The sequence below is a fragment of the Ranitomeya imitator genome, chromosome 9, assembly GCF_032444005.1.
Source record: "Ranitomeya imitator isolate aRanImi1 chromosome 9, aRanImi1.pri, whole genome shotgun sequence".
In the NCBI taxonomy this organism is placed as follows: domain Eukaryota; kingdom Metazoa; phylum Chordata; class Amphibia; order Anura; family Dendrobatidae; genus Ranitomeya; species Ranitomeya imitator.
This window is the reverse complement of record NC_091290.1, coordinates 52854707-53126810: the sequence shown is the minus strand read 5'-3', so window position 1 is coordinate 53126810 and position 272104 is coordinate 52854707. Positions and strand designations below refer to the sequence as shown.

General features: G+C 43.4%; 4 protein-coding genes across 13 annotated transcripts; 3 read left to right on the top strand and 1 right to left on the bottom strand.

Annotated features, from left to right (window-relative positions):
- Positions 1-29402: 29402 nt before the first annotated feature.
- Positions 29403-36171, top strand: TNNI2 (troponin I2, fast skeletal type). The gene is made up of 6 exons (XM_069740582.1): positions 29403-29539; positions 31270-31328; positions 32611-32739; positions 34559-34648; positions 35295-35471; positions 35718-36171. Exons 2-6 carry the CDS (start codon positions 31290-31292, stop codon positions 35811-35813), a joined length of 531 nt encoding a protein of 176 aa, XP_069596683.1. The 5' UTR covers positions 29403-29539; positions 31270-31289; the 3' UTR covers positions 35814-36171.
- A 14308-nt stretch (positions 36172-50479) lies between these two features.
- On the top strand, positions 50480-149125 carry LSP1 (lymphocyte specific protein 1). 2 transcript variants are annotated; one of them, XM_069740579.1, is made up of 13 exons: positions 50480-51069; positions 119209-119355; positions 123206-123446; positions 123770-123867; positions 126273-126393; positions 130186-130281; positions 130642-130685; positions 132378-132459; positions 132661-132795; positions 135047-135145; positions 135239-135313; positions 137788-137866; positions 147991-149125. In XM_069740579.1, the coding sequence occupies exons 1-12, from the start codon at positions 51005-51007 to the stop codon at positions 137860-137862; spliced, it is 1278 nt and encodes a 425-aa protein (XP_069596680.1). In that variant the 5' UTR covers positions 50480-51004; the 3' UTR covers positions 137863-137866; positions 147991-149125. The 2 variants fall into 2 exon arrangements, with proteins under 2 accessions (XP_069596680.1, XP_069596682.1); XM_069740581.1 differs by lacking the exon at positions 50480-51069 and adding an exon at positions 113900-114241.
- Positions 141536-205370, bottom strand: PRR33 (proline rich 33). 3 transcript variants are annotated; one of them, XM_069740577.1, is made up of 3 exons: positions 158341-158379; positions 157157-157233; positions 141536-143230 (listed from the first exon to the last, which is right to left on the bottom strand). In XM_069740577.1, the coding sequence occupies exon 3, from the start codon at positions 143220-143222 to the stop codon at positions 141612-141614; it is 1611 nt and encodes a 536-aa protein (XP_069596678.1). In that variant the 5' UTR covers positions 143223-143230; positions 157157-157233; positions 158341-158379; the 3' UTR covers positions 141536-141611. The 3 variants fall into 3 exon arrangements, with proteins under 3 accessions (XP_069596678.1, XP_069596677.1, XP_069596679.1); XM_069740576.1 differs by lacking the exons at positions 157157-157233; positions 158341-158379 and adding an exon at positions 205298-205370; XM_069740578.1 differs by lacking the exon at positions 157157-157233 and having other exon boundaries at positions 158341-158374.
- Positions 205371-206187: 817 nt separating this feature from the next.
- On the top strand, positions 206188-250423 carry TNNT3 (troponin T3, fast skeletal type). Of its 7 annotated transcripts, none has more exons than XM_069740121.1 (12): positions 206188-206272; positions 208618-208653; positions 208984-208997; positions 240476-240494; positions 241776-241821; positions 242310-242426; positions 243458-243535; positions 243678-243791; positions 244009-244118; positions 245220-245310; positions 249315-249355; positions 250165-250423. In XM_069740121.1, the coding sequence occupies exons 2-12, from the start codon at positions 208634-208636 to the stop codon at positions 250214-250216; spliced, it is 702 nt and encodes a 233-aa protein (XP_069596222.1). In that variant the 5' UTR covers positions 206188-206272; positions 208618-208633; the 3' UTR covers positions 250217-250423. The 7 variants fall into 7 exon arrangements, with proteins under 7 accessions (XP_069596222.1, XP_069596223.1, XP_069596217.1 ...); XM_069740122.1 differs by lacking the exon at positions 206188-206272 and adding an exon at positions 208200-208349; XM_069740116.1 differs by lacking the exons at positions 206188-206272; positions 208618-208653; positions 208984-208997 and adding exons at positions 215977-216067; positions 217864-217932; positions 218372-218392.
- Positions 250424-272104: the final 21681 nt, after the last annotated feature.

Sequence of the window (272104 nt, the reverse complement as noted above, 5' to 3'; positions counted from 1 at the left end):
TCAGGGTGTCAAATCAATGGGTTGACAGTGTTTTGTAAGATAGGTCAGATCTTCCAGAGCAAGAGCTGGGATGCATTTTGCAGCCGTTCTCCAGACAATGCGTGATGAGGATCTAATTGATAGCTGATTATGTCCATATTATCAACTGATTTTGTTTGTTATTCTCTGAGTGCCGATATCAAAATCTAGAAATTTCTCAATATGTCTTCCTATTGTTTTTCCCACAGCTTCTATGCTGACAATGCATTTCCTCAGTAACAAATCACAAACAAGCTACGTATCCTGTAGTCAAACTTTTTTCCATTTAGCTCCTACACATGTTTGGTCAGTTAGCAGGAATTAGGCCGGGGACACACACAACGTATAAAAAAACGGTCCGTTTTTGACGGACGAGAATCGCACAAATGTTACCAAAACAATGATCCGTGTGCAGTGCGAGGATGCGATTTTCTCGCATTAAATGATCCGTGTGACATCCGTGTGACATCCGTATGGTGAGATTTTCTCACACACTTGCAAAATGAGCAAATAATGGCTGAGCCATTCCTGTCACCTGCCCAATGCCTGAGAATTTCTCGCAAGTCACACTGATGGTCCGTGTGCTGTGCTATTTTTTCTCACCCCCATAGACTTTCATTGGCGATTCTCGGCCGAGAAACGCTGACAATCGCAGCATGCTGCGATTTCACTCGGATCCTGAATACGGCCGAGAAAATATCGGATGATGGGAGCTGCCCCATTGATTAACATTGGGACGAGTGCTATGCGATTTTTTATCGCCTTGCACTCGTCCGTATTACGGTCTAGTGTGACCCCGGCCTTAAAAGGAGAGTAGATGAGAGAATATCTGCAGGTTCTGACTACACAGGGTTTGTTTGTAGTCTGTTACCATGGAGACACATACAGTAGATCTATATTGGAGCTGTAGAAGTAAAAGAGTAGAATTTTTTTTTTTAAATTAAGACATTACAAAGTTACCGTATGTTATTTCTCCTTATAATTATATTGGACAATACAATTAGAGTTAAAGGTTAACATGGGCTTTAGTGCTTAACAATAAACCCCCATTTAAGGCTCTGCTTACACTACCATCATGACTACTGCACTTCACAGAGTCATAACAACTTATGCATTTGCCATACCAATTCCCCACCAGGTTGGAACTTCCATGTTATTATATTAAAAATGTTATACTTATTGATGATTGTAAGAAGATCCGGACGCTGGAATCCTTTTCTTTGATTTATAATCCCTCGGCACTGCCGGTCTCCGAGACTTCTATGTAGGTGAGCTGACTCTTCCTTGTTCTCTACTTAGCCCCAACAACACATGACAGATCACATTGACTTAAAAAGGGTCCTCTCAAGTTTCCATTGGGATCTTGGTGCTTTTGAAAGCAAGAATAGAATAGGTTGTGGTGCAATTCTTGCCATAAAAAATACTGGAACCTCAAGAAAAACATCAATGTTATTAGATCCCAGTAACTGTTTTACATTGTTCATTCTTGTATGTAGGAAGCAAACAGGAGGCCACCTGGAGATACTAATGACATTTATGGTGGACCCTACAAATGCTGTATTGTACTTGCTTATATCTAGAACATAAATTATATCTAGAAGATAAATTGTCATTTAGTTCTTTATTTCTTTTCTCCTTGGATGCCATTTTACTGGACACCTATCTTACATAAATAAAAAATAGCACTATCTGAATGTCATAAAATAAAATAGATATCATAGCTGTGATATTACATGAATCCTTGAATTAGATCTACACGTCATGCACATCTATATATATCTATAAAAGGGTTCTTACATAAAAGCAAAATAAAATATTTCCTGCTTCTGTGACTACTGTAAATAGGTAGCTGTATTTGGCATACTAAGGGTAAATTCACACTAGGCGTTTTTTCAGCTGTTTTTTTTGCAGGAAAACCTTATTTCTTGGTAGGAAAAAAGCTGCAGGAAAAAGCAGGCTATCCTTGGCTTTTCCTTAGTCTCTTGCGCATTCTGATAAAGTTTAGTGTGCAAAAAAAAAAGTCCTATTCTACAGAATCAGGCTTTGGCACAAAAAAACACAGCAAAACCTGATACCTATGCTTCTGATGTGGTTTTTCAGCGTTTTTTCACCACCCATTCATGTTAATGGGTGAAAAAACTGCTGAAAAAAACGCTGAAAGAAGTGACATGCTCTATTATGCAAAAAAATAAGCAAAGCACAAAATACTGATGACAAAAAACAAACAAACAAAGTGTGCGCTTGAGATTTCTGAAATCTCATAGACTTTGCTGGTATTGTAAAACGCAGCTGAATTTGTATTAAAAAACGCTGAAAAAACGCCTAGGGCGAACTTGGCCTAACTGAAGGGAATGGACTCAACAGCACATGTGCACCCACCTTCCCATTAACAGCAGCCTAAGCTTTAAACAAGACAGGGTATTGCTGGACCCTCATTCTGGAGAGGGTCACATATGGGACCTGCATCTTCAGACATTTATGGTCCATCATGTGAATATGGCATAAAGGTCTAGAATGACAATACCGCTAAATCTCCCTGCAGCTTATAATCAGTGGTAGAACTACTGCGATGTAGGCACACTTTTCAACTATCTCTGCTCCAGCGGGATATTGCTGGATTTGGAAAGCTGTCATACTGTCCCAGGAAGTTAGCGGCATGTCCCAATTTCAACTGTATCGACGTCCTCACGATGGGTGTCAGCTCTGTGCTCGCTGCATTGCCTGAGGCTTGGCGTAGCAAAGACAATGACGACACTAGATTGCAGTTCTTCAACTTTATCTGTTCTTCAGCTGGAGGAGGGTGATGTACTTGTCTGATCACATGTTCATCCATCTATGTAGTATGGAAGTAGAGCTGTACTGACAAGCGCAAGGGGAGAAACAGTAATACTTTCATATTAGTAAATGCCACAAAATCATGCCCCCAAATGATTTCTTAAAATAAAGATAACATGGACAATTCCTTTAAGTTCACATTTACATCTAGTGCCCCCTTTTGTTAGCTACCCTGCAAGTCAATGTCCAACTCATTTCTGTTTTCAAGTTGTTTTTCTAAATCCTTGTCATCTATGAGATCTCCTCCCAATTTTGTTCAGGACTCTGAGGGTGTTTTTTCTGAGACTGAGTGGGAACTTCTTCTCCTGCAGAGGTTTATGATCATGCTCAGATGGATCCCGTTAAGGTACAGCCGTTACAGCCATCCTTGATTGGGCACAACCAACAAATCTTAAAGATTTACAGAGATTCTTAGGGTTTGCTCATTTTTATCGTAAGTTCGTTAAGAACTTTTCAGTCATAGTCAAACCTCTTACTGATATGACCAAGAAGAGACTGACTTTTCCTCTTGGTCTACTGTGGCTGTTGAAGCTTTTGATGTCCTCAAGACATCCTTTTCTAAAGCGCCTGTCCTCAGTCAACTTGATGTTGATTTCTCTGTGACATATCTCCCTGAAACTAAGAATGATGAGGTTGATGCTTTATCATGTAGTTTAGTTCTGACTGAAGAGGTGAACAGCCGTATATGACCCTTAGGGCTCATACTCATCTGTGTAGAAAACAGAAGAGTGCAATCCAATAAAAAATCAGATTGCACTCTGAACACTGTTAATCTATGATTCCCTGCTCATCTCCAATTTTTTTTTTCAGCTCAGATCGGACTGAGAAAAAAAATCACAGCATGATTGTCCTTGTATCTAGGGTTGAGACTTGCCAATGCAAGTCAATGAGTGCAATTATAAAATCGCAATGCACTCGGACCATGCGAGTGCCATCTGATTTTTCCACACCTATCTCCATCTTACAGCGTGACAGTTTAGAATAGAATAGATAGAATATATTTATATACACATAGAATAGATAGATTTAAAAATGTCATTGACATACTGTGTATAATTAGTGCAGTGCTTGTGTAGCTTACTCTACAAGTATTTAATTAATAAATACATTTCTGAAAAACAAAATGGCATGGGATCCCCTGAAATTTTATTAACCAGCAGAAGGAAAGCGGACAGCTGGGGACAGATGTTTATAGCCTGGGAAGGGGTAATACCCATGGAGCTTCCCAGGCTATTAATATCAACTTCCAGCTGTATACTTAGCCTTTACTGGTTATTAAAATGGAGTGCCACCCATAAAAATGACGTGGGGTCAATTAATAACCAGGAAAGTCTAGACAGTCAGCTGCGGGCTGATATTAATAGCCTAGGAAGGGGCCATGGATATTGACCCCCTCCCAGACTAAAACAACAGCTCTCAGCCAGCCCAGAAAAGGCACATCCATAAGATGAACCAATTCTGGTGCTTAGCCTTGCTCTTTCCACTTGTGTTGGCAATTGGGGTGATAGTTGGGAGATTGATGTCAGCTTTGTTAAGCCCAGGGGTTGGTAATGGAGAGGCGTTTATAAGACGCCACCATTACTAACCTCATAGTTAAATTGTAAAAAATATCACCCAGAATAAAGTCCAATTAACTCATTTCACCTCACTGCCGTCACCGCAACGTCAGAAAAGTCATCGGAGTTCAGAGCCGATAAACTCATTTCAACTCAATGATGTTAGAAGTTTTCCCACGGCACTTATGCTGACATCAGTGAGGTGAAAGTAGTTAATTGGATATGAGCTCTGCTTTTCTTTAGCATGCCACCACGAGGCACTGAGCTGGGCAAGCACACGCAGCTCAATGTTTTTGCTGGATGGCAGGCTGTATAGTCGTATCATGCAACAATTCAGCCTGCAATCTAGATGCTGCATAGCTTGACACATCACAAGCCAATTAGATTATTATCTTCACATAGGAAAGGTGAGAGATATGGTTGTTTATTATTTTAATTCTTTTACAGGGGACATTGGCTTCGGTGGAAGGAACGTTGAGGTGAGTATAAGTGTTTATGGTAAATAAAGGACTTTATTATTGGTGTTATTTTTTTACAATTCGACTATGGGGTTAGTAATGGGGGCGTCTCCATTACTAACCCCTGGGCTTGTTGTCAGCTGCCAAAACAATGCTGACATCAACCTTCCCAACTACCCCCCTCCAATTCATATGTTATGGCACCGGAATCCTGTGTCTGCACCCAGTACTCCCTCCACAATACATACCTTTTCCTCCCTTCTATGGCAACTGCATTCAAGGATCTTCTGCACAGGCGCCGGTGAGTCACTGTGACCTCTTCCATGCACGCCAATAAAGTGGTCTTCCCACTTCCTCCCTGCATAGTCACCGCTAGGAACCATACATGTACAGAACGATGTCTATTCAGGGAGGGAGTGGGGAGAGCACCTTATCAGCAAGCACGCCGGAGGTCACTGGAGTGGAGGTCGCCGGTGCCTGCGTAGAAGATCCGTGAATGCAGTGCCCACTGAAGTTGAATCAGCCCGTAAAATGATTTTCCACTTTGATTTTGAGAATCATTCCAAACCAAGACCTCCTTGGGATATTAATTTTGATTTACATTGATCATTTTTATGTTTTTTTGCTCTCAACACATTCCACTATGTAATGAATAAAGATTCGCAACTGGAATATTTCATTCAATGATATCTAGGATGTGGTATTTTAGTGTTCCCTTACTAGATGGTGGCCTGATTCTAACGTATCGGGTATTCTGGAATATGCATGTCCATGTAGTATATTGCCCAGACACGTAGTATATTGGCCAGCCACGTAGTATATTGCCCAGTCACGTAGTATATTGCCCAGTCACGTAGTATATTGCCCAGCCACGTAGTATATTGCCCAGCCACGTAGTATATTGCCCAGCCACGTAGTATATTGCCCAGCCACATAGTATATTGCACAGCAACGGAGTATACAGCACAGAGCCACGTAGAATACAGACTTAAAATAAAAAATAAACATATACTCACCCTCCGAGAGCCCGTTGAAGTCCTGGCCCTGTGTGCGGTGCATGTGGCAGCTTCCGGTCCCAGGGTTGGTATAGTCGCAGGACCTGTGATGACGTCGCGGTCACATGTATAGGCAGCATCAATAGTAAAAATTTGGTCACACAGGGTTAATAGCAGCGTCAATGGAGTGTGTTACCCTGTGTGAGCGCTGACTGGAGGGGATAATGGAGCGGGCACTGACTGCGGGGAGGAAGGAGCGACCATTTTGGCGCCGGACTGTGGCCGTCGCTGATTGGTCGTGGCTGTTTTGCTGCGACCAATCAGCGAGTTGGATTTCCGTGATAGACAGAGGCCGCGACCAATGAATATCCGGGACAGACAGACAGACGGAAGTACCCCTTAGACAATTATATAGTAGATATATATATTTATGTAAAAATATTTCCTTTGAAAACTATTTTTTGTAAAAGACAGAGAATTACTCTATTTAAAAGCTGATGTTAAAATTGCATTGCAATTGGATCGAATTTGCATGTTAATCGAAGGTTATTTGAATGCTAGAAATGGCGTTGTAATCACATGAAAATTGCACGACACTTGCATGACACTCGTCCCACTTTTCAGGACTGATATGGGACCTGGGATATGGGTATGAGCGCATAGCAAGACTCTTTTGAATATATTCTTCCAAAGCCTCCCTCTCTGGAGGAGAAAGGTAAAAGAAATGAGTTTTAGGCATCTTAGCTCCTTGTATGAAGCCAATAGTACAATCACATGACCTAAGCGGCGGAAGAACATCACACTTAGGGTACCGTCACACTATACGATTTACCTACGATCACGACCAGCGATACGACCTGGCCGTGATCGTTGGTAAGTCGTAGTGTGGTCGCTGGAGAGCTGTCACACAGACAGCTCTCCAGCGACCAACGATGCCGAGGTCCCCGGGTAACCAGGGTAAACATCGGGTTACTAAGCGCAGGACTGCGCTTAGTAACCCGATGTTTACCCTGGTTACTAGCGTAAAAAAAAACAAACAGTACATACTTACATTCCGGTGTCTGTCCCTTGCCGTCTGCTTCCCGCACTCACTGACTGCCGGCCGTAAAGTGAAAGCACAGCACAGCGGTGACGTCACCGCTGTGCTCTGCTTTCACTTTACGGCCGGCAGTCAGTGAGTGCGGGAAGCAGACGGCAAGGCGGACACCGGAATGTAAGTATGTACTGTTTGTTTTTTTTTACATTTACGCTGGTAACCAGGGTAAACATCGGGTTACTAAGCGCGGTCCTGCGCTTAGTAACCCGATGTTTACCCTGGTTACAAGCGAACGCATCGCTAGATCGGTGTCACACACACCGATCTAGCGATGACAGCGGGAGATCCAGCGACGAAAGAAAGTTCCAAACGATCTGCTACGACGTACGATTCTCAGCAGGATCCCTGATCGCTGCTGCGTGTCAGACACAGCGATATCGTATGGATATCGCTGGAACGTCACGAATCGTACCGTCGTAGCGACAAAAGTGCCACTGTGTGACGGTACCCTTAGTTTCAGACAAAAACATCACAGAAGTCATGAATGAATTCTAGAAGGTGAGTCTTCACAGATGCCAAAGACATTACCTGAAATCCAGAAAAGCAGGAGTCATCCCATGACCTGATCTCTTGAGTCCTCCATTTGATTACAGGATTGAGCTTAATTAACCATAACAGGCCTTGCACTATCTTTGCAGGTAGAGAAGGAAAAACCATGAATGAAATGGTATATATATATAACACTCCTATTTCACTGTAGAGACACTGTACTTTATCAGATATAATAACATATTACTTTTAATAGTCATTTAGAAAAAGAACACATATGTGAACAATACATACAGTTGTGCTCAAAAGTTTACATACTCCGGCAGAATTTTTGCTTTCTTTACCTTTTTTCTGAGAATATGATTGATAACACCAAAACTTTTTCTCCGCTCATGGTTAGTGATTGGGTGAAGCCATTTATTGTCAAACTACTGTGTTTTCTCTTTTTAAGTCATAATGACAACCCAAAATGTCCAAATAACCCTGATCAAAAGTTCACATACCCCATTTCTTAATACCGTGTATTGCCCCCTCTAACATCAATGACAGCTTGAAGTCTTTTGAGGTAGTTGTGGATGGGGTTTTTTATTTTCTCAGATGATAAAGCTGCCCAGTTTTCTTGGCAAAAAACCTCCAGTTCCTGTAAATTCCTAGGCTGTCTAGCATGAAATGCACGCTTGACATCTCCCCAGAGTGGCTCAATGATATTGAGGTCAGGAGACTGAGATGGCCAGTCCAGAAGCTTCACTTTGCACTGCTGTAGCCAATGACAGGTCGACTTGGCCTTGTGTTTTGGATCGTTGTCATGTTGGAACGCTCAAGTATGTCCCATGCGCAGCTTCTGGGGTGATAACTGCCAATTTGCCTCCAGTATTTGCAGATAACATGCTGCATTTATCTTTCCTTCAACTGTGACCAAGTTTCCTGCGCCTTTGTAGCTCACACATCCCCAAAACATCAGCGATCCACCTCCATGCTTTACAGTAGGAATGGTGTTCTGTTGTGAATTCTGTGGCAGAGCTCCCTCCTGTGGTCACAAGTGGTACTTCGGCTGATTCTCTCTGTGAGCTTCCGTTGGTGGAGGAAAGTGGTACTGCGGCTTCTGAGTTTCCTTCCTCAGGTGATGTGGTGAAGTCGTTAGGTGCTGCTCTATTTAACTCCACCTAGTGCCTTGATCCTGGCCTCCAGTCAATGTTCTAGTATTGGACCTGTTTCCTCCTGGATCGTTCCTGTGGCCTGCTGCTCTGCATAGCTAAGTTCCGCTTTGCTATTTTGTTTGCTGCTTTTTTCTGTCCAGCTTGTCTATTTGTTTTTTTCTGCTTGCTGGAAGCTCTGGGACGCAGAGGGTGTACCTCCGTGCCGTTAGTTCGGTACGGAGGGTCTTTTTGCCCCCTTTGCGTGGTTTTTGTAGGGTTTTGTGTTGACCGCAAAGTTACCTTTCCTATCCTCGCTCTGTTCAGAAAGTCGGGCCTCACTTTGCTAAATCTATTTCATCTCTATGTTTGTCTTTTCATCTTAACTCACAGTCATTACATGTGGGGGCTGCCTTTTCCTTTGGGGTATTTCTCTGAGGCTAGGTAGGCTTATTTTCTATCTTCAGGCTAGCTAGTTTCTCAGGCTGTGCCGAGTTGCATAGGGAGCGTTAGGTGCAATCCACGGCTGCCTCTAGTGTGGTTGGAGAGGATTAGGGATTGCGGTTAGCAGAGTTCCCACGTCTCAGAGCTCGTTCTATGTTTTTGGGTTATTGTCAGGTCACTGTATGTGCTCTGACCTCTATGTCCATTGTGGTACTGAATTACCTTATCATAACAGTACTGGAGGCCCAAAGTACTAATGATTCTCAATAGAGGGAAAAAAGAAGTTCTGAGACCATTTTTTTTTCTCTGCACTGTGTTTTGCCTTTTTGTTCCCCTAGACATTTGGGTGGTTCAGGACACAGGTGTAGCGATGGACATTAAAGGTCTGTCTTCATGTGTGGATCAGCTCACGGCAAGAATACAAAATATTCAAGACTTTGTGGTTCAGAATTCTATGTTAGAACCGAGAATTCCTATTCCTGATTTGTTTTTTGGAGATAGAACTAAATTTCTGAGTTTCTAAAATAATTGTAAACTATTTCTAGCTTTGAAACCTCGCTCCTCTGGTGACCCAGTTCAACAAGTTAGGATAATTATTTCTTTTTTACGTGGCGACCCTCAGGACTGGGCATTTTCTCTTGCGTCAGGAGATCCTGCATTAAGTAATATCGATGCGTTTTTCCTGGCTCTCGGATTGCTGTACGATGAACCTAATTCAGTGGATCAGGCAGAGAAAAATTTGCTGGCTCTGTGTCAGGGTCAGGATGAGATAGAGGTATATTGTCAGAAATTTAGAAAGTGGTCCGTACTCACTCAATGGAATGAAGGTGCGCTCGCAGCTATTTTCAGAAAGGGTCTCTCTGAAGCCCTTAAGGATGTCATGGTGGGATTTCCTATGCCTGCTGGTCTGAATGAGTCTATGTCTTTGGCCATTCAGATCGGTCGACGCTTGCGTGAGCGTAAATCTGTGCACCATTTGGCGGTATTACCTGAGCTTAAACCTGAGCCTATGCAGTGCAATAGGACTTTGACCAGAGTTGAACGGCAAGAACACAGACGTCTGAATGGGCTGTGTTTCTACTGTGGTGATTCCACTCATGCTATCTCTGATTGTCCTAAGCGCACTAAGCGGTTCGCTAGGTCTGCCACCATTGGTACGGTACAGTCAAAATTTCTTCTGTCCGTTACCTTGATCTGCTCTTTGTCATCGTATTCTGTCATGGCATTTGTGGATTCAGGCGCTGCCCTGAATTTGATGGACTTGGAGTATGCTAGGTGTTGTGGGTTTTTCTTGGAGCACTTGCAGTGTCCTATTCCATTGAGAGGAATTGATGCTACGCCTTTGGCCAAGAATAAGCCTCAGTACTGGACCCAGCTGGCCATGTGCATGGCTCCTGCACATCAGGAGGTTATTCGCTTTCTGGTGTTGCATAATCTGCATGATGTGGTCGTGTTGGGGTTGCCATGGCTACAAGTCCATAATCCAGTACTAGATTGGAAATCCATGTCTGTGTCCAGCTGGGGTTGTCAGGGGGTACATGGTGATGTCCCATTTCTGACTATTTCATCATCCACCCCTTCTGAGGTTCCAGAGTTCTTGTCTGATTACCGGGATGTATTTGATGAGCCCAAGTCCGATACCCTACCTCCGCATAGGGATTGTGATTGTGCTATCGATTTGATTCCTGGTAGTAAATTCCCAAAAGGTCGACTGTTTAATTTGTCTGTGCCTGAGCACGCCGCTATGCGGAGTTATGTGAAGGAGTCCTTGGAGAAGGGGCATATTCGCCCGTCATCGTCGCCATTGGGAGCAGGGTTCTTTTTTGTAGCCAAGAAGGATGGTTCGCTGAGACCTTGTATAGATTACCGCCTTCTAAATAAGATCACGGTTAAATTTCAGTACCCCTTGCCGTTGTTATCTGATTTGTTTGCTCGGATTAAGGGGGCTAGTTGGTTCACCAAGATAGATCTTCGTGGTGCGTATAATCTTGTGCGTATTAAGCGAGGCGATGAATGGAAAACTGCATTTAATACGCCCAAGGGCCATTTTGAGTATCTAGTAATGCCATTCGGACTTGCCAATGCTCCATCAGTATTTCAGTCCTTTATGCATGACATCTTCCGAGAGTACCTGGATAAATTCCTGATTGTGTACTTGGATGACATTTTGATCTTCTCGGATGATTGGGAGTCTCATGTGAAGCAGGTCAGAACGGTGTTTCAGGTCCTGCGTGCTAATTCTTTGTTTGTGAAGGGATCAAAGTGTCTCTTTGGTGTTCAGAAGGTTTCATTTTTGGGGTTCATCTTTTCCACCTTCTACTATCGATATGGACCCTGTTAAGGTCCAAGCCATCCATGATTGGACTCAGCCGACATCTCTGAAAAGTCTGCAAAAGTTCCTGGGCTTTGCTAATTTTTATCGTCGCTTCATCTGCAATTTTTCTAGTATTGCTAAACCATTGACCGATTTGACCAAGAAGGGTGCTGATGTGGTCAATTGGTCTTCTGCTGCTGTGGAAGCTTTTCAAGAGTTGAAGCGTCGTTTTTCTTCTGCCCATGTGTTGTGTCAACCAGATGTTTCGCTTCCGTTCCAGGTCGAGGTTGATGCTTCTGAGATTGGAGCAGGGGCTGTTTTGTCGCAGAGAAGTTCTGATTGCTCGGTGATGAAACCATGCGCCTTCTTTTCCAGGAAGTTTTCGCCTGCTGAGGGAAATTATGATGTGGGCAATCGAGAATTGCTGGCCATGAAGTGGGCATTCGAGGAGTGGCGTCATTGGCTTGAAGGAGCTAAGCATCGCGTGGTGGTCTTGACTGATCATAAGAACTTGACTTATCTCGAGTCTGCCAAGCGGTTAAATCCTAGACAGGCTTGTTGGTCGCTGTTTTTTGCCCGTTTTGACTTTGTGATTTCGTACCTTCCGGGCTCTAAAAATGTGAAGGCGGATGCTCTGTCTAGGAGTTTTGTGCCCGACTCTCCGGGTTTATCTGAGCCGGCGGGTATCCTCAAAGAGGGAGTAATTGTGTCTGCCATCTCCCCTGATATGCGGCGGGTGCTGCAAAAATTTCAGGCTAATAAACCTGATCGTTGCCCAGCGGAGAAGCTGTTTGTCCCTGATAGGTGGACGAATAAAGTTATCTCTGAGGTTCATTGTTCGGTGTTGGCTGGTCATCCTGGAATCTTTGGTACCAGAGAGTTAGTGGCTAGATCCTTTTGGTGGCCATCTCTGTTGCGGGATGTGCGTTCTTTTGTGCAGTCCTGTGGGATTTGTGCTCGGGCTAAGCCCTGCTGTTCTCATGCCAGTGGGTTGCTTTTTCCCTTGCCGGTCCCTAAGAGGCCTTGGACACATATCTCTATGGATTTTATTTCAGATCTTCCCGTCTCTCAAAAGATGTCAGTCATTTGGGTGGTCTGTGATCGCTTCTCTAAGATGGTCCATTTGGTACCCTTGTCTAAATTGCCTTCCTCCTCTGATTTGGTGCCATTGTTCTTTCAGCATGTGGTTCGTTTACATGGCATTCCAGAGAATATCGTTTCTGACAGAGGTTCCCAGTTTGTTTCGAGGTTTTGGCGAGCCTTTTGTGGTAGGATGGGCATTGACTTGTCTTTTTCCTCGGCTTTCCATCCTCAGACTAATGGCCAGACGGAACGAACCAATCAGACCTTGGAAACATATCTGAGATGCTTTGTTTCTGCTGATCAGGATGACTGGGTGTCCTTTTTGCCTTTGGCTGAGTTCGCCCTTAATAATCGGGCCAGCTCGGCTACCTTGGTTTCGCCGTTTTTCTGACACTCTGGGTTCCATCCTCGTTTCTCTTCAGGGCAGGTTGAGTCTTCGGACTGTCCTGGTGTGGATACTGTGGTGGACAGGTTGCAGCAGATTTGGACTCATGTAGTGGACAATTTAACCTTGTCCCAGGAGAAGGCTCAACGTTTCGCTAATCGCAGACGCTGTGTGGGTCCCCGACTTCGTGTTGGGGATTTGGTTTGGTTATCTTCTCGTCATATTCCTATGAAGGTTTCCTCTCCTAAGTTTAAACCTCATTTCATTGGTCCGTATAGGATTTCTGAGGTTCTTAATCCTGTGTCTTTTCGTCTGACCCTTCCAGATTCTTTTTCCATACATAACGTATTCCATAGGTCATTGTGGCTGAGATACGTGGCACCTATGGTTCCATCTGTTGATCCTCCTGCCCCGGTTTTGGTGGAGGGGGAGTTGGAGTATATTGTGGAGAAGATTTTGGATTCTCGTGTTTCAAGACGGAAACTCCAGTATCTGGTTAAGTGGAAGGGTTATGCTCAGGAAGATAATTCCTGTGTCTTTGCCTCTGATGTCCATGCCCCTGATCTTGTTCGTGCCTTTCATGTGGCTCATCCTGGTCGTCCTGGGGGCACTGGTGAGGGTTCGGTGACCCCTCCTCAAGGGGGGGGTACTGCTGTGAATTCTGTGGCAGAGCTCCCTCCTGTGGTCACAAGTGGTACTTTGGCTGATTCTCTCTGTGAGCTTCCGTTGGTGGAGGAAAGTGGTACTGCGGCTTCTGAGTTTCCTTCCTCAGGTGATGTGGTGAAGTCGTTAGGTGCTGCTCTATTTAACTCCACCTAGTGCCTTGATCCTGGCCTCCAGTCAATGTTCTAGTATTGGACCTGTTTCCTCCTGGATCGTTCCTGTGGCCTGCTGCTCTGCATAGCTAAGTTCCGCTTTGCTATTTTGTTTGCTGCTTTTTTCTGTCCAGCTTGTCTATTTGTTTTTTTCTGCTTGCTGGAAGCTCTGGGGCGCAGAGGGTGTACCTCCGTGCCGTTAGTTCGGTACGGAGGGTCTTTTTGCCCCCTTTGCGTGGTTTTTGTAGGGTTTTGTGTTGACCGCAAAGTTACCTTTCCTATCCTCGCTCTGTTCAGAAAGTCGGGCCTCACTTTGCTAAATCTATTTCATCTCTACGTTTGTCTTTTCATCTTAACTCACAGTCATTACATGTGGGGGCTGCCTTTTCCTTTGGGGTATTTCTCTGAGGCAAGGTAGGCTTATTTTCTATCTTCAGGCTAGCTAGTTTCTCAGGCTGTGCCGAGTTGCATAGGGAGCGTTAGGCGCAATCCACGGCTGCCTCTAGTGTGGTTGGAGAGGATTAGGGATTGCGGTCAGCAGAGTTCCCACGTCTCAGAGCTCGTTCTATGTTTTTGGGTTATTGTCAGGTCACTGTATGTGCTCTGACCTCTATGTCCATTGTGGTACTGAATTACCTTATCATAACAGTGTTCCTTTCATCATAGGCCTTGCTGACGTCTCTCCAAGTGTGACGTTTATGGTTGTGGACAAAAAGTTCAATTTTGGTCTCATTACTCCAAATTACTATATTTCAGAAGGTTTGAAGCTTGTCTCTGTGCTGTTTTGCGTATTGTAGGAGAGATACTTTGTGGCATTTGTGCAATAGTGGCTTTCTTCTGGCGACTCGACCATGTAGCCCATTTTTCTTCAAGTGCCTCCTTATTGTGCATCTTCAAGGCAGAACCTGAATCCACAAATGCAGATGTAAATATAAAACAGGACTTAGTCTCCAGGGACACCTGTAGGAAAAACCGGAATGTCTGAACAAAAGGCAATCTCAGACTCTTGCAACCAGCATCTTTACATTTTAAAATATTTTTTTTCCTTTCTATAAGAAGTAAAGAAATTCCAAACAAAGAATAAAGCAAGTACTATTAACAAATATACTATCTACTTTCTAATGATAAACAGAAGATAGGTGCAAAGTATAGCATAGTAACATAGTAACATAGTTAGTAAGGCAGAAAAAAGACATTTGTCCATCCAGTTCAGCCTATATTCCATCATAATAAATCCCCAGATCTACATCCTTCTACAGAACCTAATTGTATGATACAATATTGTTCTGCTCCAGGAAGACATCCAGGCCTCTCTTGAACCCCTCGACTGAGTTCGCCATCACCACCTCCTCAGGCAAGCAATTCCAGATTCTCACTGCCCTAACAGTAAAGAATCCTCTTCTATGTTGGTGGAAAAACCTTCTCTCCTCCAGACGCAAAGAATACCCCCTTGTGCCCGTCACCTTCTTTGGTATAAACAGATCCTCAGCGAGATATTTGTATTGTCCCCTTATATACTTATACATGGTTATTAGATCGCCCCTCAGTCGTCTTTTTTCTAGACTAAATAATCCTAATTTCGCTAATCTATCTGGGTATTGTAGTTCTCCCATCCCCTTTATTAATTTTGTTGCCCTCCTTTGTACTCTCTCTAGTTCCATTATATCCTTCCTGAGCACCGGTGCCCAAAACTGGACACAGTACTCCATGTGCGGTCTAACTAGGGATTTGTACAGAGGCAGTATAATGCTCTCATCATGTGTATCCAGACCTCTTTTAATGCACCCCATGATCCTGTTTGCCTTGGCAGCTGCTGCCTGGCACTGGCTGCTCCAGGTAAGTTTATCATTAACTAGGATCCCCAAGTCCTTCTCCCTGTCAGATTTACCCAGTGGTTTCCCATTCAGTGTGTAATGGTGACATTGATTCCTTCTTCCCATGTGTATAACCTTACATTTATCATTGTTAAACCTCATCTGCCACCTTTCAGCCCAAGTTTCCAACTTATCCAGATCCATCTGTAGCAGAATACTATCTTCTCTTGTATTAACTGCCTTACATAGTTTTGTATCATCTGCAAATATCAATATTTTACTGTGTAAACCTTCTACCAGATCATTAATGAATATGTTGAAGAGAACAGGTCCCAATACCGACCCCTGCGGTACCCCACTGGTCACAGCGACCCAGTTAGAGACTATACCATTTATAACCACCCTCTGCTTTCTATCACTAAGCCAGTTACTAACCCATTTACACACAATTTCCCCCAGACCAAGCATTCTCATTTTGTGTACCAACCTCTTGTGCGGCACGGTATCAAACGCTTTGGAAAAATCGAGATATACCACGTCCAATGACTCACCGTGGTCCAGCCTATAGCTTACCTCTTCATAAAAACTGATTAGATTGGTTTGACAGGAGCGATTTCTCATAAACCCATGCTGATATGGAGTTAAACAGTTATTCTCATTGAGATAATCCAGAATAACATCCCTCTACTAGCAGAAAAACAACAAATCGAAAACCATAGCTGGAATCTCACAGACTGGCTCCAAACATTAACAGAATGTCAGAACATCCAAATGAATCTATCAACAGCAGGAAATGCCAGCAAGGGAACAGAACATAAAGATGCCCCCAAAAGGTGATAGACACACAAATGCCAGCAGTAGGACAGAGCATAAAGCTGCACCCAAAAGGTGATAGACACACAAATGCCAGCAAGGGGACAGAACATAAAGTTGCACCAAAAAGGTGATAGACACAAATTAAAACACCCGTGTTAAACCAAGCACACTGCAGTAAGAATAGCAGAACCCAAGCATCCAAGAAAAGATGTGTCTCCTGTGGCTCAGCGGAAACAGAAGCCGACCACAGAACGTAACCTGAAGGGATAGAATCCAGAAGCACAACACTCAGGTTGGAGGACTTGCCACCTGGCAAGTTTTTTGTGAGGTCCTCACTTTGCTCCCATCTTCTTAACAAAGTGCATGTCTCTGTGTTGGCCGGACATCCTGGTTCCTCTGCTACCTGCAGAGCTGTTTCCAGGTCATTTGGTGGCAGAGTGCTGGAAAGGATGTTGATGAGCATTTCTGTATGTGCAGAGTTTGCACCAGGTGTAAAGCTTCTCACCATTACTGGTATGATCCAAACGATTTGCATGCAGGTCACCTACTGAGGAAGTTCTGTCAGTGCTTGGGGATCTCTTTGGGTCCAGTGGCCCCTTGTAGAAGAAGAGGATAGCGTCATGCTCCTGGGTTCAAAGCCTCTGTGTTTTGTGGTCAACTTTTCTGTCTGCCAAGCCACAGCAGACACACCTTATCTCCGGTGGGTTTAGGTTCTGTTATTCTGGCTGCAGTCTGTTTAGCCTAACATAGGTGTTTTCTATCATAGCAGATTTTGTTTAGTAAGAGGATGGTAGTTATACTCAAACACTATGTGGTGATAACATATGGTCATGGTGTGGCTGTATTTATCCCCTTTCTGTGGATTATTTTTGGTATACTAATGCTATGGAAGCTTTTATTATTTGGTATCAGTCTATTTAGAAGTAGTACTGAGACCATCATCTTATTGCTATATTTCTGAGATTTACATATTTTATCTCTATACTTTTTTATGGGAATTGGATGTGTGGCATTAGGACTCTCATTTTGCCTCTGCTAGGAACTATAATAGGTTTCTGCCTGATATTTTAAAACTGTATCCTTTATATACCCTTGATAGGACTAATTTGGAGAGGACTGTGACAGGTGGAAACAAGAACAGTTTGTTCCATCTGTGGCTTACAGATAAGACTTGATGGTTCTGTGACTAATTCGAGACACTTGTATATTGCCCAGTTGTCTGGAATAGTGATAGAAGGTTATATACAGTGAGCCTAATATGTGAGTGACACATTCACAAAGTAGACATCCGAGATTCACTACTTCTCCTGTCTTAACCATTCAGAACTGGGCACACAGATCTGACTTGGTTGGCATCAGCACAGAGTCTACAAATTCCTCTAGCCCACACATGTCAAACTCTGGCCCGTGGGCCAAATCTAGCCACCCAGAGTGAAAATATTTTGCCCGCAAACCTGGGCAAGCCGTATGCCCCCAGAATGGCCCTCAACCCCTCATCGCGTTTTCAACTGAATCGGCATCCTGGATGCTGATCTAGTTGAAAGCAATGGCATGGGAGTCGAAGCTCCCTCCGCCATTATTCCCTCTCTGCATCTGATGTATCAGAACAGCGGACACGATGACATTATTGCGACGCGCCCGCAATGCCAATAACTGAAGAGCTTCAGAGTGATTGGTGCCGAAACCGAAACAGCGGGGGAACGAGGAGATAAAAGTATTTATTTATTTTTTAATGTGGGACCCTTATTCTGTTTGGAGTACAATACAGGGCACCAATATACTGTATGGAAGGATATATGAGGTAGGAGTCTGTGGACCCATTATAGTGTATGGAGGACTATGTGAGGTCCATTAACTTTTTTTGGAGGGCTATGTGGAGCCCTGTTATACTGTATGGAGCCTTATTTGTGGCCATTATACTGTATAGAGCACTATGTGGGGCCAATAGATCTTATAGAGTACTATGTGAGGCTATTATACTGTATTGAGCACTATGTGGGGTCCATTATACTGTATGGAGCACTATGTGGGACCATTAAACAGTATGGAGCACTATGTAGGACCATTATATTGTATTGAGCACTATGTGGGGCTCATTATACTGTACGGAGCACTATGTGGGGCCATTATACTGTGCAACACTATGTGGGGCCCATTATATTGTATGGTGCGCTATACGGGTCTATTATACTGTATAGAGCAATATGTGGGGGCCATTACACTGTATGGAACACTATGTGGGGCCCATTATACTGTATGGAGCACAGTGTGGGGCCATTATACTGTATGGAGCACTATGTGGGGCCATTATACTGTATGGAGCACTATGTGGGGCCTGTTGTGAATTCTGTGGTCAAGCTCCCTCCTGTGGTCATGAGTGGTACTTCGGCTGGTTCTGTCTATGAGCTTCTTCTGGTGGATGTGAGTGGGGCTGCGGCTTCTGAGTTTCCTTCCTCAGGTGACGGGGTTAGGTCGTTAGGTGCTGCTCTATTTAACTCCACCTAGTTCTTTGTTCCTGGCCTCCAGTCAATGTTCCAGTATTGGTCTTGCTTTCTCCTGGATCGTTCTTGTGGCCTGTCTGCCCTGCATAAGCTAAGTTCTGCTTGTGTTATTTTTGTTTGCTATTTTTTCTGTCCAGCTTGCTATATTGGTTTGTCTTCCTGGCTGGAAGCTCTGGGACGCAGAGGAAGCACCGCCGTACCGTTAGTCGGTGCAGAGGGTCTTTTTGCGCCCTCTGCGTGGTTGTTTGTAGGTTTTTGTGCTGACCGCAAAGCTATCTTTCCTGTCCTCGGTCTATTTAGTAAGTCGGGCCTCACTTTGCTAAAATCTATTTCATCTCTGTGTTTGTGTTTTCATCTTTGCTCACAGTCATTATATGTGGGGGGCTGCCTTTTCCTTTGGGGAATTTCTCTGAGGCAAGGTAGGCTTATTTTTCTATCTTCAGGGCTAGCTAGTTTCTCAGGCTGTGCCGAGTTGCATAGGGAGCGTTAGGAGCAATCCACGGCTACCTCTAGTGTGGTGTGATAGGATTAGGGATTGCGGTCAGCAGAGTTCCCACGTCTCAGAGCTCGTCCTATGTGATTAGCAACTATCAGGTCATTTTCTGTGCTCGTAACCACCAGGTCCATTGTGGTTCTGAATCACCTGTTCATAACAGTACTGGAGGCCCAAAGTACTAATGCTTCTCAATAGAGGGAAAAGAGAAGTTCTGAGACCATTTTTTTTTCTTTGCACTGTGTTTGTCTTTTTTTCCCCCTTTACATCAGGGTGGTTCAGAACACAGGTGTAGACATGGACATTCAAGGTCTGTCCTCTTTGATGGATAATCTCGCTATAAGTGTACAAAACATTCAAGATTTAGTGGTTCAGAATCCTATGTTAGAACCTAAAATTCCTATTCCTGAGTTGTTTTTTGGTGATAGATCTAAGTTTCTGAATTTCAAGAATAATTGTAAACTATTTCTGGCTTTGAAACCTCGCTCCTCTGGTGACCCAGTTCAACAAGTAAAGATCATTATTTCTTTATTACGTGGCGATCTTCAAGACTGGGCATTTTCCCTTGCGCCAGGAGATCCTGCATTATGTGATATTGATGCGTTTTTTTCTGGCGCTCGGGTTGCTTTATGATGAACCTAATTCAGTGGATCAGGCAGGGAAAATCTTGCTGGCTCTGTGTCAGGGTCAGGATGAGGTAGAGTTATATTGTCAGAAATTTAGGAAGTGGTCTGTGCTCACTCAATGGAATGAATATGCTCTGGCAGCAATTTTCAGAAAGGGTCTCTCTGAAGCCCTTAAGGATGTCATGGTGGGATTTCCTATGCCTGCTGGTCTGAATGAGTCTATGTCTTTGGCTATTCAGATCGATCGACGCTTGCGTGAGCGTAAAACTGTGCACCATTTGGCGGTATTACCTGAGCATAAACCTGAGCCTATGCAATGTAATAGGACTTTGACCAGAGCTGAACGGCAAGAACACAGACGACGGAATGGGCTGTGTTTTTACTGTGGTGATTCCACTCATGCTATCTCTGATTGTCCTAAGTGCATTAAGCGTTTCGCTAGGTCTGCCACCATTGGTACGGTACAGTCGAAATTTATTTTGTCCGTCACTTTGATCTGCTCTTTGTCATCCTTTTCTGTCATGGCATTTGTGGATTCAGGCGCTGCCCTGAATTTGATGGACTTGGAGTTTGCTAGGCGCTGTGGGTTTTTCTTGGAGCCCTTGCAGCATCCTATTCCATTGAGAGGAATTGATGCCACGCCTTTGGCCAAGAATAAGCCTCAGTATTGGACCCAACTGACCATGTGCATGGCTCCTGCGCATCAGGAGGATATTCGCTTTTTGGTGTTGCAGAATCTGCATGATGTGGTCGTGTTGGGGTTGCCATGGCTACAAGTCCATAACCCAGTATTGGATTGGAAATCAATGTCTGTGTCCAGCTGGGGTTGTCAGGGGGTACATGGTAATGTTCCATTTCTGTCTATTTCATCATCCACCCCTTCTGAGGTCCCAGAGTTCTTGTCAGATTACCGGGATGTATTTGATGAGCCTAAGTCCAGTGCCCTACCTCCACATATGGATTGCGATTGTGCTATCGATTTGATTCCTGGTAGTAAGTTTCCTAAAGGTCGACTGTTTAATTTGTCTGTACCTGAGCACGCCGCTATGCGGAGTTACGTAAAGGAATCCTTGGAGAAAGGTCATATTCGCCCCTCGTCGTCGCCATTGGGGGCAGGGTTCTTTTTTGTGGCCAAGAAGGATGGTTCGTTGAGACCTTGTATTGATTACCGCCTTCTAAATAAAATCACGGTCAAATTTCAGTACCCCTTGCCGCTGCTATCTGATTTGTTTGCTCGGATTAAGGGGGCTAGTTGGTTCACCAAGATAGATCTTCGTGGTGCGTATAATCTTGTGCGTATTAAACAGGGCGATGAATGGAAAACAGCATTTAATACGCCCGAGGGCCATTTTGAGTACCTGGTTATGCCATTCGGGCTTTCTAATGCTCCATCAGTGTTTCAGTCCTTTATGCATGACATCTTCCGAGAGTACCTGGATAAATTCCTGATTGTATACTTGGATGATATTTTGGTCTTCTCGGATGATTGGGAGTCTCACGTGAAGCAGGTCAGAATGGTGTTTCAGGTCCTGCGTGCGAATTCTTTGTTTGTGAAGGGGTCAAAGTGTCTCTTTGGTGTTCAGAAGGTTTCATTTTTGGGTTTCATTTTTTCCCCTTCTACTATCGAGATGGACCCTGTTAAAGTTCAGGCCATTTATGATTGGACTCAGCCGACATCTCTGAAGAGTCTGCCAAACGGTTGAATCCTAGACAGGCTCGTTGGTCGCTGTTTTTCTCCCGTTTTGACTTTGTGGTTTCGTACCTTCCGGGCTCTAAAAATGTGAAGGTGGATGCCCTGTCTAGGAGTTTTGTGCCCGACTCTCCGGGTTTGCCTAAGCCGGCGGGTATTCTCAAAGAGGGGATAATTTTGTCTGCCATCTCCCCTGATTTGCGGCGGGTGCTGCAAAAATTTCAGGCTAATAGACCTGACCGTTGCCCAGCGGAGAAACTGTTTGTTCCTGATAAATGGACGAGTAGAGTTATCTCCGAGGTTCATTGTTCGGTGTTGGCTGGTCATCCTGGAATCTTTGGTACCAGAGATTTGGTGGCTAGATCCTTTTGGTGGCCGTCTCTGTCACGGGATGTGCGTTCGTTTGTGCAGTCCTGTGGGATTTGTGCTCGGGCTAAGCCCTGCTGTTCTCGTGCCAGTGGGTTGCTTTTGCCCTTGCCAGTCCCGAAGAGGCCCTGGACACATATCTCTATGGATTTTATTTTGGATCTCCCCGTCTCTCAAAAAATGTCGGTCATTTGGGTGGTTTGTGATCGCTTCTCTAAGATGGTCCATTTGGTGCCCTTGTCTAAATTGCCTTTCTCCTCTGATTTGGTGCCATTGTTCTTCCAGCATGTGGTTCGTTTACATGGCATTCCGGAGAACATCGTTTCTGACAGAGGTTCCCAGTTTGTTTCGAGGTTTTGGCGAGCTTTTTGTGCTAGGATGGGCAGTGATTTGTCTTTTTCCTCGGCTTTCCATCCTCAGACAAATGGCCTGAACGAACCAATCAGACCCTGGAAACATATCTGAGATGTTTTATTTCTGCTGATCAGGATGATTGGGTGTCCTTTTTGCCTTTGGCTGAGTTCGCCCTTAATAATCGGGCCAGCTCGGCTACTTTGGTTTCGCCGTTTTTCTGCAATTCTGGTTTCCATCCTCGTTTCTCGTCAGGGCAGGTTGAGTCTTCTGACTGTCCTGGTGTGGATACTGTGGTGGATAGGTTGCAGCAGATTTGGACTTATGTAGTGGACAATTTGACATTGTCTCAGGAGAAGGCTCAACGTTTCGCTAACCGCAGGCGCTGTGTGGGTCCCCGACTTCGTGTTGGGGATTTGGTTTGGTTGTCATCTCGTTATATTCCTATGAAAGTTTCCTCTCCTAAGTTTAAGCCTCGTTTCATTGGTCCGTATAGGATTTCTGAGGTTCTTAATCCTGTGTCTTTTCGTTTGACCCTTCCAGCTTCTTTTTCCATCCATAACGTATTCCATAGGTCATTGTTGCAGAGATACGTGGCACCTGTGGTTCCATCCGTTGATCCTCCTGCCCCGGTTTTGGTTGAGGGGGAGTTGGAGTATATAGTAGAGAAGATTTTGGATTCTCGTATTTCGAGACGGAAACTCCAGTACGTGGTTAAGTGGAAGGGTTATGGTCAGGAAGATAATTCCTGGGTCTTTGCCTCTGATGTTCATACTGCCGATCTGGTTCGTGCCTTTCATTTGGCTCATCCTGGTCGGCCTGGGGGCTCTGGTGAGGGTTCGGTGACCCCTCCTCAAGGCAGGGGTACTGTTGTGAATTCTGTGGTCAAGCTCCCTCCTGTGGTCATGAGTGGTACTTCGGCTGGTTCTGTCTATGAGCTTCCTCTGGTGGATGTGAGTGGGGCTGCGGCTTCTGAGTTTCCTTCCTCAGATGACGGGGTTAAGTCGTTAGGTGCTGCTCTATTTAACTCCACCTAGTTCTTTGTTCCTGGCCTCCAGTCAATGTTCCAGTATTGGTCTTGCTTTCTCCTGGATCGTTCTTGTGGCCTGTCTGCCCTGCATAAGCTAAGTTCTGCTTGTGTTATTTTTGTTTGCTATTTTTTCTGTCCAGCTTGCTATATTGGTTTGTCTTGCTGGCTGGAAGCTTTGGGACGCAGAGGAAGCACCTCCGTACCGTTAGTCGGTGCGAAGAGTCTTTTTGCGCCCTCTGCGTGGTTGTTTGTAGGTTTTTGTGCTGACCACAAAGCTATCTTTCCTGTCCTCGGTCTATTTAGTAAGTCGGGCCTCACTTTGCTAAAATCTATTTCATCTCTGTGTTTGTGTTTTCATCTTTGCTCACAGTCATTATATGTGGGGGGCTGCCTTTTCCTTTGGGGAATTTCTCTGAGGCAAGGTAGGCTTATTTTTCTATCTTCAGGGCTAGCTAGTTTATCAGGCTGTGCCGAGTTGCATAGGGAGAGTTAGGAGCAATCCACGGCTACCTCTAGTGTGGTGTGATAGGATTAGGGATTGCGGTCAGCAGAGTTCCCACGTCTCAGAGCTCGTCCTATGTGATTAGCAACTATCAGGTCATTTTCTGTGCTCGTAACCACCAGGTCCATTGTGGTTCTGAATCACCTGTTCATAACAGGGGCCATTATACTGTATGGAGCACAGTGTGGGGCCATTATACTGTATGGAGCACTATGTGGGGCCATTATACTGTATGGAGCACTATGTGGGGCCATTATACTGTGGAGCACTATGTGGGGCCCATTATATTTTATGGAGCACTATATGGGGCCCATTATATTGTGGCGCACTATGTAGGCCTATTATACTGTATGGAGCATTATGTTCGGCCATTACATTGTAAGGAGCATTATGTGTGGCCATTATACTCTATTGAGAACTATGTGGGGTCATTATACTGTATGGAGCACTATGTGGGACCATTATATTGTATGGAACACTATATGGGGCCATTATACAGTATGAAGCACAATGTGGGGCTATTATACTGTATAGAGCATTACATGGGGCCATTACACAGTACTATGCACTATGGGACATATATATATAAGGGACATATATATCAGGATGGGGTCCAGGATGGGGGTGCGTTTACCAGGATGGGGCTCAGGATAAGGGACATGTACAGTACTGACCAAAAATTTGGACACACCTTCTCATTTAAAGATTTTTCTGTATTTTCATGACTATTAAAATTGTACATTCACACTAAAGGCATCAAAACTATGAATTAACACTTGTTCTTCAAAGTAGCCACCTTTTGCTTTGATGACTGCTTTGCACACTCTTGGCATTCTCTTGATGAGCTTCAAGAGGTAGTCACCGGGAATGGTCTTCCAACAATCTTGAAGGAGTTCCCAGAGATGCTTAGCACTTGTTGGCCCTTTTGCCTTCACTCTGCAGTCCAGCTCACCCCAAACCATCTCGATTGGGTTCAGGTCTGGTGACTGTGGAGGCCAGGTTGTCTGGCGTAGCACCACATCACTCTCCTTCTTGGTCAAATAGCCCTTACAGAGCCTGGAGGTGTGTTTGGGGTCATTGTCCTGATGAAAAATAAATGATGGTCCAACTAAATGCAAACCGGATGGAATAGCATGCCGCTGCAAGATGCTGTGGTAGCCATGCTGGTTCAGTATGCCTTCAATTTTGAATAAATCCCCAACAGTGTCACCAGCAAAGCACCCCCACATTATCACACCTCCTCTCTATGCTTCACGGTGGGAACCAGGCATGTAGAGTCCATCCGTTCACTTTTCTGCGTCGCACAAAGAAACGGTGGTTGGAACCAAAGATCTCAAATTTGGACTCATCAGACCAAAGCACATATTTCCACTAGTCTAATGTCCATTCCTTGTGGTCTTTAGCCCAAACAAGTCTCTTCTGCTTGTTGCTTGTCCTTAGCAGTGTTTTCCTAGCAGCTATTTTACCATGAAGGCCTGCTGCACAAAGTCTCCTCTTAACAGTTGTTGTAGAGATGTGTCTGCTGCTAGAACTCTGTGTGGCATTGACCTGGTCTGTAATCCGAGCTTCTGTTAACCTGTGATTTCTGAGGCTGGTGACTCAGATAAACTTATCCTCAGAAGCAGAGGTGACTCTTGGTCTTCCTTTCCTGGGGCGGTCCTCATGTGAGCCAGTTTCCTTGTAGCGCTTGATGGTTTTTGCCACTGCACTTGGGGACACTTTCAAAGTTTGCCCAATTTTTCGGAATGACTGACCTTCATTTCTTAAAGTAATGATGGCCACTCGTTTTTCTTTACTTAGCTGCTTTTTTCTTGCCATAATACAAACAGTCTATTCAGTAGGACTATCAGCTGTGTATCCACCAGACTTCTACTCAACACAACTGATGGTCCCAACCCCATTTATAAGGCAAGAAATCCCACTTATTAAACCTGACAGGGCACACCTGTGAAGTGAAAACCATTCCCGGTGACTACCTCTTGAAGCTCATCAAGAGAATGCCAAGAGTGTGCAAAGCAGTCATCAAAGCAAAAGGTGGCTACTTTGAAGAATCTAGAATATAAGACATAATTTCAGTTGTTTCACACTTTTTTGTTAAGTATATAATTCCACATGTGTCAATTCCATAGTTTTGATGCCTTCAGCGTGAAAGTACAATTTTCATAGTCATGAAAATACAGAAAAATCTTTAAATGAGAAGGCGTGTCCAAACTTTTGCTCTGCACTGTATACGAGAATGGGGGATACACAGTCATTGACACTGTTGAAATTGTTCCAGAAAATGAAGTATTTCTGAAAGAAAGTTATTGCAGTTGTACATATTTTGTTATATACATGTTTATTTTGTTTATGTGTACTAGAACAATGCAAAGAAACATAGAGAAAAGGACAAATTGGATATAATGTCACACAAAATCTTAAAAATGGGCCAAACAAAATTGTTGCCACTTTTCCAAAATTGTGAGTAAACAACTTTGTTTCAAGCATATGATATTCGTGCAAACTCACCTGTGGCAAGTAACAGGTGTGAGCAATATGAAAATCACACCTTAAACCAAATAAAAAGGGAAGCAGTTGACTCAATCTTTGCATTGTGTGTCTCTGTGTGCCACACTAAGCATGGAGAGCAGAAAGAGAAGAGAACTGTCTGAGGATTTGAGAACCAAAATTGTTGAAAAATATCAACAAACCTAAGGCTACAAGTCCATCCCCAGATAACGTTATTTTCTTTTGTCCATGGGGCACAAAATAATACTAATTTTACAACCCATGGCATTGTAGCTAATCTCCCTGGATGTGGATGACAGAGAAAAATTGATTAAACGTAGTAATGCAGGATAGTCCAGATGGTACATAAGCAGCCACAATCAAATTCTAAATAAATTCAACCTGTCCTGCGGGCTCAGGGTGCATCACTGTCAGCTCAAACTATCCATCGACATTTGAATTTAATGAAACACTATGGCATGAGGCTCAGGAGGACCCCACTGCTGACACAGAGACATAAAAGAGCTAGACTGCAGTTTGTCAAAATGTACTTGAGTAAGCCAAAATTCTTCTGGGAAAGCATCTTGTGCACAAATGAGACCAAGATAGAGCTTTTTGGCAAAGCACATCTTTCTACTGTTTACCGAAAACAGACTGAGGCCTACAAAGAAAAGAACACAGTACCTACAGTCAAATGTGGTGGAGGTTCAAAGATGTTTTGGGGTTGTTTTGCTGCTTGTAACACTGGATGCCTTGACTGTGTGCAAGGCATCATGAAGTCTGAAGATTACCAAAGGATTTTGGTTCGCAATGTAGTGCCCGGTGTCAGAAAGCTGGGTTTATGTCATAGGTCATGAGTCTTCCAACAGGACAATGATCTCAAACATACTTCAAGAAGCACCAAGAAATTTATGGAAACAAAGCGCTGGAGAGTTCTGAAGTGTCCATCATTGAGTCTGGAACTAAATCCTATTGAATACCTGTGGAGAGATCTTAGAATTGCTGTTGGGAGAAGGCGCCTTCACATAAAAGAGACCTGGAGCAGTTTGCAAAAGAAGAGAGGTCTAAAATTCCAGTTAAGAGGTGTAAGAAGCTTGTTGATGGTTATAGGAAGTGATAGATTACAGTTATTTATTCCAGAGGGTGTGCAGCCAAATATTAAGTTGAGGGTGCCAACAGTTTTGTTCGGATCATTTTTAATGTGTCATGTGAAAGTATGTCCAATTTACCTTATTTTCTTTGTTTTTTTGTGTGTGCTGTCCCAATACACACAAAGGCAATACACATGTATAACAAAACATATGTTATTTCAATAACTTTCTGGGAGAAATACCGGTACTTCATTTTCTGTAGCAATTTCAAGGGTGCCAGCACTTTTGGCCATGACTGTATATACCAGGATGGGGAACATACAGTATATACCAGGATGGAGGACATATACGCAGTATATGCCAGGATGAGGGACATATATACCAGGAAGGGGCCTAAGATGGGGGACATTACTACATAATGGGGGTGAATTTAGAACACTACAAGGGCCCATAAATCTGGCCAACATGCGGGGGGGATCCCGGGTCCAAATTTTGCATCGGGGCACATTGGACTTTATGTCACTGCTTGCATGTAGTGGAAACTGTGGAGAAATTCATTGTGGGGGTATCATGTTGTGTTTGGGGGGCACTTCTTTTTGCATCATACCGTATTATCTGTCCTATTAAGTTTTTTTTTTATCCTTTCTTTTTACATATTTAAATTAGGCCATTGGTTCATTCGCTTTTTACTGCTCTAACATAACATATTAGATCATTCCAATATTTTATTCTAAGATCTTTTAATTAAAATGTTCTTTGTTTGTGGGACAACCCCTTTAAGTTTGTTTCCATATGAAAAAGTTTATTGTTATATTTGATGATATAAGGAATAATGTGCTCAATTGTTGACATTTTTTTGAGAAGAAATATCAAGGTTGGGCCGTGACTTTGGCCAAGCTTTTAATTTTGCCTCTCTGTGTATTTGAGTTTGACATCCCTGCTCTAGACCCTGCTCCCTACCACTTCCTCCAGAGCTGGAAAATCATAATCAGAGTTGACTTGATTTGAAATTAAAGCATAAAGTGAAAATAAATTTCAAGAACCTGGGACTAATCTGAGCAAATTCTCTTTCCAAAGTGGCCCGAAGGTAGGTAAAGGAATATTACAACATTGATGGAAGAGATTAAACAAATGTAAATATAATAAACAAACAATGGAACAAAATGTAAATAAACTTCTTTTGTTGTTTGTCAGTCTGTGACTGTGTATATTTACCCATGTAATCTTCTGCGATAAATTCCAATGATTGAACTCTACGCCTACTTTTCTTCCATCCTACACAATGTCATGGACTATGTTGGTGCTATATACCAGAGGTGTCAAACTGCATTCCTCGAGGGCCACAAACAGGTCATGTTTTCAGGATTTCCTTGTATTGCACAGGTGATAATTTAATCACCTGCACAGAATGATTCCAGCACCTTGTGCAGTACAAGGAAATCCTGAAAACATGACCTGCTTGCGGCCCTCGAGGAATGCAGTTTGACACCCCTGCTATATACAGCATCTATGACTTGCTTTATCAATAGTGTCCAGCAGGGGGCAGCAAAGCACTGTTTTTTTTCTTCTTTGTTGACTTAATCATTAAGTCCCCAGGGGGAAAACACAGTGACTGAGGACATTACAGGGCAGAGGTGTGTGAAGGAGTAGCAATAAAATAACAGGGAATGCCAGGGACCCTAAGGACTGTGGTATCCTATTTCAGTGGCTGGTGAATGTAAATATAGGTGGGCTGAATACTACAATAGGAAAGGGGGCTTCCCTACGACTGCTGGATGGGAGGGAAAAAGGTTTAAGGGATGACGATAGTAGATAGATAGATAGATAGATAGATAGATAGATAGATAGATAGATAGATAGATAGATGATATTTGTATAATTATACAAAAAAAATACATTTCTATTCCTTTTATGAGATCAATATAGTTTGCAGCAGACTGAGGGTTAAGATGTCTTAAGATGACCTGCTGTGGGAGGTCCTGAGTATTTGTGTCTACCACCCTGTGATTGGATGCTGGGGGTCTGCATGCCCTTACTAAGCTAAGCAGCAATAATCCGGGACTCCCCCCAGCACATTAATACCCCCCTCATTGCCCATTACTGGCAGTCCTATCCCTGCTTCATTCAGAGGGCTCCGTCCACGAGGGTCAGGTAAGAACAAAATCCTGGCCAGGGCGATAAGGCACCAGGGGCTGGCATGGCCGTCAATGCATCCACCGAGACAAATGTGTGCGCTCCTAATATATGTATGATGGGGAACGCTCCAAAACAGCTGACACATCAATAAGTGACCATGGGCAAGTGTGCAAAGGGCCAGACAAAGCCCCCATCACAGTCAGTATAAAGCGGGGATACATTACACATAGAGAGAAACCCTTCTGACATGTGTCACAAGATGAGGATTTCCTAAGACAATAGTATAACCCTTGGCTGGAGCAATACCGGCGGCCGTTGTGTAAGAACACCTCCCATACATTGCAGATGAAAGTTTCGGGTATATTGTATGCAAAGCTATGGATCCTTTAGCAGAAAATGCAGACACATGCCTGAATCTTCATCTAAAATCACTGTGCCCGTTAACCAAAGCCTACATAGATGTCAGAAAGCGGAATATGTCATGTAAATACTTAGGCCAGCCTAAAGGAGTTAAGGTAGCTTAGACGGCTTAACTGCAGTCCCATGTAAAAACACCTTTTCTATAGAGCTTTAAAAACCTCTTTGAGATGACCATTCCTAACTACATTGGAAAGTGGTCTTTTTGAAGAGGTAGCCTTCTCCTAAAGATGGTCAATATATATTATGCTATGGAACTTGAAGGATTTGAGCCAAGTTTGGAAGTTTTCCCCTATTTGTTGGATAGGGAACCACTTTCCAATCTATTGGGGTCTGATCCCAGAGACTCATCCCCCTATTACAAGAATGGGAGAGGAGATTGAGCACCTCTGATTTTCCATGGGACCCCCAACAATTGGGAAGTATCTTCCTATATTGTATTTGGCCAAACTTGGCACAGTCCTCTTACAGTTTGTCACGGGAAATCTGCTCTGGATACAGGGGTGGTCTTATCAAAGAGGTGGTCTCTTAGGTTTTGCTGTACACTTTTTATAATGCTCCTACCCTAACGTGCTTCTTCTGGGTCTGATCAGAATACGGGTTCTATGGGGTTATAAATGGTCCAGGACTTCTCGGATAATTTTAATGTGCTAACCATTTGGACTATCCTCATGCCGATGACCATTGTGTGACATCGTATTCCCATTAAGATGACCAATACGCCCATTATTATATTTTGAGCTGTGGATGTAACGATCGTTGTCACACCTAGACGAGGATCTTTGGTATGGTCACGCCCAACGTGTTGACTGTAGTGACCGGAGAGAGAGATTATAACTCAGCGTTATAACCCGGCGCAGCCTGTTCTTAATTTGGAGCCTGATATAAGACCCCCATAGTGATGCCTGGTGTCGGTTTAAGCAGTGGGAGTAAATAATCCTCAGTATTTTCACCTGTGCCCTCTTTATTGGCTGGGGGGTTGGTAGTTAAGATTTGCAGAGCAGCATCATGTCAGAGGGGCGAGAGACAGCTGACGTTCCTTAAAGGTTCCTCAAGATATTTTGGGAAAGTCTTACAAAGTTTCCCATGAGATCGGATGACTTAAAAGAGGGGTTAGGTGTCAGTGTCTATGATCCCCTTTCCAGAAGTTAGGAGCTATTTAGGGGATGGGAAGAGACTGAAGAAACAAGGGGAGACAAGGATTTGGTTGGGACCTGACAGTTTGGTTCCTTCTCAAGTGCTGTCAGGTGGTAGATTTCCACTCACGTTGGTTGTTTTCTGGAAGAAAGTGGACAAGCTCTGATTCTTCTTCTGTCTTCTATGTGCAGGTATCACATAAACCGCCAAGATGTCTAAAATATCGAATACCCGTAAGACGCACCTGAAGGTAAGTACAGTGCAACCATGTCTTCATTCCTTCACAACCTTCACCTAAATGTCCCCAGAACAGGCCAACTATGACATTTCCCGGTAGTAAAGGTTGTTGCCAGTCTAGACCAGAGGCGGACGGACATATCATTGGGGCAATGTGTGCAGCGGCACAGGGGTCCAAGAGATAAGGGGGCTCAAATCAGCAAACAGCTTCTGGCACATGCACATAGGGGGGCCCATATAATGTTGTTCCACAGGGACCCCCTTCCATTCGTCTCCACCAATGGTCTAGACATTTATTCTAGAAGAACAATCAAAGTCCCAAATATTGAAATGTTTTTGTTTGCGATCATGATCTCACCAGGGACAAAGCAACCGAATATTGTGCAACTTGTGTGATGTTTAGGGAAGTTGTGCCGAGGATTGTGCATTTCAGTAATATTTCTGAAGACGACCCATTCCTTCAACGATCCTAAGCACATAAGCAGCGAGTACACAATTGAATGGTGTATTGTACTATCTCCCACCCACTGGCAATTGCAACCAAAGGGCATCTGTCTTCTCCAGGATTTTGCTGAGAGCAGCGTAACGTAGGGGCAGAGACCCTGATTCCAGCGATGTGCCACCTACTGAGCTGCTTGCTGCAGTTTTGATCTGCTGTAGCTTTAGCAGTTCTCTGAATGCTGAGCTCTGTATAACCCAGCACTCACCACTGATTTCTGTGTACACTGTGCATAGGCAGAAAGCTGCCAATCAGTGGTTGGGGCAGGGTGTACTAGTCCATTAGTGATAATCTCCTGCTGATAAAATAGTGATTTTATCAATATTACAGCAAGCAGCCCGATAAGTGACACATCGCTAGAATCAGGGTCTCTGTTTCTCCATTATGCTACTCTCAGATTAAGTGACAAAAATCCTATGACCCTTTAAATAAACCTTATGTTATCAGCAGATATGTACGGAATGTACCTTTAAGCAAGGCACATCACTGATAATCTGGTCAGTGGGACTTGTATTTCCAGAAACAATACTTTTCTTCTATACTATTGTTCTGATTTGCAATGACCATCACCGGAGAGTAAAAACAGAAAAAAAGCAAAAGAAAATATATAAAAAAAATAGACAGTAACTTTGTAACTATCTGCTTGGTAAAAAAAAACTATAAAAAGCAGGAAGTGACATTTATAGCCAGAAACAATAATTGGACACAATATATATCCCACAGTTCACATAGACAATAATGTACCCTACTAATCCTCCCACCACCGCCTCTAACAACTCACCCCTTCTCTTTGCAGAGCTTGATGCTCCAGGTCGCAAAAACCGCTCTAGAAAAAGAGGAAGCCGATATCGCCGCTGAGAAGGAAAGTTACCTAGCAGAGCACTGTCCTCCCCTGAGCTTGCCAAGTTCCCTGCAGGACCTACAGGTGCCCCACAAATGTTATTCATCTTGCTTTGTTAGGCTACGTTCACATTTGCGTTGTTGTGTGCTGCGTCGGCGACGCAACGCACAACGCACGCAAAAACGCATGCAAAACTCTGCGTTTTGTGACGCATGTGTTCAGTTTTATAGCGCAAAAAAAATGCAACAAGCAGCGTCCTCTGCGCCCTGACGCTTGCGCCCAAAAAACGCATGCGTCACAAAACGCAACACAACGCATGTCCATGCACCCCCCATGTTAAATATAGGGGCGCATGTGTCGCCGCGGTTGCGCCCGACGCACCGCAAATGTGAACGTAGCCTTACTCGGTTTATTGATGACAAATATGAAGGTTATTGATTTTTTGTTTTAATCATTGCTGTGTTTTATACCAGGGGTGGAAATACCATTGGAGCAACCTGTGCATCTGAGATAAGGGGCCACCTCTACCGCCAAACAGGTGGAACTATTGGGCTGCAAAGGGCCCGTATAGTGTCCTTGTATTTCTGTCTGTGTTTGCTCCTGTTTTCTACTAAATATTACAGCCCCAGTCCAGAGATGCCTATAGAATGCCCATAAAATGTGATAAGTAGCCGATCCATCCATGGGTACAACTTATGGGCCCCAATGGAAATCCATAACAGGGCCGCCATCTAAATGTGTCATTTACAATACTCGTTTATTTATATAGTAGGTGGGCCTGTGAAAGTGGTATCTAGGAAGTAAGCATCCTCTATAGCTAGTTCCCTGCCGCCATGTCACACTTCTAGGAAGCCTAGCAATTGAGAGTTGTTTGGTTGCCGGAGTTGTTGGGTTGCTGGAGTTGTTGGGTTGCTGGAGTTGTTGGGTTGCTGGAGTTGTTGGGTTGCTGGAGTTGTTGGGTTGCTGGAGTTGTTGGGTTTCTGGAGTTGTTGGGTTGCCGGAGTTGTTGGGTTGCCGGAGTTGTTGGGTTTCTGGAGTTGTTGGGTTGCCGGAGTTGTTGGGTTGCTGGAGTTGTTGGGTTTCTGGAGTTGTAGGAGAGCTGCAGTTGCTTTTTCGATACTCTTCTGTAAAATGGAAGGAACACTGTGGTCAAACTAATGGCTGCGCAGGGTTAAAAAATCTCTTTTTGACTGCTGAACTCACGAGTTTTTTTCATGGACCCAAAGCAGTAGAGTAACAGCCCAAGGGGCACAGAACTCGTGTGAGTATGAGTAAGGCCAGGGTCACACTAGCGAGTTCAGTGCGAGAAACTCGCATCAAGTCCCGTCACTTGCAGCCAAAGCTACAGAAGATATTCAGAAACATTGCATTTGAAATCTAAGGTTTATGTGAACATAGAAGTCCGTCAATACAAAATGACTTCTCATACTGGACACAGGCGTTCGATGCACCCTTGGTGTGGCCAAATGGCTCAGAGCACCTTCCTTCCTACTTGTTTCCATCTATCTCTATCCCCTCTTCCTTGATTGATTGGATTGGAAGAGTCAGAGAAGGGTGGAGAAAGACAGAAAACAAGTAGGAGTGATGGTCCAAGGGTGCACCAAGTGCCAGTGCTTGGTTCCAACAGGCATTGTTTGCAGACAGACTCTCTTTAAGATGTAAATTAACCATGATGGATTGAGTATGGGCTCAGTTCATGGTGTACTTGGAAAATGTGATTTCTGGCCCGCTCCTAGTAACCATGTGTTACTTTATTTCCCATTATTTTGACTAGGCTCTGTGTAATACTACATTGCAGAAATATAAGATCCCCAATATGAATTCTGTATTTTCGAGAAGGACTAGCTGAGTATCTTCGATATATTTATTGCTTTCTTTTCCTTACTTCCGTATCTCCTTCCAGGAATTTTGCAAGAAATTGCATGCCAAGATTGATGTGGTAGATGAAGAGAGATACGACATGGAGGCCAAAGTCCAAAAGAGCAGCAAGGAGGTGAGCAAGAGGATGGAAAAACGTCTTCTGATGATATATATATTTTTAGATATACATTGTGATGTGAATCATCAGAGTTCACTTTTCTTCAGCTGCCCATTATTTGACACCACTTCCTTCCATGATGTTTCCTGTGACATACAATATTTGATAACTCTTTGGATGATGTTATAAGGTTATTCCCATCTCATACGTTCATGGTTGAGATGATAATAACTCCATCCAGGCTCTGATCCCCGGAGCTATGGATACAGCCGAGAGCTGCTGACCTACGTTGTTCCATATGTCCCCTACAAACTGATGAGAGTTCTGGACAGAATGTAGCACAACGAGCTACACCAGTGGTGTCAAACTGCATTCCTCGAGGGCTGCAAACAGGTCATGTTTTCAGGATTTCCTTGTACTGCACAGGTGATAATTTAATCATCTACACAGATAATGAGTTGGTGATTAAATTATCACCTGTGCAGTACAAGGAAATCCTGAAAACATGACCTGTTTGCAGCCCTCGAGGAATGCAGTTTGACACCCCTGAGCTACACTGTTTTCCTAGTTTGGGAGTCTTCTTAAGTCCAAAAGTTCAAGAAGCAGACCTGCAACTGTGTTTAAAATGCTCCTCTAAACATTTTTTTTGTTCTTTATGAAGCTGGAAGACTTAAACCAGAAAATCTTTGACCTGAGAGGTAAATTCAAGAGGCCAGCACTGAAACGTGTACGTATGTCTGCTGACGCCATGCTTCGCGCATTGCTTGGTTCCAAGCACAAGGTCAACATGGAGCTCCGTGCCAACCTCAAGCAGGTCAAGAAAGAGGACACTGACAAGGTGAGGTTTATCAAGACGTATTTTATCCAACAAAAGAAATGATACTCTATGTAAAATACTTTCATAATAGAAAAAATGTTTCCGTGATATAACACATAGAATCCAATATTCTGATATTTATTGACAACACTTTACTCAAGCAGAAGTTCATCCCAACTAGTTATTATGGGATTCCACAAATAAAAACATAGTGACAAGTAGTAACACAAACTAGTCACTGACCAAATCTTGTCTCCTCAACTCTAGGAGAAGGATCTCCGCGATGTTGGTGACTGGCGTAAGAACATTGAAGAGAAATCCGGCATGGAGGGCAGAAAGAAGATGTTCGAGTCTGAGGCTTAAGCCCCTGACTATGACCACGGCTATCCTCGACCCGAAGCTGCCAAAGACACCGGCTTCAACATATCACAGTTCTTTCCTGGCAACTTCGGCGTTAACCCCTCTGCTGCTCATCTTTACCCATGTTTACAGCAGCCAAGGGGTTAATGAAGCCTTCCCTCCATCCTCTACTCTCCTCACCTTTAAAAACCAAAGAGAATGTCTTACAGTATGTTTTTTTGGACTGGCGAAGGGGACACAGGTTTACGACTCCCCTCTGTTTTGGCCACAGTCTGGTTCGGCAGGTGCTGTGTTATGTGGACGTGAGAACATAACCGTGTAAATAAAGCTTGTGACGTCCTTTATGGTTTATGATACCTGACGTGTAGGTGATGCCACGCTTCTTTCTTCGGTAGTACTTTGATTTTGAGTTGGTACTGGGAAGAAGGGCTATATCTCCTGGATGAACGAGAACTGGGATTGGAAGGCGCTATCGCATTTAGATTGTCAATTTCTGGCAGACAATTACATCAGCAGCTGTCACGGAAATTTCACTATTGGGAAGTGCGGTGTTCTATAAAACATTGAAATCCATGAGTAATATTTTTTTTTTATTGGGTATCTTTTGCCAAATGAAGTATCAAGCGAACAGAAAAGCCTAAAAAGCAGATTGTCAGCAATTGGATTCTTCAAAACCGCTGGAGACTGGGGACGGTTACCCATACCTTTGTGTATGATTTCAGTACCTGCATCACTGTGAATATGAGGTTTTATGTGACCGTTACTCCTACAGGTGCTTTTTGGGCATTCCTTATGGCTGAAGTCCTCTGGGCTCTCTTTAGTAGGTGCTCTACAACCCTTGTCCTTGTCTCTTAAGTGGTGACTGAACGGTCCAACCAGGAGTCTACCACAGCCGTCACTCAATGTCAGAGGGAAGGGATTGCAAAAAGTCAGTCCTTACTACAGAGCATAAGAGACCACCTACAAGCACATGTGGGAGCACAATACATGAGAGACCACCTACAAGCACATGTGGGAGCACAGTACGTGGGCTTAAAACCTCTATTTTACAGTGATGATAGTAGAACTCTACACAAAGTTATGATTTACTGTCCAGGTTTCCTATCTAGCACTCTTCAAATTTTGTCGAGTAAAAAATGTTGATTAACTCCCTTTAACTCTCCTTCTGGCCGGTTTTACACATCCGACATTCACAGTTTCAATATGGACTAAGATGTTCGGACTGGCCGCTGATATTCTGCCCAAACTTAACATGATGCTAAGTTCAGGTCAGGAGACCCATGACCAGTCCGAATGTCTCAGCCTGTACCTTGACTGTGAATGTCGGCCTTAGTCTAACTGAAAAGAAGATATTAGTAAAAACCAAAAAGAACAAGGATCTACTGATATCATGGTGATACTGCATGGACTGCCACCAGTTTTCAGAACAGGGGGTGCTTTTTGGCATTCTATGGAGCACCAGAACTGGACGTTTTTAGATTAAAATTTCAAGAAAAACTCTGGCAATGTACTATAGAACATTGTGTCAGTCATGTCTGGGGATGGAAATCTCTTAGTGCCAATGTAAGGTCTTGGAGGTCCAAACTCATGGACTCTCCCAACGTTACCTTCCGATCCATTTATTTGGTGGGATTCCCTCTTTATTAAGAAAAACTATATGTAGTGAATGATATGAAATTACCTACTGAGAAACCTCAGAAGAACATCTTTTTACGTCCTCATCATTGCTATGAGCTTGTGAAGGCTCTACCACAAAGGTGCCACACTTTTAGCAAGAAAGGAAAGAGGTTAGTTTCTCCAATCAAGTGTGAGAGCGATGATGGGCGGTCAAAGGTAGGAAGCTTCCGGGATGGAGGAACGTGACAGTAGGAGAATATCCGGGACAAGGACTTCTTTTTAGATTTTCACTACTAGGTCTCCTCACCTCCTCAAATACATAATCATTGCCGTCTCGTCAAAATCTTAAAGGATTTCAGGTCCAAATTGCAACATCCAAGAGTTGATTAAAATGGTTTAAACTAAAATATAACACAAGTTCGTCCATAATGATTGCTTCAAAGTCTAGGAACATATTTGTGGCTACGATATAAATTTCGCCATAGGCTGGAGATTACATTTTATCATAAACGTGAGGGATTGCTAATGTAAGTAGTTTAAGAAAAAGATTAATCCCGGTTGTTGAAATAGAAATGAATGGGAATCTTTCATTGAAAAATTCCAGAATTAACACTAGGACTACAGGACTCTTGACCCCGACTAGAACTACTGAAGTGCAAGTAGTCAAAATGACTATACCAGTAGTCCTAGTGTTAAAGTGATATGCCATCAGTCATTCTCTAACAACAGCGACCCCTCGAGAGAACAGAGCCCCCATGGTGCCACTAGCCAGCGCCTATTGACAGCCATTTAAATAAATAATGGCAAAAGCAAACTCCCTTTTTTCTTCTTTTCATTATGTGACTTCCGGTGTGCTGCATCATGGAGCGTAATGGGGGAACGCACATCTCTTCCGGTGTGGCCCTCAGAGGACCGCACCACCACACCGGAAGAGATGTGTGCGTTCAACCGTTTCTTTCCTTTTCAACAGATGCTTCCATTTATTAAAAAATAAGCAAAAGCAAAAACCCCTATCTTCATGGATAATGAATGTTGTGATGATTCATGAGGCCTTCTCCAGATAATTAATGGCTGAAATGTCATTGTATAAGGCCCAGAGAACCATAAAATACAAAAAAATAACCAATAAATACAAATATTTAGAAGGCTAAGAAATGAAAACCTATATGAGATCCCTGATTTACATGACATATTCTTTATATTCTAGGAATATTATACATGCATCTTTTTTTAGATGACTTTTGCAATTTCGGGTAATCATCACCTCACAGTGGTTTCACCATCTTTTTAGTATAGGCATTATAGGCATTAGACCCCAAATGCTGAACCAATGACAGAGTCACTCATGTACCCACCCAAATTGAACAGTGCAATAATACACCTTTGTGATGATTGCCCCATTTAAAGTGAATCTGAGTGGGGCGACTACTGAGTGTTATTTTCTACCTCCGCCTATGGGTAATAGCAATTTGATAACCCCTTTAAGGAATAGATGAGGTGTCGATACAAGGAACAGAGAGACACAAAGCTGCAGCTGGGGAGATGCAAGGATGCACGGAGTCTGCAAACTAAAAGGTAATCCGTCACCAGGTTTTTGCCACCTAACCTAAAAGCAACATAACGTAGTGGCAGAGAACCTGACTCCAGCGATGTGTCACTTACTGGGCTTTGTAATGTAGTTTTGATAAAGTCCCTGTCTTATCAGCAGGATATTATCACTAGAGGATTAGTAACCCTTCCAGGTAGTCAAACGCTGTATAACTTCACCCCAAGTGCTGATTAGCAGCTTTCTGTATACACTATGCATAGGCAGAAAGCTGCAAATCAGTGGTGTGGGAGGTGTTATACAGGGTTCAGAATTCAGAGAACTGGTTGATCTGTGGTAGATAAAACAGGGATTTTATCAAAATGACAGCAAGTAGCTTAGAAAGTGGCACATCACTGGAATCAGGGTTTTTGCCCTTACATTATACTGCTTCCAGATACGGTTGAAAAACATGGTTATAAATTCCCTTAAAAGGCAATCTGTCAGATCAATATAGATCAGTATAGTCCCCTCTACCAAGTTATTTATATGGTCATGCTGAAAGATAATGTCATTCAGACCTTTTCTCATTCAATTTGTTGTTCCCTGAAGTAAAAATTATTGTATTAATTAATGTGCAAATCAGGCTTACGTTTTCAGGGAGTTTCTAATCCTCTGCCTCATCTTCTCTACTCTTGCCCAGCTCCACCTTCCTCTGCTTGTCTGACAGCTCACTAACTGTGCAATCAAGCCAGCGAGCTGTCAGTCAAGCAGAGGAAGGTGGAGCTGAGCAGGAACAGAGCCGAGGAAGCAGAAGTTTGTGAAGTGCTCTGACCATGCCTAGAGCACTTAAGCCTCATTTTCATACAAATTAAAATGTATAAAAAACACACTAAGAAGCCCAGTAAGTGACACATTGCTGGTATCAGTGTCTCTGCCCCTCTGTTGCTCTTGAACGTAATAGCAAAACCCTGATAACAGGTTCCCCTTAAAGAGATGGTCTCCTTTACAAAGACTCTACACTTGAACAGTGTGGGCATTGTGTTGGTGAGAAATCACTCTCTAGTATGAATGCGAGCGTCGGGGGCATAGTCGCTGTGTGTACACACCTGTGGGCGGTCAGGAGATGATTCTTGGTCGTTGAATCCATCTGAGGTTCTATGGCATCCTTTTACAAATGCCTGGTACAACCCCCCAAAAATTGTTAAGTAGGGCATGCTGGGGTAGGGGTAACCGCACATACATCAATAGGGGCGGCATTAGCACAAACAAGAGCCATCAGCCATCTTGGGTGTAACCTGACCCTTTGGAGCATTTGAGGTGTGGCGCAAAGTCCTCAGACTGCCAAATGTTTAGCAAATGTTCTGATAGGTTTCCCCCAAGATTATGTGTAACGACTGACCTTGTGAACCACTTATTGTTACCATAACTGATAATAAAGGTCCTAAACTGAGCAGAAATAGGGTAATCGGTCCCTGAATAGCATGTCCACAACTTTTCCCTTAGGGGGCGTCTGTATTTTTATCACCTTTGCAATTATGTAAGCGCCCGACAATTAGCAGGTGTAGATATTGCACTTGCTCCTGAGCCTTAGAAACCTAACATGGTCCAAAATGTCCCTTTGCCAATAGGAAGTAACTATAACTTGTAAAAGGAAGTTTTTAAGGCCTTAAGGCTTGTTCTTCGTAATAATAAAACCTCGGCAATACTCACTTTTTCCTGTTCCAGTGACTCCTCGCTGCTGCTTCTTCTGTCATGTCGATTGGCTGCAGAGGTGACATCATAACTACAGCACAAGTGACCGCTGCAGCCAATCACTTGGATCAGCAGTCTCTTTTCAACTACATCACCCAACTTGGTTATGGGTTTCCTAGAAGGCAGCATCAGTTAAGAAAAAATATCTTTATGGTTAGAATAGGTAACTTATAGGGGCTCTCCAGAAAGGGAAAGATTTTATCAGACTTTTCTTTGGATAAAGGTTCTGAATTAGTGGTTTCTGGGAACAATTCTTAGGTGTTGATGGCTAGTAACGTTAATAAGAACCAGACACGGCTAAACACCGTCCCAACATTCGAAGAGGTCGTCAATATATCCTACAAGTGCCAGTGTAGTGGCACGGAAGGATCAATATTTGGTGCCATCCACATCATTTTCACAAATATATATTTTTTCAATTAGGAGAAAAAGATAAAATTTTGGATAGAATAAGATTTCTTTCCTGCATTTATTACACACGGTGTGATAACATTTTGATTGATGAATGTACAGTTTCTCAGCTGTATATCACAGAAGAAATCCAAAATTGTTCTTCTGCCTTGGACCCCATTAAATCATCTCTTCTTGACATATGCTGTTCATTACTTCCATCGTATCCTGAAGTTAGTTCTGTTGAAAGAGGACTTGTCACCAGGTCGAAAATGTACAGTTTTTGTTCTTATTTTATTCTCACCGTTCCTTTTTCATGGTATTGTGACATGTCTAAAGCACAGATGTTCCCATGAGCTGTGCTGCTGTATTAACACTGTGAAATATACAATATCAGTGGGTAGACACCTAACGAGAAGCGGAGAGGAAATGGCGGTGAAATAGCTCAACTCTTCAGTGCTTTGCGGTCAGTGCTGACAGCACCAGTGTGACTCCACGTGAGAATGAAATATGTGCAGAGACCTCATTGCATTCTGAATGCTGCGCTGACAGCAGAGGCAGTGCTAGGTGCTCTCTATACGAAATCTGAACTTAAATGACAAAGGCATGAAAAAGTAATGGAGTCCTACTTATATTAATAGCATAAAGCGACACCCATGTTCTTGGGTCAGGCTAGCTCCCAACCCCTTATACCATAGGTGTGTTAGACATGTGCAGTGCTCTAGCCAAGGGCGTAACGATCATGGTTGCGACTGCTACCGGGTCCTTGCAGGAGGGGCCACTGACATCGGTGGCTAATTCACCTGGATGTCCATCCAAGGATGCACATTCAGCTGAAATATAAGCCACTGGCCAATAAGAGGCCAGCAGCTGTCGTCGGCATACTCATCATGTGTGGCGCACAGCAGTGACATCATCAGCTGTGCCGGGCAAGAGTGTGGGAGGAAACCGGAGAACCCGGAGGAACCCATGCAAACACTGGGAGAACATACAGTATGGAGAACGTTATTCCTGGAAAGGACTCAGGATGACAAAACTGAGAAACATTATACCAGGGATAGGGGACATTATTACTGGTTGGGGCCAAGATGGGGGACATTATATCAGGAAGGAGCTCAGGGTAAGGAACATTATTACTTGAAGGGGCCGAGATGGGGGACATTATTATATGAAGAGGTCAGGATGGGGACATAAAGGGGGCTAAGATGGGGTACACTATACCAGGAAGGGGCCCAGGATGGGAGAAATTATCACTTGAAATTGCTCAGGATGGGGGACACTATACCAGGAAACAGCTTGGGATGGGAAAAATTATTATATGAAGGAACAGGGATGGGGGACATTATTAAAGGCAAGAGCAAGGGTGGGGGACAATGCACCAGGAAGGGGCCCAAGATGTGCAACACTATACCAGGAAAGGGCCCATGATGGGGGCATTATTGCTTGAACGGGCTCAGGATGGGAAATATTATACCAAAAAGGGGGCCTAGGATGGGGGAAATTATTAGTGGATAGGCCAGAATTGAGAATAATAATATTATAGGGGTCAGGATGGGAGACATTATACCAGGAAGGGGCTCAGGATAGGAAATATTATTGTAGGAAGAGGCAAGGATGGAGTACCTTATACCAGGAAATGGCTCAGGATAGGAAACATAATTATAAGAAAGGCCAGCATGGGGTACATTATTATAGGAAGCGGCCAGGATAGGGGACATTATTCTAGGAAGGGACCAGTATGGGGGATATTATAGCAGGAATGGGCCCAAGATGCAAGACATTATACCAGGGGCCTGGATGGGGGACATTATAATAGGCAAGAGACAGGATGGGGACAATGCACCAGGAAGGGACACAAGAGGGGCAACACTATACCAGGAAGGGGCCCATGATGGGGGCATTATTGCTTGAAAGGGCTCAGGATGGGAAATATTATACCAAAAAGGGGGCTTAGCATGGGGGAAATTATTAGTGGAAAGGCCAGAATTGGGGATATTATTATAAGGGTCAGGATGGGAGACATTATACCAGGAAGGGGCTCAGGATAGGAAATATTACTATAGGAAGGGGCAAGGATGGGGGGACCTTATACCCGGAAATGGCTCAGGATGGGAAACATTATTATAAGAAAGGGCCAGCATGGGGTACATTATTATAAGAAGGGGTCAGGATAGGGGACATTATTCTAGGAAGGGACCAGTATGGGGAACATTATAGCAGGAATGGGCCCAAGCTGGAAGACATTATACCAGGGGCCTGGTTGGGGGACATTATTACAGGAAGATGCTAGGATGGAGGACATCATTGTATGAGGGGGTTGAATACATATGTCTTTATAGGATCCAGAATGCTACAAGGGCCCATGCATCTAACCAACAAGGAGATGTGGACTCAGGTTCAAATTTTACAAGTTGGCCCATCAGACTCTAGTTACACCACTGGCTCTAGCTTTCGTTAGTCACCGAATGTTACCAAAAGTAAAGATGACAACTGCGCTCATGATCATTTTTCATAGCTTCCATTTACATCAGAAGTAACAGCATTGTCAACGATACAATTTATAAAAGATCAAAATTGATCCATATGCATTGGACTAATGTCAGCTGATCCCCCTGATATCGAGGAGTTCAGCTAATGATCCAATGCATATGCAGGCGCTGGCTGACTGATGGTCAGGAGATGCCGATTGCACATGTCCGATTTCGGACTGCTGACCACATTGTTCTCCCTGAGATACGTCAGCCAGCAACTTTCTTCTAGAGAACATCATTCAGCGGACAATCATCTAATGTGTATAGCCAGTCTAAGGCCTCATTCACATTCAAAGGTTTGTGTTTAGTCAGCGTTTGGGATCAGAGTCTCATCAGAGTTTAGTCAGTGTCAGTTTTCACCATCAGAGTTTAGTCAAAGTTTCATCAGTTTTTCCAGAATTAAAAAATAAACTGATGGAGGTTTCTCAAGATTCTTCTATCAAACTGTCCATGAAAAAGGGGCAGCACACAGATGGCTAACATAGAAAAATTCCAAAAAACACATACCATTTAGAACTCTTCTATGTTAGTTGTTTTTGAAATTAGTGTTAGGACCCGCAAGCACGAGGACCCTTGATATTGGGTTGCGAGCTTATCTATTTTGGCCAAAATATTAACCAATACCCCTTAATGACCGCCAATACGTCTTTTAACTGACCTGAGATATAAGAGAATAGCCTCCCCATACAGGTGACAATCCAGCAGCTGTCGGCTGTCCACTATAGCTGACAACTTGCTGTATCAGCCACGATCAGTGTTTGCACTGTCCAAATCTGTTTAACCCCTTAGATGCTGCTGTCAATAGTGACTACATCATATAAATGGTTAACAGAGTGTGGGGGCTTCATCTTTATCCAAATCGGTGCCCTCAGATCATGATTGTGTGGTCCTGATGTTTGCCATGACAATTCACAACCAAATAGCGACCTTAGAGTCTGATGGCTGTTGTAACCTGTTCAGAAGTTAGAGGCATTTAGATGGTCAAAATAAACATTTTCATTTCTGTTATACCACTTTGCATTAATTCCTGTAAAGCACCTGAAGAGTTAATAAACTACCTGACAGCAGTTTTCAATACGTCAGGGGGTGCTGTCTTTAAAATGGTATCACGTTTGGGGGTTTCCCAATATATGAGACCCCTAAAGTCACTTCAAACATGGATAGGTCCCTAAAAAAATAAATTTTGTAAATTTCCTTGAAAAAATGAAAAATTGCTGCTACATTTTTAAACCTCCTAAAATGCTAAAAAAAATAAAATAACATTTTACAAATGGTGCTGATGTAAAGCAGGCATGAGGGAAATGTTATTTATTAATAGTTTGCTGTGGTATGACCATATGGATTAAAGGGATAATCATTCAAATTTAGAAAATTGCTAATTTTTAAAAAATTTTCTCAAATTTTTGATATTTTTTATAAATAAACACAAAACATATTGATCTAAATTTACTATTATCATAAAGTATAATGTGTTACGAAAAAACAGTCTCAAAATCACTGGGATTTGTTGAAGCTTTGCAGAGTTATTGCCAAATAAAGTGACACTGGTCAGATTTCAAAAATGTTGCTCCGTCACTTAGGGTGCGTTCACATTTGCGTTGTTGTGTGTTGCGTCAGCGTCGCAACGCACAACGCATGCACAACGCATGCAAAAACACATTGTTTTGTGACGCATGCGTCCAATTTTGGCTTGATTTTGGATGCAAAAAAAAATGCAACTTGCTGCGTCCTCTGCGCCCTGACGCTTGCGCCAAAAATGACGCATGCGTCACAAAACGCAAGACAACGCATGTCCATGCGCCCCCATGTTAAATATAGGGGCGCATGACGCATGCGTGGCTATGCGTCGCCGAACCTGCGCCCGACGCAACGCAAATGTGAACGTAGCCTAAGGGGTTAATGTATTTTTCATATGCATTAATTTTTTCGCACTTTGTCTCATTTTTTTGCAGGATGCAGCTAGGCCTCTTTTTGTTGGCTTGGTGTATTAGGGTGTCTGTCCCTGTGGGGTGCATATATTTTAGTGCTGGGCAGCCTGCCTGATAATATTATGGGCGCCATCAATAGGATGTAAGCCGGACACTTTGCATCGCACACACCTCTGTGAGTGGCGTTCTACGCAAGCCCTATTTGTGTGCAATTTTTTCTACTAGACCGCTAACCCCTCCATAATCTGGTATATGTGTGAGGGTACATAATACTGTGTAAGGGGCTGAGTGGGGATATGATTATGAGAGGAGAGCTGTGTGAGGACATAATACTTTGTAAACGAGCTGTGTGGCAATATCATTCTACATGAGATGTTGTGTGGGAGCATAATAGTGATAAGGGTTTTTTTTTTTGGGGGGGGGAAATTATTTTAAGTTGAGGGCTGTATGGGTACATAATAGTATGTTAGGGGGTTGAGTGAGGACATCATTCTGAATGATGGATATCATGTGTGTGAGAGCATCACATTTTGTGCAGGACTTTATGGGGACATCATACAGTTTGAGGGGGAGAAATGTTGGTCAAAGTAGAAGGGCTGAAATAGAGGAGTGGTATGATTTATTTCCTTATTTAATCTTTATAAAGAAGCAGTAAATTATGTGGTTTTGATTTGTTGTTACAAGTAAGAATGCAGGCAACATTCTCTCTCAGAGCTGCAGCTCCCAGAAAGGGATATTGAAAGGCAGAATTGTATTGCAGCAAGCGTGAAGGAAGTAGAAGCAAAGGAGAGGATACCAGAAGGGGACTAGCCCTGCTCAGGCTGCCTCCTTCTGAGGCGCAAAATCCTGCTAGCTGGAACACTGAGGGAGTAAGGACCGCTACACCTTATTTCAGAGACCGGCAGGACAGCTAATTGCAGGTTACCTGTCCGCACCTACACCCAGGAGGCACAGTGACACCTACAGAGCCGGGATATCTAGGAGACCCTATAAACAGGCTCAAGTCACCAGTCATACGGGTTTTGTCCTATCCTATACGGGGGGACAGAGAGAGCGAAACATCACATCTGTGAGACCCTTATGTGAAGCCATAGGCAGTAGGGGACTACACCACTGCAGCGCAAGGGAAGGCTACTGATTTCCACCTGGACAAGGGAACTCTGGACTTGCCTCCAAACCGGCCGGACTCTGCCTGTCCTGTGATCTGTGCTCTGGGCTGTGGATGCTGAAGTCTTCAGTAAAGGTAGAGACTACAACCTTGTGTCCTCGTTCTTCTCTGCGCCTTACACCATCCACCATCTACACACTGGGAAGCCCTGGGGATATAATTCACCTGTGGGAAGGTATACCATCTAGCTGCCATAACATCACCCCAGGGGACCCTTTAAAGCAGCGTCGGTCACCCTGACCGAATACCACAGGTGGCGTCACGAACATAAACTTTATCTCTTTAAAGACCTTTCCCTTTTACACGGACGTCCCAGGGCCACGGACCGGGTCAGCCATCGTGACATCCCCAGTGAACATCGGACCAGGTACCGAGTCCCCACGGCCCTTGGGGGGCGATCCATAAGCATTGCGCATGTGTTTTGCCAAGTTTTTAGAGTTTGTTTTAGGCTATGTTCCTATGATGAGTATTCGGTGAATTTTTGATGTTACAGATTTCTGCATCATTTCTTCACCTGTTAGCTAAATTAGTGCTTTTTTTTACAGGTGTTTTTACTGCAATTTTGAAGCTGCGGCTTTTGTCTCTTTTTGATATGCCATATTTTTAATAAAACTGGGCACCTTTACAGGTCTGTGCTTCACCTGCACAGGCTCGAGATTAGCAGCTCTTGGGGGATGACATAGGAGACTTCATTCATGTTCATCAAAGCAGATAGTCCAGCTATTGCGGGGAGCGAGGAGGTGCCGAGCACAGGTCAACAACGTCCATTGGGCCGGAATGTGGCGATTAGCATACGGGAGAATTATATACCGTTTTCCTTTGATCTGCAGGGGACTTGCTTATACCCATGTGGCTGGAGTGATGTGTTAAAGAGCTTGAAGATAAGCTGTTACCAGTTTTTTTCACAATATTAACAAAAGCCGCCACCTTTAACTACTCTTGTACCAAAGTCCATCCACGTATATATAAGCCACTAAGTCCCTAATAATATCCCCAAAAATACCTTTTAGAAGTCTCTTGTGCTTCATGCTAATCAGCAAGGTATGGTTTGATGGTGTCACTGGTCTGTAGTTTGTGCCTCCTCCATCTGGCGTCCTTCTGCCTTGACTGACGTGGATGACGTGTCCTATGTCATCTGCAGATCGCTGCGGATCGTGCATCTGCGCAGCTGAACAGCATGAATGTGCAGGGCAAAGTCCTATAAGGCGCATGTGCAGCGCCCCAGAGTCCTGGCCGTTGCAGTAATGTCGTTCTTCCACCAGGGGGAGCGATGTTACATCTGATGGCACCAAAGGAGTTCACCCTGCCAGGTATCACAGCCACACACACACTTCACACGCCAGTCCACCAGGGGGAGCTAAGGGTTCTGTTCACTAGGCCACTCCTCACATAGGGTAAAACTGGTGGGTTGGTTAGGAAGTCAGTCAGTTGGAGGGAGAGCGAGTCAGAGAGTCAGACAGAGGAGGAGTGGGAGAGAGAAGCAGACTGGGCTCGGCCCAGGGAATTTCTGTCAGGCAGACAGAGGGAAAAGGAAGAACATCAGCAGCTCAGTAAGAAAGAAGGACACGGAGCTGCGCCTGCAACCCATGCGGCAGCATCCTAAGAAAGGACACGAAAGGAAGTGTGCTGTAGTGGGTGAGCACAGAAGTCATAGCAACAGGAGTGAAACATCAGTGAGAGACCAGCTAGAAGCAGGCTGCCTCCATCTGAGCGCAGATCCGGTGGCCGGAATACCGAGGGAGTAATAGACTCTACGCTTTACTTCAGAGACCGGGAGGGCAGTCGATTCCAAGTTGGCTGTCCGACCTAAACACCTAAGCAGACAAGGTGGCAACGCGGAGGAGGGGTGTCACTAGGGACCCTATAACATAGCCTCAGGCCACCACGGTCATACGGGTTTGTCCTATCCATCTGGGGGACAGAGAGAGAGAAGTAACAACAGTGAGGACCTTATGGTAGCTTATGCAAGTAGGGACCTACTACGTTACTGTGCGCAAGGGGAAGGCTACTGATTTCCACCTGGATGAGGGGGCTCTGGAGTTGCCATCAGACCGGCCGGACTCTGCCTACCCTGTCATCCGGCACTCTGGACTGTGGATGCTGAAGCCTTCAGTAAGGCTGCCATCACACTAGCAGTATTTGGTCAGTATTTTACATCAGTATTTGTAAGTCAAAACCAGGAGTGGAAGAATTAGAAGAAAAATATAATAGAAATATATGCACCACTTCTGTATTTATCACCCACTCCTGGTTTTGGCTTACAAATACTGATGTAAAATACTGACCAAATACGGCTAGTGTGACGGCAGCCTAAAGGTAAAGAGACTGCACCCATTATGTCCTCGTTATTCAGCGCGCTTTGCACCACCCACCATCAATATCTACACTTCTGGGAAGCCCTGGGGATACACTTCACCTGTGGGAAGGTATAACATCTAGCTGCCATTCCATCACCCCAGCGGACCCCTAAGCAGCGTCGGTCACCCTGACCGAATACCACAGGTGGCGTCACAAACACTACCGTTATCTACGAACTCTGCCTTTTATTGGGCGCCCCTCATAGGGCCACGGTCCGGGTCACCGTGACATCCTCGCTGAGGGAACAGAAGGACCCGGCACCGAGTACCCCATTGCCCTTACGTGGGGGCGATCCACATGTGCAAGCAACTACTTCACAGCGGGTGAATATTTTCCCCAAATCTATTCCAGTGCCCTCCCTGAAGAGATATTATGGTGCGTTTTTTACGGCATTTTGTGAAACATGTGACTTTTCCTATTAGAAACGGAAAACAAAGACAAGTTTGGGCTTTGTACAAAATTTATGAATCACATGCGCCATTTTGATAAATTTAGTGCAAAAAAAGTCAACAAAAACCACAAGATTGAAAGAAAGTGCAGATGATGAATCGGAACCTTAGGGCTCATTCAGACATCAGTATTTTTCATGTTTGAGAAAAGCAGATCCATTATTCCTATTAAGGCTGCCGTCACACTAGCAGTATTCGGTCACTATTTTACCTCAGTATTTGTAAGCCAAAACCAGGAGTGGAACAAGGAGAGGAAAAGTATAAGGCCGGAGTCACACACGCGAGAAACACGTCCGTGTCTCGCATGTGAAAACCAAGCTCTGGCGCCGGCACTCCAGAGCGGAGCGAGCGGCCGCATAGCCGCGGCCTGCTCCCAAGTGCCGGCGCCAGAGCTTGGTTTTCACATGTGAGACACGGACGTGTTTCTCGCATGTGTGACTCCGGCCTATTAGAAACATATGCACCACTTCTGCATTTATCACCCACTCCTGGTTTTGGCTACAAATACTGAGGTAAAATACTGACCAAATACTGCTAGTGTGACAGCAGCCTAACAGTTTGGTCCGAGTGTTGTCAGTTTTTCTCGTACGTAGAGAAAAATAAAATTCTCCGCCTTCTCGTTTCTGACAATCAGCGTTATCCAAGTGCGGCCTGATTTTTTCACGGACCCATAGACTTTCATTGTTGATTTTGATCCAAATTGGACATGTCTCCGATGTTTCTGGAAAAAAAAATCGAAGATCATAGGTAAAAGCGCGAGAACCATGGATAGCCCCCGTCCGAGAAAATCGGCCTTGTGAACGAGCCCCTTAGTGTCTGCATACATTTTATCGTCTGAATGTCATGACAAACGAGACAAAGCTTTAGAAATGAGTCAGTGAAAAAAAGGTCTAGGAAATCGAGGCAGGAAATGATACTAATGTGCTCAGCCAACGCGGTGCACAATGCTCTCCGGCACATATACGTGTACACACAGCATGCATGACATGCCCCCGCTAGGGGGTAAATGACCACCAGAACATGAAAGGTAGCAGAAATGCAGATTGTATCCGATATCTAAGGATTATCAGGCCGGTAGCTGCTTCTGGATCTGGCTGATTTGCATCCTGTGAGCTGAGCTATATGAAATACAGAAGTATGATACGTTCACAAACCACATCCTGTCGAATAGCGCGGCGGTGGGGGGAGAAGGAGACGGCACAATGTGACACAACACAGGAAAGAAGCAAGGAGAGATTTGCACCGTGGCATAACACATAGATCCACTCGTAACCTAAGACACAAATCTATTGTAAGACAATACATCACAGCTATACACCGGGCACACCCTGTTGAGTGTTGGCTGCAAGAAAGACGAAAAAAAAAAAATCAAATTTGCAAACACCCATATCACTCACATCTGGATCACACTGTAAGACCCTGCCACACCTCACACAGCCGGACCCTGCTACACAGCGACCGTGACAGGACAAGATGTCGGACAACGAGGACGCTCAGCGACAAGACGCTTTCGAAGAAAAATTGGAAGAGACCCAAAGGTGAGCAAAAAAAAAACAAAACTTTATTCTTTAGCCTAAATCTATCGACGACATTCTGATTAAAAAAAATAATTGCGGCTGCCACGATTCTGCCTAGCGGAATTTAACTGTGCTCTGATCGCACAATGTGGTGATGTATCAAAGGGGGGAAAAAAACTCAGCTCTGCTACATCTGGGCATTGACTTCCAAGCCTGGGCGACGTTCTGCGCCAAATTTAGCGGAACTTCATCCAAACAATTAGAATCTGGATGTGTCGGATGTTGGATGACAGAGGAATGAAAACAATTCCAAATGTTCTTCATGCTAAAGAGCCAGCGCTCAGATCCACCACGAGCCCAGACTGCTGCCACTTGTCAGGGAACAGCTGAGATCCATATGATACTTCCAAAGTACGGCACCATTCCAAAATCTGACAATATCACGTGTGTTCTTCACCACAAGAAGATACGAATTTAAGCTTTATCTTAACTCTGCTTTCCTAATTCCCGGAAATCTGACAGCACTCGGATGTCATGATGGGTCTGATTTTTTCACGGACCCCATAGACTTGCATTGACGATTTTGGTCCGACCCTCAGATCAAAATCGGGCATGTGGTTTTTTTTTAAGTCCGGTATTCCACTTATTCCTGCGGATTATCAGCATTAATGGCTGGACACAAACTATGATCACATTCCATTAACAGGTGCAACAAGGAATTCGGGCAGAGCGCAGACACAGGGGGCCACAACGTGCCTCAAACATGAAGCTGTGTATGAGGCGGCTACATGAAAGGATTAAAAATACATTCACCCCCAATTCATCGAGACCAGTGGGAAAATCTTGATGAAGGAGCATGCTGGAGTCAGACGCTCCTCTTACCGAATCAGAATCGACTTACGAGTGTCATGCCAGTCCGTCTGTGCGCCTCGCCACAAATCTTACTCCAGTCATGGACTGGAGTAAAATTTCTGGTATAGCTTGTCATGAATTAGATGGGTCATGGTGTCACACAGTGTCGCCTCAGCTCTGCCCTTTTTGGCCGAGCTGGGAGACACTGGCGTAAAAATGTGAAAAAGTGGCAAATCCGTCTATCTGACTAGTGAGATTATTGATTCAATGCTAAAAAAAAAAATATCAGGCTGTTGGAATTTCTGTATCATGTGCCCAGTTATAGGGAAGTGGTCACATTTGACTTGTAGAGTGTTCTTTGGGCATATAGCTTTGTAGGCAAAGTCTCAGCAGAAGGACTCAGACGTCCATTTGTCTCACAAAAAAGGAAAATGTTCCGCTAATTCCAATCAGTTTGATTAAAGTGTGATTCGAGTGCCATCAGGGTTTCCACCTTCTCCTGTATGACAGTCTGTGAAAATCAGACAGCACTCAGATGTCATCCGAGTGCAGTCTAACTTTTTCACAGACCCATAGACTTGCATTGCCGATTTTGATGCAATACTCTGATGAAAATTGGACATGTCTCGGCAACTTTCTGCTGACCGAGAAGAATCACGGACCTGTGAAAATCACTGATAACACTCATACGAGAGCATCGTGTGTCTGAATGACGCCTTACTTGTCATGTTTTTCCTTTAATTCCTACTGATTGTGGGTTTAGGAGTCTAGAGGGCGGTCCTATCACTGATCGACAGCTTTCTCTGTATTCCCACTTGAAAAAGACCACCGACTAAACTCCTAATTCCAAATGAATGAATTATAAATTATAATGAATCTTCTTTAAATTTGCTAAACCGATCAATCAACATTCAGTGTTTAACGGAAGTACAAAAATAGTTGGCATTACATGTTTTGGCAGGAATGCAACTAGAAATCACATTCCTCCATACTTCATAAATCAAAGATTATCTGCTCTTGTCTAGAAATTAAGAAATGGTTGTTGAAGCTTTAAAGGGAATCTGTCACCAGGTTTTTCCACCTAATCTGAGAGCTGCTTAATGTAAGGATAGAGACCCTAATTCCAGTGATGTGTCACTTACTAGACTGCTTGCTGTAGTTCTGATAAAATCACAGTTGTATCAGCAGGAGATTATCACTAGAGGACTAGTAAACCGTCTTCCTTGTAGTCCTCCATACTTATGAGCTCTGAATAACTCCACCCACACCACTGATTAACAGCTTTCTGCCTATGCAGAGTATACATAGGATGCTGCCAATCAGTGGTGTGGGCGGGGTTATACACAACTCAGCATTCAGAAAACTGAAAGATCTGCTGCAGTGAAAACTGTGATTTTATCAGAATGACAGCAAAAGCTTAGTAGGTGATACATTACTGGAATCAGGGTCTCTGCCCCTACATCAGGCTGCTCTCAGATGAGGTACCAAAAATCTTTAGGTCTTATGTCCCCTAGGTGGAATCTGTCTGGAGTGCTAAAGAACTTTCCAAACCGTCAATACTTGCTGTATCTGTAACCAACAGCCTGTAAATAAGTTAGCATTTCTTTAGCTCCCTCCCTCCTGCTGGAGCCTGTTGTCACCATTGTTATTTCTGTTGTTCCTCTTTTCTTGCTCTATATCTTAATGTTCGCATATTGGCCTATGTGATAAGCAGGAATCACAGGTACCCACTGTTGAGGGTCCATTTTGTGTGATAAATTCGGTATTCTGCCAGATTTCAGCTGTAGATCAAAAAATAATCCTAGTACTAGGCAGGAAATCATTCTGACATGGACTGTCAAAGTAAGTACACCAGCCTCAATAGGTCTAAGAGATCTGCCTAATTATCCATGTAGTTTATATTGAGAAACATCCTTTTAAGAACTCTGTTAACAGATTTTGTATTAGGGCCCAGGACGTTTATGTCATACCTCTAGACATAAAGGTGGTACAAAATGGCAAATACATTAAAGGGAACCTGTCACCTGAATTTGACGGGACTGGTTTTCGGTCATATGGGCGGAGTTTTCGGGTGTTTGATTCACCCTTTCCTTACCCGCTGGCTGCATGCTGGCCGCAATATTGGATTGAAGTTCATTCTATGTCCTCCGTAGTACACGCCTGCGCAAGATAAAATATCTAATTTGTTAATTGGAGTAAATGCCGCTGTTCTCCTGAATCTGGTGATGCTTTTCTTTTGTTCCTGCGCCTTTCCATTCCTGAAATGTGGCCCTCCCTTTCCCTTATGCAAATATTGTAACCAAATGGGTGTGGTCATCCAATGAGCTCTATGTGGGCGTGGCCATCAGATGTTCATTATATGTGTGTGGTCATTGGATGTTCTGTATATGGGTGTGTTCATAACTGATGTTCTCTATGTGGGCACGGTCATCCAATGTTATCTATGTGGGCGTGGCCATCCAATGTTATCTATGTGGGCGTGGCCATCCAATGTTATCTTGTGGGCGTGGCCATCCAATGTTATCTTGTGGGCGTGGTCATCTGATGTTCACTATGTGGGCATGGTCATCAGATAGTCTCTATGTGGGCGTGGTCATCAGATGTCCTCTATGTGGGCGTGGTCATCAGATGTTCTCTATGTGGAGGTGGTCATCAGATAGTCTCTATGTGGGTGTGGTCATCAGATGTTCTCTATGTGGAGGTGGTCATCAGATGTTCACTATGTGCGCGTAGTCATCAGATGTTCTCTATGTGGGCGTGGTCATCAGATGTTCTCTATGTGGGCGTGGTCATCAGATAGTCTCTATGTGGGCGTGGTCATCAGATGTTCTCTATGTGGGCGTGGTCATCAGATGTTCTCTATGTGGAGGTGGTCATCAGATGTTCACTATGTGCGCGTAGTCATCAGATGTTCTCTATGTGGGCGTGGTCATCAGATGTTCTCTATGTGGGCGTGGTCATCAGATAGTCTCTATGTGGGCGTGGTCATCAGATGTTCTCTATGTGGGCGTGGTCATCAGATGTTCTCTATGTGGAGGTGGTCATCAGATGTTCACTATGTGCGCGTAGTCATCAGATGTTCTCTATGTGGGCGTGGTCATCAGATGTTCTCTATGTGGGCGTGGTCATCAGATGTTCTCTATGTGGGCGTGGTCATCAGATGTTCACTATATTATTATTATTCATTATTATAGCACCATTTATTCCATGGCGCTTTACATGTGAGGAGGGGTATACATAATAAAAACAAGTACAATAATCTTGAACAATACAAGTCACAACTGGTACAGGAGGAGAGAGGACCCTGCCCGCGAGGGCTCACAATCTACAAGGGATGTGCGTGGTCATCAGATGTTCTCTATATGGGGGTAGTCATCAGATGTTCTCTATGTGGGCGTGGTCATCAGATGTTCTCTATGTGGGTGTGGTCATCAGATGTTCTCTATGTGGGTGTGGTCATCAGATGTTCTCTGTGGAGGTGGTCATCAGATGTTCTCTATGTGGGCATGGTCTTCAGATTTTCTCTATGTGGAGGTAGTCATCAGATGTTCTGTATGTGGGCATGGTCATCAGATGTTCTGTATGTGGGCATGGTCATCAGATGTTCTCTATGTGGGTGTGGTCATCAGATGTTCTCTATGTGGAGGTGGTCATCAGATGTTCTCTATGTGGGCATGGTCATCAGATGTTCTGTATGTGGGCATGGTCATCAGATGTTCTGTATGTGGGCGTGGTCATCAGATGTTCTCTATGTGGGTGTGGTCATCAGATGTTCTCTATGTGGAGGTGGTCATCAGATGTTCTCTATGTGGGCATGGTCATCAGATGTTCTCTATGTGGGCATGGTCATAAGATGTTCTGTATGTGGGCGTGGTCATCAGATGTTCTGTATGTGGGCATGGTCATCAGATGTTCTCTATGTGGGCGTGGTCATCAGATATTCTCTATGTGGGCGTGGTCATCAGATGTTCTCTATGTGCGCGTGGTCATCAGATGTTCTCTATGTGGGCGTGGTCATCAGATGTTCTCTATGTGGGCGTGGTCATCAGATGTTCTTTATGTGCGCTGTTGTGAATTCTGTGGCCAAGCTCCCTCCTGTGGTCATGAGTGGTACTGCGGCTGGTTCTATCTATGAGCTTCCTTTGGTGGATGAGAGTGGTACTGCGGCTTCTGAGTTTCCTTCCTCAGGTGTGGAGGTTAAGTCGTTAGGTGCTGCTCTATTTAACTCCACCTGGTGCTTTGATCCTGGCCTCCAGTCAATGTTCTAGTATTGGTCTTGCTTCCTCCTGGATCGTTCCTGTGGCCTCTCTATCCTGCATAAGCTAAGTTCTGCTTGTGTTATTTTTTGCTATATTTTCTGTCCAGCTTGCTATATTGTTTTTTTCTTGCTTGCTGGAAGCTCTGAGATGCAGAGGGAGCACCTCCGTACCGTTAGTCGGTGCGGAGGGTCTTTTTGCCCCTCTGCGTGGTTGTTTGTAGGTTTTTGTGTTGACCGCAAAGCTATCTTTCCTATCCTCGGTCTATTCAGTAAGTCGGGCCTCACTTTGCTAAATCTATTTAATCTCTGTGTTTGTATTTCATCTTTACTCACAGTCATTATATGTGGGGGGCTGCCTTTTCCTTTGGGGAATTTCTCTGAGGCAAGGTAGGCTTATTTTTCTATCTTCAGGGCTAGTTAGTTTCTCAGGCTGTGCCGAGTTGCATAGGGAGCGTTAGGCGCAATCCACGGCTACCTCTAGTGTGGTGTGTTAGGATTAGGGATTGCGGTCAGCAGAGTTTCCACGTCTCAGAGCTTGTCCTATGTTTTTTGGTAACTGTCAGGTCACCTTGTGTGCTCTGAACTTCAAGGTCCACTGTGGTTCTGAATTACCTGTTCATAACAGTGCGCGTGGTCATCAGATGTTCTCTATGTGGGCGTGGTCATCAGATGTTCTCTATGTGGGAGTAGTCATCAGATGTTCTCTATGTGGGCGTGGTCATCAGATGTTCTCTATGTGGGAGTAGTCATCAGATGTTCTCTATGTGGGCATGGTCATCAGATGCTCTCTATGTGGGCGTGGTCATCAGATGCTCTCTATGTGGGCGTGGTCATCAGATGTTCTCTATGTGGGAGTAGTCATCAGATGTTCTCTATGTGGGCGTGGTTATCAGATGTTCTTTATGTGGGAGTAGTCATCCGATGTTCTCTATGTGGGCGTGGTCATCAGATGCTCTCTATGTGGGCGTGGTCATCAGATGTTCTCTATGTGGGAGTAGTCATCAGATGTTCTCTATGTGGGCGTGGTCATCAGATGTTCTCTATGTGCGCGTGGTCATCAGATGTTCTCTATGTGGGCGTGGTCATCAGATGTTCTCTATGTGGGAGTAGTCATCAGATGCTCTCTATGTGGGCGTGATCATCAGATGCTCTCTATGTGGGCGTGGTCATCAGATGTTCTCTATGTGGGCGTGGTTATCAGATGTTCTCTATGTGGGAGTAGTCATCAGATGTTCTCTATGTGGGCGTGGTCATCAGATGCTCTCTATGTGGGTGTGGTCATCAGATGTTCTCTATGTGCGCGTGGTCATCAGATGTTCTCTATGTGGGAGTAGTCATCAGATGTTCTCTGTGTGGGTGTGGTCATCAGATGTTCTCTATGTGCGCATGGTCATCAGATGTTCTCTATGTGGGCGTGGTCATCAGATGTTCTCTATGTGGGAGTAGTCATCAGATGTTCTCTATGTGGGCGTGGTCATCAGATGTTCTCTATGTGCGCGTGGTCATCAGATGTTCTCTATGTGGGCGTGGTCATCAGATGCTCTCTATGTGGGCGTGGTCATCAGATGCTCTCTATGTGGGCGTGGTCATCAGATGTTCTCTATGTGGGAGTAGTCATCAGATGTTCTCTATGTGGGCGTGGTCATCAGATGTTCTCTATGTGGGCATGGTCATCAGATGTTCTCTATGTGGGCGTGGTCATCAGATGTTCTCTATGTGGGCGTGGTCATCATATGTTCTCTATCTGGGCGTGGTCAACCCATCTTCTCTATGGAAGAATTTTTATGACCATGTCCTGTTCCCCTAAAAGACTTGGTGATTTATAAACAGGGAAAGGAGGTCCATATCTCAGGAATTAAAAAATACAGGATCAAAAGAAAAACAACACCAACATTCAGGAGAAAAGTGACATTTACCCCACTCAAAAAATTACTTAATTATGGCAAGTGACTGGTCATTTTTATAGAATAATCCTTGCACTTGCTTGAAGGCGGGAAGTAGTAATGTTTTCTGGAACAGGATCTTCATGAGTCATCTTTGTTTACCAAAAAGGGATAATTGCTAAAAGGAACCTGAGAGTTGGTACATAGTGTCCGAATCACAGGCAGCACTGGTCTCTTGTGTAACTCAGTCCCCGGAGTCTTTTAAAGTATATTTTTCTCTGAAATAAAACAGTGTTGCATGGTCAAACATAAATGGCTCACACAGCCAGCGCCTCAAAAATGCTGCCTGTTGCTCGGCCAGCATGTGTCAGCTGTCGGGTTCTCTTTAACTATTTCCTGTATTTACTTTGAGAACTATAGATTTTTCCATAACCATGCTGATTAATATTGACTGGTCATGTGTTATTTATTGTGTCTGACGAAAATAATGAATTGGTTCTGGAGATTGAGGTGTACATAGAGGTGAATCCAATAGGAGCTATTGCTGTGTGCACCCTCATGTTCCGTCTGTGATGCTCTTGTTATTTCCCATGCATTGATTTGCAAACTTTGTAAAGCACCGATATGGGATCTCTGTACAGACTCACAATGCCAAATAAAATAAGGTATACCGCCAACATGGGCCGGGCACCCTATCTCCAGGGGCCCTAAATGAACAATGTAGCAGCCCTTGTTCAATCTTTCTTTCTTTCTTTCTTTCTTTCTTTCTTTCTTTCTTTCTTTCTTTCTTTCTTTCTTTCTTTCTTTCTTTCTTTCTTTCTTTCTTTCTTTCTTTCTTTCTTTCTTTCTTTCTTTCTTTCTTTCTTTCTTTCTTTCTTTCTTTCTTTCCTTCTTTCCTCCATTCCAAACACATTTATCAACAATTAATTATTCAAGGCAAACAAAATCTTATATTGTGAACATCTTTTGGGTTCAGTCCATTACTGGTTCATTTTATGGCCATTGTATAAAGAATTGCCACCAAAAACTTAAAAATAAGCCTTAAATAAGAAAATCAGCGGTTAGGCCTCATGGCCGTGTGCACATAGCAACCATGGCGGTACATGATAACCCTATGGTTTTGTATTACTGAACCAACTTCTATTGGCACCTGATCCTCTTAGGCTGCCGTCACACTAGCAGTATTTGGTCAGTATTTTACATCAGTATTTGTAAGCCAAAACCAGGAGTGGGTGATAAACCCAGAAGTGGTGCATATGTTTCTATTATACTTTTCCTCTATTTGTTCCACTCCTGGTTTTGGCTACAAATACTGATGTAAAATACTGACCAAATACTGATAGCGTGACGGCAGCCTTAGAGGAGATAATGGTTTCACATGTGACCCTACAGATGTCATGGCCTCCCTACATACAGTATACACACAGTTCACGGTGGCGGATTACACTTTTCTGCTGACATCTACATTGTTAACATAATTTGTAAAGTTCATAAAGGAAGCAAACCCCTTCCAGGCTCCATGCAAAGTCACTCAGGGTCCTATTTCTAACTGGATCCTAAAATGAACACTACTTTGTTCACCGTGTGAAACATTACAGGTCTATGGACTGCTGTTCCTATTGATCCAAAGAGAACTAAGTGTCACAGACTTTACTAATCAAACAAAAAGAGTTTAACAAAACCAGAACCCATGTTTAGAATTAAGGGACAATCAAACACTAAATAGTGAAGAAAGGCCCAAAGCCTGGAACAAAGGCAACCCACTCCATAACTACAAGTAATGCCAGGAGGACAGAGGAGTAAGTAGGGTTAAAAGAATGATATTTTATTAAAGTACAAAAGGATTTTAATACATGATACCATATACAAAAATTCAAAAAGTATAGAGTGCAAAAAGGATGGTTAAAAACAGGAATCCCCAGGTGTGCAAACTGCCCTATCTAAGAGTGAATCAAAAGTCATAAGGCTGCTAATGCATGATAACTCATAATGGCAGCTACTGCCGACCAGCAACAATCCCAAATAGAATGTTAACCAATAAGTATTGGGCAGTGCTTACCTATCAAGAAGCGGGCAGAAGCACACACCGGGCTGGAACCGAGGTGATAAAAGACCCCCGACGCGCGTTTCGCTTCCTATGTGTGTGCTTTCTCAAGGGGAACAAAAAGAGTTGTAGAACTTTTTATAATGAGGAAAGGAAAAATTGGGGGAAAATAAAAGAGGGCTGTCCAAAATCTAAAAGTCAACCTAATACTTAATATCTAATTATCTAATTCTAAAACAGAAGTACTTTTGTAATTTATACGAATTAAACATTTTCTACCTTTCCCTCACTACTCCTGTTTTCTGTTTTTATACATCTGAAGACATTTTGTTTCTGTCTCCCAGCATGAACTGGGAACCTTACTAGATTGTGTCACTAACTAGACTGTGTTTTGCTGTTTCAATAAAATCAGAATTTTAAAAGTAGGAGATTATCACTATAGAATAACTGCTTCATGCCTCCTAGTCAACTGTCTGTGTAACCGCATCCCCCACTGATTGACAGCTTTCTGTCAATATACAGGTGGGGTTATACGGAGCTCAACATTCTGAGCACTGTTAGATCTTCAGCAGAAAGAACAGATTTGATCAAAATTACAGCACGCAGACAAGCAAGTGATACATTGCTGGAATCAGGTTCTCTGTACCTACATCATTGTTACGCAATGCCTTAGGACTGTGGGCACTAACTAGATCCCTAGAACTAGGTAAGCCCTAGTCTATCCCTGTCTCCCGGATTACTCCTGAAGGTAGACAAGCCAGGTTCATGTGTCTTGCTACGCTTCTATATCAACCCTTATCTGTCCCCTCCCCCACCCAGGAAGGTTGAAAGCCAAAGTGTATAGTGTAACCAGACAAACAAGGGAAGACAGACAGGGATAAATGATAAAACAATCATACAAAATGCACTCACCATTCAACAAAGTGGAATATAGGGGAGTAAAATGAAGGAAAAACCAAATAGTAAAGGATGAGGATGTGCACATAAACAAAACTCCAGAAAACAATCTCCTGAACAAATTTCCAAACACCAATTCCAACCATGAACTACACATCCAACTCCAAACCAGCCAGTAAGAAGTAACACTGGCAATTCCTAAGTGGCAGTAGTGAGCATATATACCAGAGGGGGAGTGGACAACACTAAATAGCTGAAACAATCCAGATAGGAAAGCTCCAGGAAATCAACTGAACTGATTAACCCTTGCACTGGCAGCAAGTAAAAACCTGCACTGTTTAATTCTGTGGTGAAGAGCTTCTACCCAGTGCAGGAGTTCGTGAAGCCGGATGCCGCGATCTTCTAGCCCCTCTCTGTCGCGGTATCCCCGTGACAGTCATGCTGCTGTCTGCTTACCTAGCAAAAACGCGGTGACAGATTCACCTTTTATAACCTCAAGAAGCCCTAAGGCCGGTTTCACACGTCAGTGGCTCCGGTACGTGAGGTGACAGTTTCCTTACGTACCGGAGCCACTGACACACGTAGACACATAAAAATCAATGCATCTGTGCAGATGTCAGTGATTTTTTGCAGACCGTGTCTCCGTGTGCCAAACACGGAGACATGTCAGTGTTCGTGGGAGCGCACGGATTACATGGACCCATTAAAGTCAATGGCTCCGTGTAAAACACGTACCGCACAAGGACGTTGTCCGTGTGCAGTCCGTGTGCCGTGCAGGTGACAGCGCTACATTAAGCGCTGTCCCCCCACTGGTGCTGAAGCCGCGATTCATATCTTCCCTGCAGCAGCGTTTGCTGTAGAGAAGATATGAATAAGTGTGTTTACAATAAAGATCTATGTGCCCCCCGCCCTCTACCCCCTGTGCGCCCGCCCACTGTTCTGAAAATACTCACCCGGCTCCCTCCCTCGCCGGCGCTGCTTCCTCTCCTGGCCGCATCTTCTCCTGTATGCGGTCACGTGGGGCCGCCGATTACAATCATGAATATGCGGCTCCACCTCCCAAAGTGGTGGAGCCGCATATTCATTAATGTAAATGAGCGGCCCCACGTGACCGCTCATACAGTACAAGGTGCGGCGAGGACAGGACACTGCGAGGGATCCGGAAGCTAGGTGAGTATTTTAATCACAGCGGGGGGGCGCACAGGGGGTGGGAGGGGGTTGGGGACCTGGAAATTGATTTTACACACTAATATTCATATCTTCTCTACAGCAAACGCTGCTGCAGGGAAGATATGAATGGGGCTTCAGCACGATGCCGGGGACACCGCTAAACTTTAGCGGTCTCCGGCACGGTGCGTGTGGTACCCAGTGGGCACACGGGCGGCACACGTGTGCCGCACGTGTACCACACTGATGTGCCACAGAAACACACCGGCACACGGACACGGATAATTCCGGTACCGATTTTTCTGGTACCGGAAATATCTGGACGTGTGAGACTGCCCTTATAGATTATTTTCGATGGCAGAAAACAACACCTTTTAGTGCCACTATGTTCCAATTTTTGCCCTGAGCCCAAAATGTAGTCAAATAATGGAGGAAATTCAGTGCTCCCCTTCCTTTACAGTGACAAGGTCTCCTTCCATTCACTGTTTGACTAAAAACCTCTGAGAAAAGCAATCAGAGACTGGGGGATGATAATCCCATACGAGATAGAACAGTCATGAGATAGTCATCGGCTTTGTGAGATAAACTTTACAAAGCTGATGTCTAGATTGACGAAAAGGAGTACAAAAAAATGCACTAACATGGCCAAAGTGGAAATTGTAGTAATTTATCCACGAGTAGTAATAGCTATTTAGTACTGTGGCTTGTAATGTGGCACAATATAAGGCCAGTCTCACACGTCCAGATAATTCCGGTTCCGGAGAAAACGGTACCGGAGTTATCCGTGTCCGTGTGCTCATGTAGGCCATCTGTGTGGGATCCGTTTGATGTCCGTGAGTACGTTTTTAGGGTCCGTGTGCTGTACGTGTGTCCGTGTCCATGTATTGCAACATTTTTTACAATTTTAACCCTATGACAGAAAAAACGCACACGGACAGCACACGGATGGCACACGGACGGCATCCGTGTGCGGTACGTGTTTACACGGACCCATTGACTTTAATGGGTCCGTGTGCTCCCATGAACACTGACATGTCTCCGTGTTTTGCAAACGGACACACGGCCCGTGAAAACACGCTGACATGTGCAGAGACACATTTACTTTAATGTGTCTACGTGAGTAGGGGGCTCCGGTACGTGAGGAAACTGTCACCACACGTACCGGAGCCACTGACGTGTGAACCCGGCCTAAGACAAGGTTCAGGCTTATATAGGGGTTGTCTAGCCTCGAAGGGCTTGTGCAGACAACTGTAGTTGTTATTCAACCATGATCCATCAAAGCATTATACACTCGGACCAATGTTATTCAATGAGGCCATGCACACGTCTGATTTTTTTCCTCGATTTGCCTCTGACAATCAGACGGCATCACCCATTCGTGTGTATGGGTCCGTGGAAAACATCGGATCGTACTCAGAGGATATCCAAGTGGGGTCCAATTTTCACAGACAGGCTGAATGGAGAAATGGAGAAGATGGAGGAACTTTTTTTTTTCCAATTCTCCACATCCGAGAAAAATGGATCCCCCTGTGATCAATCTGTGATCTGAGTCTGATTAGCATAATCGGACCATTTTTCTCGTGGGAGAACAAATGGACGTCAGTACCTGCCCTTACCGACAGTAGAAAAATGTGAAATGCCTCCCCACAATTGCCCTCACATCAGAAAGTGCAAAAGTTGATTGGATTCTTGTGAAAATGCTGCCCCCTGCAGTTAAGAAATGGGCGAAGTTCTCAGCTCGTAGATAATCTTGCTGACAAGATCCACGGGGGTTGTTTTTAGCCTACGCCAGATCCATCAGCGCTGCGATATCTATAGATGTGATGTAAGGAAACCAATTAGCGCTTGTAGCACTCGCTATTTATTCAGGAGACGCTTCATATCCATAAATCAGCATCTACAAGTGTTCAGGGGTATGGCAGCCAGTAATGAGATCATGCAGGAGAGTCTCCAGTAAGGGAGGACACTGTGCGCAGCTTTATAGGAAATGTGCATGTGGCCCCAGGTCTCTGGATACTTCCAGTGCATTGGATCAGGATGAGCAGAAAGGAGGATCTTTGTGGGTGTACAAGCCGCATGCACACATCTGGAGGCCTCCACCCTGCACACCATGACTTCATCCATGACCTCACTGACTCAGCTGTCACATTAACCCTCCGTTAGCTTCCTATGGGCACAGCTATGCTGGCAGGATATCATGTTCTGCTCATATATCCCATGCTTTACCACAATGAGCCACTGCACATGTCAACTCCAGCGTCCTCGTTTTAAGGGTCCGTCCCTATATTTAACCCCAAACCCATCTTTCCCTCTTTGACCCTGACGTTTCCTATTTTGGAATGGATCAATAGATTACGTAATAAAACATACCATATTATCTCGGCACATATTAGCATCTCTACAGGATACATGATATAGTTAAACTCCTCTAATCCAGCATAAGTGGGATCTCATAGGAGCCAGATTATCAGATATTTTACATTACCAGATAGTAATGGAAGTGGAAATAAATTGTCCAGATGAAGGAAGTAAAGAGACTATCTGGTGCCACCTATAAATAGATACTCTAGGTGCTAAATCAATGTGAATGTTCTCCAAAAAGACAAGACACCCATCTGGTTAAATCCTCCATCATGATTCATTGCTCTTTGGGTCGGACAATGACTAAAGGTACCGTCACATTTAGCGACGCTGCAGCGATCTAGACAACGATGCCGATTGCTGCAGCGTTGCTGTTTAGTCGTTGTGTGGTCGCTGGAGAGCTGTCACACAGACAGCTCTCCAGCGACCAACGATGCCGAAGTCCCCGGGTAACATTTACCGGGGTTACCAGTGTAAATGTAAAAAAAAAAAAACACTACATACTTACATTCCGGTGTCTGTCCCCCGGTGTTCTGCTTCCCTGCACTGTGTAAGCGCCGGCCGTAAAGCACAGGGGTGACATCACCGCTGAGCTCTGCTTTACGGCCGGCCGGCGCTGACAGTGCAGGGAAGCAGAACGCCGGGGGACGCGACAGACACCGGAATGTAAGTATGTAGTGTTTTTTTTTTTTTTTACATTTACACTGGTAACCAGGGTAAATATCGGGTTACTAAGCGCGGCCCTGCGCTTAGTAACCCAATGTTTACCCTGGTTACCAGTGAAGACATCGCTGAATCGGCGTCACACACGCCGATTCAGCGATGTCTGCGGGAGATCCAGTGACGAAATAAAGTTCTGGACTTTCTGCTCCGACCAACGATGGCACAGCAGGATCCAGATCGCTGCTGCGTGTCAAACACAACGATATCGCTATCCAGGACGCTGCAACGTCACGGATCGCTAGCGATATCGTTGTTAAGTTGTTCAGTGTGAAGGTACCTTTATAGTGGAGCTGCCTGTAGGTGGCAGCAGAGAGACACTTATCTTCCTTCTGGGGGAGATCTAATTTACATTCCTTTTCAGAAGAAGCTTTTCATTGCCCCCAAGATCTCACACAAGCCAGTGGCTACCAATATAGGAACAGTGATAAACATTATCTCCTGTACTAGATAATAATAGAAAATCACAGGAAAACACTGATACCGATGTCAAAGGGAGTCTGTCAGCACAACCTGACAATATGAGCTAAGGACTGTAGGTGATATGGCCCCGTATAAAAAAATGCACTTTTAGTATCTAATCGCTGCCTCTGTTCTGCACATATTGAAGTCTAATCAAATATGGTAATTATAATGCTCTATGCACCCTGTTTGTAGCCAAGAGGCTCAGTGCACTGTTCTACCCACTGGTTTTGCATGTCCTCGCTTTCCTCACTGCTGATTGACAGCTCTGGCCTGGGCTTTCTCTGCAGATCCTGCTCACTCTTGGGAAAGCCAGAGCTGTCAGTCACCAGCATATGGAGGTGAGGCATGAAAAACCCTTGGGCGGAACAGTGCAATAATTCTCTTGGCCACATCAAGGGTTCACCTAAATTCCTAATAAGCATATTTGATTAGCCAGCCGGTGGCAGCGCCAGACCAGTCTTGTGGAGCGACCCCAAGGGCTAGGGGGTTACTCGGTACCAGTCCCTTCTGTTCTCGGTGGGGATGTCACGGTGACTGACCCGGTCCGTGGCCCTAGGGGACGTCCGTTAATAAATGGGGAAAGGTCTTTAAAGGGATAATGTTCGTGACGCCACCTGTGGTATTCGGTCAGGGTGACCGACGCTGCTTAGGGGTCCGCTGGGGTGATGTTATGGCAGCTAGATGGTATACCTTCCCACAGGTGAAGTGTATCCCCAGGACTTCCCAGAGTGTAGATGGTGGATGGTGGATGATGTAAGGCGCAGTCAATAACGAGGACACAAGGTTGCAGTCTCTTTACCTTTACTGAAGGCTTCAGCATCCACAGTCCAGGGTAGGGACCACAGGGTAGGCAGAGTCCAGCCGGTCTGAAGGCAAATCCAGAGTCCCCTTATCCAGGTGGAATTCAATAGCCTTCCCCTAGAGCCTGAGTGTTGTAGTCCCTCCCTGCTCAGCAACTCGGTAAGGTCCTCACAACTATTGTAGGTGTTAAGTCTCTTCCTCTCTATCCCCCTGATGGATAGGATAGGACAAACCCGTATGACTGGTGGCCTGAGGCTTTTTATAGGGACCCTAGAGACGCCCCGGCCCCCACAAGTTGCCACCGTGCCTCCTGGGTATATGGTCGGGCAGCTAACGTGGAATCAACTGTCCTGCCAGTCTCTGAAGTAAAGCATAGAGATCCTTACTCCCTCAGTGTTCTGGCTACCGGTTACTGCGCTTCAGAAGGAGGCAGCCTGCTTCTAGCTGGTCTCCCCATGATATTCCTCTCCTTTTGCTATGACTTCGTTTCTCACTCACTGCAACACAATTCCTTTCAATGTCTCTTTCTTTGGATGCTGCCGCACGTGGGGCAGGAGCAGCTCCGTGAACCCTCGTTCTCCCACAGACTTCCGTCTGCTCTCCTCTCCTCGTTCTGACTTTCTGACCAGCCTACCAGTTTTACCTAATTGTGAGGAGTGCTCTAATAGATAGAAGCATGGCTCCCCCTGGCGGCCTGGAGTGTGAAGTGTGTATTGTGGCTGTGATACCTGGACAGAAGATCTCATTCATTGCCTTCAGACGTAACATCACTCCCCCTGGTGGAAGAATAACATTACTGCAACGACCAGGACTCTGGGGCGCTGCACTTGTCTCCAGCTATGGTCCCTAATGAGCAGTTTGCAGTGTATGGAGATGGACCAGTCTTGTCCAAAGCTATGGTCCCTAATGAGCAGTTTCTGGGTATGGAGCTGGACCAGCCTTGTCCCCAGCTATGGTCCCTAATAAGCAGTTGTCTCCAGCTATGGTCTTGAACAGTGAAAAAGTTAAGTTTCAGCTCACCCCCATCAGCAAATCCATGAGAGTCCACAGGAACATCCGAGCAAGGAAAACGCCACCGCCCAACGTCCTCTGCTGAGTAAGTAAGAAAAAAAATCCAGCTCCGGAGTAAAAGTCATCAATTTTATTTCCACATATTTAAAATTCGGAAAAAGCTGCGTGCAAGTAACTGCACAACTATTCCAGAAAAGAAGCCATAAGTTAGCTGAACGCGTTTCGAGCACGCATGGTGCTCTTTGTCCACAGCATAAGCATCTTATGCTGTGGACAAAGAGCACCATGCATCCTCGAAACGCGTTCAGCTAACTTATGGCTTCTTTTCTGGAATAGTTGTGCAGTTACTTGCAAGCAGCTTTTTCGAATTTTAAATTCCGTATATACTCGAGTATAAGCCGAGATTTTCAGCCCAAATTTTTGGGCTGAAAGTGCCCCTCTCGGCTTATACTCGAGTCACGGTAGCGGTGGGGTCGGCGGGTGAGGGGGAGAGGTCGCTGAGGTATACTTACCTAGTCCCAGCGATCCTCGCGCTGTCCCTGCCGTCCCACGGGCTTCTGTGCTGCAGCTTCTTCCCCTCTTCAGCGGTCACGTGGGACCGCTCATTACAGAAATGAATAGGCGGCTCCACCTCCCATAGGGGTGGATGTTGTGAATTCTGTGGCAGAGTTCACTCCTGTGGTCACAAGTGGTACTTCGGCTGATTCTCTCTGGGAGCTTCCGTTTGTGGAGGAAAGTGGTACTGCAGCTTCTGAGTTTCCTCCCTCAGGTGATCTAGTGAGGTCGTTAGCTGCTTCTCTACTTAACTCCACCTGATGCTTTGATCCTTGCTTCCTGTCAATGTTCCAGTGTTGGACTTGTGTTTCTCTGGATCATTCCTGTGGCCTGCTGCTCTGCATAGCTAAGTGCTTCTTTGCTATTTGTTGCTATTTTTTCTGTCCAGCTTGTCTATTTGTTTTGCTGGAAGCTCTGGGACGCAAAGGGTGTACCTCCGTGCCGTTAGTTCGGTACGGAGGGTCTTTTTGCCCCCTTTGCGTGGTTTTCTTTAGGGTTTTGTGTAGACCGCAAAGTTATCTTTCCTATCCTCGTTCTGTCTAGAATATCGGGCCTCACTTTGCTGAATCTATTTCATCCCTACGTTTGTCTTTTCATCTTACTCACAGTCATTATATGTGGGGGGCTGCCTTTTCCTTTGGGGTATTTCTCTGAGGCAAGGTAGGCTTATTTTTCTATCTTCAGGCTAGTTAGTTTCTCAGGCTGTGCCGAGTTGCATAGGGAGAGTTAGGCGCAATCCACAGCTGCCTCTAGTTGTGTTTGGAGAGGATCAGGAATTGCGGTCTACAGAGTTTCCACGTCTCAGAGCTCGTTCTATTATTTTGGGTTATTGTCAGATCACTGTATGTGCTCTGATCGCTATGTACATTGTGTTACTGAATTGCCTATCATAACAGGTGGAGCCGCCTATTCATTTCTCTAATCAGCGGTGCCAATGACCGCTGACAGGAAGAGGCTGCAGCACAGAAGACGGGGAGGAAGGCGGGGAGCGTCAGGATCGCTGGGACTAGGTAAGTATATGATACTTACCTGTCCCCGTTCCAGCCGCCGGGCGCCGCTCCATCTCCCCGGCGCCTCCATCTTCCTGGCGTCTGTGCTCTGACTGTTCAGGCAGAGGGCGCGATGACGCGTATAGTGTGCGCGGCGCCCTCTGCCTGATCAGTCAGAGCAGAGACGCCGGGAAGATGGAGGCGCCGGGACCGGACGCTGGGAGCTGCAATCAAGAGAGGTGAGTATGTGTTTTTTTTTTTTAATTGCAGCAGCAGCAGCAGTGGCCATGGCACAGATATATGTGCAGCATCTATGGGGCAGTATGAACGGCACCCAGCACTATATGGGGCATCTGTGCAGCATCTATGGGGCAGTATGAACGGCACACAGCACTATATGGGGCATCTGTGCAGCATCTATGGGGCAGTATGAACGGCACACAGCACTATATGGGGCATCTGTGCAGCATCTATGGGGCAGTATGAACGGCACACAGCACTATATAGGGCATCTGTGCAGCATCTATGGGGCAATATGAACGGCACACAGCACTATATGGGGCATCTGTGCAGCATCTATGGGGCAGTATGAACGGCACACAGCACTATATGGGGCATCTGTGCAGCATCTATGGGGCAGTATGAACGGCACACAGCACTATATAGGGCATCTGTGCAGCATCTATGGGGCAGTATGAACGGCACACAGCACTATATGGGGCATCTGTGCAGCATCTATGGGGCAATATTAACGGCACACAGCACTATATGGGGCATCTGTGCAGCATCTATGGGGCAGTATGAACGGCACACAGCACTATATGGGGCATCTGTGCAGCATCTATGGGGCAGTATGAACGGCACACAGCACTATATGGGGCATCTGTGCAGCATCTATGGGGCAGTATGAACGGCACACAGCACTATATGGGGCATCTGTGCAGCATCTATGGGGCAATATGAACGGCACACAGCACTATATGGGGCATCTGTTCAGCATCTATGGGGCAGTATGAACGGCACACAGCACTATATAGGGCATCTGTGCAGCATCTATGGGGCAATATGAACGGCACACAGCACTATATGGGGCATCTGTGCAGCATCTATGGGGCAGTATGAACGGCACACAGCACTATATGGGGCATCTGTGCAGCATCTATGGGGCAGTATGAACGGCACACAGCACTATATGGGGCATCTGTGCAGCATCTATGGGGCAATATGAACGGTGCAGAGCACTATATGGGGCATCTGTGCAGCATCTATGGGGCAATATGAACGGTGCAGAGCACTGTATGGGGCATCTGTGCAGCATCTATGGGGCAATATGAACGGTGCAGAGCACTATATGGCACAGCTATGGGGAAATAATGATCTATTTTTATTTTTGAAATTCACCGGTAAATGCTGCATTTCCACCCTAGGCTTATACTCGAGTCAATAAGTTTTCCCAGTTTTTTGTGGCAAAATTAGGGGGTCGGCTTATACTCGGGTCGGCTTATACTCGAGTATATACGGTATGTGGAAATAAAATTGATGACTTTTACTCCGGAGCTGGATTTTTTTTTCTTACTTACTCTCCAGCTATGGTCCCTAATGAGCAGTTTGCAGTGTATGGAGCTGGACCAGCCTTGTCTCTAGCTATGGTCCCTAATGAGCAGTTTGCAGTGTATGGAGCTGGACCAGCCTTGTCTCCAGCTATGGTCCCTAATGAGCAGTTTGCAGTGTATGGAGCTGGACCAGCCTTGTCTCTAGCTATGGTCCCTAATGAGCAGTTTGCAGTGTATGGAGCTGGACCAGCCTTGTCTCCAGCTATGGTCCCTAATGAGCAGTTTGCAGTGTATGGAGCTGGACCAGCCTTGTCTCCAGCTATGGTCCCTAATGAGCAGTTTGCTGTGTATGGAGCTGGACCAGCCTTGTCTCCAGCTATGGTCCCTAATGAGCAGTTTGCTGTGTATGGAGCTGGACCAGCCTTGTCTCTAGCTATGGTCCCTAATGAGCAGTTTGCAGTGTATGGAGCTGGACCAGCCTTGTCTCCAGCTATGGTCCCTAATGAGCAGTTTGCAGTGTATGGAGCTGGACCAGCCTTGTCTCCAGCTATGGTCCCTAATGAGCAGTTTGCTGTGTATGGAGCTGGACCAGCCTTGTCTCCAGCTATGGTCCCTAATGAGCAGTTTGCAGTGTATGGAGCTGGACCAGCCTCGTCTCTAGCTATGGTCCCTAATGAGCAGTTTGCAGCGTATGGAGCTGGACCAGCCTTGTCTCCAGCTATGGTCCCTAATGAGCAGTTTGCAGTGTATGGAGCTGGACCAGCCTTGTCTCTAGCTATGGTCCCTAATGAGCAGTTTGCAGTGTATGGAGCCGGACCTGTCTTGTCCTCAGCTATGGTCCCTAATGAGCAGTTTGCCGTGTATGGAGCTGGACCAGCCTTGTCTCCAGCTATGGTCCCTAATGAGTAGTTCGCAGTGTATGGATCTGGACCAGTAGCTTTTCTCGGGTAGGGAGCTGTGATGTCCTAGGACTGGCAGATAGCCGATAGCTGAGGGTGACTGTAAGGGCTCACTCACAACAACATATTTTCTTTATCTGAATGCTAGCTACGAAAACATTGAATCGCACTGTTACCAATGTTATTTTATGAGGCTGCCCAAATGCCCAACTCTTTCCTTGCTACATGCCAGTGTTTGATCCAATTTTCGGATCTCACTTGGTGATCCAAGCCAATGAGTGCATTGAAAACTTCAGGCTGCACTCTGATGACATATGAGTGTGGTCCGATTTCCACAGACTGACAAAATGGAGAAGATGAGACATTTTTTTCTCCATTTTCTCCTAATCCGAGAGAATCGGATCACACTCTGATTATACTTTGATGAAACTCTATTTAGAGTGTCATTTGCATAATCGCCCCGATTTTCCCGGATGAGAAACTCCTTGGCCGTCCTGCACCTAAGGATAGGTCATCAGTAACATAATTCTGGACAACCCCTTCAATCCTTTCTTCCTAGTCAGAACACTTTGGTATGAAGAGGAGATTTGGAAGAAATGACATTATCCTGAGAGCCGCCTTATACGTGACAGCATCCTGAGAGCCGCATCCTACCTGACAGCATCCTGAAAGCCGCCTCCTACCTGACAGCATCCTGAGAGCCGCCTCCTACCTGACAGCATCCTGAAAGCTGCCTCCTACCTGACAGCATCCTGAGAGCCGCCTCCTACCTGCCAGCATCCTGAGAGCCGCCTCCTACCTGACAGCATCCTGAAAGCCACCTCCTACCTGACAGCATCCTGAGAGCCGCCTCCTACCTGACAGCATCCTGAGAGCCGCCTTATACGTGACAGCATCCTGAGAGCCGCATCCTACCTGACAGCATCCTGAAAGCCACCTCCTACCTGACAGCATCCTGAGAGCCGCCTCCTACCTGACAGCATCCTGAAAGCTGCCTCCTACCTGACAGCATCCTGAGAGCCGCCTCCTACCTGACAGCATCCTGAGAGCCACCTCCTACCTGACAGCATTCTGAAAGCCACCTCCTACCTGACAGCATCCTGAGAGCCGCCTCCTACCTTACAGCATCCTGAAAGCCACCTCCTACCTGACAGCATCCTGAGAGCCGCCTCCTACCTGACAGCATCCTGAGAGCCACCTCCTACATGACAGCACACTAAGTGCCGCCTCCTACCTGACAGCATCCTGAAAGCCACCTCCTACCTGACAGCATCCTGAGAGCCGCCTCCTACCTGACAGCATCCTGAGAGCCACCTCCTACATGACAGCACACTGAGTGCCGCCTCCTACCTGACAGCATCCTGAAAGCCACCTCCTACCTGACAGCATCCTGAAAGCCACCTCCTACCTGACAGCATCCTGAGAGCCGCCTCCTACCTTACAGCATCCTGAGAGCCACCTCCTACCTGACAGCATCCTGAGAGCCGCCTCCTACCTTACAGCATCCTGAGAGCCGCCTCCTACCTGACAGCATCCTGAGAGCCGCCTCCTACCTGACAGCACACTGAGAGCCGCCTTATACCTGAGAGCATTCTGAGAGCCGCCTTCTTCCTGAAGCATCCGCCGCTCTCCCTCTGATTGACGTGACATCATTGTCGCGGCGCGATGCACATGTGACATACTATCAGCTCAACTAATTAAAAGTAGATGCTGTCAGGTAGGAGGCGCTTCTCAGGGCTTCCGTCTAGCGCAGGTTAATGATGCAGCTGATAGACCGGGTCCTGCTAATCAATTAAACTATAATTCCAACATGATCGATCCAATAACCCGACAAAAAAGCGTTTTATTGTTTCCCCATATCCTCCATGTACGGTCGGGGTCACACTTCCACGTGTGATGTGAGAAACTCGCATGAGTCTCTCGCATCAATACCCGGCACTGGGGACCGGAGTGTTCAGCTCCATAGAAATACATGCAGCAGCACGCTCCGGTCCCGAGTGTCGGCAGCAGTGCCGGGTATTGATGCGAGAGACTCATGCGAGTTTCTTACATCACACGTGGAAGTGTGACCCCGACCTACTTGTGATGTTTCCTCTAAGTTCTTGTGTCCTCTTCCACAAACAAATATAACATATATCATTTTATTGTTTTAGCTCTAATTTGTTTGTGTGCGGCAAATTTGATTGTGATCTGCACCTCTCTATGGAATATGTCTGCACTATACAAAGAAAAAAAGGTATTAATTAGGTATTATATATATTTATAATGTTATATAATGAACATGGACAAAACAGAATTCATCATCTTTCCCCCATCTCGCTGTACCCCTCCACCAGACCTATCCATCAATGTCAATGGCTGCTTACTTTCCCCAGTCCCGCATGCTCGGTGCCTCGGGGTGATCCTCGACTCTGTCTTCTCTTTCAACCCACATATCCAAGCCCTTGCCTCCTCTTGCCGTCTCAAACTCAAAAATATTTCCTGGATCCGTGCATTACTTGACCACGAAACCACAAAAACACTAGTGCACGCCCTTATCATCTCCCGCCTTGACTACTGCAACCTCCTACTCTCTGGCCTTCTCTAGCACTCTGGCACCACTCCAATCCATCCTACACTCTGCTGCCTGACTAATCTACCTGTCTCCCCCTTATTCCCCAGCCTCTCCCCTATGTCAAGCCCTTCACTGGCTTCCTATCATCCAGAGACTCCAGTTCAAAGCCCTAACTATGACATACAAAGCCATTCATAACCTGTCTCCTCCATGCATCTGTGACCTCATCTCCCGTACTTACCTACACGCAACCTTCGATCCTCACAAGATCTCCTTCTCTACTCCCCTATCATCTCTTCTTCCCACAATCGCATCCAAGACTTCTCCCGTGCTTCCCACATACTCTGGAACTCTCTACCCCAACACATCAGACTCTCGCCTACCATAGAAACCTTCAAAAAGAACCTGAAGACCCACCTCTTCCGACAAGCCTACAGCCTGCAGTGATCCTTAGTCTGCTGAACCACCGCACAACCAGCCCTACCCTCTCCTGGTGTATCCTCACCCATCCCCTTCAGACTGTGAGCCCTCGCGGGCAGGGTCCTCCCTCCTTATGTACCCGTGTGCCTTATTTGCTCATGTTTAATGTATTTGTCTATATTTGCCTCGTATTCACATGTAAAGCGCCATGGAATAAATGGCCCTATAAAAATGTATAATAATAATGCATATAATCATATCTCCATGCTATACAAGCTATAGTTCCATGTGTTCCATGTTAATAAATAGCCATTGATATAATGTGATACATTTCTGTGTATAATCGCTTTTATTTAATAAACAAAACAAAATCTGTATCTTGCAGGAAGCGAGCGGCTCCAATCCTACAGTCTGTTAAACTTAGTAACGTCTCTCCTGAGGCATGTGCGGAGTTTTTGGAAGGGACAGTTTAAGGAGATGCTGAGACATTAGGGACATATGCGTCTTGGGATGACGGACAGTGACACAAGGATCGCCGGCAGGGTATCTTGCCAGCTCTGCAGATCTTAGCTCAGAGGCCTTACAAGGAGAGGACGGTGAGGGGGGTAGAGGAGACTGGCAGGTGATGTAGTGGAGCAGGGGGGATACTTGCATGTTTTAGGTGACGTGTAAGGCTCTAAAATTTCCTTCTGCGCACCGTATTTTACTGTCCTCCTAATAATGCAAATAAATGATCAACATTCGGTTCGAAGCTCTAATGGCACAAACTTCTCGAGAGACCACATGATCCTGGCGGAGACAGGATTATGATCCGGGTGGTTGTGAAGGGTTAATAGGGCCTGGCCCATTCTTTTGCCCCAACAGATGGTTATGTTTAAAAAAGAATAAAGCAGACAGTAATATATCGTTAAGAGCAGCTGTCCCAGCCAGGGGTGGCGGCTGATCAGCTTTAACTCTCCGGCACAAGCAGCGTTATTATACATTATTTGTAATGGATGATAAAATACCTCCACCATCGCGTATTATAAGTACATGCTCCATGTGTAATACCCAAATATGAAGGCAGATACATGACGTTACTGTCCTGACTCCATGGCTTGCTGTAGGGAGAAAGTGCGCTCATACCGGGCAGGGACGCGCTGGGGAAATCACATCCGGATTTCGCAAACCCAACGTATTAAAGTAAAATGGACGACATTTTATCAAATCTCATCCACTCCCTGTCCTCCCCAAAATGTCAATCATTCCTGTGCATTTTCACCATCTTTTACCATGTGTATGTTGACTTTTGGAGCAAATCTGCACATAACTGGCAATTAAGTGTAACCTATTGTTCCCTGTTGTCAGTCATTGTAGAGAAGCATTGACATATCCTTTTGGGGAATTACAAAGAGGAAATCAACAACACCGTTCACAACATTACCGCATCTTCAGTTTTGGTGGAAAAACTCCAAAAACTAGATTTTTTTTTATGTGTAGGCAGCACTTTTATAAAGGGTACTTTTACAATCCTTCTATATTATTTCTAAACACTTTTTTTTTTCGGTGATTACTTTGTATCTCTCTTCATACTGCACCCACACACAAATGATACACCATTTGAAAGGTAAACTTGCCCCCTTCAGCAAGAAAATAGCCAAACAAAGCATACAACGATGTGATCATAAAATACAGTTTAAACATTAATTTTCATAAACCTGCAGTAAGGAGAAATGACCTGCAGGTGGCACCACACTACCCCAAAGAACACTACCACAAAGCTGCTTACAGACATCACAAACAAATCCTAACATCTGTAGTGTACGCCCGCACAGAGACATCGGCAGCCCGCCGCCATACCGAGGCGTCCACTTCAAGCAGGCAGTTCAGCCAAGTTAATCCCAACACCTAAGACTTTTCCGTCACAGATTTGGCTTGACAAAGGCATTGTATCGCCGAAACGTTGCAGCAGAAGGGATTTCCGTGTACATCTATGTTTTGTATATGGTGGATGTTTTGCCCCTTTTTCTTTCATCTGAACACTGAACAATAAATTGTTCTTATTTGAGTGCCGAAGGTTCTTGCCTTAAGGTACCGTCACACTAGACGATATCGCTAGCGATCCGTGACATTGCAGCATCCTGGCTAGCGATATCGTCCAGTGTGACAGGCAGCAGCGATCAGGCCCCTGCTGTGATATCGCTGGTCGGGGAAGAAAGTCCAGAACTTTGTTTCGTCGCTGGATCTCCCGCTGACATCGCTGAATCGGCGTGTGTGACGCTGATTCAGCGATGTCTTCGCTGGTAACCAGGGTAAACATCGGGTTACTAAGTGCAGGGCCGCGCTTAGTAACCCGATGTTTACCCTGGTTACCATCGTTAAAGTAAAAAAAACAAACGCTTCATACTTACCTTCGGCTGTCTGTCCCCGGCGCTCTGCTTCTCTGCACTCCTCCTGTACTGGCTGTGAGCGGCGGGCAGCCGGAAAAGAGAGCGGTGACGTCACCGCTCTGCTTTCCGGCCGCTGTGCTCACAGCCAGAGCAGAGAAGCAGAGCGCCGGGGGACAGACAGCGGTAGGTAAGTATGTAGTGGTTGTTTTTTTTACTTTAACGATGGTAACCAGGGTAAACATCGGGTTACTAAGCGCGGCCCTGCGCTTAGTAACCCGATGTTTACCCTGGTTACCGGCATCGTTGGTCGCTGGAGAGCGGTCTGTGTGACAGCTCTCCAGCGACCAAACAGCGACGCTGCAGCGATCCGGATCGTTGTCGGTATCGCTGCAGCGTCGCTTAGTGTGACGGTACCTTTAGTCTATTTGGATTTGTTCCTTCAGAGCACCATTTTGCATTATCAGTGAGCACCCCTTCTATCCCAAATACATCATCTCATTAAATACATTAACATTTGACCAGCTCGATTTTCCTAAATTGCCTGCGCCCCCGACAACCAATGTGCGAAAATTTCCCAAGGGCCAACTAGTTTCCGCCATAATATGAAAACCAAACAAAAAATAACTCTCCTTCTTAGACAATGTGGAGATCAAGTTTTATTACAAAAAAAGTCATATTGTTCAAAAGCGCTTGATAGAATCTTCCTATTCATTTATTTTGTAAAAAACCTTTTTGACGTTCATATGTTCAGTCTTTTAGAAGCATTTTTTCCGATTTTTTTTCACCAGTGGGTGAAAAATAAGTTCATGTCACTTCTTTGAAACAGGAAAAACACTATTTCAAGACACTTCAAAAACTTTTTGAGTCTGTGCACACAAAGCATTTTGAGGCAGTCAAAAACCATGAGTTGCACAAACTGCTTTAGGCCACGTTCACACATTCAGTATTTGGTCAGTATTCGGTCAGTATTTGGTCAGTATTCGGTCAGTATTTGGTCACGGTCAGTATTCGGTCAGTATTTGGTCAGTATTTGGTCAGTATTCGGTCAGTATTTCGTCAGTATTCGGTCAGTATTTGGTCAGTATTGGGTCAGTATTCGGTCAGTACTCGGTCAGTATTCGGTCAGTAGGTCAGTATTTGGTCAGTATTCAGTCAGTATTTGGTCAGTATTCGGTCAGTATTTCGTCAGTATTGTGTCAGTATTCGGTCAGTACTCGGTCAGTATTCGGTCAGTATTGGGTCAGTATTTGGTCAGTATTCGGTCAGTATTTGGTCAGTAATCGGTCAGTATTCGGTCAGTAGGTCAGTATTTGGTCAGTATTCAGTCAGTACTCGGTCAGTATTCGGTCAGTATTTGGTGAGTATTCGGTCAGTATTTGGTCAGTATTCGGTCAGTATTTGGTCAGTAATCGGTCAGTATTCGGTCAGTAGGTCAGTATTTGGTCAGTATTCAGTCAGTACTCGGTCAGTATTCGGTCAGTATTTGGTGAGTATTCGGTCAGTATTTGGTCAGTACTCGGTCAGTATTCGGTCAGTATTTGGTCAGTATTCGGTCAGTATTTGGTCAGTATTCGGTCAGTACTCGGTCAGTATTCGGTCAGTATTTGGTCAGTATTCGGTCAGTATTTGGTCAGTATTCGGTCAGTATTTGGTCAGTATTCGGTCAGTATTTCGTCAGTATTGGGTCAGTATTCGGTCAGTACTCGGTCAGTATTCGGTCAGTATTTGGTCAGTATTTGGTCAGTATTCGGTCAGTATTTGGTTGGTATTTTACATCAGTATTTATAAGCCAAAGTCAGGAGTGGGTGATAAATACAGAAGTGGGTCATATGTTTCTATTATACTTTTCCTCTGAGGCCGGGGTCACACTAGACCGTAATACGGACGAGTGCAATGCGATAAAAAATCGCATAGCACTCGTCCCAATGTTAATCTATGGGGCAGCTCCCATCATCCGATATTTTCTCGGCCGTATTCAGGATCCGAGTGAAATCGCAGCATGCTGCGATTGTCAGCGTTTCTCGGCCAAGAATCGCCAATGAAAGTCTATGGGGGTGAGAAAAAATAGCACAGCACACGGACCATCAGTGTGACTTGCGAGAAATTCTCAGGCATTGGGCAGGTGACAGGAATGGCTCAGCCATTATTTGCTCATTTTGCAAGTGTGTGAGAAAATCTCGCCATACGGATGCCATACGGATGTCACACGGATGTCACACAGATCATTTGATGCGAGAAAATCGCATCCTCGCACTGCACACGGATCACTGTTTTGGGAACATTTGTGCGATTCTCGTCCGTCAAAAACAGACCGTTTTTTTATACGTTGTGTGTGTCCCCGGCCTGATTGTTCCACTCCTCTTTTTGGCTTACAAATAACGAAGTAAAAAACTCAACATGTGAACGTGGCCGTAGGAAACTTTTCCAGATTGGGGAGTTTTTGGAGGCGTTTTTCTTTTCCTAAAGAGTTTTGGAAGAGTTTATTTTTCCTAATGTGCTCTATGCAGCATTTTGATTGGACAGTTCTTAGTTTGGAAACGTTTCCTTCAAGATCCTATTCAAAGAAGTGACATGCACTTTTATTTTCCATCAGAAATTTTTTTTTAGAAAAAAAAAAACTTCTAATATGAACAGCAAGGTGGATTGCTCATAAAAATTAATTGGACAAGTTTTCCCAGACTTTTTGTAAACAGATTTTTAGGAGTTATTTTTTGAGAGGATCCACTCCATAAACTCCCCGAAAACCTCAGTGTGAACAAAGCTTTCAGGCTACGTTCCCATGATGAGCTTTCTGTGCATTTTTGACGCTGCATGAAAAATTCAAGGTCTTACAGTTAAAGTGAGTGGGTTATATAGAAATCTCCTGCCCAATGTGCTTCTTTTTAACTCTGCGTAAACTGACCTGCGATGTGCTTTTCAAATCCGCGCCATGTCAATTTCTCCTGTGAGTTCGCTAAGTTTTCTGTGCAAAATTTCCCCATAGACTTACATCAGGTGCAAAATTCAGCAGGAAAAAAAATGCATTTTTAGTGCGTTTCAGGCCGCATCAAAAACACATGTAATCCGCACCTAAGTGTATCAATAGGGTTTTGTGAAAGCAAAAAAAAGGACGTATCAAAAACAAAGTAGCTTTATTTAAAGCACGACACACCAAAGACAAAAATCACAGAGAAAAAACGCAAGTAACCTTATTTTAATAATATGTGCAGAAATTCTTCAACATCAAAAGCGCGCCAAAAGCTCATTATGGGAACATAGCCATAACCTTTCACTGGCTGTGTGCACATTGGGTCATTTTGTAGCAATTTCGTAGCAGAACCTCTACATTTTTGAGAAGTTTTGAGATTTAGAGAGCTTCCGCTCGGTTTCTGCTCGAAAAATGCTTTGAAAATTCCGTACACCTATGGTCAAGCTGTAACAAATAAAAGTGCAATTCCTCAAATTTCTGACCCTGAATTCGGCTTGATCTATCGAGAACTTGTCACAGGTACTTTTACAAGCACCAGCCACTGGGTGGAGCACTTTGACAAGTCTTGTTGGCCCTGCACAGGTAGAGGCGCAGCGATTAACATGGGACATACAGCAGATCAGCTCCTAAATGTCCTCACATACCAAAAGAAGGGGTGAAAAATCTGCATGGCTTAATCCTGTAATCGGCACTTCAAGGGTAAATGACTCTGACATCCTGGACCCCTAATAGGGAACAGATGTTAATAAAAGGGCCTGTTTGGATTAGCAGCGAAGCCGATTCTGTGTCTTTCAGCTGTACATGTGTCATTGCAGGGAACGGGCTTATTCTTAATTTGGCCATAGATCGAATGACTTTTTTGGCATGTTATCATCAACAGTCTAGCAACATGAGTAGAAATGCTTTAAATCATTAAGAAAATGTGTTAGATGTAAGAAAAATTAAGCAAGAGGGGAAGTGGTCACTTAGTGATGAGTGCACATAGTCAGATAAGGTGTTATCTGAGCATGCTCGTGTGCTGAGTGTCTTCGGCGTGCTGAAATAATAATATATACATAATATATTTGTCGAGCACACTCGATTAGCACCCGAGCATTGATAACACATCCGAGCGCATACACTCATCACTACTTATAATTTATTTTTGGTCCTTGTTCTGTCCGTGTTTAGACCTGCTCATTGAATTCACACAGACTAAATGTAGACTATGGCCCCGATACATAAAGACCGGCGATGTTCAATGGCGAGGGCTTAATGAATCAGTAGTGCATGACAAATGGAGTGCCACAGTTCGTCATCCAGCCCCAATTCTACTCATTTTCGCAGAGCTGGGCAAATTTGGCGTGAAAACGCCTTATCGCACTACATTTTTTTTGCTACTTCATGTTACACAATTTTTTTTTCTTTTCAAAGTGAATTATGGCATAATTTGTAATTACGGTGATGATGAATCGCCTACATGTGTGCATTGGCTATTTCATGTATGGAAAAAATACTACAAAAAAAATAAAATATCAGGTGTACAATAGGATAGAGAAAAGGAGTTTATTTAAGCGTCTTCTGCTAGAAAGATGGATGTTTTGGGCCACCTGAATAAAAACACATTGTGCACACACCCTTAGGCTAAGTGCACATGATGCGGATTTGCTGCGGATCCAATGCGGATTTTTGCGCGCAAAAACACTGCTCCGCACTGTGATGTACAGTACAATGTAAATCAATGTGATAAAAAAAATTGCTGTGCAGATGGTGCGGAAAAAATCAGTGCGGAATTGCTGCGGATTTCAAAGAAGTGCATGTCACTTCTGAGCGGATCTGCAGCGTTTCTGCGCCCCTCCACGTTAAAAATCCGCAGTGGCAAAATCCACACAAAATCTGCACAATATCAATTCCGCATAAAAACCGCACAAAATCCGCATAAAAGCCACGGCAAATCCACGGCTGCGGATTCTGCCACGAGATGCGGATTTTGTGCAGAAAATTCTGCACCTCTTTTCCTACATGTACACATAGCCTTAGGCTATGTTCAGACTGAGTTTTTTTAAGGCATACAAAAACAGATTTTTAAGTGGAAATGCTTCATGAGGCACTCCTTTTTTTTAGGAAGGAGCCATCTGTGTGAGGGAGAAACAGTCTGTGTGAGGGAGAAACCGTCTGTGAGAGGGAGGAGCAGTCTGTGTGAGGGAGGAGCAGTCTGTGTGAGGGAGAAGCTGTCTGTGTGAGGAAAGAGCAGTCTGTGTGAGGGAGGAAAGGTCTATGTGAAAGAGAAGCGGTCTATGTGAGGAAAGAGCAGTCTGTGTGAGGGAGGAGCAGTCTGTGTGAGGGAGGAGCAGTCTGTGTGAGGGAGGAGCAGTCTGTGTGAGGAAAGAGCAGTCTGTGTGAGGGAGAAGCTGTCTGTGTGAGGAAAGAGCAGTCTGTGTGAGGGAGGAAAGGTCTATGTGAAGGAGAAGCGGTCTATGTGAGGGAGAAGCTGTCTGTGTGAGGGAGGAGCAGTCTGTGTGAGGAAAGAGCAGTCTGTGTGAGGGAGAAGCAGTCTGTGTGAGGAAAGAGCAGTCTGTGTGAGGGAGGAAAGGTCTATGTGAGGGAGAAGCAGTCTGTGTGAGGGAGGAGCAGTCTGTGTGAAAGAGAAGCAGTCTGTGTGAGGGAGAAGCTGTCTGTGTGAGGAAAGAGCAGTCTGTGTGAGGGAGGAAAGGTCTATGTGAGGGAGAAGCAGTCTGTGTGAGGGAGAAGCAGTCTGTGTGAGGGAGGAAAGGTCTATGTGAGGGAGAAGCAGTCTGTGTGAGGGAGAAGCAGTCTGTGTGAGGGAGAAGCTGTCTCTGTGAGGGAGGAAAGGTCTATGTGAGGGAGGAGCAGTATGTGTGAGGAAAGAGCAGTCTATGTGAGGGAGAAGCTGTCTGTGTGAGGGAGAAGCTGTCTGTGTGAGGAAAGAGCAGTCTGTGTGAGGGAGAAGCTGTCTGTGTGAGGAAAGAGCAGTCTATGTGAGGGAGAAGCTGTCTGTGTGAGGGAGGAACGGTCTGTGTGAGGAAAGAGCAGTCTGTGTGAGGGAGAAGCAGTCTGTGTGAGGGAGGAAAGGTCTATGTGAGGGAGAAGCAGTCTGTGTGAGGGAGAAGCGGTCTGTGTGAGGGAGAAGCAGTCTGTGTGAGGGAGAAGCGGTCTGTGTGAGGGAGAAGCTGTCTGTGTGAGGGAGGAGCAGTCTGTGTGAGGGAGGAGCAGTCTGTGTGAGGGAGAAGCGGTCTGTGTGAGGGAGGAGCGGTCTGTGTGAGGGAGAAGCTGTCTGTGTGAGGGAGAAGCTGTCTGTGTGAGGGAGGAGCAGTCTGTGTGAGGGAGAAGCGGTCTGTGTGAGGAAAGAGCAGTCTGTGTGAGGGAGAAGCTGTCTGTGTGAGGGAGAAGCGGTCTGTGTGAGGAAAGAGCAGTCTGTGTGAGGGAGAAGCAGTCTGTGTGAGGGAGGAAAGGTCTATGTGAGGGAGAAGCTGTCTGTGTGAGGGAGAAGCTGTCTGTGTGAGGAAAGAGCAGTCTGTGTGAGGGAGAAGCTGTCTGTGTGAGGGAGGAAAGGTCTATGTGAGGGAGAAGCAGTCTGTGTGAGGGAGAAGCGGTCTGTGTGAGGGAGGAGCAGTCTGTGTGAGGGAGGAGCAGTCTGTGTGAGGGAGAAGCTGTCTGTGTGAGGGAGAAGCTGTCTGTGTGAGGGAGAAGCTGTCTGTGTGAGGGAGGAGCAGTCTGTGTGAGGGAGGAGCAGTCTGTGTGAGGGAGGAGCAGTCTGTGTGAGGGAGAAGCTGTCTGTGTGAGGGAGAAGCTGTCTGTGTGAGGGAGAAGCTGTCTGTGTGAGGAAAGAGCAGTCTGTGGGAGGGAGAAGCAGTCTGTGTGAGGGAGGAAAAGTCTATGTGAGGGAGAAGCTGTCTGTGTGAGGGAGAAGCTTCTGTGTGAGGGAGAAGCGGTCTGTGTGAGGGAGAAGCGGTCTGTGTGAGGGAGGAGCAGTCTGTGTGAGGGAGAAACGGTCTGTGAGAGGGAGGAGCAGTCTGTGTGAGGGAGGAGCAGTCTGTGTGAGGGAGGAGCTGTCTGTGTGAGGGAGAAGCTGTCTGTGTGAGGGAAGAGCAGTCTGTGTGAGGGAAGAGCAGTCTGTGAGGGAGAATCGGTCTGTGTGAGTGAGAAGCGGTCTGTGTGAGGGAGAAGCGGTCTGTGTGAGGGAGAAGCGGTCTGTGTGAGGGAGAAGCAATCTGTGTGAGGGAGGAACGGTCTATGTGAGGGAGAAGCTGTCTGTGTAAGGGAGAAGCTGTCTGTGTGAGGGAAGAGCAATCTGTGTGAGGGAGGAGCAGTCTGTGAGGGAGGAGCTGTCTGTGAGGGAAAAGCAGTCTGTGTGAGAGAGGAGCAGTCTGTGTGAGGGAGAAGCTGTCTGTCTGAGGGAGAAGCGGTCTGTGTGAAGGAGAAGCGGTCTGTGTAAGGGAGAAGTGGTCTGTGTGAGGGAGAAGCTGTCTGTCTGAGGGAGAAGCGGTCTGCGTGAGGGAGGAACGGTCTGTGTGAGGGAGAAGTGGTCTGTTTGAGGGAGGAGCAGTCTGTGTGAGGAAGGCGCCATCTTTGTGAGGGAAGGAGCTATCTGGGTCAGCAAGGAGGAGCAGTCTATGTTAGACAGGAGCAGTTTGTGTGAGGGAGGAACAGTCTGTGAGGGAGGAATAGTCTGTGAGGAAGGAGACTTCTGTGTGAGGGAAGGAGCCCTCTGTGTGAGGGAGAAGCAGTCTGTGTGAGGGAGGAACGGTCTGTGTGAGGGAGAAGCTGTCTGTGTGAGGGAGAAGCAGTCTGTGTGAGGGAGGAACGGTCTGTGTGAGGGAGAAGCTGTCTGTGTGAGGGAGAAGCAGTCTGTGAGGGAGGAGCGGTCTGTGTGAGGGAGGAACGGTCTATGTGAGGGAGAAGCAGTCTGTGTGAGGGAGGAACGGTCTGTGTGAGGGAGAAGCTGTCTGTGTGAGGGAGGAGCAGTCTGTGAGGGAGGAGCAGTCTGTGAGAGGGAGGAGCAGTCTGTGTGAGGGAGGAGCAGCCTGTGTGAGGGAAGAGCAGTCTGTGTGAGGAAGGAGTAGTCTGTGTGAGGGAGGAGCATCCTGTATGAGGGAGGAATAGTCTGTGAGGAAGAAGCTGTTTGTGTGAGAAAAGGAGCCCTCTGTGTGAGGGAGGAGCAGTCTGTGTGAGGGAGGAGCCCTCTGTGTGAGGGAGGAGCAGTCTGTGTGAGGGAGGAATAGTCTGTGAGGAAGGAGCTGTCTGTGTGAGGGAAGGAGCCCTATGCGTGAGGGTGGGACCGTCTTTGTGAGCGAAGGAGTTGTGTTTGTCAGCAAGGAGGAGCAGTATATGTTAGGGACTAGCAGCCTATGTGAAGGGAGGAGCAATTTGAGATGCGGGAATATATGCGGGAGTGGGAGTCTAACGCTTCTTTCACACTTCCGTCAGTATGGGGCTGTCGCTAAGCGTCGACGCGACGTACCGACGGAAGTTGTGAAAATTCAGCACAATGTGGGGAGCGGATGCAGTTTTTCAACACATCCGCTGCCCATTCTAAAGTCCCGGGGAGGAGGGGGCGGAGTTCCGGCTGCGCATGCGCGGTAGGAATTGCAGGATCCCACATACGCTACGACGGTCCACCAAATACCGACGCATCCAGTGCATGACCTACGGATTGTGTGTCCATACGTCGGGATGCATCGGTAATACAAGTCTATGTGCAAAAAACGCATCCTGCGGGCAACTTTGCAGGATGCGTTTTTTGCACAGAACGACGCATTTGGACAGAGGCCAAATGACGGAAATGTTAAAGTAGCCTAAGCAGTTTGTGTGAAGGAGGAACTATGTCTGTAAAGGAAGAGCAGCCTATATTTGAGAAGGCGATTGAAGAACAATCTTTGTAAAAAGGGGATGTAGAGCCGTCTGTAAGAGAGATGGAAGACTGTAAGATCAGGCTATGTTTAAAAAAGGTGACATTGGCAGGAGAGAGATGGAGGTTTATTAGAACAATCTGTAGGGGAGGGTCTGTAAAAGGAAGATGGGAGACCATGGGAATAGTCTGTTTGAGAGGGAAGAAAAAGAGGAGCAGTCTGTAACAGAGGGGAGCCATATTAGGGTGTGTGCACACGCTGTGGATTTTGCTGCGGATCCGCAGCGGATTTGACGCGGCGGATCTGCAGCAGTTTTCCATGAATTTACAGTACCATGTAAACTTATGGAAAACAAAATCCCCAGTGCACATGCTGTGGAAAAAAGCTAGCGGAAACGCAGCAGTTTATATTTTGCAGCATGTCAATTCTTTGTGCAGATTCCGCAGTGGTTTACACCTGCTCCATTATAGGAAACCGCAGGTGGAATCCGCACAGAAACCGAGGTAAACCTGCGGCAAATCCGTAGTAAATCTGCAGTGCAGTTTACCTGTGGATTTACCAAAACATTGCGGAAAAATCCGCACACCAATCCGCAGCGTGAATGCAATGGGAGATCCTGTGGATGTCAGCGCACGTGGCGCATCTCTCTGAGCGGCTTCCGCCGTACTCCACATGCGCTGATATCCCATTGCATCCAGGCCTGTTGAATAATCCAGTTGGAACCAACATTGACCCTATATACACTTTACCTACTATACCAAAAATTGTTCTGATGAAGGTCCGGATGTGGACTGAAAACGTTCAAACTTATATCTTTGTGGATGCACATTAAAGGATCTTCTTCTTTACACCAAAATTCTTCTTGAGTGCCAAGTTTTTTTCTTATTTTGGATTCCTGGGCTGGATACCCTACTTGAGCACCTATACTGATTATTAGTACGAGTGCCGTGTTGCTTCTTTTTCAGGTTCTCTTTAATGGTTTTTTTTCACTAAAGACAATAATTGCCTTTTACTAGGCCATATCTTTATTGTCTATTAGGTGTTACCACCATCATTATATCTCAGACCGAAGATCTTAAAGCACAAATTAATTTACTAGATTAGAGTTAGCACTGTGTGTGTAAAACCCAAAGAGCCAGTTCCCCATTTTCTCTCTGGATCGCAGGGATACCATCGATTGGATCCCCACGAACAGACGCAGAAGACAAATCCTATCCTATCAGTGGTGTAACTAGAGTTACTCTTGGAACTTTAGGAAGGCATAACAATTCTCTTTAGTCCACATAAAAAGTCCAACAATACCTGTGATGGTTGGTGAATCTTTTGGAGATTTTGCTTTGGGTTCCACAAGCTTCAAGTTAGGCCATTGATAGCTATAGTTCACTATAGTGGGAGAAGTCCTTTAACCCATTACGTGCCAAATTAGCAATTTTCATTTTTTTTTTCAAATGACAGATTTTTTTATGAGTTTGAGTCCTAAAGAATCAGAAACATAATTTGCCAAATTTTTACAAGTACGGATTTTTCAGAAAAGGGGGTCCCAATATTCTTTTAAAAATGACAATGACATGATTTCCTGTTTTTAAAACATTCATTTTACAAAAACACAAAAAATTGGACCTAATTATAAAAATTATAAAATCTTAGTTGCTAGAAGCAAAAGATTAGGCGTCTCCCAAAAAAGGACATTGGTAGATAAAGGGTTAAGATTTCCTTTCCAAGCTATGGAAACCAGTTGCAGATCATTTTTCATCTCCACCAAATTTTAAAGGTGGCATTACCAATTCTGCTGGGAATCCAGATTCCTCTGTCAGGTTGCCGAACTCTGCCATGGGCTCTACAAAAAAAACATGTTCCCATTGCTCTAGAGGCTAGGAGTTGTTTGTATTGTACCATACAACGGTCCATGCGGTTGTGTGCGAGTACACACCTTTAAAATTCATAAATGAAGCTGCCACATAATGTTGGTATTCTCCACTATAGAAGACTTGATTTTTGGGAATAATATGGTGCCATATGAAGACACCATGCAGAGGATATTTAATTTTAGTCCCCCAGACCTTCTGGGAACCTCCTAAAACAACCACTAGAGTTGAGCGACTTTTACTTTTTTAGGATCGTTTCTGGTTTCACAAAACCCGACTTTGCCAAAAATCGGCAAATTTTTGAAATTGTCCGATCCTTTTTGCTCAACCCTAACAACCACAATTCAACCTAACTTTGTTAAACCCCACAGTTTTTGTGGACTAGTGGATGTGATTCCTCTGACAAAATTAGGAGTGTTGGTGAGTATGATAATCCAGACCTGCAGGGACTCCGCGTGCCTCCATACCGGATCTGTGCCTGAGACCTAACAACTGCACTTTTGTTTCCTATCGTAGAGTTCTTGCCCATTTATACGTACAAGATACTTTGTCATGGTTTTCCTCTTACTAAGCAAGAGAGGGGAGGCATACAATGAATATTCTATGTCTTGGTTATAAAGGATGCATACATCCAGGGCGTGCAGCTCATGGTGACTTAACGACCTGTGACTACAGGAATCTGCTCTATCATAGCCCTGATAAGACTGTGTGGTGGCCATCCAGCCATTCTTCACAAGGCTTTATAAAACGGTCCATAAAATAGTTTACGTCTCACCACAATGGAATGAAATCAGTCTTCAGCTATAATCTTAAGTAAAATATATAGAAGGCTTGGCGTCATGAATACCGGCCTCTGTCAAACACATTTCTGAGTGACAAATGTAAATCGCGTGGTATAAGCCGCGGCGTTATTCAGTGGTATAAACTCTTCGTAGCGGCAGATGAGAACCATTTGGCCCACCCAGACTGTCTAAGTTCCCTCACAAACAAGATACATCTTTCCATTCCCCCTCCGAAAGTTTAGTTGAACTACAACATATAGAATGAGTTTCCGACAGTGATGTAGGAGCAGTAAACCAGGAGAAACTGTTAGTTCACCAAAACGGTTTTCCGGTTGAAATAATCCCTTTTGGTTAGTAGAGCCCCCATAAAACAAGCTGATCACTTAGCATCACGCTCCTGGAAGCCAGTTAGTTGTAATTTGTGGGATAAACATAACAAAAATTATTTAATTCCCCTGCAGTGCCTCCATAGGACAGATTAAGCATTGCATTATGCCTAAATGGAAAATGTACCGGTAATGTAGCGAGGCGCTGAGTCCTCCAGACATGAATCCTCCAGAGATGAAAGACGCTATTTGTACCTGCTTACCACCCTGGCTAAAGGATATAACGCCTCGGTGTAGAACTCCTTTCAAATGAACAAAGTGAAAAAAGAGATTAATGTCTACAGATTTTAATCTTTAAATAATTTTGTCCAGTATGAAAATGTATTAAAATGTGCAAATTGCTTTATTGGGGGATTTTTCTTCATTCCTGACAAAAAAATTAATGTAAGAAGCTTCTCTCTGTATTTCCCGGCCTTCAGCTGTATCGATATCAGAACGTACTCATTTGGAGTACAGTTGATGGCAGTGAAAGGGTCACCTGTGTCACCCACTCTGGGGATAAGCTGCTGCAGGAGATTGTTCGGAAAAAGAGGAGGATGAGACCGGTGCTATCACTGCCATCATCTATACACGGCTCCTAAACGTCCCAGCATGTCAGGTCTTTCTCCGGACTTCTAATTCTCACCTCTCGCCAACGTCATTATTGCTCTGTAGCGCCTCATTCTCGGGGGCTGGACCACATCGCTCTATTCTGCCATAAATTAAATAAACTATTCCCTTATTTTGTGATCTTGTCTCACCGAGAATCAAACTTACAATCTCATGTTCGCAGGCTCTAGCAATAAGCCACAGCCCAAAAGGATAAATATAAGAGAACTAGATGGTGGCGCGATTCAAATGCATCGGGTATTCTAGAACATGTATGTAGTTTATTTATGAAGTTTTCAGAATAATGCAATTTATACACAGGATTCGGCCAGCCGGGCGCGACCAATTTGCGATGCGCTGTTCAAATTCCGCGCCAATTCGCGGGCGGACTGCACCTGTCGCTGATTGGTCACGGCCAGCCGCGAACAATCAGTAGAGCCAGGGCCTGCTCCTGGTTTTTGAGGGCCCCGGGCGAAAGAGTCTCAGTGGGCCCCCCTCTTTAACACATACCAGGATTCATTATGCACAGATACAGCAGAGAAATATAGCACAGCCAAGTAGCATACAGCCCACGTAGTATATAACACAGCCCACGTAGTATATAACACAGCCCACATAGTATATAGCACAGCCCACGTAGTATATTGCCCAGCCACATAGTATATAGCACAGCCCCCGTAGTATATAGCACAGCCCACGCAGTGTATAACACAGCCCAAATAGTATATAGCACAGCCCACATTGTATATTGCCCAGCCACTTAGTATATAGCACAGCCCCCTCGTATATAGCACAGACATGTAGTATATTGCCCAGCCACGTAATATATTGCCAAGCCACATAATATTTTGCACAGCCACGTAATATATTGCACAGCCACATAGTACATAGCTCAGCCATGTAGTATATAGCATAGAGACGTAGCATATAACATAGCCCATGCGGTATATAACACAGGCCATGTAGTATAGAGCACAGCGATGTAGTATATTGCCCAGCCTCGTAATATATATCACAGCCACGTAGTATATATCACAGAGACGTAGTATATAGCACAGCCCACGCAGTATATAACACAGCCCACGTAATATATTACACAGCCACATAATATATTGCACAGCCACGTAATATATTGCACATCCACGTAATATATTGCACAGTCACGTAGTATATAGCACAGCAACGTAGTATACAACACAGCCCATACAGTATATAGCACGGGCCACGTAGTATAGAGCACAGCAATGTAGTATATTTCCCAGCCACGTAATATATACCACAGCCACATAGTATATAGCACAGAGACGTAGTATATAGCACAGCCCATGCAGTGTCTATCACAGCCCACGTAGTATATAGCAATGTGGGCACCATATCCCTGTTAAAAAAAAGAATTAAAATAAAAAATAGTTATATACTCACCTTCCGTCGGCCTCCCCTGGATCCAGCCCAGGCGTTTACCGATGCTCCTCGCGACTCTCCGGTCCCAAGAATGCATTGTGGTCTCGCGAGATGATGACATAGCGGTCTCGTGAGACCGCTACGTCATCATCTCGCGAGACCGCAGTGAATGGACTGGAGCATCGCGAGGAGCAGCGGGAACGGCGACAGAAGGTGAGAATATAATGATTTTTTTTTTCAAATTATTTTTAACATTAGATCTTTTTACTATTGATGCTGCGTAGGCAGCATCAATAGTAAAAAGTTGGTCACATAGGGTTAATAGCAGCGTTAACGGACTGCGTTACACCGCGGCATAACGCGGTGTAATGCAGCCATTAACCCTGTGTGAGTGTAATGCAGCCATTAACCCTGTGTGAGTGCTGACTGGAAGGGGCACTGACAGAGAGTAGGAAGGGGCGGATTCGCAGCCGGACTGTGTTCGTGCTGATTGGTCGCGGCGGCCAGCGACGCGGATTTCCGTGACTCACAGACGTGACCCTTAGACGATTATATAGATAGATTTGGTAATCTGGAGCTGTATTGCAGAAAATGAACCAAGAAGCAGATTATACAAGTATATAGAGATTTATTGACAGTATATCTCTATGTCCCTGTATTCTAGAGGTGAAGTAAAAGTAAATTTTTTTGTTCCTATAAAACTACAAAAAATAATAATAAATACAATTATAAAAATGTAATTTTCTCTTTTTTGTGAGTCTCTCCAGGACATCCCTGAGAGAATATTGTAATACGTGATTTGTATTGCAGCCACTAACCCTATAGGCAGATTTACTTGTACATAGAGATACATTGAATATAACAGTGTATTTATATGTGCCCATATTCTAGAGGGAGACTAAAAGATAGTTTTTTTTCTTCCTTTAACCGCTTAACGACCGCCGATACGCCTTTTAACGGCGGCAGTTAAGGGTACTTAAACCACAGCGCCGTTAATTAATGGCGCTGTGGAAAAAGTGTATAGCGCCCCCTAGAGTCGGATTTTCTCTGACGTCTCGGTTGCCGGGGTAGCCGAGACCCCAGAGAACATGATTTGGGTCGGTTTTTACCGATCCCCAAGTTGCGATCGCCGGTAATTAACCATTTACTAGCGGTCGCAAAAAAAAAAAGCGATTTGCCATTTAATTTCTCTGTCCTCTGATGTGATCGCACATCAGAGGACAGAGAAATGGGGTCCCCAATAGCCCCCCCGATACTCACCCGTCTCCCCCTGGGTGCCGCCATCTTCTTCCAGCCAAAAAATGGCGGGCACATATGCAGTGCGCCCGCCGGCACCCGGAAGATCTTTGGAGTCTTGGCTGCCGAGACCCCCAAAGAACATGATCGGGGTCGGTTTTTACCGACCCCTGTTTTGTGATCGCCGGTAAATAACCGTTTACCGGCGCCTGCCAAAAAACAAAAAATGCAGTGTGTTATTCTCTGTCCTCTGATGTGATCACACATCAGAGGACCGAGAAATAGGGGGATTGGGGATCCTGTTATACTTACCGGTGTCCCCTGGTCCTCCTGCTTTTACTCCTGGCCGCCAGCATCTTCCCCCGGGAAGAAAATGGCGGGTGCATGCGCAGTGCGCCCGCCGTGATCTGCCGGCCGGCAGAGGAAGATTCTTCCTCTTGTTTTATTTTGGTCACTGTGAGATCCTATCACAGTGATCAAAACAAAAGTAAATAACCCCCCCTTTATCACCCCCTTAGTTAGGAAAAAATAATAAAATAAACAAAATGTATGTATTTCCATTTTCCAGTTAGGGTTAGGGTTGGGGCTAAAGTTAGGGTTAGGGTTGGGGCTAGGGTTAGGGTTGGGGCTAAAATTAGAGATAGGGCTAGGGTTAGGGTTGAGGCTAAAGTTAGGGTTAGGGTTGGGGCTAAAGTTAGGGTTAGCGTTGGGGCTAGGGTTAGGGCTAAAGTTAGGGTTGGGGCTAGAGTTAGAGTTGGGGCTAAAGTTAGGGTTACGGTTGGGGTTAAAGTTAGGGTTAGAGTTGGGATTAGGTTTGGGATTAGGGTTTGGATTAGGGTTAGAGTTGACATTAGGGTTAGGGTTGGGATTAGGGTTAAGGTTAGGGTTGGGATTAGGGGTGTTTTGGGATTAGGGTTAGGTTTGAGGTTAGGGTTGGGATTAGGGTTAGGGGTGTTTTGGCGTTAGGGTTGTGATTAGAGTTATGGTTAGGGTTGGAATTAGGGTTAGGGGTGTTTTGGGGTTAGGGTTGTGATTAGGATTATGGATCAGGTTGGGATTAGGGGGGGTGTGTTGGGGTTAGGGTTGGAGTTAGAATTGGGGGGTTTCAATTGTTTAGGTACATCAGGGGCTCTCCAAACGAGACAGCCAATTTTGCGCTCAAAAAGTCAAATGGTGCTCTCTCCCTTCTGAGCTCTGCAGTGCGCCCAAACAGTGGTTTACCCCCACATATGGGGCATCAGCGTACTAAGTACTCGTTGGACAACAACTTTTGGGGTCCAGTTTCTCCTGTTACCCTTGCAAAAATAAAAACAAATTGGGGGCTAAAAACTAATTTTTGTGGAAAAAAATTATTTTTTATTTTCACGGTTCTGCGTCAAACTTCTGTGAAGCACTAGGGCGTTCAAAATGCTTAATACACATCTAGATAAGTTCCTTGGGGGTCTAGTTTCCAAAATGTCACTCGTAGGGGTTTCTACTGTGTAGGTACATCAGGGGCTCGGCAAACGCAACATAACGCCTGCAGACCATTCTATCAAAGTCTGCATTCCAAAATGGCGCTCCTTCCCTTCCAAGCTCTGCCATGTGCCCAAACAGTGGTTCCCTCCCCCACATATGGGTTATCAGCGTACTCAGGATAAATTGCCCAATACATTTTTCGGTCCAATTTCTCTTGTTACCCTTGTGAAAGTAAAAATTTGGGAGTGAAAAGATCATTCCATCAAAGCCTGCATTTTAAAACATCACTACTTCCCTTCCGAGCCCCGATGTGTGCTGTTGTGAATTCGGTTGTCGGGCTCCCTCCTGTGGTCATGAATGGTACTTCGGCTGGTTCTGTCCATGGACTTCCTCTGGTGGGTGTTTCTGAGTTTCACAGGTGACGAGGTTAATTCGTTAGCTGCTGCTCTATTTAACTCCACTTAGATCTTTGCTCCATGCCACCTGTCAATGTTCCAGTATTGGTCTAGTTCACTCCTGGATCGTTCTTGTGACCTGTCTTCCCATCAGAAGCTAAGTTCCAGCTTGTATTTCTTTGGTTTGCTATTTTTCTGTCCAGCTTGCTATTTAATTTGTTGTCTTGCTTGCTGGAAGCTCTGGGACGCAGAGGGAGCGCCTCCGCACCGTGAGTCGGTGCGGAGGGTCTTTTTGCGCCCTCTGCGTGGTCTTTTTGTAGGTTTTTGTGCTGACTGCAAAGTAACCTTTCCTATCCTCGGTCTGTTCAGTAAGTCGGGCCTCACTTTGCTAAATCTATTTCATCTCTGTGTTTGTATTTTATCTTTACTCACAGTCATTATATGTGGGGGGCTGCCTTTTCCTTTGGGGAATTTCTCTGAGGCAAGGTAGGCTTTATTTTTCTATCTTCAGGGCTAGCTAGTTTCTTAGGCTGTGCCGAGTTGCATAGGGAGCATTAGGCGTAATCCACGGCTATTTCTAGTGTGTTTGATAGGTTTAGGGATTGCGGTCAGCAGAGTTCCCTTATTATCAGTAACTATCAGGTCATTCCGTGTGCTCTTAACCACCAGGTCCATTATTGTCCTGACCACCAGGTCATAACAGTGTGCCCAAACAGTGGTCCCCACCACATGTGGGGTATCAGCGTACTCAGGACAAATTGGACAACAACTTTTGGGGTCCAATTTCTCCTGTTACCCTTGGGAAAATAAAAAATTAGGTGCTAAAAAAATATTTTTTGTGGACATTTTTTTATTTTCACGACTCTGCATTATAAACTTCTGTGAAGCACTTGGGCGTTCAAAGTGCTCACCATACATCTAAACAAGTTCCTGGGGGGGTCTAGTTTCCAAAATGATGTCAATTGTATGAGGGTTTCTACTGTTTAGGTACATTAGGGGCTCTGCAAACACAACATAACGTCCGCAGCGCAGACCATTCTATCAAAGTCTGCATTCCAAAACGGCGCTTCTTCCCTTCCGAGCTCTGCCATGCCAATAACTTTTGTGGTCCAATTTCTCATGTTACCCTTGAAAAAATAAAAAATTGCGAGCTAAAAAATCATTATTGAGGAAAAAAAGAATTGTTTATTTTCACGGCTCTACTTTATAAATTGCAGTGAAGCACTTAGTGTTTCAAAGTGCTCACCACACATCTAGATAAGTTCCATAATGGGTCTAGTTTCCAAAATGGGTTCACTTGCGCACGGTTTCCACTGTTTAGGCACATCGGGGGCTCTGCAAACACGACATGGCATCCGATCTCAATTCCAGCCAATTCTGCATTGAAAAAGTCAAACGGTGCTCCTTCTCTTTCAAGCCCTGCTGTGCGCCCAAACTGTGGTTTATCCACACATATGGGGTATCGGCGTACTCAGGAGAAATTGCACAACAACTTTTGTGGTCTCCTGTTACCCTTGTGAAAATAAAAACTTGGGGGCTAAAAGATCATTTTTGTAGAAAAAATGTGATTTTTTTTCTTTTCACGGCTCTACGTTATAAACTTCTGTGAAGCACATGGGGGTTTAAAGTGCTCACCACACATCTAGATAAGTTCCTTAAAGGGAACCTGTCACCTGAATTTGGCGGGACCAGTTTTTGGTCATATGGGCGGAGTTTTCGGGTGTTTGATTCACCCTTTCCTTACCCGCTGGCTGCATGCTGGCCGCAATATTGGATTGAAGTTCATTCTCTGTCCTCCGTAGTACACGCCTGCGCAAGGCAAATGTTTGCAACAAAAAGTTAAATGATCATTTTTTCCTTCCACATTGTTTCAGTTCCTGTGAAGCACGTAAAGGGTTAATAAACTTCTTGAATATGGTTTTGAGCACCTTGAGGGGTGCAGTTTTTAGAATGGTGTCAAGCTTGGGTATTTTCTGTTATATAGACCCCTCAAAGTGACTTTAAATGTGAGATGGTCCCTAAAAAAATGGTTTTGTAAATTTTGTTGTAAAGATGAGAAATCGCTGGTCAACTTTTAACCCTTATAACTTCCTAACAAAAAAAAATGTTGTTTCCAAAATTGTGCTGATGTAAAGTAGACATGTGGGAAATGTTATTTATTAACTATTATGTGTGACATTTCTCTCTGATTTAAGGGCATAAAAATTCAAAGTTTGAAAATTGCAAAATTTAAAAAATGTTCGCCATATTTCCATTTTTTTCATAAATAATCGCAAGTAATATCGAAGAAATGTTACCACTAACATGAAGTACAATATGTCACGAAAAAACAGAATCAGTGGGATCCGTTAAAGCGTTCCAGAGTTATAACCTCATACAGAGACAGTGGTCAGAATTGTAAAAATTAAGTACCAAATTGGCTCTGTGACTAAGGGATTAAAATTAAAGAGTAATAATGAAAAACAATTACAATAATTTAATTTTTAATGAGCTTTTTAAAAACAAAATAAACATCACAAAACAGAAAATAACACAGACATATTTGGTGTCCCTGTAATCATAACGACCCACACAACACAGCGATGAGATTATTTGTGGGGATCGCCAAATGGCATAAACAAATTGTGTCATTGATATTTTTTCTCTATTAAACCCATAAAAAGAAATAAAAATGGAATGCGGAGGCTGTGTTCACACTTGGCATAAATACTGTGTTTTTCCTTCTGCACATATTCTGCAGGTCCGCACGGCACGATGCAATAATAATATCTGATTATTGCATTTTACTGCGTTTCTTTTATGCTTTTTTTCCCATAATTGATGCGTTTTTGGTGAAGATGTGTATCCGCATTTTTATAGCTTTTCTAATACTGCAGAACAGCTTTAATTCTGCGCTTTTTTTCCCTTGCATTTTTTTCAGGCTCCACATAGAAGCATATAGAGAAAAAAAGCACCAAAATCGCAGAGCTCAGCAGCGTCTTTAGATGCACTGAGGGCAGAGTTTTCATGAAATCATGTCCATTTTGCTTGGAAATTTAGGCCGTGTTCACATGTATATATCATATAGATCATGTCTCAATTGTGCAGCATATAGATCATGAGCAGATACAGCCTGGGGCTGAAATTCAGCCCTGGCATTTGAAATCACACAGGCCCATGTTGTCCCCGTCCCCATGAACCAGATGGGATATATTACTAATATTAGCCTGTATGGAGGAAAGGAAGATTTACTACAAGACCAATATTCCTGCTGGGGTAAGTGACGGAGTCAGCAACTTTGTGCTCCATCACAACTCTTAACATTATGGGTGTCTTGAGAACACCGATTCTGTTAATAACGTAGCAGTCAAGGCAGCCCACGACCAGACCGGCCCTTCTGGCATTTGCCAGAATTGCCAGATGACCAGTCCGGCCCTGTTTTCCTCTTCACTTTAGAAATTGAAATCAATGAACAGATTGGTTAGATGTGTTGTGCAGCTATGTCTATTTTTCCTGACCTTCCCATAGTGCCGGCCGTAAAGCAGAGCGGTGACGTCACCGCTGTGCTCTGCTTCATGGCCAGCGCTGACACAGTGCAGGGAAGCTGACGCCGGGGAATGTGAATGTGTACTGTTTTTTTATTTTAACTTTTACAATGGTAACCAGGGTAAATATCGGGTTACTAAGCGCGGCCCTGCACTTAGTAACCCGATGTTTACCCTGGTTACAGGTGAACACATCGCTAGATCGGCGTCACACACACCGATCTAGCGATGACAGCGGGTGATCAGCAACCAAAAAAAGGTCCTGATCATTCCCAACGACCAACGATCTCCCAGCAGAGGCTTGATTGTTGGTCGCTGTCACACATAAAGATATCGTTAGCGGGATCGTTGCTACGTCACAAAAAGCATGACGTTGCAATGATATCCTTAACGATATCATTATGTGTGAAGGTACCTTAAGTTATGCAACAACCAGGGATTTCCAGGCAGTCTCCCTTGCCAACCCAAGTTTCAACCTGCTTAGCATCTGCAATCTGACGAGGAAATGCACATCCAGTGCTTTCCTCCTATCCTTTCTAATCATTACCGTACAGTGCATTTCTTTTATCCTTACTACTGTTACTTAGCCACATTCTCGATGGGTAAATTCAAACCCTCAGGACTCAAAATACCCAATTTGAAGATCCAAAAACTTTCTTTCTTCATCAAGTTGCTATAATGATTCGGAACGGTAACAGCTTCTTGATCTATAATTATAAGTTTTAGGAATTTTGGATCTTTTTGATGGAAAATGTAAAAATGTTTGGATACAGTATGTTGTTGAAACCCATTGCGTATCTTGTGACGATGCTTGTTTAATCTAGCATGCATCTTCTGAATAGTGCGACCCACATAGTGTAGGCCGCACGTGCATTGCAGGAGATAAGCAGCATGAGTGGATTGACAGTCCACCCTACAATTGATGGTGAAGCTCTCCCCAGTGGTTTGTGATCTGAAAGAACGCGCGTTGTGCACAAGGACAGTAACCCTATTAAGGTACCTGTATGCTCTTAACTACTTTTTATCACTCTTTTTATTCACAGCGGTGTTCTGATATTTATGCTGGCCCTGTTATATATTATTCTGGACCAGTGCAAACATTATTCGTTTATTACAGCACTTGAGCACTTTATTCGCTTATTGATATATGTATGTGTATATATTTTATACAGATATATATATATTTTTCACAAAAAATATTTTTCTGTTTTCAGCATCAGGTTTTGCCTCCCCTATTTTTGTTTATTAAGGGTTACCATTTTATATATAATTATGTAATATTTATAGCAGTATATGTCCTGCAGTGCACATCTTTTTAATAATTTTATAATTCTGTATTACCATTTGTTACCATAATAAATAATAAAATTGAATATTTGCACATCCTAGCCTGGTGGTCCTCCTTCTTTTTGATCCTTGCTTTAGGTTTTGGTGTTCTCAACAATTGTGCTGCAGCACAGACATTTTGGGGTGTTACAAATATAACAGCCTAAATTATAATTCATGGGTTTCTCCTTTGTATTTTTTGATAAAAAAAAAATCTGTGCAAGGTGACACCATACTCCGCAGATTACGGTTTCTTCTATAAAAAATATTCAGCCTGTTGGGCAAATGTTTTGAAAGAATTGGGTCACCCTTTAAAAGGAACCAATACTTAACAGCCTTTGAATCCTTGCTCCAGATTGGTTATAAGTAGTTACCATACTCCATTCTCTAGATTTCGTTTCATTGATCTTATTAACGGAAAGGATTTTTGCAATACAAGAATCTTGTGTAAGACGTTGAGTTCTCCTATAGGCATCTATTAATAACTTCTTAGGATGTCCTTTCTGTAGGAACCTCTGCCTACGAATTCCTGATTCCTTCGTGAAATCCTAATCATCTGTACAGTTTTTACGAACCCTCCAATACTGGCCATATGGAATATTCTTAATCCATCTGGGGAGGTGCCAGTATCAAACCTGAGATAGCTGCTCATATCAACAGGTTTGAAATGTGTTGACGTGGACAACCTCCCCAGATCATCCACTTTTATGAGGAGGTTGAGAAATTGGATGACTGTGTTAGACATGGACACTGGAAATGATAAGCCCCATGGACTCCTATTCATCAAAGAAATCAAGAGCCGTAATTTCGGGGCCATTCCAAATCAAAATCAAATCGTCTATGAAACGACGGTAGAAATTAATACGGCCCAATGCCAGGGGGGACTGCGCAATGAAAACGGACTCAAAAAGGCCCATATACAGGTTAGCATAACTTGGGGCGAATCTCGTCCCCGTCGCGCCCCTAACCTGCCTGTATACTGTGCCATCAAAAGTGAAAACATTATTGTTTAAGATAAAACTAATGGCTGTAAAAATAAAATTCCTTTGTTCCTCTGGCATCGATATGTCAGTACTTAGAAAATGACCCACTGCTTGCATACCCAATTCATGGGTGATATTGCTTTACAGTGATGCCACATCTAAAGTTAGCAATAAACAATTACTCTGAGGGGGTAAATCTCCCACTAATTTGATCGATTCAGAAGAATCTTTCAAATGGGAGTCCAAATTCAATATGAACTTTTGAAGAAATAGATCTGCATAATGTGATAAGTTGGCAGTTATTGAGTTAATGCCCGAAATGATAGGGCGGCCTGGGGGGTTGGTTGCGTTCTTATGCAATTTCGAGAGGAAATAACAAAAAAAAGTGTGCTCTATCATGTGGGATGTCCAAAAATTTGTCCTCATTTTTATTCAGGATCCCTTTTTCCCAAGCAATATTATAATTCAAATAAATTGATATAAAAGGGTCTGATTCTACCTTCTGGTTGTAATCCCGATCACCCAAAATTTGTTTGCCCTCATTCAAATACTAGGTCCTATCCATTATCACGATCCCAGACCCCTTATCTGCACTTTTTATTATAATCTCTTTGTTCTCCCTCAGGGATGGTATTGCTTTCCTTTCTTCCACTTTAAGATTATCCACTTTTTTACAGTGTTCAATAGAGAGCAAATTTTATAGTAATAAATGTTGGAAGGTGTCAACATGAGTGCATTTATGGTGTAGGGCAGGGGTGGGGAACCTCAGACCCCAGGGCCATGTATGGCCCTCGATGACCTTTTATCAGGCCCCCGATCAGATTCTCAGGGATCGCATTCTTGGGCAAGGAGCTGTATGTGGATTGTCACAAGCTCATTAATTTCTTCTTGCTCTGTTAGCACACACACAGTGCTCACTACTGAACACTGAAGGGCATGCAATGAAAGATTACGTCCTGACACCAGTGCTAGAGTCAGGATGTACTCTGTGGGTGGAGTTTGTACGGCCCCTGAAGGATGGTATAAATATCCAAATGGCCCTTCACAGAAAAAAGATTCCCCACCCCTGGTGTAGGAGATAAAAATTACTTGAAGTCCCCTTCACCGGTACATGTGCAAATTGAATGTCAGGGGTCATGGGGTTGTTTCTACCACCACCTTCTACAGCTAACGAGGGAGTTGAACTAGTCTTACTCTTATCTTCTATGATAAAATGACGTTTAATTGTAATTTTCCTGAAGATATAATTTAGGTCTAAATGCAACTTAAAAGTATTTAACATGGAATTAGGGCAAAATGAAAGACCCTTTTTCAAGAGGGAGATTTCTCCACTATTCAACTCATAGCTGGAATGGTTGAAAATGCCAGTTGAATCAATATTAGTATTCTTTTTATTTCTAATCCTTATTAAATCACTTTCGTCTTCTTTTGGGTCTGGTTGTCTTCTTGAACTCCATTTAACACAGGTTCTTCCACTTCCTCTACAACCCCGTCGTTTCTTCTTTTTCTTTCCGTGTGTCGCCCTGGAGCCACCTGAAAAAATTGAGTAATTTTTGAGTCCTTCAAGTTATTACCCAATCTATTTTTTTAGACTATCACATTAGGAGACAATGTTGACTCAAACACCACATTTACCTGCTCTTGTAGCGGCAAAGTTAAGTCAAGTGAAGAAGAAACATATTTTAGGGGTGGTGAAATAGTGATGTGTTCTATATTAGCTGAACTATCTTTCAAACTGATTTCAGAAACTAAACTGTCCTGTGGTGAAGATTGAGTTTCTATTATTGTATCCAAATTAGTGTGACCTTGGTCTACGTGTGATTCTGTATCATTTGCCATGTCCGTGATAGTGTCTAACGTGAATTCCAATGTTTGTGAATCTGGTACATCCATTTGAGATATTGTTACAGGATGAACTGTTAAAGAAGAAGAATCTGTTTGTGTGCTTTCTTGAGTGGAAGAGAAAAGTGTAAAATCCTTCAATCCAAAATGCAGAGAAGGATTAGTGTTCGTAAAAGAAGCTAAAGGTACCGTTACACTAAACGACTTACCAACGATCACGACTAGCGATACGACCTGGCCGTGATCGTTGGTAAGTCGTTGTGTGGTCGCTGGGGAGCTGTCACACAGACAGCTCTCTCCAGCGACCAACGATCAGGGGAACGACTTCGGCATCGTTGAAACTGTCTTCAACGATGCCGAAGTCCCTGGGTAACCAGGGTAAACATCGGGTTACTAAGTGCAGGGCCACGCTTAGTAACCCGATATTTACCCTGGTTACCATTGTAAAATAAAAAATAAAAAAACAGTACATACTCACATTCCGATGTCTGTCACGTCCCCTGCCGTCAGCTTCCCGCACTGACTGTGTCAACGCCGGCCGTAAAGCAGAGCGGTGACGTCACCGCTGTGCTCTGCTTTACGGCCGGCGCTGACAGTCAGTGCAGGGAAGCTGACGGCGGGGGACGTGACAGACATCGGAAAGTAAGTATGTACTGTTTTTTTTTTTTTACTTTTACAATGGTAACCAGGGTAAATATCGGGTTACTAAGCGCGGCCCTGCGCTTAGTAACCCGATATTTATCCTGGTTACAAGTGAACACATCGCTGGATCGGCGTCACACACGCCAATCCAGCGATGACAGTGGGTGATCAGCGACCAAAAAAAGGTCCGGATCATTCCCCAGCGACCAACGATCTCCCAGCAGGGGCCTGATCATTGGTCGCTGTCACACATAACGAGATCGTTAGCGGGATCGTTGCTACATGACAAAAAGCGTGATGTTGCAACGATATCGTTAACGAAATCGTTATGTGTGAAGGTACCTTAACTCTGTGTCCAAATTAAGAAGTGCAACTTGTGAATTGGTTGATGTAAATAAAGTGTTTATCTGTGGTTATCTTCATGGGTGAACTATTGCTACTAATAACTTTCTTCCCTGACCCCACATTGGTATTATTGACGGTGTCTGATTTCTTACATTTCAACAATTTTTTTTATGTCCTTGTAAAGATTTTTTATGTTTTTCAAATATTTCCCTTTGTTCACTGGTTTTTAAAGAGTTAATAGAATTCTTGGCACTCAAACTCTTATTTTCAATTATATTTGTCTCAGAAACTTCCGTTTGATTCGATATTGAGGGGGTTACAATCTTCATAGGTTCTTCTGGGGCTGCCATCTCCCTCTTATCACGTGTAAACTTGGCTGCTTTTTTTCTAATAATCTCATCCTCAAATTTTCGTAACCTTGATTTTAGATGAGGGTCAAACTCTTTGAAGTCTTTTGATAATGAATATAATTCTAAATTCCCTCGCAAGGCTCTCATTTTCTCCATAGCTTTTTCTGCTGAGGGGATTCTTTTCTTTATCAATAACTCCATCATACCCACAGAACAGTTTAGCATATAATCATCCCACTGTTTTGTGAATATGGGATCCTGTGGAAATGAAGACAACTTTAAACCTCCGGAAGCTAGTCTATTTCCAATATAACGTTTCAAAAATAGAGTATCTGGATGGTTTCATGATCTCAATTTTACATTTATTTTCGTACTGTAGAAATAAGTCTAGCATATGTTTTTTATCTGCTTCATTTAAAGACCCTGGGCCCGCATTGACACTATCTTCTGTTACTAAAGATGTGGACAATTCTCCTATGGCCTCTTTTTTCGGCCTTGCTAACTATGTTACTATTTAGGTTCTTTAGAAGGACGTAGATCTGGGGATTTATTCTCACAGAATATAGGCTGAACTAGATGGACAAATATCTTTTTTCGGCCTTGCTAACTATGTTACTATGTTAGATATTAGTTGCTCTCTACGTGGCTCTCTATTTAAGACAAAAAATTCCATGGAGGTAGGAAATCTAGTGAAGAAAAAAATGCCAACTTTATCTAATTATAATAATCATTATAATAATCGGAGGTGATCAAGGCCTGGATATATTGAAATATGGAGACACCTTGTCTAATTATGATGATCATAGGTAATCAAGGACTAAATATGATGAAATATGGCAATATCAACAACAACAAAAACAACTGACCACAATGTAGGCAACTGTAATAACAATGTCCTACTCAATGTCTGAATTGATTCATTAAAATGGAGATAATATTAAAATAGTCAGTACTTATCACCCGATGATTAAGCTTCCATGCTGAATTGATTGTGATTTTGATGGAACAGACCACTTGGGTCCACAGCGCTGCTCCTCCTTCCGGGTGAAATCCCACGCTCAGTAGTGTTATGTATGTCATGATATGTAGCGACCCCACAGGGGTAGCTCAGCAGATGGCACAGCACACACACAATGGGATGGAAATGGGGAGTGGAAGGCCCTCCTGATAGGGAAATAAAGGATGGACACCTCCTGCTCAAACCTGAGACTGACCCTGCACTCCCCTAACACCCTAAGTGGGTCTATCCCCCCACCGCCGTCAGTAACATTGTCCCTTGCTGTCACCTAGCACTGCCCTGGCTAGTGCACTGGCTGGCAAGAGCGCTAGCCTCATCACTGCAGATGGAACGACACAGGGGACAGTGACAAAAACGAGAGAGATGAGGACAAAAACACCAAACTTAGCTCAATAGCCTTCTATAAGAATTCATTTCATGGTATAATATTAGAGACCACAGCTTATATGTGCATAGTGGAATGCTATATCCATGTGCTCAAATCCACATGGAAAAGGAATCCATAGGATCATACTCTCTGAGAAGCGTGCAAGGACAAACACACATCATACTGGCAGTACAGGCTGAAAAGTCAGAACAGACAGTATACATAATACTTGGGTCCATGCTGTTAGAAGCATGAACACCGAGTGTCACGCCATCTCCCTGACGCGCATTTTGCTCGTGCCTCTTTCAAATCCTGCCAGTAGGATGTGTGTTTGTTCTTGGACGTGCCAGTTAAAAGATTTTCTGTCCTCCCATCAAGCCACTGGTAGCACTGACCTATATGCTGGACCGAAGTCCCGCCAATCAATCCACTCATTTGTAGTCCCAAACGTACTGGATACAGTGGACAGTCACAGATTTGGGCCTAAAACCTGTAGTCTTGGGCATCTTCTGAATGTCTCCCTCTACCACCAACCCTCTGATATCTTCTCCTGCCAGGGGAACAAGAAATGCTAAATGGGCATGAATTGGGGTTTGGCCAGGGGCATGGCAACGACGTGCTGTAAGCGCCACATTATTTGTCCCTCTTTCTGTTCTTCAAAAGTTGGGAGTATGCTCTGATATCAATGCAGCTAAAGGCAGGAAATAGATTGGGGAAAAGTAGAGGTTTGAAGGCCACGTACATAAAATCAGCTGCCGGAACTGGTAACAGCTGTTGGGTAACGATGCCTGTTGTCGGACACCTACAGACCTGATATTGATAACCTATCCTCAGAATTGCTCATCAATATAGTATTAAAGTAGCAACCAAGCGATTTTTTTTATTGAAGAGCTGGAGTGGTACTTGTAATCTAAGATTGTTTGCACCTAGTATTATATTTACTCTCTGCTATCTTCACCTTCTACTGTCACCTCTCTGGTCAGTCTTCTGCAATTTGTGACCTGCCGGATCCCTCCAGTGTTTGCCAGAGGTGTCCCTTTTCCATATAAGTTTATGGAGACTCGTTCTGGCTCTCATTGACTTACATTGAGCCCTTATGACAGTAAGTTTTGACACTCTGGAAGTCAGAAGTTGAGGTCACAAGTTGATGAAGGTGAAGATGTCGGCTGGTAAGTATAAAACTACGGACGGAGACCTTAGATCAGAAGCACCACTCCAACACTAGAGTCGTGTTTTAATGGAAAATTCTTCTAAATGTATCACATTGTAGCTGTATATGTCAAGCACTATATTTTATATTTTATTTGTGCCATTGCTTTTTTTTGGACCTTTATATGACTAACGTCTTTTTTTGTCTGTCTGTCTTTCAAATCAAATGACGTTCGGTTCTGTGCATATGAGGTGTGGAAATTACCTTGGACAAACATGTCACCCCGACGCATGTCACAGTTGCCTAGATAAAAGCAAGATATACCACGCAGTAAAAGCTTCTTTTCTTAATAAATAGAGCTCACACTTAGCTCATTCTTTAAACATTTACTTTTCACGCAGCAAAAAAATAAAGAGAGTGAGCTTAACATTTTTTCATGGATACCTCTAATTTCTCAAATATTTTGACATTTGTCTCCGCTCTGAGTGATCTGAGGGAGCTCACCGCCCAGCGGAGTACAGAAAGTCTGTAGAGTCTCGGATGAGAGTCATGCAGAGGCAATCATAAATGACGGGGGCACGGCACTTAACTGAGCGCTTCTGCTGCTTCCATGTTAGTGGTCGGTGGGGTCTCAGAATCGGACCCCCAGGGATCAAAACATATGACATGTCACTATGATATGTGAAAAGTTTTGTAAAATGACAGTAACCCCTGAAATGTAAGTTCTTAAACTGCAGACTCTTTCCAGCTTCCTCAGTTACAGGTTGTTGCGCTGCGACTGTTGTCCGGACATTTGGGATATAAATATCATAGGGAAGCTAAGCTGTACGTATCCAGCTGATGCGGTAGATACAAACTGCACATCCAAGTCATTACTGAAACTCAATGACAGAGGTTTAAAAAAAGAAAAGTTCATACTCTGCAGCAGATTTACCAATGTAGTTACCGGCAGAAATATTTAAAAAAATATTAGCTGGAATACCATTTTTTTACGAAGACCCACAGATACAGAAATGTAAGAAAAAGTGGACAGGAGTTATTGTAACGGGGTCTACGGTGCTGTAGTACCTCTTTCAGTACCACCCCGTGTTTCAGGAGGTCCACTCTGCTTTTGCTGGATTCTGAATGAAGGACGCTGGCTGGAATTCCTTGATTACGTGAGAGCATATAAAAGCTGACTGCTACTCCATGTATTTCCAGTCTAAAAGAACATTCTTTATTCACAGCACACAGAATATATAACACAGATACACAGGGCAGGCCAATAGAAAAATCAGGCCAGACATACATTACAATAGCCGCAGGGGGCCGGAGCCTGCTGATATTTACTGTGGGAATTACAAAGGTGGGGGAGGTCAGCAGGAGAACATCTTGTCCCCTCTGACCAGGGCGCAACCTGTGGACTGATGCATTTCACATGGAACCTATTATACATAATATATACTGCATAACATATTCTTGGTGCTGGGGGTTCTGTAACAGCAATGTTAAGCGGACTTTTTATTAACTAATCTGGGAACAGCATAATTTAGAAACAGACCCTGATTCCAGGGATGTGTCTCTTATTGGGCTGTTTAGTGTAGTTTTTTTTTCATAAAATCATTGTTTTATCAGCAGGAGATTATCACTAGAGGACTACTTGGCCTTTTCTCAGGTATTCCAATCCTGCTCCATTACTGACTGGCAGCTTCCAGACTATGCACAGTGTACACAGGAAGCTGCCAATCAGTTGTGTGGGCAGGGTTATACAGAGCTCAGCATTCAGAGAACTGCTATGGATAAAACACTGATTTTAAAGTTACTTACAGCTTATCTCACATACTTACATTTTCTAACCTAACTTTATTTTCAGCAGTCGTATGGTTGCCTGTTTTGACTTTTTGTTGGTAGTTTGTTGGAAGGTTATTCCTCTATACATATAGGAGTATGCATAAATGGAAAAATTAGATTATGGCCAGCAGGGGGCAGTTTTTCTGGTAATAAAGAAACCTGTACAGACAGATCACAGTAATAGATTGAGCACTCTAAGTAGTTACATAGTTACATAGTTACATAGTTATTAAGGTTGAAGGAAGACTATAAGTCCATCTAGTTCAACCCATAGCCTAACCTAACATGCCCTAACATGTTGATCCAGAGGAAGGCAAAAAAAAAACATGTGGCAAAGAGTAAGCTCCACATTGGGGGAAAAAATTCCTTCCCGACTCCACATACGGCAATCAGACTAGTTCCCTGGATCAACGCCCTAATTAGTCATTTTCAATGTTTTGGTAATCTGGGAGAGGTCCAAAGGACCATGTGGCCCCCTGTACTTCACTGCACCCACTATATTTATGACCATGGCACATTGGCGTCATACATAAAATACTAACACATGCATGTACCAGTAGTGCACTCCATGTGCCATCATGTGGCGCCTCTATGAAGCAATGTTTATAAGGTAAAAAATACCTCTATATTGTAATTGGACACAAAAGTTTTTTTTTCATTTAAAAGAATATAAAATACCCTGTAAAATCAAAAGCCCATGAAGGTCCAGTATGGAAAATTAGTACAGTTCTGACCAAAAGTTTTGAGACGGACACAACATTTTGGATTTCATTTTATAGTGGATATTTGCATTTACTATAAATTGTTATGGAGTGTGATCAGACAAATTGAAAAAATTGCAAAGTCATTCCTTGCCATGAATATTACCTTAATCATAAAACCACTATTTCTACTGAATTTCAGCCTGGCAACAAAATGACCTGATTACATCTTTTCAGTGATATTTGTGTTAGCTCAGGAGAAAGTGTTAACAAGGACAAGGCTGCTTATATCACTTTGTCATGTTGATTGAATCATTAGAGCCAACTGGTTGCTTTAAAAGGGGGCTGATGCTTAACAATTATCTTCTTCTGTTAGCTATGGTTACCTCCAAGCAAACCAGTGCAGTCACCATTGCTTTATATCAAAAGAGCTTTACAGGCAAGTACATTGCTACTTCTAAGATTGTCCCCTAATCAACCATTTATTATATCATTAACAAATTCTGAGAAAGGATTAATTGTTATAAAGTAGGCTTCAGGGTGCCCAAGAGAGTCCAGCAAGTGCCAGGATCTAGTCCTAAAGAGGATTCCAACAAAAGTACAGACCTTGCTAAGGAATTGCAGTAGACAGGAGTCGGTGCATCTGCTCACATTGATGTGAAGGCTTTTGAAGGCAGACCTGATGTCAAGAAGGTCAGCAAAGAAGCCACTTCTCTCCAAGAAAAACATCAAGGGCAGACTCACATTCTTCAGAAATTACAGTGATTGGACTGTAGATGATTGGGGTAAAGTTATTTTCCTTGATGAATGTCCAAGGAAGGGAGATTTGGAAGAAAAGGTGAGCTCTACCATTAGTACCGAGTCACGCCAACAGTAGCATATCCTGAGACCATTCTTGTGTAGGGACTTTTCATCCAAGGGAGACAATTTACTCACAATTTTGCCTAAAAATAATGCCATGAATAAAGAATGGGATCTAAACAGCCTTGAGCAACGTCTTACGATGATCCAGGAAAAATTTGGTGACGGACAATGCTTTTTCCAGTATGATGCAGACCATGTCACAAGGCAAAAGTGATAGCTAAGTGACTCGGTGAACAAAACATTGATATTTTTGGTCAATGTCCAGGAAACTCCCCATTATTTCAGTTAATCCTTTTGCTTCTGGATTTGGGCCGTTACAGATCGCTTTGAATTTATGTCCTATACTCGTTTCTGAACAAATCTGGACAAATGCAGAATTAAAGGAATTTGATGTTAATGGATATTGATCTTTGAGACTGAAAGATTTGAGATGAATGCAATGTATAACTAACTGTATACGTATAATTATTCCAAACATTAAAGCGCTAACCGATATGATCTGGATACCTGACCTGAGGGATGAAACATCTGGTATTGTGCTGGGAAAAAATATTTTTCATGTTTTGTAAGTGGCAAACAGTTGATATCATAGGTGGGCCAAGAAAGGATTATTTATGCTTTAAAACAAGTGTAGTTTGACTATAATCAAGCTGATGGGTCAAATGTCTTTAACCCCTTAATGACCGCCGATACGCAATAAAACGGCGGTCGTTAAGAGGCCTTATTCCCTCTTCTCTATTTTAAGGCCAGGGTCACACTTGCGATTGTGATCCGAGAAACTCGTGCATCAATACCCGCCACTGCCGCCGACACTCGGACCAGAGCGTGCGGCTGCCTGTATTTCTATACACATCTACTGTATATCCAGCCTTATACTGAAAGCGATCAAAAAATATTATGTACCCCAAACTGTTACCAATAAAAATCCTAGTTTATCCCACACAAAACCAGTCCCCAGTCAGGTCCGTCATTTGTCACTGAAACTATAGGGGGTTCCCAAGCTACTGCTAGAACAAAGTCTCTGGAAAAGCAACATGGCTCCTGCCCCATGAAATAAAAGCCAGTGAAATCTGTAGTACATAAATGCTCAGTACACCCCTAGATGAATTCCTTGAGGGGTCTAGTTTCCAAAGTGTGGTCATTTGTGGGGAGTTGTTGCAAATGTGACACATACACAGTCTATTCTAGTCAAATTTATGCTCCAAAAATCAAATAGCGCTCCTTCCTTTCCAGGCCCTGCCCAAACAGCAATTTTTGACCACATATGGGGTATCTTCAAAATTGCGTAAAAATATATTTTTAAAACTTTTATTTTTACTTTTCACTGTATTTGTTAGTTGCCTTAGGGGACTTTAAGCTACGATTGTCTGATCGCTTGTGCTATATACAGCGATGCCACAGAAATCACAGTCTCAAAGGAGCTTTGTAATGACAAGCACAGAGGTTTTCAACATAGCAACCCATCGATGACCGGCGATTGCATCATGGGCGTGCCTCCGTCCCGGTGAGTGTAAAATGCCCCTGTCAGAGATTAACAGTGGCATTTAACAGGTTAACAATCATTGGCAAAGCTTATCTCTGCCCACGATTAGAAAGAAGTCCTTGCTGTAACACACGGCTATCACCTGCCGGGTATAGGTGCCAACTCACCTCGTACATGAATGGTGCATGCCTTGAAGGGGTTAATACATTATTATCATTATTATTAGACTTATATACTGTGTTACATGTTATATACTTTTTGGTGTAATACTCTAGTGCCTATTAAGTCTGGTCATCACTGAATTTTTCTCTTGTAGGAATTTTATTGTAGATGTCCAGACATCGGTGTTTACATTTTTAGGACATATTGATCAGTCAATAAGATGTCTTCCTATGACTCTTCTATGAATATACCTTATATTTTTCATAAAGTGCGGTAATATAAGTTCATATTTCATTGTAAAACCAGATTTTCTGGTGATATGAGTCACCCCGCTTTCCAGTTGTGTCTCTAGTGATTTCTGCCCTTAGGAAAAACTTTCAAAATGTGTCTAGAGTGCAAGTGATATCACTGGTCGGCCCCGTGTCTGACACCGATGACCTCGCTACTAATCACTTGTCTCGGAATGTCAGATCACACGGTGTATGGCAGGATGTCTCCTGTAGGTATAATGTACATTAGATAGGTACCTGATCGACGTCAGCACTCTCATGATGATAATCTTCAGAATATGAGCAACCTGACATCATCTGAAGACCACAGACTGCAGCTCACCTAGGATCATCTCTTGAGGCTATGTGCGGATTTTGATGCGGATCCGCAGCATTTTTGGAAACAAATCCGCAGTGTAGTGCACCACCAATGTTAATCAATGGGAAATCTAGAATTGTTGTGCACATGCTGTTGAAAAATACACGCGGATATGCAGCGTTTTATTTTCCGTAGCAAGTCAATTCTTTTTGTGGATCTGCAGCGTTTCTGCACCTACAAACCTACAGATTTCTACACATACAGTACATACATATACACATATAGTACATACAGTACACATGCTCACCAAACAGCTAATCCTCGATGCTCTCGATCACCTGCAAAAATTAAAAAAATAAACCAACAGCAGTACACTCCCTGTTTCGATATAATACATTTAATAACGAGTGTCCCACGACAATCTCCCATGTAGAGCTATCACATTGGGAGATGTGACCACTCTACACAGTTCCAGTGAAACAGTGACCGGAGGTGATCCTCCCGCAGTGGATCACTCCACCGCCTAGAGGTCACCAGAGTTCGTCCTGTCACTTGCAGCACCGCTGCGTGAGAAAATTCTCACACAGCTGGTGTGCCGTAAAGTGAGAGCCCGAACTCTGATGATACACTGCGAGAGTATTATCTCTGATCACTGTATCACCAGAGGCCCCTGTAGGGCGGTCACATCTACTGATGTGACAGTTCTACACGGGAGATTGTCGTGGGACACTCGTTATTAAATGGATTACTTCGAAACAGGGAGTATTTGTGTTGGTTTCTTATTTTATTTTTTTGCAGGAGATCGAGGGTGTTGCAGGAATTAGGCATATAATAAATATGGGAAACTGTGTTTTATTTAATTAAAATGCTTTGTTCTGGCTGTGTCTTTATTTAACATGTAACATCTATAGGATTAGTAATGGTTAGGTGTCTTATTGATGTCACCTTACAATACAAAGGTGCCATCAACCCCACAACTATTACCCCACTTGCCACTGCTACAGGGCAAGTGGGAAGAGAGAGGCTAAGTGCCAGAATTGGCACATCTTAGAGATGAGCCTTTTCTGGGGTGGCTGAGTGCTGATGTTTTTAACTGAGGGGGGGGGGGCAATATCCATGGCCCCTTCCTAGGCTATTAATATCAGCTGCAGCTGTCTGCATAGCCTTTTATGGTTATTAATTATAGGGGGACTCCACATCATTTTTTTGGTCTCCCCTATTTTAATAGGCAGTAAAGGCTAAGTATACAGCTGTGAGCTTATATTAATAGCATGGGAAGCTCCATGGGTATTACCCCCTTCCCAGGCTATACACATCGGCCACCAGTCGCTGGCTTTCCCTCTTTGGTTTGGAAAATCCACGCCATTTTTTTAAAATTAAACAGATATTTTGTTTAAGGCCAGGGTCATACTTGTGAGAAACTCGCACGGGTCTCGCACCTCAATACCTGGCACTGCCACCGGCACTTGGGACCAGAGTAGCATGTATTTCTGTGCAGCTGAATGCTCCGGTCCGAATGCCAGTGGCAGTGTCAGGTATTGAGGTGCGAGACTCGTGCGAGTTTCTCGCAAGTGTGACCCCGGCCTAACGCAGATTTTGTGTGTGTCTTTATTTGAATCTTTATGTACCATTTTATTATGTTTATTACTAAACATCGGGCTTGGTATTATCTATCTATCTATCTATCTATCTATCTATCTATCTATCTATCTATCTATCTATCTATCTATCTATCTATCAATCCAAAAAATGGAGGCAGCACACCATTCTTAGTGAAAAGAGGATTGTTACTTTTATTAGCCCATCTCAGCGACGTTTCAGTTCATGAAGATGTGAACCTTTTTCAAGCTCTGTTGTATTTGCTCAGTTGGAAGAAGGGAATATTTGCAACATTATTACCAGGGGGCATAACTTTGGGATGGCGTGGCTCAGAAGAAAAAGAAAAACTGTTCCAAAATCAGTGCAGCTCCAGCAATTGAAAGAGGTACAAAGTAAAAAAAAATGCCATGAAATGTCTTCCTTAAGGAGTTGAAGCAGAACTTCAACTTTTACATTTTAAGAGAACTCCCTAAATTTTTCAAAATCATCACAGCTCATTTGTGGGAGATGCATTTTGACAAGTGACTGTAGATTCCAAAATCATATTGCATTTTTTTTTATCTGAAGGAAGGCAAAAGAAATCTCACAAGGAAAAGGTTATTTTTCTAAAAAAAAAAAAAAAGCTTTCCAAATCCAAATATGTTAGAATCAGAGTAATTTATGGGATCATAACCTGTGATAAGATTACACTCTCTAAGGCATGCAGCCCTCCTGGAAACTCGTTTAATAAATTGGTGTCTTTTTTCAGGAGTCGAGTTCTCACTTAGACTTGGACAGACTTCTACACGGAAAACAAAAAATCTGATTTAATTTTAATCTGTATCTGGACCATTGAATTATTAGTTTGTTGTTAGTCTATAAATATGTGATTTTGTACTTATATACTCTGAATTGTACGTTGCTATGGAATATGTTGGCGCCATAAAAATTATTATTATTCCATATACCTTTAGGATCTCTCATTCATTGCTAAAGAAAAAAATGTTACCAAAGAGCATTTATGGAGGAGAACAATAGCATAAATCTATAACAATGGAGACAGATGTCTGATGTAGTAGAGATTGCATTCCTGCCAGGAGAGAGAAAAAACCAGAGAATTTGCTATAAAGACACATAAAAGAGACAATACTGAGCTGAGAAAAGGAGAATCCTCCACAGTCAGAGCAATGGCCAAGTATCTTGGAAAATACAGTTGCTGTGATACTGGGACTCCCCCTGAGAGTGTCTGAGGGGGAGATACAGAGACATATTGTCACCCCCTCCTCCCCTTCCCCAAACACAGGGGCAGGGAGGGTCCTGCTTCCTCTTACCTCATATCATCTCCCCCTGACTTCCCAACACAGGAGGAGGGGGAGAGAAAGGGAGAGCAAAGCCTGGAAAACAAAAGGAGGGAAGGCAGCTGCTCAAACTTCCTGAGAAAGGAGGACAAGAGCGCAGGGCTAGAGAGGAGACAGTCACATTGAGAAGAAGGGGCTGGAGAACAATGAAAAAGAGGGTCTCCTAAACTGATAAGAGTGGCATTGATCATCCAGGGGCTGAGAGTGGGAAGGTGTGGAGTGGGAGGGCTGTCACCGAGCTCTGGATACAAAGGAGAAGCAGGAGAAGACCATTAGGACCCATCACACTGAGCCACAATGTCCACATCACTCCTGAGAAGAGACTCCAGCAAGAAGAACCTACAGAATCTGCTGAAGTGAGTACACCACCTGGCCACCGATGTGACTAGTCCTCTGATGCTACAGCCAATGATGAGCCCTGCAAATAAGTGTGCCATCTATGGTGCTAATCCAGTCTCTAAATGTATCATCTATGGTGCCAAGCTAGTCTATCGATGTATCATCTATGGTGCCAATCCAGTCTATAAATGTATCATCTATGGTGCCAATCCAGTCTAGAAATGTATCATCTATGGTGCCAATCCAGTCTATAAATGTATCATCTATGGTGCCAAGCTAGTCTATAAATGTGTCATCTATGGTGCCAATCCAGTCTATAAATTTATCATCTATGGTGCCAAGCTAGTCTATAAATGTATCATCTATGGTGCCAAGCTAGTCTATAAATGTATCATCTATGGTGCCAAGCTAGTCTATAAATGTATCATCTATGGCGCCAAGCTAGTCTCTAAATGTATCATCTATGGTGCCAATCCAGTCTATAAATGTATCATCTATGGTGCCAATCTAGTCTATAAATGTGTCATCTATGGTGCCAATCCAGTCTATAAATGTATCATCTATGGTGCCAATCCAGTCTATAACTGTATCATCTATGGTGCCAAGCTAGTCTATCGATGTATCATCTATGGTGCCAATCCAGTCTAGAAATGTATCATCTATGGTGCCAATCCAGTCTAGAAATGTATCATCTATGGTGCCAATCCAGTCTATAAATGTATCATCTATGGTGCCAAGCTAGTCTAGAAATGTATCATCTATGGTGCCAATCCAGTCTATAAATGTATCATCTATGGTGCCAAGCTAGTCTATAAATGTATCATCTATGGTGCCAATCCAGTCTAGAAATGTATCATCTATGGTGCCAATCCAGTCTATAAATTTATCATCTATGGTGCCAAATCAGTCTATAAATGTATCATCTATGGTGCCAATCTAGTCTCTAAATGTATCATCTATGGTGCCAATCCGGTCTAGAAATGTATCATCTATGGTGCCAATCTAGTCTATAAATGTGTCATCTATGGTGCCAATCCAGTCTATAAATGTATCATCTATGGTGCCAATCTGATCTATAAATGTATCATCTATGGTGCCAATCCAGTCTATAAATGTATCATCTATGGTGCCAATCTAGTCTATAAATGTATCATCTATGGTGCCAATCCAGTCTATAAATGTATCATCTATGGTGTCTGCGGCGCCAATCCAGTCTATCAATGTATCATCTATGGTGCCAATCCAGTCTATAAATGTATCATCTATGGCGCCAATCCAGTCTATCAATGTATCATCTATGGTGCCAATCCAGTCTATAAATGTATCATCTATGGTGCCAATCCAGTCTATAAATGTATCATCTATGAAACCACTCCAGTCTATAATTGTACCTATTGTCCCAATCCAGTCCATAATTCTATCATCTATGGTACCAATCTACTCTCATCTATTGTACCAGTACTGTACATTGTGTATGATACCATTCTAGTCTATAAATGTATCCTCTTTGGTGTCTATCTAGCCTACAATTGTACCTTACATGGAATCCTTAGATTATGTATTGAATCGATGTGTCAGTGTTCCAATTGATTGTTGATAATTGTACAGTTGTTTTGTAAACACATTATCAAATCAACGGGATTCACATTTATTTGGAAAGGATTCTGTGTTTATCAAAAAAAGAATATCAGATTGTATCTGGTTATTTATCATATAATTCAAGAACCACAGAGAAATGTAGAAAACTAGAAATTCTAGTGGGAGGATGGAAGACGTTTCAGGTGAGGAAGAATAGGACAATGCCCTCCTGAGCAGCAGAACATTGCAATTGTATTTAATGAAGTGTTTGCAGTCCATTCACAGCAGGGGTAGAATGAATGAGTAGAGAACGAATTTACTTGTGATCTTGGGAAACAGCGTGTTGTTTAAGATAATGAGGAAATAGAAGAGCGGAGGAAGGAAGAATACAAGAGTGGGGAGGATGTACAGGAATGCAAGGTAGTGGTCAAGGGCCAAGGTCCGCACATATAGGTGCCTAGATTTATACATATGGCTCCAAATATCAGGTCTTTAGAGTGGGGGGTATTATAATAGTGCAGGGACAATGTAACAGATGATGGTCAGGATTCTAGGAGTCAAGCAGTACCAGGAGTGGATTATATTGCATCGTCGTGTGTTCTGGAATATTTCGGTGGCAGTAATGTCTGGCATTGTGTCTTTGATTGCCTGGATAGCTGAGAAGAGATGGAGTGATGCTGTAGGACTGTTTAGACAGCCATAATCTCTTTGTCAACCCTGTGCGATATCAATGATAAATGTGTTGGAAAGATTCCAGTGATCCGCGCTAGCCTGAGTGTACATGGAGCCATGAACTCGGAAATCCAACGGCTAAATACATCATTTATTTAATGGACATCAATGTAAGCTCTATAATCTTACGTCTCGCCAAGGGAGAAATGTTCCCATTCTACCAAATAATTTCCTGCATTTTTTAAGAAGTCATTTATCTTCTGTTCGCAATTTACGCTCTACAATTATAGCGATCTTTCTCAGTGGACAGGAAATAAATGATAAGCGCATCAGATGATAATTGGATACAGTATCATCCATGATTATAACAGACATGTATCCCTATCCTGGTAAATTGGATTAATAAACACTTTGTATATTCCTGGTCTTGCACCTTCACATGATACTGGACCTGCTCAGAAACCTGGCCGTAGTCAGAAGGATTTGTTGTAAGAACATACATGCAAATATACTTCCTAGAATGCTTTTCTTATGGAAAATGTTTGCTTTTGGCACAAATAATGGAATTTTCCTTTGTCCAGAGTGAATGATACTAAACTTGTTACTTGTTACTAAAGTAATTCATTGCACTTATTCGTTGTCAACCTGACCACCTTCGATCCCTAGGAAAATGATGGTGCGGTCCTTTTCCCTATCAATACTTAACCAATTTATGTGCGCTTGTAAGCATTGTTGCTTTCATCATAACAGATAGATCACTGTCTGACCTCATTGACCTTTTTGAAATCACTTTATAACATTGGATCCTTAGGTCCACGGGAGTTTCCTCTTGTGCGCCAATCCAACAATTTACGTATTATAAATCAGCATTAAAGCCTATATGATGGCTGCTAAAGTGGAAATTTAACACGATGGTGGTAAATAATGGGCACAGATGGTTTTGTGGAGGGCCAGACTGGTCATCTGGCAATTATGGGAAATGCCACATGGGCCAGTCTAGCACTGGGAAACATCAACCCACAACACTTTTAGAAGTAGGCGTGGGGAATGGATGGAGCGGCACGGTGTGCTTTTAAAGGCCAGGGCTGACTTTCAATCCCACTTCGGCCCTAGCTATGTGCTGACACTTTCCTTTGGGCTTTCTCTTTGTACAGGCCCCTATACACATTAGACAAAGGTTGGCTGAACCGCCATCTATCTTATGAGTATGATGACCCATACTTACGAGACGGGGAGCGAAGGATCGGGCAGTTGGAATTTCAGCCCCTGATTCTTTTGTATTCAGGAGAGGTGATCCGCTCCCAGAGTTGTCTTCCTCGTTCCCTGCTGAAAACACACGAGCCAAGCCGAGTACTCATGTGCGTGAGGCAGTCGCTAGAGATGAGTGCCTGCCGAACAACTGGTCATCCGGCAGCCATCTCATACGTATGGTCAGCTTGGAGATGAATAGCCTGACCACCATTAATCTTTCCCCGTCACACTCCATCCTGGACCACCTTATGTTCCTTTCAAATACTTTACATGCACTTTGACTACTTTTTTTGTGGAAGGTAATCGACTGGTAAGAATCCATCAGAAGAAGCAATAATCTGTTACTCGTAGTGAGGATTGTAATGACATACAGATGTAGCGTTTTTCTGATTGTTTTCATTTTCCTGGAATTATTCTTATTTTACTTTGTTAACTATATAGTATGGGAGTAATCTATGGATTAGTGATCGGAATAGTAGCTTCTGTATCTCACACCCCCAGCTCGGCTACATTTGCGCAGTTCATGACCTATGAATGCTATGGTCCTGTCAGCAGAGGCATGAGATCAGTATGGGGGCGTATTATAAACCACCCCTGACCTTACTGGCGGAGTCCGCAGGATGCAGAAGCCTGTGAAGATGTATGTGTACAATGCCAGGAGTTGTGCATTCCTGGGAGGAGTGGATAGGGTGTGGTATGGACACATCTAATGTCACTGCTGTCTGCCTGCCAATCTTAATTCCCTACGTCCACACCTACACTTGGGATCTTAAGGGCAAAATTTAAGGAGGAGGCCGATCTGAGATTTTTAGCTACAACCCAAATTCCACATAAAGTTGGAACGTTCTGTAAAATATAAAGAAAACCACGATGCAATGATCGGATATCTCGTAGTTTATTCACCACAGAAATAGAACACAGATCAGAAGGTGAAAATTTGATATTTTTCTGTTTCATTTGAAAAATTATCTCATTTAGAAATTGATGGTGGCAACACATCTCGAAAAAAGTTGGGACAGGATTAACAAAAGGTTGGAAAAGTATAGTGGGACTCGTGTAAATAAGACAGAGGGTCAATTTTCAATGAAATCAAATGACTGTGGATAAAAAGAGACTGTCAGAAAGGCAGAGTCTCTCAGAAGCAAAGATGGTCAGAGGTTTACCAATCAACATAATGACAGAGCAAGCCGAAGAGAAGGAACTGCTCTGTCAGCGTTATGTCACAGGAAGTAGGAGAGCAATCCAAGACCAGTCTGACCCCAGAGAGATGATAGCATGGCAGAGCAGGCAAAATTTTGCTCTAGTTAACCCCTTTAATTAATTTTCTGATAGCTTCCCTAAATCAACAGAATCCCCTGGAGTCCAAAGTAGTTTCCCAATGTCTAGTTATTGTATCAATTTTAATTTGGAAATGTATCGGAATGGAAGTCCACTTTGTAATTTTTGGAATATTTACAATTGTGTTTTGTGCCCTATGGTGCAGGCTGACCACTCAGTGGAGTGTGGAGGATGAAGAGGAGGCTGCAAGGGAACGGCGCAGAAGAGACCGGCAGCAGCAGGACCAGCTGGGCGGTGAGGGACAGTCTCCTGAGGATGGAAATGAAGAGGCCTGCACTCCGTCAGAAGAACAGTAAGTTTTCCTCTATGGTCTGAAATGTACATTTTCAGGCGCGTGAGGAAAAAAATTATATCTTTATGGTTCATAGAAAAATCTTAGTCGTGCTCCAAGGAACGTCCTCCCCATCCTGCATTAAGCCAATTATTATTATTATTATTATTATACATTTTTATAGCGCCATTTATTCAATGGCGCTTTACATGTGAATACGAGGCAAATATAGACAAATACATTAAACATGAGCAGATAACAAGGCACACGGGTACATAAGGAGGATTCAATTATTCAAATAATCAACCAACTATTGACATTAGAGGGAGTCTATCATCCCCAAAAATGACAACTAAACACCCTAAACATTTATATGGGGGATCTAGCCCCTATTTACATCAGTGCACCCTTGGCGTGGTGTATGCCTTGGTGCGCCATCATCCCTACTATTTGCATAATAAAGCCTGTCTGCACCTGTGAACCGATACTGGTTGAGCGCGGTGGCGCACTCACAGTGTCATTGTATGTGGCTGTGGCATGCTTAGATGTGAGCAGACAGAATGCCCTCTCCTCCAAAGTCACTATTTACACTTCTGGGTGCAGCAAACGGCGGCTACAAAGATGTCAGAGTGCTCATGCAGCCACATTGTGTGTGCACCCACATTAACACTGTAGGCAATGTCACAGCTGACCCTCCTCCCTCTCCCTTCACAATGACATTTGCACACGCTCATTAGATGCTTCAATACCTAAGGCTGTTTCTTAGCATTGTGGCTAATGCGCGTGTGTCATTTCCTGAAATAAGACTTTAGTAAGTCTAAAAAAGTTCCAATGCCATCATACAGTGTCTACTTATATACATAGCATGTATCAGCCATGATAAAAACTCAATAAATATAGAATACATTTTAGAGAGAATTTTTTGTTTCACAAGATGTCTTTAGATAATTGATATTTTTTACATGACAACAGTGTTTTCGCGCCCATATAAAGACATCAGAATCTGACCTTGGGCGATGTCTTGTGATCTTCAAAGTTTGTCATTAAGTAGTTAAAAGTTTCATGTCAAGAAGAACTATATTCACGTCATAAATCAAGCATATTTCTGACTTTGTCAGAATAATTATATGTATTCATGTTGTAATTCATGTTACATTTTCATGATATGACTGAGCGAAAATTATATCTAAAAATAGCAGAAAGTGAACAATAAATTAAATGTCAATAGAAAATCTTAACTTCATATGAAAGAAACCTACATAGGAATTTATAAATTGGTTTTGTTGGCTTGTTTGTTAAATGGATCATTGAAGCATGTGAGAGCACAGTATATGCATGAGAGATTACCGCTTATAAAGGCCGGAGAGCTCTGCAGATCCCAAATACTTTCAGTACTGCTTACAATTTAGATTAACCTGTTCAAGACCAGGCCATTTCTAGTCCATTCCTTGCTGGGCACATTTTCAGGTTTTTTTTCGTACATGTGGATTAAGTAGGTGTAACATTTTCTATCGTTTGGATACGCAAATAATTTTTGCATCTTTTTTTTCTCGATACATGGGGGTTAATTTTTATGCCATTTTCATAGACTCTTTTTTTCTATGATGAAAAGCCAAACCAGACTCTCCATTTCAGACACATGTTTCAGACCGTCTGCCCCTCATCAGCGTACAGCATGATGTCTAATTTGGCTGGGCGAGAAGCTTCTGACAGCGATTTAAGGGGGGATTTTTCTTCTTGAGGAGAACGCTAAGCTGGTGTGAGGAGACTTATAAGCCATGCCATTCTCGTCTCTGAAATTATATATGCAAATATCCTCTTCAGAGATGAAATAGAACAAGAACTGTGGTGTCACATATTGGAGGTATCACTCTTGCAAACAAATCAAAAACATGTATATGTAAATGGAGTTTCTGGCTTTGCTTTTTATCCTAAGTTATGTGGCTTGGCTCTTTAAAGGGTCAATAATGACATTTTCTATCCCAATTAAAAGGCAGTAGTTATAGTCCTCTGTGTCACTAAAGAAACAATTTGCATATTTAATTTTTCAGGGGTGCATGGCATGACCTATAAGTTTTTCAACGCCAATAAAAAGTTTTCAGCATACTACAGTACCATATTTTGCCTAATGTCACATATACACTAAAGAGATTAATACGTCCCGAAATTGGTGTTAGATTTTTAAATTTGCAGAATCTCAATGTAGAGGGGTTTAATCCTCGGTAAAATCTGGGGTGAATCCACATTACCATCCACGTGTCACATATTTATAGTACAGGATCACAGTACATCACAAGATATTGTGGCAGCAAGTCCCAGATTTTCACTGCTTTGACAGTAAAGAATCCTCTTCTGTTATGATGATTAAACCTTCTATGTGTCACAGTAGATGCCCCTACTCAGAGACCTACATTAGCTACTGTATAAGCTTTGACATTCATATCCATCTATAGTGATAAGGTCATTCCAAAAACCGTCTTTTCTCCAGTACTCCAATTATGAAAAAGAACCCAATTATTGAAAAGGAATGATGTAGGGACAGAGACCCTGATTCCAGCTATGTATCACTTACTGGGCTGCTTGCTGCAGTTTTACTAATATCTCTGCTGCAGATCTAGCAGTTCTCTGAATGCAGAGCTATGTAAAGCCCCACCCCACCCACCCACACTGATTGGCAGTTTTCTGTGTACATCATGCATATGCAAAAGCTGCCTACCATTGGTGGGGGCGTGAGGAGATTGACCCGCTGCTCTCGTTTCCCCTTGAAGACACGCAAATGTTGTAATGTGTAATGTGTACTATGACATGCGTTAATGGTGTTGTGTGTTGCCGTCAGCGAGAGTTAAAGTTTGGGACTAGCCCAGAGTGGGAAGGGAAAAAGGTTAAGAGACATAGACAGTTTCCTACCAGGATGCCAGCTAGGGCACAGCGTGCTTCTGAAGTAGACATAAGGTCTGGACAGTACGCAGTGCTGCATGACGTGGGTGTCCTGAAGTTAGGAAAGACAGAGACAGTGGTTAGCATGAACCGGACTAAAGAGAAGAGGAAAATCGACAGTAGGGTTGAGTGATCAAACGGAGACGGGTCCCGGGAGAGGACACCCAGCGTTTATAACTCCAAGAGATAATGGGCCAAGATGGGGCAGAGTATGTGAGACAAAGAGAGTGTCCCAGGAGGGAGGTCCAGATCGTCAGTGACAGAGACGTTAAGTACCCACCATACTGGCAGCATAATTACCTTGAGGGGAAAGAAGGGTTGAGAATAGGACTCTGGCCAACTGGACTGGGCTGTGGTGGAAAAAAGGGAAACAGTGGAAATAGAGATCGAACAGGTAGCAAGAAAGGAATTGGAACTGGGTATGAGAAATGCTCCTAATTGTCAAGGAAACGTTCAAAGAAGCTGTGTGCCTGATATCTACTGTTTATAGTTCCCACAAAGTTATTGTTAAGTTAAAAGTTTATTTTCGACTGGTGGTCTCCCTCATTGAAGTCCAAAAAAGTACCATTAGGTACCCAAAAGGTACCACTAGGGACCCAAAAGGTTCCACTAGGCACCCAAAAGGTCCCTTTGGCCATATGAGAAGACCAATACTATTAAAACCCTATGATCTTCATGTCACGCCACTAGTGGAGGGTGAAAATAGAGATTATGGTCTCGAAAGAAATGTTTTCTACCTTTGTTATATATAGTGAGCACTATATCACAGGGAAGCCCTTGTGTAAGAGAAGAGACACCCCGCGTCCTTCAAATAGCCAAAGAACGCAAAATCTAAGCGAATGCAAAAAGAGCGATATTTGTGCCGCACTGTATAAATATGAAGACACAAGGCGGCCATCTACATAACGTGTCCAATGTCTCTCGTCATTTTAAGGATGGGACTAAAGCCAGCTGGAGCCTGGGAGACTGAGGAAGATGAGGGATTCAGTGACTGGTCACAGAAACTGGAGCAGAGGAAGCAGAAAGCACAGGCCACAGAGGAAACAGAGGAGTTAAGGCGCGTGGAAGAAGAACAGAGTGGATTTGTAGGAACTGTAGAGGAAGAAGCTGGAGGTCAACAGCCAAAAGCAGAAGAGGAAGAAGATGAAGGGACTTCTCGCTATGAAGCAGTTGAGGTATTTTTGCCAAGTTCTTCACATAAGTAGCAGAGTATAACGGAGGGTAAACCATGTGTATGTATGTGTCATAAATGTTCTTGCTCCATTGTATCTAAGCCTAGTAAACTAGAGGTGCAACGCTAATGACTAGAGGGCTCCAAAACTAATCCATGTGCACCTTCAAAGCTAAACAACGTGTCCTTTTTGGCTGATGGTCCTTGAGGATCACGTGAACTTCTCTAAGGCACTTTTCCTACACTAATCTTTGCTATATAGGAAAATTATATTCTACATTGTTTTAAATACTTTTAAAAAATACTTCATTTCTTTAATTTTATCAGGTGAATGATGAAGCCGATTCCTGCAGTTATGAACACAGCAGCCATGAAACCAGTAGAGCAGAGACGCTGACCGTCACTTCCAGCCAGTGGGCGACAAGGTACAAGTCCTACCTTATATGCAGGGAATTAACGTCTTAAATGGATTTAGTTCATATAAAGAATGCCATAAAAATAATGTAAACCCAGAGGCAAGGATCGCTACCTGACAGGTTAACCATAAGCGTAAGATACGAAATGCAAGATATATGGAATCCCTGAAGAATAAGAAATTGACTCAAAAAGTTATTCTTCTAACAAGATGTCTTGTATTAAAGGGAACCTGTCACCTGAATTTGACGGGACTGGTTTTCGGTCATATGGGCAGAGTTTTCGGGTGTTTGATTCACCCTTTCCTTACCCGCTAGCTGCATGCTGGCCGCAATATTGAATTGAAGTTCATTTTCTGTCCTCCGTAGTACACGCCTGCGCAAGGCAATCTTGCCTTGCGCACGCGCAGTATGCTTTGCCCAACTGCGGGCAAAGTTGAAAAGCGTTAGTGCGCATGCGCCGGCGCACTATGTCCCGGAAGTATTTCGCTGTGTTTCGGGACATAGTGCGCGGGCGCATGCGCACTAATGCTTTTCGACTTTGCCCACAGTTGGGCAAAGCATACTGCGCGTGCGCAAGTCAAGATTGCCTTGCGCAGGCGTGTACTACGGAGGACAGAGAATTAACTTCAATTCAATATTGCGGCCAGCATGCAGCCAGCGGGTAAGGAAAGGGTGAATCAAACACCTGAAAACTCTGCCCATATGACTGAAAACTGGTCCCGCCAAATTCAGGTGACAGGTTCCCTTTAAAAAGATTCTCCAGTATGGGCAATCATTTCTTGTTAAAAGGTCTTTTGCCAGTTAACTAATAAAAGCTTTTATGTTGAGAGCAGCCAGTGATCAGCTGTAGTTTGTGGAGAATCCTGGCAGCGAGTGTTTAATTTCCCTACAGTGCCTCCACAGGGCAAATAAGGCATTACACAGTATCCATCAAATCAATGAGTAGGCATTGTAATGCAGGGCAGGACAGGTCCTTCAGGGTGACAGACACTATTTGTAACTTCTTCTGACTCTGAAACCTATAACATGATTCTGAAACAAATATAAAAAAAAACTAATTCTTATTAATGAACAACAGAAGTAACAGAAAATACAGAATGAAAAAGAATAAATAAGAAAAGTGACAGTGCTGAAGCCTATCTGTGAGATTAGCGGCTGAGATGGTGTGCTCACTGATTGGCTGCAGCGCTGTTGATGTGAGGACAATCAACAGGCGTCCATGTGTGCCGGTCAGGGTATGGACTGTCATGCACAGACTGGCTGTTGGTCTCCTGTCCCGAACTTGACAGCTTCCTAGACATGTATGAGGCTGACAAGTTCAACAAAGGAGACCTGTGGCCATTCCGCACATCACGGTCCACACTTGGATCTTCTAATATATAATTGCCTAGAATACTACTTCCTGCAATTTGTGCCAACTTCCGTGGCTTTGTCCGGAGCTAATGTCCGGAGCTAATGTCCGGAGCTAATGTGCGGAGATAATGTCCGGAGCTAATGTCCGGAGCTAATGTCCGGAGCTAATGTCCGGAGCTAATGTGCGGAGATAATGTCCGGAGCTAATGTCCGGAGCTAATGTCCGGAGCTAATGTGCGGAGATAATGTCCGGAGCTAATGTCCGGAGCTAATGTCCGGAGCTAATGTCCGGAGCTAATGTGCGGAGATAATGTCCGGAGCTAATGTGCGGAGATAATGTCCGGAGCTAATGTGCGGAGATAATGTCCGGAGCTAATGTCCGGAGCTAATGTCCGGAGCTAATGTGCGGAGATAATGTCCGGAGCTAATGTGCGGAGATAATGTCCGGAGCTAATGTGCGGAGATAATGTCCGGAGCTAATGTCCGGAGCTAATGTCCGGAGCTAATGTCCGGTGCTAATGTCCGGAGATAAGTGACGTCAACAGTGTCCAGTGTCTGATTGGTTGCCGCCTGCTGCGAGCGACCAATCAGAAACGTGCCGTACTGTGACACACTCCGCCCGCCATTTTGGTGTGATTTTTGAATTTTTACCTCACAGCAAGTTTCTACTGCGTGGAGGCGGGCCCAGTGACGTTGCTCTTCAAGCTCCTGCCGAATTTCGTCAAAAAAATGATAATACCATTTACCAAAACTATATATATTTAGTTGTGAAGTGGTTCAGTGACATTTTCACACCAATTTTGAACTTTTGTTTGGTGTTTTCTCCATATACTGCCTATTATTTTTGTTCTTTCTTACTATTATTTATTAATTGTATTATTCTTACATTTGAATAAATAAAGTATATATGGATTCTAGACTCCCGATTCTTTAGAATCGCGCTGCCATCTAGTGTTACATAAGCGTCTAAATGAGACCTCAGAATGGAATGGTGACATTTATCTTTTTACAATATTGTTCGCGCTATCACTTCTTTTCTTTTTTTTTTCATTTGTCCTCAGCGAGTTTAATGATAATGAAGAGGATAACAGAGCAGCAAGTCCGTATCGAAGAGAAGAAGCGTCAAATCTAGAGGAAGAGGGAGGACGAGAAAATTATACTTTCAAGCCTTACAATGATCAGGTATTCCCAGCTGCCTCTGTGTATGAAGGCTAGCCCTGTCCTCCTGTAGAAAACTACTCCTACCGGGACCAAAGACGTATGTGGTTATACGCTGCAATGAGCATTGCTATCACTGTGCACAACAAGCTGTATTCACAATAATCTGATAGTTATTATTTGTATTATCAAATGTTTTATTATTAGTGAAATATTGATTGTCTATATCATATGTTACAGTTTAATTTTAACCACTGTCAAATAGTGGTGTAATATATGTCCCCCATCCAGGACCCCTCCTGTAATATATGTCCCCCATCCAGAGCCCATCCTGTAATATGAGTCCTCCATGCAGGGTCCATCCTGTAATATATCCCCCATCCAGGACCCCTCCTGTAATATATGTCCCCCATCCAGAGCCCATCCTGTAATATGAGTCCTCCATGCAGGGTCCATCCTGTAATATATCCCCCATCCAGGACCCCTCCTGTAATATATGTCCCCCATCCAGAGCCCATCCTGTAATATGAGTCCTCCATGCAGGGTCCATCCTGTAATATATCCCCCATCCAGGACCCCTCCTGTAATATACGTCCCCCATCCAGGACCCCTCCTGTAATATACGTCCCCCATCCAGGACCCCTCCTGTAATATACGTCCCCCATCCAGGACCCCTCCTGTAATATAAGTCCCCCATCCAGGACCCCTCCTGTAATATACGTCCCCCATCCAGGACCCCTCCTGTAATATATGTTCCCCACCCAGGACACCTCCTGTATTACATGTCCCCATCCAGGACCCCTCCTGTAATATATGTCACCCATCCAGGACCCCTCCTGTAATATATGTCACTCATCCAGGACCCCTCCTGTAAGATATGTCCCCATCCAGGACCCCTCCAGTGTCTCCAGTCATGCCCCCAGTGTCTCCAGTCATGCCCCCAAGGCTTTCATCCTGCCCCGTGTCTCCAATCATGCCCTGTATCTCCATTCTGCTCTGTGTCTCGCATTCTGCCCCCATGTCCAGCATTTTGCCCCCATGTCCAGCATTCTGCCCCCATGTCCAGCATTTTGCCCCCATGTCCAGCATTCTGCCCCCATGTCCAGCACGCTGCGGCTGACGTCGGCTGCCAACCTCCGATTGGCTGGCAGCTGTGAACTATTGACGTGCGGGCATGCACGTCAATGGAGTTAAACTGCTGCAGCGCCGCTAAGGGGCTGATTTAGCCTGCCGGTAGGGGCCTGGTGAGCAGCTGAGACGGAGCCCGATGTGGGCCCACTCTGCCCACCGGGCCCCATACGCCAGTCAGGGCAGTAATGCCCTGATGGCGGCCCTGCATCCAAGGCCCATCCTGTAATATATGTCACCCATCCAGGACCCCTCCTGTAATATATGTCACCCATCCAGGACCCCTCCTGTAATATATGTCACCCATCCAGGACCCCTCCTGTAATATATGTCCCCATCCAGGACCCCTCCTGTAATATATGTCCCCCATCCAGGACCCCTCCTGTAATATATGTCCCCATCCAGGACCCCTCCTGTAATATATGTCACCCATCCAGGACCCGTCCTTTAAGATATGTCCCCCATCCAGGACCCCTCCTGTAATATATGTCCCCCATCCAGGACCCCTCCTGTAATATATGTCCCCCATCCAAGGCCCATCCTCTAATATATGACCGCCATCCAGGACCCCTCCTGTAATATATGTCCCCCATCCAGGACCCCTCCTGTAATATATGTCCCCCATCCAGGACTCCATCCTGTAATATATGTCCCCCATCCAGGACCCCTTTTGTAATATATGTCCCCCATCCAGGACTCCTCCCGTAATATATGTCCCCCATCCAGGACTCCTCCCGTAATATATGTCCCCCATCCAGGACCCCTCCTGTAATATATGTCCCCCATCCAGGACCCCTTTTGTAATATATGTCCCCCATCCAGGACTCCTCCTGTAATATATGTCCCCCATCCAGGACCCCTCCTGTAATATATGTCCCCCATCCAGGACCCCTCCCGTAATATATGTCCCCCATCCAGGACCCCTCCTGTAATATATGTCCCCCATCCAGGACCCCTTTTGTAATATATGTCCCCCATCCAGGACTCCTCCTGTAATATATGTCCCCCATCCAGGACCCCTCCTGTAATATATGTCCCCCATCCAGGACCCCTCCTGTAATATATGTCCCCCATCCAGGACCCCTCCTGTAATATATGTCCCCCATCCAGGACCCCTCCTGTAATATATGTCCCCCATCCAGGACCCCTCCTGTAATATATGTCCCCCATCCAGGACTCCTACTGTTATTTATGTCCCCCATCCAGGACCTCTCATGCATTATATATCACCCATCTGGGACCCCTCCTATAATATAATTTCCCCCATCCAGGTCTCCCATTCTGTAAGGCGTCCTGTTCAGTAGCCGGCGCTGGAGCAGGCAGCTGACTTTGGCATGCCTGCTATGGCAATGCATGATGTCACTGCATTGGGTCACCATGTGACTGGTACGCCGATGTCAGCTACCGGCCTCTGATTGGCTGACAGCATGTATTGCAATGCAGGGACCTAGCAAGTCTCTGCGCTGCAATATTCAGTATTTCAGCTGAATGTGTGTCTTCAGCTGGACATTCAGTATAAATAGGCACCGGTAACAGTTAACCCCCCTCCTGTACGGGTTACGGGTACATGGTCAAATCCTCTGTGACTGTGATTGTTACACCCCTGCTTCCAAACATGGGACATACAGGTACTGTCCTACATTAGGTACTGGTCTACAGAGCGGGCTCAAACAGCGGATGCCAGCTATGCTATACAGTCAGCACTTGCCTCTGACAGCAGCGACTGGAGTTTCGATTGCAGTTGTTTAACCATTTAAATGCCACTGTCAATCTCTTATCATAGCAAGAAATAGCCTGCCGAATGCCCCCAGTTGCCACCATATTTATACTTGCACGTATTCTAGCCTTTATGCAGGTCTGATATACCATTGCAGGATCAAGATACCTACAGGAATTACAAAAAATAAATGAGAGTTAATTACATTTTTTTTTAAAGTTTTTAAATGAACCCCTTTTGGCCAATTCAAAAATAAAGACATAATAAATAAATATATTTCATATTTCCACATCTGTAAAATTATGCAATTACATTCTATGAAAATATAAAATTTAACCCCAAAAGAAGACGGTAAAAAAACCCCAAAAACTTCGTATTAGCCCAAAACGGTACTGATAGAAATGTCAGCTCTCTGCACAAAAATCAACCCGCCTACACATCTCCATTAGCGAAAAAATAAAGTTCCGGGTGGTGTAGATCATGTACAATTTTTTAACCACTAAAATATAAAAAGAAATATAATATATATAATTATTGGTGTTGCCATAATCATAATGGCATGAAGAATCATGTCATGTACAACGAATGCTGTAAAAATAAGACTCCAAAAGAATGGCGAAATTGTACTTTTTTCACCATTTTCATGCACTTGGGAGTTTTTTCTTATTTTTTGGTACGTTATATGGTAAAATGAATGGCGTCATCTAAAACTACAACTCGCCATGCGAAAATAACGAACCCTCATACGGCTATGCTGATGGAAACATAAAATAGTTTATGGCTCTTGGAAGAAGAAGAAGAGAAAAAAACAAAGGCAAAAAAATAAAAATTATCTCTAAGTGGAATGGGTTAAACATAATATAGCAAATATAATGAAGCGGGGTCTTCAGGTATGACTGGCACATAATACAGTTTTCTGGAATATACCCATGTACTAATATTTTGGTCGTAATCCTTGGCTCATGATACAGAGCGAGTCATACAGTGACAGATGGAGGCCTGAAGACGTGAAAGGGCAGACAGTGAGCAGTGACGGGGAGGACAATGAAGACAATATTACTGTGAATGTGAGTACTGTTACCATAAAGGGAAGCTATCATAACATAATGACCTATTGTCTAAGGTTTTGTATTATTATTTTTTTTTTTTTGCAATGCTAGTTTTAACTATCCAACCTGGATTACAAATAAAAAATAGAAATCGTGCAATTTTCACATTGGCCACTGGGGCTTTTTTAGAATCTAACTTCCTGTTGTTTCAGGAAACAACACATGTACATAGTCAAAATGAACAGACTCTGAATCTACCTTTTATATTGAAACATCTAATGAGCATGTTCAAAGATGTGTTGTAACCTGCATAGTTATTTAAAAACTGTTTTTCAGTGATGTGGCATAACAAGACTTTTCTCTTTCACCAATATTTAGGTCACGGAGAGAGCAGAGGTCCTGAACCGCTCCATCCAGAAGAGGTAAATATTGCTACCTGTACCCTTCTTTTTTCCATGACGTAATAATGGGATGTGAATAATGCCATGTGAAGGCTCAGATTTATTTTTATATTGGACAATGGATTGCAATAATTTATCTCTAACAGTAAAGAATTGTATAGATACTGTATAACCAGCATAATACTCAGAGTTATAGGGGTTTTCAGCATCAAGAAAACTGAACCTCTTATACTTTTTTACTCTTAACACAAAAAGCAGTGCAGGTATTCACCATTCTCAGGTCCAGAAACAGTGATGTCACACCGACTGCTCACATCAGCGCTGCAGCCAATCACAGGGCACAGTGTCTCTGCCAATGTAGATAGCAAGAGTAGTTTTCAAATAAGAGATTGACTGCAGCAGGATAGGAAGTATATATAGCATTATATCGACACTTCATAGTACTATTATGAAGGCACTGTATAGAGTTATTATGCTGTATATGCAGTGTATGTCAGTATTATATGGACCCTTCTTGGCACTATCATATAGGCACTGTATACTGTTATCAGGTAGGTAGTATATGTCAGTGTTATATGGACCCTTCATGGCACTATCATATAGACATTGTATTATGTTATCATATCAGTAGTATTTATTAGTGTTATATGGACACTTCATGACACTATAGTGTAGGCACAGTATAGTGTTATTATATAGGCAATTTATATAACTTCATGATATTATCACTTGGGCAGTATATATCACTGTTATATTAGACTAGTGTTCTGGCCATGGAACTTTTTGCTATTATTACAGACTTAACGATAAGATGTCCGGTCAAAAGAGAATCTGATTATCACCAGTGTTTTCTCTGACTTTTTTTTTTATCAATGACCTGCTATTTTGGAATGGTAGCCAATAGATCAGTTGAGATCTGACTCCAGCACCGCACCTATTAACTCGTGAAATTTGCGCCGCGGCCTCTTCATTGTTTCAGAGTCAGGACCGCGACATAATGTGCAGTGCTATGACTCATAGCGCCATACATTTTGTCGTGGTCGTGTTTGGTAATGCAGCTCAGTCCCTTTGGAGAGAATGACCAGAGCTACAATAGTAGGCACAACCACTACAGAGCTGCATCTGGTGCACGATTAGGCCGGCACAGCTCACTTGCCCCTTCAGTCAGCTGATCTTCGGGGGTATTAGGAGATAGACCTCCACCAATCTGTTATTAGCAACCTATCCCAAGTATAGGTCATGAATCCTAAACCCCCTAAATACCTTAAAGTAATAAGCTGTCATGTCCATGTACATGAGGTGTAACACTGTTTCCGGTCCTTTCATGACTCGTATTCTGCATTTTTAGCCGTTTTTCACCCTCACTATTTTTTCTTTGGGTGCTGTGCCTTTTTCTCCATCCAGCTTATCCCTCTCCATAGGCCTTTATAGGGACTGCAGACAGATTTGTTGACAGATTTAAGCAATTTTTGAGATCGAATGATCATGTAGGAAACAAAAACATGATTGATCAGTGGAGAAAGATGCAGATTTGTCCAATAAGTTATATTACCAAGTTTTTTAATCTTCACTTTTACAATTGATTTATGGAAAAAAGTGTACTCGCAATGTAATTATTATCCTGTTCATCTTTAATGCACATTGTCCACCTCCTTTTCATCCTTTCCCTTGGTTACTTTACCCTGAAATATGAACTTTCTTTCTTCCATACAGCAATAGTATTAAGAGAAGTGAGCCACCTCTCCCAATACACAAAATTGATGGCCTCCTGGAGCAGTACACACATGCTATAGAGGTATGAACAATGCTGATGTGACCCGGGGATAAGACTCAACAACTTTGATAAATTCTTCTTCTCCTTCTTCTCTTTCTTCTTCTCCTTCTTCTTCTCCTTCTTCTTCTCCTTCTTCTCCTTCTCCTTCTTCTTCTTCTTCCTCCGGTTTTATCAGAGTTTGATGATCACACAGTTGCTTCTTACCGTAAATTTCCTTTGCAGACATCATCTAAAACAGGTCGCTTAGTTCGTCAGCCGTCTCTAGAAATACTGAGTCCTGCCGATGCCGTGTCAAGCAAGAAGAACATGTGGGAGTCAGGGGAAGTCACCACTGCATCTAAGTTATCCCCTTGCAAGGTAACACTGCAGATATTGTTTAACAGTAAGGCTCTGCTCATATGTCCCGTTCCGTTTTTGGAGAGGATAGACAGATTATGTGGTTCATTTTGCATCATCCATTTAGTGTATCTTTTTTAGATTGGAAAAAGAAGTCTTGCTTAAGTTTCTAGGTTCTAAAAACCTGGAACCCAGATGAACCCCATAATAATGAATAGAGCCCCTATGCTTCCATTTCCATAACATAATGTAACAGATCACCTATTCCATTTATCTGTTATTGAAACGGGACAGAATGTCAGAAAAATGGAACATCCTAATGGATGTGTGAACAGGACCTTAAACGCATCATCAATGTGGGATGATTCCAGCCAAAAATGTAGGTTCAACATCAAATACATCTTTTGTGGGCCTTAAATGCATCATCAATGAGGGATGATTCCAGCCAAAAATGTAGGTTTAACATCAAATATACCTTTCGTGGGCCTTAAACGCATCATCAATGTGGGATGATTACAGTAAAAAATGTAGGTTCAACATCAATACATCTTTCGTGGGCCTTAAACGCATCATAAATGAGAGATGATTCCAGCTAAAAACGTAGATTCAACATCAAATGCACCTTTCGTGGGCCTTAAAAACGCATCATCAATGTGGGATGATTCCAACCAAAAATGTAGGTTCAACATCAAATACATCTTTTGTGGGCCTTAAATGCATCATCAATGAGGGATGATTCCAGCCAAAAATGTAGGTTTAACATCAAATATACCTTTCGTGGGCCTTAAACGCATCATCAATGTGGGATGATTACAGTAAAAAATGTAGGTTCAACATCAATACATCTTTCGTGGGCCTTAAACGCATCATAAATGAGAGATGATTCCAGCTAAAAACGTAGATTCAACATCAAATGCACCTTTCGTGGGCCTTAAAAACGCATCATCAATGTGGGATGATTCCAACCAAAAATGTAGGTTCAACATCAAATACATCTTTTGTGGGCCTTAAACGCATCATCAATGAGGGATGATTCCAGTCAAAATGTAGGTTCAACATCAATACATCTTTTGTGGGCCTTAAACACATCATCAATGAGGGATGATTCCAGCTAAAAATGTAGGTTCAACATCAACTACATCTTTCGTGGGCCTTAAGCACATCATCAATAAGGGATGATTCCAGACAAAAATGTAGGTTCAACATCAAATACATCTTTTGTGGGCTTAAAACACATCATCAGTGAGGGATGATTGCAGCCAAAAATGTAGGTCCAATATGAAATACACCTTTTGTGGTCCTAAAATGCATCATCAATGAGGGATGATTTCTGCCAAAAATGTAGGTTCAAAATCAAATACATCTTTCGTGGGCCTTACGAGCATCATCAATGTGGGCTTATTCCAGCCAAAAATGTAGGTTCAACATCAAATACATCTTTCATGGGCCTAAAATGCATCATCAATAAGGGATGATTCCAGCCAAAAATGTAGGTTCAACAACAAATATATCTTTCATGGGCCTAAAATGCATCATCAATGATGGATGATTCCAGCTAAAAATGTAGGTTCAATATCAAATACACCTTTCGTGGTCCTAAAATGCATCATCAATGAGGGATGATTCCAGCAAAAAATGGAGGTTCAACATCAACTACATCTTTTGTGAACTTACCCAAATTTAGATTTTGGAGGATCAGCTGTACAAATACTGGGCCATAACGTGATTCCTGCTCATTTGCAGATTCGTAGGACAGGGGATAGTGTTCTTGGTGCCATTTGATAACCTGATCTCAGGGCAAACTGTGATGAGATGACCTAGACTGTGTTGCTTAATTATTATAGTTTGGAAGATAAATTTAAATCAACCTTTTCCTACATAAAGCTTCATTTATTCACTCATTTATTAATTACGGTAATTTACTGATCCACTCATTAATTCATTCTTTCATTCATTCGTGAAGTCAGTCTGAGAGTAAATGGTAGGATTTTCAGTGGTTGGAGGTTTTTTATTTACGGCTAATGACACATTGAGGACTGTCCCGTTACCTGATGACTTTGACCTAACCTAGAGTTGCCGTATGGCAATTATTTGTCTACAATGCAATCCATGCGTCGATGCAACATCATGAGCTTTCTTTCTATCATGTCGGAGGTCTACCTCTGTGACCCTTATCCTAACAAATGCCCCCTAACATAAGAGGATGATCCCAGTATCAGAGATATAACTGTAATGATGTATCTAACAGCTAATGATTTACCATATTCTACAGGACACAGAAGGCATAAACATTGGCGTATCCGACATGATTAACCAGTGGGGCAGAGGGAAATCGGAAACAGACAGCCATGCAGCATCTCCAAAAGTTCCGGTAAGTTAGGTCTTCAATGAACATCATCTGAGTATATGGGTGAGGAAAGGAAGACGGACGATCACACTTGTTACCTTCTTCTTTGTATTGTAGGAGGTGAAGCCTGGAGAAGTTCTCAGCAAAAAGAGCTTATGGGAGCAGAACTCTAAGTCAGTGCAGAGTAATAAGGTAAACTGTCCATATACTCAGGCTGATATTATAAGGCTTGGTCTACGCAGCGACTTTGGCCGCAACACAGGTCCCATGGCCAAAAATGGCAAGGTGTTGCCACTACATTGCAGCACAATACAAGTAAAAGGGGTAGGACTGTGACTCAGTAGGTATCACAAACGCGACAAGCAAGTTCCAAAAGATTGTACACGGCTGAATTTTTTGTGACTCGTTTGCTGCAGTTGTGGTACCCTCAGGGTAGCGGTGACACCGAGCAATCTTTGGCTACACGACATGTGTTGCAGCAATAGTTGCCATGTGGCCCCAGCTGATGATCTGGACCATTTGTTAGTTATTTTATATATATATATATATATATATATATATATATATATATATATATAGAAACTGTGTGCAATTACTGTATATATATAATATGTGTGTGTGTGTGTGAGACAAATCCGCCGTTGTTTAGTGAATCCACAGTGCTAATCAGACAAACTATGCTCCTATCTCACTATCTGGCTAGTTGATGATTATCCGTTTTACGCTACTCTCAATACTCCTTAAAGAGAAAATCAGCTTAAAGGGTTTTTTTAATCATATTATATTGACGACTTGTCCCTGGGATAGGTCATCAGTGTCAGAGCTTTTGGGGGGCTCACACGCGGCTGCCCACTCTACCATCTGTTTTCAGCTTTGGCCGGATGTAAACTGTGGGCGAGATCCGAAGTGCCCGGCGCTATTCACCATGTAGTGGCCATTCCTGGGTACTGCAGCTCGGCTCCTGTTAATGTGAACAGTAGCTGAATTAGAGGACTTGTAAAGATGGACGGGGGAGAGGGGTTCTCTTCTGGAGACACTGGACTAAATATGTATCTGCTATATTCACCTCTATGGAGGATGTAAAGACAGTGCTGCTCGTAAAATTATAGCACGCACCCAACTCACCTCTGTGCTAGTGCTTACACGCAGAGGATCCCCATTTACATTACATGCATGTAGGTAATATACAAAAATCTGGTTTGACCCTATCTGCAAAGAGCACCCTAGGACCACATCTGCTGCCTAAACAGGCTGTCAATCACCCAAGCATTGAGCAAAATGCTCATTTGTTGGGTGAAATTATTTTTAAGCTTGCTTACAATCGTTGTTCTCGGCAGCACTTCATCCTGTGTAAGCAGGACATGTGCTGCCGAGAACAAGGATATTCTATGTGCACAGAATGATTATATTATCAATTCTCCTGTGTACATGGAAACAGTCTGTTAAACTATTGCTGATTGGCTGACATGTAGAAAATTGTTGGTTGCTTAATGGTCGTGTGTCGGCCATTGTAAATGCATCCAGTGCGTTTTCCCTAAAAAATGCCGACATTGGAGCCAGGCTGTGATTCATGCTGTCCATGGTTCTGAGACGTTCCTCTAAGTGTAGACTCTGGTCATCAGAATGTACCTGTGACTTATCGAGTATATAAGTAGAGCGATTTTCTCCAATTTTTTATTAATTGGATAATTTTATTAATTTAGCAAATATTCACAAGATGTATCATAATTATACGTATAATTTATTTTTACAAAGAGGGTTCAAAAGTCTCCAAACATAGGGAAATGGTCTTTTATATCACAAGCTGGCTTAGAAACATATGCTGTGATATTTCTTTGAAGGACGCGTTTCTCCTATAGTTACCACATCCAGTGTGAACAGCAGCGTAATTGACTTGTGAATCTGTTTTTTCAAGTGAATTATGTTTTATTTCTCTTTTTTTTTGCTACTACATGGCCTGCAAGTCTTTCCTGGTGTGGAAATAGGTCTGGGGCCCCCACAGCAGTGACAAACATAGAAGAAAGGGGAGGCAATAGCAGAGATTAAAATGGTCCCCCTATATTTGAATATGCCATCATGTTTTTGTCATGTAGCAGCAGAGACACTGATTCCATTTTTGTGTCTGTTACTGGGCTGCTTGCTGTAGTTTTGATAAAATCACTGTTTTACTAGCAGGGGATGATTTATAGAGGACTAATAAATTTGCTTTCTGTATTCATGAGCTCAATATAACCCCGCCTCCGCCACTGATTGGTAGCTTTCTGACTATGCACAACGTACACTAGAAAGCAGCCAATCAGTGGTGGGGGCGGGGTTATAGAGAGCTCAGCATTCAGAGAACCGCTACATCCGTAGAAGAGAAATCAAGGATTTTATCAAATCTGCAGCAAGCAGATGTTTCTATGGTGTGTAGACACTTACCTCATAGGGGGCATCACAAGACCACCCTGACCAATCTGCGAGGCTTACTATTATGTATGGAGACTTCTGAATATCCGATATCTTAAAACTTTACAATACAAAAAGTCAACTCAGGAATTAATTTGTGACCATGTGTCCAGTGATTAATTATATATGTAAATGTTGGGTAATTGCAAAAAAGAAATCCATGATGAGAGGATGAAACATTCACGCCTGACTGACCTTTGATGTGGTCTTTCCCACAGAGTGTGACGGCAAAATACAAATTTGTTCCAACTGGACATGGAAAATATGAAAAGGTCCTGGTGGAAGATCCTTGATGAGGTAACTAAAAAAATCCTTCTAAGCATCTTTCTTTTCATTCTCTCTATGTAATGCTCATTTTCCTGAAAGGGTCGGCCATTCAACAATATTTATCTTCTGTTCACATGTATGATTGCTGGGGGAGCCGCCGCTGAGACCCCCATATTCACAAGGGCAGACGTACTATATCTTCTGAATGGAGAGGTCATTGTCTATGAGCGCTCAGTTTTCTCCGCCAGTCTCATGCCTGTCCCCTGCTTACTTTTCTGTGGATAGGTGACAAACCTTATTTGTGGGCCAATCCCTTTAACTCTCCTATCAGTTTTCAATCTGTCCTTCTAAGGCAGTGTTGCAAAATGCGTAACCTTCAGCATTTTGACTGTTCATTGGATACAGTTAAAAGTAAGCACCATTCAAGGGTCATTTTCATTTCTTTTAAAAAGATAAAAAATAAAAAATGTTTTTAATAAATGTTATCAGAGAGTCGGTTATCCCCTCCTGGACTGACCATTTATTCTGAAAATGCTGAGTTATCGGGTAAAATCTGACTGGAGGGAAAACAGATTTTCCTATTACTGAGATAGGAGATGACAGTTGGTGCTGATAAGGTTCTATGGAGAGCTGTAACTGTCACCTCAGGAGACTTGCAGCAGAATGTCTCTCTCCACCTCTAACTCCTCCCCCTTTTCATTGCATTTTTAAAGCACCAACTGTCACCTCAGGAGAACTTGCAGCAGAATATCCGTCTCCACCTCTAACTCCTCCCCTTTTCATTGTATTTTTAAAGCACCAACTGTCATCTCAGGAGAAATTGCAGCAGAATGTCTGTCCCCACTTCTAACTCCTCCCCCTTTTCATTGCATTTTTAAAGCACCAACTGTCACCTCAGGAGAACTTGCAGCAGAATGTCTGTCTCCACTTCTAACTCCTCCCCCTTTTCATTTCATTTTTAAAGCACCAACTGTCACCTCAGGAGAACTTGCAGCAGAATGTTTGTCTCCACCTCTAACTCCTCCCCTTTTTCATTGCAATTTTAAAGCACCAACTGTCACCTCAGGAGAACTTGTAGCAGAATATCTGTCTCCACCTCTAACTCCTCCCCCTTTTTCATTGCAATTTTAAAGCACCAACTGTCACCTCAGGAGAACTTGTAGCAGAATATCTGTCTCCACCTCTAACTCCTCCCCCTTTTTCATTGCAATTTTAAAGCACCAACTGTCACCTCAGGAGAACTTGCAGCAGAATGTCTGTCTCCACTTCTAACTCCTCCCCCTTTTCATTGCATTTTTAAAGCACCAACTGTCACCTCAGGAGAACTTGCAGCAGAATGTCTGTCTCCACCTCTAACTCCTCCCCTTTTTCATTGCAATTTTAAAGCACCAACTGTCACCTCAGGAGAACTTGCAGCAGAATATCTGTCTTCACGTCTAACTCCTCCCCCTTTTCATTGCATTTTTAAAGCACCAACTGTCACCTCAGGAGAACTTGCAGCAGAATGTCTGTCTCCACTTCTAACTCCTCCCCCTTTTCATTGCATTTTTAAAGCACCAACTGTCACCTCAGGAGAACTTGCAGCAGAATGTCTGTCTCCACCTCTAACTCCTCCCCTTTTTCATTGCAATTTTAAAGCACCAACTGTCACCTCAGTAGAACTTGCAGCAGAATGTCTGTCTCCACTTCTAACTCCTCCCCCTTTTCATTGCATTTTTAAAGCACCAACTGTCACCTCAGGAGAACTTGCAGCAGAATGTCTGTCTCCACCTCTAACTCCTCCCCCTTTTTCATTGCAATTTTAAAGCACCAACTGTCACCTCAGGAGAACTTGCAGCAGAATGTCTGTCTCCACCTCTAACTCCTCCCCCTTTTCATTGCATTTTTAAAGCACCAACTGTCACCTCAGGAGAACTTGCAGCAGAATATCAGTCTCCACCTCTAACTCCTCCCCCTTTTCATTGTATTTTTAAAGCGCCAACTGTCATCTCAGGAGAACTTGCAGCAGAATATCCGTCTCCACCTCTAACTCCTCCCCCTTTTCATTGTATTTTTAAAGCGCCAACTGTCACCTCAGGAGAACTTGCAGCAGAATATCCGTCTCCACCTCTAACTCCTCCCCCTTTTCATTGTATTTTTAAAGCGCCAACTGTCACCTCAGGAGAACTTGCAGCAGAATATCCGTCTCCACCTCTAACTCCTCCCCTTTTCATTGCATTTTTAAAGCACCAACTGTCATCTCAGGAGAACTTGCTGCAGAATGTCTGTCTCCACCTCTAACTCCTCCCCCTTTTCATTGCATTTTTAAAGCACCAACTGTCGCCTCAGGAGAACTTGCAGCAGAATGTCTGTCTCCGCCTCTAACTCCTCCCCTTTTTCATTGCATTTTTAAAGCACCAACTGTCATCTCCTATCTCAGTAATGGGGAAATCTCTATTCAATGAAGACAGATTTTACCTGTGAATTGAGCGTCCTGGAGAATGAAGCAAATTTCTCTGATAAAATATAGTACACAGTTGCATATTTTCATGTGTATTATTATGAAATAAAAATTAAAGTGACCTTTACTCTTTAAGTTTGGAAAACTTGTTCCCTGTAAGTTCATTGGTTTGGTAGTGATCAGATCATGCACCTCTAGGAGGAACCAAATAGGTACAAGAAGGTTCAACTGGAACCAGTGGTGACACTAAATCAAAGAACGCACTGATGAAGCGAGATCCGTACTTCCTATATAATTGATACATTATATTTAAGGTTTGAGATCGAATTACTCGTCTTAAAGGGTTTGTCCAGTGAAAACAAGGATAGGTGGTAACTTGCCGATCGGTGAGGGTCCAGTTGGGTTGGGCTTGTACCGATCGGCAGAATGGGGAATTTGTTTTCCCTGATGGCGAACTTTTATCCCTGATCCGCCGCTATATTCCTTCTCTATGGGCTGCTGGGAGAAGCCGAGCACGATAGGCAGTCCCATAGGGAGTGAACATTCGCATCGCATTCTATCGGGGATATACATTTCCCATTGTGCCAATTGGTGCAGGTCCTAGTGTTCGGACCCTCACAGATCAATAGGACATACCTTATTTTCACTTATTTATCCCTTCTGTCTATGATATTAGAGCTTGCTTTGCATAAGCCAAATGTAGAATAAGTGTCTAATAATGCTGATGTCCCACATTAATGCGCCAGGAAGATGACTGGAATGACTGCCTAGTGAAGACAATGTCACCTTCTGAATGGATATTCTAAATTATTATCTTCTCCTACAGAATATCTCTGCATGTTACTGTAGGCTTCATGCACACAACCGCGTTCAGCCCTTATTTTGTGTTAAGCCATATTGCAGTGCCTGGAGCCTTTAGTGTCCCGTCTTGGACCTTCGGTCTCATACTGAGGCACTGTAATAGTTGTATGGCCTCTTTTCCCTGATATACAGGCTTCATGCACTTTGTGTTAATTTTTTTCTTTGTAAGTTGACAATGCTAAAAAACTCAAAATGGGCTGAAGTGCAAGATGTTGCCCCCTACTGACTCAAGTGCACTTTAACACCTTCTTACAGTTCTCTTTTCGTGCTGAAACCGCCATTAATATTTTTAGTAGAACCTGCCATGCCATGCTAAGTGAACCATTAAATTGCACTTGAGTATGAATTATGTGGGAACCAATACACAGCAATAACATAAAATAGTGCGGAGATACAAAAAAGGGTAGAACATTATTTATGTAGAGGACATTGTGCATGCAGAAGGTCAGGGGAAGTCTTATGGGTGGTCTTCCCTCACTGTTTCATATCGCCGTCGACTGCTTTCTTCTCATCTTCCTGCTTATCATCCTCCCCTCGAATGCTCCACCCGGATGCGGTCCTGTTGAAACTGCTTGAAGCCTCTTTTTCTTTCTCCGCTACTCTCCTATGGAAGAAAGCGGTCACTCTACGCAAGGGCCGTGCTGCAGCTTCTTTTAGCTTTCTAGCATCAAACCGAGGCCGGTTCAGAAGAAGGGGCAAACGGGAGCGGAAAAAAGGAAGTGGTGGGGGAGCTGTTTGCCCGGACTTCTCTGGCTCCTTACTTGATGTAGCCATACGGTAGAGTAAGGCATCCCACATCTTGTTAGCACGATTGGTTTTACTCTGCTGAGTACCTTCTGTAGTGTCTCTTTTCTCTCCTTCTGATTTCTCAGTTATGTCCTCCTTTGCATTTTGTGCTTCCGGAAAGTTTGGCTCTTCTGGTTCAACCACAAGGTGCTTGACAAGTCTTGCCCATCCGCCGCCTGGCTTCTTCCTAGGTGGCTTAGGTTTCTCAGGGGGTTTCAAGATAGTTATTTCCTCTGACTTGGGAACCAGTTCTATTTTAGGTGAATTGTCTGTACTTGAGGTTACATTGGTAGCTCCAGTTGTTTTTGGAGAAATGGTGACTTCAACAGAAACAGTTTTGACTGTGACTTTTGATTGTCCATCTGGATAGTCCATGGACTTGTCTGTTGTCCTAGTGACTTTGGCCGAATCACCGTTTGGGATCTCAACAACCTTGGAAACATGATGTACAGTCTCTTTCTTATCTGTCACCTCTGTAACTATCTTTGTAGATATCAACACTTTTGGCTTATTTTCTGACCTAGAACTAGAATTATTGGGTTTGTCTGTGGACTCATGCTTATCAGGTATAGATCTGGGGCAGCTAGAACCCTTTGATAAATTTGTGTCCTCACATATTGGTGTGGAAAATCCATTAATTTGTATTTTGTTCACAGTCTCATCTATTTTAGGGGAAAAAGGCTCTGGGTTGTTTCCATTTGTCTCCTCTACAGTTATAGTAGGGGGACTTAGGATCTGAAGTTGAGGTACAATTGGTTGTTTTGGAGTCGTTTCTATGGCTTTTGGCGTGCAAGGTCTTGGACTGCTGTTAACAACGACCCTTGGCGATAAACGATCAGGGGTATTACCTTGTGGATATAGGAACAAGATATTAGGAGAGCTGGGTCTAAATGGGAGAGGTGATGGTGTGTCAGGAACTGGGCTAGGACTCAGATACTGGTTGAGACTTTGCTGCTCACTTACAGTGAAGGTAAACTTTTGCTTGGGGTAAGGAGAAGGCGCCCTATGGGTTACTGCCTTGAACTGAAATCGTGGAGGTAGGGTAATGGAAGGAGGTCTCTTGTGTTTCTGAGGAGCTGAAGGTTCATTACTTTCCAAATCAGCTTCACTGACAGGAGAAAGGGTTGCACGGTAGGACTTGGTGGCCAATGTCGGAGAGGCTTGTACACCACTTTTCTTTGCAGCTTTCCGTAGAAGGCGCTGAAGCTTTGCATTGTCTTTACGTGGCTTTGGAGGAGTTGGTGGAGGAGCAGGGGAAGGAGGGCCTGGATTTTCTAGTGGGGTCACTGTAAGCAGCATGGTGGAACCTGGAGAGAGAATAATAAAAAAAAATAACTATTTCTTTTAGCTTTATGTTTGTCATATATCACTGTAACATGAACTTGCATATAAGGCTCTGTTCACATGTCTAATGGTTATTTCCATTTTTCAATTTTTTTTTAGAATCATAAAAACAGAAACAAAATTGTTCCCGTACAGGAACCATTCCTTCGAATGAGATCGATAGGGACATAAATTTTGCTGTTTGCAACAGGTCCATTTTTTTTATACTGGATCCGTTACAAATGTGTTGAAGATGTGGTGAATTATTGGTGCAATAAGGCAAAGTCCACCCATGGTGGTTTTTTTTTCTGCAGCGATAAAGTTCCATGTGCCCTCAAATTTTCATGTCCCTTTAGATGCCATTTCTCATTCTTCACCTGCAGAGAGCGCTGTGGATTCAATATCGGGCCACACATAGTCTAAGACTATGCGCACACATCCGGAATTGCCTCGGAAATTTCAACGGCAATTCCGCAACTGTGCCGCGGGTAAAACGCATGCAGAATTGGCATGCGTTTTCCGGCTAAACACTAGCGTTTTACAAGCGTAATTAGCTTGCAGAATGCTAGCGTTTTACAAGTGATCTGTAGCATCGCTTGGAAAACTGATTGACAGGTTTGGTCACACTTGTCAAACATAGTGTTTGACAAGGGTGACCAACTTTTTACTATTGATGTGCCTATACAGCATCAATAGTAAAAGATAGAATGTTAAAAATAATTAAAAAAATAATAAATCGTGATATTCTCACCTTTCAGCGTCCCCGGCAGTCTTCCCGCTCCTCGCGATGCTCCCGTTCCAAGTAATGCCTCGCGGCAATGATTTCAGATGACGTAGCGGTCTCTCGAGACTCATGTAATCACAGGTCATTGTCGCAAAGCATCACTGGGAACGGAAGCATCGCGAGGAGCTGGAAGACTGCCGGGGACGACGGAAGTTGAGAATATCATGATTTATTATTTATTTATTTTTTTTGGAATTGCCATATATACTCGAGCATAAGCCGACCCAAGTATAAGCCGACCCCCCTAATTTTGCCACAAAAAACTGGGAAAACTTAATGACTCGAGTATAAGCCTAGGGTGGAAAATGCAGCAGCTACCGGTAAATGTCAAAAGTAAAAATAGATACCAATAAAAGTAAAATTAATTGAGACATCAGTAGGTTAAGTGTTTTTGAATATCCATATTGAATCAGGAGCCCCATATAATTCTCCATAAAGTTTATGATGGGTCCCATAAGATGCTCCATATTAAAATATGCCCCATATAATCCTGTATAAAGGTTAATAATGGCCCCATAAGATGCTCCATAGACACATTTGCCCAATATAATGCTGCACAAATGCTGATTATTACCCCATAAGATGCTCCATAAAGATATTTGCCCCATATAGTGCTGCAAAAACCTTGATTATGGCCCCATAAGATGCCCCATACAGACACTTGCCCCATATAGTGCTGCACAAACTTTATGGCCCCATATAGTGCTGCACAAACGTTATGGCCCCATAGATGCTCCATACAGACACTTGCCCCATTTGCTGTTGCTGCGATAAAAGAAAATAAATCACATACTCACCTCTCTGTCGCTCAGGCCCCCGGCACTTTCAATAGTCACCTGCTCCTTGTTCCGGCGCCGCTCCATCTTCAGCGTCTTCGGCACTGACGTTCAGGCAGAGGGTGCGCACTAACCACGTCACCGCGCCCTCTGACCTGAGCGTCACTGCAGAAAACAGAGCGGCGCCCGGAACGGGGAGCAGGTGACTATCGTGCAGCGCTGCGCTCCCCTCCCCGTATACTCACCTGCTCCTGGCGCTGTGCAGTTCCTGCTTCCCCGACGCCGCAGCTTCATCCTGTACTGAGCGGTCACCATTACCGCTCATTACAGTAACGAATATGCGTCTCCACCTCTTTGGGAGGTGGAGCCGCATATTCATTACTGTAATGAGCGGTACCATGTGACCGCTCAGTACAGTAAGAAGCTGCCGGCGCCGGGGAAGCCAGGGACTGTAGGGACCGCGCCAGGAGTAGGTGAGTATAATTAGACAGACCCCGCTCCCCCCCTCCCCTGCCGACCCCTGGGTATGACTTGAGTATAAGCCGAGAGGGGACTTTCAGCTCAGAAAAGTGGGCTGAAAATATCGGCTTATACTCAAGTATATACGGTATATGGTTCCCAGGGCCTGGAGGAGAGTCTCCTCTCCTCCACCCTGGGTACCAACCGCACATGATTCACTTACTTCCCGCATGGTGTGCATAGCCACATGTGGAAAGTAAGCGGATTAATGCACTCCTATGTGTGCGGAATCCCCGCGATTCTGAACAAGGAGTGAACATGCTGCGTTTTTTTCCGGAATGCGATTCCGCCGCGGAAAAAAACGCAGCATGTGCACAAAAATTGCGGATTGCATTCTAATAATAGGATGCTTAATGTATGCATTTTTTTCGTGGTATTATCACGTTTTATAGCGAAAAAACGTGAAAAAACCGCAAAAAATCTTGAACATGTGCACATAGCCTTATATGCGTTTGTCTTACAGACCCCATGTGAACACTGCAAGCATGTAGCACCGCTACCTTTCCTTATTTTTTATGCTGCCATTTACCTTGTCACCTAGCCATAACAAAAAAAAAAATTAGAACAAGAGCAGGTATTCACCCTCCATGAATCCAACGCCATCTCCCTGCCGCAGCACGGGTCTCTATGTATTAGCAGTAGTGATGAGCGAATATACTCGTTACTCGAGATTTCCCGAGCACGCTCGGGTGACCTCCGATTATTTTTTAGTGCTCGGAGATTTAGTTTTCATCGCCGCAGCTGAATGATTTACATCTGTTAGCCAGCATAAGTACATGTGGGGGTTGCCTGGTTGCTAGGGAATCCCCACATGTAATCAAGCTGGCTAACAGATGTAAATCATTCAGCTGAGGTGAGGAAAACTAAATCTCCAAGCACTAAAAAATACTCGGAGGTCACCCGAGCGTGCTCGGGAAATCTCGAGTATCGAGTATATTCGCTCATCAATAATTAGCAGCAGTAACCTCACACTGACAGCATAGAACACAGCTGAAGCCAATTACTAAGCACAGCGACTGAGCCAAGATAGACGGCACAGCCACTACGCTCATTGATTAGCGACAGCGGTGATTTCCACTGCTGATGTTATGTTACCAATGCAGCCAAAATGTCGCGATCCAAGCAGGTGCAGTGGGTGTCTCACGATCAATCATCAGGAGCGCACTGCTACCCAAGCTCCCAGCATCCTGCTTGCGCTCTTGCTTGATTGACAGCTTGGACCAGTTGCACTGTTGCGCTATTTGCCCAGTCTGTGCTCTTTCCAATGCTGATATATAAAGCAGCCTGGTCTCTGCAGCTCTGGAGGAGAGAAGATGCACTAAACTGTCCAGATCGGGAGCTAACAATGTGACACAGTCAGCTTCAAAGCAGCACAAACAAGCTCTACTGAAAAGAGCTTGTCTGCTCTGCTAATGTTTGGCCACTGCTGCTGGGCTGTAGAGGTGGCTGGTATCCTGGACAACTAGCTGTAACTAATAAAATTAAATATCACTATGTTATTAAGAAAGGAGAAAATTTTTAATAATACAAGCACTTTGAAATAGTATGCAAAAATGAGAATAACCATTTAAATAGGTAGTCCAGGATTTTAACATTGTTTGCCTATCCTTAGGTTAGGTCATCAATGTCTAATCAATGGGTTTGCAACACCCAACACCCCAGCCTAACAGCTGTTCTCAGTGTTTCTCAGCAGCTGGAACTGCACAGTTACAGAGCTGCACAGTTACAGAGCTGCACAGTTACAGAGCTGCACAGTTACAGAACTGCACAGGTACAGAGCTGCACAGGTACAGAGCTGCACAGGTACAGAGCTGCACAGTTACAGAGCTGCACAGTTACAGAGCTGCACAGTTACAGAGCTGCACAGTTACAGAGCTGCACAGGTACAGAGCTGCACAGTTACAGAATTGCACAGTTACAGAGCTGCACAGTTACAGAATTGCACAGTTACAGAGCTGCACAGTTACAGAGCTGCACAGTTACAGAGCTGCACAGTTACAGAATTGCACAGTTACAGAATTGCACAGTTACAGAGCTGCACAGTTACAGAGCTGCACAGTTACAGAATTGCACAGTTACAGAGCTGCACAGTTACAGAATTGCACAGTTACAGAGCTGCACAGTTACAGAGCTGCACAGTTACAGAGCTGCACAGTTACAGAATTGCACAGTTACAGAATTGCACAGTTACAGAGCTGCACAGTTACAGAGCTGCACAGTTACAGAATTGCACAGTTACAGAGCTGCACAGTTACAGAGCTGCACAGTTACAGAGCTGCACAGTTACAGAGCTGCACAGTTATGGAACTGCACAGTTACAGAGCTGCATAGTTACAGAGCTGCACAGCTCTGTTGACTGTATAGGGGCTGCAGCTGAGTACTGCACATCTGCCCCCTATTTAAATCAATAAGGGGCCGATGTGCAGTACCCGGCCACAGCCACTATTTCGTTGATGGAGCTGTATTGTGCTGCTTCGTAATGGGAACAGCTGATCGCCGGGGCGTGGCAAATGTGTCATACCGACGCTGTTCAGACATTGACGACCTATTCTAAGGATAGGCCTTCAATGTTAAATTCCCAGACAAACTTTATCATTATTAAAAGTACATGGATTAGTAATCAGTAAAAGTCTAGATAACATTTTCCTTTCTAATTCTTTTCTAGGAACCTGGATAAAAATCATGAAAAGAACAAAATCCATCTTTCTAATGCTGAAATATGGAGTCCTGCTGCCTTCTCTCAACCTGGATGCATCAGTCCACCCTCCGAGCTTCACTCTGTATTTTTTTGAACCAATGTATTAAAGTACTACAAGTCACAGCGCAGTTCCACTCCGGAGAACTGGCATGACAAACCAGTGTGCCTAAGTACTGATCTCAGGAGTAACACATATCTAAGGTCAAAATTTGTGATCTCTGAGTCCAGTCAAACTTTGCAAGACTCCTCATTGCTTCTAGGCCATCAGTTCGTTATTTTATGATCTTGTAGCTTCATGTCAGTTTTCTGACTTTTCTTACCTTTTTATGTGCTGCTTCAGCTTTCAGCAGTATTGAATTTCCTGCATTCTGATTTTGAAAATTGCAACCATATAAAAGCCAATAATAAGTGCTAATTGGGTCCATATTTGCTGGTACAAACTGGACTTAGATAGGAAAATCCTATACGGCACTCCAGTAAGATATGGTGAGGTGTCCTATTAGGCTTCCAATCCTTGAGTGGTAGTTAGAGTAAAACTCGGCAGGATGCGCGGCAATAGATGGGATATTTATGTACAATTCAACCAGTATGGAAAAACAGCTTATGACGCTATGGTCCAGTATGGACCTTCATCAGATAATTTCTGGGGTTACATAGTAAGAAATGTGAGTTATGGAACTCAGTCTGCTGGTTGAGGTTCAATGGACTGTCCCAGCAGGAGAAGTAGATGCTATCAGTCCTGGAATATTGTGGCTATGTCACGTCACCTCAGCAATTATCTGATGAAGGTCCGTATTGGACCGAAACGTCGTAAGCTGTTTTTCCATACCGGTCGAATTGTAAATTAATATCCCATCTATTTCCACGCATCCTACTGACTGCCGAGATTTACTCGTACTAACAAACAGGACTTAGGCACAACATCAACAGTATATAGTACACATCAGTATTCAGTCCTCTTACTGACTCAGCCAAGAAATGCAACAAAGTCACAGGATGTCCAAACCACCCAATCACTGGGCGGTCTTTTTTAACAACTTTTTTATGCTTTACAAATAAAAAAAAACAAAAAAACAAAAGAAAAAAACAGAAATATCTGTAATATGGTGTGTGTTTTATTCATTGAAGTATTCCTTATTTATTGTTTTAGCTTCGGAGAACATTTATTCAACCCAGTTCATTTTCCAAAAAGCCTCTAAAAAAGAAGAAAGCTAGATCCTGATTGGTTTAGATTTTAATGAGATTAATTCAATGGATCTGATGGATCCTTATAACCTATAATTAGTGCTGGTGGCTAGGCTCTGCTAAGTCTCCCAGTGACTTCCAAATTTATGGTGATAGTTTAGACTACGCAATGCACTGTGTCAGGTCGCTGCTGTTTGGCAATAAACTTTCCAGGACTGCAGTTGTTACTGGCTCCTTTACACAGGCCCAGCTGCTGACTCCGGATGCACCTTCAATGGTCTGTAATGTGTCAGCAGCCATTGTTGTCACCAACGCAAGTCCTGGACACACAGGATGATGAGCTGCCAAGAAGTATAACTTTTTTTGTGCAGCAAAGAAAAGATCATTTCACCCGACGAACAAGCATTTTGCTCATTCATCATATGATTGGTAGCCTGTTTGCTTAGTACCACTAAATTAGTTACGCTCGTTCACAATAATTGCACAGCGTAAGTGGGCCGTTAAGCATTAGATTGGTTATCAATATTTGATTTGTGGGGATATGACCTAGGGGATCTTTTTTGACTAACACAACACAAAGGTCATGGTGCTCCTGTAAGTACTCTAATAGAGAAATACTGCAAAGACCTCCAAACACATTACACTAATGTCGCTTCAACCTGATGATATAAACAGGTTCTGCTGCGTGCAGACTGCCGATGTCATCCGTTGATTTTTTTTTGTTCTTCGGGAGATAAGAACAGTCTGGCAGCTGCTCTCTCATAGAGACGGGGGCACTCGGCAGAGCCAGTGCTCTTCTGTATGGGAGAGTCGGCTGAATGATAGGTCTAACCATGGTTCGGCTGACAGCCATCTAAAGGGTACGGGGGCTTAACACAAAATCTGTACTGGACATGGCAGGTACTGGGTTCTACAATCTGGAAACAAGTGTAATAGCCAGGGCAAAAACCCTTTACACTTAGGCCCTATTCACTTTGCGCTTACAGAGCGTGTCCAGGGGTTTCCTTCTGACTTTCTAAAAAATGGGACTCAGATTCCCTGACGGAGCTATATAGTACAGAATACTCCATAAGTGCTTTTTTGCTAGTGGCATCTGTCTTTTCAGATGGGCACAGAAACATTCTTTCAAAGAACACATGGAGTCCCTTTGAAATCCATTTGTGCCAATATACGTGGTGGATCTACTGCAGAATTTAACTAAATAAACTCCTGAATGATTGTGCGACTGTCTTATCTCTAGTCTGTAAGAGGTTGACAGGGACTGTCATATGTCTTCCCTCCTGTAGGACAACTTTTACAAAATGGTTCGGACATGTTTGTATTGTATTTTTATGACTGTCATAATATGTAAAAATACATGGAACTTGAAGCGAGGCTCGGGGCTGGTGCTGTGGGCCTGCTGCTGTTTATCCTTGCTCTTACACCCCACTAATAAATAATGTCCCCTTCCATGTGTGCTGTCTGTAAGGTTTGCCTCACACTCTCTTGTAGACCGGAAGCCTCCGCTGCATTCATGTCCGTGGGTCCAGGAACAGCCACACACACATCAGGAGGAGACTCTCGGTTAGTTTCAACAAGTTCAACTTTACTGGACTGTCCAGATGCAACATTCTGCAACATGCAGTATCGGGCACAGCACCCTCCAGTCATTGTTCAATTTACACACCACATTGCAAGGTTTTGCCTCCGTTCCTCTGGGTCTGTTCCTCCCTCAATAGACTCTGTTGGTCCTAGTGACTTCCTCCAGAAAGAAGCCATAACTGAAATGACGTTGGGGTTCCTAGCCTGTTCTTCAATAATTCCACTAAGCTATATCATTATTCTTTACTATTATCTATGAGATCCTGTGGTACATGCCATTTTTTGTACTTGTGCAGTCTTAACAAAGTATTAGTTTGACCTGGGTATAACTTACCTCTCTGTATGTACACTGTATGGACATATTTTTTTCATTTACACTAGTAGTTCTTTATGTCATTTACTTATACCCTGCCTAATTTTACTGCATCTGCACTTTATTATATATTTTTCATGTATACATGTTTTATTCTTTATGTAGTATATTTATTACTTCCTTTGGCTGTCTGCATTTAGTCTACCAAAGACAAATCTCATCTTTCTATACGGACATACTTTAGTACATTTTACTGCACTTGCACTTTACGGGTCTATAACATTGACATAGATTTTCTATGCATGTTACATTGTATTATCTATTTTTGACCACTAGGGGTCGCTAAATAATCTATTGCTTTTGCACTTTATGATAATGAACATCTTCAAGCAATTAATTATCTGTGTCTGTTGATACTCTCTCTCTGCATATATATGTATGTATATATGTATATATAATGTATATGTGTATATATATATATATATATATATATATATATATATATATATATATATATATATATACAGTTATATGAAAAAGTTTGGGCACCCCTATTAATCTTAAGCTTAATGTTTTATAAAAATAGTTTTTTTTTTGCAACAGCTATTTCAGTTTCATATATCTAATAACTGTTGGACACAGTAATGTTTCTGCCTTGAAATGAGGTTTATTGTACTAACAGAAAATGTGCAATCTGCATTCAAACAAAATTTGACAGGTGCATAAGATTAAGTTTAAGATTATTAGGGGTGCCCAAACTTTTTCATATAACTGTATATAGTGATTATTATTGCACGGGATTATCTGCTCATATCACCCTTTTTTAAACTTTGCTTCATTGTTTTAAGCATTTCTTAAATGAAGATTTGTTTATTTTGCAATATTTGGGCTTAATTGATCCCCTTCTTTTGGGATTATATGCATTTTTTTAAAGTACTTCACTTAATTATGGGTCTAAATAGGTTCTGTCTGTCTGCCCCAGCAGCCTGTTGCTGGGGAAATGTAACCTTTCACCTATTAACTAATATGCACACCACTGCACATACCCCTTTCTTTACCTAACTTCTAAGCTCTACGCTAAACTTTGTGTCCTAAACCTAACTCTGCTTTCCCTATTCACTGCACATTATACAATGGCCGCATTACAATATATGCATCAATTACGTCCTGTAGAGTTCCATGTATTTTCACATATTATCACAGTCAGAAAAATACAATACAAACACATGTCCAAACCATTCTGTAAATGTTGTCTTTCGGGAGGGAAGGACATGACAGTCCCTGTCACCCGTCCCCTTTACAAGTCTATGATGACAGTGCTACTTCTCACTGGCATCTACAGAAAATCATCTTCCAACAGATTGCGGATCATTCCTTCTAGCCCTGGGAACAGCTCTGCCTTTACTAACCATACCCTGCAGTCAGGAGCAATCTCTCTCCTTACCCAAGCCCTGACCATTAGAGCCCTGTCTTAAAAAGCCCAATTTTTTCTTGCACTTTACAGACCCCTTTACACTTCATCTAGGATGGTCCTACTCCTCTGGAGCAAGTGTCGAGGTTAAAGGGTTACAAACTGGGCAATTTCACGGGGCCCACACACCCTTGGGGGCCTCAGCATCTACAGCAAGAGCTACACTGATACTAGCATTAAGACATTGAACACATATTTGGTGTCTCTGTGTTCATAAAAGTCTAACCTATTAAAATATAAACTACGGGAAATAATCCAATCAGTAAACGGCGTAGCAAGAAAGAAAATCAAAACTTCAAAAACACGATTATTTGACCCACACAAGACTGACTTCAAATGCAATGAGAGGCGATCAAAATATCATAACGAAAAAAAAAAAACTGGAAACTCCCCTGGGGGGTGAAGTGGTTAAAATCCTTGTAATAGCCATATAATAGCAGGCTTCATTCTTTGAATGTTCATGATGGGTTTATTAACAAACTAAAAAAAATAGTCATATCTGCGACAACGCGGCATTTCCTCTTAATTATGCAAGACGTAAATTCATAAATTCAGCAGGCCCAGAATCATAAAGTGTTGTCTGAAGTAGACTCTTCTTGCAGGTTGAATTGATATTTGTAAATGGAGAAATGGTTGTTATTTACTTCTTATTTCAGCTACTACATTTTATTGTACTGCCATATTTGCAAAACACAGATGCAGGGTCAGTGAACAATGATGACAGACTCTCCAGTTTGTGAAACCTATTTTATTAAACATTTTTAGCTAATTCTTAATTAATATAAGGAGTCTTGTATGCAGACTTTTCATCACTTTGTCAGAGTATAAGTGGTTACAGTATGTCTCTCTGGATCTGGAGCACCTGTTCTGTATGACACAGACAGCCTCTGTGTGCGGCTAAGCCTAGGATGTATGAATTCTTGGTGGTATGTATATATATATATATATGTATATATATATATATATATATATATATATATATATATATATATATATATATACAGTTAGGTCCATATATATTTGGACAGAGACAACATTTTTCTAATTTTGGTTATAGACATTACCACAATGAATTTTAAACAAAACCATTCAGATGCAGTTGAAGTTCAGACTTTCAGCTTTCATTTGAGGGTATCCACATTATAATTGGATAAAGGGTTTAGGAGTTTCAGCTCCTTAATATGTGCCACCCTGTTTATAAAGGGACCAAAAGTAATTGGACAGATTCAATAATTTTAAATTAAATGTTCATTTTTAGTACTTGGGTTGAAAGCCCTTTGTTGGCAATGACTGCCTGAAGTGTTGAACTCATGGACATCACCAGACGCTGTGTTTCCTCCTTTTTGATGCTCTGCCAGGCCTTCACTGCAGTGGTTTTCAGTTGCTGTTTGTTTTGGGGCCTTTCTGTCTGAAGTTTAGTCTTTAACAAGTGAAATGCTGCTCAATTGGGTTGAGATCAGGTGACTGACTTGGCCATTCAAGAATATTCCACTTCTTTGCTTTAATAAACTCCTGGGTTGCTTTGGCTTTATCTTTTGGGTCATTGTCCATCTGTAGTATGAAACAACGACCAATCAGTTTGGCTGCATTTGGCTGGATCTGAGCACACAGTATGGTGGCTCTGAATACCTCAGAATTCATTCGGCTGCTTCTGTCCTGGGTCACATCATCAATAAACACTAGTGACCCAGTGCCACTGGCAGCCATGCATGCCCAAGCCATCACACTGCCTCCACCGTGTTTTACAGATGATGTGGTATGCTTTGGATCATGAGCTGTACCACGCCTTTGCCATACTTTTCTCTTTCCATCATTCTGGTAGAGGTTGATCTTGGTTTCATCTGTCCAAAGAATGTTCTTCCAGAACTGTGCTGGCTTTTTTAAATGTTTTTTAGCAAAGTCCAGTCTAGCCTATTTATTCTTGTTGCTTATGAGTGGCTGCACCGTGCAGTGAACCCTCTGTATTTACTTTCATGCAGTCTTCTCTTTATGGTAGATTTGGATATTGATACGCCGACCTCCTGGAGAGTGTTGGTCACTTGGTTGGTTGTTGTGAAGGGGTTTCTCTTCACCATGGAGATTATTCTGCGATCATCCACCACCGTTGTCTTCCGTGGGCGCCCAGGTCTTTTTGCATTGATGAGTTCACCAGTGCTTTCTTTCTTTCTCAGGATGTACCAAACTGTAGATTTTGCCACTCCTAATATTGCAGCAATTTCTCGGATGGGCTTTTTCTGTTTTCGCAGCTTAAGGATGGCTTGTTTCACCTGCATGGAGAGCTCCTTTGACCACATGTTTACTTCACAGCAAAACCTTCCAAATGCAAACACCACACCTCAAATCAACTCCAGGCCTTTTATCTGCTCAATTGATAATGACATAACGAAGGGATTGCCCACACCTGTCCATGAAATAGCCTTGGAGTCAATTGTCCAATTACTTTTGGTCCCTTTAAAAACAGGGTGGCACATGTTAAGGAGCTGAAACTCCTAAACCCTTCATCCAATTTTAATGTGGATACCCTCAAATGAAAGCTGAAAGTCTGAACTTCAACTGCATCTGAATTGTTTTGTTTAAAATTCATTGTGGTAATGTCTATAACCAAAATTAGAAAAATGTTGTCTCTGTCCAAATATATATGAACCTAACTGTATATATGTGCTCTGTATACATGTGTGTATGTACTCTGTGTATACATACATACATATATATTTACTAGATGGAGGCCCGATGCTATCGCATCAGGAGGACGGTAATGTCACAATAGGGGCAGGCTTTGCAGCGTTGAGAATTGCTCTTCCAGAGTCTCATTCGCCCATTGTTGTCTTTGATGTTGTGCCTTTGCTGCTTTCCTTTCATTTTCATTGGCATACTTTTTAGGAGGAACCATGTTGGCGTCTTATTTTGCTTTAATTATTGTATTGCTAACGTTGTTATTATGACTGTTGTGTTTGAAACTGTTAAGCTGTAAAGCGCTGCGGAATATGTTGGCGCTATGTAAATAAGGATTATTTTTATTATTATTATTATTATCATCACTTCCTGAGGCAACATAATGCTGAACTCTCAAGTCACACCTCAGGCCTCCAGATAACCAGGCCTGTGCTTCAACCTTTCTTTAGTTCCCACACAAATGGCATTTATCAAAGCCTTGACAAGATTCAGACATAACCTCCCCCAGTTTGACCTCGGCACAGCTCACTCCTCCCTGGCTCCCGCCATGCCGACATATCTCAACAAAAATTTAACACCCTTTCTGAGCTAAATGTGCTTTAACACTATGTTCTGGCACCCGTTTAATGGTCCTGTCGGGGCTTATGTTAGAACCCGCCCGCAAAACAACATTTGGGCATATGCACCGACGGGCCATAGACTATAATAGTGCAGACAATGGGAACGTGTGCTCTGTCATGCATAATTTTCAGGAGTGAGAAACGGTCCCAAGTGGTATACTTTGTGGTGGTGGGTTGGCTTTTATGCATTTTTCATCAAAATAGCGTTAACTAAGTACCCTATGTTTTTTATATGCAGGACTGCCACCAGAAATTTCAGGACCCCATACTGGCAACATTTTTGGGCCCCCTTGAGACTACCCCCAGGCTCCACCACAGCTCCGCCTCCACCTCTTGAACTTTCCACAGTCCCACCGCTCACTCTTGGAAAAACTCCATTTCATCACCAATCACAGATTAACAGTTCCCACTGAACACACTGTGAGCCCTCGCGGGCAGGGTCCTTTCTCCTTCTGCACTTGTTAGTGTGCCTTGTTTTGCTCATGTCTACTATACTTGTCTATATTTGCCCCTTTCATGTGTAAAGCGCCATGGAATAAATGGCGCTATAAAAGTGTATAATAATAATAATAATAATACCATATCGCATACATAGCCAGCAGCTTTTGTTTAGGCCAAAAAATTTCCTAAGTCACCACCACTACAACACTACAAGGTAGACTCTTTTGGCTGGGCCCTACTCTACTATAACCTATTAAACATTTCTTAAAATACCCAATTCTCTTTTTAGGTACATTTTTATTTATTTTTCTTTAAGATAATGAGTCACATATATTTTTTTTTTAAAAATGAACAATAATACTACATACAAGGGACAAATACCATCATACTATGGCCAGACCACATATTACCACCACATAGTGGCTGTGTAATACCACATACAAGAGACAAATATCATCACACCATGACCAGGCCAAATATTAACACCACATTGAGACCGTATGATACCACATACAAGAGACAAATATCTCCACACCATGACCAGATCATATAGTACATCCACATAGTGCCTGAATAATACCACATACAAGGGACAAATACTATCACACCATGACCAGGTCACATATTACCACCACATAGTAAATGAATACTACAATACTGATCATAAATAAAAAAGAAAATACTGATATTACCATAAGTGCCATTATACACATGAGCTCTGTGCATAGTATACAGTATATAGTGTCAGTATAAAGGTAATACAGTTATCGACAGAGACTTTAATTACAGGAGCTCTGTGCACAGTATACTGTGTATAGTGTCGGTGTACAGGTATTCACACTGACTCACAGGTTGAAGTCCTTTGTCTTCTCTTTTCTTCTTCTCTCCAGCACAGACCACCATCACTTCTTTCAGCCAGGACTCATCTGTGCAGAAAATAACAGTTATCTAGAGCACATTCCCCATTTTTTCCCCTACTTTTACACTACAACAGATGAATACAAAAAAGCAAGTGTCACCCTGCACAGTAACAGGACCTCCCCCTCACTGAAAACAGTATCCTCAAAAATAAAATACATCACAGCAGTAATAACATCCCTTTAGTATCCCCTACATTAATAATGTCCCAATCCTGCTCCCATATGTACTTCATTCTGGACCCCACATCTCTCATTCCTGGCCCCTTGTGGTATCTTTCCTGGCCCCTTTTGGTGTCTCTTTCCTGGACCTTTGTGATGTCGTTTTCCTGGTCCCTTGAGATGCCCCATTCCTGGCCCCTTATTGTGTCCCATTCTTGGCCCCTTGTGGGGTCCCATTCTTGGGCCCATGTGGTGTCCCATTTCTGACCTCTTGTGGTGTCCCATTCCTGGCCTAATATGTTTCCATCCTGCCTCATATGTTCTCCCATCCTACCTCCATGTGACTCCATCCTGACTCAATGTGACTCCATCATGCCCCCACGTGACTTCATCCTGCCTCATGTGACTCCATCCTCCCCTCAGGTGTCTCCATTCTGCCCCCATGTGTTTCCATCCTGCCCCCATGTCTCTCAATACTGTCCCCATGTCTTTCCATTCTGCCCAATGTAGTCTCCATTCAGCCCCCATGTCTCTTTATTCTGCCTATGTTGTTTGCATTCTGCCCCATGTCTCCATTTTTCCCCATGTCTCTCCATACTGACCCCAGGTCTCTCCATACTGTTCCCATATCTTTCCATTCTGTCCAATGTAGTCTCCATTCTGCCCCATGTCTCTCCTTTCTGCCCAATGTCTCTTTATTCTGCCCCATGCCATCTGCATTCTTCCCCCATGTCTCTATACTGCCTCATATCTCTGCATAATGCCCCCATGTCTCTCCATACTACTCCCATGTCTCCATTCTGCCCCATGTGTCTCCATTCTGTCCCCATGTCTCTCCATAATGCCCCCATGTCTCTCCATAATGCCCCCATGTCTCTCCATACTGCACCCATGTCTTCATTCTTCCCCCATGTCTCTCCATTATGTTAAGTAAAAAAAAAAGTTTCTCCTTACCTGGCCGTGGTCCAGATTCGTTGTCTTCCTTCTTCATCTGAGGCACAGACGAGCCCACACACAACATACGCTGGTGAAGTGTGCGCTGACGTCAGCTGCCGGCCTGTGATTGACTAGCAGCTGTTAAGTATTATCGTGTGGGAAGCCTCCAGCGCTGTAATAGATTTCAACTAAATGTGCATCCAAAGGAGCACATTCAGTTACTGAACCGGCAGAATCCTGCTCTTGGGGCCAGGTGAGCAGAAGAGGGGGGGGTGACTTATTTACATGCTGTAGGGTATATACACGTTTTGTTTTTCTTGGGATTTGTCTATGAAGTGTCCACAGTGTGAACATGCTCTTACATTTTGCACATATGCCAGATCATAGTCCGGCTTATTTACAGTTGTGGCTGAAAATGTTGACACCCTTGAAATTATTGCAGAAAATGAAGTATTTCTCCTAGAAAATTATTACAATTACACATGTTTGTTATACACATGTTTATTTCCTTTGTGTGTGTAAAGTACTAGCAGGAACGCGGGATGCAGTGACGAGCAGGAGGCAGAGCAAGAGTTAACAGATTTTACATCAGAATATGTCCCAACAGTAAATACTCCACACAGGGAGAAAGGGAGTGTAAGCATACGGGCCCACAAAGTGTATTAATCAATAAAGGAATTGCAACAGGTGTAAAACAAAGGGTTAACTTATCAGTCTCTGGTTCCTGGATGATGGTGGTTGGAAGATCCCACAATGGTGTCGTAAGTGGCGCGTGATGTCCTGGAGCCGATCCTGGGGAAAGGTGAAGCACTGTCTCTGTACTGCGGTGGAGTATCCTGATCTTCTTATACATGGTCTGTCATCCTGGAACGAGGTGCAGTACGGGGGAAGGATTGCTGCACGGCCAAAGAAGTGCAAAGTCTCGGAGTGTAGGCCGCAGTTTTAAAGCTGCGGATCACTTTTGTCGTTGGATCAGCGTTGTGTAAAGAGTCAGCGGGTGTCAGTTGCACCGACTGGTTAGTGCTGTCAAGGTCGGGGGTTAACGGGGAATCAGTCTCTAGAATTGCACAGTCTGTGTGTGCGAGGGATATAACGCCGGGAAGCGGGCCTGTAAGCCGGCGTCGGTCTGCAGAGAGAGAGTCAACCTTCTTCTGTTGCACACGCTAGGTCTCAGCCAAAAGCCCTGTTTTCGCGCATGCAGTCCCCCTTATCTCACACCCGCCCCCAGAAGTCAGGTGCAACGATCTATTCCAGTCAGTAAGTGCTTCCCCAGGCAACAAAGGTGACAGAACCGATAGTTCCGGCCCAGACACGTAGGAGAGACTACTATTCTGGTCCATCTTCCTACATGTGTATTGGAACAACACAAAAAAGAGAACAAAAGGCAAATTGGACATAATTTCACACAAAACCCTAAAAATGGGTCAGACAAAAAAGCTAGACTGCAGTTTGCCAAAATGTACATGAGTAAGCCAAAATCCCTCTGGGAAAGTGTATTGTGGACAGATGAGACCAAGAAAGAGCTCTTTGGTTAAGCACATCATTCTACTGTTTACCGAAAACAGAATGAGGCCTAACAAAATCCTACAAAAAAAAGAACAGCACATACAGTCAAATATGGTTGAGGTTCAAAGATATTTTGGGGTTGTTTTGCTGCCTCTGGCACTGGGTGGCATGATGGCGTGCAAGGTATCATGAAATCTGAAGATTACCAAAGAATTTTGGGTCTCAATGTAGTGCCCAGTGTCAGAAAGCTGGGTTTGTGTCCTAGGTCATGGGTCTTCCAGCAGGATAATGACCCCACATATACTTCAAGAATCACCCAGAAATGGATGGAAACAAAGCAATGGAGAGTGTTGAAGTGGCCAGCAATGAGTCCGAATCTAAATTCCATTGAACACCTGTGGAGAGATCTTAAAATTGCTTTTGGGAGAAGGTGCCCTTCAAATATGAGGGACCTGGAGCAGTTTTCAAAGGAAGTGTGGAACAATATTCCAGTTGAGAGGTGTAAGAAACCTGTTAATTGTGTGACACAGTCACTGGCAAAGTACTGGAAGGAAGGTATGTTTCACTGAGGGTGTTAGCTGCAGTGATAGCAACCCAGGAAAATGCTCCAGAATCCTAAGTGCTGAAAGGCGTTTAGTCAGCCATGTTTAGTGCTAGGTTGATTGAACAGCTGTGGAGTGGGAGGAGTCCAGAGGATACATACCCAGCCTTCTAGAGCATTCAATGTGGGGTGGGCCTGGAGGTTCAAGATCTGAAGCTATGGTTTAATGTCAGGGAAAGCTGAACCTTTTGTTGTTTGTTTGGTTTCGCTCTTATCAAAAGTCATGTGACAAGGCTCGTTAAAGGGTCGACATTGACTGTTAGGATTGCTACTTCCAATAGGTGGCACTAGAGTTCTAGTCCTCTTCCTCTTTGAAGAGACAATTTGGATATTTCCCAGAGGAGCATTGTGGCTTTAAGTCTCCTCACCTCGACATGTTTAACATGTCACTCTCCGCAAGGTGAAACGATACTTCTTGGTTCCTGAAGCAACAAAGGCAGTGCCATTCGTTATGTTTTTGTTTTCATGTTAGGTCAGGAAGGCCAGGTTTGTTTTTGCTAATATTGCACTGGTGGTTAATGCTGTATTTTTAATAAACTAGAAGATTTAAAGAGACAGTGTTCCTGTGTCTACCTCTGTGTGCAGCCAAGTGAGCTGATCTACCACAATTGGGTATAGGAAGTGATTGATTGCAGTCATTTATTTCAAAAGTTGTACAATCAAACATTAAAGTTGAGGATGCCAACAATTTTGTCTCGTCCATTTTTGAGGTTTTGGATAAAACTATGTCCAATTTGCCTTTTTTCTCTGTTTTATTATGTCGTCCCAATATACACAAAGGAAATAAACGTGTATAGCAAAACATGGAATTGCAAAAATTTACTGGGAGAAAAACTTCATTTTCTGGAACAATTTCCAGGGTTCCAACACTTTCGGCCATGACTGTATTTGGTTTTGCAGTAGCTTCTTCTTCTGCCATTACTGGTGCTGCACATAAATCAGGGTCCAGTTTATCAAATTAATACTGTAAATTGCTTTGCTCAGTGGGCAGAAGCACTGAGGTACTGCATGATTGAGTGCATAGATTTCCTATTTAGCCCCTACTCTTCTCTGTGCATCTCCTGCTTGCTAGCACAATTCAGACCTAGACCCTACTGATTTACAGCACTTAGATCAAAGTCAGAAAAAAACAAATAAATAAAGATAAGTAACTTTAGCCCCTTCACGACCTTAGACGTATCCATACGTATCCAGTACTTCCTGACCTTGGATGTATGGATACGTCAAAGGAATTTTGCCCGCATGTTATGCATTATGTAAAACGTTATACATAAAAGCTTCAACTCAATCCTCAAAAAAAGTCCTCACTCAGGTCTGCCATCTGTTAAAGGAAATATAGGGGACTTCCACATTACTGGTAGTACAAAGGCTTTGGAAACGCACTATGTTTCCTCACCCCGCAATGAAATCCAGCGAATTCTGAATTCCCAAATCCAAATGCCCCCTTCCTTCTGAGCCCCAAATTGTGTCTAAACCGCATTTAGCGCCCACACGGTTGGCGTGTTTGGTACGTACATCAGAGACTCTCTAAACATGACATGGCATCCGCTAATCATTCCAGCAAATTTTGAGTTCAAAAAATCAAATTGCGCTCTTTTTCTTCCGAGCAGTGCCTATGCCCAAACAGTAGTTTTCCTCTACATATTGGGTATCAGTGTGCTCAGGAGAAATTGCATGACAAATTTTGGGTTCCAGTTACTTCTATTCCCCTTGTGAAAATAATAATAATAATTTAATAATAATTTTTATTTATATAGCTCCAACAAAATAAAAAAAATTGGGGCCAAAAGTGCATTTTTGTGAAAAAATTTGATTTATAATTTTTTATGTCTCAACGTTATATATTTCTGTGAAGCACTTGGAGGTTCAAGGTGCTCACAACACATATAGATAAGTTCCTTGAGGTGTCTCATTTCCAAAATGGGGTCACTTGTGAGAGGTTTTCACATCAGGAGCTCTCCAAATGCGTGGTGTCCACTCTTGATTCCTGTCAATTTTGCATACAAAAATTCAAGCCTTGATCCTTCTCTTTTGAGCCTTGCAGTGCACCCAAACAGTAGTTTTCCCCCGCATATGGGGCATTGGCTCAGTAGAAATTTTACAACAAATTGTTTAGTCCATTTTCTCCTGTTACCCTTGTGAAAATGAAAAAAATTTTGGTTTAAGTAAAATTTTTGTGAAAAAAGTTAAATGTTCATTTTTTTCTTCCACATTGCTTCAGTTCCTGTAAAGAGCCTGAAGTGTTAATAAACATATTATACACCGAAAAAGAGCATGAACCACACCTACAAAGATCGTACATTGATCTAATGCTGCTCGGCAAAAAATAGATATGACTGAACAAGAGTTTCTTAGTTTAACATTCTGATCAGACTATATGAAGCCCACTGCCACTTCACAGCGAACCTCTTAGTGGGTCCCTATCGCTGGAGCTGTGTGCCGACCATCGTCGCAGCAACAATGCACCCACAGGGCGGACAGCATGGTGCCTCATAGCACCCATGCTGCAAGACTGAGCCCCCATGACTCCAGACTTCACCGATCCACCAGCACAAAACCACAGCAACAATGGCCACCACCCAGCACCCACACCAAATAAAAGGAGCATTGAAACTCACCTTCCTCAAGCTCTCCAGTGAGAGAATAAATAGGCTAGACCCTTTTTTTTGCAGTATCCTGCTAATTTAAAATCACCTGTGCCAAACAGGAGGAGTGCTGGTCCAAGAAAGGAGAAAGAACATGCTATACACCAAATAAAAAGACCATGAACCGCGTCTCCAAAAATCGTACATTGATCTAATGCCGCCAGGCAAAAATATATAAACATATTTATCGTGGAGGAGGAGGGGGAAGGGTTAAGCAAACTCCTCCAAAGCCAACCCCCGCAGACCATCTTGGCAGACAGCATACTTAGCAGAGAACTTTGCAAACCATCATCCCCCTCAGCTGGCTTCTCTAACCTTTGTCTCACAAATGGTCTCAGCATTAAGGCTACGTTCACATTAGCGTCGCGTCGCTGTTGCGTCGGCGATGCAGCGGCGACGCACGGAAAAACGCGCGTGTTTTGCGACGCGTGCGTCGTTTTTTGCCGAAATCGGACGCAAGAAAAATGCAACTTGTAGCGTTTTCTTGCGTCCGACGCTAGCGTCTAAAACAACGCACGTGTCGGAAAACGCGTGCAAAAAGACGCACGCGTCCCCTATGTTAAACATAGGGGCGCGTCGCCGCTGCGTCGCCGACGCAACAGCGACGCGACGCTAATGTGAACGTAGCCTTACTCCTCATCCTTTCCTGTGACAATTAGGCTCTGTTCACTTTAACTACTTAACCCCTTAAGGACCATGCCACTTTGTACAATTCTGACAGCATTGCTTTATGTGGTAATACCTCTGTCAGGCTTCAATGGATCCCACTGATTTCCACACACACCAGTGATTCTGAGAGATTGTTTTTCATGACATGTTGTACTTCATGTTAGTAGTAAATTTTGGTCATTATTATTTGAATTTATTTATGAAAATATAGAAAATGCTACAAAAAAATGTAAACATTTTGCAATTTTCAAACTTTGAATTTGTATGCCCATAACACAAAATAGTTAATAAATTGCATTTTCCATGTCTACTTTAGATGACTATAATTTTTTCAACATTTTTCTTGTTAGGAAGTTATAAGGGTTAAAAGTTGATCATCGATTTCTCAACAAAATTGACAAAACCATTTTTTTTGGGGGGGAATCACCTCACCTTTGAAGTGACTTAGTGTTGATGTGACAGAGAATACCCAAACATGACACCATTCTAAAAACTACACTCCGCAAAGTCCTCAGAATCACATCCAGGAAGTTTATCAACCCTTTAGGTTCTTCACACGAATTAAAGCAATGTGGCAGGAAGAAAATTAAATTTTAATTTTTCCCATAAAAATGTTACTTTAGCTCTTAATTTTCCTAAGGGTAACAGGAGAAAGTGGACAATGCAATTTGTTGTGTAATTTCTCATGAGTACGCAGATACATAATATGTGGTGGAAAACTACTGTTTGGATGCACTGCAGTGCTCCGAAGGGAAGGAGCGCCATTTAACTTTTCAAGTACAAATTTGGTTGAAATAGATAGCCATTGCCATGTCACGTTTGGAGAGCCCCTGATGTGCTTAAACAGTGGAATCCCCCCCACAAGTGACCCCATTTTGGTAACTACACTTCTCATGGAATTTATCTAGAGGTGCAGTGAGCATCTTGAAAATCACAGGTAGAGCACAGAATTTTAAAACATTCGACAAAGGAAAATAAAAAATTACTTTTTTCCCAAAAAAATTTGTTTTAGCTCCCAAGTTTTCATTTTCACAAGGATTAAAAGAGAAAAAGTACTACATAATTTGTGCAATTTCTCTTTAGTACAGGGATACTCCATATGTGCTCAGAAACTCTTGTTTGGGCAAATGGCAGAGTTTGGAAGGTAAAGAGCGCTATTTGATTTTTGAAGTGCAAAATTGTCTGGAATAGATTGTGGATGCTATATCGCATTTGGAAAACCGGCGAGATTCCAAAACAGCAGAAATCCCCACAGGTGACCCAATATTGAAAACTTTACCTCTCATAGAATTATTCTAGAGGTGTATTGAGTAATTTATACCCACAGGTATTTCACAGAATTGTGCAACATTGGGCTTTAAAAATAAAAAGTTAATTTTTTTTCCACTAAAATGTAGTTTGAGCCCAAGTTTTTAATTTTCAAAAGGGATAATAGAAGAAAATGGACCACAAAATGTGTTAAACAACGTTTCCTGAGTACAATAATGTGCCATATGTGGTCAAAAACTACTCTATAGGCACAGTGCAAAGCTCAGAAGGAAGGAGCGCCATATCGGAGCACAGTTTTGTCTGGAATGGTTTTGGTGCAGATTTGTCTGGAATGGTTTTGGGTGCCATGTCACATTGGCAGAGCTTCTAAGGTGTCACGGCAGAAGTACCCCCCCTCCCCCCATAATTGTCTCCATTTTACGAATTACATCTCTTAATGAAATCATCTAGGGAGGCAGTGATCATACTTACACATGTGTTTCCTAAAATGTTATACCATTGAGTGGTGAGGAAAAATAATTACATTTTTACCACTATCATGTTGATTTGAAAGAAAGAGATTTTACATTTTCATAAGGGGAAATAGGTAAAAATGAGCGCATAGTTGGTAGCACAGTTTCTCCATATACAGAGCCCCTGAGGGCCAGAAGAGCAGAATCCCCCCTCAATTGACCCCATTTTGAAAATTACACCCCTCTGGGAATTTATCTAGAGGTATAGGGATGATTTTGACTACATGGTTGTTTTCCAGAAACGGGCAGCAATGGATGTTGCTAAGTGAAAATTCAAATATGACATTGTAGTGCCCAGTACGTTTTAGTGCCCAAACATTATGCCAAACTCATTCTTCTGAAGACATGCACCCGTAAATGCCAAACATGTGGACACTAACTGCGTTTTAGGCACAATGGGGCTGAGGAGGTGGGGTATTTGGATTTGGGAGCGCAGATTTTGCTGAATTTGTTTTGGTTGGAGACATGTCACTTTTCTAGAGCCTTCATCAGAACTGATTCAGTAGATTAGATGAGGAGTCTCAATAGTCCACATATAGAAATCTTGTTGTATATTAGTATACCCAAAGAGGATTACGATGCCTGGATGCCAGAATAGAACCTATATGGAGCAGCGCATGTGCGATATGCGACCGATGTCGCTGGGGATGTGCGCACTTACATTGGGGTTTCCATGTAAATCTACAAAATACATGATTTGGATAAAACCCTCATTGGTTCCATTCACTAATGAGGCAGCAGACATACTCTGGACTCTGTGTGACTTGATTAGCGGTGTCTGTCCTCTAGGAGGTGCACAAAACTGTGGCTGACCGTGCTTTTATGCACGCCTAAAAAGACAGACACCGCTGGATCGTAGGCCAAGCAGAGTCCACAGTGTTTCCAGTTGCCTCATTATAGGGAATCTTCTGCCTGAGATTCTGCCAGAATAACGTATTTTAGAAATTTACACAGAAACCCTGGTGTACGCCCTCAGCATAAAGCTCAGGATAAATGTGAGCCAAACCTTATTGCAGTCTTTGGGAGGCAGAGTGAACAAATCAACAGCAGATCAAGAATTGCTTTTTTTTTTTTAATGCCGTTCCTTGTGTGGCATAAGTTATTAGGTGACTTTATTCTTGCGATTACAGCGATATTAGATTTATATATACAGTGGGGCAAAAAAGTATTTAGTCAGTCAGCAATAGTGCAAGTTCCACCATTTAAAAAGATGAGAGGCGTCTGTAATTTACATCATAGGTAGACCTCAACTATGGGAGACAAACTGAGAAAAAAAAATCCAGAAAATCACATTGTTTGTTTTTTTAACATTTTATTTGCATATTATGGTGGAAAATAAGTATTTGGTCAGAAACAAACAATCAAGATTTCTGGCTCTCACAGACCTGTAACTTCTTCTTTAAGAGTCTCCTCTTTCCTCCACTCATTACCTGTAGTAATGGCACCTGTTTAAACTTGTTATCAGTATAAAAAGACACCTGTGCACACCCTCAAACAGTCTGACTCCAAACTCCACTATGGTGAAGACCAAAGAGCTGTCAAAGGACACCAGAAACAAAATTGTAGCCCTGCACCAGGCTGGGAAGACTGAATCTGCAATAGCCAACCAGCTTGGAGTGAAGAAATCAACAGTGGGAGCAATAATTAGAAAATGGAAGACATACAAGACCACTGATAATCTCCCTCGATCTGGGGCTCCACGCAAAATCCCACCCCGTGGGGTCAGAATGATCAAAAGAACGGTGAGCAAAAATCCCAGAACCATGCGGGGGGACCTAGTGAATGAACTGCAGAGAGCTGGGACCAATGTAACAAGGCCTACCATAAGTAACACACTACGCCACCATGGACTCAGATCCTGCAGTGCCAGACGTGTCCCACTGCTTAAGCCAGTACATGTCCGGGCCCGTCTGAAGTTTGCTAGAGAGCATTTGGATGATCCAGAGGAGTTTTGGGAGAATGTCCTATGGTCTGATGAAACCAAACTGGAACTGTTTGGTAGAAACACAACTTGTCGTGTTTGGAGGAAAAAGAATACTGAGTTGCATCCATCAAACACCATACCTACTGTAAAGCATTGTGGTGGAAACATCATGCTTTGGGGCTGTTTCTCTGCAAAGGGGCCAGGACGACTGATCCGGGTACATGAAAGAATGAATGGGGCCATGTATCGTGAGATTTTGAGTGCAAACCTCCTTCCATCAGCAAGGGCATTGAAGATGAAACGTGGCTGGGTCTTTCAACATGACAATGATCCAAAGCACACCGCCAGGGCAACGAAGGAGTGGCTTCGTAAGAAGCATTTCAAGGTCCTGGAGTGGCCCAGCCAGTCTCCAGATCTCAACCCTATAGAAAACCTTTGGAGGGAGTTGAAAGTCCGTGTTGCCAAGCGAAAAGCCAAAAACATCACTGCTCTAGAGGAGATCTGCATGGAGGAATGGGCCAACATACCAACAACAGTGTGTGGCAACTTTGTGAAGACTTACAGAAAACGTTTGACCTCTGTCATTGCCAACAAAGGATATATTACAAAGTATTGAGATGAAATTTTGTTTCTGACCAAATACTTATTTTCCACCATAATATGCAAATAAAATGTTAAAAAAACAGACAATGTGATTTTCTGGATTTTTTTTTCTCAGTTTGTCTCCCATAGTTGAGGTCTACCTATGATGTAAATTACAGACGCCTCTCATCTTTTTAAGTAGTGTAACTTGCACTATTGCTGACTGACTAAATACTTTTTTGCCCCACTGTATATATTTTTGCTTGTCTACTGTCATACACTAAAAACCCTTTTTTCTCCCGAAAACAAGTTTTTGCATTGCCACATTTTGAGAGCTATAATTTCTTATATATTTATTTTTCTCCTGACAGAGTCATGTGGGGTCTTATTTTTTGAGGGACGAGTTGATGTTTATATTTGTACCGTTTTTTGGCTTTCTATTCTGATTTTTGGGAAGTAGAATTAACAAAATACCAGTAATTCAGGAATTGCTTTTTAGTTTTTTTTTTTAAATTTCATTCTCCATGTGGTAAAAGTAATAAGGCGGCTTTATTTTTCAGTTCGGTACAGTGATACCACATTTATATAGTTGATTTAATATTTTGTCGCTTCTACACAATAAAAACAATTTTATAAAAAAATATTGTTTTTGAATCGCTGTATTCTGAGAGCTGTAACTTTTTATTTTTTGCACTGATGGAGCTGCATGGCAGCTTGTTTTTTTGCGGGACAAGATGATGTTTTCAGCTATACCATTTTTATTTATATTCAGCATTTTATTTGAGTATTATTCCACTTTTTTCCAGTGGTATGATGCCTCTTCTTTTTTCTTTTCATTAATGGAGTTTACTGTAGGGGTTAACAATGCGACCAAATTTGTTAACTTTTTTTGTTTATTTTTGTTTTAACAAAAATATGTGTATTTATTGGTATTGTTTGTTCTTTATTTTGCATTTTTTGGTATAATAATTTTTTCAACATTCTCTAATTTTTTTTACTTAGTTCCTTCAGGGGACTTTACTTTTATTAGTCTGATCACTGTTTTCATGCATTGTAATACAGACTGTACTGCAATTCAAGAGACCATGATATTACATAGGCAGATGGCCTATTAGATCCTGCCTATGGCTGGATCTCACAGGCCACTGTACCTGGCAGACCAGGAGGTCATTGTTTGTCCTCCGGGTGCCATGACAACCATCGGCTCCCCATGATTTTTTCCCAGGGGTGCCCATTGGGGTGAGAGAGGGAGCCCATTTCCTCTCCCCACCTTCCAAATGCCATGATCATGATCAGGTAATAACTTGTTGATCGATGGTTGCCTGAACTTTAATCTTCATGACCGTGTATGGCAAATCCGGGTTTCTTCCCTTGACACACACACCAATCCGCAACCAAAAACTTATAAGCCATTATACCCCCCTTTTAAATAAAAACATTATTCATAGATACTTTGGATAACATTGGGCCACAACGGCCAGTTTATTAACATACAATAACATATAACAAATGCATATCAATAATTTGATATAAACTCTAACATGAGAGGAGGGTTCTTGGAGCTAGATAAATCTGGCTTACATTTTGGCAATAACCAACGAACTTCAACCACCATCTTACCCTCAGCCGTAAAACCACCAGCTCGAGGGCACCAAACAACCCATTCAGGGAAGACTACCTACCGAAAGCTCCCAGGGTAATACCCCGTCCAGAGCCCATAGCCAACTGCCAGATCAACCCCACCACATTTAAACTGTCTGGAATTTACTCACAATTCCTTCCTCAACTAATCAGCGTCAAATCCAAGAACCTTGTCCCCCGCCAACCACAAACAGCCTTGACCACCTCATTCTCGTGAGTGCCCCAACACTGCCAATGCTCTCTCTCAATGCCTCCCTATATTGCGAGTGCCCACAAATCAATCTCTATGTCATTTAAATGCACCCCATCTTCCCTCCAAAAATTGCCATCCCCGGATTCCAATTCGAAGTGTCTCACACTTATGCCGCCATTCCTAGATACAAAACTCAACACAGCCCTATTTAACTTAATCCTAGCCCTATTAATTCCCTTAAATGATCTGGCCGCCCTCCACATCCTCCTAGGAACAATATCCGACTAAACTATCAACACACCCGGAAACGACGTCCATAATCCTAAAAAATCAAAACAAATATCCCTGTTCAATTCTCTGACTGGCCTAGTTCCTAAATTGTTACCGCCCATGTGCCCAACCCAAATATCAGGAGCTCTATCCAAACAAGAAGCTCTTGAAAATTCACCTAACACCCTGCCCCAAACCATGCCTCTAAAACCTAACCAACGAATAACAACCTGATCTCTACTAAAACCTAATTGCCTACCGTCAGGCCTGACATCAGCCCGTATGGCCCCCCAATGCACTAACGAATGTCCGAAGATCCAGGCTAAGAAAGGGGCGCGACCTGAACAGACACAAAAAACATTCACTTGAAAAAAAAACACGACCAAAGCTACCCCAATCTCCGCTCCAAGTTAAATAACGATCAGAGCCACATCTACCAATTTGCCTAATTGCCTCGGCCCCTAAACCCCTCCTATGCACCTCTGACACAGCCCCGATCCGAAAAGAATGAGAACCGTACATATCCGAAGACAATCCCAACTCTTGTAACCCCTTATTCAAAATGGCAATAAATTGGAATCGGGACAGGAGCACCACCTGCATGACACAGCAATGGACCCACCCTACTCGCACACAAACGCCAGTAGGATTCCAGACATTTTTGCGGGCACATCAGGGCCCCCTCCACCTTACCAAGCACTACACGCCTACCTTTTCCCAACTGATCAGTCTTTGAGTGTCGTATCCCAAAAAAAAATGCCCCCTGCTTGAATTTCAACATCCTCTGCCATCAGACCATCTGCGCTAACTCTGTTATGCGACACTAGTTCGCCAATCCGCGACGCTCCAAAAAATGGCAAGAAAAAGCCAACCTACATACTATGGTGGGGGAGACTTATGCTTTCTCCTCCATCATTCTCCTTTTGCATCTGACATCCTAGTGCAGCTAGCGCTATGACGTCACTACATCGTGCCCAATGAGCCGGGCAATGCAATGCAGAGCTGCAAAATACATACTGCTTTGCTGGGGCCATCATACAATATGGAGGACTTTGTGAGGGGCCATCATACAATTTGTAGTGCTAATTCTGGGACCATCACACTATTTGGAGGGCTATTTGGGGGGCCATAATATTATTTGGACTACTAAGTGGGGGCCATCATACTAATTGGAGTACTTTATGGGAGGCCATTTTTATGGGGGTATCATAATGTTTGAAAGGTTATTTGTGGGGCCAGCATATTATTTGGAGGTCTATTTTAGGGACCATCATGCATGAGGTGCATCTTACTGTTTAGAGGGCTATATGAGGAGCCATAATACTATTTGGAGGGCTATTTGGGGGATCATCATGTTAACTGGAGGGCCATCATACTATTTGGAGGACTAATAGTGAGACCATCATGCTATTTGGAGGGCTATTTGGGAGACATCATGCTATTTGGAGGACTATTTGGGGGTCATTATATTATGTGTGGTGAGTGATCATTATTCTGTTTGGAGGGCTGTGTGAGGGCCAGTTATACTGTTTGGAAGGTTGTGTGGGAGTACTTATACTGTTTGGAAAGTTAGTGGGGCCTTTATACTGTATGCGGGCCATTATACAATGTGGATGGTTTTGCAAGGGCCATTATACTGTTCGGAGGGTTGTGCGATGGTCATTATACAGAGTGCAGGATTGTGAGATGTCCATTTTACCATGTGGAGAGTTTTGTGTGGGTCATTATGTGTGGAGGGCTATGCTGGGGGCCATAAAACTATTTGAAGGTATGTTTGGAAAACCAATATACTATTTGGAGGACTATTTTGAGGACTATCATATCACTTGAGGGGCCATCATACTATTTGAAAGACTATGTGGGAGACCATCATGCTCTTTGGAGGCCATTACATTATCTGGAGGGTTGTGTGGGGACCATTATACTTCTTTCAGGCATTTGTGAGGGCCAATTATACTGTTTGGAAGGCTATGCAGGAGTCATTATATTATTTGGATGGTTGGGCAGGGACGATTATACTCTATAAAGGCTTGTGGGAGTCATTATATCATTTGGAGGACTATTTAGGGGCCATTATATTATTTGAACGGCTGTGCAAGGGGAGGGCATTATACGTACTGTTTGGAAGGTTAAAGGGAGCCAATGTACTGTATGTGGGCCATTATACAGTGTGGATGGTTGTTTGAGGACCATTATACTGTTTTCAGGGGTGTGCTGGGGCCATTATACTGTGTGGAGAGTTCTGCGTGAGCCATTTTGCTATATGGAGGGCTGTGGGGGCCATTATATTGTTTGGAGGGCTAGTGTGGGCAATTATAATGTGTGCGGGCCAGTATACAATCTGAAGGGTTGTGCAGGGGCTATTATACTATATGGAGGGTTATGCTGGGGCTATTATACTCTGTGGAGGGTTGTGCGGGGGTAATTATACAATGTGGAGGGTTGTGTAGGGGTCATCATATTGTGTGGAGGGTTGCTGGGGCCACTAGATGGTATGGAGGGACACTGCTGTATGGAGTGCCACTATACTGCATTGAGGGCCATCATACTGTATGGAGGGCTGTGTGGGGGTAATCATAATATATGGCGGGTTGTGTGGGGGCATTGTACTGTATGTGGGGTGGTATGTGATGGCATTATTCTACTTGTGGGTGCATATAAAGGTGAGGTTAGAGAAATGGCTTATTGTAAAATAGATGCAACAGTATGTGTCCCACTTTCCTGTTTTTCAAACATGAGCGGTATGTGCTTACGTCAAAGCAGACTGTCATCCCTGAGCCAGCCTCAGCCTCTTTAAAACGACAGCAGTGCAGAGTGTTGCCACCCGCTGTTTGACCAACCTGTTATCAAACATTATAGTGCACAAAGCATGACATAAACAGTATACATTATGTCTGAGCAATCTATCAGATAATTCTAAGGTAATGCACCAACAGAGAATGGCATACTGTTTAAATCTTGTTTTTATGTTAAAGGGGTTGTCCAGACTTTTACAATGATGGCCTATCCTTAGGATAGGTTATCAATATCTCAGTAATGTGGGTGATGTTCCCAGTGCCAGAGATCATCGGACAAGATCAGTTGTGGAGCTGCACAGCACAGCTCAGTCATCAGTATAGTGGCCGTGCCAGGTATTGCGCATCTGCCCCCTATTTGACTCAATAAAGGGCAGTTGTGCAGTCTGATCGTCGGTAATGTCGGTTCTTGCACCCCCACCGATCATATATGGATGACCTATCCTTAGTATCGGAAATCAATATAAAATTCTCTGACAACCACTTTAAGGTATTTTCTGTTTAATTTTTGATAATGCTTTTTTTCAATTTTAAACATCACTCTCTACAAAAAAAAAAAATCAGAACTCTTGCAATTATAAAACTGGTCACTAGGCCTTATAAAAGATGCAAGACGCATACTTCCTGCTCTGTTCACATGACTTGTCAGCAGTTGATTTGATAGACAGGATTACAGTGAGAGATAATGCCTCAATATACAGAAGATAGCTCAGGATCCACTGTTCACAATAGGTGATGTCACAGCTCACCTTCCCCTCCCTGCACAAAATGACTTTTGCCCACATTACAGCATCCCTAGCAAACACTCCTATACAGACTAATATGCTTGTAATCATAATACTGATGCTAATGTCCACGTGAAGAACAGGAATTAGGAGTCTTATGTTAGGCCTAGTAATCAATGTTAACCCCTTCACCCCGAAGCCTGTTTTCAGCTTCCTGACCAGGCCATTTTTTTCAATTCTGACCACTGTTACTTTATGAGGTCATAACTCTGAAACGCTTCAACGGATCCTGGTGATTCTGAGACTTTTTCTCGTGACATATTGTGCTTTATGATAGTGGTAAAATTTCTTCGATGTGACTTGCGTTTATTTGTGAAAAAAAAATGGAAATTTGGCAAAAAGTTTGAAAATTTTGCAATTTTTAAATTTAAGTTTTTATGCCCTTAAATTAGAGAGTAATATCATACAAAATAGTTAATAAATAACATTACCCACATGTCTGCTTTACGTTAGCACAATTTTGGAAACATAATTTTTTTCATTAGGAAGTTATAAGGGTTAAAAGTTGACCAGCGATTTCTCATTTTTACAACAAAATTTGCAAAACCATTTCTTTTTAGGGACCACCTAACACTTGAAGTGACTTTGAGGGGCCTATATGATAGAAAATGCCCAAAAGTGAAACCATTCTAAAACCTGCACCCCTCAAGGTACTCAAAACCACATGCAAGAGGTTTATCAACCCTTCAGGTGCTTCACAGCAACTTTTACTTCAGTTCCAATTTGTTTTATTTTACCAAGGGTAACAGGAGAAATTGGACCCCAAAAGTTGTTGTACAATTTGTCCTGAGTACGATACCCCATATGTGGGGGTAAACCACTGTTTGGGCACATGGTAGAGCTCGGAAGGGAAGGAGCACCATTAGACTTTTCAATGCAAAATTTGCTGGAATTGAGATCGGACACCATGTCGCATTTGGAGAGCCTCTGATATGCCTAAACAGTGGAAACCCCCAACAAGTGACACCATTTTGGAAAGTAGACCCCCTAAGGAACTATTCTAGATGTATGGTGAGTACTTTGAACCCCCAAGTGCTTCACACAAGTTTATAATGTAGAGCTGTAAAGAAAATCATATTTTTTTGCAAAAATGATCTTTTCGCCCCAAATTTTTTATTTTCCCAATGGTAACTGGAAAAATTGGACCCCAAAAGTTGTTGTGCAATTTGTTCTGAGTACGCTGATACCCCACTTGTGGAGGTAAACCACTGTTTGGGCGCATGGCAGAGCTAGGAAGGAAAGGAGCGCTGTTTGACTTTTCAATGCAAAATTGGCTGGAATTGAGATCGGACACCATGTCGGGTTTGGAGAGCCCCTGATGTGTCTAAACAGTAGAAACCTCCCAAAAGTGACCCCATTTTGGAAAGTAGACCCCCTAAGGGTCTTATCTAGATGTGTGGCGAGCACTTTGAACCCCCAATTGTTTCACTAAAGTTTGGAATGTAGAGCTGTGAAAATTAAAAAATCATTTTTTTCCACAAAATTATCTTTTAGCCCACATTTTTTTATTTTCCCAAGGGTAACAGAGGAGAAATTGGACCCCAAAAGTTGTTGTCCAATTTGTCCTGAGTACAATGGCACCCCATATGTGGGGGGAACCACCGTTTGGGTGCATGGCAAAGTTCAGAAGGGAAGGAGCGCTGTTTTGGAATGCAGACTTTGATAGAATGATCTGCGGGCATTACATTGTGTTTGCAGAGCCCCTGATGTAATTAAGCAGTAGAAACCCCCACAAGTGATGCCATATTGGAAACTAGACCACCCAAGGAATTTATCTATATGTGTTGTGAGAACTTTGAACCCCCAAGTGTTTCGCAAAACTTTATAACGCAGAACCGTGAAAATAAAAAAATATTTTTTTTTCCTCGAAAATGATTTTAGCCCCCAAATTTTTATTTTCCCAAGGGTAAGAGGAGAAATTGGACTGCAAAAGTTGTTGTCCAAATTGTTCTGAGTATGCTGATACCCCATATGTGGGGGGAACCACTGTTTGGGCGCACGGCAGAGCTCGGAAGGGAAGGAGCACCATTTTACTTTTTCAACACAGAATGGGCTCGAATTGAGATCGGATGCCATGTTGCGTTTGGAGAGCCCCTGATGTGCCTAAACAATGGAAACTCCCCAATTCGAACTGAAACCCTAACCCCAATGCGCCCCTAAACCTAATCCCAACCATAACCCTAACCACACCCCTAACCCGAACACATCCCTAACCCTAATCCCAACCCCAACCATAACCCTGACCACACCCCTAACCCCAACACATCCCTAACCCTAATACCAGCAATAATCTCAACCCTAACCATAACCCTAACCACACCCCTAACCCTGACACACCCTAACCCTAATCCCAACTCTAACCCCAACTGTAAACATAATCCAAACCCTAACTTTAGCCCCAACCATAACCCTAACTTTAGCATCAACCCTAACCCTAGCTTTAGCCCCAACCCTAACCCTAACTTTAGCCCCAACCCTAACCCTAACTTTAGCCACAACCCTAACCCTAACTTTAGCCACAACCCTAACTCTAACCCTAATGGGAAAATGGAAATAAATACATTTTTTTTAATTTTAGTATTTTTCCCTAAGGGGGTGATAAATGGGGGTTTGATTTACTATTTATAGCAGATTTTTACAGCGGGTTTTTGTTTAGCCGCTGTCACACGCTAAAAGACGCTTTTTATTGCAAAAAATAGTTTTTGCATCACCACATTTTGAGAGCTATAATTTATCCATATTTTGGCCCACAGAGACATGAGAGGTCTTGTTTTTTTGTGGGACGAGTTGGTGTTTTTATTGGTACCATTTTCGGGCACATGATATTTTTTGATCGCTTTATATTCCGATTTTTGGGAGGCAGAATGAACAAAAACCAGCAATTCCTGAATTTCTCCGTTACGCGTGTGGTAAAATTGATAAAGCAGCTTTATTCTTCGTGTTAGTACGATTACCGCGATGACCTCATTTATATCTTTTTTTATGTTTTGGCACTTTTACACAATAAAAACTATTTTACATTAAAAAAAAAAATAGTTTTTGCATCGCTTTATTCTGAGAGCCATTGCTTTTTATTTTTCTGCTGATGACGCTGTATGGTGGCTTTTTTTTTGCGGGACAAGATGACGTTTTCAGCGGTACCATGTTTATTTATATCCGTCTTTTTGATCACATTTTATTGCACTTTTTGTTCGGCAGTATGATGATAAAGCAGTATTTCTTGCCTTGTTTTTTATTTTTTATTTGCGGTCTTCACTGAAAGGGTTAACTAGTGGGATAGTCTTATAGAGCGGGTCATTACGGACGCGGCAATACCAAATATGTGTACTTTTATTGTTTTTTTTATTTACATACATGGATTTATTGGAAAATATTTATTTATTTATTTATTTATTTTCTTTATTTGAGGATTTTTTTTTTAACTTTATAACATTGTCCCAGGATGGGACATCACTTTGCATAGCACTGTGTCAGATCAGCGATCTGACAGGCAGTGCAGGAGGCTTTCCGGCGCCTGTTCTCAGCAGGTGCTGGGAAGCCAACTTGTAAGAGAGTGAACTGTAGTCCCACTGAGAGGGCACTAGGACCCTGTGGTTTTTGCCTGCTGCAGAAGAGGACAGACCCTGCAAAACTCCCGGAGACAATGTGTGCTGGGGGGTGGGGTCTGGTGTCTTGTGTGTAAAGTGAAACAAGGAAGTGAGAGCTGAGAGAAAAAGGCGGGAAGAAAAGGCAGAAGCTGCTGTGATATCTTAAAAAGAGACTGTGTGTGGATTTACTGCGAGTGTGTTTGGAGGAAAAGAAGCTTTTGAGAGACTTTTGTTGCTAACGTTTTCTGGAGAAGAGCTAACCCTTGATCTAAGAGAAGACTGAGACTTTACCAAAACCCAGTACGTATTTGGAAGTCTGTGGATTCCCTGTGCATTGAGTGGAGAAACAAGTCTGGGCAGACTGCTGATACAGAGACGGACGGGTTGTCGTGGAAGCATTCCTAGGAGCTACAGAAGCAGAGACAACATCGTGAGACCACTAACTAAGTCCCCGGCGTTTGGGCTCGGCATCGGCCGACAAGACAAGAGGAGCTTGCTGTAACTTATTGGCGCTGAAGATATGGACTGGCTGCAGCCTGTGCGGATTCCTGCCTGAGAGGAAATCCATCTCAGGATACGGTACCATAGTTATAGATACCCAGGTATCTCTGCTCTGAGTGTTTAATTGTTACTTTAGAGGTGTATCTTATATTAGAGTTGTGTAAGTTATACTCAGTGTGCCGTTCCAGGGGCTCCCTTGATAACACTACATTCAATTTACACTTGTTTCCTGTTTTTAGTTGCTCTGTTAGGTAAATTTCTTACTAGTCTGTTATAGAAACAGCTCTCAGGAGACCTTGGAGTGGCACAGTGATTTCAGCTGCTGCTGAGCTAGTGTCTCTTTGAGGTGCATTTGCCTTAATATTCTCCATATTACCTTTATTTTTTTGCTTTTGAGTAAATACCGTTGGAGATTTCTGCCTTGGTCTTGGTTTGTGACTCACTGGATCTTATTCGGACCTCTGGTCATTACATTTTTGGCGTAGTCGGCAGGATCCAGTGTTTGTCATGGACGGAGGCGAGGGTGGAAATGACCCCGCTGTATCCGCATCCTCCTCGGGGGTTGGGGTTCCCCTGGCAGCCGCGGCGACTCCGGGAGGGTATGTGCCTGTAGGAGCTTTACTTCAGCACATGCCGAAATACGATGGGCGCAATATGGCGTTGCAAGATTGGGCTGAGAGAATCCGGAGTATTCTGCGCATGTGTAATTTGACCCACGCGTTACGCGCTGAGCTGGCATTAAATGCACTGGAGGGTGATATTAGGCGTATGGTGATGGTGCGCCCAGAATCAGAGAGGGATACGTTAGAAAAGATTTTGGAACTGTTAGAGGGGAGTTTGGGGGGCCGAGCGCGTGTGGCTCAGCTTCGGTCCCTATTCTTTAATCGTCCCCAGAGGGAGTGTGAGTCCCTGATGCAGTACTCTAATATCTTGCAAGAGACGTTGAATGAGATGCAGCGACTAGACCCGGGGGCCATGGGGGCGTTCCGGGAGGTAGACCGCTTGCTCCGAGACCAATTCATCACCGGTTTAGCCAATAGACTTCTCCGGGACAGACTGTTGGAAATGGCCCGGGTTGCACCAGAGTTATCTTTCTGGCAGATTTACCGAGCTGCAGTGGAAAGGGAAGAAAAATCAGCCTATGTTCCCGAGGGGTCAGTGAACAGTGCCCAGCTGGAGGAAGGTGGGTCATCAGGGTCGGGGGAAGAGGGGCTGGTAAGCGTGGTACAAGCTTTGCGTGCTGAGGTGAAGGAGTTGAAGCTGACATTGTCTCAACTGACAGTTGATCCCGCCTCTACCCCCTCACGGGGACCTCCTGCCCCACCCACTGGAACGGTGACCCCGCAAATGGCCAGGTCGTCCTATCAGAATGAGTCAAGCCCTCGTCCACAAGGAACAATCACCTGCTGGAAGTGTGGTCGCCAGGGACACATCTCGCGTTACTGCCCGACGCGTATAGCCCCAGAAACCCCATCGCCGGCTTTAAACTTCCGGCCGCTGCCATGAGAGGACAAGCAGCAGCGGCCCCACACACACAAAGCCTTCGACGGAATGAACAAGATTTGTTTGCATGTAGTCCAGTGATAGAAGCAGAGTTTGAAGGGCGGAAGATGAGGTGCTTGGTTGACACGGGATCCGAATGTACTATAATGCCTCTAGAAGTATATGAGAGATACTTCAGTCGACTAGTGATTCCAGAGGATGGCCGAGTGATACGACTGACCGCCGCAAATAATGGTCAATTGTCAGTCAAGGGAATCGTGTGGATGCAACTAAAAATGTTTGGTCAAGAGCTGGGGCAGAAAGGGGTAGTACTGGTGGATCACCCCCCTAGAAGAGGGATGGCAGTGACGCTCGGAATGAACGTGCTGCGAGACTTGAATCACCAGATGTATGCCAGTGAAGGACCCCGATACTGGGCCCGTGCGACAAGACACCGACCCACACAGAGAATTCTACACCGTCTAGTGCTGAGTTGCGACTTGCTGAAAAGTGCGGTCACAGGTGGCCGGGTGGGCCGGGTCCGAGTGACTTCGAGGGCCCCGATCCTGCTGGGACGCAGACAAGAGGAACTCTTAATGCTGCCTGTGGGAGCTGCACAGAGATTGAATGGGCTTGAAGTGCTACTTGAGCCCGCGCGAGAGGATTCCTCATTTGCCAAGGTACATGTGGCCCGGTCTTTGGCGATTGTGAAGAATGGACGAGTGCCGGTCCGATGCATCAATGTTTTAGATGAAGCTGTTGCAATTCCCGCTGGGACCATACTGGCTGAACTGTTCGTGCCGGCAGAGAAGGTGCCAGAAAATGCAGGGTTCGAATTGCGACCAGACCAACAGTCATCCTGGACATTCGCGGTCGAGGTAGGCCGGACTGAGCCTCCTACGGAGGAATGGAATGGTCATGTGATCATGGAGCAGATGGGAGTGGATTGGGAGAAGCTGACCCCCGTGCAGTTGGAGCAGTTGGAGAGAGTTTTGTGGGAACATCAAGAGACCTTTTCCCGACATGGAGAGGACTTCGGGTGTACCCAGACGATTGAGCATGAGATTCCAACGGGGGATACTCCACCCATTAGAGAAAGATATCGTCAAATTCCTCCGGCGCTCTATCAAGAGGTGAAGAGCATGGTGGCCAGTATGCTCGACAACCAAGTGATCTGAGAGAGCCGGAGTCCCTGGGCGGCCCCTGTAGTCTTGGTCCACAAGAAGGATGGGACACTCCGATTTTGTGTGGACTATCGGAAATTGAATGCCCACACCGTACGGGACGCATATCCTTTACCCCGTATTGAAGAATCCCTGTCGGCCCTGGGTTGGGCCAAGTATTTCTCAACGTTGGATTTGGCAAGCGGGTACTGGCAGGTCCCAATGGCTGAAAAAGATCGGGCCAAGACGGCGTTTGTCTTGCCAATGGGGCTCTTTGAGTTCAACCGGATGCCCTTTGGCCTCGTTACCGCCCCGGGAACCTTCCAACGCCTGATGGAACATTGCTTGGGCGATCTAAATTTTGAATCAGTCCTGATATATCTAGACGACATTGTGGTGTTCGGAACCTCATTTGAAGATCATCTGGAGAAGCTGCGTCAAGTTCTCCGGCGGCTCAAGAGCTATGGCCTGAAAATAAAGCCAAAAAAATGTCAACTGTTACGAAACCAGATTGAATACTTGGGGCATCTGGTGACCCCGGACGGGGTACTACCGTTAGCCAGTAAGATTAAGGCGGTACAAGAGTGGCCACCTCCTTGTGACCTGCGAGAAGTGCGGGCCTTCCTGGGCCTAGCAGGATATTATCGGTGGTTTGTGCCTAAATTCTCACAAGTGGTGAGTCCCTTGAATGAACTTTTGAGAGGGACAGCGCTGGGTCCTCGAAATCGCCCCATTCCATGGGGGCCCCTACAGAAAAAGGCATTTGATGAAGTGAAAACCGCCCTAACGAGTGCCCCATTGCTGGCCTACGCCCGGTTTGACACCCCTTTTTTGTTGTATACCGATGGTAGTCTTCATGGGTTGGGGCAGTACTAGCACAGGTGCAGGACGGCCGAGAGCGAGTGATTTCTTATGGCAGCAGATCTTTAAGAGACTCCGAGCGAAATCCGGCTAACTACAGCTCATTCCGGCTGGAATTGCTGGCCCTGGTGTGGGCAATGACAGAACGCTTCGCCGAGTATCTAACAGGAGCTGAGGTGCTAGTCATGACAGATAACAACCCGCTAGCTCACTTAGAGAATGCAAAGCTGGGGGCGTTGGAGCAGCGGTGGGTCGCCAGACTGGCCAAGTTCAATTACCGCATTAAATTTCGCTCTGGTCGAGAGAACGGCAATGCAGATGCATTGTCAAGAGTGCCCCTTGGGTCATCAGGGGAAGATGTTGACGAACAACTTGAGGATACTGAAACTCCAGCTTTGGGGCAGATACCTATCTTCCAAAGTGTGGTACACTCAAGTGGGGTGGCCACCGGGATGCCCTGTGTCCTGGGTAAAACACCCTCAGATTGGACAAGAGTCCAGGATGAGTGTCCGGACGTTGCACTCGTGCGCCGTTGGGTACAAAACAAGGCCTGGCCCAGTGCAGAGGACAAGGCTCACTTGTCCATGGAAGGAATGAAACTCCTTCGACAATGGGATAAATTGTGTGTGGAACAAGGTCTGTTGTATCGTAAGGTGTACATGCCTTCGGAGCTGCAGCATCGGTACCAACTGATAATTCCTGTGGGGATGGGTCCAGTGGTCGCTCGTGAGGCGCATGAGAAGGGGGCCCATTTTGGAAGTGAAAAGACACTTCAGTGGTTGCAGCGAGTCCTCTACTGCCCTGAGTTGGGAGGGATGGTGGCCGACGCGTGTCGGCAGTGCCGAATTTGTGGGCTCAACAAAAGCCCTGAGCAGCGGGCTCCCACACAGTCTATTAAGACTTCAGCTCCACTGGAGCTACTCATGATTGACTACGTGTTGATAGGGTACTCTACGTCAGGGTACTCCTATTGCCTGGTGATGACAGATCACTTTACCAAGTATGCTGTAGCGGTGCCGACAAGAGATCAGACGGCCAAGTCGTTCGGTTGTCCGCAGAGAATACATTCAGATCAAGGGGCCTGCTTTCAGGGGATGCTGATGAAAGAGTTGCACCAGCTTTATGGTATCGAGCAGTCGAGAACAACGCCTTACCACCCTCAGGGTAACGGGGCGTGTGACGTTTTCATCGGACCTTGTTGCAAATGTTGAGGTCCTTAGAGAGTCAGCAACAGACATGCTGGCCTGAGTATCTCCCCGAATTGATGTGGGCTTACAATAACAGGGTGCACAGTACTACTGGTTACTCACCACACATGTTGATGTTTGGTAGACCTGGCCGAGACATTGAGGATTTGAACATGCCAGATCCCTCCTCCGCCCCCCTTCGGACTGCATCCGAGTGGGTACGAGAGCATCGGCGGCGGTTGAGGGTGGTGCATCAGGTGGTGGGCGACACGCAACCTGTACAAACAGAGCTGTTCTCTCCGGGAGACAGAGTGTTGGTGAGGACAAAACGACGGTCAGGAAAGCTGAGTGACCGATGGGAGGTGATACCGTATCTGATAAAAAAAACAGGTGAACCCTGAGATTCCAGTGTACGAGGTCGAACCGGTGGGGACAGGGGGGCCAACATGTAATTTGCATCGTAACATGTTACAACGGTGCTGGTTTGAAGATTCGGCGCCTACCCCCCTAGAGCCAGAGGCCATGTTCCAAGGGGCGGGAACTCTGAATGATCTTGAGTTTGATGGTGTGCTTACTCCTGCGCCTGCTTATTTGCCCCCTGTGACCGATCTGGCCTCGGGTGATGAGAATGTTGGGGATATGGAGGATATTGTTGAGGAGAGTGCATCAGGTCAACTGTTTGGTCCTGACGCTGTATCACAGGTCATCGAGCCGCAGGAGGAGACAACTCCACTTGCGCCCACTAACACGACCACGGAAGAGACTTTAGCTCCCTCTAAGGTTGCACCTGTTGATGTAGGACTCAGGAGAACTACACGATCTACGGCAGGAATACCACCTCAGCGATATGCTCAAGATGAATTTGAGTGGGAAGGTATGTCGAGGACGCCAACCTCTAGTGGGGTGGCATGTAAGAGAGTGAACTGTAGTCCCACTGAGAGGGCACTAGGACCCTGTGGTTTTTGCCTGCTGCAGAAGAGGACAGGCCCTGCAAAACTCCCGGAGACAATGTGTGCTGGGGGGTGGGGTCTGGTGTCTTGTGTGTAAAGTGAAACAAGGAAGTGAAAGCCGAGAGAAAAAGGCGGGAAGAAAAGGCAGAAGCTGCTGTGATATCTTAAAAAGAGACTGTGTGTGGATTTACTGCGAGTGTGTTTGGAGGAAAAGAAGCTTTTGAGAGACTTTTGTTGCTAATGTTTTCTGGAGAAGAGCTAACCCTTGATCTAAGAAAAGACTGAGACTTTACTAAAACCCAGTACGTATTTGGAAGTCTGTGGATTCCCTGTGCATTGAGTGGAGAAACAAGTCTCGGCAGACTGCTGATACAGAGACGGACGGGTTGTCGTGGAAGCATTCCTAGGAGCTACAGAAGCAGAGACAACATCGTGAGACCACTAACTAAGTCCCCGGCGTTTGGGCTCGGCATCGGCCGACAAGACAAGAGGAGCTTGCTGTAACTTATTGGCGCTGAAGATATGGACTGGCTGCAGCCTGTGCGGATTCCTGCCTGAGAGGAAATCCATCTCAGGATACGATACCATAGTTATAGATACCCGGGTATCTCTGCTCTTAGTGTTTAATTGTTACTTTAGAGGTGTATCTTATATTAGAGTTGTGTAAGTTATACTCAGTGTGCCGTTCCAGGGGCTCCCTTGATAACACTACATTCAATTTACACTTGTTTCCTGTTTTTAGTTGCTCTGTTAGGTAAATTTATTACTAGTCTGTTATAGAAACAGTTCTCAGGAGACCTTGGAGTGGCACAGTGATTTCAGCTGCTGCTGAGCTAGTGTATCTTTGGGGTGCATCTGCCTTAATATTCTCCATATTACCTTTATTTTTTTGCTTTTGAGTAAATACCATTGGAGATTTCTGCCTTGGTCTTGGTTTGTGACTCACTGGATCTTATTTGGACCTCTGGTCATTACAACCTCACTCCAGGACCCAGAATACCGGAACAACACGATCGCATTGCGTTGTTCCGGGACGAGAACACAGGGAGCCCCCGTCCCTGCGCGATGCTCCTTTATGTCGCTGTCACTACTGACAGTGGCATCAGAGGGTTTGAGTGCCCACGATCGGCGCTAGCGCCGATCGTGGGCATTGCTGCAGGGTGTCAGCTGTCACATACAGCTGACACCTGCACGCTTTCGCCATGAGATCGTGCGATTGTGCCGCCGTACTAGTACTGCGGTTTGCGGGAACTCAGTTCCCGCAGAGCAGTACTAGTACGCCGAATGTCAGGAAGGGGTTAACGTTGCAAGATTTTTTTTTGCATTTTTTTTTTGCATCTGCGGTTTTTTTTTGCATTTCATTGCTGGAGTGGTGCTTCTAATCTAAGTTCCCTCAATCTAGTTTCATTCTTACCAGCCACTGTCTTCAGCTTTTCCCAGTGCTGCTCCGGTCCCCCGCCGCCATCATCTTGTGATGGTAACTTGTGACTGGCCAGAAGTCAGAGGAACCGGGCACAAGTCCTCAATATAAGTCTATGAGAGCCTCGTTCTCGGCTTGTTCTGGTTCCCATAGACTTACATTCATTGAGCTGTTTAAAGTTTTGGAAATCATTTTGTATCCAAATCTGGCTTTAAACTTCTGCACTACAGTATCACGAACCTGCCTGTTGTGTTCCTTGGTCTTCATGATGCTCTCTGTGCTTCAAACAGAACCCTGAGACTATCACAGAGCAGGTGCATTTATACAGAGACTTGATTACACACAGGTGGATTATATTTATCATCATTAGGCATTTAGGACAACATTGGATCATGCAGAGATCCACAATGAACTTCTGGAGTGAGTTTGCTGCACTGAAAGTAAAGGGGCCGATTAATATTGCACACCCCACTTTTCAGTTTTTGATTTTCCACAAAAATTTAAAATAACTAATAAATTTCGTTCAACTTCACAATTGTGTTCCACTTGTTGTTGATTCTTAACCAAAAATTTACATTTGGTATCTTTATGTTTGAAGCATGATATGTGGGAGAAGGTTGAAAAGTTCCAGGGAGCCGAATACTTTCGCAAGAGGAAAAGGGTCAAACTCGGTCAAAGGAGCACTGGCTTAACCCCATTCTGGTGTCAGAGTTTCCTTTCAGCGCTCCTTTGACCGAGTTTCACCCTTTTCCTGTTTCTGTCCTCCTTCGGAGGTGTTCAGCCGGAGCTGGGGGTGGACTGTGCACACTCCCCTCACTAGGGCTACCTATCCAGCCCTCATAAAGAATTCACCTTTAACTGACTTTGAATACTTTTGCAATGCACTGTATATATAAGCTGAAGAGCCCGGCATTGCCCGGGCATAGTAACTAACTGTGATTAGCTATAGCACCTCACTTCTCTCATTTTCCTATAACGCCTCTCATTTTCCCTCTCAGATCTCTAATTTTCCCCCTCATATCTCTAATTTTCTCCCTCATATCTCTCATTTTCTCCCCTAACACCTGTCATTTTGTCCTCACACCTGTCATTTTCCTCTCAGTATATACCTGTATGTCATCTCCTGTATATAGTATATACCTGTATGTCATCTCCTCCTGTATATAATATATACCTGTATGTCATCTCCTCCTGTATATAGCATATACCTATGTGTCATCTGCTCCTGGATATAGTAAATACCTGTATGTCATCTCCTCCTGTATATAGTATATACCTGTGTGTCATCTCCTCCTGTATATAGTATATACCTGTGTGTTATCGCCTCCTGTATATAGTATATACCTGTCTGTCATCTCCTCCTGTGTATAGTATATACCTGTATGTCATCTCCCCTGTATATAGTATATACCTATATGCCATCTCCTCGTGTATATATTATGTACCTGTGTGTCATCTGCTTCTGTATATAGTATATACCGTTCCTGTATGTCATCTCCTCCTGTATATAGTATATACGTCTATGTCATCTCATCCTGTATATAGTATATACCTGTGTTTGATCTCCTCCTGTATATAGTATATACCTGTATGTTATCTTCTCCTGTATATAGTATATACCTGTATGTCATCTCCTCCTGTATATATCTGTATGTCATCTCCTCCTGTATTAGACCTTGTTCACACGTTATTTGGTCAGTATTTTTACCTCAGTTTTTGTAAGCTAAAACTTAGAGTAAAACAATCAGAGGAAAAGTTTATTAGAAACACGTCACCACTTCTGCATTTTTTTCCCACTCATTTTGGCTTATAAATACTGAGGTAAAATGTCATCTCCTCCTGTATATAGTACATACAGTACAGACCAAAAGTTTGGACACACCGTTTCTTTGTCAAAAAACCCCCCATAAATGATTGCTTGGAAATTCGGAGACATGTTGTCAGAAGTTTATCGAATAAAAGAACAATTTACATTTTACAGTTTCAAACTGAACACTTTGCAGTGGTCTCTTAATTTTTGCCAGAGATATGTATATATATATATATATATATATATATATATATATATATATATATATACAGTACAGACCAAAAGTTTGGACACACCTTCTCATTTAAAGATTTTTCTGTATTTTCATGACTATGAAAATTGGACATTCACACCGAAGGCATCAAAACTATGAATTAACACATGTGGAATTATATACTTAATAAAAAAGTGTGAAACAACTGAAATTATGTCTTATATTCTATGTTCTTCAAAGTAGCCACCTTTTGCTTTGATGACTGCTTTGCACACTCTTGGCATTCTTTTGAACCTAATTTCAAGGCAGAAACATTACTGTGTCCAACAGTTATTAGATATATGAAACTGAAATAGCTGTTGCAAAAAAAAACAATTTTTATAAAACATTAAGCTTAAGATTAATAGGGGTGCCCAAACTTTTTAATATAACTGTACTGTGTGGCTGTGTTATATATTTCAGGGGTACATTATACATTATATTCTATGGAGGAGGCTTTGTTATATACTATGGGGGGCTGCATTATATTCTGTGGGGGGGCTTTATTAGATTTCATAAGGGATGATTGCATCATACTCTTTGATGGGGCTACATTATATTCTATGGGGAGGTGGGTTGTACTATATCCTGTTCAGGGCTACATTATATTATATGGGGGGCTGTATTATACACTGTGTGCAGAATTATTAGGCAAGTTGTATTTTAGAGGATTATTTTTATTATTAATCAACAACTATGTTCTCAATCAACCCAAAAGACTCATAAATATCAAAGCTTAATATTTTTGGAAGTTGGGGTGTTTTTTTTTTTTAGATTTGTCTATTTTAGGAGGAAATATGTTTGTGCAGGTAACTATTACTGTGCAGAATTATTAGGCAACTTAATAAAAACCAAATATATTCCCATCTCACATGTTTATTTTCACCAGGCAAACCAATATAACTGCACAAAATTTATAAATAAACATTTCTGACATGCAAAAACAAAACCCCCCAAAATTAGTGACCAATATAGCCACCTTTCTTTATGATGACACTCAGCAGCCTCCATCCATAGATTCTGTCAGTTGCTTCATCTGTTTACGATCAACATTATGTGCAGCAGCCACTACAGCCTCCCAGACACTGCTCCGAGAGGTGGACTGTTTTCCCTCCCTGTATATCTCACATTTTATGAGGGACCACAGGTTCTCTATGGGGATCAGATCAGGTGAACAAGGGGGCCATGTCATTATTTTTTCTTCTTTGAGACCTTTACTGGCCAGCCACGCTGTGGAGTAGTTGGAGGCATGTGATGGAGCATTGTCCTGCATGAAAATCATGATTTTCTTGAACGACATTGACTTCTTCCTATACCAATGCTTGAAGAAGTTGTCTTCCAGAAACTGGCAATAGGTCTGGGAGTTGAGCTTCACTCTATCCTCAACCAGAAAAGGTCCCACAAGTTCATCTTTGATGATATCCGCCCATACCAGTACCCCACCTCCACCTTGCTGGCGTCTGAGTCGGAGTGGAGCTCTCTGCCCTTTACTGATCCAGCCTCTGGCCCATCCATCTGGCCCATCAAGAGTCACTCTCCTTTCATCAGTCCATAAAACCTTTGAAAAGTCAGTCTTAAGATATTTCTTGGCCCAGTCTTAACGTTTTATCTTATGTTTCTTGTTCAAAGGTGGTTGTTTTTCAGCCTTCCTTACCTTGGCCATGTCCCTGAGTATCGCACACCTTGTGCTTTTTGTTACTCCAGTAACGTTGCAGCTCTGAAATATGGCAAAACTGGTGGCAAATGGCATCTTGGCAGCTTCATGCTTGATTTTCCTGAATTCATGGGCAGTTATTTTGCGCCTTTTTTGCCCAACACGCTTCTTGCGACCCTGTTGGCTGTTTGCCGTGAAACGCTTAATTAATCGGTGATTATGCTTCAAACGTTTGGCAATTTCAAGACTGCTGCATTCCTCTGCAAGACATCTCACAATTTTGGACTTTTCAGAGCCCGTCAAATCTCTCTTCTGACCCATTTTGCCAAAGGAAAGGAAGTTGCCTAATAATTAAGCACACCTTATATAGGGTTTTGATATCATTAGACAACACCCCTCCTCATTACAGAGATGAACATCACCTGATTTACTTAATTGGTAGTTGGCTCTCAAGCCTGAACAGCTTGGAGTAGGACAACATGTATAAAAAGTATCATGTGATCAAAATACAACTTGCCTAATAATTCTGCACACAGTGTATTTATATTTTATGAGAGGTGATTGCATCATACTCTATGAGGGGGCTACATTATACTATATGGGGGGCTGCATTATATTCTATGGGGAGGTTAAATTATACTCTGTGGGGGGGTTACATTATACTCTGTGGGAGAGTGTTACATTATACTCTGTGGGGTGGCTGCATTATACTCTGTGGGGTGGTGGCTGCATTATACCATATGTGGGCTGCATTATACTGTATCAAGGACTATGGGGAATACATGATACTATATGAAGAACTATGGGGTACATTATACTATAGGAAGTGAATTGTACTATATGGATGACTATGGCGGTGCATTATACTATATGGAGCACTGTGAGGAGTGTACTATGCTATATGGAGGACTGAGGAGTATATTTTAATATATGGAGGACTATGAGGAGTGTATTATACTATATGGAGGACTATGGGAAGTGTATAATACTATATGGAGGACTATGGGGCATATTATATTATATGGATGACTATGGGGTGTGCATTATACAATATGGAGGACTGTGGTGCGCATTATAATATATGGAGGACTATGGGATGTATTATACTAAACAAGCAAAATGCTGCATATTCATCGAGTGATTGGATTGTTTATGCCGGAACAGAAATCCTTGTTCTCAGCAGCACATAGCATAGGTGTAAACTGTAGATGTGCTGCTGATAACATGATACTGTATGGTGATCTGTTAGTGATCTATTAGTGATCGTTCTGTCACCATCATTCTTTCTCAGACGGTGGAAAGAGGCCGGGAAACAAGCGAACGACTTCAGTATTGTCGATCACACTTGTTTAGCGGCCTGAGATCAGCGCATGTAAATACAACCGAAATGCTTCTGTGTGATGTGCAATATGTTAGTATTTGGGGCCCCATTTTAAACTTTGCCTAGGGCCCCACTTTGCCTAAAACCGGCCCTGTATACCTGTGTGTCATCTCCTCCTGTATTATACCTCACTCACACGTTATTTGGTCAGTATTTTTACCTCAGTATTTGTAAGCTAAAACTTGGAGTAAAACAATCAGAGGAAAAGTTTATTAGAAACATGACACCATTTCTGTATTTTTCTCCCACTCGTGGTTTTGGCTTAGTTATAAATACTGAGGTAAAATACTGACCAAATACTGAACGTGTGAATGTGGCCTTATGCACAGCCTCTACCTGCAGTGCCTCACTCTCCTATATACACAGCCACATACTGCTCAGCACCGCACTTCTCTCATTTTCCCCCTGACATCTCTATCCATGAGGCTCCTCCCTTTCCATTAACGTCATGCCTCAGAGGAACAACTCCATTCGAGACACGATGGAGCTAGATGTGGCCTGTGCCTGCTATGCTGAGTGGGCGTGGCTAGGGAAAACTGTTGCTCATAGCAACCAATCACCGCTCAGCTTTCATCTTTTAAACAGCTCTGGTGAAATGAAAGATGCTTAGTGATTGGTTGTGGAATGGGCGGGGCTATGTGGAGTGGGCATGTCCGACACACACACACATACATATACTCAGCTTTATATATTAGATATATATACATATACTAGATGGTAGCCCGATTCTAATGCATCGGGTATTCTAGAATATGTATGTAGTTTATTTATGAAGATTTTAGAATACATTGAATACACAGGATTTGGCCGGCCGCGACCAATTAGCGAAGCGTGGTTCAAATCCCGATTCGCGGCCGGACTGCGCCTGTCGCTGATTGTTCAGCTGGCCATGTAGTATATAGCACAGCCACGTAGTATATAACAGCCGACGCAGTAAATTGCACAGCCACGTAGTATATTGCACAACCATGTAGTATATTGCACAGCCACGTAGTATATAGCACAGCCACGTAGTACATAGCACAGTCCACGGAGTATATAGCACAGCCCACGGAGTATATAGCACAGCCACGTAGTATATAACAGCCCATGGAGTATATAGCACAGCCACGTAGTATATAGCACAGCCCATGGAGTGTATAACAGCCCACATAGCATATAACACAGCCAGGTAGTATATAACAGCCCACGCACGCAGTATATAACACAGGCCACGTAGTATATAACACAGGCCACGTAGTGTATAACACAGGCCACGTAGTGTATAACACAGCCCACGTAGTGTATAGCACAGCCACGTAGTGTATAACACAGCCCACGTAGTGTATAGCACAGCCACGTAGTATATTGCACAGCCATGTAGTATATTGCACAGCCCACGTAGTATATTGCACAGCCCACGTAGTATATTGCACAGCCAAGCAGTATATTGCCCAGCCACGTAGTATATTGCACAGCCCACATAGTATATTGCACAGCCCATGCAGTATATTGCACAGCCACGTAGTATATTGCCCAGCCCACGTAGTATATTGCACAGCAACGTAGTATATTGCACAGCCCACGTAGTATATTGCACAGCCACGTAGTGTATTGCACAGCCCATATAGTATATTGCACAGCCCACGTAGTATATAGCAATGTGGGCATCATATCCCTGATAAAAAAAAGAATTAAAATAAAAAATAGTTATATACTCACCTTCCATTGGCCCCCGGATCGAAGTGGTTACTGATGCTCCTCGAGCGCTCCGGACTGAAGAGTGCATTGCGGTCTCGTTAGATGATGACGTAGCAGTCTCGCAAAACTGCTACGTTATCATCTCGCGAGATCACAATGCATGGAGCAGTCACCGAAGCGTCGCGAGGAGCGGGAAAGGCCTGTTCTGGATCCGAGGGGCCGACGGACGGTGAGTATATAACAATTTTTTATTTTTTTATTATTTTTAACATTAGATCTTTTTACTATTGATGCTGCATAGGCAGCATCAATAGTAAAAAGTTGTACCAAGAAAGAGAAAAGATCATGTCCACAAAAATGGGAGCACCTCAAACAAATACCAAAAAATTACAGAGTTTTTATTGATACATATAGCAATAATACATCACACAAAAACAAGACTAAAAACATTTAAAAATGCAAAATGCACAGAACAAACGTACACAGCAGTCATATCCTAGTATGGGGAAAATGACTAACCACATCCCTTTCCCCTCCCAAAAATAGAGATAAATATATACAACGTAATGGCCTATGGCTTGGCCATATACCCATGTACAATATAAACAATATGAACAATACAAATCATCTCTGTATAGTACTCTCAAACCCCCACTGACAGAGTGCAGTACATGCATATATATAGACCTACTGATATCACAGTACCATATAGTCCTAGAAAAATTAAAGCCAAAGAAAAAATGATAATAACAGGCATTCAACAATCAAAAAGCGATAAACGTGGTAGTCTTATACATGCCTAAATCCAGCATATACCTGCGCCTAAAAGGAGCCACTATCATGCGATAAATCAGGGTCTTAAGCAAGCTGGATGAGGGAGAGAGAGACAAGAGAGGGAAAAGGGAATGTGGGGTGCGAACCCACGCGTATCGCCGCAACTATGGCGGCTTCCTCAGGGAAAAAATAGCAGCAATTTCAATTCTAATAGTAAAAAGTTGGTCACACAGGGTTAATAGCAGCGTTAATGGAGTGCGTTACACTGCAGCATAACGCGGTCCGTTAGCGCTGCCATTAATCCTGTGTGAGCGCTGACTAGAGGGGAGTAAGGAGTGGCCATTTTGCCACCGGACTGTGCCCGTCGCTGATTGGTCGTGGCTGTTTTGCCGCGACCAATCAGCGTCTTGGGATTTCCGTTACAGACAGACAGAAAGACAGACAGACAGAAAGACGGAAGTGACCCTTAGACAATTAAATAGTAGATTTACAGCTCTGGTAAAAATTAAGAGATCACCACATCAAAACCCTGTCATGGGCAGCCCAATCTCCAGACCTGAACCCAATTGAAAACCTCTGGAATGTAATCAAGAGGATGATGGATAGTCAAAAGCCATCAAACAAAGAAGAAATGCTTACATTTTTTGTACCAGCGGTGGCATAAGGTCACCCAAAAGCAGTGTGAAAGACTGGTGGAAAGCTGCCAAGACGCATGAAAGCTGTGATGAAAAATCATTGTTATTCCACAAAATATTGATTTCTGAACTCGTCCTGAGTTAAAACATTATTGTTGTGTCTAAATGATTATGAATTTGCTTTCTTTGCATTATTTGAGGTCTTCAAGCACTGTTTTTTTTTTTAAATTTTGACCATTTTTCTTTGTAAAAAAAAACCCCATAAATGATTGCTTGGAAATTCGGAGACATGTTGTCAGAAGTTTATCGAATAAAAGAACAATTTACATTTTACAGTTTCAAACTGAACACTTTGCAGTGGTCTCTTAATTTTTGCCAGAGATATGTATATATATATATATATATATATATATATATATATATATATATATATATATATATATATATATACAGTACAGACCAAAAGTTTGGACACACCTTCTCTTTTAAAGATTTTTCTGTATTTTTATGACTATGAAAATTGTACATTCACACTGAAGGAATCAAAACTATGAATTAACACATGTGGAATTATTTACTTAACAAAAAAGTGTGAAACAACTGAAATTATGTCTTATATTCTAGGTTCTTCAAAGTAGCCACCTTTTGCTTTGATGACTGCTTTGCACACTCTTGGTATTCTCTTGATGAGCTTCAAGAGGTAGTCACCGGGAATGGTTTTCACTTCACAGGTGTGCCCTGTCAGGTTTAATAAGTGGGATTTCTTGTCTTATAAATGGGGTTGGGACCATCAGTTGTGTTGTGCAGAAGTCTGGTGGATACACAGCTGATAGTCCTACTGAATAGACTGTTAGAATTTGTATTATGGCAAGAAAAAAGCAGCTAAGTAAAGTAAAACGAGTGACCATCATTACTTTAAGAAATGAAGGTCAGTCAGTCCGAAAGATTGGGAAAACTTTGAAAGTGTCCCCAAGTGCAGTGGCAAAAACCATCAAGCGCTACAGAGAAACTGGCTCACATGAGGACCCCCCCTCAGGAAAGGAAGACCAAGAGTCACCTCTGCTTCTGAGGATAAGTTTATCCGAGTCACCAGCCTCAGAAATTGCAGGTTAACAGCAGCTCAGATTAGAGAGCAGGTCAATGCCACACAGAGTTCTAGCAGCAGACACATCTCTACAACGACTGTTAAGAGGAGACTTTGTGCAGCAGGCCTTCATGGTAAAATAGCTGCTAGGAAACCACTGCTAAGGACAGGCAACAAACAGAAGAGACTTATTTGGGATAAAGAACACAAGGAATGGACATTAGACCAGTGGAAATCTGTGCTTTGGTCTGATGAGTCCAAATTTGAGATCTTTGATTCCAACCACCGTGTCTTTGTGCAACGCAGAAAAGGTGAACGGATGGACTCTACTGTTGTGAGTTCTGTTTTTGGGCTCCCTCTGGTGGTTGCTGATGGTACTGGGTGATTTGTGTTTTGCTGTCTCTGGTGTCCACCTGTTCTATTAGGATTTGGGAGTTTCCTATTTAACCGGGCTTTCTTGTCATTTCCCCGCCGGCTATCAAGGTTATCAGAGTGTTTTGTTACCTCAGCTTCTTGCTTCAGTAATCTTCAGGACAAGCTAAGTTTTTGATTTTCTTGTTCCACGTTTTGCTTTATTTTTGTCTTGTCCAGCTTGCATGTAATTGTTTCTTTGCTGCTGGTTGCTCTAGTGGGCTGTAATTGCTCCTCATGTTCCATGAGTTGGAACAGGAGTTCAAGTAATTACAGGATGGTTTTTTGAAGGGTTTTTTGCTGACCGCGCAGTTTACTTTTGTATCCTCTGCTATCTAGTTTTAGCGGGCCTCATTTTGCTGAATCTGTTTTCATACTGTGTATGTGCCTTCCTCTCATTTCACCGTCATTATATGTGGGGGGCTGCTATTTCTGTGGGGGATTTCTCTGGAGGCAAGAGAGGTCTGTGTTTCTTCTAATAGGGGAAGTTAGATCTTCGGCTGGTGCGAGACGTCTAGGATCAACGTAGGCACGTTCCCCGGCTATTGTTATTTGTGTGTTCAGGTTTAGGGTCGCGGTCAGCTCAGGTTCCATCACCCTAGAGCTCGTTGGTGCTTGTCCTTTTGTGATTCTCTGCCATTGGAATCATGACAGTATAGCCGGCCAAAATGTTTGGGCTGAAGTAGGAGGAAAAGTAGTCTGAGGAAGTTTTTTTTTTTTTTTTTCTCTCCTCTGAGGTTGCTGCCTAGCCTTAATTGCAGCCTGGCTGATTTTTTTTTTCCTCCTCTTAATCCTTGAATGGCTCTGACCTTAGCTGTTTATCATGGACGTCCAGAGTTTAGCTTCCAGCTTGAATAATCTTGCTGCTAAGGTTCAAAATATACAGGATTTTGTTGTACATGCTCCTGTGTCTGAACCTAGAATTCCTATTCCCCTATTCCAGAGTTCTTTGCTGGAGATAGAGCTAGTTTTCTGAATTTTAGGAACAATTGCAAGCTGTTCCTTTCTTTGAAATCTCGCTCTTCTGGAGACCCTGCTCAGCAGGTTAGGATTATTATATCTTTCCTGCGGGGTGACCCTCAAAATTGGGCATTTGCATTGGCACCAGGGGATCCTGCGTTGCTTAATGTGGATGCGTTTTTTCTGGCATTGGGTTTGCTCTATGAGGAACCTAACCAGGAGATTCAGGCTGAAAAAGCTTTATTAGCTCTCTCTCAGGGGCAAGATGAAGCAGAAATATATTGTCAAAAATTTCGGAAATGGTCAGTGCTTACTCAGTGGAATGAGTGCGCCCTGGCTGCAAAGTTCAGAGATGGCCTTTCTGAGGCCATTAAAGATGTTATGGTGGGGTTCCCTGCGCCTACGGGTCTGAATGAGTCTATGACTATGGCTATTCAGATTGATCGGCGTTTACGGGAGCGCAAACCTGTGCACCATTTGGCGGTGTCTTCTGAACAGGCACTTGAGACAATGCAATGTGATAGAGTTCAGTCTAGAAGTGAACGGCAAAACTATAGGCGGAAAAATGGGTTGTGCTTTTATTGTGGTGATTCAGCTCATGTTATAACAGCATGCTCTAAACGCACAAAAAAGGTTGATAAGTCTGTTGCCATTAGTACGTTACAGTCTAAGTTCATTCTGTCTGTGACTCTGATTTGCTCATTATCATCCATTTCCGTCGATGCCTATGTGGATTCAGGCGCTGCCCTGAGTCTTATGGATTGGTCATTTGGCAAGCGATGTGGGTTTAGTCTTGAGCCTCTGGAAGTCCCTATTCCTTTGAAGGGAATTGACTCTACACCTTTAGCTATGAATAAACCTCAGTACTGGACACAAGTGACCATGCGTATGACTCCCGTTCATCAGGAGGTGATTCGCTTCCTGGTATTGTATAATTTACATGATGTTCTAGTACTTGGTCTGCCATGGTTACAAACTCATAATCCAGTCCTTGACTGGAAAACAATGTCTGTGTTAAGCTGGGGATGTCAGGGGGTTCATGATGATGCACCTCCGATTTCTATCGCTTCATCTACTCCTTCTGAGGTTCCTGTATTTTTGTCTGATTATCGGGATGTTTTTGAGGAGCCTAAGCTCAGTTCGCTTCCTCCTCACAGGGATTGCGATTGTGCTATAGATTTAATTCCTGGTAGTAAGTTTCCTAAAGGTCGTTTGTTCAATCTGTCAGTGCCAGAGCATACTGCTATGCGGGATTATGTTAAGGAGTCCTTAGAAAAGGGACATATCCGTCCATCTTCGTCCCCTTTGGGAGCAGGTTTTTTTTTCGTGGCCAAAAAAGATGGGTCCTTGAGGCCTTGTATAGATTATCGTCTTTTGAATAAGATTACCGTAAAATATCAGTATCCTTTGCCTTTGTTGACTGATTTGTTTGCTCGCATTAAGGGGGCTAAATGGTTCACTAAGATTGATCTACGGGGTGCGTATAATCTTATACGAATAAAGCAAGGTGATGAGTGGAAAACCGCATTTAATACGCCTGAGGGCCATTTTGAGTATTTGGTAATGCCTTTCGGACTTTCTAATGCTCCTTCAGTCTTCCAGTCCTTTATGCACGATATTTTCCGTGAATATCTGGATAAATTTATGATTGTGTATTTGGATGATATTTTGGTTTTTTCTGATGACTGGGAGTCTCATGTTCAGCAGGTCAGGAAGGTGTTTCAGGTCCTGCGGGCTAATTCCTTGTTTGTAAAGGGCTCAAAGTGTCTCTTTGGAGTCCAGAAGATTTCTTTCTTGGGGTATATTTTTTCCCCTTCTACTATTGAGATGGATCCCGTCAAGGTTCGGGCTATTTGTGACTGGACGCAGCCTGCATCTCTTAAGAGTCTGCAGAAGTTCTTGGGCTTTGCTAATTTCTATCGTCGTTTTATAACTAATTTTTCTAGTGTTGTTAAGCCTTTGACGGATTTGACTAAGAAGGGTGCTGATGTTGCTGATTGGTCTCCTGCGGCTGTGGAGGCCTTTCAGGAACTTAAACGCCGGTTTTCTTCTGCTCCTGTGTTGCGTCAGCCTGATGTTTCGCTTCCTTTCCAAGTTGAGGTTGATGCTTCCGAGATTGGAGCGGGGGCGGTTTTGTCACAGAGAAGCTCCGATTGCTCGGTGATGAAGCCATGTGCGTTCTTTTCTAGAAAATTTTCACCCGCTGAGCGGAGTTATGATGTGGGTAATCGGGAACTTTTGGCCATGAAGTGGGCATTTGAGGAGTGGCGTCATTGGCTGGAGGGTGCTAGACATCGTGTGGTGGTCTTGACTGATCACAAAAATCTGATTTACCTTGAGTCTGCCAGGCGTCTGAATCCTAGACAGGCTCGTTGGTCACTGTTTTTCTCTCGTTTCAATTTTGTGGTTTCATACCTGCCAGGTTCAAAGAATGTGAAGGCGGATGCTCTTTCTAGGAGTTTTGTGCCTGACTCGCCTGGAAATTCTGAGCCCACTGGTATCCTTAGGGATGGGGTGATTTTGTCGGCCGTCTTCCCAGACTTGCGACGTGCTTTGCAGGAGTTTCAGGCGGGTAAACCTGATCGTTGTCCGCCTGAGAGACTGTTTGTTCCGGATAGTTGGACCAGTAGAGTCATCTCCGAGGTCCATTCTTCTGTGTTGGCAGGTCATCCTGGAATATTTGGTACTAGAGACTTGGTGGCCAGGTCTTTTTGGTGGCCTTCCTTGTCGAGGGATGTGCGTTCTTTTGTGCAGTCTTGTGAGGTTTGTGCTCGGGCTAAGCCTTGCTGTTCTCGAGCCAGTGGATTGTTGTCACCTTTGCCTATCCCGAAGAGGCCTTGGACGCACATTTCCATGGACTTTATTTCGGATCTCCCTGTCTCTCAAAAAATGTCCGTCATCTGGGTTGTGTGTGACCGCTTTTCTAAAATGGTTCATCTTGTACCCTTGCCTAAGTTGCCTTCCTCCTCTGAGTTGGTCCCTCTATTTTTCCAGAACGTGGTTCGTTTGCATGGGATTCCGGAGAACATCGTTTCTGACAGGGGATCCCAGTTTGTGTCTAGATTTTGGCGGACGTTCTGTGCTAAGATGGGCATTGATTTGTCCTTTTCGTCTGCATTCCACCCTCAGACGAATGGCCAGACGGAGCGAACTAATCAGACCTTGGAAACTTATTTGAGGTGTTTTGTTTCTGCTGATCAGGATGACTGGGTTACCTTTTTTGCCGCTGGCCGAGTTTGCCCTTAATAATCGGGCTAGTTCTGCTACCTTGGTTTCTCCTTTCTTTTGTAATTCGGGGTTTCATCCTCGTTTTTCCTCTGGTCAGGTGGAGCCTTCTGATTGTCCTGGAGTGGACATGGTGGTGGATGGGTTGCATCGGATTTGGAGTCATGTGGTGGACAATTTGAAGTTGTCCCAGGAGAAGGCTCAGCAGTTTGCTAATCGCCGTCGCCGCGTGGGTCCTCGACTTCGTGTTGGGGACTTGGTGTGGTTGTCTTCTCGGTTTGTTCCTATGAAGGTCTCTTCTCCTAAGTTCAAGCCTCGGTTCATCGGTCCTTATAGGATCTTGGAAATTCTTAACCCTGTGTTGTTTCGTTTGGATCTCCCGGCATCGTTTGTTATTCATAATGTGTTCCATCGGTCGTTGTTGCGGAGGTATGAGGTACCTGTTGTTCCTTCGCTTGAGCCTCCTGCTCCGGTGCTGGTGGAGGGAGAATTGGAGTATGTTGTGGAGAAGATCTTGGATTCTCGTGTTTCCAGACGGAAACTCCAATATTTGGTCAAGTGGAAGGGTTATGGTCAGGAGGATAATTCTTGGGTGGTTGCCTCTGATGTTCATGCTGATGATTTGGTCTGCGCTTTTCATAGGGCTCATCCTGGTCGCCCTGGTGGTTCTCGTGAGGGTTCGGTGACCCATCCTCAAGGGGGGGGTACTGTTGTGAGTTCTGTTTTTGGGCTCCCTCTGGTGGTTGCTGATGGTACTGGGTGATTTGTGTTTTGCTGTCTCTGGTGTCCACCTGTTCTATTAGGATTTGGGAGTTTCCTATTTAACCGGGCTTTCTTGTCATTTCCCCGCCGGCTATCAAGGTTATCAGAGTGTTTTGTTACCTCAGCTTCTTGCTTCAGTAATCTTCAGGACAAGCTAAGTTTTTGATTTTCTTGTTCCACGTTTTGCTTTATTTTTGTCTTGTCCAGCTTGCATGTAATTGTTTCTTTGCTGCTGGTTGCTCTAGTGGGCTGTAATTGCTCCTCATGTTCCATGAGTTGGAACAGGAGTTCAAGTAATTACAGGATGGTTGTTTGAAGGGTTTTTTGCTGACCGCGCAGTTTACTTTTGTATCCTCTGCTATCTAGTTTTAGCGGGCCTCATTTTGCTGAATCTGTTTTCATACTGTGTATGTGCCTTCCTCTCATTTCACCGTCATTATATGTGGGGGGCTGCTATTTCTGTGGGGGATTTCTCTGGAGGCAAGAGAGGTCTGTGTTTCTTCTAATAGGGGAAGTTAGATCTTCGGCTGGTGCGAGACATCTAGGATCAACGTAGGCACGTTCCCCGGCTATTGTTATTTGTCTGTTCAGGTTTAGGGTCGCGGTCAGCTCAGGTTCCATCACCCTAGAGCTCGTTGGTGCTTGTCCTTTTGTGATTCTCTGCCATTGGAATCATGACACTCTACATGCCTGGTTCCCACCGTGAAGCATGGAGGAGGAGGTGTGATGGTGTGGGGGTGCTTTGCTGGTGACACTGTTGGGGATTTATTCAAAATTGAAGGCATACTGAACCAGCATGGCTACCACAGCATCTTGCAGCGGCATGCTATTCCATCCGGTTTGCGTTTAGTTGGACCATTATTTATTTTTCAACAGGACAATGACCCCAAACACACCTTCAGGCTGTGTAAGGGCTATTTGACCAAGAAGGAGAGTGATGGGGTGCTACGCCAGATGACCTGGCCTCCACAGTCACCAGACCTGGCCCCAATCGAGATGGTTTGGGGTGAGCTGGACCGCAGAGTGAAGGCAAAAGGGCCAACAAGTGCTAAGCATCTCTGGGAACTCCTTCAAGATTGTTGGAAGACCATTCCCGGTGACTACCTCTTGAAGCTCATCAAGAGAATGCTAAGAGTGTGCAAAGCAGTCATCAAAGCAAAAGGTGGCTACTTTGAAGAACCTAGAATATAAGACATAATTTCACACTTTTTACAATTTCACAAAGTTGTTTCACACTTTTTTGTTAAGTATATAATTCCACAAGTGTTAATTCATAGTTTTGATGCCTTCAGTGTGAATGTACAATTTTCAGAGTCATGAAAATACAGAGAAATCTTTGAATGAGAAGGTGTGTCCAAACTTTTGGTCTGTACTGTACATATATATATATATATATATATATATATAAATACATGTAAATATATATACAGTTAGGGCCAGAAATATTTGGACAGTGACACAATTTTCGCGAGTTGGGCTCTGCATGCCACCACATTGGATTTGAAATGAAACCTCTACAACAGAATTCAAGTGCAGATTGTAACGTTTAATTTGAAGGGTTAAACAAAAATATCTGATAGAAAATGTAGGAATTGTACACATTTCTTTACAATCACTCCACATTTTAGGAGGTCAAAAGTAATTGGACAAATAAACATAACCCAAACAAAATATTTTTATTTTCAATATTTTGTTGCAAATCCTTTGGAGGCAATCACTGCCTTAAGTCTGGAACCCATGGACATCACCAAACGCTGGGTTTCCTCCTTCTTAATGCTTTGCCAGGCCTTTACAGCCGCAGCCTTCAGGTCTTGCTTGTTTGTGGGTCTTTCCGTCTTAAGTCTGGATTTGAGCAAGTGAAATGCATGCTCAATTGGGTTTAGATCTGGAGATTGACTTGGCCATTGCAGAATGTTCCACTTTTTGGCACTCATGAACTCCTGGGTAGCTTTGGCTGTATGCTTGGGGTCATTGTCCATCTGTACTATGAAGCGCCGTCCAATCAACTTTGCAGCATTTGGCTGAATCTGGGCTGAAAGTATATCCCGGTACACTTCAGAATTCATCCGGCTACTCTTGTCTGCTCTTATGTCATCAATAAACACAAGTGACCCAGTGCCATTGAAAGCCATGCATGCCCATGCCATCACGTTGCCTCCACCATGTTTTACAGAGGATGTGGTGTGCCTTGGATCATGTGCCGTTCCCTTTCTTCTCCAAACTTTTTTCTTCCCATCATTCTGGTACAGGTTGATCTTTGTCTCATCTGTCCATAGAATACTTTTCCAGAACTGAGCTGGCTTCTTGAGGTGTTTTTCTGCAAATTTAACTCTGGCCTGTCTATTTTTGGTATTGATGAATGGTTTGCATCTAGATGTGAACCCTTTGTATTTACTGTCATGGAGTCTTCTCTTTACTGTTGACTTAGAGACAGATACACCTACTTCACTGAGAGTGTTCTGGACTTCAGTTGATGTTGTGAACGGGTTCTTCTTCACCAAATTAAGTATGCGGCGATCATCCACCACTGTTGTCATCCGTGGACACCCAGGCCTTTTTGAGTTCCCAAGCACACCAGTCAATTCCTTTTTTCTCAGAATGTACCCAACTGTTGATTTTGCTACTCCAAGCATGTCTGCTATCTCTCTGATGGATTTTTTCTTTTTTTTCAGCCTCAGGATGTTCTGCTTCACCTCAATTGAGAGTTCCTTTGACCGCATGTTGTCTGCTCACAGCAACAGCTTCCAAATGCAAAACCACACACCTGGAATCCACCCCTGACCTTTTAACTACTTCATTGATTACAGGTTAACGAGGGAGACGCCTTCAGAGTTAATTGCAGCCCTTAGAGTCCATTGTCCAATTACTTTTGGTCCCTTGAAAAAGAGGACGCTATGCATTACAGAGCTATGATTCCTAAACCCTTTCTCCGATTTGGATGTGGAAACTATCATATTGCAGCTGGGAGTGTGCACTTTCAGCCCATATTATATATATAATTGTATTTCTGAACATGTTTTTGTAAACAGCTAAAATAACAAAACTTGTGTCACTGTCCAAATATTTCTGGCCCTAACTGTATATATATATATATATTTAAATGTGTGTGGTGTGTGTGTGCTGCTCCCATCCTGCGCCCCCATCTTGTCATGTGCTGCACCCATCCTGCGTCCCCATCCTGTCATGTGCTGCTCCCATCCTGCGCCCCCATTCTGACATATGCTGCTCCCATCCTGCGTCACCATCCTGTCATGTGCTGCTCCCATCCTGCGCCTCCATTCTGACATGTGCTGCACCCATCCTGCGCCACCATTCTTTAATTTGCTGCTCCCATCCATATGCCCCATACGCTGCTCCATAAAGGTTTATGGCCCCCATAAGATGCTCCATAGTATATGCCCCGTACACTGCTCCATACTCACCTATCGTCGCTGGGTGTCGAGTGCTGGGGGGCCTGAGCAGGCGGGGACACCGGCGCGCTGTGGGGGTCAGGTGCTGGTATCGCCGCTAGTTCAGGCCCCCCAGCACTTTCTATATTCACCTGGCCCCGTTCCACCGCTGCGCGCCTCCATCTTCCAGCTCCTCTGGCTGTGACTGGTCAGTCAGAGGGCGGCGCGCATTAAGCGCGTCATCGCGCCCTCTGAACTGAACGTCACAGGCAGAGGACCCGGAAGATGGAGGCGCGCAGCGGTGGAATGGGGCCAGGTGAATATAGACGATACTTACCCTCCTGGCGGTCCCTGCTTCTTTGTTGGAAATCGCGGTGTGCATTCAGTGTTTACGCATACCGCGATCTCCTGGGAGCGTCACTCTGTGGGGGCCAGACTGCGCCGGCGCTTGCATTTGCGCAGTCTATAAAGGCTTCGGACAGAGTGACGCTCCCAGCGTTATATTATAGATATATACATATATATAGCTGCACAGTGAAATATGAGTCTGTACATCCCATTGGTCATCGAATAGATTAGCACACAGCAACATAATCCCAGTCTTCTATGTTAAGAGGCATGAAAATAGTACCTAGACCTAAGGTCACGTGAACAACAGAGCTCTGGATTGGACCAGACTTGTATGGCCTCTCGTGATGCTTGTCAGTTGCCAGATAGAGATATCAAGGTGATATCCCAAGCCCATTTAAAAAAAAAAGCAAATTGGGCACTTAGGGGGTTAAACATTGTTTATTTAGGCTTTCAAAGTCCATTCATATATCTAGAACATCAATCATCATTTAGTCCTTCATACAGGGCAGGAATGTAATACATTATATCAGTATTACCGCAGCTAGGGTTGATAATCTCTGGGATTATTTTAAAACTAACACTTGAATACTGCACACAGCTACAAACTACCGGGCAGTTTATTTACAAAATATCAATTTAAGTATTTACATCACAGAATAAAACATGTGCTTACATTGTAGCAGAGCTGATTTTGAGTTGAGTCTTCATATTCTGGGTTTAGATAATGCAATAGGTTTGTAACATCTCTATCGATCTATCTATCTATTATCTATCTATCATCTATCTATCATCTATCTATCTATTATCTATCTATCTATCTATCTATTATCTATCTATCTATTATCTATCTATCTATCTATCTATCTATCTATCTATCTATCTATTATCTATCTATCTATTATCTATCTAATATCTATCTATCTATTATCTATCTATCTATGATCTATCTATCTATTATCTATCTATTATCTATCTATGATCTATCTATCTATCTATTATCTATCTATTATCTATCTATCTATCTATCTTGCGAATTATTATCTATCTAATTCATATCTATCTATTATCTATCTATCTATTATCTATCTATTATCTATCTGTCTATTATCTATCTATCTATCTATCTATCTATCTATCTATTATCTATCTATCTATCTATTATCTATCTATCTATTATCTATCTATCTATCTTGCGAATTATTATCTAATTCATATCTATCTATTATCTATCTATCTATTATCTATCTATTATCTATCTGTCTATTATCTATCTATCTATCTATCTATCATCTATCTATTATCTACCTATCTATTATCTAACATCTAGCTATCTATCATCTATTTATCTATCTATCTTGTGAATTATTATCTATCTATTTCATATCTATCTTTTATCTATCTATCTATTTATTATCTATTATCTACCTATCTATTATCTATCATCTATCTATTATGTATCTTGTTAATTATTATCTATCTATTTTATATCTATCTATTATCTATCTATCTATCATCTATTATCTATCTATCTATCTATCTATTTATTATCTATTATCTACCTATCTATTATCTATCATCTATCATCTATCTTTCTTTCTATCTATCTAGATATTATCTATCTTGCAAATTATTATCTATCTATGTATCTATCTATCTATTTCATATCTATCTATCTATCTATCTATCTAATTATCTATCTATCTATTTCATATCTATCTATCTATTATCTAACATCTATCTATCTATCTATCTATCTATCTATCTATCTATCTATCTATCTATCTATCTATTCATCTATTATCTATCTAGCGAATTATTATCTACAGTATCTATCTATCTATCTATCTATCTATCTATCTATCTATCTATCTATCTATCTCCCAGGTAGTGAGTGCACTGTCATTTAACCCTTTCCTTCCCATTATTGCAACAACAGTAAAATCATCTGTTTGCAGAATTGTAATAATAATAGATATTTTTTGCAAAGCAATCCGAATGGTTTGAGCTATCATTTCGCCACCTCTGCACGGGTTGGCGCTGCGCCCCCCTTTCTATTTATTTACCTGTTTACAGCCGTTAGCAGGTGTCCAGCAGCTGTGACCTGCTCCCTTCTTCCCTGTAAGACTGGAAGAAAACGACCCCCATAACTGGGGCAGCAAAACTCAGAATCTGGGTGGAAGAAGGGGGGCTCAAGAAAGGTCAAGGGGAGGGGAACACTCAATGCTTTAAGTGGGACTCTGGCCCCCCCTACTGCTCAGAAGGCTTCACAGGTCACCTCAGATATGTGACAATGCCAGATGGATATTTCTTAGAAATCTCCAAATACGACATAAGTCATTGGATGGACATAAAATGTAGAATTCTTCGGGGTAATCATCACTATAAACTGTACAATATTATCATGGAATAATGACATATGCGAACAATAAAGCTATAAAGCTCATTGTTACAATTGAATGCACATAATTGTCACCATTTCATCTCCTTTATGTGAGTGTATGGAAGGACACACAGTGTTAATTAACATTTAATTGTCTGGAACCACATTAGCAATGACACTTTACATTTTTAATGATATCGAAGGACAATATTCCAAATCCATCAAATATAGAAAAAAAAATTTTTAACTTTATTTTCTGATTTTTTGGGGCACTTTCAATTTATTTTGATGGAATGCAATGAAAAATGAAGGACTCTGTGCCCCCTCCCCCTCCACCATGAAGGTGGTCTTCTTAATTTAACAGCACCCCCATACACACACAGCCATACACACAAGGGAACATCTCCAAATTCTGCTGTCCTGCTTGGTCTATAATTAGTGCGTAAATTGAGCTTAAACCCAAGTGTGCCCCCTCCCCAATAACCAGTGTTAAGCAGCTGTCCCTACACTTGTCCTGCCCCCCCCTAGACAGTGTCCAATCCTGGTAGGGTGCAGATCACATTTCGGTATAATTGCAAGACATAACCAGGCCGGGGGCTGATTGAAAAGTCTCACAACTGCTCGGGCCCCAGTGCTGCTCTCTGCTCTCCTGCCACAGGTAAGAGAAGGGTGAGGTAGGGGGTATGAAGGACCCCCCAACATGGGGAACATGGGTAAGAAAGTCCATACAGTCTTCAGCAATATTTTCTATATCACTTTTGGTTCTGGATGAAATACAATGTATCAGTAGAAGAGGCGTAGAAAACTAATATCTGGTACAAGTCAATGGCCAAGGACGTATCCTGGAAACTATTTCCACTGGCAAACCACTGGTCACAATGGTCATATAGGAAACAAAAGATTTAAAAGAATATCCCCATAATACTTTACTTTATTAGTAAGATCCCACTTTAAATCCCTTGGCGGAGTCACTGTAGGAGAACTGCAGAGAGCAGGAATCCAGACTAAGCCGGAGAATGGCAGGACTGATGTCATTAGTCTTACCCTGGCAGTGGTCCAGCATAGTGTTGGGTGCCACCTGAGAGTGCTGCCTAATAAAGCTGCCCCCTGTGAATGTCTGTCTGCCTATCTATCTATCTATCATCTATCTATTTATCAATCAATAGAATAACCACAACATTCCAATTCAAATGAAAAATTGTATCAACTATGTAGCAACGTTTCTACCTGCTTGTAAGGGCATTCATCAAGGCAGAAACTGTATTTTCTTGAATTAGAATGCTTCCATTATTTTGTCTTGTTCTATCTATCTAATATCTATCTATCTATCTATCTATCTATCTATCTATCTATCTATCTATCTATCTATCATCTATCTATCTGTCATAATGTCTTGAATCCATTAAAGGATGACCACCACCAAAAATGGTATTAAAAAGTGGTCTTGTGTGTGTATGTGCGTGAATGGTCTTCTTAAAGAAAATGCTTCCATTATTTTGTCTTGTTCTATCTATTATCTATCTATCTATCTATTATCTATCTATCTATCTATCTATCTATCTATCTATCTATCTATCTATCTATCTATCTCTCATCTATCTATCTGTCATAATGTCTTGAATCCATTAAAGAATGACCACCACCAAAAATGGTATTGAAAAGTGGTCTTGCGTGTGTGTGTGCGTGAGTGGACTTCAAGAAAATGACCAATATCCATGAAAATATGGTGGAAGCGTAAATTTTGTTCCAGGGTATCTGATATCAGGCTGGTATAAAGGGGTGGTCTTGGTGGTGTTTTGAAGGTTGTACAAAGCCGGTTGAGAATAAACATGGGCAATGTGGTCTTCTAACTTCTGACCAGGGAAGGATCCAGAGGTCGTGTTCTGGCTATATGTGTCATTTATATAAATAGTCACATGTACGCCGCCACATACACCAGCACCAGGGCTACACAGGAGGGAATGCTGGTGGTGGCATGTGTCGGGTAGACTTCACAGGACAGGCGCCATTGTTTGTCGTCACCTGCTATATTTATTGGTCGGGCATTGCATGGGTAGATGTTTTATGTGACCTAGATGCCAGAGAGGTTGATCTGTTGAGAACAGGATGATTAGGAGTAATTGGTTCCAGCTGTCATTAGTGTCAGGACACTGGAGAGGAGTCAACCTGACAAAATGGATCTTCTGGCCTTCAGAGGACTTGAAGTTTAAAGTCAGTTCCTCCAAACCCTTATGTGGAAGGTCTACACACCAAAATATGAGGGACATACTCATAAAACACACACGCCTCCATGAATACTCATAAAATACACACTTCCTAAATGCAAACGTCTTCTTTACCAACTACTTGGACTTCTCTAGGCATGGACTTTGCCATGAAGCAAAAGCTTCCGATCTTGGCTAACCCAAAGGAAAACAAAATCCTGGCTGGAAATTGTCTCAAAAAATGGCTCTACTCTCAAGCCCAAATCACCTTTAAAGGGCATTCCCAGAGGTCCTAAAATAGACAAGAATGCCCAGTTGTCTCCAGCCCGCCTCTCTTGACCGGCTCATGTAACATCTGAGTCACGCAGGCAGCACTGCTGGCTTCCCAAGTTTTCCTTACAGGGTGGAGGTCTAAATTAAGCCGTAGAGTGGCACTGCCATCTTGCCTTGCGCTAGGCTAGTGTCAGCCCCATGGATTGGAGTAAAGGTCCCTTTAAGGATAAAACAAAAGAACAGACTCAAATAAAATCAGTAACTGCTCCATTTAATGTTATGTGATACATAAGGGACGCGGTGGTCTGGGAAGGTGGTAATCTCATGTATTATTGTATGGATATAAAGCAAGTGCAGCAGCACGGAATATGGGCACATGCATAAAATATTCATAAAGTATCTGCTCGTGTATCCGGCCATGTACTATTTTAATATGTTTAATATATGTTTTATCGCAGCCACAGGCTAAATTGTGGCTAATGCTTCCAAGTTCTCACATCCCTAATGTACTCTGTTTCTTTTTCAGCCGACCAAAAGCCACCATGTCTGACACAGAAGACGTGTAAGTATCTGGAGAACAGAAACCTATAAACCTCTTAAACCTATAATCTGTTATCTATCAATACAGAATTTATTTTAGACGCATATTAATTTACCCTGCATGTAGAGTTGGGATTTATGCCCATGGAAAACTCAGAAATTAACCTTTCTGCCATGAGCACTTAGGAGATTTAGTTCATATTTTGGGAATACATGTGTGATATAGATACAAAATTTCAAAACATAGAAAAAAAGTTTCATTTCAAAATGTAACCTATTTTTCTTCCTCTCTTTTTTTGTATCCTGTGTTCTCCTTTTCCTCGTCATCGGTCTCTTCTTCATCATCTATCAGTGAGCAGGTGGAGGGTGAGTAAAGCTCCAAACTCATTTACTTCATATATAACGTCCTTACTTTTTTTTTTTTGCTGCAGCCAAGATGCATGATTACATTAATTACGGGGAGAATAATTAAGGGTTGGATGAGATCAGCAATCTGGGTCTCCTTTTCAGTTAAATAGGTGATGACGAGTGAACGTGCTGGGATAAGGTGTTAGCTGAGCATGCTCTAGTGTTAACCGTGCTCTCATACTATGTTCGAGTCCCCGCAGCTGCACGTCTCGCCGCAACGTATGCAGAGATTGTCCAACAGGAAATCTCTCGAACAGCCTTGAGACATGCAGGCGTTGGACTCGAACATATTATTCGAGCACGCCGAAGACACTCGGTTAGCACTAGAGCATGCTCAGATAACACCTTATTCTAGCACGTTCACTTATCACTAGATCTGCAGTCCCCGGCAGCGCGGCATAACGGAGCGGGGATGTTCTGCTTAATGCACTGACAATATCCAGCCACTGTCAGAGCTGATAACAGCAGAGGGGTATAAGTGTCGGACCCCCACCGTTCTGATATCGATGTCTTATCTGAAAGGATAGGCCATCCATATCGCTGTAGTGGACAACCACTTTAACATTGCTTTATTTCAGACAATGCCATATATACACAAGTAGCAGAGCTGAATTTGTCAGTCGGCACAACAGAGGCCTCATTCAAGCGTCAGTCATTTTTCTCATACTCAAAAAACAGTATTTTGATCAGATTTTGATCAGTGCCATTTTTTTTACCATCATTGTTTTTATCTGAGTTTCATCAGTTTTTCTCGGATAAGAAACAAACAAAAAGAAGGGTTTCTCTTATCTTTTCCTACATAGCGGTCATAAAAAACGGTCGGAACACAGATGGGACCCGAGTGCCGTCACTTTTTCACTTATTACCCATAGACTTGCTCATTGAACAATCGCGGCCCCATTCTCTGCTGTAAGTACAACGTGTTATTCATGAAAACCGCAGATAGCGCTCGTATGTAAAAAATGGCTGTCTGATCGAGCCCTACGTGTGATCGTAAACTACACCTATGGCATTACATTTATGTAACGATCAATGACAAACACAACTCTGCTGCATCTGTATTTCTCACTTCTTTACTGAGATCTGTGCGATGTGAGCGCAAAGATAACAATGCAAGTTGCTCTTTTGGGGCGAAACGGTCCCAAAGAAATCCACCCACAACTTAAAATATAACGTTTAGGCAGAGATATAAAAATCACTCAGTTTCATCCAGAAAAGCGGACAGATTTTTTTTCCTCACTTGTCATCTGTGTACAATCCGTTTTTTTTTTTTTTGCCCAGTAGCAGCTATTAATCATTTACAGGACCATTTATGTTACGGAATTGCAACGTACCTGTAAAAATCGAATATTACACTGTCTGATTTTTTTTTTATCACACCCATAGACTTGAATGGGAGAGTCTCATCCGATTTCCGGTAGAAATTAGTGCACGCTCCTTTTTTTTTTTTCACGTGCAGATTTGGTCCATTAGAAAATATTGCTCATCTGCACTGTCCCATTGATTCAACTGCTGCCGGTTCGTACTGGGACCAAAAATACGATCATCGGCAGGAGCCCTAAGGCTTTGTTCACAAATTGGGGCCACGTTGCTTTTTTTTTTTTCTATCTTTGACAGAACCAGATCATGTCAGACATTTACATTAACAAAAGTGAGAATTACTGTCCAACAAACGTTTCACCGATGAATCAGTGTCATCAGGGGGGCAATGGCCCCAAAAGGGCAACTGGTAATGAATTAATTGATGTTTGCACCCCACTTCGTACCGGTGTTTTGTGCATTCATTACAATTATTTTTCTGCTCCCCTTAATTCTAACAGCTGCTCCCTTTCTTACTTCCGCTCCTCTCAGATACCCAGACTGATCCCACCACTGACTAATGACTACTCATCCCTTTTCTTCTTATTTAATATGTCCACTTTTGATTTCCGACAATTAACAACTTCTTCTTTCTAGCGAGATCATCAGTATATTAAGGTGTCTGCCGTCATTTAGATTTTAGCTGCGGCACATACAGGGATTTCATTGATCTGCTGTATAGCGCACTAACAGGATCTCTACTGCCCCCTGCTGGCCTGTGTGTTAAATAACCATTATTAAACTCCATGCAGCCAAAGGCCTTACTTGCCATGATATTACATAAACGAGAATTAAAAATTTTCCATTTTTACTGCTTTAAGAGGAATTAAGCTAGAAGTATTCGTTACTTATTGCCTAGGACGGTGGTGCTGTAGAGGTTAATAGATAAGTGCCAACTTCTTCTTCTAGGTGCAATGACCGCCGTGCTAAGCTCACAATGATGTGATCACATCTCGCTCTCAGGTGGAGTGACATCATCATGCACTGAGCCGTGATGTCGCTCTGTAGGTGGTCGGGCGAAACGTTTACTTCCTCTTTGGCAGAGCTATTCTATGTTCCTGTTCTTTCTCGTGGTCGTGTTTCTTTTGTGTCGCTATACGTTTCCGTAGCCGAGGTGACATCTGTCAGTGCTGCTTACGTTGCATGTTTGTCCCTGTTTATATGATTTTTTTTTTTTTTTTTTTATGTCCGCACACAAACAGAAGAATACGAAGAAGGTAAATGGGTGATCTCCTTCTCTTCACCTCCTTGACCACTAAGCCCTAACGCTATAACACAGACCCTCTACAATGTCACTAATGTCACTTACCCCTTCACTTGAAACAACATGGCCGCCCGCCACCATTTACAATATACGAGGTTGATATTGTACAATGGCTCCGCAGTGAAGGAGACACACAACGCCGGTTATTTACCCAATTAACATATATAACCAGACACCCAATTTCAGTGGCTTCTATCTGACACACAGATGTTAGCCGCTTTTATAAGCGTGTCGTGTATTTGACCTCCTAAAATCCTCAGTTCCACTCAAATGATTTCATAATGACATTTATGGGTTTTCGGTTTTCACCAAATTATTTGTCGTTGCGCTCGCTGAAGGTGAGTCATCATCAGCCGCTGACCTGATATAAGAAATAGAATACAGAATTATACTGCCAAATACACTAATACCATGTGATTCCCAGTGACATGGCATGGCATAGCTAGTAATGTCTGCCCCATGGCTTTTTTGCCTTCCTCTGGATCAAAATGTTAGGCTATAGGTTGAACTCGATTGGCTTAAGTTTAGCAAAAATGCTACAAACTATAAAACTACGGCTCAGATGGAAATTTTGGGATTTAAGCACTACTTTACTGATGCATGATATGTAGACTTCAAGATTATTGTTATTTAAAAATGATATGACACTAGGTTAAAAATGGCCAGTTTTTGCTTTTACTCAATCCCCTCTGCTCCCCTGAGTAAAACGCATTTTATTTTTTTTTAAATCCGCCATACGGTTCCAAAGATAGGTGCCTTTTTATTTAGTATGCATTTTTATGGTCTTTTACGTTAAGATACGCCCCCACGGAACCTGATGAGTCACGCCCCCATGGAACCCAATGAGCCACGCCCCCACAGAACCCAATGAGCCACGCCCCCTTGTAAAGACCATAAAAGTAAGCACTGAATGAAAAGGCCCGTATCTTTAAAATCGTATGGAGGATTTAAAAAGAAAGGCATAAAAGGGGAGCAGCTGGTATAAATGAAAAGGAAAAACTGCCACTTTTGATCTTTTGACATATCCTCTTTCAAAGGGTAATCTGGTTTCGCTCATATCCACATCAGGAGGTGAGCAGGATTGATTATACATGTCACATGGCAGGTATCGCAAACCGGTCCCCAGAATTTCTAAACCTATTTTTGTTTACCATGACACCCAATCACAGAGCAGCTTTGATTTTCCGAGATCTATTTTCACAAAAATGAATCTGATTGGTTGCGACGGTTAACAAAGCCCAATTTTCTTTCAGACAATTTTGATTAAAGAGTAAAGTTCCATCTACTTGAAAAATGAAAATTTACAAGCGCCGGTCAATGCAATTCACTTTTCCATAGTTTATTAAATTGGTGGAGGTCTAGACTCTAGTGTCCTATCGGTCAACCCAATTACCATACCTGCCATAGGAAGAGGTGTGGACTATAAAATGCAGCACTTAACAGCATCCATTGATGTATACATTATGGGTGCACTGGGTATCGGACCCCCACCGATCCGATACTGATGACCTCTCCTAAGTCATCAATAACAAAGTAGTGGACGGCCCCTTTAAGCCCTTTAAGGAGAAAACCCTTCTACTTCTAAAAGCCTAAAGAGAATTATGACATCAGGAGCGATGGAGGATTAATACAGCATGAACATGTTTTATATCTATTGACATTTCTTATAACAAGAGATTTATAATGATCAGGTCCAATGTAACAACTCCTGATTAGATCGCGTGCATGTCAGTGTGTCCGTATGTGGCTACATGGAATCGTCTCTGTACATTCACAGGTATGGATGTGCTGGAGGAGAGGGCATTCATGTTTCCCATTATTCGGTGTGTCGTGCGTTACGTTACATATGGCTATAGTGTGTCCGTTCTGAGGGGCATTGCAGCTGTGACTTCTTCTGTGCTCCATAGGTCCTTGCCTCCTGTTAACGTGATTTGCTTTGTCTGTTTTCTCCTCTCCTTGCTCTTGCCACAATGTCATAATGTCTGGCAGAAGAAGCACAAGAAGGTATGTCTTAGTGTCCTGGCCTCATTAATGTGTGGGGGAAATTTTCAAATTGAACCATGTTAAGTACATTAGAAGCAGAGCTATAGAGGGCGCAGAGGTAGCGGTCACCCCTATGCCCTGGTACAGAGGTAGTGGTCACCTCTATGCCCTGGTACAGAGGTAGTGGTCCCCTCTATGCCCTGGCGCAGAGGTAGCCGTCAACTTTATGAAGAAATATAAGCCAGCTCACCCGTGATGCATAAACCAATCTTCGGGAGCACGGAGCCGCTGTGTCCAAGCGTATAAAGTCCAAAAATGAAGAGAATGTCCAGCTCCACCGAATCCGTAAAAAAGAGTTTTCTTTATTGACAAACTTTAAACATGGAGGACTTTAAACGTCAGGTCATGATTAAGGGAGCTTAGTCTCCAGAAACGCGTTGAGATTCTTACCCATATGGTTCGTGCTGAAGTCTGTATCCTCCATGTTTAAAGTTTGTCAATAAAGAAAACTCTTTTTTACGGATTCGGTGAAGCTGGACATTCTCTTCTTTTTTGGTCAGCTTTATGCCCTGGTGCAGAGGTAGTGGTCAACCCAATGCCCTGGTGCAGAGGTAAAGGCTACCTCTATGCCCTGGTGCAGAGGTAGCGGTCCCCTCTATTTCCTGCTGCAGAGGTGGCGGTCACCCCTATGCCCTGGTACAGAGGTAGCGGACATCCCTATGCCCTGGTGCAGAGGTAGCGGTCAACCCTATGCCCTGGTGCAGAGGTAGCTGTAACGCCCATGTCCTGGTGCAGAGGTAGTGGTCAGCTTTATGCCCTGGTGCAGAAGTAGTGGTCTTCCCTATGCCCTGGCGCAGAGATAGAGGTCATCCCTATGCCCTGGTGCAGAGGTGGCGGTCACCTCTATGCCCTGATGTAGAGGTAGTGGTCATCCCTATGTCCTGGCGTAATAGGTTGCGGTCACCTTTATGCCCTGGTGCCTAAGGGGTCCTAAAGGCTCTTGTGTTATATAAGAGGGCACCAATGTTGTAAAGGTGAGATGATCTTGTCAGATTTTGGCATGTAGGCCCTGAAGCTTTAAAAATAACTTGTTACTTGCCATAAATGATTTTTTCCCCCTTGGTGTAAATATTGCTGTTCTCCTAAATCTGGCATTATTTTTCTTTTGTTCTTGCTCCTCTCCGTTTCTGAGTTATGGACCACCCTTCCTTGTAAAGAAATCTGGTCTTATTTAGCCAAGTGTTAGTTAGTGACCATCCGTTTTCTCTTTGGGAGTATTTTGTGGACCACGCCATGTCGGCTAAGCAGACAAGATTTATATACAAGGAGGAGGAGGCCAAGTCTTAAAAACAGAGAAGCACAGGGATAAAATATACATATTAACAGATTTAGGAGAACAGCAGCATTTACACCAAGTAAGAAAAATAAAATTCATATTTAGAACAAGTGACATGCCGAATCCTTCTTAGGGTACACATCTGCTTACTACTTACAATGGCGTTTCCCTTTGAAATAAACAGGGAAAGGTACAAAAGTCTAATGGAGTTTATGAGTTTGGAAGAAGGAGTTTCTTGCCAGAAAACAGCACCACCTTTGTCCATGTCTGGTATTGCATTTAAAGGGGATCTCCAAAAATGTAATAAAATAGCCTCCGTTACATAATTCAAATAGCAGCCCATCCTAGTCACATGACAGGACAGGCTGCAGTTTGAAGAAACACTGCTCCCTAGACCTGTGTCTCCACTGACAGAGGAGCTCATTGTAAGCACACAAACCAGTGAGCTGCTAGAGAAGGGCTGTAAGAGGAGAAGAAATTCATTTTCTCCTTAGCTAACTGAGCATGTGGGGTTTTTTTCCCTCTAGCATCAGTCCTCCATGAGAAGATTTATTTCTTCACTCGCCAAAGCCCTTCTCTGGCAGCTCACAGAACGATGTGCTTACAAGACAGCTCCTTTGTCAGTTGAGACACAGTTCCCGGGAGCTGTGTTTCTTCAGACTGCAGCCCGTCCTAACAAGTGAATTTAAATTGCAAAATGGGGCGATTTTATTATACACCCCGGGAACCGCTTCAAGTGAATGAGGCAGAATTGTAATAGCAAGCACAATCATATTAAGAATGAATAAGAATGGAGCCATTTCTGGAAAAAAAAAACCCAGTTTTTTCAAATGTCATACTTTTTCTGTAAATCTTAAGTCTTGAAAAGGAGGCTTAAAGTGCTCAGTAATCACAATGCATATTGAATAATGACTAGATTGTTAGACAGATCAAGTGGACAGGTCACTGTGTGCTCTGTGGCAGAGCTCTGCATCCCTCCGTGTTATATAATGTTGCAGCTTAATGTCCTGATGGCTCATTTGTCTTTTTTTCCCTTTGTCTTTTATCCCTCTCTTCTTAATGAAACAATTGAAGAACCCCAAGAAGGTATGTGATCTGTTCATCATTCCCACCTACAAATAGGAGGTGACCCCCAGAGCCCATTTTTTTTCATATCTCCAAATCAGTATCTGTAAACTCATCTGCAAACCATGCGAATTCTGGATTTGGACAGATGCTTATCTCAATGTAGTCAGGTGGCTGCCACCAGTGGTCCTAGATAATTAGCGCTCAGGGATGGGACGTGCTTGCTGGTATCTGTGCTGCATGAGGCACGCTGTGACCTGGAGATCATGTGGTGATATGATGTCTGCATCTTGGAGCCAGTGCTCTCTTGTCAAAATACCAGATCTGATGACAAGTATGGCTTGGTGATTGTTCTGATTAATAATAGGAGCAAAGACCGTGCCGCCTTTTAGCCTTTTTCAGGTGGGCACATCGCCTAGACACCCCCCTCCCCCTTCTATAGCCTCTACTGTGCCAGACTTACACCCCTATGGCTCTCTACATCTGGCTCAGTAGGACCGAGGAGAGGGGTGATCTGATCTAGGCATACAGACTGGACAGTAAGGGGTCTTCTTACCATGTAGAGTATTTTCATATTACTAGGATATGCCATCACTTTGTGATCGATAGAGGTCCAACCTCTTAGATCCTCACCGATCCTGAGATTGAAGGAGGTGCAGCACTGTGTCCCCTTCGCAATTTTTCTCACCGCCCACCGATTCAGCAGAACGCACTTCCAGAAAATGATACCAGCTGTGTTTCCTAGCACAGCAAGGTGGTCCTGACCACCAACATGGTGGAAAAATTAAAATGCATTACTCCGATACTGGGCAACCTTTTTTTTCCTCAAGACCATTGGGGGTCTGATATCTGTTGGATCCCCACAGATCATAAATTGATGACCTATGCTAACAATATCCATCACTTTACCATGGAAAAACCTCTTAAAAGGTAATCTGTCAGAAGGTTTTTGCCACCTAATCTGAGAGCTGCTTAAAGTAGAGACAGAGACCCTCATGTCAGCGATGTGTCACTTATTGGGCTGCTTGCTGTAGTTTTGATAATCACAGTTTTATCAGCAGGAGATTATCACTAGAGGATTAGTAAACCTGCTGCCGTGTAGTCCTTCACATTTATCAGCTCTGTATAACCCCGCCCACGTCACTGATTGGCAGCTTGTGCACAGTGTACAGAAATCTGCCAATCAGTGGAGGGGGCGGGGTTATACAGAGCTCAGCATTCACAGAACTGGCAAGTCTTCAGAAAACTAAACAGCGATTTTAATGGAAACTGCAGTAAGCAGCCCAGTAAGTGATACATCGCTGGAACCAGAGTCTCTGACTCTACATCATGCTGCTCTCAGATCCTTTGGACAGAATCCCTTTAAACACCTAAGTCTATTTCAATAATGCCTAACGGCACATTCACACATGCCTTTTTTTGCAGTATGTTTTTTTTTTTTAATTAATCATGATGGATCTCTGGATGAATTTTAGTTGCCACTATTTTTTTAATCATTCAGATAAATAAACTGATTTTTTAGGATGAGATATTGAGCAAAGATAAATACTGCAAATAAATGTAAGTGTGAAACCAGCAGGTGACTTAAGCATGGAAGTCTAAAAATTGCAGCTCAATCAATGCACTTTTTTTTTTTTTTTTACAACAGCAATGATGACCTGCCTTTTCTTATAATGCTACCTATTATTATGCATTGGCTTTTATTTTGCACTTTCTTCTTTCTTCTACCTTGCCTTGCTTTCTAACCTTTGACTACCTGTACCCCCAAATCTTGGCTTTTGCATTACTGCTTGAACTATGTTGCCTTGCCACTTAAGAAGAAGAACCTGAAGTTGAGGAGATAGCCGTTCAAGAGGAGGAAAGTTATCAGGTGGCTGAGGAGGAAGGTAAGAAGAACCATTAACTGACCTTCCTCGATATTTCACCTACGGCCTCCAACAAGGTCTCTTTAAAACGAGTCGGTATCACTGGTTCCTACTGATCTAGGGATTCAGAATGCAGGAATGGTTGGTAATCAGCGCATATTGATATGTCATGTCTGCCTACGCCTGTGTCAATGTCGATTTTGCATGGCAACTGCCTATGTCAGCAATGCTGAGAAGTTACGTTGAAGTTTAGCAAAGTCCTCACCTACTTTTTGAGAAAAGTTTTTGCACTTCACGGTAAAGAAAACCAAACACCCTGCCAGAAAAAGTGCGATCCGGTCAGAAGTTCTGTGCATGAGAAGCCTGATGGTCTGCAATAAATATCTGGTTGGATAATAAGTTGCTTTTTCACGTAGGAGAACAGGAGATAAGTGAGCTAACCATTTCTTTTCACTTACAGAACACGGAGAAGAATACGATGGTATTTTATTTATTTCCACTTTTTTTTTTCCATTTCTTCCCAATGGATGTAAAGCCTCTCCCCATTTTCTACATGTTTCAGGCTGGGTCAAGACTGTTGGTCAGTGGTAGGCAATCATAGTATTTCAGGGGCTTCAGGACTAAGCATGGTTCCTACCATCAGTGTCCATAAAGCCAGACTTAAAGGAGTTGTCTCAAGTTCTTAAATGGGTAAAACGGCAATGTGCTCGTAAAAAGCATACAACTTTGCAATTTTCATCTTATCAAAAATCCTGTCCATTCTGAAGAATGGAGGAATTTTTACTTGTATACTGCGTAGCTCGTTACCTTAGTTACCATCCACTTGATGGTCTCAGAGTGGCCAGTTTCATACTGAAGGTACTGTATGCTTTAGAGCCTGTTTGCCCCACACTGAAGCTGGCCAGATCAATAGTTCCAACCTGCTTCAGTCCTCCTGCGCTTCTCCCATGCTGCAGAGGTAACGTTACCTCTGCAAGCAGCCTTGGAGAGCGTTAAAGGTCAATCTTCAGCAGGACATCGCCTTAAGGCAAACAGGAAGCTGGGACACTCCTGAAGATCCAACCTCTTCGATTTCACCTATAGAATATATTCAATTAGATATGAATATTATAGACTAAATTAGATATGAATATAGAAGGGTTTTATGGAGATCTACTGTTGCCTACCTCTGCCATGAAGCTGGAACAGACATGCTAATTACTCGGTCACTTCAAATTCATTCTTAGGAATGGATTTGAATCATGTGGACCCAATGATACAACTGAAAGCCCACTGTCACTATCAGCTGTATCCTTTATGCCTGGTATCTAGCTGAAAAGGACACGAGAGATAAGGATTGATGGGATACCCTGTCAGTCAGCTGCTTCCAGCCACTTATCATTACTCAGAAGAAGCGTGGGTATCCTGAGAGAATCTTCTTATAGGGTCTTCCCCCCCAATGCTCCTCCTTCAAGTCCTTTTCAGATAAATGCCAGGCACAGTTTACGGCCCCATAGGACTGTGGCATTTCAAGATTGTATCAGGAGATGTGACCATATTTAAATCTTTATAAGCAACTTCACAAATATTAAACCATATTCACTAACACAATTCTATGTCTGTTCCAGAAGGTTTGACTCATCCTGGTTTTAATTTTTGACCTCCCTCTCTTTATTAACTAAACATATTTTGCCCCTTTCCCTTTCATTTGAATTGATGGATAGATCTACAGATGTAGCATGGTTTCTTCTTCCCTCTACTTCCAACAGCCTAATATCCTGTGTTTTCTGGACATGAAGCCCATGTATTCCCTCTTGTTGGCCTAAAGTCTCTCCTCCATTTTCCATATCTTCTCTTTCTTACCTTCTATCTTTCCCTTTCTGCCTGTCTCCCTATTTCTACCTTGAACATGGAAAATATAAAACTTATATTGAACAAAAAAACCCAACCTATTGATATTCCCTAAAGGTGTACCTTTTGACTACTTTTCCAAGAAAATGCAATATTAGCCTTTTATCTGTGCAAGCTCCTATCTCCGATCCATTGGTGCAAAGAAATCTAATCTATCCATCCTCTTGCAGAGCTTTATTTCCCCTTGTGCACGCTCCGATTGTCTAAGTGATGCCACCTAAGTGTCGGCTTCAGGCTGGCTTGTCTCGTAGTGCTAGTATAGTGCAATTTGTTACCAAAATTTGCCACTTATTTATTGGCCCAAAACTTTATTTTTTACATTCAAACGGTATGTAGAAAAAAATGTGTTTAATATGTAAAAACCGCGCTGCGAAAAAAAAAGTGGCAATGGCATGTGGTTTGGCTGCGCAGCACAATATGGTGAGTATAGACGTGAGCGCGTTCCGACCTCTGAACTGTATGAAGCTGTGAGATAGCACCACTTGAAGTCTGTCTATATGCCTCCAATTTACATACAGTAAGTATTTTCTTATTTAAGCACTTTACATCTATTGACTTGCACGTCTACTCTTTGATGCATTTGCATGGAGCTCTTTATTGCTGTCATCCATCTTCTGCCTATGAGAGTTTCCATTTTCCATCTTCTTGCACCATTATGCTCTAATCTGTATACGGATCCAATCCCTTCTGTTATAGCTGCATGCAGCTCCTCTCTCCTATTCATCTACATTTCGACTCTCTAATCCATCATCATGAACCTTGACATTCTGATCTGTATATGACTCCTCTTTCCCATCTACATGTCCTCTGCTGTAGATTTCTACCATTCTAATTTCCTGGGTGGAGGTGCTCCATTCCTTCCAGCTGAACAAATTTCTACTTATTCGCTTTCTGCTTCCTTATCTGTCTTTATTTCCTATCACTTTATTGTCAGTATACAAAGAGCCGTCCTCTCCTGTCTGCTTTCAATTATTTCTACCTGCAGCTTATCTTTGCTATGAATCTACTTGGAGAATTTTCCTATCAATTTCTGGATCTCTCCAGTCTCCCATCTGTCTATAGATCCATTCTTCCTTCCCATTCTATTTGGCTACACAATAATGATATGCTTTCTTATCTAGCAGCCTGCAGGCAGTAGCTCCACTTTCTAGCTGCATATAGCTCCATTCTGCAATGTATCTGCAGTTAAAGCTCAGCTACTATCAATCTACTTATAGCTCCATTATCCTACCTGTCTACCTGTAGCTCCACTTTGCTTTTGAGCTGTTTATAGCTCCACTCTCCAGTCTATCTGTTTGCAAATGCATTGTACTATCTATCTGCCTGCAGATCCACTCTTCTTTTTGGCTATAACTTCATTTTCCAATCTATACGCATGTAACTAAGTCCATTCTTCATTTATCTGCCTGTAGATCCACTCTACAATCCTTCTGCCTGTAGCTCCTCTCTACAATCATTCTGCCTGTAGCTCCTCTCTACAATCATTCTGCCTGTAGCTCCTCTCCACAATCCTTCTGCCTATAGCTCATTTCTACAATCATTCTGCCTGTAGCTCCTCTCTACAATCCTTCTGCCTGTAGCTCCTCTCCACAATCCTTCTGCCTATAGCTCATTTCTACAATCATTCTGCCTGTAGCTCCTCTCCACAATCATTCTGCCTGTAGCTCCTCTCTACAATCCTTCTGCCTGTAGCTCCTCTCTACAATCATTCTGCCTGTAGCTCCTCTCTACAATCCTTCTGCCTGTAGCTCCTCTCCACAATCATTCTGCCGCTCCTCTCTACAATCCTTCTGCCTGTAGCTCCTCTCTACAATCATTCTGCCTGTAGCTCCTCTCTACAATCCTTCTGCCTGTAGCTCCTCTCCACAATCATTCTGCCTGTAGCCCCTCTCTACAATCCTTCTGCCTGTAGCTCCTCTCCATATTCATTCTGCCTGTAGCTCTTCTCTAGAATCCTTCTGTTTGTAGCTCCTCTCTACAATCCTTCTGCCTGTAGCTCCTATCCACAATCCATCCTTCTGCCTGTAGCTCCTCTCCACAATCATTCTGCCTGTAGCTCCTCTCTACAATCCTTCTGCCTGTAGCTTCTCTCTACAATCCTTCTGTCTGTAGCTCGTCTCTACAATCCTTCTGTTTGTAGCTCTTCACAACAATCCTTCTGCCTGTAGCTCCACTCTCCTATTTATCTGCATAAGCCTCCAATTTCCAATCTAGCTGCCTGTATCTCCCCTATCCTCTTTATTTGCCTATAGCTGTATTCTCTTATCCATCTGCCTGTATTTCCAGTTCCTCACTCCAATCTCGCTGCCTGTGACTCCACTCTCCTTTTTTGTCAGCCAGTAATTGCACTGTGCAATCTTTCTGCCTGTAGTACATCACTGCAATCTCTCTGCCTTTAGTTTTACTCTCCAATCTATCTGCATGTAGCTCCACTCTCTTATCCATCAGTCTATCTGTTTGCAAATGCATGAAACTGTCTATCTGTCTGCAGATCCACTCTAGATTCTTTTTGGCTATAACTTCATTTTCCAATCTATACGCATGTAAGTCCATTTTTCATTTATCTGCCTGTAGATCCACTCTACAATCCTTCTGCCTGTAGCTCCTCTCTACAATTCTTCTGCCTGTAGCTCCTCTCTACAATCATTCTGCCTGTAGCTCCTCTCTACAATCATTCTGCCTGTAGCTCCTCTCTACAATCCTTCTGCCTGTAGCTCTTCTCTACAATCATTTTGCCTGTAGCTCCTCTCTACAATCCTTCTGCCTGTAGCTCCTCTCTACAATCCTTCTGCCTGTAGCTACTCTCTACAATCCTTTTGCCTGTAGCTCCTCTCCACAATCATTCTGCCTCTAGCTCCTCTCTACAATCCTTCTGCCTGTAGCTCCTCTCTACAATCATTCTGCCTGTAGCTACTCTCTACAATCCTTTTGCCTGTAGCTCCTCTCCACAATCATTCTGCCTGTAGCTCCTCTCTACAATCCTTCTGCCTGTAGCTTCTCTCTACAATCCTTCTGTCTGTAGCTCTTCTCTACAATCCTTCTGTTTGTAGCTCTTCACAACAATGCTTCTGCCTGTAGCTCCACTCTCCTATTTATCTGCATAAGCCTCCAATTTCCAATCTAGCTGCTTGTATCTCCCCTATCCTCTTTATTTGCCTATAGCTGTATTCTCTTATCCATCTGCCTGTATTTCCAGTTCCTCACTCCAATCTCGCTGCCTGTGACTCCACTCTCCTTTTTTGTCAGCCAGTAATAGCTCCTCTCTACAATCCTTCTGCCTGTAGCTCCTCTCTACAATCCTTCTGCCTGTAGCTACTCTCTACAATCCTTTTGCCTGTAGCTCCTCTCCACAATCATTCTGCCTCTAGCTCCTCTCTACAATCCTTCTGCCTGTAGCTCCTCTCTACAATCATTCTGCCTGTAGCTCCTCTCTACAATCCTTCTGCCTGTAGCTACTCTCTACAATCCTTTTGCCTGTAGCTCCTCTCCACAATCATTCTGCCTCTAGCTCCTCTCTACAATCCTTCTGCCTGTAGCTCCTCTCTACAATCATTCTGCCTGTAGCTACTCTCTACAATCCTTTTGCCTGTAGCTCCTCTCCACAATCATTCTGCCTGTAGCCCCTCTCTACAATCCTTCTGCCTGTAGCTCCTCTCCATATTCATTCTGCCTGTAGCTCCTCTCCACAATCATTCTGCCTGTAGCTCCTCTCTACAATCCTTCTGCCTGTAGCTTCTCTCTACAATCCTTTTGTCTGTAGCTCTTCTCTACAATCCTTCTGTTTGTAGCTCTTCACAACAATGCTTCTGCCTGTAGCTCCACTCTCCTATTTATCTGCATAAGCCTCCAATTTCCAATCTAGCTGCTTGTATCTCCCCTATCCTCTTTATTTGCCTATAGCTGTATTCTCTTATCCATCTGCCTGTATTTCCAGTTCCTCACTCCAATCTCGCTGCCTGTGACTCCACTCTCCTTTTTTGTCAGCCAGTAATTGCACTGTGCAATCTTTCTGCCTGTAGTACATCACTGCAATCTCTCTGCCTTTAGTTTTACTCTCCAATCTATCTGCATGTAGCTCCACTCTCTTATCCATCAGTCTATCTGTTTGCAAATGCATGGAACTGTCTATCTGTCTGCAGATCCACTCTAGATTCTTTTTGGCTATAACTTCATTTTCCAATCTATACGCATGTAAGTCCATTTTTCATTTATCTGCCTGTAGATCCACTCTACAATCCTTCTGCCTGTAGCTCCTCTCTACAATTCTTCTGCCTGTAGCTCCTCTCTACAATCCTTCTGCCTGTAGCTACTCTCTACAATCCTTTTGCCTGTAGCTCCTCTCCACAATCATTCTGCCTGTAGCTCCTCTCTACAATCATTCTGCCTGTAGCTACTCTCTACAATCCTTTTGCCTGTAGCTCCTCTCCACAATCATTCTGCCTGTAGCCCCTCTCTACAATCCTTCTGCCTGTAGCTCCTCTCCATATTCATTCTGCCTGTAGCTCCTCTCTACAATCATTCTGCCTGTAGCTCCTCTCTACAATCCTTCTGCCTGTAGCTCCTCTCCACAATCATTCTGCCTGTAGCTCCTCTCTACAATCCTTCTGCCTGTAGCTCCTCTCTACAATCCTTCTGTCTGTAGCTCTTCTCTAGAATCCTTCTGTTTGTAGCTCCTCTCTACAATCCTTCTGCCTGTAGCTCCTATCCACAATCCATCCTTCTGCCTGTAGCTCCTCTCCACAATCATTCTGCCTGTAGCTCCTCTCTACAATCCTTCTGCCTGTAGCTTCTCTCTACAATCCTTCTGTCTGTAGCTCTTCTCTACAATCCTTCTGTTTGTAGCTCTTCACAACAATCCTTCTGCCTGTAGCTCCACTCTCTTATTTATCTGCATAAGCCTCCAATTTCCAATCTAGCTGCCTGTATCTCCCCTATCCTCTTTATTTGCCTATAGCTGTATTCTCTTATCCATCTGCCTGTATTTCCAGTTCCTCACTCCAATCTCGCTGCCTGTGACTCCACTCTCCTTTTTTGTCAGCCAGTAATTGCACTGTGCAATCTTTCTGCCTGTAGTACATCACTGCAATCTCTCTGCCTTTAGTTTTACTCTCCAATCTATCTGCATGTAGCTCCACTCTCTTATCCATCTGCCTGTAACTCATTTCTTCAATCCATCTGCCTGTAGCTTAATTCTTCTATCTATATGCTTGTAGCATTTCTCTCTCCTGTTTCTCCCTGCATTTTTACTCTCCAATCTATTGGTCTCTAGCACTACCCTAAAATTTATTTGCCTACAGCACCACTTTCCAGTCTATCTGCCTGTCGCTCCTATGTTCTCATTTCCATCCTCCCACTCTCCTTTCTCCTGTAGCTCCCCTCTTCTATTGTCTGAGCATAGCTCCTCTCCTCGTCTATATACTTAGAGCTTTACTTTCCATTCTATCTGCATGTAGCTCCACTGTTCCATCATTCTGCTTCCAGTGCAGTTCTTCAATCTTACTGTAGCTCTAAAATATGTACTTATCTCTACTCTCCTATGCTCTGCCCAGAGCTCCTCTATTAACTCTCTGCTGTCCTTCCTAGCTATGGCTCCTCTCTCCAATCAATCTGGTAGTAGCCCAACTCTTTCCATCTGCCTATTGCTCCACTGTGCCATGTATCTGCCTGTAGCTCCTCTCATCAATCTGCTTGTATCCATGCTGTCCCATTGATCTGCCTATGATGTCTCTCTCCAATTTATGTGCCTGTAGGTCTATTCATCTGGCAGTTCCGCTTTCCTGATCTATCTGCCTGTAGCTCCTCTCTACAATCCTTCTGCCTGTAGCTCCTCTCTACAATCCTTCTGCCTGAGGCTCCTCTCCACAATCCTTCTGCCTGTAGCTCCTCTCTACAATCCTTCTGCCTGTAGCTCCTCCCTACAATCATTCTGCCTGTAGCTTCTCCCTACAATCCTACTGCCTGTATCTCCTCTCTACAATCATTCTGCCTGTAGCTCCTCTCTACAATCCTTCTGCCTGTAGCTCCTCTCCACAATCCTTCTGCCTATAGCTCATTTCTATAATCATTCTGCCTGTAGCTCCTCTCTACAATCCTTCTGCCTGTAGCTCCTCTCTACAATCATTCTGCCTGCAGCTTCTCCCTACAATCCTTCTGTCCTTCTGCCTGTAGCTCCTCTCTACAATCATTCTGCCTGTAGCTCATTTCTACAATCATTTTGCCTGTAGCTCCTCTCTACAATCCTTCTGCCTGTAGCTCCTCTCTACAATCATTCTGCCTGTAGCTTCTCCCTACAATCCTACTGCCTGTAGCTCCTCTCTACAATCATTCTGCCTGTAGCTTATCTCTGCAATCATTCTGCCTGTAACTCATCTCTACAATCATTCTGCCTGTAGCTCCTCTCTACAATCCTTCTGCCTGTAGCTTCTCTCTACAATCCTTCTGTCTGTAGCTCTTCTCTACAATCCTTCTGTTTATAGCTCTTCACAACAATCCTTCTGCCTGTAGCTCCTCTCCACAATCCTTCTGCCTATAGCTCATTTCTATAATCATTCTGCCTGTAGCTCCTCTCTACAATCCTTCTGCCTGTAGCTCCTCTCTACAATCATTCTGCCTGCAGCTTCTCCCTACAATCCTTCTGCCTGTAGCTCCTCTCTACAATCATTCTGCCTGTAGCTCATTTCTACAATCATTTTGCCTGTAGCTCCTCTCTACAATCCTTCTGCCTGTAGCTCCTCTCTACAATCATTCTGCCTGTAGCTTCTCCCTACAATCCTTCTGCCTGTAGCTCCTCTCTACAATCATTCTGCCTGTAGCTTATCTCTGCAATCATTCTGCCTGTAACTCATCTCTACAATCATTCTGCCTGTAGCTCCTCTCTACAATCCTTCTGCCTGTAGCTTCTCTCTACAATCCTTCTGTCTGTAGCTCTTCTCTACAATCCTTCTGTTTGTAGCTCTTCACAACAATCCTTCTGCCTGTAGCTCCACTCTCCTATTTATCTGCATAAGCCTCCAATTTCCAATCTAGCTGCCTGTATCTCCCCTATCCTCTTTATTTGCCTATAGCTGTATTCTCTTATCCATCTGCCTGTATTTCCAGTTCCTCACTCCAATCTCGCTGCCTGTGACTCCACTCTCCTTTTTTGTCAGCCAGTAATTGCACTGTGCAATCTTTCTGCCTGTAGTACATCACTGCAATCTCTCTGCCTTTAGTTTTACTCTCCAATCTATCTGCCTGTAGCTCCACTCTCTTATCCATCTGCCTGTAACTCATTTCTTCAATCCATCTGCCTGTAGCTTAATTCTTCAATCCATCTGCCTGTATCTTCATTCTTCTATCTATATGCTTGTAGCATTTCTCTCTAGTGTTTCTCCCTGCATTTTTACTCTCCAATCTATTGGTCTCTATCACTACCCTAAAATTTAATTGCCTACAGCACCACTTTCCAGTCTATCTGCCTGTCGCTCCTATGTTCTCATTTCCATCCTCCCACTCTCCTTTCTCCTGTAGCTCCCCTCTTCTATTATCTGAGCATAGCTCCTCTCCTCGTCTATATACCTAGAGCTCTACTTTCCATTCTATCTGCATGTAGCTCCACTGTTCCATCATTCTGCTTGCAGTGCAGTTCTTCAATCTTTCTGTAGCTCTAAAATATGTACTTATCTCTACTTTCCTATGCTCTGCCCAAAGCTCCTCTATTAACTCTCTGCTGTCCTTTCTAGCTATGGCTCCTCTCTCCAATCATTCTGGTAGCAGCCCAACTCTTTCTATCTGCCTATTGCTCCACTGTGCCATGTATCTGCCTGTAGCTCCTCTCATCAATCTGCTTGTATCCATGCTGTCCCATTGATCTGCCTATGATGTCTTTCTCCAATCTATGTGCCTGTAGGTCTATTCATCTGGCAGTTCCGCTTTCCTGATCTATCTGCCTGTAGCTCCTCTCCACAATCCTTCTGCCTGTATATCCTCTCTACAATCATTCTGCCTGTAGCTCCTCTCTACAATCCTTCTGCCTGTAGCTCCTCTCTACAATCATTCTGCCTGTAGCTTCTCTCTACAATCCTTCTGCCTGTAGCTCATCTCTACAATTCTTCTGCCTGTAGCATCCCTCTACAATCATTCTGCTTGTAGCTCCTCTCTACAATCCTTCTGCCTGTAGCTCCTCTCTACAATCATTCTGCCTGTAGCTTCTCTCTACAATCCTTCTGCCTGTAGCTCATCTCTACAATTCTTCTGCCTGTAGCATCTCTCTACAATCATTCTGCCTGTAGCTCCTCTCTACAATCCTTCTGCCTGTAGCTCCTCTCCACAATCCTTCTGCCTGAAGCTCCTCTCCACAATCCTTCTGCCTGTAGCTCCTCTCTACAATCCTTCTGCCTGTAGCTCCTCCCTACAATCATTCTGCCTGTAGCTTCACCCTACAATCCTACTGCCTGTAGCTCCTCTCTACAATCATGCTGCCTGTAGCTCCTCTCTACAATCCTTCTGCCTGTAGCTCCTCTCTACAATCATTCTGCCTGTAGCTCATCTCTGCAATCATTCTGCCTGTAACTCCTCTCTACAATCCTTCTGACTGTAGCACGTCTCTACAATCCTTCTGCCTGTAGCTCCTCTCTACAATCATTCTGCCTATAGCTCATCTCTGCAATCATTCTGCCTGTAACTCCTCTCTACAATCCTTCTGACTGTAGCTCCTCTCTACAATCCTTCTGCCTGTAGCTCCTCCCTACAAGCCTTCTACCTGTAGCTCCTCTCTACAATCCTTCTGCCTGTAGCTCCTCTCTACAATCATTCTGCCTATAGCTCATCTCTGCAATCATTCTGCCTGTAACTCCTCTCTACAGTCCTTCTGACTGTAGCTCCTCTATACAATCCTTCTGCCTGTAGCTCCTCTCTACAACCCTTCTGCCTGTAGCTCCTCTCTACAACCCTGCTGCCTATAGCTCCTCTCTACAATCCTTCTGCCTGTAACTCCTCTCTACAATCCTTCTGCCTGTAGCTCCTCTTCACAATATTCCTGCCTCTAGCTCCTTTCTACAATCATTCTGCCTGTAGCTTCTCTCTACAATCCTTCTGCCTGTAGCTCATCTCTACAATTCTTCTGCCTGTGGCATCTCTCTACAATCATTCTGCTTGTAGCTCCTCTCTACAATCCTTCTGCCTGTAGCTCCTCTCCACAATCCTTCTGCCTGAAGCTCCTCTCCACAATCCTTCTGCCTGTAGCTCCTCCCTACAATCATTCTGCCTGTAGCTTCACCCTACAATCCTACTGCCTGTAGCTCCTCTCTACAATCATGCTGCCTGTAGCTCCTCTCCACAATCCTTCTGCCTATAGCTCATTTCTACAATCATTCTGCCTGTAGCTCCTCTCTACAATCCTTCTGCCTGTAGCTCCTCTCTGCAATCATTCTGCCTGTAGCTTCTCCCTACAATCCTTCTGCCTGTAGCTCATCTCTACAATCCTTCTGACTGTAGCTCCTCTCTACCATCCTTCTGCCTGTAGCTCCTCCCTACAAGCCTTCTACCTGTAGCTCCTCTCTACAACCATTCTGCCTGTAGCTCCTCTCTACAATCCTTCTGCCTGTAGCTCCTCTCTGCAATCATTCTGCCTGTAGCTCCTCTCTACAATCATTCTGCCTGTAGCTCATCTCTACAATCCTTCTGACTGTAGCTCCTCTCTACAATCCTTCTGCCTGTAGCTCCTCCCTACAAGCCTTCTACCTGTAGCTCCTCTCTACAATCCTTCTGCCTGTAGCTCCTCTCTACAGTCATTCTGCCTATAGCTCATCTCTGCAATCATTCTGCCTGTAACTCCTCTCTACAATCCTTCTGACTGTAGCTCCTCTATACAATCCTTCTGCCTGTAGCTCCTCTCTACAACCCTTCTGCCTGTAGCTCCTCTCTACAACCCTTCTGCCTATAGCTCCTCTCTACAATCATTCTGCCTGTAACTCCTCTCTACAATCCTTCTGCCTGTAGCTCCTCTTCACAATCATCCTGCCTGCAGCTCCTCTTCACAATCATTCTGCCTGTATCTCCTCTCTGCAATTGTGCCTGTAGCTCCACTCTCTTATCTATCTGCATAAGCCTCCAATTTCCCATCTAGCTGCCTGTATCTCCCCTATCCTCTTTATTTGCCTATAGCGGTATTCTCTTATCCTTCTGCCTTTATTTCCAGTACCTCACTCCAATCTCGCTGCCTGTGACTCCACTCTCCTTTTTTGTCAGACAGTAATTGCACTGTACAATCTTTCTGCCTGTAGTACCTCACTGCAATCTCTCTGCCTTTAGTCTTACTCTCCAATCTATCTGCATGTAGCTCCACTCTCTTATCCATCTGCCTGTAACTCATTTCTTCAATCCATCTGCCTGTAGCTTAATTCGTCAATCCATCTGCCTGTATCTTCATTCTTCTATCTATATGCTTGTAGCATTTCTCTCTAGTGTTTCTCTCTGCATTTTTACTCTCCAATCTATTGGTCTCTATCACTACCCTAAAATTTATTTGCCTACAGCACCACTTTCCAGTCTATCTGCCTGTCGCTCCTTTGTTCTCATTTCCATCCTCCCACTCTCCTTTCTCCTGTAGCTTCCCTCTTCTATTATCTGAGCATAGCTCCTCTCCTATTCTATATACCTAGAGCTCTACTTTCCATTCTATCTGCATGTAGCTCCACTGTTCCATCATTCTGCTTGCAGTGCAGTTCTTCAATCTTTCTGTAGCTCTAAAATGTGTACTTATCTCTACTTTCCTATGCTCTGCCCAAAGCTCCTCTATTAACTCTCTGCTGTCCTTTCTAGCTATGGCTCCTCTCTCCAATCAATCTGGTAGTAGCCCGACTCTTCTATCTGCCTATTGCTCCACTGTGCCATGTACCTGCCTGTACCTCCTCTCATCAATGTGCTTGTATCCATGCTGTCCCATTGATCTGCCTATGATGTCTCTCTGCAATCTGTGTGCCTGTAGGTCTATTCATCTGGCAGTTCCGATTTCCTGATCTATCTGCATGTACCTCCACTTTCCTATCATTCTGCTTTTAGCACAATTCTTCTCCTCATTGCATCTATCTGTATCTCCTCTCTCCTTTATGTATACATATATCTCCACTCTCTTATATTTGCCTCTTGCTCGCCAATCATTCTGCCTCTGACTCCACTCGCCAATCATTCTGCCTGAAAGTCTGCTCTCCAATCTATCTTCCTGAAGTTCCACTTTACAATCCATCTGCCTGTACCTACTATCAGCCTGTAGCTCTTCTTTAAATCGGTCTGTAGCTTTTTCATTCCAACACCCTGTCTGTGGCTCCATTCTCCAGTTTTTCTGCTTGTTGGTTGACTTTCCTATTTCTGCGTAGATCAACCCTATGTAGTTGCTGGTAGCTCTTCCTGTGTGTAGCACTACTCCGATCTATCTGCCTATAGTTCTGCTCTCCGTTATGTGTATAGTTCTTTCCCCAACTGTTATCCTCTAGCTCCAATCTACTTTCTACCTGCCTGTATTGCCGCTCTTTAATATCTCTATCTGTTGATGCTCTAGTCTAGACTGTATGTGAAGCTCCTTCTCCACTGTCCTGCTGTAGCTCCACTCTCCTATCCATCTGCCTGGAACTCCTCTCTTCAATGTGTGCCAGTGGCACCACTACAAGTGTGCTTACAGCTCCATTATTCACTCTGTAGCTCTACTCTCCAATCTGGACATTTCTCCACTGTTCTGTCCTTCTATCAGTAGCTCCTCGCTTCTGTCTATAGCTCCACTCTCCCTTTGATCTAACTGTTGCTTCTCTCTATCCTGAAAATACACTCTCCTATTAATCTGCCTGCAGCTTCACTCATTTGTCCATTTACCTTCTCACTCTCTAAAGTATCCCCACTCTCTAATCAGTCTGCTTGTAGCTCTACTCTAATATATCTACCTTTATCACCACTCTCTAATGTATCTGCCTGTAGCTCCACTCTCTAATATATCTACCTTTATCACCACTCTCTAATGTATCTGCCTGTAGATCCACTCTCTAATATATCTGCCTTTATCGCCACTCTCTAGTCACTCTACCTGTAGCTCCACTCTCTAATATATCTGCCTAAAGCTCCACTCTCTAATATATCTGCTTTTATCGCCACTCTCTATTCACTCTACCTGTAGCTCCACTCTCTAATATATCTGCATTTATCGCTACTTTCTAATGTATCTGCCTGAAGCTCCACTCTCTAATATATCTGCCTTAATTGCCACTCTCTAAAGTATCTGCCTGTAGCTCCACCTTCTGTCTTTATCGCCGCTCTCTAAAGTATCTGCCTAAAGCTCCACTCTCTAATATATCTGCCTTTATTGCCACTCTCTAATGTCTTTGCCTGTAGGTCCACTCTCTAATATATCTACCCTTATGTCCACTGTCTAATGTATCTGCTTGTAGCTCCACTCTCTAATATATCTGCCTTCATCTCCACTGTCTAATGTATCTTCCTGTAGCTCTACTCTCTAACATATCTGCCTTTATCGCTACTCTCTTATGTGTCTGCCTGTAGCTCCATTCTCCAATAGATATGCCTTTATCGCCACTCTCTAATCGCTCTACCTGTAGCTCCATTCTCTAACATATCTGTCTTGGTCGTCACTCTCTAATCACTCTATCTGTAGCTCCACTCTCTAATATATCTACCTTTATCGCCACTCTCTAATATATATGCCTTCATTGCCACTCTCTAATATATTTGCCTTTATTGCTACTCTAATGTATCTGCTTGTAGCTCCACTCTCTAATATATCTGCCTTTATCGCCACTCTCTAATCATTCTGCCCTTTACCTCCACACTCTAAAATATCTGCCTTTATCTCCACTCTCTGATCATTCTGCCTGTAGCACCACTCTCTAATATATCTGCCTTCATCACCACTATCTAATCACTCTGCCCTTTACCTGCTCACTGTAATATATCTGCCTTTATCTCCACTGTCTAATGTTTCTTCCTGTAGCTCTACTCTCCAACATATCTGCCTTTATCGCCACTCTCTAATTTCTTTGCCTGTTGCTCCATTCTCCAGTATATCTACCTTTATCGCCACTCTCTAATCACTCTACCTGTAGCTCCACTCTCTTATATATCTACCTTTATGGCCACTCTCTAATGCATCTGCCTATAGCTCCACTCTCTAATGGCTGTTCCTGTAGCTCCACTCTCTAATCTCTAATATATCTGCCTTCATCGCCACTCTCTAATGTATCTACGTATCTACCTGTACCTCCACTCTCTAATATATCTGCCTTCATCTCCACTGTCTAATGTATCGTCCTGTAGCTCTACTTACTAACATATCTGCCTTTATTGCCACTCTCTAATCACTCTACCTGTAACTCCACTCTCTAATATATCTGCATTTATCGCCACTCTCTAATTTATCTTCAAGTAGCTCCACTCTCTAATATATATGCCTTTATTGCCACTCTCTAATTACTCTGCCCTTTACCTCCATACCCTAACATATCTACCTTCATCTCCACTGTCTAATGTATCTTCCTGTAGTTCTACTCTCTAAAGGTACCTTCACACTAAACGATAAGATATCTGCCTTGATCGCTACTCTCTTATGTGTTTGCCTGTAGCTCCATTCTCCAATAGATATGCCTTTATCGCCACTCTCTATTCACTCTACCTGTAACTCCACTCTCTAGTATATCTACCTTTATTGCCGCTCTCTAATATATCTGCCTTTATTGCTACTCTCTAATGTATCTGCCTGTAGCTCCACACTCTAAAGGTACCGTCACACAGTGCAATTTTGATCGCTACGACGGCACGATTCGTGACGTTCGAGCGATATAGTTACGATATCGCAGTGTCTGACACGCTCCTGCGATCAGGGACCCCGCTGAGAATCGTACGTCGTAGCAGATCGTTTGAAACTTTCTTTCGTCGTCTAGTGTCCCGCTGTGGCGGCATGATCGCATGGTGTAACAAAGGTGTGCACGATATTGTATATGATGTGCGCATAGTAACCAACAGCTTCTACATCGCACATACGTCATGAAATTATCGCTCCAGCGTCGTACATCGCAAAGTGTGACAGCAGTCTACGACGCTGGAGCGATATTGTTACGATGCTGGAGCGTCACGGATCGTGCCGTCGTAGCGATCAAAATGCCACTGTGAGACGGTGCCCTAATATATCTGCCTTTATCTCCACTCACTAATGTATCTGCCTTTATCACCACTCTCTGATGACTCTGCCTGTAGCTCCACTCTCTAATATTTCTGCCTTTATCACCACTCTCTAATGTCTGTTCCTGTAGCTCCACTCTCTAATATATCTGCCTTCATCGCCACTCTCTAATTTATCTTCAAGTAGCTCCACTCTCTAATATATATGCCTTTATTGCCACTCTCTAATTACTCTGCCCTTTACCTCCACACCCTAATATATCTACCTTTATCTCCACTGTCTAATGTATCTTCCTGTAGCTCTACTCTCTAAGATATCTGCCTTTATCGCTACTCTCTTATGTGTCTGCCTGTAGCTCCATTCTCCAATAGATATGCCTTTATCACCACTCTCTATTCACTCTACCTGTAGCTCCACTCTCTAATATATCTGCCTTTATTGCTACTCTCTAATGTATCTGCCTGTCTGTTCCTGTAGCTCCACTCTCTAATATATCTGCCTTCATCGCCACTCTCTAATTTATCTTCAAGTAGCTCCACTCTCTAATATATTATTATTATTATTATTATACATTTTTATAGCGCCATTTATTCCATGGCGCTTTACATGTGAATACGGGGCAAATATAGACAAATACATTAAACATGAGCAGATAACAAGGCACACGAGTACATAAGGAGGGAGGACCCTGCCCGCGAGGGCTCACAGTCTGCAGGGGGTGGGTGAGGATACACTAGGAGAGGGAAGAGCTGGCTGTACGGCTGTTCAGTAGGTTGAGGATCACTGCAGGCTGTAGGCTTGTCGGAAGAGATGAGTCTTCAGGTTCTTTTTGAATGTTTCTATGGTAGGCGCAAGTCTGATGTGTTGGGGTAGAGAGTTCCAGAGTATGGGGGAAGCACGGGAGAAGTCTTGGATGCGGTTATGGGAAGAAGAGATGAGAGGGGAGTAGAGAAGGAGGTCTTGGGAGGATCGGAGGTCGCGTGTAGGTAGGTACCGGGAGACCATGCCACAGATGTATGGAGGAGACAGGTTGTGGATGGCTTTGTATGTCAGTGTGAGGGTTTTGAACTGGAGTCTCTGGGCGATAGGAAGCCAGTGAAGGGCTTGACACAGGGGAGAGGCTGGGGAATAGCGGGGGGACAGGTGGATTAGTCGGGCAGCAGAGTGTAGGATGGATTGGAGTGGTGCCAGAGTGCTAGAGGGGAGTCCAGAGAGTAGGAGGTTGCAGTAGTCGAGGCGGGAGATGATAAGGGCATGCACTAGCGTTTTTGCAGTGTTGCGGTCAAGGAAAGCACGGATCCGGGAAATATATATGCCTTTATTGCCACTCTCTAATTACTCTGCCCTTTACCTCCACACCCTAATATATCTACCTTTATCTCCACTGTCTAATGTATCTTCCTGTAGCTCTACTCTCTAAGATATCTGCCTTTATCGCTACTCTCTTATGTGTCTGCCTGTAGCTCCATTCTCCAATAGATATGCCATTATCACCACTCTCTATTCACTCTACCTGTAGCTCCACTCTCTAATATATCTACCTCTATTGCCTCTCTATAATATATCTGCCTTTATCTCCACTCACTAATGTATCTGCCTTTATCACCACTCTCTGATGACTCTGCCTGCAGCTCCACTCTCTAATATATCTGCCTTTATCGCCACTCTCTAATGTCTGTTCCTGTAGCTCCACTCTCTAATATATCTGCCTTCATCGCCACTCTCTAATGTATCTACCTGCATCTCCTCTCTCTAATATATCTGCCTTTATCTCCACTGTCTAATGTATCGTTCTGTAGCTCTACTTGCTAACATATCTGACTTGCTACTCTCTAATCACTCTACCTGTAGCTCCACTCTCTAATATATCTGCATTTATCGCCACTCTCTAATGTATCAGCCTGTAGCTCCACTCTCTAATATATCTGCCTTTATCGCCACTCACTAATGTATCTGCCTTTATCACCACTCTCTGATGACTCTGCCTGCAGCTCCACTCTCTAATATATCTGCCTTTATCGCCACTCTCTAATGTCTGTTCCTGTAGCTCCACTCTCTAATATATCTGCCTTCATCGCCACTCTCTAATGTATCTACCTGCATCTCCTCTCTCTAATATATCTGCCTTTATCTCCACTGTCTAATGTATCGTTCTGTAGCTCTACTTGCTAACATATCTGACTTGCTACTCTCTAATCACTCTACCTGTAGCTCCACTCTCTAATATATCTGCATTTATCGCCACTCTCTAATGTATCAGCCTGTAGCTCCACTCTCTAATATATCTGTCTTTATCGCCACTCTCTAATGTATCTTCCTGTAGTTCTACTCTCTAACATATCTGCCTTTATCGCTACTCTCTTATGTGTCTGCCTGTAGCTCCATTCTCCAATAGATATGCCTTTATCATCACTTTCTAATCACTCTACCTGTAGCTCCACTCTCTAATATATATGCCTTCATTGCCACTCTCTAATATATCTGCCTGTAGCTCCACTCTCTAATATATCTTACTTTTTCGCAACTCTCTAATCACTGCCCTTTACTTCCACACTCTACTATATCTGCCTTTATCTCCACTCTCTAATGTATCTGCCTTTATCACCACTCTCTGATCACTCTTCCTGTGGCTCCACTCTCTAATATCTGCCTTTATCTCCACTGTCTAATGTATCTTCCTGTAGCTCTACTTTCTAACATATCTGCCTTTATCACCACTCACTAATCACTCTACCTGTAGCTCCACTCTCTAATATATCTGCATTTATTGCCACTCTCTAATCACTCTACCTGTAGCTCCACTCTCTAATATATCTACCTTTATTGCCACTCTCTAATCACTCTACCTGTAGCTCCACTCTCTCATATATATGCCTTTGCCCCCACTCTCTAATCACTCTACCTGTAGCTCCATTCTCTAATATATCTACCTTTATTGCCACTCTCTAATCACTGTACCTGTAGCTCCACTCTCTCATATATATGCCTTCATGGCCACTCTCTAATATATCTGCCTTTATCGCTACTCTTTAATGTATCTGCCTGTAGCTCCACTCTCTAATATATCTGCCTTTATCGCCACTCTCTAATGTCTGTTCCTGTAGCTCCACTCTCTAATATATCTGCCTTCATCGCCACTCTCTAATGTATCTACCTATACCTCCACTCTCTAATATATCTGCCTTTATTTCCACTGTGTAATGTATCATCCTGTAGCTCCTCTTGCTAACATATCTGCCTTTATTGCTACTCTCTAATCACTCCACCTGTAGCAGATGCCTTTATCGCTACTCTCTAATGTATTTTCCTGTTACTCCACTCGCTAATATATCTGCATTTATTGCCACTTTCTAATGTATCTTCATGTAGCTCCACTCTCTAATATATCTGCCTTTTTCGCCACTCTCTAATCACTGTACCTGTAGCTCCACTCTCTAATATATTTGCCTTCATTGCTACTCTCTAATATATCTGCCTTTATTGCCACTCTCTAATCACGCTGCCCTTTACCTCCACCTTCTAATATATCTACCTTTATCTCGACTGACTAATGTATCATCCTGTAGCTCTACTTGCTTACATATCTGCCTTTATTGCTACTCTCTAATCACTCTACCTGTAGCTCCACTCTCTAATATATCAGCATTTATCGCCACTCTCTAATATCTTTTCCTGTAGCTCCACTCTCTAATACATCTGCCTTTATCGCTACTCTCTAATGTATCTGCCTGTAGCTCCACTCTCTAATATATCTTCCTGTAGTTCCAGTCACTAATATATCTGACTTTATTGCCACTCTCTAATGTAGCTGCCTGTTACTCTACTCTCTAATATATCTGTCTTTATCGCCACTCTCTGATCACTCTGGCTGTAGCTCCGCTCGCTAATGTCTATGTCTGTAGTTCCACTTTCTAATGGTAGCTCCACTCTCTAGTCACTCTGCCTGTAAATTTCCTATCTAGCTGCAGAAAGCTCTACTGCAGAAAGCTTTTCTGTTCTGCTCTACAACCTATCTGCCCGTAGCTTCACTCTTCTTATGCTCTTCCTGTAGCGGTACATTATCTTAATGTACGTTCCTTTTCTGTTCTGCTCTACAACCTATCTGCCCGTAGCTTCACTCTTCTTATGCTCCTCCTGTAGTGGTACATTATCTTCCTGTACGTTCCTTTTCTGTTCTGCTCTACAACCTATCTGCCCGTAGCTTCACTCTTCTTACGCTCCTCCTGTAGCGGTACATTATCTTCCTGTACGTTTCTTTCTGTTCTGCTCTACAACCTATCTGCCCGTAGCTTCACTCTTCTTATGCTCTTCCTATATCGGTACATTATCTTCCTGTACATTCCTTTTCTGTTCTGCTCTACAACCTATCTGCCCGTAGCTTCACTCTTCTTATGCTCTTCCTGTAGCGGTACATTATCTTAATGTACGTTCCTTTTCTGTTCTGCTCTACAACCTATCTGCCCGTAACTTCACTCTTCTTATGCTCCTCCTGTAGCGGTACATTATCTTTCTGTATGTTCCTTTTCTGTTCTGCTCTACAACCTATCTGCCCGTAGCTTCACTCTTCTTATGCTCTTCCTGTAGCGGTACATTATCTTAATGTATGTTCCTTTTCTGTTCTGCTCTACAACCTATCTGCCCGTAACTTCACTCTTCTTATGCTCCTCCTGTAGCGGTACATTATCTTCCTGTACGTTCCTTTTCTGTTCTGCTCTACAACCTATCTGCCCGTAGCTTCACTCTTCTTATGCTCCTCCTGTAGTGGTACATTATCTTCCTGTACGTTTCTTTCTGTTCTGCTCTACAACCTATCTGCCCGTAGCTTCACTCTTCTTATGCTCCTCCTGTAGCAGTACATTATCTTCCTGTACGTTCCTTTTCTGTTCTGCTCTACAACCTATCTGCCTGTAGCTCCACTATTCTTACGCTCTTCCTGTAGCGGTACATTATCTTCCTTTACATTCTTTTCTGTTCTGCTCTACAACCTATCTGACTGTAGCTTCACTCTTCTTACGCTCTTCCTGTAGTGGTACATTATCTTCCTGTACGTTCCTTTCTGTTCTGCTCTCCAACCTATCTGCCTGTAGCTTCACTCTTCTTACGCTCCTCCTGTAGCGGTACATTATCTTCCTGTATGTTCCTTTCCAATCTGCTCTCCAACCTATCTGCCCGTAGCTTCACTCTTCTTACGCTCTTCCTGTAGGGGTACATTATCTTCCTGTACGTTCCTTTCCAATCTGCTCTCCAACCTATCTGCCTGTCTATCAATAAATGCAACTTGTTCTGTTGACTCCACTTGTACATTTACAACTTTTCTACATATATATATGTTCTTCGTTGTCCACGCTCCTTCTCGTTGTCTAATTTTTTTTCACTTTTTCCCCTATTTTTCAATTGCTTTATTCTCTTCTCATTTCCTTCAACTTCCAGATCCTTTCCTTTCTTCTCTCCGATTACCCATTCCTTTCCATTTTTGTTTCACATTAGTTTTTTACCCATTTCACTTTCCTCCAACTGCCTTCTTTTCTATACTCTACTCCTTAATTTCACCTTTTCTCTTTATTTCCATTCATTTCTAATTTTTTCCTTAATTTTCCATGTTTCCTTCTCCCTCTGTGCATTCTCTCTTCACTTTTTCTACATTTCTTCGTTTACCTTCTGTTTTTGCATTTCTCTCTCCTTTCTGTTTTTTTCTTCTCCCTTTCGACTCCTTTTCTTCATCTCTTTACCCAATTATTTCCCCCTGTCTCATCACCTATATAACTTGTACTTTATCTCCCTTTTTCACATTCCATTTTTGTCTCTAGATCCAGAAGTAACTCGTGTTTCTTTCCATTAACGAATCATTGATTGTTTGTGGACGGTGTTTTTTCCCTTTTACGTTGTATACTCTGCTGGTTTAGGACTTTTAGTTATTTTGTAGGTCAGAGGTACTTAGGGCAGTCTTCTGGAAGCTTAGTGACATACTCATGAAATGATTATTTTTATTGATTTAGAATAGAGCACATGAAATAAAGTTGTGTAACAGTAAAACAAGAGCAAATACTGGTTACCATGTAATTTATAGAAAATGCTTGAATTCTTCATTTCTGCACTCATTACTTTTGCTCAATACATAAATCCATTAATATAAACCCAGTTTGGACTTTTCAAGCATCTGCACTCATTGCGATATCTGCTCTGATAATATTAAACTAGCAAGGAATAACCTTCTAACTGAAGGACAATATATTATTAGCTTTTATTTTGAGGTTTAGCCTCAGTGCACACCTGCCTACACATAGCGCAGCATAGAAGCAATAATCGTACTGTTAGATGCCACCAGCTTGAGAAAATCGTATGACTCACTTTCTTGAGTATTATCGGATTGCCTCCAGTTTGATTCCTGTTTTTATTCTGCATTTTCTTCCCTTCATCATTCAAGTAATCTCCTACTTTTATAGAATTAATCACTTTCCTATTACATTTGTTTATTTATTTTTTTCTTTTCTCTCCCTCTGCTACTGTTAACTAAAGAGGAAAAGCCAAAACCCAAGTAAGTAAAATGCAGCATTATACAAGCCCTGGAAGAAGCCAGGAGATAGGCGAAACGCGCATTGGGACATTTGTCCTGACTTTAGTGGAGGGAAAGGCATTAGAAATATTTTGCAACACACTTTTCAGTGTGGCAGCGGCCTGTTAGTTTCAGACAGCGAGCCTTGTTATCAGTTGCTGCGCTGACACCATGCATACAGCAGCTCTGCCACCCACCCGCAAGCTCCATAGTGCCTATCTTTAACCCTGAGCTAATGGCAACATTATCACCATGTGTTAATCAGAATGCTTTTCTACCAGCGTTTACATGGACAACAAAAAAATTGGCTAAGTGACTTAGTTTCCTTAGACACAGCCTTAAAGGGGTGGTCCAGGCTTGGGATTCAAATCTGCATTCACTCTATGTATGTCTTCTACACCACTGATTAAGGGTAAAGAGGAAAAAGTTGTGAATGAATGAAAATATCACTTATTATTACATACCTGCAGAACCTGACAGCCAATTTATGCTGCCCTTGGATCATACAGTGGCTGCATGATTTTAGCCGTATATATTTAACTCTGAAATGATGCAGAGAAAGACATAATTTAATATCCAGAGACCAAGTCGCACAGCAGACAGGTCGGACAGGCGCGTCCCCGGTGGCTTCTCTCTGCCCACCCACCTTGAGTGTTAAGTCTCTCCCTATACTGATATCATGCAGCCATTGTCAGATACATGCTGCATATAGATCGGACAGCATGTATCAGCCGTAAGTTTCCCTTTAAATCTGGGCTCAAGTTAAGGAGTGGAAGAGCGAGTTTCTCAATCTAGTAATCAGTGGTTTTACCACTTAGGAGGCTTTCACATTGCGTTCCGGCACCCGTTTGGTGGTCCTGTCTGGGTTTACGTCTGAACCGTCACAAGATGGGATTCGGATGTATGCCCCGATGGGCCATAGACTATAATGCTGCCGGTAGAGTGAATGTGTGCTCTGGTGTGCATCATTTAGTGGAGGCAGACACTCAGACGCAGTCTACTATGCTCGAAAATGATGCACGTTCAATCTTTCCCGACACCACTGCAGTTTATGGTCTCCTCGGCACATACGTCAAAATTTCCATTTAGCAAGACCCTAACAGGGCAGACAGGGAGGTAGTTAACGACTACCTACCTGTAAGTTCTTATCCCCATAGGAATAACCTAACCCCTTTACTACTGAATCTTCACAATAGTTGAAAGTTACAAGTCCCAGTGCTCAATGTCAGCAACCTCCAGTAACACAACATGCTTTATTTTCAGGCTCACTGCACCAAAAATCCCAGAAGGAGAGAAAGTAGACTTTGATGTAAGTATACTCATAACGAAAGATGGAAAAATGATAAAGTGCTAAGTAAAAGTATAAGATATGGAATAGTCACTTCCCAAAAACAGTCTGGAAGTCCTTGTGCACACAGACGTCTGACATCTCAACACCTCCAAGCTGTAAGAAGCTGTGATACGACACTTCTAGCGTCTATGGGGCCCTATGGTACCTCATGTAAGGATTCATTGTGGCACATCCAACTTCAAAACTATTCCTCCACCAGAAAAATCCTTAGAGGGGGTTATATTACAGTAGTAGTGCTCTTCAGAAGTCACCATAGGGACCAAAACTCAAAGAATTGCCAGTCCTCCAATTTAAAAAAATGTGCACAAATTGTATGCCCTGGAAAAAGTTTTTGCCAAATTTGTAGCCATTTCTATTCTTTCAATCTTATAGCTATATCTATATTCCATGTGTTTTTTTTTTAAATAAGACGGTCTTACGGAATATTTCACTTTTTCTGTCTACAGGATATCCAGAAGAAGAGACAGAACAAGGACTTGATTGAGTTGCAGTCTCTCATTGATCAGCACTTTGAGGCACGCAAGAAGGAAGAAGAGGAAATTATTGGACTGAAAGAAAGAATTGTAAGTTCTACCGCCTGAGCTGTACATCATCATAGTGCATGATGTGCTACTATGGGCTATGCATGGAGAAGGCAAAGCCACGTATAGCCCCGCTGGTCGTCTATTGAAGGGGTTGTCTAGTTTTAACTTTTATTATTGCATGAGCGCAGAGAAGTATAAAATAATACAAAAAGAGCTTTAACGTGCCCTTCCCAGGTCTAACGATGCCTCTTTGCCATTGATCCAGTCTTTGTTGATGAGTAGTGATGAACGAACGTGCCTGGATTAGGTGCTATCCGCACACTCTAGACGGATAGCCGAGTATCTTCAGCGTGCTTGAAAAATATGTTTGAGTCCCCGCGGCTACATGTCTTGCGGCTGTTTAACAGCAGCAACACATGCCTAAAACTAGAGTGGTGGCAAGACCATTTTTATGGGTAATAGTACAGGCAAGAAAAAAGAAGGCACTCACCGATCTAAAAGTTGGCAGTGTTTATTCAATCTTCATATAAAAACTTCATGGCCGGGGGAGTGAGGAAAGGAGATCATGCGAGCAGGAGCAAACGACGGCCGTTTCGCGCTGTGCTTGCGCTTCTACGAGTCAGCATGTTTTTTATGGGTAAAACATTCTGCAAAAGTGTTGAAAGAATTGACATGCTGCATCTTGGCAAAACTCAGCAAGGCTCCGAGTACTCATGGAAAAAGAATGCAGCGTGTGCATGAGATTTAAAAAATCTAATTGATTAGGGTCATCCTGTAAAATGCTGTGTATTTTGGGCACCAAATATGCCATATAAAATCTTCTGCAGAAGCGCCATTTGTGAACAGACGCTTATCCCACTGGCTACACAATGTGCTTGGTGAAGAATTAGAGAGAAGCATTAATGTCCCGTATATACTCATCCTTTGTCCTGTACAATAATCATATTGAATCTTAATCTTTACAGCAGTTTTTTGCATTTGAAGATTATCGTCTAATAAACAGCATTTTATTAAATTATATTCAGCACTTTGTTTTCTGATGAAATCATTTTATTTTTTACCATTCTCAGGAGAAACGTAGGGCTGAGAGATCTGAACAGCAGAGGATCAGAACAGAGAAAGAGAAGGAGCGTCAGAACAGGCTTGCGGTGAGTCCCATCTCATCCTCTCACTCCGGAAAAACTCTTATGTCTACCAGGCCTGTGTATTCGCCATTTCCATACTATGTCACTAACTAAAATAAGTGCATGTGATGTATTTCTCTCCTCTTCACATCTATGCTTTGCGCAGGAAGAGAAAGCAAGAAGAGAGGAACAGGATGCCTTGAGACGTGCTGAGGATGACATGAAGAAGAAGAAGGCCCTGTCCTCCATGGGAGCCTCATACAGCAGCTACCTTGCCAAGGTACGAGAAACCAACAGAAAAGCCAACAAGGCTGATGATCAGTGCTGCCACATTGGTCATCTCCATTTCTCAGGCTGTATTATACGACTGGTTCTACCCCATAAATTCTTAGTTGCTTATAATGTAAAAAATGTCAAGTAGAGCTGATCATTCACCTAAATACCGTCGTACAAAAGATTTAGTTCTTTAACTTTTTTTTACAACATTTCCTCCCCAGGCTGACCAGAAGAGAGGCAAGAAGCAAACAGCCCGTGAGCAGAAGAAGAAGATTCTGGCAGATCGTCGCAAGCCCCTGAATGTTGACCACATGAGTGAGGACAAACTCAGGTATGTAATGGACTTCCATTGGTAATGTAAGGCACCAGATGAGAAACTCACATATTCCATTCTTTATTGAAAGCTCTCCTAATATTTTAAGACTCAATGGTCATTACAAAATGTATATCCATTGGAGAGTCAGAGGTAGTAATGACATCTGGATCTTGGTGTCTAAGTGCTCCTGAAAGCCCAATTTTCTACCAAAAGACCCCAATGTTACAAGTTGTGCATGCTAGGTTGAGGCTCTTTTACAAATTTTCAATTTAAGCCCAGTAGACTCCACCGATGTCTCTGACCATGACCATCTGTGGTAGATAGCTTAGCTTCCTAGTCAAGTATCTAGTTTAGAAAACCCATTTTTATGAATCTTTGTAACATACTCCATTGCTTTATTTTGCTTCCTTCTATTGGTTGCCCAATGCATAAAGTGCTATCTTGCCTGCCTAGATCATTCGGTCTTAGTAGTCGATTTGAACTGTAGGTCAAGATAATTTCAATATTCAGAGAGTGATGTTCTCTCTGTTTCCATATCTCCTTATCCTCACACAAGGGATAGTGTCTGAGCCTAAGGAGGAGAACAGAGAAGCTCTGAGCATGGATCTTATCTAGACCTGAAGTCCAAATTGGCCACCAAGACAGAGTGAACTAGGCAGGCAAGCCAGCACTTTCAGCATGGTGGTAACGATCGAAGGAAGCAAATTAGTGTAATGGAGTATTAAAAAATGATTTATACCTATCAGTAATTGAATAAAAAAAGAAGTGGTTACTCTTTAATATATGATGCAGAATTCTTGGCCAGTGTTGATAGAGACAAAACAGAGTATATCTCTCGCGGAGGAGGAGCGGTCCTGTCCTGTATCACACACAAATACGATTGACCTGAATGGACTTTGTGTAATGGTTTATTTACCCTGTTGAAGTTCTCCACAAAAATTCAACACCACCAGGATCTCTAAAGTTTACAGCCAACTGCTAAAATCCAAGCTAGGGGACATGGTGTGATCAGTTTATTGTCAGGGGAGTCATCTAACAATTAGGGATTGTCCAAAAAATATTAGCACATATATGGCCTCTCAAGTATATTGTGATTCACTTCCTGGTTTGTAATAGGGAAAAGGCTAAGGAATTTTGGGACTGGCTGTACCAACTAGAGTCTGAAAAGTTCGAGATGGGAGAGAAGCTCAAGAAACAGAAATATGAGGTGAGTGAATTCTATAGAAATAGAACAATATATAAAATCACTTGCAAGGACGGGGTTGCCAGGTAGTACCCCAGTCATATAACAGCTCTTTACACCGATCTCCAGATTTGGAGGTATAATTGCATTTTACTAATATATACATGGCCGTACTAGACTTGACTCAGTCTCAGCTAAAACTAAGAAGTTGGATTCCATAATTTGGCTCACAACGCCATTAAAATAAAATCAGACTAATGAAAATGTCTGGAATTTAAAAAAAGATTGGTTCATTTTCCTGAAGCAGCGCCACTCTTGTCCACTGTCAGTATTGCACTTTGTTTATTTTTAGTTGTGGCTTTCCAAAAACTTTTCCTAAACCTTGAAGCAGAGATACTATATATATATATATATATATATATATATATATATATATATGTATATATATATATATATATATATGTACAGTGTATATATATATATATATATATATATATATATATATATATATATATATATATATATATATATATAAACTGCAAATAGAAAGATATACAGATGGCAACTTTCAGTGTCACAAATGAAGCACAACTAAAAAAAAGCAAACACTTTTAAAACTAAAAGAGATTGAGTTACATATTGGATATGAATTACCCATTTTTGTCTTGTATTAACCAACCAATGAATTATTTCCTCCTAGCAAAACATTTTCCTCCAAGTTTAAGGAAAAAATAATATATATATATACCGTGTATGTATATATATATATATATATATATATATATATATACATATATATATATATATATTATTATTTTTTTCCCCAGCCACCTGTCTATGGGCTGTGCCTGGTTTTGCAGATGACACATTTAAGTGAATTTAACTGACCTGTAATAGTAATAGTTTTCCTTCTGGAAGAAAGCAAAAGCAATTTTTTTTCAGCTGAAAGATCCCCTTTAATCCAAATGTTAGAGGCATGTAAAAATTGCATTGTGAGCTGTGATTTAACAGCCCCCCCAAGGAATATTAGAACACATTGATATTTTGATTTTCTCATGACTCGTGCAACTTTTTGAGCCCATGAAGCCTCAGGCTATGTGCACACGTTGCGGATTTTGCTGCAGATCCGCAGCGGATTGGCCGCTGCAGATTCGCAGCAGTTTTCCATGCGTTGTACAGTACCATGTTAACGTATGGAAAATGAAATCCGCAGTGCCCATGGTGCGGAAAATACCGCGCAGAAATGCTACGTTGTATTTTTCCGCGGCATGTCAATTTTTTGTGCGGATTCCGCAGCGGTTTACACCTGCTCCATAATGGGAATCCGCAGGTGTAAAAACGCAGGTGAAATCCGCACAAAATCTGCATGAATTCCGCGGTAAATCCGCAGATAAAACGCAGTGCGTTTTACCTGTGGATTTTACAAAAAAGGTGCGGGAAAATGCGCACCCTATTCCGCAATGTGGACACATGGCCTCAAATGATATTCAATAACCCATCAAAATGAAAGTTTTATTATAAATAATAAAATTCAGTTTGGAATTGTGATAAGTACAATATTAGGAGAGAATTACCTCTGACATGTGGTGCTTAACCAGAGTGATGACAAAATACTTTTGGCAATCCATATATTCTTAGCATTGCCATTATAACGTGAAAGAAATGCAGTGTGAAAAAGATATTTTCTATTTAAGCAGAATATTCCAATTAATTGAATTTTCCATCTTATAAATAACAGTTAAAGGGGTTGTCCACAATTAAAAAAGAAACAAAAAGGAAAAGATCCAGGAGAAAAAATTATAAAAAAATACAATTACTCCTGAAATCCCCCACCGGTACTTCAGCACCACTGCTATAGAGATCCCTGTTGGAATCTATGGTGATGCCTCTCTATAAAAGCTCAGAGGCCAGTGATTGGCTGCAGTGGTCACATGGATACAGGGATCATAATCGTTGCAGCAAAGTAAACCAAGATGGAACTGATCATGGTCATTGACTCACATGTATACAGTATGTTATCTTATATATCTGTCTCTCCAGGAGATATGGTACTCTGCATCAGAAACTAGAGCTCTGGGTGCCATTAATGGGAGTCTTGTCAGCCCAAACTGACAATAGAAGCTAAGAACGTAGCCTTGGAGGTGATATAGCCCAGAGGTCCCCAACTCCAGTCCTCAAGGCCCACCGACATGTCATGTTTTCAGGATTTCCTTAGTTTTGCCCAGGTAATAATTGCATCACCTGTGCAATGCAAAGGAAATCCTGAAAACATGACCTGTTGGTGGGCCTTGAGGACTGGAGTTGGGGACCTCTGATATAGCCTGTAGAGAAATCGCACGAATCAGCTCGATCTCGAACCATAACGACTTTACGGATGAACGATCTGTAGGAAAATAGATCTTAAGCAAGTCTAGATAGGTCTTCTCTGCTATTAGCTTGATAGGATCAAGCCATCAGTTTGCTGGTCTTCGTTTTCGCCTTGTTCCGTCTATTCTTCTGACCATGATGTTCTTCTCCAGTGATTGCTCTCTTCGTATGATGTGCCCATACACGTGTATGTATTCACACACATAAATACATGCATACATGTACACAATAGTCATACATACAATCAGTTTGAAACATGACTCAATAACGGACTTATTTGTCCTCCAAGAGAAAGAAATCTTAACTACAGCCGCAATTCTCAAGCTCGCGAGGTACACGAGGAACACTCAGTATCTCATGCTACATACACTTTACATTCGGAGAAGCATTCAGGGCTGACCGACACACTATTTGCCGACTATTCCCGTTATTCACATGATTATCTTGGTCTTTCTTAGATTACAACCCTGCACAGGAGAGTGGAAGAACTCTCTAAGTTGTAAGTAGAGATGCCAGCTTTAAGAGGGCACAAACTCAGGGCTGTCTGTTCAGGCATGTGTCAGGGCGCTCTTGGTACGACAGGGCTCGGTGTTAAAGCATTGGCATAAAGGACATCATCACATTATAAATTATGAAGGACACTGGGACTGCAAGCTGAAGCCAAACATTGACCACATTGACAGTGTGTCCTACGAGAAGTGGAAATTTGGATCAGGATATAGGATATTTTGGATAATTTGGATTAGGATAGGTGATAACCTACAAATTGTGGTGGTCCAAGGGTTGAGAATCACAATGATTGGTAGAATGGGGTACTTTTATTCCCATTTCAAAATGGAGCAGAAGGTAGGACGCATGAACACCACTACATTCATTCTTGGAAAAAGCCAAGTGATGCTCTCAGCAGCCCCTATGGGTGGGGAATGAATGCAGAGACGGTCGAGCGTATGCTCTGCCAATCCATTCTAACTGGGATAAAAGTTTCCCATTCTGCCGATCGGTGAAAAGCATCAGACACCACAACAGAACCAATATTATCTTTGGTAGCTTATTCATAAAGCCAAATCTAACTAGAGATCCATCTCTAGCTCCATAATATGGTATATTGCCCCAAATCTGGACAAAAGATCTATGATAATAGGAGTTGTCTTGGGAGAAGGGATTAGTAATGCTGTTACATTTTATTATACTTATCCATTTTTTCAATTTTTGGAGATGTTACCTGTGTCTGATAATTTAGATGGTTGCCATGTTCATATGTAGGGGAGGTGAAGCCAGTAAATAATGCATTGGGACAGTGCATATAGCACCCATACAGTGCATCACATTGTAGAAAGGAATCGCTTGCAGTCTTAGTGTTCCTAATTTTCCAAAAAATTTGGATGAATGGAACGTTAAATGCCTTTGCTTAAGGCCCAAGCCCTGGTGGAATGGAAAGGTAAGTGGTATGTTTCAGCAACTCCCAAGTCTAGTTGTGTGTGTGTGCCTCCAGACAGAGGCTGGACCAATCTACCACTCTTTTCTGGATTTCTACACTGGTAATTGAGGCAATAGGATTTCTACATCAGCCCTTTCCGATGGTTCAGGATATGAAAGAGCTGGAGGTAAGGATCTGTCAAGAACCCCTTAAGCATAAATGGGTTGTGTGTTGTTTTTAACAGGTCACAACTCTCAGGAACCGTATCGATCAGCTGCAGAAACAGTGAGTAGACAGAGTTTTCCCGGCCTCCCTACAAACCCAACCTGTATCCGAAACATTCTCCTAAACCATAGATCAAAACATGTGGACTTAGAATGTCTCTGTGCTCACATCTAAGTCACAGATAGATTTATAACAACTGTATTGAAATTACCTAGCACGATGTTTCCAGTATACTCACGACATGCTACAGTAAAAGTCTTACCAGATATGCAAGATATTACTAGTCTGAGAGATATAACTGCTGACTGTTTGGCTGGATATCTTTAGTTTCTTGTGATATCTCAAGTTCTAACCCTCAGTTATAACAAGTAAGTAAAGTGAATTCTGCTAACCTACTTCTTATCTGACCCTGGTATGTAAGGTACAGTATAAGCATCTGAGGACCCTGCTATGGCTCCGTCACCATCTGTAAAGTCTTACACTATCAAGGTCTATAGGATGTGGCATCATTTGTGCCTATTGCTCTCCAGTCCATAAATTGGGGCCTTTGTGTTGACAGAATGATAGCAGTTTGAATCAGTAATAAGTATGCATGCAAATGGCGGGGGGGAATGGCATGAGGGAGAATACGCCCAGTCTCACTCTAACTAACACGAGGATATGGTAAGTGACACTGCCTTGGTGTGCAGAGTGATTACAAGGAGTACGATTTACTTCTTACATATTTATATCTATCAGCTCCTTTCTTATTCTTTTCTTACTAGCCCTTGCTCTCTCTCTGTCCTCTGTTCTGACTCTAGTTTACCGCTCATCTTTTGCTTGGGATTCTCTTTGATCTTCTGACCTTATTTTTTTTTTTACGTTAACAGCAGCAAGAAGGCAGCTGGAGGCAAAGGAAAAGTTGGGGGCCGCTGGAAGTAAGCTCCCCCATAAACAAGATCTCCTGACAGAGAGCAGCCCATCTCCATCCTTCTTTTACCAAACCCAATCCTGCAGGAAGCTGGCTACACTGAGTGCCCCACAAGATAGTTGTCATGTCTTACCCCTAGGGCCACCGTCTTCTCTCTGTGGACTGCTCTGTATTATCTCTTCTCTTTTGTAAATAAAGTGTGACGCTTCTTACCCTTACAGACTTTTATGTCATTGTCCCGTGAGTTGTACTGAATACAGATGGGAATATCACTTATTTCCAGCTTCCAAAAAGTAACAGGTCCTAAACCTAATACTTTGTACAATGAACACTTTAAATCTTTATAAATACGTGTAATCACTATGATAAAGCTGGCCGTACACATTAGATGACCGTCGGCTGAACAATGCTTTTGGCTGATCATTCTGTAGACGCCAATCTCACCCGACATTCCTATTTACAGGAACACTCACTCTGTTGAGCACTCCCGTGTTCACTTTGAGAAAGTTGCCAATAGACATCTCCGGCAGCAGCTTATCTCAGGGAGAACAATGCGTTCGTCAGTCCAAAATTTGGCATGCCCTATCAATATCTTAAATGACTATCAGTTGACCGGCCTCTTCCCTGACCATCATTGGCCAGCCTCTTCCCTGACCATCAGTTGGCCGGCCTCTTCCCTGACCATCATTGGCCAGCCTCTTCCCTGACCATCAGTTGTCCGGCCTCTTCCCTGACCTTTGGTTGGCCAACCCCCACATACACATTATGTAGAATCAACTGAACCAGTGAATATTGTCAGGTTCAGCTGACATTAGTCTAATGTGTATGGTGGCCTTTAGGGTTTACTCGATTAGTATGCCACTTGTCTTGACAATGGATTAGTAATCTTGCCAAAGTGAAGTCTTTTTTCTTCCTTTCTCCTGCTGTAATCTCTTTCCAGCTCTGGGAATGAATTGTTGAAAGAATGTAGGAGACATGCACATCGTACACTATTGACCCATTTTTCCCAATGCTGTACATTTATTGTGGTCACCCAATGTCATGCAATTGGTTGGATCTTCAAGAAACATTTTAATTGGAATCTCCTCCTACAGCATCATTTGTGACTCACGGTGGGCAGGTTCCTTAAAGGGAACCTGTCACCCCGTTTTTTGAGATTGAGCTATAAATACTGTTAAATAGGGCCTGCGCTGTGTGTTCCTATAGTGTATGTAGTGTACCCCGATTCCCTATGTATGCTGAGAAATAACTTACCAAAGTCGCCGTTTTCGCCTGTCAATCAGGCTGGTCAGGTCGGGAGGGCGTGGTGACATCGGTGGTTCTTCCTCAGCTTTACGTTGGTGGTGTAGTGGTGTAGTGGTGAAGACACAGCGCGCGATCTGCGCTGTAATCCCTTGCATCGGTGGGGGCGGCCATCTTCCTGGGGCCGCGCGTGCGCAGATCGAGTGCTCTGCTGCACGGGGCTTCAGGAAAATGGCTGCGGGATGCCGCGCGTGCGCATTAGAGATCGCGGCGGCCATTTTCCCAAAGCCGAGTTTGCATCTCGGCTTTGGGAAAATGGCCGCCGCGATCTCTAATGCGCACGCGCGGCATCCCGCGGCCATTTTCCTGAAGCCCCGTGCAGCAGAGCACTCGATCTGCGCACGCGCGGCCCCAGGAAGATGGCCGCCCCCACCGATGCAAGGGATTACAGCGCAGATCGCGCGCTGTGTCTTCACCACTACACCACTACGCCACCAACGTAAAGCTGAGGAAGAACCACCGATGTCACCACGCCCTCCCGACCTGACCAGCCTGATTGACAGGCGAAAACGGCGACTTTGGTAAGTTATTTCTCAGCATACATAGGGAATCGGGGTACACTACATACACTATAGGAACACACAGCGCAGGCCCTATTTAACAGTATTTATAGCTCAATCTCAAAAAACGGGGTGACAGGTTCCCTTTAATTACACAAAAAAACATATATAAAAAAGGATAAAAATATGAAATACATCCAAAAAGCATCATTTAAAAGTAACCAACTGTTCTGGCTCGACCAGTGGAGTGCTTGATTCATTATCCCACCAGGCGTTTTTCCAAACCTGAAGCAGAACTAATGTTCAAAAACACTAAACATATGATCAGCAAAGTGGCTTTCCAAAAGAAATGAATGAGGGTTATTTTAAGCATTTTTTAAGTGATTTTTCATGCGTTTAATGTGATTTTGAAGCCGCTCCAAAAATTCAGTGTGCACGCACCTTATAAGTCAATCAAAAACAATGCTTCTAGTAACTAGAAGACACAAAATAGCACAGTGAGGTCAAAAATACTCTGCTGTAAAAAAATCACAGTAATAAGCAAGTGCTAGTCAAAAGATGGAAAAAACAGGGTATTTAGTTGATACGTTTTTTTGCAAAAAAATGTATATTAAGCTGCTCCACCAATCTCCAAGGTATACTCATAATAGAGCAGTCCTACCTAATGTATATAATCCTTATCTGATGTATTTAAAAACCTGATCATCTGTATAGTACCTGTATAAGCAGGGTTCAGAGAGGGAATATCCATGTGGACATGCTGGATGGAACAGCTTTGATGCAAATGACCCATAAGGAGTGATGGACTCCCTAGTCTTGTAGAAACAAGAGAACAATTATAGAACCAGAAACACATGGGCTGTTCCATCCAGAATACAGTCCAAAAATACAGTCTGATCAGAATGTTAAACTAAGAGCCTCATGTTCTGTTATATATATTTTTCCCAGTGGCATTAGATCAATGTAGGACAGGTACTCAATTTACGAAGGACGCCTTGACATGGTAATTGGGCTCACATATATTGGCCAATCTATGTGCGAAGTGCCTTCCTTTTTTCATAGCAGTTTTTGCAGATAAATATATCATGTGTACATTATATAGCGCTTTTTTTCCCCATTTTCTATGGCAGTAATGCATTTTCAATGTTCTAGAGTAATCATTCTTGGTAAATCATGGTGCAACCTTTATCGTTTTTCAACATATATGCTTTTTTTGGTTGGTGCCTTGGCTGTGGTGGTCTTTTTCACTTTTTGTATTAAAGCCTTTTTGGACATGTGCACTCCCACTCCCATCAGCCACAGGTGATTTTATGGGTCCACATCTGACCCATAAATTGTAGGCATTTTTGCCCAGGATGCCTTGACGTGGCATTTTTGGTGAATCATGGTGCAACCTTTATCATCTTTCACCTCATCATCCTCTGTGTTATCACATCCCTTGCCCTTGGAGTTACCATCCTCCACTTCCTGCCTTGACAGCACAGTACAGTCCGCGTGAGCCTCAGATATCCAAGACTCCTCAGGATCACCCCCCCAGAGATTAACATCAGATGGCGAGGGTCAGGATGCTTTTCAGACCCTATTTTGTCCTGCTTCGGTTCCAAGCTAAAAAAAATGTTGGGCATCGGTACAGATTTTCTCTTATTGACTCCTTGTGAAGCTTTTGAGTAAACTTCTGATGACCAAGGCATAGAATTTGCGAACAGCTCTTCAGACTCACCCATCTGTGGTTCCGCATAGTCAGTTGTATGTTTGGAGAGTTGGGATGCGGGGAAAGCAAGGGGAATTTGAGTGCCACCTCTGTCGACTGTACTGGGTGTGATGTTGAGGTGGAGGAAGAGGAGGAGAAGGCACTTGAAGCTGTGCTTGCCATCCACTTTAGCACATGCTCTTTCTGAGCCCCATCAACAAGGCATACCTCTGTGCATCTGCCAAAGAATGGTAGTAGAGTAACCCATACAGTAACAGAATTTAAAGTTGTCTTTGCAAAGTTGTCTTTGCATAGGACGTGATGTTGGTTCACTAGTGCTTTCACAAACATTACCACCTACCTCACATACACATTGAACATCAAGGCTAATTCCCCTTCCTCCACAGCCTCGCTTTTTCCCAGTCTTGTTGCTCAGATAGTGTGGTAGGAGCACAGTATTAGCAACAACAAAAAATTGATTTTAAACTCTGCACCACCTCTGCAAACAGCTGAATTTCAATGACAGTAAATTCCAAGGTTAAATATGGCATGCTGTATCGTGTTAGTCACAGAAGAAAGAACTGTTTGTGTGTGAATGAGGCCTGTATGACAAGATATGCTACAAACAATTTGAAAGTCAGATGTTCCTAACGTCATACAGAAGGGGACACAAGAATTTTTTGGTGTCCTCTGGATCAGGCCTCTATAACACACTAGATGCTACAGACTATTTTAAAGTCAGGTCCCCTACTGTATGACCTGGGGCGGGCTGGGCCATGGGGCAGAGGGGCAATTGCCCCCTGGGCTGGTCTCCTAGTTGCAGCTTTGGGCCGTTCAGCCAAATATTACTTTAGAAGCCGCACTGTCCCTTTATTTGCTCTTCCCAACAAGCAGCATCATGCTGATTGGTGGAGCAGAGGTCACTCAAGGGTGCAATGTCCTTCCAGCTCTCTGATTGGTGGAGAAGCCGTCCCTAGAGGCTGTACTGTATTTTTCCTGCTCAGTGTGTGCTCCCTTACCAATCGGAGAGCAGGAAGCAGACCGTGCAGCTCTGCTGAGGAGGCGCCGGCTGCCCCACACACCATGTGTAAAAACCTTCATGCAGAAGTGTGAGTAGCTGCAGGCAATCATGGAGGCTTCTGGTAAGGTGTCTCTTTGATTCTTAGTTGTTTGGGGGATGCATGATTGAAACTCAGCTCGAGGGGAGCTGTTGGGGTACATATCTGTGGGGCAGGCAGAAACAGGAGTGGAATTTTCTGTATGTCTCATTCTGTGTGATTAAATGCAGTCTCAAGTCCACAATTCAGTGTATTCCTTTGTATGTTTGTGTGCATGGTGACATGTGTATGTGTACATGCGTGTATATGTGGTAAAATGTGTGAGTATATGTGGTGATATGTGTACATTTGCGTCTGTGTGTGCGAACTGTGTATATTCGCAACCGTGTACGTGGTGATATGTGTGCGTGGTGACCTGTGTGTATGAGTGTGTACATAGTGACATGAGTGTGTATGTGGTGATGTGGGTGTGAATGTGTACGTGGGGACGTATGTATGAGTGTGTGCATGGTGACCTGTGTGTGTACATGGTGACCTGTGTGTGTACATGGTGACCTGTGTGTGTATGAGTGGGTACGTGGTGACCTGTGTGTGTATGCGGTGACCGGAGTGTGTGCATGGTGACCTGTGTGTGTATGAGTGTGTACATAGTGACATGAGTGTGTATGTGGTGACATATGTATCTGTGTATATATGGTGACATGAGTGGGTACATGGTGACTTGTGTGTGTATGAGTGGGTACGTAGTGACCTGTGTGTGTATGCGGTGACCTGAATGTGTACGTGGTGACCTGTGTGTGTATGAGTGTATACGTGGTGACATGAGTGTGTACGTGGTGACCTGTGTGTGTATGAGTGTGTACGTGGTGATCTGTGTGTGTGTACGTTGTGACATGAGTGTGTACGTGGTGACCTGTATGTGTATGTGTGTACGTGGTGATCTGTGTGTGTACGTTGTGACATGAGTGTGTACGCGGTGACCTGTGTGTGTATGAGTGTATATGTTGTGACATGAGTGTGTACGTGGTGACCTGTGTGTGTATGAGTGTATACGTTGTGACATGAGTGTGTACGTGGTGACCTGTGTGTGTATGAGTGTATACATTGTGACATGAGTGTGTACGTGGTGACCTGAGTGTGTATGAGTGTACGTGGTGACCTGTGTGTGTATGAGTGTGTACTTTGGGACATGAGTGTGTACGTGGTGACCTGTGTGTTTATGAGTCTGTACGTTGTGACATGAGTGTGTACGTGGTGACCTGTGTGTGTATGAGTGTGTATGTGGTGATCTGTATGTGTACGTTGTGACATGAGTGTGTACGTGGTGACCTGTGTGTGTATGAGGTTTGTATGTTGTGACATGAGTGTGTACATGGAGACCTGTGTGTGTATGAGTGTACGTGGTGACCTGAGTGTGTATGAGTGTATACGTTGTGACATGAGTGTGTACGTGGTGATCTGTGTGTGTATGAGTGTGTACGTTGTGACATGAGTGTGTACGTGGTGATCTGTGTGTGTATGAGTGTGTACGTTGTGACATGAGTGTGTATGTGGTGACCTGAGTGTGTATGAGTGTGTACGTTGTGACATGAGTGTGTACGTGGTGACCTGTGTGTATGAGTGTGTACGTTGTGACATGAGTGTGTACGTTTATAAAGAAGAAAAGGCAGCATCCATACCAGGTGATGATAATCCAAAAATAAGTCCTTTATTCCGCCATAGTGAAAAATACAACGTTTCGGCCTAGTTGGCCTTTGTCAAGTATACACACTGTCAAAAGTAGCCATCTTAAATAGTGTGGAACCCACATGAGTTCCAATCACCATCAAGAGGCGGTCTTTATTAAATATACATTTAATGTGCTTAAATCTCAAATAATATACATATATCTACCAAATAGCAGCTAAACAACACCATCACTATCCATATCATATAGAAATATATACAAGAATAGCATATAATTCAAGATCGCATATAAAAACAAACATCACATAGGTGTATGGTCCAATGGTTGCATTTGTTGTCCGATTGTCATATCGACATTTCCACCAATCGTATAATGTCCATGGGTCAGTCCCCCTTCTCATCCAATCCCTATGTGTTAGGAGAAAAGGCGCACAAAATAAACCCCCCAATCAGAGCAGAGAGTACAAGGATGCATGTGAATGCCATAGGACGCCGGCGCACGCGCACGGCACACCATGAGGCCGGTCACCTGACCGCCCCACAGTGATTACCAAATGCGCACGCGCCGGAAATCCCCGACGTCATAGAGCGAAGGAGCGCACGCGCAAGGCACACCAAGAGAACGACCAACAGGCCGCCCCCCAGCAATCCAAGCGCGCACGCGCCAGTCGCCCCAGAGTCAGCGTCTACATCAGACCGCCAGACCTGGCAGCGAATCGCGCGGACGGACCAGGCGCCACAGCCCATTGCTATGGCAACCAGCACGTCCACACGCCGCACCAGGCCAGCGCTCCAAGACAGACGCTAGCGTGGCCAACTCCATGGCAACCATCCCTCACAAGCAACCGCAATGAAGCAGGCAGGGAGCGCAGGGAGAGAAAAATGCAAGACATAGCAACATATAAACCATACGCTAAAGATAGCAAATAAGGCAACTCCATCCACTCTCTGACTGCCAAATCGCGACCCTATGTGCAGAAAAAAGAAAAAAACAAAAAAACAAAAACAAATTACTATAAAAACAGGAATACAAAAATAGCACAATATTAAAACACACACGGAGTAGAGTACGCACACTATACCGAAAAAGGGGGGAATCCTATATATCTGAACAAGACTACCAGACTACCTATAGCACATAAATATTATAACATAACTATGTAGTGCAAATCTGTAGATTATAGTCCAGATTAAGCCCCTTGGGCTGCAGTGTTCCCAAAACTGAAATCCACCTTAATTCCTTTTGCTTCAGTATAAGATTCCTATCGTCCCCTCTCCTCAGTGTCGGGACCCCATCAATTACTCTAAAACGCAACTGATTGACAGAATGTCTGCACTCACTAAAATGTTTAGGTATTGGCAGGTCAGTTAGATTAGTACGTATCGTGCTCTTATGTTTGCTTATTCGTTGTCTCACTTCCATTGTCGTCTCACCGACATACATAAGTCCACATGGACAGACTATCAAATACACAACGAACTTAGATGAACACGTATATCGTTCCTTAATTATAAATTTTTTACCAGTATGCGGGTGACAAAAACTGTCACCCCTAAGCATATTCCCGCAGCACGCACAATTGAGACAAGGGAAGCTGCCCATCCGAGGGGGGCACAAAGTCTTCTGGATGGCAACTCTCCCAGCCCCAATATCTGATTTAACCAATAAATCTTTAAGATTACGTCCTCGTCTATAAGAGAGAATAGGGCGTGAGCAAAAATCTGGAATCTGAGGTAAACCCCTATGCAAAATCCCCCAATGCTTATTAAGGATATTAGCAATGCCATTGCTGGCCGGGCAATAAGTGGACACAAATGGTACCCGTTTCTGTTTGTTCCCCTTCTGACGTTGTAAATCCTCCTCAGTCAATCTCACCGCCCTATCTCTATGACCCATAACTTTCACTTGTGGGTACCCCCTTCGAATAAATTTGTCACACATTTCATCCAACCTCTTATCACAAATCTGTGTATCAGTGACTATTCTTCGTACCCGAAGAAGTTGACTCCACGGTAGTGAATCCATCATACGTCTGGGATGGTAACTATCATAGGATAGAAGACTGTTCCTATCAGTTGTTTTAATAAACAGGTCAGTACAAAGTTTGTCATTCTGTTTATAGACCATAGTATCCAAAAACTGTACCCTCTCCATTGAACATGTCATCGTAAATTTCAATTCCGGGTGTATATGATTCAATTCTGTCAGAAAACCAAGGAGGTCCTCATGGGTACCCTCCCAAACACAAAAAATATCGTCAATATAGCGCCACCAGGCCCGGACGTGCCGCCAGAAGCTGGAACTATACACGTGCTGGTCCTCGAGTACCGCCATGTAGATGTTAGCATACGTGGGGGCCACATTGGACCCCATGGCGGTACCCCTCAACTGCTGGTAGTAATCATCCCCAAAGAGGAAAAAATTCCTCCTGAGGATGAACTCCAGCAGTGTGAGGACCAACCGTGCACACTCCGGCGACACGTCCGAGCCCGACAGAGCCACACCGACTGCATCCAGACCCCTCTCATGTTCGATGGAGGTGTACAAAGACACAACATCAAATGACACCAAAAAAGTTGAAGCACAAACCGAGACAGTATTCAATTTCACCAAAAAATCATTCGTATCACGAATGTAAGAACCAGCAGAGGTTGAGAAAACCCGTAAAATCTTATCCAAAAAAATTGACACCTTGTTACACATGGAGCCCCGGCCAGATACAATAGGGCATCCGGGGGGATTTAATAAATCCTTGTGTATCTTTGGCAATGTGTACAGGACAGGGGTAATAGGCGAATTAACAAACAAAAATTCAGACAGCTTCTGATCGATGAGTCCATTGTTTAGGGAGTCATCGATCAGAAGCTGTAACTCCCTCTGAAAGCCTGCCGTCGGATCACATATAAGTTTCTTGTATACCGCGGTATCTGATAATTGTATCATAATCTCGGCCCTATATTTCACAGTATCCATTACCACTACTGCACCGCCTTTATCGGCAGGTTTCACTGTAAGTGCAGTATTATTTGAAAGGCGATCTAGCGCTTGTCTCTCAGCCCTGGACAAATTGTTAAATCCCTGATGACAAAACCGTTCCCTTAATTTTTTGATGTCCCTCTCCACCAAAGTAATATATGACTCGACAAACTGGTTTTTAACATGGGGTTGAAAAGAGCTTTTGTTAAACAAACCAGCTCCTTTAAGCGTAAAACCCCCCACCACCCCATCTGTTGGTTCATCAGCACACGGCTGTATCTCTGAAAAATAAGAGGTTAGTCGCAACCTTCTATAGAAAGCAAACAAGTCACATTCGATCTGAAACCAATCAGGAGAATTTTTTGGACAAAAAGACAAGCCTTTAGCCAATATATCATATTCGATATCAGTCAATTGGGCAGATGATATATTTACCACCAATTCATCGCGGTTTAGTTCACTTTCCGACGTTCGTCCATGTTCCGTGTTCTCATAGGGGACTTGTGAAATCTCCTCCGTTCTCTGTTCGAACCGCCATCTTTTGTGTTTCCTCCCGCCTCTCCGGTTCCTCCTTTTGCTGCTGTTGCGGCCACTTGTCTGACCCCTAAAAAACTTAAGGATGAAGAAGAAGCTCCCAAATTAGAGTCATCAGTTGAATCAGAATCTGCTGTTGTAAAACCAAATCTGTGTGGGTCCCTCTCCTGTGGTCTCTTCCTCCTCCTTTGCTGGAGAGGTCTAGACCTCCTGTTGTTAAATGATAATTGTGTCCCCGGATGCCAGGAAAAAATCCGTCCTGATTTATAGTCCTCCATATCTCGGAACCATTTAGATCTTTTGGTTTTCTCAATGTCACTCCGAAATTTTACAAGGTTATCCTCCAATTTATTTTTATATGCTGTCAGTTCGGGCACAGTCATGAGACCAGTCAATTGTTGCTCCAATTCCAACACAGACCCCTTGATAAGCTCCATCTCCTTACGGAGGAACTCTATATTCAGGAGCATCAAATCAAAGGAGTATTTGTTAGTGATGGATTCAAATCTATTACAAAATTGAGCATTATCTACCATCAAAGTGGGACGTAGATGTGGACGTAAGCCACGAGGTATTCTACGGGCTTTATAGTATTCAGTGAGTGTAGTCACATGCAGTTCAAAGGAGATCAATCTCCTAGATTCAGTCTCATGTTTCTTACAAACCATATCAGCAGTTGGTTTACTTAAAAAGGTATTGTCATTAGAAGTACCAGATAAAATCCGTACTGCGTCCTCCTCCGTGTATGAAAAAATTGAGGCAGTCTCCAGTTCACCCACCTCTGGAGTAGATAACGGCTCCATGGCCATAGTCCGGTGCACGTTGGTTAGGATCCACAATACAACTGTACAACAAGGTCAACCATCAGCACTCAGACAAAGGATGCACGCTCCAAAATCCAAGGATCCAATCGGACAAAAACGTATATAAAGAAGAAAAGGCAGCATCCATACCAGGTGATGATAATCCAAAAATAAGTCCTTTATTCCGCCATAGTGAAAAATACAACGTTTCGGCCTAGTTGGCCTTTGTCAAGTATACACACTGTCAAAAGTAGCCATCTTAAATAGTGTGGAACCCACATGAGCTCCAATCACCATCAAGAGGCGGTCTTTATTAAATATACATTTAATGTGCTTAAATCTCAAATAATATACATATATCTACCAAATAGCAGCTAAACAACACCATCACTATCCATATCATATAGAAATATATACAAGAATAGCATATAATTCAAGATCGCATATAAAAACAAACATCACATAGGTGTATGGTCCAATGGTTGCATTTGTTGTCCGATTGTCATATCGACATTTCCACCAATCGTATAATGTCCATGGGTCAGTCCCCCTTCTCATCCAATCCCTATGTGTTAGGAGAAAAGGCGCACAAAATAAACCCCCCAATCAGAGCAGAGAGTACAAGGATGCATGTGAATGCCATAGGACGCCGGCGCACGCGCACGGCACACCATGAGGCCGGTCACCTGACCGCCCCACAGTGATTACCAAATGCGCACGCGCCGGAAATCCCCGACGTCATAGAGCGAAGGAGCGCACGCGCAAGGCACACCAAGAGAACGACCAACAGGCCGCCCCCCAGCAATCCAAGCGCGCACGCGCCAGTCGCCCCAGAGTCAGCGTCTACATCAGACCGCCAGACCTGGCAGCGAATCGCGCGGACGGACCAGGCGCCACAGCCCATTGCTATGGCAACCAGCACGTCCACACGCCGCACCAGGCCAGCGCTCCAAGACAGACGCTAGCGTGGCCAACTCCATGGCAACCATCCCTCACAAGCAACCGCAATGAAGCAGGCAGGGAGCGCAGGGAGAGAAAAATGCAAGACATAGCAACATATAAACCATACGCTAAAGATAGCAAATAAGGCAACTCCATCCACTCTCTGACTGCCAAATCGCGACCCTATGTGCAGAAAAAAGAAAAAAACAAAAAAACAAAAACAAATTACTATAAAAACAGGAATACAAAAATAGCACAATATTAAAACACACACGGAGTAGAGTACGCACACTATACCGAAAAAGGGGGGAATCCTATATATCTGAACAAGACTACCAGACTACCTATAGTTACAGCTTCTGATCGATGACTCCCTAAACAATGGACTCATCGATCAGAAGCTGTCTGAATTTTTGTTTGTTAATTCGCCTATTACCCCTGTCCTGTACACATTGCCAAAGATACACAAGGATTTATTAAATCCCCCCGGACGCCCTATTGTATCTGGCCGGGGCTCCATGTGTAACAAGGTGTCAATTTTTTTGGATAAGATTTTACGGGTTTTCTCAACCTCTGCTGGTTCTTACATTCGTGATACGAATGATTTTTTGGTGAAATTGAATACTGTCTCGGTTTGTGCTTCAACTTTTTTGGTGTCATTTGATGTTGTGTCTTTGTACACCTCCATCGAACATGAGAGGGGTCTGGATGCAGTCGGTGTGGCTCTGTCGGGCTCGGACGTGTCGCCGGAGTGTGCACGGTTGGTCCTCACACTGCTGGAGTTCATCCTCAGGAGGAATTTTTTCCTCTTTGGGGATGATTACTACCAGCAGTTGAGGGGTACCGCCATGGGGTCCAATGTGGCCCCCACGTATGCTAACATCTACATGGCGGTACTCGAGGACCAGCACGTGTATAGTTCCAGCTTCTGGCGGCACGTCCGGGCCTGGTGGCGCTATATTGACGATATTTTTTGTGTTTGGGAGGGTACCCATGAGGACCTCCTTGGTTTTCTGACAGAATTGAATCATATACACCCGGAATTGAAATTTACGATGACATGTTCAATGGAGAGGGTACAGTTTTTGGATACTATGGTCTATAAACAGAATGACAAACTTTGTACTGACCTGTTTATTAAAACAACTGATAGGAACAGTCTTCTATCCTATGATAGTTACCATCCCAGACGTATGATGGATTCACTACCGTGGAGTCAACTTCTTCGGGTACGAAGAATAGTCACTGATACACAGATTTGTGATAAGAGGTTGGATGAAATGTGTGACAAATTTATTCGAAGGGGGTACCCACAAGTGAAAGTTATGGGTCATAGAGATAGGGCGGTGAGATTGACTGAGGAGGATTTACAACGTCAGAAGGGGGACAAACAGAAACGGGTACCATTTGTGTCCACTTATTGCCCGGCCAGCAATGGCATTGCTAATATCCTTAATAAGCATTGGGGGATTTTGCATAGGGGTTTACCTCAGATTCCAGATTTTTGCTCACGCCCTATTCTCTCTTATAGACGAGGACGTAATCTTAAAGATTTATTGGTTAAATCAGATATTGGGGCTGGGAGAGTTGCCATCCAGAAGACTTTGTGCCCCCCTCGGATGGGCAGCTTCCCTTGTCTCAATTGTGCGTGCTGCGGGAATATGCTTAGGGGTGACAGTTTTTGTCACCCGCATACTGGTAAAAAATTTATAATTAAGGAACGATATACGTGTTCATCTAAGTTCGTTGTGTATTTGATAGTCTGTCCATGTGGACTTATGTATGTCGGTGAGACGACAATGGAAGTGAGACAACGAATAAGCAAACATAAGAGCACGATACGTACTAATCTAACTGACCTGCCAATACCTAAACATTTTAGTGAGTGCAGACATTCTGTCAATCAGTTGCGTTTTAGAGTAATTGATGGGGTCCCGACACTGAGGAGAGGGGGCGATAGGAATCTTATACTGAAGCAAAAGGAATTAAGGTGGATTTCAGTTTTGGGAACACTGCAGCCCAAGGGGCTTAATCTGGACTATAATCTACAGATTTGCACTACATAGTTATGTTATAATATTTATGTGCTATAGGTAGTCTGGTAGTCTTGTTCAGATATATAGGATTCCCCCCTTTTTCGGTATAGTGTGCGTACTCTACTCCGTGTGTGTTTTAATATTGTGCTATTTTTGTATTCCTGTTTTTATAGTAATTTGTTTTTGTTTTTTTGTTTTTTTCTTTTTTCTGTACATAGGGTCGCAATTTGGCAGTCAGAGAGTGGATGGAGTTGCCTTATTTGCTATCTTTAGCGTATGGTTTATATGTTGCTATGTCTTGCATTTTTCTCTCCCTGCGCTCCCTGCCTGCTTCATTGCGGTTGCTTGTGAGGGATGGTTGCCATGGAGTTGGCCACGCTAGCGTCTGTCTTGGAGCGCTGGCCTGGTGCGGCGTGTGGACGTGCTGGTTGCCATAGCAATGGGCTGTGGCGCCTGGTCCGTCCGCGCGATTCGCTGCCAGGTCTGGCGGTCTGATGTAGACGCTGACTCTGGGGCGACTGGCGCGTGCGCGCTTGGATTGCTGGGGGGCGGCCTGTTGGTCGTTCTCTTGGTGTGCCTTGCGCGTGCGCTCCTTCGCTCTATGACGTCGTGGATTTCCGGCGCGTGCGCATTTGGTAATCACTGTGGGGCGGTCAGGTGACCGGCCTCATGGTGTGCCGTGCGCGTGCGCCGGCGTCCTATGGCATTCACATGCATCCTTGTACTCTCTGCTCTGATTGGGGGGTTTATTTTGTGCGCCTTTTCTCCTAACACATAGGGATTGGATGAGAAGGGGGACTGACCCATAGACATTATACGATTGGTGGAAATGTCGATATGACAATCGGACAACAAATGCAACCATTGGACCATACACCTATGTGATGTTTGTTTTTATATGCGATCTTGAATTATATGCTATTCTTGTATATATTTCTATATGATATGGATAGTGATGGTGTTGTTTAGCTGCTATTTGGTAGATATATGTATATTATTTGAGATTTAAGCACATTAAATGTATATTTAATAAAGACCGCCTCTTGATGGTGATTGGAGCTCATGTGGGTTCCACACTATTTAAGATGGCTACTTTTGACAGTGTGTATACTTGACAAAGGCCAACTAGGCCGAAACGTTGTATTTTTCACTATGGCGGAATAAAGGACTTATTTTTGGATTATCATCACCTGGTATGGATGCTGCCTTTTCTTCTTTATATACGTTTTTGTCCGATTGGATCCTTGGATTTTGGAGCGTGCATCCTTTGTCTGAGTGCTGATGGTTGACCTTGTTGTACAGTTGTATGAGTGTGTACGTTGTGACATGAGTGTGTACGTGGTGACCTGAGTGTGTATGAGTGTATACGTTGTGACATGAGTGTGTACGTGGTGATCTGTGTGTGTATGAGTGTGTACGTTGTGACATGAGTGTGTACGTGGTGACCTGAGTGTGTATGAGTGTGTACGTTGTGACATGAGTGTGTGCGTGGTGACCTGAGTGTGTATGAGTGTGTACGTTGTGACATGAGTGTGTACGTGGTGACCTGAGTGTGTATGAGTGTATACGTTGTGACATGAGTGTGTGCGTGGTGACCTGAGTGTGTATGAGTGTGTACGTTGTGACATGAGTGTGTACGTGGTGACCTGAGTGTGTATGAGTGTGTACGTTGTGACATGAGTGTGTACGTGGTGATCTGTGTGTGTATGAGTGTGTACGTTGTGACATGAGTGTGTACGTGGTGACCTGAGTGTGTATGAGTGTGTACGTTGTGACATGAGTGTGTGCGTGGTGACCTGAGTGTGTATGAGTGTGTACGTTGTGACATGAGTGTGTACGTGGTGACCTGAGTGTGTATGAGTGTATACGTTGTGACATGAGTGTGTACGTGGTGATCTGTGTGTGTATGAGTGTATACGTTGTGACATGAGTATGAGTGTACGTGGTGACCTGAGTGTGTATGAGTGTGTACGTTGTGACATGAGTGTGTGCGTGGTGACCTGAGTGTGTATGAGTGTGTACGTTGTGACATGAGTGTGTACGTGGTGACCTGAGTGTGTATGAGTGTATACGTTGTGACATGAGTGTGTACGTGGTGATCTGTGTGTGTATGAGTGTGTACGTTGTGACATGAGTGTGTACGTGGTGACCTGAGTGTGTATGAGTGTGTACGTTGTGACATGAGTGTGTACGTGGTGACCTGAGTGTGTATGAGTGTATATGTTGTGACATGAGTGTGTACGTGGTGACCTGTGTGTGTATGAGTGTATACGTTGTGACATGAGTATGAGTGTACGTGGTGACCTGAGCCATCACTCTGTATACTTAGAGCGGTGACTGAACCCGCGTCGGCGCTTCTCCCACCCTGTGACTGAAACCCGAACGCTGGAGGGGAAAAAAAATAATTTTCTCCCACACAGTGTTCGGCTGAGGCTACTTTCACACATCAGGTGTTTGCTTTCAGACACAATCCGTCAACTGTTGAAAAAAATGGATCTGTCGCAAATTGTGAAAAACTGATGAGACAGATCTGTTTTTTTTTTGCCGGATCCTTCTAGGTGATCCGGCATCCTAAGCCATCCGTCGCAATCCATCGCTAATAAAAGTGTATGAGAAAAAAACTGATCCGGTGGCAATTGTTGCCAGATCCGTTTTTTTTTCAAAATTCTCCGGATTGTGCCTGACGGCAAAAAACTTACCGTATGTGTGAAAGTAGCCTAAGTGTGGGTACTGGGCAGATTAGTAACACTATTAATATGCAGATAATTCCCATAGCTGTAGGTTAAGAGTGTTTTTCTGCAGTCAGGCTATGTTTGCGCAGTCAGGAATCCCTGCCCTTTGGTCGCAGCGGGGACCCCACTCCACCCAAAGCGCTGCCCACTGTTGTACGTACGGTAATTCCGGATGTGTTCATTGAACAAATGCGGAATCACCTCATCGTATTCATAGACTGTGTTATTTATCTTGCGGAGACTGAGCGTCTCCGCAAGATAAATAGACATGCTGCGGTCTATAAAGACGCGCCGCATGTCCGGTTATGCAGGGCCGCCGGATGCAGCCCTGCACGCATTCATAAAATCCCCTCCACTATTTTGTAACATCTGGACACTCCAGATTGGACGCTGCTGCTGTACGCAGCGTCCAATCCGCAGCAAAAACTGAAGAAATCTGGACAGTGGAAACATACCCTTAGAGATAGCTAGAGAGTAGTGATGAGCGAACATGCTCGGGTAGTCTCTGAGTATTTTGGGCATGCTCGTAGATTATGTTTGTGTCCACATAGCTGCATTTTTTGCGGCTGCTAGACAGCCTGAATACATGTGGGGATTCCCTAACAAACAGGCAACCCCTGCATGTGTTTAGGTTGTCTAACAGCCGCAAATCATGCAGCTATGGGGACACAAACATAATCTATGAGCACGCCCAAGATACCATGCTCACTATATAATGCTCCATACAGTATAATGGGCACCACAGAGTGCTCCATACATAATGAGCCGCATATATTGCTCCATACGGAATTGACCCCGTATAATACTCCATACAGTATAGTGAGCCACATATAATTCTCCACACAGTATATGATGGGCCCCATCTATTGCTCCATATATAATGGGCCTCATATAATGCTCCATACAGTATATTATCGGCCCCATACAGTATACTGAGTCCCATATATTGCTCCATACAGAATGGTCCCATATAATACTCCTTACAAAAGGGTCCCATATAATACTCCATACAGAATGGGCCCATATAATACTCCTTACAGAATGGGTCCCATATAATACTCCATACAGAATGGGTCCCATATAATGCTCCAAAAATAATTGGCCCCATATAATGCTCCATATATAATTGGCCATATAAAATGCTCCATATATAATTAGTCCCATAAGATGCTTCATATATTATTGGCCCCATATACTGCTCCATATTGAATTGGCCCCATATAATGCTCCCTATAGAATTGGCTTCATAAGATGCTCCCTATATTATTGGCCCCATAAGATGCTCCATATAGAATTAGCCCCATATAATGCTCCATATATGGGTCCCTTCTGATGGTCCCCATATATTGCTCCAAATATAAAAAAAATGAAATACTCACCTCTCGTTGCTTGTCGCTGCACTGCTCTGGACTCCTCAGCGTCGGCGTCTTCCTGCTCTCTGTGCAGCGACTGCTCAGGCAGAGGGCGCTCACTGGTGACGTCATTGCGCCCTCTGACCTGAACGTCACAGAGGATGGAAGACACTGCAGCGCTGGAACCGGGAGAGGTAAGTATTGCAAGTGTCGGGGCCCGGAGCAGGCGGGGGGGTCCACTTGCGGGGGCCGGCACTATAGCGCGCCAGTGTCCCCAACAGCGAGTGGGCCCCCTGCCTGTTCAGGGCCAGCCCTCCATAGTGGAACAACATATTCGGTTATTTCTACGCCCATTGGCTCCAATGACGGTCGGAGAATATTGCAAATACAATATTTGCCGCTGATCATAATCGGAACTGAATTTTGAAAAGTTCGCTCAACTCTACTAAAAAGGCCATTTAAGTTTAGTATGTATGAAATGGTTTCTTATCAGTAGCACCTCGGATGCGCAATACTCACGCTGAATGGTATGTGAGACCTTAGACTCCTTAACCCCTTTCTGCCATTAGACGTACTATTGCATCCATGTGGGGTGGGCTTTACTTCCCAAGGACGCAATAGTACGTCATATGCGATCGGCAGCGCTCACGGGGGGAGCGCAGCCGATCGCGGCCGGGTGTCAGCTGTTTATCGCAGCTGACATCCGGCACTATGTGCCAGGAGCGGTCACGGACCGCCCCCGGCACATTAACCCCCGGCACACCGCGATCAAAGATGATCGCGATGTGCCGGCGGTACAGGGAAGCACCGCGCAGGGAGGGGGCTCCCTGCGGGCTTCCCTGAGCCCCCCGCAGCAACGCGATGTGATCGCGTTGCTGCGAGGGTCTCACCTCCCTCCCTGCTCCCTCCAGCCCCGGATCCAAGATGGCCGCGGATCCGGGTCCTGCAGGGAGGGAGGTGGCTTCACAGAGCCTGCTCAGAGCAGGCACTGTGAAGCAGCCTGCACTCCTATCAGATCAGTGATCTGACAGAGTGCTGTGCAAACTGTCAGATCACTGATCTGTGATGTCCCCCCCTGGGACAAAGTAAAAAAGTTAAAAAAAAAAATTTCAAATGTGTAAAAAAAAATAAAAAAAAATATTCCAAAATAATGAAAAAAAAAATAAAAATATTATTCCCATAAATACATTTCTTTATCTAAATAAAAAAAAAAAAACAATAAAAGTACACATATTTAGTATCGCCGCGTCCGTAACGGCCTGACCTATAAAACTGGTCCACTAGTTAACCCCTTCAGTAAACACCGTAAGAAAAAAAAAAAAAAACGAGGCAAAAAACAACGCTTTATTATCATACCGCCGAACAAAAAGTGGAATAACACGCGATCAAAAAGACAGATATAACTAACCATGGTACCGCTGAAAACGTCATCTTGTCCCGCAAAAAACGAGCTGCCATACAGCATCATCAGCAAAAAAATAAAAAAGTTATAGTCCTGAGAATAAAGCAATGCAAAAATAATTATTTTTTCTATAAAATAGTTTTTATCGTATAAAAGCGCCAAAACATAAAAAAAATGATATAAATGAGGTGTCGCTGTAATCATACTGACCCGACGAATAAAACTGCTTCATCAATTTTACCAAACGCGGAACGGTATAAACGCCTCCCCCAAAAGAAATTCATGAATAGCTGGTTTTTGGTCATTCTGCCTCACAAAAATCGGAATAAAAAGCGATCAAAAAATGTCACGTGCCCGAAAATGTTACCAATAAAAACATCAACTCGTCCCGCAAAAAACAAGACCTCACATGACTCTGTGGACCAGAATATAGAAAAATTATAGCTCTCAAAATGTGGTAACGCAAAAAATATTTTTTGCAATAAAAAGCGTCTTTCAGTGTGTGACGGCTGCCAATCATAAAAATCCGCTAAAAAACCCGCTATAAAAGTAAATCAAACCCCCCTTCATCACCCCCTTAGTTAGGGAAAAATTAAAAAAATGTATTTATTTCCATTTTCCCATTAGGGCTAGGGTTAGAGTTAGGGCTAGGGTTAGGGCTAGGGTTAGGGCTAGGGTTAGGGTTAGGGCTAGGGTTAGGGTTAGGGCTAGGGTTAGGGCTAGGGTTAGGGCTAGGGTTAGGGCTAGGGTTAGGGCTAGGGTTAGGGCTAGGGCTAGGGCTAGGGTTAGGGCTAGGGTTAGGGCTAGGGTTAGGATTAGGGTTAGGGCTAGGGTTAGGGCTACAGTTTGGGTTGGGGCTAAAGTTACAGTTAGGGTTTAGATTACATTTACGGTTGGGAATAGGGTTGGGATTAGGGTTAGGGGTGTGTCAGGGTTAGAGGTGTGGTTAGGGTTACTGTTGGGATTAGGGTTAGGGATGTGTTTGGATTAGGGTTTCAGTTATAATTGGGGGGTTTCCACTGTTTAGGCACATCAGGGGCTCTCCAAACGCGACATGGCATCCGATCTCAATTCCAGCCAATTCTGCGTTGAAAAAGTAAAACAGTGCTTCTTCCCTTCCGAGCTCTCTCGTGTGCCCAAACAGGGGTTTACCCCAACATATGGGGTATCAGCGTACTCAGGACAAATAGGACAACAACTTTTGGGGTCCAATTTCTCCTGCTACCCTTGGGAAAGTACAAAACTCGGGGCTAAAACATATTTTTTGTGGGAAAAAAAAAAGATTTTTTATTTTCACGGCTCTGCGTTATAAACTGTAGTGAAACACTTGGGGGTTCAAAGTTCTCACAACACATCTAGATTAGTTCCCTGGGGGGTCTAGTTTCCAATATGGGGTCACTTGTGGGGGGTTTCTACTGTTTAGGTACATTAGGGGTTCTGCAAACGCAATGTGACGTCTGCAGACCATTCCATCTAAGTCTGCATTCCAAATGGCGCTCCTTCCCTTCCGAGCTCTGCCATGCGCTCAAACGTTGGTTTCCCCCAACATACGGGGTATCAGCGTACTCAGGACAAATTGGACAACAACTTTTGGGGTCGAATTTCTCCTCTTACCCTCGGGAAAATACAAAACTGGGGGCTAAAATATAATTTTGGGGGGAAAGATTTTTTTTTTTAATTTTCACGGCTCTGCGTTACAAACTGTAGTGAAACACTTGGGGGTTCAAAGCTATCACAACACATCTAGATGAGTTCCTTAGGGGGTCTAGTTTCCAAAATGGTGTCACTTGTGGGAGGTTTCTACTGTTTAGGTACATTAGGGGCTCTGCAAACGCAATGTGACGCCTGCAGACCAATCCATCTAAGTCTGCATTCCAAATGATGCTCCTTCCCTTCCGAGCCCTCCCATGCGCCCAAACAGTGGTTCCCCCCCACATATGGGGTATCAGCGCACTCAGGACAAATTGGACAACAAATTGTGGGGTCGAATTTCTCCTTTTACCCTCGGGAAAATACAAAACTGGGGGCTAAAAAATAATTTTTGTGGGAAAAAATTTTTGTTTTATTTTTACGGCTCTCCATTATAAACTTCTGTGAAGCCCTTGGTGGGTCAAAGCGCTCAGCACACATCTAGATAAGTTCCTAAGGGGGTCTACTTTCCAAAATGGTGTCACTTGTGGGGGGTTTCAATGTTTAGGCACATCAGTGGCTCTTCAAACGCAACATGGCGTCCCATCTCAATTCCTGTCAATTTTGCTTTGAAAAGTCAAACGGCGCTCCTTCCCTTCCGAGCTCTCCCATCCACCCAAACAGTGGTTTACCCCCACATATGGGGTATCCGCGTACTCAGGACAAATTGTACAACAACTTTTGGGGTCCAATTTCTTCTCTTACCCTTGGGAAAATAAAAAATTGGGGGCAAAAAGATAATTTTTGTGAAAAAATATGATTTTTTATTTTTACGGTTCTACATTATAAACTTCTGTGAAGCACTTGGTGGGTCAAAGTGCTCACCACACCTCTAGATAAGTTCCTTAGGGGGTCTACTTTCCAAAATGGTGTCACTTGTGGGGGGTTTCAATGTTTAGGCACATCAGTGGCTCTTCAAACGCAACATGACGTCCCATCTCAATTCCTGTCAATTTTGCATTGAAAAGTCAAACGGCGCTCCTTCCCTTCCGAGCTCTCCCATCCGCCCAAACAGTGGTTTACCCCCACATATGGGCTATCAGCGTACTCAGGACAAATTGTACAACAACTTTTGGGGTCCAATTTCTTCTCTTACCCTTGGGAAAATAAAAAATTGGGGGCGAAAAGATAATTTTTGTGAAAAAATATGATTTTTTATTTTTACGGTTCTACATTATAAACTTCTGTGAAGCACT

Excerpts from the sequence above, each read along its gene's own strand:
- PRR33 (XM_069740576.1), bottom strand. The coding sequence starts at position 143,222 with ATGCTGCTTACAGTGACCCCACTAGAAAATCCAGGCCCTCCTTCCCCT.
- TNNI2 (XM_069740582.1), top strand. The coding sequence starts at position 31,290 with ATGTCTAAAATATCGAATACCCGTAAGACGCACCTGAAG. Across the intron at positions 31,329-32,610 it reads CCCGTAAGACGCACCTGAAG|AGCTTGATGCTCCAGGTCGC; the intron begins GTAAGTACAGTG and ends TTCTCTTTGCAG. Across the intron at positions 34,649-35,294 it reads TCCAAAAGAGCAGCAAGGAG|CTGGAAGACTTAAACCAGAA; the intron begins GTGAGCAAGAGG and ends TTCTTTATGAAG.
- LSP1 (XM_069740579.1), top strand. The coding sequence starts at position 51,005 with ATGTCGGACAACGAGGACGCTCAGCGACAAGACGCTTTCGAAGAAAAA. Across the intron at positions 51,070-119,208 it reads AAATTGGAAGAGACCCAAAG|GCTGACCACTCAGTGGAGTG; the intron begins GTGAGCAAAAAA and ends CCTATGGTGCAG. Across the intron at positions 126,394-130,185 it reads TCAAGCCTTACAATGATCAG|AGCGAGTCATACAGTGACAG; the intron begins GTATTCCCAGCT and ends CTCATGATACAG.
- TNNT3 (XM_069740116.1), top strand. The coding sequence starts at position 215,992 with ATGGCTCATTTGTCTTTTTTTCCCTTTGTCTTTTATCCCTCTCTTCTT. Across the intron at positions 217,933-218,371 it reads TCAGGTGGCTGAGGAGGAAG|AACACGGAGAAGAATACGAT; the intron begins GTAAGAAGAACC and ends TTTCACTTACAG. Across the intron at positions 249,356-250,164 it reads ATCGATCAGCTGCAGAAACA|CAGCAAGAAGGCAGCTGGAG; the intron begins GTGAGTAGACAG and ends TTACGTTAACAG.